The 279,199-nt window shown below is 42.3% G+C and overlaps 2 protein-coding genes and 1 long non-coding RNA gene across 7 annotated transcripts; 2 read left to right on the forward strand and 1 right to left on the reverse strand.

Moving 5' to 3' along the window:
- Window positions 1-4,111: 4,111 nt before the first annotated feature.
- VPS37A (VPS37A subunit of ESCRT-I) lies at window positions 4,112-106,945 on the reverse strand. Its single transcript, XM_033944304.1, has 12 exons — window positions 106,442-106,945; window positions 95,768-95,842; window positions 88,998-89,112; window positions 82,466-82,566; window positions 70,324-70,540; window positions 70,170-70,240; window positions 60,105-60,232; window positions 59,967-60,025; window positions 53,346-53,414; window positions 35,394-35,537; window positions 18,922-19,002; window positions 4,112-4,478 (listed from the first exon to the last, which is right to left on the reverse strand). Exons 1-11 carry the CDS (start codon window positions 106,549-106,551, stop codon window positions 18,922-18,924), a joined length of 1,170 nt encoding a protein of 389 aa, XP_033800195.1. The 5' UTR covers window positions 106,552-106,945; the 3' UTR covers window positions 4,112-4,478.
- CNOT7 (CCR4-NOT transcription complex subunit 7) lies at window positions 106,865-236,210 on the forward strand. Of its 5 annotated transcripts, XM_033944328.1 has the most exons (8): window positions 106,867-107,099; window positions 128,218-128,371; window positions 160,050-160,243; window positions 163,510-163,671; window positions 187,645-187,789; window positions 204,648-204,758; window positions 222,155-222,211; window positions 234,572-234,708. In XM_033944328.1, exons 1-7 carry the CDS (start codon window positions 107,047-107,049, stop codon window positions 222,203-222,205), a joined length of 870 nt encoding a protein of 289 aa, XP_033800219.1. In that variant the 5' UTR covers window positions 106,867-107,046; the 3' UTR covers window positions 222,206-222,211; window positions 234,572-234,708. The 5 variants fall into 5 exon arrangements, with proteins under 5 accessions (XP_033800246.1, XP_033800237.1, XP_033800210.1 ...); XM_033944355.1 differs by lacking the exon at window positions 204,648-204,758 and having other exon boundaries at window positions 106,865-107,099; XM_033944319.1 differs by lacking the exon at window positions 222,155-222,211 and having other exon boundaries at window positions 106,866-107,099; window positions 234,572-236,210.
- A 17,286-nt stretch (window positions 236,211-253,496) lies between these two features.
- LOC117365859 lies at window positions 253,497-258,952 on the forward strand. The gene is made up of 3 exons (XR_004540491.1): window positions 253,497-253,942; window positions 254,603-254,696; window positions 258,171-258,952. It is a non-coding gene; the product is annotated as an uncharacterized LOC117365859 (long non-coding RNA).
- Window positions 258,953-279,199: the final 20,247 nt, after the last annotated feature.

The following is a 279,199-nucleotide window of genomic DNA, read 5'->3' on the forward strand; positions in this document are numbered from 1 at the left end:
GTCTGGGTGTCCAGTCCATTACTTCGCTGACCCTGCCCACATCCAAAAGGTCTTCTTCTAGGCATTTTTGACTTGGACAAATTTTGGGATGAGAATGGGATATAGACGACTTAGTGGTCTGGACAACCGGCTGGATGTAGAAGTAAACGATTCTCGAAAAAAGAAATATTTTCGATGTATTTTTCCAGAATGGACTTTTGACATGTCTGACTTTGGGCGACTAGTGACTTAGGCCCAAAATAGACAAGACGTATTTTTTGATTATGCCCCTCTATATCTTAAAAAAAAACTTAGATAATCAGTCAGGTCCACATATGAAAAACTTAAAATACAGTCTGCTGTGGCTCACTCACCTTCATTATCTTGTTCATATGAAAAAGAAAAACAAGCTTTCCTTCTTTATCGGGTCTCAAAAGATTCTCAATTTGGAATGAGTCCAAAGGAAGAGAATATTCTTCCTATGCCAGTAGAAGCTACTGCTTTTAAAAGTGAAATTATTACTTCATCTCTAAATCCAAGTGCTGAATAAGTGACCTCCTTCAGTACATCGGTGTGACTTTCTTTAAAACATCATTGGCAAACATATTTCTTGAATGGTTCCCCCTTAGCTCTGAAGTTCATTATATAGTGGTACCTTGGATTACGAGCATAATCCATTCCAGGAGCATGCTCGTAATCCAAAATGCTCATTTATGAAAGCATAGTTCCCCACAGAAAATAGTGGCAACACCGACGATTTGTTCCAGAACCCGGTGTCTGTACCTGTTGGGTGCTGCAGTGCCGTCTCCTCCGTCCATCATCCGAAGAACCCCACAGTGCCGCTTCGGGGGGGGGGGGGGGGGAGATGCATCTAATGTCCACTAGCTGCCGGAGAACCCCGCAGTGCCGCTGCAGAGGGATGTTTCCTCCATCCACCAGCCAGCCCTCCACATTGGATGCCCCTTGCATGCTGGAAAGCCCCCACCTGAGCCCACACAGCCGAGCGCCACTCCACCCGCACGCCGCACATGACACGCACAATGCCAATGATTGATGCTGTGTGCGTCACATGCAACGCGCAGGCCCATACAGAGGCCCTCCAACCTGCAGAAGGCACCCGACGTGGAAGGCTGGCCGGTAGACGGAAGAGGAATCCCCCGAAGCGGCGCTTCCTGGGCTGTAAGTGCTCATTTATCGGGGCAGTGCTCGGTTTGCGAGTCAAAAGTTTGCTGAGTGTTTTGCTCATCTTGCAAAACACTCGCAAACCGAGGTTCCACTGAAGTTGACATTACAGATGGCCGACTCCTGGATACCCATGACATAGTTAACTCCTCTTCTTCAGCACTTAAGGTTTGACACTGGTACCGGATATTGAAAATATTTGCAAGAAAATGAGCTGGAGACCATGCTTGTCCATTTGTTTTTTATGCTTGTAATTTAATTCTGTCATTGTACAGTTGTTTATAAATGCTCACTCGGAGAAATTCTAAACTTGGCACCTAAACTTGGGCACCCAACTGCTGCCTAAATTAATTTAAAAACGCTGTTAGAAACGGCAACAAAAGGCAAGGTTGAGGCGCATGATAATTGAATTTTTGTTCACATTATACGTATAACTTTCGCTGCTACTTCCGGTAAATATTCTGTTGTATGTGCATGGTTTCTGCAAGAAAGTCATTCCCTTCTGTTATACATGACATTACTCTACCCTTCAAGACTTAACCTCTAGACTTGTTGCACATTTCTCTGTCATACACTTTATCCAGCAGTTTCCCTGCAACATCTGCTCTGCTGGGTGGACTGTATCCTAATTGAACCATTCTAATAATGGGTTTTCAATGAAACAAAAAGAAAGAAGAGTTTTGTCGCATAAAGAAAGTGGGCAATTTTTTTCATTTTTTCTAACGTGAATTTGGATGACAGTAAAGAATACAAAATTGTAAAAATCATAAGCCATATTTAGGCTGTTAGTAGGCAAGCCAAGACCCACCTTCCTTTTTTTTTGTCTTTTTATAAATGTTGGAGCAGCAAACTGACTTGTAAGACAGAGTGTGCAGACAAGAAGAGAAACCTGTGGGTACATGGTTTTCAGTGATACACAAAGGACCTAATACTATCTTGATTTCTGTATCCAAGACACAGATGCTCCTTTCTGAGCAACTACTGGTCTCTCTTTCTGCAAGCTACCAAGAACATGATCCATGTGTGGCCTGAACATCAGGCAGTAATGACTTCCACCCCCCATAGCAGCCCTCTCATGACTAAAGGAATATTAGTTGGGAAACTACGGGAGAATATGGCGCAGTGGTTAAAGATACAGCCTCAGCACCTTGAGGTTTTGGGTTCAAACTCATGCTGCTCCACGTGACCCTGGGCAATTCACTTAGGGCTCCTTTTACAAAGGTGTGTTAGGGCCTTAACGCGCACTAGCCGCTACCACCTCCTTTTAAGCAGGCGGAAATTTTTCAGCTAGTGCGCGCTAATCCAGTGCATGCGCTAAAAACGCTAACGCATATTTGTAAAAGGAGCCCTTAATCCCCCCATTCCCCCTTGTACATTAGATAGATTGTGAACCCACTGGGACAGACAGGGAAAAATGCTTGAGTACCTGAATAAATTCATGTAAACCACGGGTGTCCAATCTTTTGGCTTCCCTGGGATGCATTGGCCGAAAAAAAATGTTTCTGGGGCCACACAAAATACTTCAAGAGGCCGTATGCGGCCCTCAGGCCATAGGTTGGACACCCCTGATGTAAATCATTCTGAGCTCCCTCGGGAGAACAGTATAGAAAATTGAATAAATAAATAAACATTGATCTAAGGCAAAAAGAACAGTCCAGTGAAAACATCGTCTTCTATATAATAAAATGCTAAGCGCGCATGCGCACTCTTACCGTGTGCTTCCCTGATCTGTCGGGCTGTGGCTGGCAAGAGTGCACATGGGCGCTTACAAAGTTCAGTGCATCACGGCCGAAGTTGACATCGAGCAGCTTTTCAAACCCCCCCAGCACCGCCGCCGCTGCACCTTTTCAAACCCTCTCCTCCAGCACTGCCGCCATCATTGGTAAGTTTTTAAAGTCGAAACAGGCGGCATACTTCACGGCCGATGGATTTTCAAACCCCCCCAGCACCGCCACCATCATTGGTAAGTTGTTTTTTTTAAAAGCCTGGTGGTTCAGCGGTATCCCTCCCTCGCTAGACGGCTCTCGCAGCTGCCAACGCTAGAGGGAGCTTTGTTGTTAAGGCCTGGCTTCTTTGGGCAGCAGCAGGGTTTACAATTCACTGCTGTTGACGGCTTCAGGCCTTCCTCTGGCGGGTCCTGCCTACTTCCTGTTTTCATGAAGACAGGACCCGCCAGAGAAGAAGGCCTGAAGCTAGCAACAGCAATGAATTTTGAATGCTGCTGCTGATGCTGCCCAATGAAGTTCAAGGAGGAAAGGGAGCAGAGGGGGAGAGAATGGCTTGGAGGGAAGAAGAGATGGCAGGGCATGGAGGGAAGGAGGAAGGTATGCCAGACCAAGGGAAAAAGAAGGAGTACATGCCATATGGAACAGAGAGAAAGAGGGCAGATAATGGATTGAAAGAAAAGAGAGGGCAGTGAATGGAAGGGCCAAGACAGAAGGTGAACAGTAGATAGAAGGGGTAATGAGAGAGGGAGACAGACACTGAATGGAAGTGTGGGGGAGAGAAGGGATAGCTGCTGAATGGAAGTCTGAGGGACAGGGTTAGCAGACGTTGGAAGGAAGTGGGGAGGAGAAAGAAAAAAGGGCACATGTGAGGGAAGAGGATAGAGTTAGAAATAAAGATAGACAGACAGGGGGCCAGGGAGAAATACAGACAGAAAGAATGACAGGCAGCGTCAAAGGAGAGAGACAAAAAAAAAAAAAAAAGACAGACATCTACTCTAGCACCCATTAATGTAATGGGCTAAAACACTAGTAAAGAAAATAAAACCTTTATCAGCTCCAGGTCTAAGGGTACACGGAGAAGCAAGATTGTATACTGCTCTTCTGTTCAGTTTGCTTGCCAACTGAGATGTGTACACTGTCATTGGGTTTTGAGATACAAACATACTACTTTAATTACATATAAGGGGACTATCCAAACTATAACACACAGAACTTGACATCTCTGATACTCATAAAAATATAATTTTCCTGTATCATAAAAGTGACAGCTGTATAAGAACCATTTTACTTTTCAAATGTTTAGAGTCTCTCATTTAGAAGGGTTACAAACAAATGTCAAAGGCTAGCCAAAGAAATATTTTTAATTTAACAGCAAGAAATTCAGAATTTACAATGGACAGTACAATATAAAGCTTGCCCAAAACTAATTTCTTGAAATGATATCACAAATGGTTCTAATTTGTAAAACAAAATCTATACAGTATTTATATTATAATACAATACTTTTATATATTCACTTTAAATAATATGCAAAATATGCTTTGTGCAGTCCATTCCTTCTTCTCTGAGCAGGTCAAGGTCATAGCAGTTCTAAAACAATACCACAAAGATAAAGCAAAGTTGACTTATACCATTTCTTTTGCTATTCTCATCAATATTTTGAACAAATTTAGTTATTTTAAAATTCTATATACCACCTGGAGTCTCAGAGGTTTACAGAATAACATACATTTTAAAAAAAGCCATACATAACAGTTTACAATAATTCAAAACAACTTAGAAAGTACAACTTAAAGCCTCCTCAATATCAAATTGTTCTGTCCAGCCCACAGCTTTGATTTTGAGCCACTACAAAGCAGACTTGGAGTGTGCTTTACAGAAGGTGGAATGCATTTCATCTACAGTACTCCTCCGATATTAGTACCCCGCAAATATTGAAAAACTGCGAATACAGTTTTTAGCGGGGGAGACAGGAGACGGCAGCCGGAGAAAGGAGAGAGCAGCTGGAGCGTCGGCGAGTGAAAGAAATCACTCGCGGTATGCTCCAACTGCCTCTTCCTGTACTAAAGTCGGGCCTCACCAATCAGGAGCTACATGTCAAAGCAGCTCCTGATTGGTGAGGCCCGACTTTAGTGCAGGAAGAGGCGGTCGCAGCATACCACGAGTGATTTGCTCTCTCCTGCTGCCCTCTTCTGCCCGGTCATTTGTGGTCAGAAAATACCGCAAATGACCAGGACCGCAAATGACCAGGATCCTTTAGGATCAAACAATTTTTATTGATACAAACATCAAATACAACATAAGACGCTTAATACAATAATGATGTCCTTTTTGATGGGTTCTTTCTGGGGGTGGCACAAGAAGTCTAGAGAAGCAATAAAGGACAGCAATTCTTTGGCGTCGCCCTGCTCTGCCTGCTCTAGGTGGATGTTCAGATCACCAGTCAATAGGTTGTAGGGACCAGCTGTTGAGTTCGTAAGGAGGAATTCAAAGAAGGTATCCTTAGCAGTGGACCATTTCTTGGGAGGAATGTAAAATAGCGAGATAATTAAGCCCTCTTCTAATTGATCTGACCAGAGTTTGCAAGAAAGGATTTTGAGATCCATTGAGGATTTCAAAGCTAAGATGGTGGATTCAAATGATTCTTTTACAATGATGGCTAATCCTTCCCCTGCTTCTGGCAGAGAAATGATTTTGAACCCAGGTGGGAGGCACTCGCGTATGATGATGTCATTATCGGAGATCAGCCATGTTTCAGTTAAAAGGATAAAGTCAGGGTTGGTCGCCTCAAGCCAGTCTTTAACCAATTGTGACTTATTCCTAATAGATCTAATATTTAGGTAAAAACCTTGGACCATTTGAAGGTGGAAGGAGTTAGTTGTTACTGAGTAGGAGACTTTCCTCAGCCTCTGCTGGTTTTTACAGAAGGGTCTGTTTGGTTTACGCGAGGGGGGTAAGACCGGGATTTGAAAAGGGCCCCATTCGGAACAGTCATGTGTGAATCGATGGGCTGGTCTCTGGGGTTCTAAGTTGATGTAACGGGGTCTTGTGAGGATTGGGATAGGTGTAGAGTATATGGAATACTGAACAACCTTCAGTAGGAATGAAGGGATTGTGTGCAGGGAAATCCCTGCTTCTGTGATGCTGAGGAACAGTTCTCTGCATGAAGAGTGCTTGGAACCCCAAGACCCTTCTCACAGAAATGATCGGCACTAGAAACAGTATTTACTGTGAGATCCATCAGCGATACTTGTTGAAGAAGCTTGTATGGAGTCTAAGACCAATCAGAATGAAGTTAAAGGTTCCATGACGGAAAAGGTTATCGTACAGGCAGGTGCTACCTGAGCATTTCCATCAAAAATCTGACATGTCTGGGTGTGAAGCCAAAGAATTATTTTCTTCTTGGGCTTTTCTACAAGAGACCTGCCACTTGTACTTTAAGTGATCCCACCACAAGACCCTTTTCTAGTTCAGCTTCTAGGAATGCCAGGACTACCAAAATTGGGTTCCAACATTATCCTTGGCATACCAGCACTGAAAAGTTCTCCATGCCTCTGCATAAGCCTCAACTCCTTTAGGCTTCATAGCTCTCAGTAGAGATGACTACTTCCGAGTAACCCTTATGCATTAAAACTGCATGCTCAAGAGCCATGCTGTAAGGCCAAAGCATTACATATTCTCCTTGGGAACTGGTCCCCGACTGAGAAGATTCATATGTACTTGCAACTTGATGTTTCTTTCTCTTTGGAGACAAACTAGATCTGCATAACATGGTTGGCACAGCCAATCCAGAGCCAATAGTACCACCAATCCCGAATAGTTCACCACTCTGCTAATGACCTGGCCATGGGGGAAGCACAAAGTAGTTTTTTTTCTCCAGCCAAGGTTGTACTTACGCATACAACCTGGCACTTCTGGATTCAAATCTTCGGCTGTAGAAGTGATCTACCTTCTTGTTCTAGGCTGATATTATAATAATAATAATAACAGCTTATATACCGCAATACCGTGAAGTTCTATGCAGTGTACAAAGGTTAAGCAAAGGTACAAATTGATTGACTTTAAGAGGGGAGGAAGAAAGAGGGTTAACAGGTCAGGAAATCCATTTTTGAGGAGAGAGTGATCAATAGAACAAGATAATCGCTATAGAGGGGAGAGAGAAGAGAGGATCAGTTGTCTAGATACTTTAGGAACAGGTGTGTTTTCAGACGTTTCCTAAATTCCTCATAAGTAGTGGGCGAAAGCAATTGTTCTAGGTCTTTACCACATGATGCTGTTTGGTGTGAGAGAAGATGTTCATGGTGTTTTTTCAGTTTACAACCTCTCGGGGGGAAACGAAGTTGGAATGTGAGCTTCTCTTGCGTCTGTTGGCTGAGAAGACGAAAAGGTCAGTTATATATTTAGGGGCAAGTCCGTGTAGTGCTTTGAAGCAGAAGCAGGCAAATTTAAACTTTACGCGCGCCTCCATTGGCAGCCAATGCAACTGCCGGTAGTAGGGTGTCACGTGGTCAAACTTCCTCAGCCCAAAGATCAGTTTGACCGCTGCATTTTGCATCAATTGTAAACGTTGCATGTTCTTTTGGGAAATTGCTAAATAGGTGATGTTACAGTAGTCAAGTAGACTCAGTATGAGGGATTGGACTAGGGTTCTGAATGCCGCTGTATCGAAATAAGCTTTAATGGATCTGAGTTTCCAGAGAGTGAAAAATCCCTTTCTGATCAAGGAGTCCACCTGGTCTCTCATGGTTAGGCCCTGATCCAAAGTTACACCTAGTATCTTTATGGTAGGTTGGATAGGGTAATTAAGATTATTGATACATAGTGGTGATTTGGTGTCAAGCGATGTGGCGAAGCAACGAAGAAAGTTGTCTTTTCTGAATTAAGTTTGAGCCTAAAGGTTGTCATCCAGTGCTCCATCACGTTTATGGCTTCTGAAGCTTTAGGAATAGTTTCAGAGATAGAATTAACGAATGGGATGATGATCGTAAAATCATCTGCATAACTAAATAGTTTTATCCCTAACTGGGTTAGCTGCGTGCCTGTATATTCTCTTCTCCCACTACACAGGCTGTGAAGCGAGCCTGCAGATGAGCCACTGCCCACCGGAACTGGACCTCCAGTTGCAGTTGAGCACTTCTGGTGCCCCCTTGTTGGTTGACATAAGTCACTGTGGTGGCATCATCTGAAAAAACCCTGAGTATTTTGTCTTCCAGGGATTTTTCCATTGTTTGTAACACTAGCTGTATGTCTCATAGCCCCAATTGATTTATGGACCATTTTCTCTGCGAGAGAGTTCAGCGGCCCTGCACTGGATATCTGTTGCAATGGGACCCCAGTCATACAGGCTGGCATCGATCACCAATATTATCCATGAGAGGATGCAAAGTAGCATGACCTTAGACAATGAGTTCCTCTGGAGCCACCAATGCAGACTTCCATGTTTCCACTATCTAGGGAAGCATCAGCTGGAGGGAATCCTTTTGGAGAGACCAATGGGACAGGAGAGAGTCCTGGAGCGGATGCATATGAGCCTTTGCCAAGGGAACCATTTCTATGGTCACTGACATTAACCCCATTACCTGGAGGTACAAGGAGCATTCATTATATCAACTTCAGTAGAAAAGAGTTTTCAAAATTTTTAAAAATATAGTCCCCTGATAGTTCCATACACTTAATCTACTTTTACTGCAATGATTAACCTCTTTGAAAAGAATTCTTCTGTTTGAGCTTCAAACCAGGACGTCGCAACTTCCTTGACATCTTCATCACTTGAAAATCGGTGTCCATGGAGTGATTTTTTCAAAACTCAGAATAGGAAATAATCCGAGGTCAGGACTGTAGGGTGGATGGTTCAGCTGCTGAAACCCACATTCTTGGATAGCAGCTTGTGATTGATATAACATGCGTACTGGTGCATTTTCATGAAACAGCAGCATGCCTGCTGCAAGTTTTCCTCATCTTTTCTCCTTGATTGACTCCTGCAAAGTTATCATTGTGTTGGTATAACTCTCCCCGGTTATGGTATGAACTCCAGAAGCAAAAGTCCATCATCCCAGAAGATCCATTTTGGTATTGTGTTCAAATGAATCTGATAAAGCATTGATTATGAAGTTGTATTGTAAAAATAAGGAAGCAAAATTTTGTGGAGATAAAGTATTTGCACTTCCAGGTGTGGCTAAAGCTGTGCAGTGAGATGAAGGGCATTTCTTTCATTGAAATCTAGAGTTCTAGCTTTCGAAGCCACTTTGATTTTTAAATTTCCCTGCAAATGTTTGTTGAAATTTCAAGATAAAGAACTTGTTTTTTGGTATCCCTTACAATTAGAATAATGCCTTAATTTACATGAATCACAAAAGAAATAAGAACTGATTTATTAAGGAGTCTTATTACAATGAATCACCATATACAGATGGATCTGGTCTTGTAAACAATTTTTTCTGAATTTTTAGTTTTTGGAAGATCTCAAATCTGTTTTATTGATCCAAAATTTCCTTTATTTTTTATTTCTCCTAGTATAATTAGGTAATATCCTCTCTTGATGTAGGCTTGATAGAATTGTGATTTTTTTTGTCTTCTTTGTATTTACTTAATTGAATCCATTCTTTACTATTCTATGAAGAATTGTATTTGAAAATTAAAAAAAAAAAACCATTATCCCAGAAGACAGTTACCATGATTTTACCTGCAGATTTTTCTGTCTTAAACTTTTTGGGAGTGGGGATGACTTGTGTTTCCACTGCATTGACTCCATTTTGGACTCAGGATCTCTGTGATACACCCAAGTCTCATCTCTAGACACCAAACAATGAAAAAATTTACTTGGTCTTCACGGAGCATTTCCAAGTTCTCCTGACAGCACTATTATACGCATTAAACCACTAACGCGCCTTCGTAAAAGCTCATCATAAAATACATTGAATTAGTCCAATAAAAAGATATTGCCTTACTTCCTTTGGGGGTTTTTGTTTTATTTCTGTATAATTAATTGCCTAACTGAAAGACCTTTGCAAAAAATATGTTTCTGTAGGGCTACTTTTTTTCCTAGCTGTATTTTAAACTGTTAAACACTAAAGAAAGACTATTCAACTACTATCTGGGCCCTAATCTGGTCTTATGCTCTGAACTCTGAGGACTTTAAGAGATCATATTCCACAGATGACCCTTGAGAGGAGAAATGCTGGCCTAGTGCCTAACCCTCAGTAAGCCTGGTTCTAAGAGAGAGGTTGTAGAGGATTTGCATTAAAGATAGTTTTCACAGCAACCTGTGATCTACTGTCTTTTTGATTTATAGGCACTCCAGCTAACCAGGAACAGGGAATTACTTTGGTAGGATTTTTCTGCCCTTTCTACCAGGTGTAAGTACTTCTGCACTACAGTATGGCTGGGAAACATCGTATCACCAAAGCTGCTGCTCAGGTTCCAACTTCTGTCTCTGTGCAGACAGAAAATGTTACCCAGGTAGAGGGAGTAGTTCCATGTACAAGCTGTCTTCAGTTTGAATCCCTCATGGAGGAAGTAAAAGAACTGAGGAGGTGGCAAGACTAAGAAGCATCCATGAGAATGAGAGGTTCATCGATGAAAGGGTTCAAGCGGTGTCAAAGATTTCCAGCAGTGGGGAAGAAGAGGCTGTGCTGAGGGAAGGCAGCTAGACTCTGATTACAGAACACTGCAAGATTGGTATTGTGACTCCCACCCCCGCCATTGAACTGAAGAACCAGTATGCTGTCCTGGAAGTGGAGTAGATGAGAACATCCCAAGGAGAGGAAGGACCAAAGCTTGAGATCCCAAAAATTACTGGATCTGTGACCACTAGGAGGCATAAGGTAGTGGTAGTTTGCGATTCCCTTCCGAGGGGTATAGAAGCATCCATCTGCAGACCAGACATGATGTCATGAGAGGTATGCTGTCTGCCTGGTGCCAAAATCCAAGATGTTACGGAGAGCTTGCCGAAACTCTTAAAGCCTGATGACTACTATCTGATACTGCTCTTCCACATTGGCACCAATGATATTTCCAGGTACCCCTGCAAACGTGTCAAAAGTGACTTTGTGGAGCTCTGGGAGAGAAGGTGAAGCAGTCAGGGGCGCAGGTGGTATTCTCATCCGTCCTCCCTGTCTAGGGTAAAGGCCAGGGCAGAGAAGCTCGCATCCTGGAGATGAATGCGTGGCTATGTGGATGTTGTTGTCAAGAGCATTTAGCTTCCTGGACTATGGCATGATTTTCCAAGGGCTGCTGAGGGATGGTGTGCATCTATCAAAGAAGGGAAGAAGTGTCTTTGCCAGCAGGCTGGCTAATCTACTGAAGAGGGCTCTAAACTAGAAGTGATGGGGCAGGGTGATCAAAGCTACCAGGTGAGTATAAGCCCTCAGGTAAGTAATCACTGAATACCTTTACACAGATGGGAAAAAGATGGGAAAAGGGGACAATGTCTGGAAAGCAGTACATACTAATGCTTGAAGTATGGAAACAAGATTCTGGATCTAGAAGCTGTGATGGAAGAAGAGGAGTTGGATATAGTGGCTATCACGGAGAACCATGACAGGGATGTAGTTATACCGGGCTATAAACTGTTTAGGAAAGACAGGTTAGAAAGAAAAGGAGGGGGAGTAGCATTATATGTTAAAGATCATATTAAAGCCACACAATTGCAGGATCTGCAGGGTACGGAAGAGGCACTGTGGATCAATTTGGAAAGAGGGAATGTTGAATATATTTACATTGGTGTGATATACAGCCCTCTTTCACAAACGGAAGAAATAGATAGAGTTTTAATAGTAGACATTCAGAATATCTCTAAAAAAGGGGAAGTCTTGCTAATAGGTGATTTTAACATGCCGGATATTGTGGGGTCTTCTAGAAGTAGAGAGATCCTGGATTCTCTACAAGGAGAACTGTTCCAGCAATTGGTAATGGAGCCCAAGCGGGATGGGGGGTCAGACTGGACTTAGTGCTTACAAACGGGGAAAGTGTTTCTGATGTTACAGTGGTTGATCATATGGCATCCAGTGATCACTGCATGGTAGGTTTGATATTAGGATGGGTATAGAGAGTGCTCATTCAAAAGCAAAGGTTCTAGACTTTAAAAAAAAACTAACTTTGTTCGGATGGATATGTTAAAGGGAAGCAGCCGGCTAGAGAGGAAGTGGGACCGCTGGACGACGGAGACAGGAAGGGAGTGGTGAAGGAGGAGAAGGTAGTGGCAGAAAAGCTTAACATGTTCTTCTCATCTGTATTTACAAACGAAAACACGTCCAACATACCGGAACCTGAGCAATTCTTCAACGGAAGTCAGGCAGAAAAATTAACATCCATAGAAGTGAGCCTTGAGGACGTTCGTAGGCAGATAGAAAAACTAAAAACAGACAAATCCCCGGGTCCGGATGGCATACATCCAAGGGTTCTGAAGGAACTAAAGGAGGAGATAACGGAACTACTGCAGCAAATTTGCAACTTATCCCTGAAAACAGGTGAGATCCCGGAAGATTGGAAGATAGCCAACGTTACGCCCATCTTTAAAAAGGGATCAAGAGGTGACCCGGGAAACTACAGGCCGGTGAGCCTGACTTCGGTTCCGGGGAAAATGGCAGAAGCACTGATAAAAGAAAACATCGATCAACATTTTGAAAAAAATGAACTTCTGATAACCAGCCAGCATGGTTTCTGCAAGGGAAGATCGTGCCTAACGAACTTATTGCACTTCTTCGAAGGGATCAACAAACGGATGGACAAAGGAGACCCCATAGACATCATATATCTAGATTTCCAAAAAGCCTTTGACAAGGTGCCCCATGAACGTCTACTCCGGAAACTGAAGAACCATGGGGTGGAAGGAGACGTACATAGATGGATCAGAAACTGGTTGGAGGGTAGAAAACAAAGGGTAGGAGTGAAGGGTCACTACTCCGAATGGAGGAGGGTCACGAGTGGTGTCCCGCAGGGCTCGGTGCTCGGGCCGCTGCTATTTAATATCTTCATAAATGATCTAGAAACAGGAACGAAGTGCGAGATAATAAAATTTGCGGACGACACCAAACTATTTAATGGAGCTCGGACTACAGAGGACTGCGAAAAGTTGCAAAGGGACTTGAACAAATTAGAAGAATGGGCGGCGAAATGGCAGATGAAGTTCAACATTGAAAAATGTAAAGTATTACATGTGGGAAGCAGAAACTCGAGGTACAACTATACAATGGGAGGGATGTTATTGAATAAGAGTACCCAGGAAAGGGACTTGGGGGTAATGGTGGATATGACAATGAAGCCGTCGGCACAGTGTGCAGCGGCCGCTAAGAGAGCGAATAGAATGCTTGGTATAATCAAAAAGGGTATTACAGCCAGAACGAAAGAAGTTATCCTGCCGTTGTATCGGGCGATGGTGCGCCCGCATTTGGAGTACTGCGTCCAATATTGGTCGCCGTATCTTAAGAAGGATATGGCGTTAGTCGAGAGGGTTCAAAGGAGAGCAACACGTCTGATAATAGGTATGGAAAACCTGTCATATTCTGAGAGATTGGAGAAGCTGGGTCTCTTTTCCCTGGAGAAGAGGAGACTTAGAGGGGATATGATAGAGACTTACAAGATCATGAAGGGCATAGAGAGAGTAGAGAGGGACAGATTCTTCGAACTTTCGAAAAATAAGAGAACAAGAGGGCATTCGGAAAAGTTGAAAGGGGACAGATTCAAAACAAATGCTAGGAAGTTCTTCTTTACCCAACGTGTGGTGGACACCTGGAATGCGCTTCCAGAGGACGTTATAAGGCAGAGTACGGTACTGGGGTTCAAGAAAGGATTGGACAAATTCCTACTGGAAATGGGGATAGAGGGGTATAGATAGATTACTGCACAGGTCCTGGACCTGTTGGGCCGCCGCGTGAGCGGACTGCTGGGCACGATGGACCTCGGGTCTGACCCAGCAGAGGCATTTCTTATGTTCTTATGTTCAGAAATTGTTGTTTGAGTGGGAACATCTGGAAGGAGTGGAAATGCGGTTGGCAAAACTGAAAGGAGCGATTGTAAGGGCGACAAACCTTTTTGTTAGGCAAGTAAGTAAAAGTAAGAAGAAAAGAAGGCCGCTTTGATTCTCAAAAGTCGTAGCTGAGAAGGTAAGGAATAAGAGGTTAGCTTTCATAAACTACAAAAAGATCGCAGAAAGAGGAAGACAGGCAAAAATATCTGGAAAAGTTAAGAGAGGCTGGTCGTGTAGTCAGGAAAGCAAAGATGGAAATGGAAGAAAAAATAGCTGACACGGTAAAACGGGGAGACATTTTTTAGATATATTAGTGATAGGAAGAAATGCAAAAGTGGCATTGTGAGACTCAAAGATGTTGAATTCAGGGGAGGAATATGTTTCAAGTTACAAGTTTATTATAAAATTTGATTAATCGCCTATTTCAAATTCTAAGCGATGTACAAATCGATAAAAATTACAAAGTAAGGGATAACAAATACAACTAACACAGGGACTAAATCTAATAAACATAATAAAAAACAATTTATACAAACATAATAAACCACAAGGAAAGGCAAGGAAAGAAATACAATATGATTGATAAGAGAAAAACAATTAAGGTTAAAAACAATAGGAAAGGGAAGGAAAAGAACTCTCAAAAACTATAAAGATAAAAAAGAGAGCAATAAGCAATTCATTTAGTCATTGAATGCATCTTTAAAAAGAAAGCTCTTAAGTTTGCTCTTAAATTTTTCAAAATTCTTTTCCTCTCTTAAATAAATTGGAAGCGAATTCCATGTTTGAGGAGCTGTGATGGAAAAGATAGACTGCCGCCGTGTTTTAATAATTTTGAGAGAGGGAATGACCAATAAATGGTGGTCATTCGACCTCAATAATCTGGATGAAGTATAAGGTATCAAGGCTTTATAAATGAAAGCTGGGGTTTTAAATGTAAGAGATTTAAAGGTGAGCAAGCTTAATTTATACAATATACGATGTGCGACTGGAAGCCAATGTGCTTTGTTAAGTAAAGGAGTTACATGATCAAATTTCTTTGCTTTCATAATAAGTTTGACTGAAGCATTCTGGATGATCTGCAGACGCCTAATTTCTTTTTGAGCCATTCCCTTAAATAGGGCATTGCAGTAGTCAATTTTTGAAATAACCAGAGAATGAATTAGTATATTCAACGATTTTGGACATAAGAATTTAGATATTGAATGAATTTTATGAAGTCTGAAAAAAGTTGATTTAACAACGTGGCTAACATGGTCATGATAAGTTAATTTTTCATCAAAGATAACCCCTAAAATCCTAATTTTATCTATCAACTTCAGGGTGATACCTTTGTTAGAAATTGGAAAGGTAAGTTTATAACTATCTTTCCAGGGAAAGAGCATAATGTTTGTTTTATTAATGTTAAGGGATAATCTATTGGTGTCAAGCCATTGGTGAATCTGTTCTAGTTTCTCATTAATAGCTGATATTTCAGAAGAACTATTGGGGTCCAGTGGATATAAAAGCTGTATATCATCTGCATACGCAAATACGGAAAAGCCAATAGATTGACAAGAGTTATGAGAGGCGCAAGAAATATATTAAACAGAAGGGGGAAAGAATAGAACCCTGCGGAATACCATATGATACTGAGAAACTCTCAGAGATTGTATTGTTAAAGGATACAACTGAAGAACGATTATCAAAATAAGATTGAACCAAAGTAGGACCTGGTCTGTAATACCGATGGATTGGAGTCTATCTATTAAGAGATTGTGGTCAATTGTATCGAATGCTGATGAAAGATCAATTGAAATCAAAAGAACAGATGTATGATGATCCAGGTGCTAAAGTATGGTGGTTGACATACCGATCAATGAATGTTCTGTAGAATGATATTGTCGAAAACCTGTTTGGTTTGGGTGCAAAATATTTGTTTTTTCAACAAATTCTGATACTTGATTAAATATTATCTTCTCCGTCAGTTTTGCCAAGTAAGGGATATTTGCAATTGGTCCATAGTTTGATTTTTCTTCAAAGCTAATTTTTTGATCTTTAATGATAGGACGAATTATTATTTTCTTCCAAGCCATAGGCTTAAAGCTTTGTTGTAATTTTTCATTAATTAAAATAAGTATTGAGGGGCCAAAAATAGCAAAGTACCGCTTAAGAATATAAGGAGGAATTGATTCAGATTGTGTACCCTTTGTATTAATAGTCTTAATAAGAGATTCAAGTTCTCTAAGGTTAGGGAGATTAAATTGTGCACAGTTTGAAGAGAGAGATAGTCTTGGTTCCATTAGTCTTGAGCAGGTTCCATTAGTCTTGGTTCCAGATAGTCTTGAGCAGGAATTGAATGTTTATTCATAGTTAAGTTTTCCCTGATATTTTTAACCTTCTCTATAAAGTAAGTTGCAAGTTCTTGAGCTGTAGGCAAAGAATTGGAAGTTTGGATTTGTTTTTTAAATGGGGGAGTCACCGACTTTAAGATAACATAGAGTGTAGAAACATTTTTGGCTTTTAGAATTTGATTTGAGTAATATTTCATTTTGGCTTGGTTTATTTTTTCTTTGTAGATATTGGAGTGTTCTTTGAATTTTTCAAGGTTAGACTGGCTGAATTGCTTAACAAATATTTCTGTTCTGTGTTCACGGCTGAAGCACAAGGAGCGGAACCGCTGAAAACAAATGTGAATAGGGATGGAGGAGTAATATACTCTGATTGATTTTCAGAGAGTTGTGTTTGTGAGGAGCTAGCTAAAATAAAGGTAGACAAAGCGATGGGGCCGGATGGTGTACATCCGAGAGTGCTGAAGGAACTTAAGGAAGTTTTGGTAGCTCCGCTGACTGACCTTTTCAACGAGTCTCTTAGAGTCGAGAGTTGTACCGGAGGACTGGAGAAGGGCGGATGTGGTCTCTCTACAAAAGTGGAAGAAAGGAAGTAGGGAATTACAGGCTGGTAAGCAAATTAATGGAAATGCTTTTAAAACAGAGAATGGTCAAGTTTCTGGAATCCTGTGGATTGCAGGACTGGAGGCAACATGGATTCACTAGAGGTAGGTCTTGTCAGACATATCTGATCAATTTCTTTGATTAGGTGACCAGAGAATTGGATAGAGGATGTGCGCTAGATGTGGTGTATTTAGATTTTAGCAAAGCCTTTGACAGTGTTCCACACAGACGTCTAATAATTAACTGAGTGCCCTCAGGATGGGTCCCAAAGTGACGGGCTGGGTCAAGAACTGGTTGAGTGGAAGGCAACAGAGGGTGGTGATCAATGGAAATCGTTCTCTAGGAAAGGGTTATTACCAGTGGTGTGCCTCAAGGTTCTGTTCTTGGGCCTGTTCTTTTTAACATTTTTATAAATAATATTGTTAAAGGGTTGTCGGGTAAATCTGCAATAGAGTAGACACACTGGATGATGTGAATAATATGAAGAAAGACCCGGCGAAGCTTGAAGAATGCTCTGAAATTTGGCAGCTAAAATTTAAGGTCCATACATTTGGGTTTCAAAATCCAGAGGGAACCATACAGTTTAGGGGGTGAAGAACTTATGTGCACGACGGAAGAGCGGGACTTGGGTGTGATTGTATGTGATGATCTTAAGGTGGCCAAACAGGTTGAAAAGGTGATGGCAAAAGCTAGAAGAATGCTTGGTTGCATAGGGAGAGGTATAGCCAGTAAGAAAAAGGAGGTATTGATGCCTCTGTATAAAAGTCTGGTGAGACCTCATTTAGAATATTGTGTAGAATTCTGGAGGCCGCACCTTCAAAAAGATATAAAAAAGGATGAAGTCAGCCCAGAGATAGGCTACTAAAATGGTGTGTGGTCTTCAAGATAATGCGTATGGGGACAAACTTAAAGATCCCAATCTGTATACTTTGGAGGAAAGGTGGGAGACGAGAGATATGATAGAGACGTTTAAATACCTATGTAATGTAAATGTGCATGAGTTGAGTCTTTCATTTGAAAGGAAACTCTGCAATGAGAGGACATAGGCTGAAGCTATGAGATGATAGGCTCCGGAATAATCTGAATAAATACTTTTTTACAGAAAGGGTTGTAGATGCGTGGAACAGTCTCCCGGAAGAGGTGGTGGAAACAGAGACTGTGTCTGAATTCAAGAGGGCCTGGGATAGGCACATGGGATCTCTCAGAGAGAGAGAAAGAGATAATGGTTAATGTGGATGGGCAGACTAGATGGGCCATTTGGCCTTTATCTGCTGTCATGTTTCTAAATGCAGCCTAAAATACTAGACTAAAACACTTTTTGTATTAAAAAACTCTAAGAGAGACTCTAAAGGCAACACTATTGCCTAAATTGACTGTTGTAAAAGAACAGTACTGAACTAAAAAGTAAGAGAGAAGGAGAATGAAATAACCTACTGAAGCCCAAGTTTTACCTTCTCCCAAGTTTGAATGCTAGCAGGTAAGATATTCCAATGCAGTTTTTCTTCCCCCTTAGCAGACTCAAACTCAGCACCATTTCAGGATCTTTGGGCTGCCAGTTGGACAGACCCCTTAGAACCTCGCCATGTGATCAGGGACAGTCTCTTACTCAAGGTACAGACAGATCAGGAGGAAAGCTTGCTTACAGGGGAATGGATCCCGAGCTCCACAGGTCCAACCAAAGCTTGCTCTGGGAAGCTATAGTCCAGCTCTGTGGAAACTGCTTCCTTTCCCAGGCAGAGAACCCCTCCAAAGGGGGTCTTAAGACACCGAAAAAGGACAAACATAAGTGAAAAAAAACACAAGAAAAAGAAGAAAAGCAGATCAGAAGCACTTCTGCACAATTCGCTTGCAAAAATAAAAACTGTAGGGGACTCTGTGTTCTTCAGCTAAGTGGGAGGAGCAGAGAAAAAAAATGTGTGGTTTTATGCAAGACCTAGTTCGTGGGTTGAGATAAAACACCTATCATACTGACTCCGGAGGGGATGTATCAGAACGTGACTGCTAACATTTAAATGCATAATAAGTATCAAACTACCTCCTTTATGAAAAAAGTTGTACCCTGCTAGATCCGACTATAAATAGGGGAAATGCAATAAGAACAACTATAAGTTCTCCTATTAGGAGACTGATACTTTACCTAGAGGACAGCATGATACTGGCTGTGCATTGTTATCAACTGTTGAAGCTTCTCTTCTTTGGCTCTTCTGCAATGACAACTCTAACAAGAAAATGCAAAGGATCAATTATTAGTTCTCAAAAGGATTTCACCTGTCAAGTTCCAACTTGGAAATTCTGCTTCCTTCCTAAGGGCACCCATCAGTTATAACAGTGTCATTATTATTTAGATGAAATAAAACTGTTGAATTGTACTTTGATGCATTGTTTTTGTTCAACCTTTAATACTTTTTTATTTTTTTTTTAGTAATTTATGAAATGGAAATGTTAATCCAATAAGCAAAAGATGAAGAAGCAAGCTTGAACAGATATTATTCTTCAACTTAAACTTGGTTTTTAATCACTGCAAATACTGAATACATTATAGCACTTAAATCTTCTACTTAAGCTTTGTGATTGCTAACTTCCTGGTGAGCAATAAAGTGCTTCACCTGCAAAATTTGCTGTCTCAAAAACTTTCCTGAGGACCACATCCATACAGCGGTCCTGCATATCCTTTAATACCACTCCCCCATTGTGCCTAGTCACCTGAGCTACCAAGGAATATACCTTGGGCTGTGCCAGAAGCTGCTGGCATTCTGGTGCCATAGGATACAAGCAGGACATAGCCCTAGCATTTCTCAAAGGACCTTCTGGAGAGTAAAACTGCTCAAAGACCAAACAACTCATATCCGGATGTCAAGGAAAGGTTGCAGAATGCAAGCACACACTGCAAAGCCAGGGAGAAGAAGTAGTAGTAGTAGTAGTAGTAGTAGAAGACTGCAATGACTCAGTAATCAGATCAGGTAAAGCTGAAAATTTAAATAAGCGCAGCACAGACGAATCATCACCAGAATCCTGAGCCCCTAAGGGATCCGTGGATCCAGTACCCAAGTCCGGAAACGCCTAATCCAGGAAGGGTTGCACTATCAAACAACGGATCAGGTAGAATGCCACAATTAAAATATGTGCTTGGATTTGAACCTATGACCTCTGGAAGATGAGAACAGGGCTTTTACCCATTGAGCCATAGCAGCTTCCACTAATGTCTTTCTTCCTCACATCTAATATGATAACTTAGGGATCTGCTAAGCTATGATCTTTTCAGATGTTTTCACCTTCACATGGTTAGGATCACTAAGCTCTTAAGGTAGAAGTAGAAACTCCCATGACTGAAATGAAGCAGCTGCGGCTCAATGGGTAAAAGCCCTGTGCTCATCTTCCTGAGATCATGGGTTCAAATCCCAGCACATATTTTAATTGTGGCATTCTACCTTGCAGGTACACCTTGATGATCTCACAATGAGGTCAGCATTGTGCAGCTACACACCTCCATTTGCAATGAAGTAGAAGCCATGCTAAGGTCTGTATCTTTTTTTCTGTTTTTAAGCTTTTGCAAATGAAGTTATGTATGCAATCTATATAGGCGTCCTACAGCTGTCTAATCAGCCAATCGGGATGCACGTTTTTAAAAGAAATGCTCCCCAGGCAGGCCGCCTATATTGAAGGCGCCTCCGGGAGCCTAGGGAGGCCCGCATGACGCCTAAGCTCGCCTAAGGGCCTTAGGCAAACCTAGACGGCCCTATGCATCTCCCTAGCAGAGGAAGAGATGCTTACAATGTAGGCCAGCAAAATGCTGGTCTACTTTGTAAGTAGACGCGGCCGCTATATTTATCGCTATTTTTACCGCTATATTTACCGCGGCAAGAGATCTCTCTGCCGCTATAAGTATAGCGGCCGCCTGCCCAACCCCTCCTGCCGGAAGATGCCCCCACTCCCCCCGACACTACCGATCACCAGCAGGAGGGTGCCCAAACTCTCCTGCCGGAAGATGCCCCCCCCCGACACTACTGATCACTGGCAGGAGGGTGCCCAATCCCTCCTGCTGGAAGACGCCCCCCCATCCCCCCGCGCTAACAGCCCCCAAACTTCCCCCCCACCAAACTAACCTTTAATTGTTGGCCAGACGGGTCTTGCCTGTCCAACCAGCAGGCCCGCCTCGTTGAAATGAGGAGGGCCTGCCCCTTCCCGGCCCATCCCACGAAGCCTAAGGCCTGATTGGCCCAGGCTCTAGAAGCCTGGACGAATCAGGCCTTAGACATAGTGAGTCTGCCCATCCCCACTAAGCCTAAGGCCCGATTGGCCCAGGCACCTATACTTATAGCGGCAGAGAGATCCCTTGCCATGATAAGTATAGCGGCCGCGTCTACTCTAACCCGATTCTGTAACCGGCGTCTGTAACATGGACGCCGGTTACAGAATCGGGGTTTAGTGTAGGCCCGATTCTGTATAGGACGCCTCTCTTGGGCCGTCCTATACAGAATCCAGCCCCTAGAGCGTTTAGGACACGTATCATTGAGCACAAATCTTGTCTAGAGAGGGGTAAAACAGAGGCACTGCTAGTACAACATTGTGCAATACATACATTCCTTTTCCGATTTGAAATGTTGGATTTTGGAACAACTGCAGCCCCCATTGAGAGGTGGCGACTTTAAACGATCACTAAGACAGTGCGAACAACGTTGAATATTTCAGCTAAACTCCTGTGAGCTGATCGGGTTAAATATCAGTTTGGAATGGCAGGTATTTTTTTTAATTTGTTACCTTGAGTTTGATCTAAAGGTAGTGATTGTCTTTGATAGGTTTTTCAATTTTTTGACATGCATTATATAATGTCAGCATGTTTCAACCGCCCATATAAACCGCAAAGAAAGCCAAGAAGTCATGTTTGAACGCTTGCTGATTGGCAGTGTTCTGTAGGATATTTTCTTTTTTTCTTTTCTGTTTTCTTGAGAAATTTTCTTTATGATTTTGATACTATTTTGTATCATTTTGGCAGAGGATCCCCTGATACAGCAGTAGCTAAACAGGGGCCCTTGTCTGGAACCCAGAGTGGATTTATGCCTATCGAGAAATCCTTTAGCTTTTTGAAGTATGCTGAAAATTGATTACAATAAGGACTTTGCATATTGGATTACAATACAGACTTTGCATATTGGAGTTCTGCCATCCCTGCACTGGAGTGGTTGAAGACTTCAACTTTTGTGGGCAAAAATAAGTACCTTGTTATATTTATTTGTTTATAAGGATTGAAATATTGCTGATTTGAAAGAAATATGATATACTAGTGACTTTATTTATACAAGCATACGGGAGTTTTTTAACCAGTGATGTGTTTACCTCTTCTAATCTTATGAATATCAGAAGTTGGTGGCCAGCGGTAGAGGTTCATTATAGTCCTTCACAGGTTCTGTGCAACACTGAGGTTTTTTCTCCCTTAAACAGACTGAAGTCTTTGATCTTTACCTTTTCAATATTTTTTGTGTGAATGATTATTTTGATCCATTCAGTCACTGGTTAAGCAATATATCAAAGAGTTGAGTCTTAAGAAAATTGTTAAAGACTCAACTCTTTGATAGGCTGGTATCTTAATGCATTCTGCTTCATTTTTTAAATCAAATTCCTTATATTCAACTTGATGTATTTTATCTGTTCTATGTATTACTTCTTTCCCTGCCATGCTGGTATTTTCTGCATTATATTGTAAATGCTTGCTGTCTTTTTATCTGGTTTTTAAGTCCATTATTCTAATTTGTATTTTATCTGTATCCCATGTATTAGCTCACCTTGTTGTGAACTGCCTAGAATTTTTTCCGGTATGGCGGTATATAAGAATAAAATTATTATGGGGGGGCGTGGCTTAACGCGAACACGAATGGACGTGTAATCGCTAAGCTCCTCTTCATCTAGGCAACTGAAGATAAAAAAATATTATTCCCTTCTTGAAGATTACATCAAAAAATAATTATTAATGAAGATGATGTTACCCTCTTAAGCCTGAAGTTGAAGATCGAGAGAATAACAGCTGAAAAGTCAGAGTGCCGACATCAAATTGCCGACAAAAAAAAAAGCTGAGGGAAGGTAATTTTACCGGCTTTTATCTTGCTGAAACAGCAAAGCAGAGAGTGAAGATAGATAAAAACTTGAATTGGCCAACGAATGTAAAATTTATGGATATTGAGAAAGAGAGGCTTGCAGCGAGAAAAATTAAAAAGGGATAGAGCTGTGGCGGTTTGAAACAGACCTCTCTTGCCCGCGCTGAACAGAAACTCTGAGGGCAAAGAATCGGCAAATTTCTCCTTACTGAGATTGAGGAGGAGGTTTGCTGGAGCGATGAAAACTGACTAAAAGTTAAAAGGAAAAGAACTGATCTAATTGTGAGGCTGCTGTCAGTTGATTTGTGTGGCGGTTTGATTTCTCCTGCCGGCGCTGACTCAGAGCCCTACGGGTGGTGAATGAGGGAGATCAGTATTGTCCTTTTGCCGGTTTCTTTTTGTGAGGACAGACTATTGAATAGAGAAAGTTGGATCGGCACGGTATAGAGAAGAGATGTTAGAAATTTAAACTGACCAAAAAGGGAAAGGAAGTAAAAGAAAGACTGATTCTAGAGTGAAGCCTGTTGTCGGTTGAATTCCTGAGCTGTGGCGGTTTGAAATTGCCCTTTACAGCCAGTCGGAGCCCTGGGAGATCAACTAATTACTTGAAGTATTGAAAAAAAATCGATCTCATTATAAGGCAGTCTAAAGCTGAGACAGTTTGAAGCAGCTCTCTCCTGCCGGTATTGAGTTGGAGTCCTGAGAAAAATCAAATTATCCTCTGCTTGAAGCAGTTTCTTGAGATAAAAAATCAAGATACTTTAAAAAGGTAGAACATTGAATACTCCATTTAATTAATAAATAGAAAAGTTTACAATTCAGACTGATTGGGATAGAGGGCTGCCTGTCAAAGATAAAAATATGACAGTTTGATATAGCCCTCTCCTGCCTGATGTCAAAATAAAGCCTGAGAAAAAAAAAAAAATTTCTTCTGTGCTGAATAACATAGTGTTGAACACTGAGATTTCTAAAGAGCTGAAAGACATTAAAAGGAGGCTTGTTTCTTTTCCTTTCTCATTGAGACAATAAAGCAGATAACTAACAAGAAATTACTGTTGAGAAAATTTCTGCTGCTTGAAATCAGAATGAAATTCTGAGAGAGAGAGGCTTGAGAAGAAGAGGAAAAGGATTTCTCTTTTGTTGACTATTATATTTGGACAGAGTGACTGATTTGCAATCAGCTTAGTGCTAGAACAACGCAACACTGGTGTAAAAAAAAAAAAAAAAAAAAAAATATCAAAAACAGATTGCAAAAAATTGTGACTGAAAGATATTTTAAGATTCCTAACAAAACTGAATAAATAAAATCCACGAAAAAAGAAACAAGAGAAGAAGAGGAAAAGGATTTCTCTTTTGTTGACTATTATATTTGGACAGAGTGACTGATTTGCAATCAGCTTAGTGCTAGAACAACGCAACACTGGTGTAAAAAAAAAAAAAAATATCAAAAACAGATTGCAAAAAATTGTGACTGAAAGATATTTTAAGATTCCTAACAAAACTGAATAAATAAAATCCACGAAAAAAGAAACAACAGCATGGCAAGTACCAGGCAAAACAAAAATGAGGCTGGCACATCAGCAAAAAGACAAAAACAAGATCAAATAACACCAAGCAAGATCCCACTTCCTATTGAAGAACCTGACATATTGAGTAAAGCAGAAGTTATGGAAGAACTAAGACAAATCAAACAAATGCTTAAGGAAACAGTAACCAATATGTCTGAAATGAAGGAAGAAATATTAAACATTCATAGACAAATGGAAAGTAATAACAAAAGAACAACTGAATTAGAATCCAAAATGGAGGTCATAGAAAGCGAAACAAACAGATGTAAAAATGATAGTCTGGAATTAAATAAATTGAAAGATCAACTGGAAGACTATGAGAATAGAGGAAGAAGGAAAAACATTAAACTTTTTGGAATACAAGAAAATTTAGAGGGAAAAAATACTATCCTTTTTCTAGAAAATTTAATTCCAAAAATACTACAACTGGACTTGAAACAACCACTAGAAATAGAAAGAGCGCATAGGATTCCAGTTAAAAATACAGAAAATAAAAGCAGGCCAAGACCAATAATTTTCAAAATGCTTAGATACCAACAAGCATTAGAAATATTAAATTCAGCAAAGAAAGACAAAAATCTAAACTATAAAGGATCTAGAATATGGTTCTTGCCGGACTTTGCCAAAAACACAGCAAATAAAAGAAAGAGACTATTAGACATGAGACCTCAACTAAAAGAAAAAGGTTTTAAATATGGTCTATATTATCCGGCGAAAATGAGAGTATCATCTGGAGATAAATCCTTATTTTTCGAGGATCCAGAAAAACTAAAAGCTTTTCTTTCTAAACCAGAACCTATGATATTTTAACATAAAATTTTAAGATGGGTTTTGATGACTTTATGAAATAACTATAAAAGTATGAAATATTGAAATATCTGAAAAAAGAAAAAAAAAAAAAATGATATAAAGAAAAGACAATAAAAATTTATAAGAAAGAAAGAGCAAGATATAGGAAAAACATCAATAATATACTAAATATATGTTTAAGATAAAATTTTATGATGTAAATAATAATACTAAGGAAATATAAATTAAAAACTGTTAAATGGATAAAGATACATTAATGAAATGTTAAGAAAATATGACTAAAGAAATTAAAGGTTAATATAAATAGATAGAAGGGGAATTTGATTGAATATTGAATGCCTAGAGGGGAGGAGAATATTTGGGTTACAGTTCCAATGTGTATCCTTAAGCAGCCATTGTATTGGGTGGGAAAGGGAAGGAAAAGGAGAGTATTTACTATGATTAAAGGAAAAAAAAACAAGGGATTAGATATTTTAGGGGTAAATATGTGTGTCGTGAAAAATATTTTTTGGATTCTAGAAATGAAGGAAGAGGAGAAAAAGACTATAATGAGAAGTATTAAAATGTATAATGTCTTTTAAGATATATTCTATTAACGTCAATGGCCTGAATCATGTAATCAAAAGGAAAAAAGTATTAACATTTTTAAAAAAGCAAAATGCGGATATTTACTGTCTGCAGGAGACCCATCTTAGTATAAAGGAATCACAGAAACTATCGGGTGGGTGGGTAAAGGAATGTTTTTTTGCTCCAGCAGAGGGTAAAAAAGCAGGGGTAGCAATCCTTATAAATAAAAAATGTACGGCCAAGATTAAGGTAAAAAATTCAGATCCACATGGAAGATGGATACATAGGTATAGGTATGGGAAATGATGCCCTGACGTTGTTTAATATATATGCCCCTAATTCGAATCAATCAGAATTTTTTAAAAAATTACAGAATATGTTGTTACCACTGGCTGCTTCTAATCTAGTGGTGGCTGGAGATTTTAATGCTGTAATGGATCCATTATTGGATAAAAAACCTGGTAAAAGTATAAAATCTTTAGGTTTAGATAATTTGGTTCAATCATGTGATTTGAAAGATATATGGCGTATTCTTCATTTTAATGATCAGGAATTTTCATTTTGTTCACAGGTTCATAAATCATTTTCAAGAATAGATTATATTTTTGTTTCAACAAATAAAGTGCAACAGGTGATTAAAGCTTCCATAGATCCTATTATTATTTCAGATCATGCGGGAGTATGGATAGAATTACAATTAGATCAATTAGAAAATGGTAGACCTCTTTGGAGATTTGATAATGCATTGCTTGTAGATGACAAATTTTTGGAAAATTTTAAAATACAAATTAATGAATTTTTTCAACTAAATTTAGTGGAGGATACATCTATAGAGAATGTATGGGATGCATTTAAAGCAACTATGAGGGGAAATATTATATCATATTCAGCTTTTATTAGGAAACAGATTAAAATACAATATATAGAATTAGAAAAAGAAATAAAAATATTAGAAGCTAAATTGGTAAGTAAATGGGAAAATGAAATTTTGCAAGCTCTTTTGAAAGCAAAAGGTAAATATAATGAATTAACTTCAAAAATGATAAGAATAGATTTGTTTTCCAAGCAAACAATGTATTATGGAAATTCTAATAAGGCGGGGAGACTATTGGCAAGACTGTGTTCCAGCACAGTGAAGGGGAAGGGAGATCGAGTCGTCCCCCTTCACTGCACCGGAGGAGCAACGCGTTCGGCGGTTTGCCCCGCCCCCAGCAGCCACTTAGACACCTGGCCTGCTTTTCCAGCCCTCTTAAGGGCTTTGCAGACCGGGCCTTTTTCCCTGTTCCAGCACAGTGAAGGGGAAGGGAGATCGAGTTGTCCCCCTTCACTGCACCGGAGGAGCAACGCGTTCGGCGGTTTGCCCCGCCCCCAGCAGCCACTTAGGCACCTGGCCTGCTTTTCCAGCCCTCTTAAGGGCTTTGCAGACCGGGCCTTTTTCCCTGTTCCAGCACAGTGAAGGGGAAGGGAGATCGAGTCGTCCCCCTTCACTGCACCGGAGGAGCAACGCGTTCGGCGGTTTGCCCCGCCCCCAGCAGCCACTTAGACACCTGGCCTGCTTTTCCAGCCCTCTTAAGGGCTTTGCAGACCGGGCCTTTTTCCCTGTTCCAGCACAGTGAAGGGGAAGGGAGATCGAGTTGTCCCCCTTCACTGCACCGGAGGAGCAACGCGTTCGGCGGTTTGCCCCGCCCCCAGCAGCCACTTAGGCACCTGGCCTGCTTTTCCAGCCCTCTTAAGGGCTTTGCAGACCGGGCCTTTTTCCCTGTTCCAGCACAGTGAAGGGGAAGGGAGATCCCGTGACCAGCGAGGGACAGATCGGGTGAAATCTGGACTGCCCACGGCGCGCAGCCATTTTGCAGGGCCATCTCAACCGACGGAGATTCGAGGAGAGGAGAGCGTGCGAGCTCCGCTCCGCCCCTCTCCCGTGACCAGCGAGGGACAGATCGGGTGAAATCTGGACTGCCCACGGCGCGCAGCCATTTTGCAGGGCCATCTCAGCCGACGGAGATTCGAGGAGAGGAGAGCGTGCGAGCTCCGCTCCGCCCCTCTCCCGTGACCAGCGAGGGACAGATCGGGTGAAATTTGGACTGCCCACGGCGCGCAGCCGTTCGGCGCACGACAAAGGCGCATGCGCCTTAGTGAGCGCCTTCGTGAAGCGGCAGTAGTGAAGCAAACTAGAAACAAGCAGCTCACCAGCTCCCCTAAATAGGATAAAGCAATAGCTAAGAGATAATCCTTTCAATCAGATCACTCACATCGTTTATTTAGCAACCAACACCCCAGCAACCCTACTCACCAACAATGGCAACCCGCCTTCCTAAAACCCTGCTTGTCCTTCTGTTGCTCGCCCTCCTCATATCCAACTGGAAAACAGCAGGCTTCCATACTTACCCCATCCCAATCATTACAACAGACCTCAGGCAAACTCCACCAGCCAGGAAACTCCACTCCTTCAGAACTCTGACACCATGTCCTAATTCCAGCCTAGAAAGCATCCCAACATTCTGGGGTAAACGACCTCCGCCAAAACCCAAGATAAACAGCCATAAACACTTGACACCCCCAAGAATCTTCCTCAACTCAATCAGTTCACAACTCTCCTTCACAAATTTCACACCAATAAAATGTGCTTACATGAACATAAGATCAATCAATCCAAAGGTGGAATTAATCAAAGATTGGCTAATCAAAGATCATCTAGGATGCCTATTCCTAGCTGAAACCTGGATCACTTCAGACTCCGACCCAAGCATAATAGATCTCTGCCCAAAAGGATATAAATTAGAGCTTGTCTGTCGAGAAAACAAACGAGGGGGAGGGTTAGCCATCATAGTAAAAAACAACTTTAACTTAAAAGTCCTAGCCAAGAACTCATCCCCTCACCTGGACCTTCTAGCATGTCAACTCTCCGATAACACTCTCTCTGGAAACCTGACCTGCATTCTATGCTATGTCACACCAGGGAAATGGTCCATATCAAAACAAGAACTCGAAGAATTCATTCTCCAGAATTCACTAACTTCCACCCACAACTTACTCCTCGGAGACTTAAATCTCCATCTAGAAGACCACTCCTCCAAACAAGTAGAGGGAATACTCTCATATCTAGATACCCTATCCTATCAGATACTTAACCCCGAACCCACACACGAAAAAGGCCACCAACTGGACATTGCAGCATTCACGACCCATAATCTTGACACTCAAAACATACACACATCCAACGGTATATGGCACCCCTCCCTCTGGTCAGACCACTACAAATACACTTTCACCATAAACTGGGCTCAAAACAACCACAAACCCGCACCCCAAAAAATCCACATCAACACACGACAGAAAATCAATCCTACTACATTTTGGGAGAAGGTAGATCCAGCATTCGACCAAATCAACCCCAAAGAATTTGTAACTCACTGGCGTACCATTAGCGAAGCTACTTTGAACGAGCTAGCACCAATAAAAACAAAAAACAAAATCTGTAGACCTTCAGACAAATGGTTCGACGCTGAACTTCTCCATTTAAAAAGACAATGCAGACACCTCGAAAGAATATGGAAAAAACAGAAACAAGACCAAACAAAAGTAGCATGGAGAATCCAAATCAAACAATATAACATCAAACTAAAGGAAAAAAGGAAAGCATACTATTCCAAACTAATAGGCACTGAAAACCCAGACTCAAAAATACTCTTCAATATTGTAAGAAAACTCACAGACACCAAACCTTTCCTAGCTACTCAAGGAAACCAATCTCCTTCAGCTCACCAATTAGCAGACTACTTCAAGCACAAAATCACCAATATCAGATCCACATTCAACAATTCATTAACCCTCCTCGATGAGATTATAACAACACCAACAATAGATGAAGCCTTAGTAGCTGACAGAACGTGGACTAACTTCCCCAAAATACAATGGAACGACATGACTCGACTATACAACAAATATAGTAAAACTTCTTGTGACCTAAACAGCTGCCCATCGTACCTGCTAACAACCGCATCCATCAAGTTCAAAGCTAACCTCATGAACTGGCTACAATCCACGCTCACAGATGGTCACTTCCCACCAGAACTAGGCGAGATTATTATCACCCCCATACCGAAAGATCCCAAAGCTCCAAACAATAATCCAGCCAACCACAGACCCATCGCTTCAATCCCATTATATATCAAACTACAAGAAGGTCTTGTAGCACAATACCTCACCAACTACTTAGAAGACCACAACATACTACACCCATCACAATCAGGTTTCAGAAAAAACCACAGCACAGAGACACTACTTGTATCTCTAATGGATATAGCCCACCAACACCTCAGCAAAGGGAACAGGATACTACTTATCCAACTAGATCTTTCAGCAGCTTTCGACCTAGTGGATCACAACATACTACTCCAGATACTAGACGCCATAGGGATCACAGGTTTGGTACTCAACTGGTTCCAAGGCTTTCTAAAAACTAGAACTTATAAAGTAAAGACAAAAGACCACATATCTGACCCTTGGTCAAACCCCTGTGGAGTACCACAAGGATCTCCATTATCACCCATACTTTTCAACCTCTACGTATCCTCACTGGGCACCACTCTAGACTCCCTAAATATAGTCTCATTCAGCTACGCAGACGACATAACAATCCTTCTCCCCTTCAATACCCAAGACCCCAACTCATCAGGACGACTGAAAATAACTCTGGAAACGGTAAAAACATGGATGACCAACCACAAACTGAAACTGAACACGGATAAAACCAAATTCCTGATGCTAGAAAAAGACAAAGAACCTACCTTAACTGATCTGACGACAAATGCAATCACATACCCAATACAGCCAGCACTCAAAATCCTGGGAGTAACAATAGACAGGAGATGCACAATGCAGACTCATACTAACAAAACCATCCAAAAAGCCTTCTACACCATGCGCAACCTGCGAAAAATAAGAAAATTCTTTGACAAAATTCAATACAGGATCTTAGTCCAATCACTTGTACTAGGACTTGTAGACTACTGCAACAGCCTTTATCTACCCTGCCCCGCTTACATGACCAAACAATTACAGACAGTACAGAACACAGCACTCAGACTTATCTACTCGCTAGGAAAATACGATCACATCACTAATGCCTATCTCGACTCACACTGGCTACCGATACAAGCAAGAACTCAATTCAAACTATACTGTTTATTATTCAAAGCACTAAACGGAACAGCACCTCTCTACCTAAACAGCCGCCTAACCCGAAACCTCTCAACTAGAGTAAGGAGAACCCAGACTCCATTCACCTACCCCTCACTCAAAGGCACAAAACGCAAAAAGCTATATGACAACCTACTTGCTACACAGGCCGCGAAAATTGACACCACCATATCCAAGCTGCTGACCACAACTACGGACTACAAAGCGTTTCGAAAAGATATAAAAACCATACTATTCAAAAAACACATCCCAATATTATAATCTACCATCATCTTCTCTCCCTTCATAACCTACTGCAACTCAAAACCAACTGCAACTTCGTCCCCATAGGCAACATCTAATCTAGCTGCATCGGGCGTAAAGCCAATTCATATCTAGAAACACAGTCTCCCCAAATACCGAAAAAATCAGATATAGCAACCTAGGAACAGACGATTTGATGGTAACATAAGATTATGCGTTGTAATATTATGTAAAGTAACATAAGGTTATGCGTTGTAATATAACATAAGGTTATGCTTTGTAATATCATGTAATGTAAGTTATGCAATGTACTGGAATAATAAGGTAAAATAACATAAAATAACTCTACGTAAAGTCTTGTAAAGTTATGTAAGATAAATTATGTAAGATAAATTATGTAAACTTAATGCAAGTTATGCAAGCACGGTAAGGATAATGTAAAGTAACACAAAGTAACTCCACGTAAAGTTATGTAAAGTTATGTACGTAAAGTTATGTAAAGTTATGTACGAAAAGTTAAGTAAAGTTAGGTTTGCAAAGTTTGTAAAGTTATACAAATAATTGTATTGTCATCGCCTGGAAATGTCCAGCCATCTTCTAATGTAATCTGCTTAGAACCGCAAGGCACAAGCGGAATAGAAATCACTAATGTAATGTAATGTAATGTAATGTAATCTTAAAGCAAAAAAAAGGAAAACTAATATTAATGGAATAAAAGATGATAATGGTATAATAACAAATCAAACAAATATAATATTAAAACAATTTTTCAAATTTTATAAGGACCTGTATTCTACCGAGCCTTATTTGGAGAGACAAAAAGATGGAAAAAATTTTTTAGATTTAATTAATGGACCTAAGGTTCCTGATCATATAAAACGGAGTTTAGATGAACCTATATCATTAAAAGAAATAGAAACAGCATTGAGATCTCTTAGAGTTGGATCCGCTCCAGGTGGTGATGGTTATACAGTAGAATTTTATAAAACATTTCAAAATATCCTTTCCCCACATTTACTAAATTTATATCAGACACAACTTATAAAAGGTAATATTAAAGGTACTATGGCTGAATCAATAATAATTGTTTTGCCTAAGCCAAATAAAGATCCTACTTTGGTTTCAGACTACAGGCCTATATCTTTGATAAATGTGGATAATAAACTTTTGGCGAAAATTTTGGCTTTGAGATTAGCCAAAGCTCTCCCACATATTATAGATATGCATCAAACGGGTTTCGTTGCTAAAAGACATTCTTCTAATAACTCTAGATTATTGTTTCACATGTTAAACTTATCAAAAAAAATGGATGAACCGGCTTTTACAGTTTCATTAGATGCTGAAAAAGCATTTGATAGGGTAGAATGGAATTTTATGTATCAGGCTTTAGAATGGTTTGGTATAGGTTCTGGATTTATACAAATGGTAAAAACATTGTATAGCTTCCCGATTGCAAGACTAAATATTAATAATAAGATATCTGATGGTTTTCAATTGCAGAGGGGAGTTAGACAAGGTTGTCCTCTATCTCCTTTGTTATTTGATGTTGTATTAGAACCCTTATTGTTAGCAATACAACAAAAGAGAGAGATACAAGGTATTCCATATTCAGATATGGAATATAAAATTTCGGCTTATGCTGATGATATTTTACTTTATTTGAGAAATCCAGAGTCAACCTTATCTTCTTTATTGGAATTAATTGATAAGTTTGGTAAATTTTCAGGATATAAAATTAATTGGAATAAATCTGAAATTATACCCTTGAATGTTCATTGTGTAAAAGGATTATTTGATACTTTTCCATTCATATGGAAAGAAAAAGGATTTAAATATCTTGGCATTCAAGTTAAAAATACAATTGAAGATACTGTAAAAGAGAATGAAAAATTTGTATTAAAAAAAGTTACGGAGTTATGTGAGCAATGGAACCCATTACATATTTCTTGGTGGGGAAGAGTTCAAACTATTAAAATGATGATATTACCTGTAGTTTGCTACCAAATGAGTATGATACCTATTTATTTTCAGGGGTCTTTTTATAAAAAGCTCAATAGCATTTTAACAAAATTTCTTTGGCTTGGTAAAACACCTAGAATAGCTTTAGTAACTTTGCAAAAATCAATTAAGGAGGGAGGGGTAAATTTTCCAAATTTCTATAGGTACCATCAAGCCTATATTCTACGTCAGGGTATGTATTGGATCCTCCCAGAACTTATGGATAATGCACCGGATTGGTTATATTTAGAATGGCGCCTTATGTTTCCCCTAAATTTAGTTCATTTACCAAGTATTAGCATACCTAGAAGATATAGAGAAAATAAAATATTAATGGATACTTGGAAAACGTTGAGATTTATTGATAAATTAACACCTATCCCAATAAACAAATCAACTAATCAATCTATATGGATAAACTCCAAGATCAAAATTGGCGGAGCTCAAATCCTTTGGAAGAACTGGATAATTGCAGGCATTAGATCTTTAGACGATGTTATTTCAGAAGGTAAACTGCTGGATTTTTCACAATTGCAACATAGATTTGGTCTTAATAAAACACAAAGTTTTAAATGGTTGCAATTGAAGCAGGCCATTCAGGTTGGGTTCCCTGAATGGAAAACATTAAATAATCAATATAGTTTAAAGTTTTTATGTTTTCAAGCAGACTTCCTAGGACATCAAGCCGCATTGTGGTATAAATTAATATCTGGATACTTGAATAAAAAACCAAAAAATGGTCTAAGAGAAATTTGGAGCATTGAGATTGGACATCAGATTAATGCATCTCAATGGCCACTAATTTGGTCTTGGAGAATGGGATGTACAGTGTCAGCATCTATGAGACAAACTTGGTTCTTTTTATTACATAGAGCTTTTTGGACCCCTACACGTTTGCAAAAATTAGACAGTTCTAAGTCCAATAAATGCTGGCACTGTAATCTAGAACCAGGGACATTAGATCATTTATTGTATCATTGTCCCTATATTAAAACTTTTTGGAATTCAATTTGGCCACAAATTAATAAATTGAAAAAAAAGTCAAATTTCACCAGAAAATAACAAGCTTTTATTAATTATGACAGGGGTTGCCATTCAGCATATAACTAACAACTGGAAGAACTATAACAACCTAAATTATACATTTTGGTGGAATACAATATGTCATATTTAAAATGGAAAGAACAATAGCAATACAAAGGGGGACATATACTAAATTTATAAAAATATGGGGGCCATTGACAAAATACTGTAATGAATAAATAGTAGGATTTTTCTTCTCCTTTTCTTCTTTTTGGGATTTTTTTTTTACGACACACATAGAGGGGGGGTAAGGAAAATAATTTCTATATAATATGATATAATATATTATACAATATGTAATGTATGAATGAAAAGTAATAGAAGGGTGGGGGGAGGGAGAGGGGATAAAATTTATTTAGAACATAATGTATTAGATATAAAAATGTTATTGAATATTCATCAATTGTATTCTAACATGTTGTATACTTTCTGTAAAATTTGAAAATTTAAAATATTATATTAAAGTAATAAAAGGGTGAGGGGGAAAATTAAATTTAGATATATAATGTATTAGATATAAAAGTGATACTATATATTTATCATTTGTATTTTAATATTTTGTACACTTTATGTAAAATTTGAAAATAAAAAATAATGGGAAAAAAAAAAAGAATAAAATTATTATTATTATTAAAATTATTATATTTTTTGTTTTATAATTCTTTATTCATTTTCGTATGTTACAACAAGTGTATCAAATAAACTTATATAAAACTTAAAGATACACACTTGATTAACTCACATATTAGTTTATATATTATTATATATGGAGACATGCCATGAGCTTGAAACTAGATTGCCTCCCTTTCAACTTTAGTCCAATGACAGCTGGCAGCAAAGGGTGATATAAGTGGACTTCTTCTAGAATGATGTAATCATGAGTCTTAAATCCTGTACTTTAATGGCACCATTGTGCAATAGCTGAGCCCTTCCCCTGCCCACTACCTCGGAATAAACCTTTGTACCAATGAACAAAGGAATGTAAGTCTAGGCCATTAGGAAAGCAAACATGAAAAACAAACATTAATGATGTCTGAGAAAATACATACCATTCTCTTTTCCATGAAGCTACTTAGAAAATCATCTATTTCGATTTTTCCCTCTAGAAAATCTTCTGCAATTGCATCAGATTCTTCTTCTGCCTCATGAGCAGCTACTTTCAGTCTTGCCTGGAGGGCACTTGCACTACAGCTCTTGAAACAAAAAAAGAGATGTCTCATATAAACTGTGCAGTGGTTAGTGAACTCTCCTCCTGTCTAATGTCACAGCAGGCTAAAAAATGATATTGTATATTCTTGATTATAAACCGACCCAAATATAAAACAGAGATAAGTAACCTTTTTTCCCCCAAAAAAGGAGGAAAAAAGGCTGACTCCGAAGATAAACCAGGGTGTTAATATTCAAGTGCAGTGCCTTGCCAGGCTCTGCACCCTGTTCGCTCTCCCTCACTGCTCTGCCAGTCTCTGCATCCAGCCCCCCTCCCTCCCTGCCAGGTTCTGTACTCTGTCCCCCCTCTCTCCCAATATCTTGCAGGCCTGCCATGAGTCCTGGTGGTCCAGCGGTGGCAGGGATAGGAGGGATCCCTCCTGCCCCAGCTAATTCTAATAATTTTTACCTCCCTCCCGCCTCCCCCGCATATCTTTAGTATTCCTGATGGTGAACCGCGGCAGGAGTGACCTTTTGCTCCTGCCTATGTGGAGCCACTAGCTGATTGGCTGGCGTGAACTCGCAGCAGCCAATCAGCTAGTGGCTCTGCACGGGAAAGAGCAAAGGAAAGTCACTCCTGTCCTTTCCATATATTGGCCACTTTTTATATCAGTTCCCACCTTATGTTTATAGCTCACTGAAGTCCATTCTTTATCTATCCATCTTAAGTTCAATCTTCCCACTGTGATGTCTGACATTCTGATATTAGCACAATAATTTATTCAAATTGTTCAATTGTGGACATAAGTAGAAAGAGCTTAACAAAACACTAAATATCAGACTATGACTCCGACATGACATAAAGCACAGTAACTTACTGTAAGAGGTGTTATCAGGGGACAGCAGGCAGATATTCTCATATGTGGGTGACATCAACCACAGAGCCCACTACAGATAGTGAAAAGTATACTGTCACTTTAAACTTCAATGAAACTTTGCGACTGTCCACACCGCACACATGCAAGTGCTTTCCCACTCAATGCCGGCTCGTGGTACCTCAGTTCTGTAAACAAGCTAAGAAGCCAACCAGGGAAGGTGGGAGGGTATGTGAGGAAATCTGCCTGCTATCCCTGGATAACATCTGTTAAGGTAAGTAACTGTGTTTTATCCTAGGACAAGCAGGCAGCATATTCTCATATGTGGGACTCCCTAGCTTAACTGAAAAGGGATGGAGGGAGTGTTGGCCTTCAAAAAGAAAATAAATTATGTAGTATTGCTTAGCCGAATTGACCATTTTCGCTGGAATAGATTTCCAGACAATAGTGAGATGTAAAGGTATGAATTGAGGACCAAGTAGCTGCTTTGCAAATATGCTCAATGGGCATGAAACAAAGATAAGCCTCTGATGTTGCCATCGCTCAGACTTTGTGCGATATCACTCGTCTCACAAGCGGCAACCCAGCTTGAGCATAGCAAAAGGAGATGCAGGCTGCCAAGCAAGTGGAAATAGCTCATTTGGGTATCATCACAGACAATACGATGAAACCTTCCATCCAATGTGTGGCGGTGGCCCAAAAAGCAAACAGTACGCTAGGAATTAATAAAGGGATGGTTAACAAGACTATGAATGTTATAATGCCCCTACATCGCTCCATGGTGCGACCTCATCTGGAGTATTATGTTCAATTCTGGTCTCCTTATCTCAAGAAAGATATAGTGGTGCTAGAAAAGGTTCAAAGAAGAGTGACCAAGATGATAAAGGGGATGGAACTCCTTTCATATGAGGAAAGACTAAAAAGGTTAGGGTTCTTCAGCTTGGAAAAGAAAAGGCTGAAAGGAGATATGATTGAAGTCTACAAAATCCTGAGTGGAGTAGAACAGGTACAAGTGGATCAATTTTTCACTCTGTCAAAAATTACAAAGACTAGGAGACACTTGATGAAGTTACAGGGAAATACTTTTAAAACCAATAGGAGGAAATTTTTTTTTCACTCAGAGAATAGTTAAGCTCTGGAAAGCACTGCCAGAGGATGTGGTAAGAGTGGATAGCATAGCTAGTTTTAAGAAAGGTTTGGACAAGTTCCTGGAGGAAAAGTCCATAGTCTGTTATTGAGAAAGACATGGGGGAAGCCACTGCTTGCCCTGTAGCATGAAATATTGTTCCTCCCTGGGTTTTGGCCAAGTATTAGTGACCTGGATTGGCCACTGTGAGAATGGGCTACTGGGCCCGATGGGCCATTGGTCTGACCCGTAAGGCTATTCATATATTCTTATGTTCTTAGAAACTCCCAATCTGTTAGGGTCAAAAGAGATGAAGAGTTGAGAAGTCCTGTGTGGTTTAGTTCATTCTAAATAGTAAGACAAGGCACATTTACAGACAGTGTGTAAAGAGCCATTTCACCAGCTTTGGTAAGAGCACAGGTAGACTGATTGAGATGAAATTCTGTGACTACTTTTGGAAGAAACTTAGAATGAGTTCGGAGAGCTACCCTGTCATGATGAAAAACAGTGTAAGGTGGATAACAGACTAGGGCTTGGAGTTCACTTACTCGTCGAGCTAAAGTGACAGATCAAGAAAACCACCTTCCAAGTAAGATATTTAAAATGAGTAGTTGCAAGAGGTTCATATGGAGCCTTCATCAGGATGGAGAGGACTACATTCAGATTCCAAACAACTAGAGGCAGTTTGAGCAGAGTTTTAACTTCAAGAGTCCTTTCATAAACCTGGAAATCAGTGGTTGCATAACTAGAGGTTTATTATTGAAAAGGGCATGAAAGGAGCATATAGCATTGAGGAGAACTCTGACTGAAGAGGTTTTAAACCCAAAATTGGAAAGATGGAGAAGGTAGTCCAGCACCAAAGGAATTGAGAAAATTGTAGGATTCAGGTTATGGAGAGTACACCATGTAGTGAAGCAAGTCCACTTCAAGTTTCAAGTTTATTAAAATTTGATGTGCACGCAATATCAACTACTTCAAAGTGTATTACAGTTAAAAATAGGGGATAAACCATATGGCAGTTTATTACAAAATAATACATACATACATACAAAATTCAATACAGATACAAAAGGAAAGGGGGATGAACTACAATTGTTAAAGCAGAAGGAGAACATTTATGGGTAATACATTGGGGGGGGGGCAAAAAAGTGAAAGATAAAGAATGAAAGAAAGAGAAAAAAAAAATTAAGCCCAATAGATGAGGACTGATTAAAACTGGATGTTAAGATATAAAATATAAGATTTTAAACGTAAGCTGGTTGTCTTGTCTATGCCTCAAATGCATCCTTATATAGAAAACTTTTTTAAAAGCCTTTGAATTTTTCTAACAAGATTTCCCCACACAAATAATTTGGTAAATTATTTAAGAGCTGAGGAGCTATAACTGAAAAAATAGTAGATCTTCTAGTGCCTATAATTTTTAGGGAGGGGATAGTCAAACAATGCTGTTCTGTTGATCTGAGTATCCTAAATGGAGTATATGGTAAAAGAAGACAGTCAAGAAATATTGGTACATTTGATTGCCAGATTTTAAAGGTTAGTAATGCAATTTTGTAAGTGATTCTACAAGAGACTGGTAGCCAATGTGCTTTTTGCAGAAGTGATATCACATGGTCACATTTTTTTTGAATTGGTGATGATTTTTATTGCTGTGTTTTGTATAATTTGCAATTTTCTCAATTCTTTCTGTTATGCCTTGATACAACGTGTTACGGTAATCAAGCCTAGAGATAGGTGGTTTTCTGGAAGAAGCTATAACAGGCTGAACTGGAGCAGAGAGATGGAGAGGAATCAGGCTGTTAGATGTAGACACTGCAGGTTGAGATGTAGAAGGGAACCTTAGCTCCAAGTTAGTAGAGACGGAAAAATCAGCAGTGGAATCGGATCTCTGACAGTCAGCTGAAGTAGAAGATAGAACCATAGTTGTCTGGGCCATCAAGGAGCTATGAGAATCATGATGGTTGGCTGTTGCTTGAGCATGAATAAGATTTTGAGAATAAGAGGGATTGGTGGAAATGCATACAGGAACTTGTATGACCAATCTAGAAGAAATGCATCTGCTTCCAGTTGATGTTGGGAGAACTGTGGAGCAGAATTGAGGTAACTTGTGATTGTTGGGAGATAAAAATAGGTCTATCTGAGGAGTCCTCAAAAGAGAGAAAATGTGGAACAAGACTTTGGAGTTGGGACTCCACTCTTGTGGCCGAATAAACCTGTTGAGCTTGTTGCCTTGAGGAAAATATTGTGTGAAATTGCCCATTCCAGATGTGAAGAGTTTCCTGACACAGAAGAGATGACCACATACCTCTGTTTGTCAATATAGCACATTGTTACCTGATTGTCCGTTCTGACAAGGACTTGGTTGAGAAGATGATCCTGAAAAGTCTTGTGAGCATTGCGGATCGCTCGAAGTTTGAACAGACTGATGTGTAGTGCTCACTCTTGAGCGGACCAGACTCCTTGAGTTTGTAGTTGAGGTGAGCTCCCCATGCATACATGAAAGTGTCTTGTCATTAGAACTCACTGGTGTAGAGGAACACGGAACAGCAAACTCCTAGACAGATTCTTTGAAGAGAATGATGCAGATTTGAGAAGACCTTGATCTGGCAGGAGATAGGATCTGTGGCTTGAAATCATTGAAATGCTAGATTCCATTGAGCTGGTCTGAGATGTAGACGGGCAAAGGGGGGCACATGAACTGTAGATGCCATGAGACCCAAGAGACATATCATCTTTCCTGCTGTAATCTTTGGAAGAGTAGACACATGATTGCAGAATTGAAGCAGTGAGTTCTGTCTCTGCAGGGGCAAGAAATCATGTAAGAGAGTGGTGTTGATTACTGCTCCTATGAACTCCAGAATCTGAGTTGGTTGAAGATGAGACTTGGTAATTTACTTAGAATCCCAGGAGTTCGAGAAGTTTTAGGGTCGCCTGAGTGGCTGACTGGACTGCCTGAGGCGATACAAACTTGATTAACCAGTTGTCTAAGTAAGGAAACACTTGGAAAACTTGTGCACGAAGCATTGCCGCTACCACAACTAGGCATTTTGTAAATACTCAGAGAGAAAGGTAGGCCAAAAGGTAGAACCTTGCATTGAAGATGATAATGTTGCACACAAAAACAAAAAAAATTTTCTCTGGACTGGATGTGTACATAGGCCTCCTTGAGGTCTAGAGAGCACAGCCATTTGTCTGTCTAGAAGTGGGTATAAAGTCCCTAGGGATAGCATGCAAAACTTCTCCTTGACTAAATATTTCTTGAGGGCTCAGAGATCAAGGATCAGATAACTACCTCTCACCTTCTTTGGAATTAGGAAGCATTTTGAGTAGAACCCTTGGGTTTTTCTGGCAAGTGGGTATGGCTGTATGGCACTGAGTTTTAGAATAGCTTCAATTTCCTGAACAAGGGTGGAGGGAAGTCTGTTGAGATTTGAAAGAGGACTCTCTTGGAGTGTTGTTTGAAGAAGTTTTGATGAAATGTAGGACTCTCTAGGAGGGTTGTTTGAAGAAGTTTTGATGAAATGTAGAGAGTAACCCTCTTGTAGTATGAGAGTCCAATATTGATGGTATAATTGAAGATGACCTCCGATGAGCTAAAGAGGAAGTGTGCTAAAGATAACTTGTATTCTGAAGTAGTACAGGAGATGTTAACAGTGGATGGGAAACTTGCCATGCAAAACATTAGAGGTCCATTGATAAACAGTAGGCGCTGTAGATCTGACATCACGATGCCCATAGCAGCGTGTGAAAGGAATGAGGCAATGTGAAACAACAGTACTGAGTAACATTTCATATAATAAAGTGGTACCGATTGTAGTGCTACATTAATGCTGAGACGGTGACGGTACCGAGCAAAATCAGTTGGTACCTAGTATCAACAGATCTTGACTTATGACACTGTGAAATCTGGAACCATAAGGCCTCTAAACGTTATTCAAGCTGGACCACTACCAATGTAGATAGGAAGTGTATCAATGCTTTTTATGGCTACTCCTCCATGACACAACACTTAATGTGCATGGTGGAATGGATGCACTGGTACCAAGAAAAGTCATTCAGTATGTAGCATTGACAAATCTCGACTTATGACATTGAGAGCGAGATCTGATACTGTAATCCCTAAAAAAAGCTTTTCAAGCTGGGCTGGTACCAATGTAGGTAGGGAGTATACTTGAGTGGATGCACCAGTACCATGTGCTCTGAAACTGGTACATGAGGTCAAAGCATTGGTAACCCCAAGAAAGAAGCATGCTTCAGAGGCGACAGATGCATTAAAGAATGATGGCGTCAATGTATGACATGCATCAACTGATTTGATGCTTCATAGTTTGATCATTGGAGAAGAAGCTTTGTTCAATGCAATGTCGATGTCCACTGGGACAGACAGAAAAAGGAACGGAACCGAAAGGAAATGGGAAGATGAGCCTTAAATCTCTGGATGAGATACCCGATACACAGGCTTAATTTTTGAGCCCACTTAATGTGGAGACCATTAAAATTGCTTTTTTTTTGGCTCTGGCATACTGTGATGAGCTCCAGAAAAAGAAAGAAAAAAAAAAAAGACTCAATTTAGGAAAACACAAAGGGGTAGAACCCATGAAGGTAAAGTTCAAGGAACCGAGAGTCGAGTGACACTGAGCTGGAAAACCGCCAATGCACTCAGTAAGGCCAAAGGCTAAAAAGCTGTTAGAGACCTGAAGTTGAAAAACTATAAACTTTGCGGCAAAAAAATGAAATATTATAGAGTTGCCAAAATAGAAGAAAATAAACATGTAAAAATAACACTAATGAGAGTGGGAAGACCAATTTGACTGGACAAAGACCAAACACGTTGTCTTCACTCCTCGGCAAATGAAAAACTGAGGTATTGCAAGCCGGCGTTGGGCGGGAAGGCACTCTCGCGTGTGTGGTGCAGGCAGTCGTAAAGCTTCGTTGAAGCTTAAAGTGACAGTACACTTTTCACTGCCAATATCGGGTTCTGTGGATGCTGTTTTTTTATAGTGGATTTAATATTAAAATATGCAGTAACATTCCCTATATCATTACAAAATATTTATGCTACAAGGGAAAGAATCTGAAATATACAAAAAAAAAAAAAAAGAGTATTCCATTATATCTCTAGCAATATGGTGGAGAATGCTTACAAAATGCTTTATCAATGGTACTATACTCCTGTATATTTAAAATACATATTTGATAAGGGTACAGATCAATGTTGGAGATTGTGTGGATCTCAAGGTATTTGGTGGAATTGCCCTAAGGCACAACTTTTTTGGGAACAGATAATGAGTTTTATGTCTGAGGTGCTGGGATTTCAGGTATATAAGACTAAGGAACTCTATCTATTAAATATGGCTACATCAGTTATACTAGTCCAGCACAGGAAATGGATTGGGCTAGTAATGACAGCAACATGTATGGTACTGGCTGCATATTGGAAGAAAAACATGTGCTATGCTACCTGCCATAAGAAGTAATCAATTATATGTTTTTTAAAAAATATGGTCTAAATATAAATCTTGGGAGGAATCTGTTATCTTTGAAACAGAGTAGAATTGGTTTTAAAGTGTATTAGACGAATCACCTCCTGCTTTTTGGGTGGGTGGGCAGTGGGGCGGGGGACGTTTTGTTGATTGGATAGAAAGAAGGAAAGTATTATTACATCTATAATTTTATATTTGACGGCTAAAGTTCTTGAAAAATTTTAAAAATTTTGTATTGTGAAATAACTTTAATAAAGATAATAAAATAAACACACAATAAAAAACTCAATTGCTTATTCCAATTATTTTGTTTGTAGGTTTTCCCAAGGATCTCCTCCCAAGCTGTTTTATACAGTGGAACCTTGGCTTACGAGCATAATTCGTTCCAGAAGTATGCTCGTAAACCAAATTGCTCGTAAACCAAATTGCTCATATATCAAAGTGAGTTTCCCTATAGGAAGTAAGGGAAACTCGCTTGATACGGTCTACCTCCTCCTCCTCCCCGAGGCTACCAGCGCTGCTCCATTCCACCTCCCCTGAGGCCACTGGCGCTACTCCATTTCCCCCTTGAGGCCATCGGCGCTGCTCCATACCCCCCCCGCGATCCGGCATCCCCCCCGCTCGCGTCGCCCTCCCTCCCTCGCAATCCTAAATCCCCCCCAAGCATCGAAATAACATCCCTTACCCCGATTTGGCACCGGCACCAGCACAGGACATGTCGGTGCCGGTGCCCGAAGATCCTCCCTCTTGCCTGTGCTGGGCTGGACTGGGCCTTAAGCATTTGCGCATGTTCAAGGCTTTCTGGTCTCGCTCTCTCCGAGATTCTCAGATTCTTGGAGAGAGCGAGACCAGAGGGCCATGAACATGCGCAAATGCTCAAGGCCCAGTCCAGCCCAGCACAGGCAAGAGGGAGGATCTCCGACGCACTGCCCAGCCTAGCCCAGCCAAGAGGGAGGATTTTCAGGCACCGGCACGTCCTGTGCGTTGGTGCTGATACCAGTGCCAAATCGGGGTAAGGGATGTTATTTCGGTGCTCAGGGGGGGATGTAGAATCGCGAGGGGTGGCGCTCATAAATCGAGTCAAACTCGGTTCGAGGCACCGATTTTGTGAATGTTTTGCTCATCTTGCAAAACACTCGCAAACCGGTGCACTCGTACACCCAGGTTTGACTGTATTTAGTAGGAAGTGTAATAGTTTGAATGATAGTGGTGTAAAGTCAGGTAATTTTCCCCTTCTTGCTCAATACAAAAATGCCTTTTCTAATAAAGTAGGTGGTTGACTTAGTTCTTGTAATACTCTCCTATGATAGAAATCTTTTAATTGTCTATATTGAAATAAATCTTAATCTACCAGTCCATATTTTGACTTCAGAAAGGTGAATGAGATTAAATTTCCATCCTTTATTAATTGGCCTAAAGTTCTTAGACCTTTGTCTTTCTCATTGATAAAAGGCCTTATCTATTTTCCTAGGGGCAAAGAAGGGAGCATATCTTATAACTGTCTCATAAAAGAAATTCCATCATCTTAGTTCGCAGTTTAATCCATAATGTCAATATTAGAAGATAACTTTTTCACTACTGAATATTTGGCGAAAAAACCTAAAACAAGTTTAAGAGACATTTGGAGTATAGAAACAAAGCCGCATATTTCTGCTACGCAATGGCCACGGATTTGGACTTGGAGAATGAGATATACAGCGTCAGCATCTATGAGACAAAATTGGTTCTTTTTGTTATATAACATTTTTTGGACACCTGTTCGTTTACAAAAGTTGGATAATTTAAAGTCTAACAGATGCTGGCACTGTCATCTTGATGTAGGGACATTGGATCATCTTTTATTCTATTGTTCGCTGATACTCAATTTTTGGAAATCAATTTGGAGCAAAATTAATAGTGTATTAGGTGTCTCTATTCCATTGTCTTATGATGTGGTTTTATTTGGGACACTGTTGAAACCTAAGAGTCCAATTGATACACATAAAAATAGACTTATTATTATGACGGTGGTAGCCATGCAGTTAATTACTAGAAATTGGAAGAATTGGGATAGGTTGAACTTTTCTTTTTGGTGGAAATCACTTTGCCTGTATTATAGATATGAAGGAATCGGGAAATAAAAGGTTCAAAGAGATTTGGAGTCCACTGGAGGAATTTGTCAAACAGCAGAATGATTGAATCCTTAATTCCTAGATTTTCTTAGATTTCTACACACATCCAGATAGGGGGGGAGAGAATAGGGTAATTTGTTTCATTGTTTGTAGGAATATATGAATGTATATTTGTTTGCACTTTTTATAAGTTTTGAAAATCAATAAAGAATTTTTTAAAAAAGAAGCTAACTTTTTCAAAGATTCAACCATGGAATTATCGATAAAGGAATTTCCTCTATCAAATTTTGTTTCAAATTTATCCATCCCTTATAAGCCTCACATTTCCAACTATTCAGATATTGCAATTGGGCGGCTTGATAATATGATCGAAAATGGGGAACTGCCATGCCACCCAATTTTTTTGGATGGTATAACATATTACGTTGTACCCTTGGATGTCTATTATTCCAAATATTATAAATAAAGAGGTTTTTTTCTAATCCTTTAAAAAAGGAAGATGGTATTTGTATCAGACTTGCAGAGAACAGAGTAATTTGGGGAGAACAATCATTTTAATAGAATGTACTCTACCTAACCATGATATATTTAAATGTTTCCATCTATTTAACTCATTCATAATCTTTTGAAGTAGGTCTGGAAAATAAGCTGAGTACAGATCAGATAATGTTCTAGTTATATTTACCCCCAAATAATGCAAATGATAATCTGCTCATTTAAAGGGAAATTTTTCTTTTATATATAATTTTTCCCTTTCATGATCTCAAATTTATTTGCATTAATTTTAAATCCTGAAATCTGAGCAAAAAGGTCCAGTATCTTAATTATTGCCAATAGAGATTCTATCGGTTTAGCCAGGGTAAAAAGATCATCATCAGAAATAGAAATTTTTTTTTGCTCCACCCGGCCACATTTAATTCCTTGAATATCTGGATGTTGAACTAATTGAACCAGTAGTTCCACAGCTATGGAGAAAAGTATCGGAGATAGAGCATAACCTTGGCGAGTCCCTCGTTCTAATTGGAAACTTCCTGAATGTTATCCATTAATCCTTAAATAGAGTGTTTGTACCCAGGTCATGAAAGTTCCCATAAAGCCCATTTTTTCTAATAGCTTAAATAGATAGGGCCAATCATAGACCCTATCTAAGGCCTTCTTCGCGTCTATTCCTAGAATCAAGGCTGACTCTCCTGAATTTTGAACTTTTCACAATAGATGGCATACCCTTCGAACTTTGAGGGAGTAAACAGACAGATAGACAGGGGCGACCCGGTCAACATTGTGTATCTGGATTTTCAGAAGGCGTTTGACAAGGTTCAACATGAACAACTACTTTGGAAAATTGTAAGCCATGGAATCGAGGGTGAAATACTCACGTGGATTAAAAACTGTCTCGAGCATAGGAAACAGAGAGTGGGGCTAAATGGACAATACTCAGACTGGAAGAGCATCACCAGTGGGGTGCCGCAGGGCTCGGTGCTTGGACCCATGCTCTTCAACATCTTTATAAACGATCTGGACATTGGTACGACGAGTGAGGTGATTAAATTTGCGGACGATACAAGTTATTCAGAGTAGTGAAGACACAGGGGGATTGTGAAGATCTGCAACTTGACATAATCATGCTCGAGGAATGGGCATCAACATGGCAAATGAGGTTCAACATGGATATGTGTAAAGTGATGCATGTAGGTAACAAAAATCTCAAGCATGAATACAGGATATCCGGGGCGGTACTTGGAGAGACCTCCCAGGAAAGAGACTTGGGAGTCTGATCGACAAGTCGATGAAGCTGTCTATGCAATGTGCAGCAGTGGCGAAAAGGGCGAACAGAACGCTAGGAATGATTAAAAAGGGGATCACAAACAGATCGGAGAAGGTTATCATGCCGTTATACAGGGCCATGGTGTGCCCTCACGTGGAGTACTGCATCCAGCACTGATCGCCGTACATGAAGGACATGGTACTACTCGAAAGGGTCCAGAGAAGAGTAACTAAGATGGTTAAGGGGCTGGAGGAGTTGCTGTACAGCAAAAAATTAGAGAAACTGGGCCTCTTCTCCCTCGAACAGAGGAGATTGAGAGGGGACATGATCGAAACATTCAAGGTACTGAAGGGAATAGATAAGGACAGGTTGTTCACCCTCTCCAAGATAGGGAGAATGAGAGGGCACTCTCTAAAATTGAAAGGAGATAGATTCTGTATGAACATCTTAATTTTTTAAGCTTTTCTAACACTTTTTGATCTATAGATTTCCTTGGGTTCCTTCAAGAAAATCACCAAACGACTGAGAATCATTCAGAATACAGCCGTCCGCCTCATCTATGGTCTCAAAAAATCCGATCATGTAAGCCCATACTACAGAAAACTACACTGGCTGCCGATGGAGGCAAGGGTCATCTTCAAGTTTGCCAGCCTCTGCTTCAAAACCATAACCGTCTATCCCCAATCTACCTATCGCATCATTTTGATCTTCCAGGCACCACTTGCACACGTAATGCCTATTTGTTCGCCTTCCCCTCCCCGATAGGCTGTATCTACAAGAGATTCCTTGACAGAACACTGTCATTTCAAGAAGGTAAATGGAATAAATATCTAACCACCCTCATTTCCAACTCATCCTCCTACCAATCCTTCAAGAAATCAATTAAAACCTATCTCTTTGACAAATTCCTCCGACTCCTTCCTGCCTTGCAACGTCTCTGAAACACTTCCGGATAGACCAAGCTACTCTCGGCTTACCAATGTAGTTAGAAAATTTTTCTTTGTAACTTCGCTGTCTGTGTACAGTCTCTTCCTCTGTAAACTGCTCTGAACTGCTTGTGGTATTGCGGTATACAAAAATAAAATTATTATTATTATTTTTCCCTCTTTTATACTCAAACTCTAGTTGATAAATCTGAGATAAAAGATCTCTCCTTTTTTGTACTCTTGTGTCATATATATATATATATATATATATATATATATATATATATATAAAGGATACTAATGAAATAAGTTTCCCCCTTAATACAGCTTTCAAGGATCAAACCGATGACTATTGGGATGTGACCTCATCCATATTAATTATTAAATAGTCTTGCAGTTCTTTCCCTATTTGTTCTATAATTTGTGGATCTAATAAGGAATCATCCAATTTCCAATATTTAACTCCAGTTTCCCTTTGCAAAATCCAGACATTAATATCTACAGAAGCATGATCCAAACATGTTCGGGCACCTATAATTGCTCTACCTATCTGAGGGATAAGTTCCTTACTCACCAGCCAAAAATATATTCTAGAAAAGGTATCATGAGGTTCTGAATAAAATGTATAAACTCGATCAAATGGGTGTTGAAGACGCCACATGTCAATTAAATCCCAATCCTCCAAAAACTTTTTCTAATGTTTCGTATCCTTTTTGCCATACAGGGCCAACTGGGAGGAACTCTCTCTGGTTGAAGGAACAAATTAAAATCTCCTCCTATTATCAAATTGCCCTCTGAATGAGACCAATAAATCACTCAGTTTATCAAAAAATATTTAGGAGCATATATGTTCAAAAGGGTATATAATTTCCCTTCCATTTTCACCTTTAATAATAAAAATCTTCCCTCCCTATCCCTAATGACATCTTCCACAATGGAAGAAAGTGAGTTTGCCAAAAGCTTAGCAACACCATTTGATTTAGATTTCATTTTATTAGAGGCAAAAAAATATTTTGGAATAATTTTTATGGACAAAAAAGTTTTCACAGTTTGGGAGTGAGTGAGTCTCTTGGACAAATCCTATTGACATATGCATACATTCAGCTTCTTTACAAAAAAAGTTGAAGTTTCCTTGGTGAGTTCAACCCATAAACATTCATTGAAACACAATTTTGGTATCACAAGATCTAAATCAAACCAGATTTGATAATTGTCCAGAAGGTCTCGATACTGACTCCTACTATTGCTGTTCTGATTGTCTCTGCAGCCTTTTCTTTTGGTCAACCCGATACCATTGTTGATTTAATATACCATGTGTTAGCAAATCTGACTGTCCCGGTTGTTGCTTTTCTCCTTCTTCAGGCCAAAGATTTGTCCGAATGAGTATCTGCTGTGCTTCCCCTGCAGATGATACTTTATGCAGCTTATTTTCTATCATAAAGGATAATCCAAACAGATTCCCTAAATTGTAATTCACCAATCTTCTTGTAATTCTTGTAATCTTCCTTGCTGTATCCCATTCCCTAAATTGTAATTCACCAATCTTCTTGTAATTCTCCCAAAAATATCCAGATATCTCTTTGTAATTCTCCTGGAAATGTCCAGATGTCTCTTTTGTAATCCGCCCAGAACTGCAAGGTAGGAGCGGAATAGAAGTCAATAATGTAATGTAATGGTGTCATTTATATCTTATGTTATTTTGTTGTAAACATTTAGTAGCTTCTCGACATTCCCTCCGATGTCTTAAAGTAATTGCAGATTCCTTCTAATGTAAGGTATCCAACTTTCCAGGCACCTTGTAACACCCTTTCCTTCCTGGGGTCTACCAGATTGGCGGGGGCCCAGGGTCCGATGAACATGTTCAAATTCTATAGCAGGTAATTCTGCCTCTGGGTCCGTTGCTTGCAAAAATTTATGGCATATAGATTGCTTCAAATCCACCATATCATTTGCTTCCTCACATTCTGGGATTCCCATGACCTCATATATTATTCTGCCTTACTCTATTCTCTTCATCTTCAATTTTAAGAAGTAAATCCTCCGTCATTAAATCCGGCTGATTACAGTGTTTCTGAATTTCAGTTTTGTCCTGATCATGTGAAATAACATTTTCTTCAAATTCTTGAAAGCTCTGTCCCATATCATTCATCTTTTTGTGTAGCCCATCAATATTCACTTTTATATCTGTTGTGAAAACTGTCAAGGCTAATTTAATGTCACCCATCCACTGCTGGAGATCATCATTACTTGCCAATGTAATTTCTGCAGGGGATACTTCTAGAATTTCAATCGACTCCTTGCTAAGAACGGTCTGCTCGGCGTCTCCCTGCTGCGTCGCCATCTTAGCAGATGCAAAGCCAATCTCCTCTCCTGTTCGGAAAGCAAAAGCCTTAAGGTCTGGTCTGTTTTTTTTACTAGCCATATTATCTACTTGTTCCTAGAGAGAAATCAAGATCAAGTAGGGCAGTTGTGGGAGCTAAATTTACCGAATTCGATGCGGTTAAGCCTAAGCTCACAAGCTACTCAGCCATCTGGCTACGTCACCGGATGTCTCACCAAGTATTCGATTTTAAAGAGAACATTGTTTCATCTATCATACACACCAGTCTTTGGCAGATAGAGTTTGTACATACAAGATTGTCATGTAGTTTTCAATAAAAAACAGGTTGAAAAAATATGATGCCATCAAAAGCCCTGTTCATGAGGGAAAACAGCCACTTTAATGATTTTGTTTTTGATTCTTCTTTTCTCTCTTGCTCCTATTTCTTGCAGCTCAGTTGGAACCAGATTAGAATCTGATTCCACAAGCTTTCACCTTACACTAGCCATCTTACAAACCCCTGGTATTTAAGCGTTAGTCCATGTGATGGCCATAGCTTCTCCCGTCCCAGTGTTGTGAACAGTACCATCGAGGCATCCCCAGCAGTGTTCCCGCTAAGCTGCGCTGGCCTGCGCTTGCGCACAAAATATTACATCGCAGCGCACAAGTTTCTCTTCACAGCGCACACACGCGTCGCAAAGGTAAGGGGAGGTAAGGTAAGGGGACGCATTGGGGGGATTGCACTTCCCCACAATTGCCATGCTTCGGTTCCTCTTCTTCCTTCCTTCCTCCCCCCCCCCCCGCGGGACCCTGCGGCACCATCAACTCTTACTCCCTCTAATGTCGGCCCTGCAGCTCCAGACTTCCTCGCACCTTCTCCCCTCCCCCTTTGGATCGCTATTATTTTAAATGTTATAGCCGCGGAGCTGTATCCATCAGTGGAGATGTCTAACCTCGGCCTGCCCCGGAACTCTTACTGCAACAGTGACTTCCTGTTCCTGCCTAGACGGACGGCTGCTGCAGTAAGAGTTCCGGGGCAGGCCGAGGTTAGACATCTCCACTGATGGATACAGCTCCGCGGCTATAACATTTAAAATAATAGCGATCCAAAGGGGGAGGGGAGAAGGTGCGAGGAAGTCTGGAGCTGCAGGGCCGACATTAGAGGGAGTAAGAGTTGATGGTGCCGCAGGGTCCCGCGGGGGGGGGGGGGGAGGAAGGAAGGAAGAAGAGGAACCGAAGCATGGCAATTGTGGGGAAGTGCAGAGCTGCAGGGAAGAGTGTTGCGGTACCCAGCTGGAGGGAGAAGGAAGATGAGGGAGGGAATTAAAGGAGATGCCAGGGCTTGGAGCGTAGGAGGAAGGTATGCCAGTCTAAGGGAAAAGGAAGGGGGAGATGTGAGAGCATGGAGGGGGAGCGAAAGATGGAAGAAAAGGAAAGGAGAGAGATGCCAGAGAATCAGGGAAGGGGAGATACCAGACTATGAGGAGAGGTGTGGGAGAGGGAAGGCGAGGAGAGAGATGCCAGACCAATGGGGTGAAAGGAGAGATGGAAGGGGGAGGCATACAGTTTCTGGAAGGGGCATAGAAGGAGAGAAGATGCCATATAGGGGAAGAGAGACGGCAGACAGTGGATGGAAGGAAGAGAGTTACAAGAAGATGAGGAAAGGAGAAACCACAGAAGACAAAGGTAGAAAAAAATTTCTATTTATTTATTGCTTTAGGAGACATGTGTCACTGTTTCTGTGAAGCATTGTATGCAGAGTCCAGCTTCTTGCTGGTTCAATTTAACCTTTGTCTATGTATTTTTATTTTATCCCCCCTTTTACAAAACTGTGAAGCGTTTTTAGCACCAGCCTTGGTGGTAGCAGCTCTGATGCTCAGAATTTTATGAGCATCAGAGCTGTTACCTCCGTAGCTAAAATCCACACTACAGTTTTGTAAAAGAGGGAGGGGTTAGTTTGTGATTACATATTCCTTACTAGGCGAAGGTGTTTTCTGTGTTCTGTGTGTTCGAAAGACATGGTTTTCTGTTAGGATTGACGGTGTAGGATTGATCTGTGCTGGTCTGGCTTGTTTAGTTTTACAATGGGTGTATTGATGTACTGTTCACTGCAATATGTAAGATGCTGCCTTTTCCTAGGTACTCATGTGTGACGTGTGGCTTGTTACTAAAAATCACGTTTTTCGTACAGATGGGGGGGGGGGGTGCCAAAAAATGATGGGCCCCGGGTGTTACATATGCTAGGTACACCACTGCATTATGTAAAGATACCAGAAAGCTGGCGAAGCAAAAACTTTAAGTAAATTGTTATTCTTCTAAGTTTTGAGTATTTAACCCTCCCACAATCTCATGGGCACTCGTTTCAAGTTTCAAGTTTATTGAGATTTTGATTTAAACGCAATATCAAATATTTTCAATGTGTATAACAAAAATAAATTTTGGGAAATAAATAAAACCATTTGAACAATAAACATACAAACATATCCATAGATGATTAAAATTACATAAGGAGTACAAGGATAAACTACATTTGTTTAAAAATGCGTCCTCTGCGCCTGCTCATAAATTTGTGGAGTATGTAATTTGTCGCTCATGCATATTTTTTTTTGCACACACCTCATCAATCCTTAGAGGGAACACTGATCCCCAGCCCTGGCCAACCTAAGGAACTAGAAGTCTTTCACTTCCCATATGAGCCACCAACTTTTTTTTTTTTTTTTTTAACTGTATGGCTGATATATATAATCCTTAATCTAAAAGTAAAAAAAATTTATGAAATTTTTTTTGCAGATCTCTAATTTATACAAGCCTTTTATGACAAAGAGCTCTACATACCTGATACATCTTAAAAACGGTTTGTATGCCATTGGATACATTCACAATGCAAATATATATTTTGAATAAAAATTATTATAAAATTTGTATACACCATTTTTGGACACTATGCTTACAAAGGTATGATGTATTTACCCCCCCCCAGCAAAAAACAACACTCTATGGCCAGTGGTTCCCAAACCTGTCCTGGGGGACCCCCAGCCGGTCAGGTTTTCAGGATATCCCTAATGAATATGCATGAGAGAGATTTGCATACCTGTCACTTCCATTATATGCAAATCTCTCTCATGCGTATTCATTAGGTATATCTTGAAAATCTGACTGGCTGGGGGTCCCCTAGGACAGGTTTGGGAACCACTGCTCTATGCAAAGGCCCTGAACATAAAGGCTCAGGCTATAAAGGAGAATACTCACCTCACTAAGCTCATGCTGTCTTTGCATCTTCTTTTCAAAGGCAGCTTTCATATGTAGAAGTTGTTCATACTGGAATATACAAAATCTCATGTTACAATGAAAGACTGTTTCTTTTGGGGTTTTTACTGTGGACAGATTTTTACCATTGAATTCCTCAAGACCACCTTGCCTACTTTTTGAATATATCACCTCACCTTCCCTTCTGTTTTATATCCTCTTCTCAGCTCTAAAGCTCCAACAATTTTCTTGTTCTCATTCAACCATCCCCACTCTGTCTGTGTGCATCTCATCTGTGGCACGGTCTTCATGCCTCTACTACATTTGTCTGTAATCTCTTGCTCCTTCTTTTGCTCTCTGCCGGGGATATCAATCCCAAGAATGGTCTTCCTAATTAACTCTCACCCTACTCATGCAGATCACACTGCAATATCTCTTATTTTTGTTCCTTTCCTCCCTCTCTCTTCTTTGCCTCTCGCATGTGCCCTGTGGAATTGTCTACTGTGTCTCCAACAAACTTGCTTACATCCACAACATCTTTCTCTCTCAACTCTCCCCCTGCTTGCACTGAAACCTGGCTCTGTCCTGACGACTCTGCTTCAGCAACTAGCAATCACTTTTTCTCCCATACACCTCAACCAGTTGGTTGCAGATGTGAGGTTGGGCTGTTACTCTCACCCTCTTATAAATTTCAAACCCTTCATCCACCTCAGTCTCACTGCTTCTTTTCCTTTGAAGTCCACTCCATCCATTTATTTGCTCTTTTCCTTTGAAGTCCACTCCATCTATCTATTTGCTCTGCTACCTCTCTGAGAAATAGTCATTTACTGACCCCCGATAAGTCCCTTTCTTACCGACTCCTGGCTTTCCCTTTCTAGAACCTTCATCTCCTTCCTTCATTCTTGGTAATTTTAATATTCACGCTAATGACCCCACCGACTTTTATGCTTCTAGCCTTAACATCCTCATTAAATCTTCAGCTGTGCCCCACCACTCCTAGGCACTAGAATGGCCACTGCCTTGATCTTGTCTTCTTTTCCAATTGCTCCGTCACAAATTTCTCCACTACCATTCTTCCCCTCTCTGACCATCATCTGATAACTTCCACTATTCATCACCCTCCCTCTGACCTAGCTAATCTTCAGGTTATTGACCCTTGCATTCTCTCCACCACTGTATCACCCCTCCTCTCAACCACTATGCTGCATAAGTCTGTCAATGAGGCTGTCTAATACCATTCTCTTCTCTGCTCTAGATACCTTCGCTTCCCCCATTTCATGTTCTGTAAAGTGTGCCAAAACCCAGCTCTGGCTGACATCTAAAATCTACTACATACATTCCTGTGCTAGGTCTGCTGAACGTCTTTGGCTCAAATTCCACACTCATGGTGACTTCCTACATTTCAAAATCCTCCTGACCTCATTCCAATCTACTCTTTCATTTGCCAAACAAGAATACACTTATTTGACTGTCTCAGCTCCAGCCCTTGCTGTCTCTTTGCCACACTGAACTCTCAACTAAAAGTACCCTTACCTCCAACCCCTTCATCACTTTCCCCCCAGACTACGGCTGAGAACATCTATGACAAGGTTCACAAGATATTTTTTTTTTTTAAGGTTCACAAGATTACCCTTGAGTTCTCAGCCATCTGCACTAGAGAATGACACGGTGGCGGTTTAGCCGCGGGTAACCCGCCAAAAATGGGGAATGAAAATTAGCAGCCTCTGCGGGGACGGGGACAAGGCCATCACCACCCCATGGAGCGGTGAATGGTCTTGTCACCGCAGTGAGGCATAAAGGATCGTGCGGTCCCCGCAGCCCCCACCCGCCCGCCGGCTCGATCGTTTAACCAGCTTCCTCTCTCCACCTCGCCTTAGTTTGCCAGCTTAGTTTGCCAGCTTCTGCTCTGACCCAACCGGAAACAGGAAGTTGAAGCAGAGCAGATTGAACTTTGAGCGGCCGCGGCTCTTTGAAAGCGTGCCGGTCGCCGAAAAAGAAAACTGGCAAACTAAGGAGAGCAGTAGCATACCAAGGGGGGGACGGGAGGGGCGAAAAAGGTAATGGCGCCAGGCCTTGGAGCACCGAGGCAGACCGCTTCTCCCCCCTCCCAGCCGAACCCCCGCTGACCCTCCTATCTCTTCCCCCCCCAAGTGAACCTTTCCGACCCTCCCAGCGAAAGCAGCAAACCTCCCTCCAGTAGCATCGGCTTTCTCCTCCCTCTGCTGCATCACTGATGACGTCATCAGTGACGCGGCAGAGGGAGGAGAAAGCTGCGAAGGAGGTTTGCTGCTCTCGCTGGGAGGGTCAGAAATGTTCACGGGGGGGGGGGAGATAGGAGGGTCAGCGGAGGTTCGTCTGGGAGGGGGGAGAAGCGGTCTGCCTCGGTGCTCCATTACCTTCTTTGGGCAGCAGCAGCGTTTACAATTCACTGCTGTTGCTGGCTTCAGGCCTTGTTCTCTGCCGGGTCCTGCCTACTTCCTGTTTTCATGAAGACAGGACCCGACAGAGAGGAAGGCCTGAAGCGGGCAACAGCAGTGAATTGTGAATGCTGCTGCTGCCCGATGAAGTTCAGGACATCAAGACATCGGGGAAGGAGCAGGGAGAAATCGGCTGCTAGCTTGGGGGTGAGGGTAGGGCAAGAATCGTGGAAGTGGAGAAATTGGCACGATGGCTTTGTGGGGGCTAGGGGAAGAGAGAAAGAAAGGAAAAAATAAAGAGTGGGGGCCAGGGGGAGAGAGAAAGAAAGGCAGAAAGAAAGAGGGGGATCAAGGGGAGAGAGAAAGAAAGGCAGAAATAAAGAGGGGATCAAGAGGGAGAGAAAGAAAGGCAGAAAGAAAGAGGAGGGCCAGGGGGAGAGAGAAATAAAGAGGGAGGCCAGGGGAAGAGAGAAAGAAAGGCAGAAATAAAGAGGGGGGCCAGAGGGAAAGAGAAAGAAAGGCAGAAATAAAGAGGGGGTCAAGGGGGAGAGAAAGAAAGGCAGAAAGAAAGAGGAGGGCCAGGGGGAGGGAGAAATAAGAGGGAGGCCAAGGGGAGAGAGAAAGAAAGGCAGAAATAAAGAGGGGGGCCATGGGGGGAAAGAAAGGCAGAAATAAAGAGGGGAGCCAGGAGGAGAGAGAAAGAAAGAGGGGGGGGGGGGCAGGAGAAGAAAGAAGAAGAATCAGAAGGACCAGAGACTCATGAAATCACCAGACAAAAAGATAGGAAAAATGATTTTATTTTCAACTTAGTGATCAAAATGTGTCCGTTTTGAGAATTTATATCTGCTGTCTATATTTTGCACTATGGCCCCCTTTTACTAAAACGCAATAGCGGTTTTTAGCACAGGGAGCCTATGAGCGTCGAGAGCAGCGTGGGGCATTCAGCGCAGCTCCCTGCGCTAAAAACCGCTATCGCAGTTTAGTAAAAAGGGAGGGGGAATATTTGTCTATTTTTGTATAGTTGTTACTGAGGTGAGACATTGCATAAAGTCATCTGCCTTGACCTCTTTGAAAACCCGCGGAATATAAATGATAATTAACATTTTCTCTGCGTACAGCGTGCTTTGTGTTTTTAAAATTTTATTGTTGGTAGATCATTTTGACTTGGCCACAAAGGTAAGGGGGAGGGAGGGAGGGGAGTTGCTGAAAGACATCTAGTAATCCTTGCAGGCTTGACTGTGCAGGGAATTATTTTTGTAAAATCATGTTTTGTTATGTGACTGGCATTACCTAGACTTTAATTTCTATGAATGAATAGAATGAAAATGATATAAAATTACTTGCTTGCGGGGACCGCGTGTTCCGGCTCACACAAGGAAGGAGGGGGTGAAAGGGAAAAAGTTTCTCTTCCTTGGAAATAGATTCTGAAGTGACCTCATCAAAGAAGACCAGCACCAAATGTACAAGAAATCCCTTAAACAATGTCAAAAGAGCCCAAAATAGAAAACTGCTACTGCCTTGAGATTCCATTATTGAAGGAATCAACTTGAAATCACAGAAGAGACAGGAAAAGGTTAAATGCCTCATGGAATCCTCAGGTACAAAACAAACCAAATTGTGAATGAAATCAGAGCAGACAGTAAGAATTATAAAATTGATGTCATTATCCATCTGGAAAAAAAGGCGTACTAGAAATAATGCCTCAGCGATACAATTTTCAGAAGTTCTATTTGCTCATGGTAAGGGAGAAGAGGGACTGCTAGTGATCGTGGGGGGACTGATAGAAGATATGAAAGAAGGGTGGTAGAAAGGAACAGATGGTAAAGGAGGGAGGGAAGGGTGGTGGTGGAAAGGAATAGAACAGACATTGAAAGAGGGTAGAGAGGAACAGACCCTGAAATGAAATGTGGAAGGCAGAGTGGGGAGAAGACGCTGGAAGGGAAGAAGACAGATGCCAGACTATGGGGGAGCGGAGGGAAGAAGATGGGTGCTAGACGGGGACGGTGACGGGGTGGTGAATGGGATGGCAGTGGCGGTGACGGGGCGGTGAAAGGGATGGCGGTGACGGTGACGGGGCGGTGAAGGGAACGGTGGTGACGGGGCGGTGCAGAGGATGGTGGGCCGGGGACGGTGCAGTGACGGGGACAGATTTTTTCCCCGTGTCATTCTCTAATCTGCACCTCTCCCTTCCCCAGCCCACTCTATCAATCCTCTTTCAGCCCATGGCTCCTTTGCTGAAAACACTGAAGAGGAAATTGCACATTTTCTTTCCTCCTCTAAACTCACTACCTGCTCCTCTGATCCGATTCTCACCCATCTACTCAGCACTCTCTCCTACTGACATCCTTTCCATCTGTCACATCCTCAAATCTATCACTTTCTACTACAACTGTCCCTAATATCTTCAAACAGGCTGTAATTAAAACACTCCTCAAAAACTTTAGCCAAGCTACCTGAAAGTGCTGTTCACCGCCGTTGGCTTTCCTGTCATCCCTATCTATTCTTGACCTACTCCAATCAGGCTTTCACCCTCTGCATTCTACAAAAACTGCCTTTGCTAAAGTCTCCAATAAGATCCAAAGGCCTATCCTCATCTTTCTCAATCTATCTATTGTTTTTGACACTATAGACTACCACCTTCTCTTTGATATTCTGTCCTCACTTGGATTTCAGGGCTTTCTTCTTTCTTGGTTCTCTTATTATCTCACATCATACCTATAGTGTATGCAGTGGTGGATCCTCCTCCATTGCTATTCCACTATCAGTCAGGTTACCCTAAGGCTCTATGCTGGGACCTCTTCTTTTCTCCATCTATACTTATTCCCTTGGTGCTTGATCTACTCCCATGGTTTTCAATATCACCTCTATGCAGATGATTTCCAGATCCACCTCTCTACATCAGAAATTTCTACAGGAATCCATGTCTGAGTCTCAGCCTGCCTGTCCTACATTGTTGTATGAATGTCTGCCACTTAATACTGAACATGGCCAAGACTGAGTTACTTATCCTTCCACCTAAACTTACCTCTCCCCCCACTCTTATTCTCCCTGTCTCATCATCCCGCATCCTCAAGGTCCGACACCTTTCTTTCTTTCTCTGCACAAATTCAACAGACCACCAAAACCTGTTGTTTCTTCCTCTATATTAGTGTATCACAAACTGTGTACCTCAGCACACCAGTGTGCCGCCTGAGATTTCAGGTGTGCTGCAGTACACTGGGGAAGAGAGATGCTGGCGCCAGCTGTCTACAGGACATACCTCTCTTTCCAAAGAGAGGCACGTCCTGTAACCAATCTCCCGATGCCGGCATCTCTTCTCTCTGCTGGCCCTTCTCTCCAGCTCTTCTTTCTTCTCGCTGGCTCTTCTCTCCTTCTCTCTGCTGGCCTTTCTCTCAGCACAAGGCCCGTTTGAATGGCCTTTATGCATGCGCCGATGTCGTCATGCGTGCATAAAACGCCAACGCCTGCACACTTCCAGGTGTCTCGAGCAGAGGACAATAGATTTAGTGTGTCCTGGCTCAAAAATGTTTGCGAGACACTGCTCTATCTCATTACTAAAATCCGACCCTTTCTCTCTTGAGCACACTACCAAAACCCTTATACATACTCTATCACCTCTCACCTAGACTACTGCAACTTGCTTCTCGCAAGTCTTCCACTAAACTGTCTCTCTTCCCTTTAATCCGTTAAAAATTCTGCTGCACGACTTATATTCCACCAGTGTCATTATGCTCACATTACCACTCGCAAGTCACTTCATTGACTTCCTATCCATTTCCGCATACAGTTCAAACTCCTCTTATTGACTCAGCAGCTCCTCAATATCTCTCCTCTCATATATCTCCCTATATTCTTCCTCAGGAACTCCCTTCATCTGGCAAGTTTCTCTTTTCTGTATCCTTCTCCTCTACTGCCAACTCTAGACTATGTTCCTTTTTTCTTGCTGCACCAAATGCTTCGTCCCTGGCAGTATTCAAATCCAGGCTAAAAGCTCACTTTTTCTGAAGTTGCTTTTAACTCCTAATCCCCACTCACTTGTAAAGCATGCATGCCTGAGAAACTCCCTAAACCCCCTACTTGTCCTGTTTGTCTGATTAGATTGTAAGCTCTACTGAGAAAGGACTGTCTCTTGTGTGTTTTAATATACAGCACTGCGTATGTCTAGCAGCACTAATGAAATGATAAGTAGTAGCAGTAGTGTTCTTACTTTGTCCAGGACAGCCTGCCGCTTTGTCTCCAAGACAGGTTCCAACTGTAGGTTTTTTTCTGAAAAATGAACCAATGTGTTCAACAGAAGAATGCCTCCTGCCAAAGAAATATAATGAAAATTAAAGGAAAGTCTTACTTGCTAGCTCTTCAATGCTTTGTACTAGACTGTCCTTGTCAGCGATGACCTGCTTCAGCTGAGGCAGATTCACAAACTGTTTCAGTAATACGTCTTCTTGGTCATTCATATCTGAGAGCTGTGATACACTACATTAAATACAAACAAAAGTCAAATTATAATAAATAATAAACAAAAATTCAAAATTCAAAGAGATGTATTATTTTATTTTCACTTTACTGATCTGGAATATGTAATCATAAGATCTAATACCTATAAGCTCCCATAGTAAGATAAAATTTAGTCATCTCTGTTAATTTAAAATCTTTCTTCTGGCATTCAAAGCTTTTCGTTATGGTTTACCAGAATATCTCCATTGCCTAACTATCCCATATACTCCTCTCCATATACTTCGGTCTATCAACGATCACTGGATAGGTTTTGCTATCACCCCGATATGCACACTTGGGAGTCCACACAATATACTACTTTCTATTTCATAGCTCCAGCATTATGGAACTCATTACTTTTGGCAATCCATAGTGAGTCTTCCTTGAAAAAGTTCAGAATCGCAGTTAAAACATGGGTTATTTGAGCAAGCTTTTAGGGACTGATGGAGGGGCCTCTCGGGGTCTGACTATTGTGCTTCCTGAAATCTCTGTATTAATTCCCTTTTGGGTTTGCATATTATGTTTGTATGCATGTGTCCTAGTATGGTTGGTTCTAGCCTATCAAGATTTGTGCTTCTTTCCATTATTTTAAGTTGCAGATTGTGCACTGCCTTGACCAAACCTTTTTTTTTTTTTGTAAATAATTTTTATTCTTTTTAAATTCTTACATCAAGTGAAATACATGTATTACATTCAATTATGAAGAAACACTTGAAATTATCAATAAATGTTCTTACATTGTAAATTAAAGAAACCCTTTATCAAAATTTTATATCATATTATTATTACAATATTTTTCCCTTCCCTACCCCCTCTATATGTTCTATACATGTGTTATGATATCTGATCAGTAGAATAATTTGTCAATGGTCCCCATATTTTATTAAATTTTTTAATATAACCTTGTTGTAATGCCATTACTTTTTCCATTTTATATATATGACAAATTGAATTCCACCAGAAAGTGTAATTTAATTTAGTGTAATCTTTCCAATTCTGAGTAATTTGCTGAATGGCGACCCCTGTTAGAATTAATAAAAGTTTATTATTGTTAGCTGATATCGGACTCTGTGTTCTCATTGTTGTTCCAAATAATATTGTATCATATGATAGTCCAACATGATTTTCTAATAATTTATTAATTTGGGGCCAAATTAATTTCCAAAAGGAATTAATACAGGGACAAAAGAATAATAAATGATCTAATGTCCCCACTTCTATCTTACAATGCCAGCATCTATTAGATCTACTACTATCTAATTTTTGTAATCTTGTAGGGGTCCATAAAACTCTATGTAATAAAAACATCCATGTTTGACTCATAGATGCTGACCTTGTAGTATGTATTCTCCAGGACCAAAATTTTTGCCATTGAGATGCAGAAATTGTCTGTCCTATCTCAATACTCCAAATGTCCCTAAGTCCTGTTCTCTTTTTTTTGTTTGAAAATTCATATATAATCTTATACCATTTTGCAGCTTGGTATCCTAGAAAATCTGCTTGAAAACAAAGGATTGGCAAACTATATTGATTATTAAGATTCTTCCATTCAGGGAACCCTTCCTGAATAGCCTGCTTCAATTGCATCCATTTAAAATATTGTGTTTTTTCTAATCCAAATTTTTGTTGCAATTGTGAAAAACTAAGCAGTGATCCATTTATTATTACATCTTTTAAAGTACGTATACCTGCTATTATCCATTGTTTCCATACTATTTTAAATCCACCAATTTTGATCCTGGAGTTTACCCAAATAGATTGATTTAAAGATTTAGCCAATGGATTTGTTGATAAATTGCTTATAAATCTTAATGTTTTCCATGTATCTATTAGAATTCTATGATCTTTATAACTCCTGGGCATTGTTATACTAATGAAATGTTCTGGATGTAAAGGGAACATGAGGCGCCATTCTAAATATAACCAATCAGGTACATTTTCCATGAGATCTGGGAGGATCCAATACATACCCTGTCTTAAAATATAGGCTTGATGGTACCTATAGAAATTTGGAAAATTTACCCCTCCCTCCTTAATTGTTTTTTGTAATGATGCTAAAGCGATTCTGGGTCTTTTCCCAAACCAAACAAATTTTGTTAGTATACTGTTTAACTTTTTATAAAATGACCCCTGAAAAAATATTGGGATCATACTCATTTGATAACAAACCACAGGTAAAATCATCATTTTAATTGTTTGAACTCTTCCCCACCAAGAAAGATGTAAAGGATTCCATTGCTCGCACATTTCTGTTATTTTCTTTAATAAAAGTTTTTCATTCTCTTTTACTGTGTCATCAATTGTATTTTTTATAAGAATACCTAAATATTTTAGTCCTTCCTCTTTCCATTTAAATGAATATGAATCAAATAATCCTTTGGTACAATGGATATTAATTGGAAGAACTTCAGATTTTTCCCAATTGATTTTATATCCAGAAAACTTTCCAAACTTTTCTATTAAGTTAAGTAGATCTGGAATGGTGTCTTCTGGTTCTCTTAAATATAATAAAATATCATCTGCATACGCAGATAATTTAAATTCCCAATTAGAAAATGTGATTCCCTTTATTCCCTTAGTTTGATTTATTGCAATTATTAAGGGTTCCAGAACGATATCAAAAAGTAAGGGAGATAAAGGACAACCTTGTCTAACTCCCCTTAGCAAGTTAAATTTATCAGATAAGTTATTGTTTATATTTAATCTTGCTCCAGGGGAGCTATATAATGTTTGAATCATTTTAATAAAACCAGGTCCTACACCAAACCATTCTAGAGCTTGATACATAAACTTCCATTCTACTCTATCAAATGCTTTTTCTGCATCTAATGATATTAGAAAAGCTGGATCATTCAAATTTTTTGCTAAATTTAAAGAATGAAATGCTAATCTAGTGTTATGTGAAGAGTGTCTTTTAGCAACAAATCCTGTTTGATGTACATCAATGATAAAAGGAAGAGCTTTTGCTAGCCTTATAGCTAGCACTTTAGCAATTAATTTAGCATCTACATTCATCAAAGATATAGGCCTATAGTTTGTTATCAATGTCGGATCCCTGTTTGGTTTTGGCAAGACAATTATAACAGAATCAGCCATAGTTCCTGATATATTTCCATTATTCATTTGATATTGGTATAAATTTAATAGATAAGGTAATAAAGTATTTTGAAATGTTTTATAATATTCAACAGTATATCCATCTCCACCTGGAGCGGATCCAACTCTAAGAGCCTTCAATGCTGATTCTATTTCTTTTAAAGATATATGTTCTTCTAAGCTTCTTTTTATATGATCCGGAACATTTGGTCCAATAAATGAATTTAAAAACTCTAAACCATCTTGTTCTTTATTTTCATAAGTATTAGAAGTATATAAATCCTTATAAAAATCAAGAAATTGTTTTATAATTTCTTCAATGTTGGTGTGTGTATTGCCCTGCTTATCTTTAATTGCAATTATTTTAGTTTTTCTTTTTTTTGCTTTAATAAAATTTGCTAACAATCTTCCAGCCTTATTTGAATTTCCATAATACTGTACTTGTCTATAGAACATATCTTTTCTTACAAATTGAGAAGAAATCTCATTATATTTAACTTTTGTTTTTAATAATTTCTGTAATGTATCATGTTCCCATTTTATAATTAATTTATGTTCTAGTAATTTAATTTCTTGCTCCAATTCTATAAATTGTTTTTTAAGTTGTTTTTTCTTATATGCGGAATATGATATAATATTTCCTCTCATTGTTGCTTTATAAGCATCCCATAAAATTTCAATATTTATGTTGTCTGAATTATTAATTTGAAAAAATTCATCCATTTTTACTTTAATATCTTCTATAAAGTTCATGTCTGCAAGCAAAGCATTATCAAATCTCCAAACCTTTTTTAAAACCAGCTATGTCAGCACAGAGGTAATACTGATAACCATGGGAGGAGATCAAGGCACTGAGGGAATGAATATAGATGGAGAAAAGAAGAGGTCCCAGGACAGAGTGTTAGGGTACCTCACCTGATAGTAGAATAACAGTGGAGTAGAATCCACCACTGCATATACTAGAAGCGTGATGGGAGAGATAAGAAAACCAAGAAAGAAGAGAGCCCTAAAATCCATCTTGTTAGACAGTAGTTATTGGATCCTTCTTCAAAGCTTTAAATACCAGTCACCCTCTTGGATCACTTGAAGGATATTAAGGATAGTAACTTGGACCTCTGGAAGCTGTGACAATTGCCCAGCTACCTTAGAGGATGAGTAACCTTCTGTATTGGGATGCATAGGAGGATATAGCCTCAATACTTATTTATTTATTTATTCATTCAATTTTTTTATACCATTCTCCCAGGGGAGCTCAGAAAGGTTTACATGAATTTATTCAGGTACTCAAGCATTTTTCCCTGTCTGTCCCAGTGGGCTTACAATCTATCTAATGTACCTGAGGCAATGGGGGGATTAACTGACTTGCCCAGGGTCACAAGGAACAAGGTGTGTTTGAAGCCACAACCTCAGGTTGCTGAGGCTGTAGCTTTAACCACTGCGTCGCACTCTTATATCTCCCTGCTCTAATGCTGTTACTTTCTATTGCTCAACTAAGGTCCAACAATGGTGTCCCTAGATACAGATAGCAGAATCCTTCAAAGATAATTTCTATTCCCATGGTCTCCAATAGTGTTCATCCTCAAGGAAGATCAGTGTTTCCCTTATATAGATACATCACCAGGAATCCAGTGTAAGCTCTTTGAGGTCAATGTCTCCAATGCTGATGAAGGTGGATCAAAATTCATTGATAGGGGGCAGGATTGTCCATATGCTCTTTCTGAATCTTAACACTTTTGAGAAAACATTTTTTAGCAAGTGCCATACCCCATGACCTTATACCTAGCACAAGACACAGGTAACAAGACATTAACAATAATGGAGATTGGTAAGACAAGCTATGATTTTTTTTTTTTGGGGGGGGGCAGCGGCTGATAGGAGGTAAGCAGAATAGTTGCACGTGGAAAGTTTAGACACTAGTTTTTTGGTATCATTAATGGAAAGACAGGTGAAGGAGGTCCATATCTGATCTGTTATAATAGGTTCAGTGTGGAGCTCAGGGGTATTAAGTTGGTGGGTGTTAGGAATGTTAGATTTTGTGACTTCTGTTTGGACTGACTTGATTTTGTTGAGGAAGAAGTCTGCCAAGTCTTGTGCGGATAGTTTGTTGGCATGGTCGGGTGATTCTTGGTTCGGTAAAGCAGTTAGCTGTCGTACCAGATGGAACAGTCCTTTGTTGCTGGTGGCTTCGTTTCCTAGTTTGTTGACATAATAATTTTTCTTGGCCTCTGTTGTGTTAAACTTGTATTTGTTAATAGCTGCACGCCATTGTGCTCTGTGCTCCGGGTTTTACTCTTCTTCCATTTCCTCTCCAACCGTCTGCATTGTTGTTTGTCTGTTCTTAGCGAGTCCGCAAACCAGGGTGAGGTTAGATATGTTTTTGTTTTGCACGGATGGAGGGGAGTTATAGTGTCAAGTGTGTCATTTATGGTTTCATTCCAGCTGGTTAACATTAATGTTGTGTTGCTCGAGGGGGAGGAGAGTGATTCAGACACTGATTTCCAGAAGTGGTCCAGTCTCGTCTTTCTGCGCACTAGTCTTGTAACTTTGGTGGCTTTGCTGTTCTTGTCTGTGTCTTTGAGGTTGAGGCAGAAGTTCAGGAGGTAATGGTCCGACCAAGAGACCGGGGACCAGCTGATGTTGCTGGTGAGATTTATGGAGGAGGAGGATGCAAGCAGATCAAGAGTGTGACCTTTCTCATGCATAAGACCAGAGAGGACTGTTGTGATCTGGCAATCTTCGATTAGGGTTTTGAGTTTGATGGCATCTTTGTGGATTCAAGGGAGAGATTGATGTCTCCCAAGATGATTATTTTGTCATGTTGGCATGTTAGGTTTGTGATTATTCACATTATTTTGGTGATGGAGCTGGACTGGGAGTTGGGAGGTCTATAGAGTAGAAGGATTTCTACATTGTTGTGTGTTGGATTGATCTTATCTTCCAGTTTGCAAGCAATATATTCCAGATCCGGGTGTGAGCCTAAGTCTGTCTCAGAGATGAAACAGGAGTTTTTGTAGATTATGGCTAGGCTGCCTCCCCGTTTGTGTGTTCTCGGGAGTTGGAGTAAATTGTATCCTTGCAGGCAAAGGTGAGGAAGTTCAGGGCTTCCTTGGTCTTTTAGCCATGTTTCTGTGATAAAAGCTAGGGCTATATCTTTAGTTATGATCAAAATCATTTAAGATGAATAGCTTATTGACTACTGATCTTGCATTCACGTACATGCAGGGAATAGGGGAGTCGGTTTCGTTATTTTGGGGTTTTGAGGTTAACTTAATAGGTATAAGATTGTTGCTTGGTTTATGGGGTGGTGGTTTGCTTTGACTGTGTTTGTTGTTTCTCTTGTTCCTGAATACACGAGTGGTGTTATTGAGTGGTCATAGGGGCAGTTGTTTGCTTTGTCTATGTTTGTTGTTTTTCGTGTTCCAGAGTATGGGAATGATATGTCCGTTCTTGCCACAGTCTTCCGTTTGTTATGTTAGGGTTTCTTGTGATTTGGGCCATTGTCTCTTAGGATTCTGTGAGGTGTTGAAGCTGTGTCTGGGAGATATGTTATTCAATGCTGTGAGGGTGGATAGATATAGAATCAGGAGCAGAGTGAAGGAGTGTTTCATTTTGCGAGCTGGAGTTTTAGCTGTGATTTATTGGTTTGTTTTTCGCTGTGTGTTTGTCTGATTGTTCTGAGAGGTGTAGCTTGGTTGCAGTTAGTTGAGGTTTGTATGGGGCTGTTTGAATCTTTGTGTCAAAGCCTGTCTGTTTTGCTGTGTCGTCTGTCTGCGTTGTTGTCCATTCTCTACGCTCCATCGCTGTGCAAAGGCGCGCACCTTTGGCTTGTGCCTTAGGCGACGCACCGCTAGGCACAAGCCAAAGGCTGTTGAGAAGCGGAGCTCGTCTCCCATGCCTGCCCAACTCCTACCCGTGCAGTCAGCTACAGGATGTCTGGCTGGGGCAGCTCCAGAAACAGCAGTGGAGCTGCCCTGAAGATCGGGAGGTTGTTCAAAATTTGGCGTGTTCAAGCCGCAAGAGCTGTTGGAAGGCCGAGCTCGTCCAAGAGAGACGTATGTGCTAGGAGGTGAGAGGCTGATATGTACAGACAGGGGAGAGGGTGTGGAGGCATGTGAAGGCAATGAAACAGTGTTACAAGGTGGTCGGCTGTAGTCAGAGAAAAGGTGATGTTAATGCCCCTTGTCAAGTCACTAGTGAGGCCCAACTTGGAATACTGTGTTCAGTTTTGGAGGTCATACCTTGCTAAGGATGTAAAAAGACTTGAAGAAATACAGAAGTAGGCAACAAAAATGTATGGGGCTTGGGCCAAAAAGAAGAGACTCGAAGACCTAAATATTTATACCTCTAGAGGAGAGAAGGGACACGGGAGATACAATACAGATATTTAAATACTTGAAAGGCACTAATATAAAAACAAATCTTTTCCAGAGAAAGAAAATGGTAAAACTAGACAAGAACTAAGGTTGTAGGGTGGTAAGACTGAGGAATAATGTCAGGAAATTTCCTTTTCACAGAGAGGGTGGTTGATGCCTGAAACTGCGATGGAATTCAAAAAGGCATGAGATGAACATAGAGGATTTCTAATGAGAAAATGAATGGTATTAAAATACAAAATTTAAATAGTTGCATGTGTTGAGCTGTGCTTAGATGGTAACTCTGCCGTTGAAGAACTAAGTCTGGTACTAGGCAGACTTGTAGGGTCTGTGTCCCGTATAAAGCAGTTTGGTTTAGGATAGGCTGGAGAAGGCTTCACCAGAAACTCCAGTAATCCTATATAATAAAACCCTAGCTGCGCATGCGCACTCTTAACTGCATGCTTCCATGATCTGTAGGTCTGTGGCCGCAGGAGTGTGCATGTGTGCTTAGGGTTTTTTACCCCTCCATGTAAGACAATTCGTCTTCGTCGGCGTCGTCTTCACCCCTCCTCCCCAGCACACCCGAACCCCCATTCAGCCTCCCATCCGACCCTCCCACTGCGGTCTGACCCTCCCATCAAACCATCCCTTCCCGCGGTCTGGCCGGCTCCCTTAGTCCCTTGCCGCCGCCCCTCTTCCCTTGCCGCGGTCCCGACAAACGTGCAGACTCCAGCAGTGGCCGCAGCACTCTAAACACGCTGCTTCGCAGCCTTCTACTGCCCTGATTTGCTCTGCCCGACACGGCAGAGCAAATCAGGGCAGTGGAAAGCCGCGAATCAGCATGTTTAGAGTGCTGCGGCCACTGCTGGAGTCTGCACGTTTGTCGGGACTGCGGGAAGGGAAGGGGGCGGCAAGGGACTAATGGAGCCGGCCAGACCGCAGGGACGGTGCGCGGCAGCCTCAACAGCGTGTAGGCGGGTGGCGCATGAAGGAGTTTAAGTGGTGGTGGGAGTTTCGCTCAGAGGAACGGCTGGAGAGTATGGTGCAGGTGCTGCAGGTGTCCCATGCAGGTAAAAATTCTCAAAGGAGGGGGAGGAGGAGAGGGAAAGGAGGCTGCTTTGAGGTAGGGATGTGCTGAGAGGCAGACAGCTTTGCTTGGGGGGGGGAGACAGAAGGGGGGCCACAGAGAGACAGTCAGGGAGGAACTGGAGGAGGAGAGGGAAAGGGGCCTGCTGTGGGGGAGGGGTGTGCTGGGAGGCAGACAGCTTTTCTTGGGGGAGGGGAGACAGAAAGGGGGCCACGGAGAGACAGTCAGGGAGGAACTGGAAGGGGAGAGGGAAAGGGGGCTGTTTTGGGGGAGGGCTGTGCTGGGAGGTAGACAGCTTTGCTTGGAGGGGAAGGCAGAAGGGGGGGCCACAGAGAGAGAGTCAGGGAAGAACTGGAGGGGGAGAGGAAAGGAGGCTGCTTTGGGGAGAGGGATGTGCTGGGAGGCAGACAGCTTTGCTTGGAGGAGGGGAGACAGAAGGGGGCCACGAAGAGACAGTCAGGGAGGAACTGGAGGTGGAGATGGAAAGGGGACTGCTTTCTAGCACCCGTTAATGTAACGGGCTTTAACACTAGTATGGAATATTAGGACAGTGCTGGGCAGATTTTTATGGCTAGAGTGGGCTTCGACAGCAACTCCAACAGTTAGAACCTAGGGACAGTGCCAAGGAACTTCTATGGTCTATGTACCAGAAATGCCAAAGAAAGACAATTTAAACATGAATTGATAATGAGCATGAATGTTGAGTAAACTGGATGGACTGTTCAAGTCTTTATCTGCCGTCATTTACTATGTTACTATGTAAGAAGCATAAGGGATGGGAAGAAAAGGCGACCAACAGAAAACACTCAGTTTTTCCAGTCACAGAACTTTAACTATGAGCGCTGTAAAATAAAATGACACTGAGGTTGTCTCCATGTAAAGTTCCAGTCATGATCTGTACATCATAGATGAACTCTCGATGCTTCAGTCATAATTCCTTCTGAGCTCTGATTAATATTACCCATACAATCCTGCTTGTATATGAGAAGCATGTCTTCCCCCTTTTGGGAATATCCCCCCTCCATAAAAAATTCTTGCCAGTAAAGGATAATGATTAAAAAGAAGTATAGCCCCTTTAATATAACACTGTGATAAATGGAACCAGGATCTATGTTACTGAATGTGTGCAGTTCCTTTAGTGGTATCACAAATCCAATGCACACTAAAATATACTATTACAAGAAGAAAAGACAGCTTTAAACCACAGACTTTCCAATTTCCAGCCTCTTTTAGTAAATGATTACAGGGTTGATTTACAGTACCCTTCTTGCATAGTAGTTCCTTTTTAAAAAGATACCATGCAATGAGAGGCGACTAAGAGCTGTGCTAGGAAACCTCAATCTCCTGACATGACATCCAGGTGGAATTGGGAGATTACCTTAATTCTGAGAGCTCTGGAAAAACCTCAGGAACATCAGGCATTTTGTAACTAAACCCATTTAGACCCATCTGAAGAGAAATTAAAAACACAAATGTTATAACATCTCGGAGAAGAAATGCAAGTCAGAAGCTTAAGAAATATAAGCACTGACCTGTGAATGTGATTCTGTCACTGGGACAGGTAATGGCAGGTCTGTGATGAGACCATATGATGGAGCAGCAGGTTTGGCAGCTGGGAAATTTTGAGCAGGAGGAGGAACTGTTTCAGTCACAGGCACAGACCTGTTTGTTTCTTGTGATGGATAGGAAGGAAGAAATGGAAAGCCCTGAGAAATGTAAGGGGGTCTTCCACCTGGGGTACCGTAAAGACTGGAAAAAAAAAGTAAAAATGACACACTACATGAATTTTAAGTAACTATTTTATTTGCCTTGTTTTCAAGAATCATATCTAAAGATTGAACAAAATTTTTTACAAGGGCTATCAACATTTAGTCAGGAGAGAAAAACTGTGTTACTGGCCACTTGTTTAGATATCAACTGCATCAGAACTAGTCAGTCATACTCTCTCACAGATCTTATGAAAGCACCACTTCATTGAGGCAGCATTTATTGTCCAAGGGGGGTCTAATTCATTGCACAATAGTAACAACTTGTAACCAGACTTAAGGTATACGCTTGTTGTGTTTTGGGAGGTATCCAAAATCTATAGCTCTTGGCCCTGGACTATCACTAAAATGACAGATACTACACCAGAAGTTTTCTAACCAAGGAGACATACTGGATCATACTGAGCTAAAAGCCCAAATTAACAGAAGAAAGCCCTTCATCCCAAAAAACAAATGTAAAAAAATAAAAATCATAATTTAAATCTAGCCAACATGAAAAACTGCCATAAGGTACTAAATTATACCAAACATGTTTCAAAATAGAAAATTTCCAAAAGATTTTCAACACTATTTATTTGTTCATTTTTATAGCCCATCCTCCCCAGAAGCTCAGAAAAGGTTGCAATAAAATAAAAATAAAAATTAGGTACTTGGAAGTTCCCTAACTGTCCCGAAGGCTCATAATCTAGCTAAGTACCTGAGAAAACAAATAGTAAATAGTAAAGAAATAATAATTCAAATAATAAAAATAAAAAGAATAACACTAAAGTAAATCAAAACCTCAAAGACCCAAAGCAGTCCAAGCAAGACAGTAGATTACAGTTGATATTGAAGTCCACCACCAAAATCACTGCTGGACGTAAGTGGTTTACAATATAACAATCGAATACTGAAAAGAAATCCATTAAACATATTCAGATATGAAAGATAAAGATAGAGACAAGATATGTATATCCCAACAAGTATTCAGTGAGTAAATTAAATTTAAAATTAGAGTTAAAAAGTAAAATATATAAAATAAAGTAAATTCCAGTCAGACAATAGGATCTGATGTTAGAAGTTTGTAAAGATGACATGCCAAGGAGCGTAAGATGGTATCATGAACTCAACTTAGACATGTCAAGAGATACATTCTGCTCTAAGAGATATTTTTCTTAGTAAGGTGAGACCTGCAAAGTGCACCCCCACTATCTCATGCCATCTCCTCCCAGCTGCAATAGCATCCAATTTACAACAGTACAAGTGTTAAATGAAAAAGTTCTACCACTATAATCTCTTCTTTAACTCAAGCTAAAAATACTACATTAAAAAATCCTATATGCAAACATTTATAGAAAATTTCAGTATGCCTTTTTTTTTGCTAGAAAATCCTTTTAACTCATAACAGAAATAAACTTCTTGGAGCAGACCATCACTTAGCAGTCTGCTTTTCTACAGTAGGTCTCTATAGCAGTGTTCTTCAACCTTTTTACACCCGTGGACCGGCAGAAATAAAATAATTATTTTGTGGACCGGCAAACTAATAGGACTAAAATTTAAAAACCCCAATTACGCTCCAGCTCTGCGAGCTCAGTCCCCGCAAACCATCTGATCCCATCTGCACAAGCTGCAATTATGATTTTATATTGAACGTATTTTATTAAAGCATAAAAAGAAACAATATTCTGAACAATTGTGATTTTATAAATACAAATATACAGAGCACGGACCAACAAAACCCCTATCGACCCTCCCCTTCACATATATCCCCTCTACTATCAAGAAAACTGAACAAGCCAAGTTCATAGAAATATCATGCTAACAGAATACTGCAGTCCCCAGTTATGTCTCTAGCAGGATATATATTTCAAACCTGATATATTCTAATCACAAAATAGAAATAAAATTATTTGTTTCTACCTTTTGTTGTCTCTGGTTTCTGCTTTCATCTTCTTTTCACTCTCTTCCTTCCAGCGTCTGCCCTCTCTGTCTCTTCAATCCAGCATGTGCCCCTTCCATCTATTGTCTGACCTCTCCCCCTTCCATATGGTATTTGTCTTCTTTCTATGCCCCTCTCCCCTTTCCATCCAGCCTATGCCCCTCTCTCCTTTTTACACAATTCACTCCAGCTTCACTGCTCTCTTCATTTTTATCTCTCCTACACCAGATCTAGCATCTTTGTCCCTCTCAATTTCTCTGCTGACCCCCCTTCCCATCTCATTCCTATCTCTCCCCTTCCCTTTCTCTAATCTCCCTGCAAGCTGTTTCCTTCCTTTTTTCTTCTCCCTTCCCTCCTCCCCCTGTCCAGCAGTAACTCTCTTCCTTTTCCTTTCCCTCCTCCCCTCCCAGCAGCATCTCTCCTTCTCCCTCCCTCCAGGTCCAGTAGCAGCTGTCCCTTTCCCCCCCTTGCCCAGCAGCTTCCCAGACTTCTTTCCCTCCTCCCCTCCCAGCAGCATCTCTCCTTCTCCCTCTCCAGGTCCAGTAGCAGCTGTCCCTTTTTCCCCCCTTACCCAGCAGCTTCCCAGACTCCTTTCCCTCCCCCCTCCCAGCAGCATCTCTCCTTCTCCCTCTCCAGGTCCAGTAGCAGCTGTCCCTTTTTTTTTTTTTTCACCATGCCAGCAGCTTTCTCCCCTCCTAGCAACTCTCTTTACTTGCCAGCGCTGCAATTCAGTAAGGCAGCCTCGGGTCCTTTGTTGGGTCGCAACGCCTCTGAGGAAAGCGGAAATTGCATCATCAGAGGCGGCCCGACTCAGCAAAAGCTCCAAGGCTTCCTTCCTGAATCACTGCGCTTGTAAGGAGAGCCGCTGGGAGGGAAGAAAGCACAGTCTGAGGCTCCCCATTATCTCTCCGGCCCTGCGTTCCTCGATCTTGCCGGTCCTGTGCAGACCGGCAGGAAATTGAAGAAGTTGATCTCGCCAGTCCTGCGAGGACTGGCAGGAATTTTCTGCGGACCGGCACCGGTCCGCGGACCAGCGGTTGAAGAACTGTGCTCTATAGTATACTCCAGCAGGAACTCTGCATAGAACAGACTGAAAATTCAGCATACTCTGGCCCTCTTACTAAGATGTGGTAGAGGTTTCTAAAGCGGACCAAGGCGCTAAATGCTTTGATGTTCATAGGAAGTCGAGTGTCAGAGCAACGTCTGAGCATTTAGTACTCCAGGTCATGGTAATAATCTCTACCGCGGCTTAGTAAAAAAAAAAAAAAAGGGCGGGGGGCATTATTTGAAATTTTCTTGTGCAGTATCCCCCATTATAAAGGCTTTTTCACATTACATTTGGAGTCGGATGACAGCGGCGACCTTGGGAGACCCTTGATACAGCACTTTTGCGGTGCGAAACATGTCGGGTCTGACTCCCAGGTTTGGCTGAGACCAAGATAAGTACTACATGCACTTTATATTTATATATATTTATGATATTTACGTATATTTATAACATTAGAATCAACTATTCAATATAATATTATTAAAATCAAAAAGTGATATCTAAATGGGCAGCCAATGATGAAGCACCACATAATTCTTCCCGCAGTTACAAACTATTACAGCGGTGGAGTGGTGGGTCTGAGGCGTCCTTGAAGATAAACAGTGAATAGAGGGGGACTAGAATGAATCCAGCCCCTATTACATTTGAATAAAGACCCATTATAAAGGCTGGCATCTCTCCCTAGTCATGAAATACCACCCCCTCCATAGCAGAAGTTTTCCATGCACCTTTCTAAAGACCTCCACCTAGAGAATGACACAAGGACAGTTTGTCCCCCATCCTATCCCTGCAGGCTTTGTCCTCATCTGCACAACTCTCGAACACTTATGATTTTAAATTTAAATCTTATTAAAGTATAAAAAGGGACAATGTTCTATACCAACTGTTAATAAATCACAAATATAGCACCTTCCATGTCGATCTGGTTTTGGCATAACCTTTCCAAAGATTCGGTTGCCTGGGATATCACCTGGGAAGATAACTGGATTATGTTTCAGACATGGGTGTAAAACAGAATCAACACTGTGTAGTGAATTAACAGAGAAATAAGAGTCTATTAAATATTAGAAATGCTCCTTGCCAGTGACAATGGATGAATCTGTTGCAGTAACAGTAAGATGCCTGAACACGTGATGGAAGTATGTTGTAGAAGGTAGGAGTCTAATTATCATCAGACAAAATTGATGTTGTCACATCAAAGGAAGACAAGACACAAATGATGTCATTTAACAGTGTTTTATTTAAATCCAAAAGCAACTTCTGCAGGGGTGTTTTTTTTTTTTTTTTTTTTAAATCACATAACACATCCTTCAGAAATATGGCTACATCAGAATAAGTAGCAAGGGTGTGTTTATTGATTCTGGGCTCAAAGCAGGAGAGCTATCTGAACTCAGGGAGTAAACCACTAAGCCCTTTTCCAGACCTTCCTGGAGAAAGGTGAGTATCACCAATATCGAAGCTGAGCTCGGATCTTCCCTCCTCTTAGCGCTCCAAGTCTGGAAACACTTCCAGGCTTTTCTGTACACTGCAACAGTCAACCTTATGCTACACCTCAGAATGGTGAAAACCATTCCATCCTAGTAGCCTTTGTATGCTAGTGCTGCACATTCAAAGAGACATGCCATAAGACCAAAGTGTTCTGGATCCTGAAGGACAACCGGGCCCTGCACAAGTAGCTGGGGATGACAGGGAAGTTTGAGACTGATTCTGCTACTGACGAACCAGGACTGCATACCACGGACGTCTTGGCCAGTCTGGTGCCACTAGAATCACTTTTCACTGGTGCACCATGATCCTGCGCATAAGACAGCCTATCATTAGCCAGGGAGGAAAGGCATAAAAAAGATCTGCCTCTGGCCAGGGTTGAACCAGGGTGTCCATAACTTTGCTTCCTGGCTCGCATCTTCGATTGAAGAATCAGTCCTTCTTTTTGTTTGTAGCAGATGCCATCAGGTCGAATGTCAGCCGCCCCCACTGATGCACTATGCAGGTGAAGGCTTCCCAGGAAAAAGGACCACTCCCCATGATTCAGGGTCTTCTGGCTGAGGAAATCCATTTGCACATTGTTCACTCCTGCCACATGTGCCATCGAAAGAACCAGAAGATGGGCCTCTGTCCATCAAAACAGCATCTGGCCTTTCAGGTGTAGAGGGGCACTCTAGGTGCCTCCTTGGCGATTGACATAGGCCACCGCCATTGCTTCATCTGGTAAAATATGAAACGCTTTGTTCTGCAAGATGCTCTCTAACTCCAGGAGAGCCAGGCAGATGTCTCAAAGTTCCAAGCTTTTTGACTGACCACTTCCTCTGGGCAGAAAACCAAAGTTTCTGAACTGGACAAGCCTTGCAATGTGTCCCCCAAGCCATAAAGGCTTGCATCCATCATTAGAATCATCCATGACAAAATGCGGAGGGGAATTCCTCTGGAGAGAGAGGATCCAACCACCAGACCAAGCGGCAACAGGCCTCTGCCATCCAAGGAAGCTGCTGGTGCAATGGATCCCTCTGTGGACACCATTGGGAAAGGAATGCCTCTTGGAGTGGGTATTAGTGCACCCTTGGCCCACGAAACTATGTCCATAGTCACAACCATCAACTCTAGAACATGCAAGTACTGCCAGGCCATCTGAACGAGAAAGCTCTGAAACTCCCATACCTGATGAAGAAGCTTTTCCCTGCAGGCTTCTAGGAGAAACACTGTTTGCTCTTGTTTCAAACCCGACTCCCAGGTATTCCGGGCTCTGGGTCGGTTCTACTACTATTGCTACTACTACTACTACTATTTCTAGGTTCTAGGTGGTTATTCCGGAGGTTGAACACCCAACCAAGATTCTGTAGCAATTGGATCACTCAGCAAACTCAGTCTGCCCTCGGATGGAAGGGCTCTGATCATCCAATTGTCTATGTAGAGATGGACCTATAAGCCCATCGAGCAACCACCACCATCACCTTGGTGAAGGTCCAAGGCATCATGGCCAGCCCAAAGGGTAAAGCTGCAAACTGGAAGTGTTTGCTCCAACACATGGAATTTTAAATACTTCCTGTGGTCCAGAAAGATGGGAATAGGCTTCCATCAAATCTAGGGAGGTAAGGAACTCCCCCGGTGCCACTGCCGCAATCACCAATCTCACCATCTCCATGCAGAAACATGGCATCTTGAGGGCCACATTCACCGCCTTAAAGTCTAGGATCGACCTCCAGTCTTTTGGATGCAATGAAATATACAGAGTATCTGCCTGAGTCCGAGTCTTCCTCTGCTACGGACTCTATGGCTTCTAGAGCCAGCAGCCTGTGCACTGTTGCTCTGACTTTAGCCACTTTTTCTGGCCTCCCCCAGGAGGGGACAAAAGAACTCGAGCTTGTATCCTCCCTGTATTATATCTAGCACTCAGCAATCTATATTACTCTCTGCCCATGACCTCAAATAAGGCCAATAATCTCCCCCGTATGTGAGGAGGCTCAGCTGACAGCTTGGTGTCATAATTGTTTCTTTGGGGCTGAGGTAGAGCAGGAACCTGAGGACTGAGGGCACCTATCCCCTCCAAATCTTTGTCTGGCCCTTCAGAGTACTGGCAGTAACGCTTGAAGGTTTGAAAATTACTCCAACCAGACCCCCTTGGAGCCCGAGGACTTTTATCCAGCAAGGATTTTGGCCATATCATCCAGGCCTTTCCCAGAAAGAAACTCCCTGGAATAGCAGTTTACTCAAGAGTTACCTTGGAGGAGGAATCCTCCACCCATTGCCTAATCTAGAGCATCCTGCAGGCAGAAATAGAAGTAGGCGGATATCTTACTCTGAAAAGGTTAAACAGACCATCAGTCACAAACTCCACTCCAGTCATTAAAAACTGGAGATCCTTGTCCACTATTGTGTCTGGAATGTGGCGCAACTTACCATGTATACTTGAATATAAACCGATCCAAATATAAACTGAGGTATCCTTTTTCCTTGCAAAAAGGGGCTGGAAAAAAAGGTTGACGAATATAAACCAAGGTTATAAAGACTGTTCGCCCTCCCTCCCCATCAGCTATCTCGTAAATCACTAAACATAATACAAATATCTATGATGCATAAATCCCAAAGCTAACATATTCACAACATAAGAATTTTTTGGCCAGAAAATTGTGAAACAGAGCTTTTGAAAAATAATCTCATTATAGAATTAAGATCTTTTTAAATATAAAACTAACAATCAGTGTAGCTCTCTCTTTAATATCAGAATACGAGCTTTCCAAAACTGCCGTTAAGTTCTGTAAATCAGTGTCAATGGGTAAACTAGCGGACACAGGTAATCCAACTGCAGGTAATTCATTTGTCTTAAAGTTTTTCCTTGAGGCAGGCAAATAGAACAATTTATTTATTGGTGGTATCTGGTCAGCCGGAAACTTCAAATTTTCTATAAGAAATTTTTTAAAGGGAATAATAATAATTTTAAAAAGATTTGGGGGCCATTGATAAACTATTGTAATGATTAGATGCCTTTTTACACTGAAAGTATATTTATAATTAGGGGAAGGGACGGTATATAGTTGTATTAAAGATTTAATTAATAATTATGAATGTAATATTTATATGATATTTTGACTACAATATCTGTGGAAAGGGTGGGGGTGGAATAAATAAATTTATGTATGTAAGATGATAATAGTAAGAATTTCAAGTGATGTGTATAAGCTCAATTGAAATAATATTTGTGTACTTGATATAAGATGAAAAATGAATAAAGAATTGGGGGGGGAAAAAAAAAAAAGAGCTCAATTGGCGGCATAGTAGAAATTTTGGGAAAGTTCAATACTCTCAAAATCAGGCGACGATTATGATTTTCAATCATCTCAATCTTCCTTGAGGTTAAAGATTGTTCTCTAATAATTGTAGCAATAGAGTTTTTCAAAGAGACAGTCTCAGATTCAATTTTATCAAAACATTCCTGTTTCACCTTTTCAACGTTTAAAGAAAAAGAGTCCATTTTATTAACCAGTATCTGCATATCAGAAGAAGAGCTAGCTAAATTGAAGGTAGACAAAGCAATGGGGCTGGAGGGTGTACATCGAAGAGTGCTGAATGAACTTAAGGAAGTTCTGGTAGCTCCGCTGACTGACCTTTTCAATGCTTCTCTAAAGTCAGGAGTGGTACCGGAGGACTGGAGAAGGGCAGATGTGGTCCCTCTACACAAAAGTGGAAGTAAGGAAGAAATAGGGAATTACAGGCCGGTAAGTCTGACTTCTGTGGTAAGCAAATTAATGGAAATGCTTTTAAAACAGAGAATAGTAAAATTTCTGGAATCTGGTGGATTACAGGACCATAGGCAACATGGATTCACTAAAGGTAGGTCTTGTGAGACAAATCTGATCAATTTCTTTGACTGGGTGATCAGAGAATTGGATAAAGGGAATGCACTAGATGTGGCATATTTAGATTTTAGCAAAGCCTTTGACAATGCTGCACACAGATATCTAATAAATAAACTGAGTGCCCTCGAGATGGACCCCAAAGTGACGGGTTGGGTCACGACCTGGTTGAGTGGAAGAGGACAGAGGGTAGTGGCTAATGGATATCGCTCTAAGGAAAGGGATGGTACCAGTGGCCTCTAGGTTCTGTTCTTGAACCTGTTCTTTTTAACATTTTTATAAGCAATATTGCTGAAGGACTATCAGGTAAGGTTTGCCTCTTTGCGGAAGATACCAAAATTTGCAACAGAGTAGACACCCCAGATATGATGAATAACATGAAAAAAGATCTAGCGAAGCTTGAAGAATGGTCTGAAATTTGGCAGCTAAAATTTAATGCTACGAAATGCAAGGTCATGTATTTGGGCTATAAAAACCCAAAAAAACGGTACAGTTTAGAGGGTAAAGAACTTACATGCATAACAGAAGAACAGGACTTGGGTGTGATTGTATGTGTTGATCTTAAAGTGCCAAACAGGTTGAAAAGGTGATGATGAAAGCTAGAAGCATGCTAGGGTGCATAGGAAGAGGCATGGCCAGTAGGAAAAAGGAAGTATTTATGCCCCTGTGTAAGACTTTGGCGAGACCTCATTTAGAATATTGTGTACAATTCTGGAAACCGCATTTCCAAAAAGATATAAAAAGGATGGAGTCGGTCCAGAGGAAGGCTACTAAAATTGTGCATGGTCTTCATCATAAGGTGTTTGGGAACCTTATAGATCTCAAAATATATACTTTGGAGGAAAGGCAGGAGAGGGGAGATATGATAGAGATGTTTAAAAACCTATGTAGCATAAATGCACATGAGTCAAGACTCTTTCATTTGCAAGGATGCTCTGGAATGAGAGGGCATAGGTTGAAATAAAGAAGTGATAAATTCAGGAGGGTGGTAGATGCATGGGACAGTCTCCTGGAGGAGGTGGTAGAGACAGAAACCGTGTCTGAATTCAAGACAGCATAGATAGGCACATGGGATCTCTTAGAGAGAGGAAGAGATAATGATAACTGCAGATGGGCAGACTAGATGGACCATTTGGCCTTCAACTGCCGTCATGGTTCTATGTTAACCACTGAATCCACCTTTGGGGGAACAAAAAGCTGGTTAAATGTGGCATCCTACAAATATAGCTTTAACATAGCTTTGGCCACCCAGAGGGGCCCTTCTGAAACCTCCCAATGATCTATAAGCATTTTTGTAATATCCTGATTTGAGGGAAAGCAAGAGATCTTTGCCTCGGAGCTATCTACTCATAAGCGAGCACTGCATGGCAGAGGACTGAGAAGCCTCTAATTTCAATTCTTGGAAGGATTCAGTGATCATCCCCATAAGTGCTGAAAGTTTAGATTGTTGGCACACTGTAGGATTCTCACCAAGATATGGAGCATTCCCCAAATCCAGGTCTTGACCTCCTAGGGATGCCAGAGTATCACCTGCCACAGAGGCCCCAGATTGGGAGAGTAAAGGCATGAAAATGGAGCCATTGTCATCCGAATCATAATCATCTGATCCAGCATCCCCAACCTGTGCATGGCACTGTTGTTGTGGAGTTGCGCTCTTGGTGGGAGAACCACCCCATCATGAGCACTGCTGCAATTTCAGAATGATCTATGTGGCCCTGTTTAATCATATAGGTCTTAAACATCATGTTAATGATGCCCCTGCTGTCCAGACAGCCCCTGCGGAGACTGTTTAGCACCTCCTTGAGCTTCTTCCACCTTAACGCAGTTGTGAGTTGCCGAGGACACACTTGTACCAGTCTCCGGGTCAAATTTGGACTTTTTCCCTGTTCCTCAAAATGCCTGGGCACTAATACCCCCCCCAAGGAACCAGAGGGGGCTAAGCCAGTGACTCCCGCCCTCTCCTCACATGCCGCACAGCATGTGAACATGGATGCTTCTCGGACTGCCATCTACCACAAACGGTGCATGAATCCAAAGTATTCTGACCTGAAGAGTCTATCTCATCTGTTTTTAAGCAAAAATGAGGTAATTTGAAGCAGATGGAGGCTTTTAAATTCAAATCAGGAAATCCAAGATGGCCACAGCAGCAGCGATTTTAGCACCAAAAAAATGGCCTGGTGGAGCTACCCCAAAAATTAAAAAACTCGGCAATTTTAGAGGTGGGGAACCTGTCTCTAACTTATTTTAAAAAATACCCTTCTCAAATGTGCTTTCAAAATTCTTTAGTCCAAATTTTGAAAGCACATTTGAGAAGGGTATATTTTGAAATAAGTATATGTTCTTTCTCATCCTGTATATAATTTTGGTGAACCTGTCTCTAATCCCATAAACAAAGAAAAAAACAATTTTAAATCCACCCCCTCACACACACAATTTGGTTTACCTGTCAGACTGTCACTCGTGCTATGCTGTGTGCTGGGAGCTGCAAATGTGAAAATTGCAAACAGTTTACATGGAGAATCTTTGCTTCAACAAGGTTGGAATCCGGACTGCCCCTCAGGCCCAATCTACCAACCAGAGAGCTCACCTCCTCCACGGACCTTGTGCACACCAAATGGGGAGAGAAAGCAGTCAGCCCCAATCCTGTAAAATTGCCACAGAGCATCATGGCCTGCACTCAAACCCACTGTGGACGAACCTGGAGCAAGCAGTGCTCCAAGGAAACGATCCCTGAACCCTCAAACTATTAGTGCAGAGCAGCTTGACCTTTGGAAGCAGACTCTAGCCCTCAGAGTTTGCGCTCTCCCATAGACAGAGCAGTCCCACTAAGGAGATCTTCTGCAGTACCGAAAGCCTCACAAATGAAAAGAGTGAAAAAACTGAAATTTAGAGAAAAGAAACAAGTAGAAAAGAAAAGCTCCTATTGTCTCTCTTGTAGGAAGACAACTGAGGGGTTGAAGGACAGCCCAGAGGTAAGAGAGCAGCAAAAAATATGCAAATGAAGCTTCCTACAAGAGTTCTTGCAAGAAGGGATCGGACTACCCAAATGTTCAGGAATGGAATGTCTGTTGTACTAGAATGGTCTGCTCTAGTCTTTTGCTTCCAAAAAAGCTATAGGAAAAGGGAGAAGGTAAGCATGAAGCAATAAAGAGATCAGTCACTCAGCTCCCTAATCCAACCATTCTTCTGTTGCTCTTGCTCCTGGCCCACCCACCGCTACCCTGATGCACAGTTCCACTTCCTTTTGGGCTACATATATGCCCTTCAGAGCAAAAGTGGGCCATATCCAATTTTTGCATTGATTTAGCTGTGGCATAAAGACTTAGAAGAAAAATCGAGCTACATATTCAGGCATTGCTTGTCCTTTTTTTAACAAAATGCACACCTCATAACTTAGCCAATATTTCCTATTGTAACAAAGTGGACTTGGCCCACTTTTGTTCTCAGGGGCTCATATCCAACACAATAGATAAGGCAATTTTGAAATCCCAAATACTTACGGTATAATCTTTAAACATTTATAGGATCAAATATAGTGTGTGGTTCTCTTAACTAAAATTTTAGAGTTGGCCTTGGTCAGTCAAGTATACTTACTAGGGAAATGGTGTAGAGCCAGGAATAAGCACCGGGGGATTCTTCCAAAACTCATCTAGCACACACTGAATTATTTTTCCAAGATCAGAATGCATTGTGAACTAGAAAATAAAGGAGATCAAGTTCATGTGTATGATTCACTGTATACAAATACATTTCTTTGCATACTCATTATAGATATCCTGAAAGCTAAAGATGGACAGGTTCCCACCACTGTAAGTAGGATTTTCAAGTCGTATTCCTTTGTATTTTGCAGATTTTGTTTTTTTAATGAAGGTAGTACTACACATTTCAATGATGCCTATAAAACACTTTATGCTGACAATTTGCTATCAAGTTCCCCATTTGCTATTTAGCCTGAGAAAGAACAAGGTTAACAAAGAGAAAATATTGCTGTTCTGTGACAATATGTTAGGGTAGCCAAATCCTTGCTCTGTGGATTCTAACACTCATTTTATCAAAATGAAAAATTGCTTCAAACACTGTTTTGTTTTGGAAGGTTGTCCAGCATCCAAACTGCTTTGAAATTAAGAACATAAGAATAGCCTTACTGGGTCAGACCAAAATGGGCCATCTCGCCATCCCATCTTTGCGGTAGCCAATCCAGATCACAAGTACCTGGCAAAAACCCAAATAGCAGCAACATTTCATGCTACCAATCCAGGGCAAGCAGTGGCTTCCCCTATGTCTGTCTCAAAAGCAGACTATGGACTTTCCCTCCAGAAATTATCCAAATCTTTTTTTAAACCAGCTACGTTAACCATTCTTACAACATCCTCTGGCACTAATGATGTTGCTAGATACCCGTTTGAACATATACAAACTGACTTTGTGGCTCTGGGAGAGAAGGTAAAGCAGTTAGGTGCATAGGTGGTATTCTCATCGATTTTCTATGTCGAGGGTAAAGGCCAAGGCAGAGAAGCTCATATTCTGGAGATGAATGTGTGACTCTGTGGATGGTGTCATCAAGAGCTTTTCAGGTTCCTGGATCATGGGATGATTTCCAAGGGCTGCTGAACAGGGATGATGTACATCTATCAAAGAAGGGAAGAAATGTCTTCAGCAGCAGACTGGCTAACCTACTGAAGAGAGCTTTAAACTAGAATCGTTGGGGCTTAGGGATCCACGCCCCCAGGTGAGTATAAGCCCTCAGGTAAGTCAATCACTAAATACCTCTAAACCAATAGGAAAAGGGAGCAATGTCTGGAAAGCAGTACAGTATATACACTAATGTTCAAACTATGAGAAACAAGTTCTGCATCTAGAGGCTGTGATGGAAGAGGCTGAGTTGGATTTACTGGCGATCAAAAGATATGGTTCATGGAGAACCATGATTTGGATATAGTTATACTGAGCTATAATATGTTCAAGAAAGACAGGATAGAAAGAAGAGGAGGGGGAGTGGTGTTATATGTTAAAGATTATATTAAAGCCACACAATTGCAGGATCTGCAGGGTAAGGAAGAGGCACTGAGGGCAAATCTGGAAAAAGGAAATGGAAAATGTATTTATTTATATTGGTATGATATACAGACCTCCTTCAGACAGAAGAAGTGGACAGAAATGTAATAGTAGACATTCAGAATATAGCTGTACAAGAGAAAGTATTACTAATAGATCAGGGGTCTCAAAGTCCCTCCTTGAGAGCCGCAATCCAGTCGGGTTTTCAGGATTTCCCCAATGAATATGCATGAGATCTATGTGCATGCACTGCTTTCAATGCATATTCATTGGGGAAATCCTGAAAACCCAACTGGATTGCAGCCCTCAAGAAGGGATTTTGAGATCCCTGCAATAGATGATTTTAACATGCTAGATGTTGACTAGGGTATCCCTATTGTGGGGACTTCTAGAAGTATGAAGAACCTAGATTCTCTACAAGGAGAACTATTCCAGCAGTTGGTAATGAAACCCATGCAGGATGTGGCCATACAGGACTTAGTACTTACAAACGGGGGAAGTGTTTCTAATGATACAGTGGGTCATCATCTGGCAGGTGTACAGGGTTCATGCAAAAGTAGAGGTTCTAGATTTTTTTAAAAACTTTGTTCAAATGGGGGATTACATCAAGGAATTGTTGCCTGAATGGGGACATCTGGAAGTAAGAAAACAATGAACAAAACTGAAAGGAGCTATTGTAAAGGCAAAAATAGATAGGAATGTTCATAGTCTTAGAGCATAGAATATAAGAATAGCCTTACTGAGTCAAACCAATGGTCCATCAAGCCCAGTAGCCCGTTTTCACAGTGGCCAATTCAGGTCACTAGTACCTGGCCAAAACTCAAGGAGTAGCAATATTCCATGTTACAGATCCAGGGCAAGCAGAGGCTTCCCCCATGTCTTAATAACAGACTATGGGCTTTTTCTCCAGGAACTTGTCCTAACCTTTCTTAAAACTAGCTACGCTATCCGCTTTTACCACAACCTCTGGCAACGCGTTCTAGATCTTAACTATTCTCCGAGTGAAAAAAATATTTCCTCCTATTGGTTTTAAAAATATTTCCTTGCAGTTTCATCGAGTATCCCCTAGTCTTTGTAATTTTTGACGGAGTGAAAAATCGATCTACTTGTACCCGTTCTACTCCACTCAGGATTTTGTAGACGTCAATCATATCTCCCCTTAGCCTTCTCTTTTTCAAGCTGAAGAGCCCTAACCTTTTTAGTCTTTCCTCATACAAGAGGAGTTCCATCCCCTTTATCATCTTGGTCGCTCTTTTTTGAACCTTTTCTAGTGCCGCTATTTCTTGAGATAAGGACACTAGAATTGAATGCAACATAAGAATTGCCGCTGCTAGGTCAGACCAGTGGTCCATTATGCCCAGCAACCCGCTCATGTGGCGGCCCTCTGGTCAAAGACCAGTGCCCTAACTGAGATTAGCCCTACTAGCGCACGTTCTTGTTTAGCAGGAACTTGTCTAACTTTGTCTTGAATCCTTGGAGGGTGTTTTCCCCTATGACAGACTCCGGAAGAGCGTTCCAGTTTTCTACCACTCTCTGGGTGAAGAAGAACTTCTTTATGTTTGTATGGAATCTATCCCCTTTCAATTTTAGTGAGTGACCTCTCGTCCTTGGAGAGGGTGAACAACCTCTCCTTATCTACTAAGTCTATTCCCTTCAGTACCTTGAATGTTTCGATCATATCCCCTCTCAATCTCCTCTGTTCGAGGGAGAAAAGGCCCAGATGAGGTCGCACCATGGAGCGATACAGAGGCATTATAATATCTTCAGTCTTATTAACCATCTCTTTTTTAATAATTCCTAGCATCTTGTTTGCTTTTTTGGCCGCTGCCGCACATTGTCTACAATGACACCCAGATCCCTTTCGGGAGCTCGGGGGTGGAGATAAAACCTTTTTTAAAGGCTGTAGCTTTTTCAGAAGTACTGCCTACTTATGGAAAGAGAGAGGAAAGCGTACAAAATACTGAGAACTTCAATAGGTAGCTCAAAGCCTGGTGTCAAGAAGGCTTTAGGTACATAGGAGGATAGGGCACTACGTGGAAAAACAAGAGACTGTATTGTAATGATGGGATGCATCTTACAATGGCAGGAAAAAGAATCCTAGCTGGGAAATTCAGGCAATATGTTTTTAGGCATTTAAACTAGAGGAAATCAGCTGAAAATCAGCTGAAATTAAAAACTATACAAAAAATTAGATTGTTGAGGAATAGAAAGCAATGACTACAACGCCTGCCTGCAGTCTAAGCAACAAAAATCGGGATCTGCAAGCCCTGTTATTATTGCTATCACAGAGACATTGATCAGTGACTCCCATGGATGGGACATCAACATACCGGGCTATAATAAAAAAAAAAATATTTTTTAGGGTATTGTTTTAATATTGATAAATTAAGGGTCTTAATAAGATTATGTATATAAAGAAAAAAAATTATTTTCTTTCTTTCCTTTTTTATGTGAATGGAGTTCTTTTCAAAATTGTTTGCATTTGCATATTGTAAACCGCTTTTTACCTTTTTTGGGCTATATATGCGGTATATAAAGTTTTTAATAAACATAAACATAATCTTTTTAGGAAGGACAGAGATGGTCAAAAAGGTGGAGGAGTAGCTCTCTATGTAAAGACAGATATCCAAGAAAATGAAATGCAGGGGACCTGGGGAAAGGAAGAAGTGAAAAGAGAAGATGGAACTGCTATCCACTTGGGTGTTGTCTATAGACCACTGACTCAATCGCAGCAAATTGATAAAGATCTGATTATGGATATACAAAAGTTGGGAAAGAAAGGGGAGGTGCAGTTATTGGATTATTTCAACATCCTAGATGTGGACTGGATAATTCCATCTACAGAACTCAGAAAGAAGCAGGGAGATAGTGGATGTCTTTCAAGGGGCTCTGCTCAGACAAATGGTGACGGAACCCACGATGGAAAAAGCAATATTGGATCTGGTGCTCACAAATGGAGAAAGTGTCTCTAATGTCTGAGTGGGGACCCACCTGGGAAGTAGCAATCATCATACGGTTTGGTTAGTGAAAGGAGAAAGACAAAAAATGGAATTACGAGACAGAAAGAAGATATGAACCGCTATGTGGAGTGAAGAGGAAAAAGCAAACGTGCTAAACAAATACTTCTGTTCAGCATTCATAGAAGAAAAGCATAGAGAAGGACCATGATTGGTTAGCAAAGTTACACCTGAGAATGGAGTGGATCTTGCACCATCCACGGAAGAAAATGTTTATGAATAACTAGAAAATCTGAAGGTGGACAAAGCTGTGGGACCGGACTGGATCCATCCCAGGATATTGAGGGAGCTCTGAGAGGGTCTGGCGGGTCCTCTTAAAGATTTGTTCAATAAATCTTTAGAGGCAGGAGTGGTTCCGCAGGATTGGAGAAGAGCGGATGTGGTCCCTCTTTACAAAAGTGGTTGCAGAGATGAAGTGGGAAACTACAAGCTGGTAAGCCTCACTTCAGTTATTGGAAAAATAATGGAAACGTTGCTGAAGGAAAGGATAGTGAAATTCTTAAAATCTAATGAGAGAAAAAAAAAAAGATTTCCTCCTATTGGTTTTAAAAGTATACCCATGTAATTTCATCGAGTGCCCCTGGTTTTTGAACTTTGGAACGGGTGAAAAATTGATTCACTCTTACCTGTTCTATACCACTCAGGATTTTGTAGGCTTCAGTCATATCTCCCCTTAAGCTGAAGAGCCCCAACCTCATATGAGAGGAAAGATTAAAGAGCGTCATTCTTCCTTGGAACCTTTTCTAATTCCACTATCGGTCTCTTTTACAAAGCTGCGCTAGCAGCTGCGCTGTGCTAACGGCCCTGAAGCCCATAGAGATTTAAAAGGCTTCGAGGATATTGCCGTGCAGCAGTCGCTAGAGCGGCTTTGTAAAAGAGGCCGTATATCTTTTTTTGAGGATGCACCATGAAGCGATATGAAGGCATTATTATATTTTCAGTCTTAATTACCATCCCTTTCATAATAATTCCTAGCATACCATCTTGCTTTTTTTGTTGAAACCGCACACTGGGCAGAAAATTTCAGCATAGTGCCTACATTTGACACCCAGATCTTTTTCTTGGGTGCCAACTTCCAAGGTGAAACCTAGAACCTAGTAACTATGATTTGGATTATTCTTCTCAATGTGCATCATTTTGCATTTGTCCACACTAAATTTCATCTACCATTTGGATGCCCAGTCTTCCAATTTCCTGCAAGTTTTCACAGTCCTCACCGTGCTTTGAGTTGACAACTTTGAATAGTTTTGCGTCAACTGCAAATTTAAAATCGCCTCACTCATCGATCCAATTTCCAGATCATTTATAAATATGCTAATTAGCACTGGTCCCAGTACAGATCTCTGTGGCACTACACTATCTACCCTCCTCCATTGAGAAAAATGGCCATTTAACTTTCCTTCTGTTTTCAGTCCAATAACCAATTCCTAATCCACAACTGAACATTGACTCCTATCTCATGATTCTAATTTTTTCAGGAGTCTCTCATGCCCAAGAGAGATCATTTGTAACTTTAGCAGTAACCAGTAGTACCATAGTTGGTTTACAAAAACTGGTTATCTTTTAGCAGCTGCTCTGTATCTAGTTTAAATGTAAATGTTTTAAGCAACCTTTTTAACCAATTTAAGTTAAACATGAACTCTGTAGCTCAAAATTAAATACTTATTCATTTTTCAAGCATCCATCATGGTTTCCACAATCTTGTGAAATTCTTTACTACAACATTACTAAAAGTGCCACCTTCAATAAAATAAAACCAAACAAACCGAACACTTTGGCAGCTCTACTGTGCTAGTTCTCTTTCTGTGCTCAACTTGCTCTTGTTTTACATTTTCCCCTTCTTAAAAGTTTTTGCTCCACATTCTGTACCATCTGCACTTTATCAAGCCTTCAAGTCAAATGTTACATCAAAAATATTTTTAACTGACTTTATAATATGAATATTTAATAAAGCTAGTACCTTGGTGAGAAAAAAAAATTCCAGTTAACAGGAAAATATTGTAGCCCTCTAAATACGTACACAGACAGCAGAACATCTCAGTTTATATACATACATTGTTTATCAATGGAGATGTCACATACTCCCCTTGTTTGTCCATTATGTGATGTCTTATTGGTGGATAAACACTGACCACTGGCTTTTCCTGAGGAAACTGAGGAGGTAGCAAGCTGAAAATATTTTAAAAAATAAAAAAAGGATCAAATATTATAAACGTTTAGATATGCTAAGTAGAAACTGAATAATTTGACTAGTTCTTTGTATTTAATAATTTATTGTATATATTACCTTCCCAATTTACAAAACATGCTTATGGTGTCAACTCGAATATAGAATGAGATTTTTGGGCCACAAAAATGGCCCAAAATGGGGGTCTCGTCCTATATTCGGGTCATCCCCCAGTGACCACCCGAGATCCTCCCAGACTTCCTGCAGACCTGCCATTAGGCTGGGACAGGAATATCCCTCCCATCTCCTGTCCCGGCCGACACTAACAAATTACCATCCTCCCTTCCTCGCGTCCCTTTTCCCTGGTGGTCCAGCGTGTATCCTGTGCTGAACCCCTCCTGCCGATATCGAAGCTAGTAGCCAGCAGCGCACCCGGGCCGACATGCAGGAGAGAGCTTTTCGTGCCCTCGTCTGGCCCTGCACCGCTCCTGATAGGCTGCTGCGAAAGCCGCGAATCCCACGAGAACTGGCGGCAGCCTATCAAGGAGCGGTGCAGGGCCGGCTGAGAGCACGAAAAGCTCTCTACTGCGTACTGGCCCAGGTGTGCTGCTGGCTACTAGCTTCAAAATCAGCAGAAGAGGTTCAGCGCGGGATACACGCTGGACCACCAGGGAAAAGGGACGCGTGGGAGGTAATTGTTAGTGTCGGCCGGGATAGGAGACAGGAGGAATCTCTCCTGTTCCAGCCTACCACTAGGTGGTTTCAGTTAAGGGGAAAGGTTAATCTGCTGGCTGGATTGGAGGGCAGAGGATAGTACGGGACAATCAAGCCATTGTGACATCACTGATGAGGCTGGCTCTTTTTCGTGGGAGGAGGATACAGGGAAGGAAGGTGGGATAGGATGCAGAGCCTGGCAGGGAGGGGGGACAGTGTTTAGAGCCTGGCAGGGAAGGGGGTTTGTTTCTGAGCCTGGTAGAAAATGGGACTGACTATAGAGCATTGCAGGGCAGGGAGGGAAGGGGGCTGGTGCAGGACTTGGCAGGGATGGGGGCTGAGTGCAGATCCCAGCAGGGCATGGCCCTTGAATATTAAGCCCCCATCTTGTATTCGAGCCAACCATTTTTCTTCCTTTTTGGGGGGGAAAATGGGGGTCTCGACTTATATTCACGTATATACAGTATAAAAGCAAACACGCAATACTATACAATATACAAAACCAAACACTAAAAACACAATCTCCTGTTGACGGATTCTCAAACAAGGAACCAGACCCAGACCCAGACCCACTTTTAATATCATGATGCAGGTCTTTAAATGCTTTAATATGGCTGTCACTTTATCATACAAGAATACAAAAACTTTATCACAAATTGCCTTGACCATTTCATCTGTCTGTATTAAAACAGCATCCCACCAACTCAGACTAATCACATGAGTTGACAGAACTATATAACTAAAAGAAAATATTTCAAGATTTTAGATAATTTCTAATATAGAATTCAGCTACCATGAAGGAAGAACAAATTAGATTTAAGGATCACTGATGCATCAGGGGTAAGTGGTTTATATATTATATACGGGTACTTTCTCTGTCCCTAATGGACTTAGGGTCTTCTGATTTTAGGCATTTATATAAAGTAAAATGTCAGATTTTGCTTTATTTAGTTATTTTTTTGAAGATAGCATTGTTGCTTGACTAGAATAAAGAGATTAGGTTCTTTCCTTGCTAATATCTTTTCTAGTACAGAGGTGTGTCATTCTGGATTAGTGGGTTATATGCCAGTGCTCACAAGCCTTGCAGAAGGAATACACTCTGAATTTTTTCTGAATCCCTCCTACTTCACAAAGGGCTGTGCTGCACCCTACAGTTAGTTACAAAGCAGGCAAGCGCCCTTTCTAGAACAGATGTGAACCATGGGTACAGGGAAACCTCCCAAGAACAAGTCTGTTCTGCTCTGAAATTATAACAAACATGTTAAGTAAGCATTGAATAATCAAGACAACGAAGCAATAAATGCCATACAGCTCTGACTGGCATCCAATTTGCAGGTTTGATAAGAACCTTCTGAGTGAGACAATAGGCAGGTGCAGGAAATAAATGACAGGGCGAGGGTCCAGATTGACACACCTATCTAATAGAAAAGATATTTGCAAGTTAAGAACCTAATCTTTTTCTAGTGCAATAGGTGTGTCATAAATAGTCGCAGAAATCTAGGGCGAGAAAACTGCGCCGGCTCATAACACTGAGGACCCAAAGGTAGAATCTTCCCTTGCCACAACATCCACTCTGTAAACCTTGGCAAATGTATGTAGATTAGACCAAGTCACCACCCTACAAATCTCCTCGGGGGAGACCGCCCGAGCTTCTACCTACGATGAGGCCACGCCTCTAGTCAAATGTGCCTTTATGTAAACAGGGGCATTTCCCATTTGGCAATCGTGGCACTGGAAGCTGGTGCACCACATCTAGCTGGATTTGTCAGCACAAAAAGATGGGAAGATAGCCTGAACTATCGAAAAAGCACTGTTTTAATGTCCAACTTCTTCAGAATCCGGTTATTTTTCTTGGAATATATGGACTGAACACCAGCAATCTGACTTCCTGATTGACATGAAATGCTGAAACAACCTTTGGCAAAAAGGATGGAACGGTGCACATAGACTCCAGCTTCCCCAAATTTGAGGAAAGGCTTTCTGCAGGTAATAGCTACCAGAAAAATTGTTTTGAGCATCAGATCCATCAAGGATGCTTCCTTTAGAGGTTTGAATGGAGCCTGGCTGAGACCCCTCCAAGACTACATTAAGATTCCAAGAAGGGAATGGAGGCCTCTCTGGGGGTCTGATACGTAGTGCTCCTTTTAGGAATCTGGCTATGTCTTGATGAGACACTAGCGTAGCTCTTTGGTTTCAAGCTCTGAAACAAGAGTGTCCCACTACTTGGACTCTAAGGGATGCCACCCTACGTCCCTTGGCAAAGCCAGCCTGGAGAAAAACTAACACCATGGAGACTGTAACAGAGAATTGCTCCTCCTTTTCCTTGATGCACCAGTGCTGTAAAGCTGGCCAAGCCCTAAAATAGGCAGAAACCGATGTTGGTCTTGTTTTCTTTTTTAAGACCTGAGTAGAGCAGCAATGACTACCTCTGCATATCCTTTGCATGCTAACGCCATATCTGTAAAAGACTCATGCCTCAAGAGCAAAGTGTTCTGGAACTGCTATGACCAACTGGTCCCTGAGAACAAGCTCCAGCTGAACTCATAGGGCGAGACTTGCGCCTGTATGAAGATGCACTAGATCTGCCTACTATGGTCTGGGTGGTCAATCTGAAGCTACTAGAATGACTGACCTTGGATGGCTTGCAATCCTGTGGAGAACCTGGCCTATGATGGGCCATGAAGAAAATAAGTACAAGAGCTCGCTCTTCGGCTGAAAAATATGTCCGCCTTTTTGTTTCTTGCTAGTGCTAACCGCTCAAACGTTGGGCGACACCAGCGACAAACAATGGTTTGGAAGGCTGCTGGAGGCATTGGCCACTCACTCAGATCCTACATCCTGTTGCTGAGGAAAATGGCTTGGAGAATGTCTATTCCCACTACCTGTGCTGCTGAGGGAGCGTAAAGATGAAGATCCACCTACCTTAACAGTTAGGGAGCTTCCATACTCATCTGCTCACTCTTGGAGGCTCTCTGGAGATTGCTATACACAACTGTTGTAGACTTGTTCGAAAAGACTCTTCTGCAGTCTCTGCCACGCCAAACAAATGGCCTTATGTAGTAATCTGCTGATCAACTACTTCCCTTGGGAGGTCAACCAACACCCCAGATCAGGTGTCCGCTGCTGTGAGCTCCTCCCCAGCCAAACAGGCTGGCATCCAGTGTCACAATTATCAATTGGATATTTGGAGGAGTATTCCCTTGACAATGTCTGCGGGCAGAGCCACCAGTTCATCCTGGCCCAGGTTACTGGGGTCCACAAAAGGACATCTGAAGTGAGCCCGATTTAAGGGACCACCGAGATAGAAATATGCTTTGCAGAGGATACCTATGAGCTTCCACCCAGGGACCTCGTCTATTGTAACAGCCCTGGAACCCAGCACTTGGAAGTAGTGATACACAGATTGAGCTGGGTTGCCCTACAAACTCATTATCCGAGTGTGAAGCTTCTGTCTGCATGCCTCTGGTAGAAAGAAATGTCCAACCGTCATATTGAAAAGGACCCCGAGGTATTCCAGAGACTGCGATTGAATCAGTTGGCCCTTTCGGAAATCCACTATGCAAATCTTGTTCTATAGGACTTGGACCACAAGAGCCACAGCTTACTCTCCTTCTGTGAGCAACGAAGTTATCAGCCAAACATCCAGGTATTATAAACTTGAAAGCCCATCTCGCACAGGTGGGTAGCCACTACTACAAATCCCTAGTGAACGAGTGAGGTGCTGTTGCCATCCAAAGAGAAGGGCTGAAAATGGTAATGGTTTTGCAGGACATGCAAACCTAAGGAATTCTGTGGTCTAAAAACATGGGAATGATCAGATAGGGCTCTGTCAAATCAAGAGAGGCCAGAAACCCCCCCCTGAGCTGCCATCGCTTGTCTCCAAGTGACATAGGTTTCAGAAGGGATCTCCTCTTATCTGAGCCGTTGTAGGGTCTAACGAAGTATACAGAGAATATGCTTGAATCTGAATTTTCAGGTGGCACCAAGCCTTAAAAGGAAGTCTGCTTAGGGTAGACTTGGAGGTGAAAACTTGAGCCCATTACCTAATCCAAAGCATTCTGCGGGCTTGGATGCAGCATCTGCTACCAATTTCACAGCCAGCAAGCCAAAACCTTAACTGCCGTCTGTTTCACTGAAGCTCGGACCAAGCCTTACAAGGAGTTTGACAAATATGTCAAACCTATTTACAGCAACTCCCTGACTGACGCCCAAGAACCTTAACCCTGTCACTGAGTCCGCCACCTGTATACCCAAGACAGATATGCTTTGGCTGTATAAGAACCACAGACCGCCACCTGCAAGACAGAGCTGCCACCTTAAAGGCGAGTTTCAAAGTCACCTCCAGCTTACGATCTTGTGCATCTTTGAGAGCAATACCCCCCTTTACCGGCAGAATTGTCTTCTTAGAGATACCCGTCACCAAAGAATCCATCTTAGGCCATTTCAGCTTTTGAAGTTCCTTCCCTAGAAGAGGATACAAATGAGACATCACACAAGCTACTTTCAGCAGAGAATTGTGAAAAGTCCACTGCACTGAACTCAGCTCTTGAATGGCTTCATGAACTGGGAAGGTTCTAGGTGACCACCATGTGTCCATCAACTCCAGGTTCAACAAAGTCAGGAGAGTAGCCTCCGGATCTACAATATTGAGCACACCGAGTGCCCAGGCAATAAAGGGTGGGAGTTCCTTCCTATGAAAAATACAGACTGCTGATGATCATTGGGCTCACCTGCCAGGACCTCACTGTCCTCCAAGACATCTGCAAGCTCTCCGCCACCTCCAACAAGGCAGGGGATGCAAAGACCCCTGAATAGGATCCTGAACCTTGCACTTTTTCACAGAGGATTCCCCCAGGAGCACTGAATCGGCCTGCTTGAGCATGTAGGCCTGATGCAACAATAGCACAAATTCCAGGGAGAAGGGGCTCCTGAGCCATTGTCGTATCGCCCCTCCACCCCCCCCGTGATGTGGTTGACCTTGCTGCATCCCCAGTTTGCTGACCATCTGCACTCGTGGCCTCCCTGGTGCCTGAACCACATCCAAAAGTTATGCTCAAGGATAGGGAAGAGCTTCCCCCCTAAGTCCTCCTCTGAAGACACCCCCGCAATCATGGAACCTAGGCTGGTCACAGCAATTTCTAAACTGGGTGGGTCTGGGCCTGTCAGACACCTGGTGCAGCTACCCAATGCCGCTTGTTGCTTCCCACAGCAGAAGCAGTGCTTCCCCTAACTCGGCAGCCATAGGAATGCAGTCCCTCTGCTGGTCTCCCAGAGTGCAGGCCTCCTGCTCTGAAAGCAAGCGAACTTGCGGCCACGTAACAGATCTGTTGGCGCTACCATGCATAAACAACCCAACTAAAGGAAAACAATAAAAAGGTGCCGGCATCTCAAGCAGGCCTCCCTAAGCAGCGAAACACCCCTGACAACTGATTCCTGCAAAGAGGAAAGCTGGTGAGAAAGTTTCACTGTTGGAAGTTCATCAGAGGAGGTCCTGACCTGTTTCCTGCTGCTATCCAACACCGCCTCTTATGTAATCAGCTTTTTCTTTTTTTTGACTTGTGAGAGAGTAGGGCAATAGGAACTGCAAGCACAGAAAGGCAGATATCCAGAGCTGACAGAAAAGGGCTAAGGGAACTGGCATCACTAATTATGCCCCATGGCAAGCACCCAGCAAACCCGATTCCCACGTTCAACTGAACTAGAACAGGAGACACCCAGGGCCAAGGTCCAAACAAAGATGAAGCCAGGAGCTAATATGTCCATCCACTCGCCTGCTGGAGACAGATAGTACTGGGAAGCCAGGGAGCATGTCATCCTATATATCATGCAGTTCAATGCTCTCTATTTCCGCCTGCTGGTAAATGGGACACAACCCACTCATCTGGATTTGTCACCTGCTGATGACAGGGAAATATGTGTTTAAACAGACAACACTTTACTCACATGTTAATGCTAATTGTCAGGTTGTTAATGGTGAATGGCAATCTGTACTCCACATCCTTCTGGATTTCAGTTATGCTGTAAAAGAAAATATAGGGATAAAACATGAGAACATACCTCAACCAGCACACACTGCCCCTATTCCTCTGGTTACATAGTAAATCTTAACAGCAGCACAAACTACAATTCTACAAAAACCTCTAAAGAGAATTGGGAGGTGGAGATAGGAAAGGAAGAAAATAAGCTGACTTGCATGAACTGCTGGTTCTCTGAGGAAGTCAGGTCATCACCCTATGTAAGGAGAAAGTTGGCCCCGATTTAGAGCTTTAAATTTAAATTTAGTTGCTGCCCAAAGAGGTGTACCCAAACAGAAATATCCTTTTAGAGCCTATGGTAATATGACTGAGGCTGTGGTTAGCCATACACATAGAGTTTGAAAACAAAAGGAAAAATATTTTATTGTTCCGAGTCAACATGTGCACCACTGTTACTTCACAGACTTTAGTCCAGCACAAGTATAGTCTTTTTCTCTGGTTCTCCTCATAGCACTCTTAGCACTCTCTTCCTAGGGATGGCTCCCAGTAGACAATAACACCTTCTTGTGTCCCCTCTGGACATATGTCAAAACCAAGACTATCAAGGTTACCTCCTACCTTGATAGTCTTCTCACATAAAGATGCCAGAGCCGTACTGTTTCCCTAACTTCTCCTGTATAAGTTTAGCATCAACTGGAGTCCTCTTCCCTCTGGACATCCCTCCTGAAAGCCTTTTCTTCTCTCAATGACTCCCTCATGGCTTCAGCCCCACCCCTCTAACTCAGCTTCAGGTTCAGCAGACTAGTGCCACCTGCTGTAAGACTGAACTGCACCAACAGTGAATGAGTGCTCTTCACTGTACCACTGACTCCCTCACAGAGTCCAAGCAGTGGGGATCTCTATTCCTTGTCATGACATTATTTGACCAGGAGGGAGCACTACCAAAACCCTTATCCACGTTCTTATCACCTCTCACCTAGATTACCACAACATACTTCTCAAAGGTCTTCCACTAGGACTGTTATCGTAACTGTGTGCCACGAGACGCAGGCAAGAAGAGGCGCTGGCTGACTGCCTACAGGATGTGTCTCTCATGGTGAGAGGCACGTCCTATAGGCAGTCAGCCGGCGCATCTCCTCCTCTCACACCCCCCACTGATGTAGTAATAGCAAGTTCTGAGCCGCGTCTGGAGGGCCTCTGCGCATGTGCGGACGTCAACTTGATGTCACACATGATTGTGACATTATTACATCGATATCTGCCCTCCAAATGCAGTCCCGAGTTTAGTGTGCTGCAGCTTCAAAATGTTTGCAAGAAGCTGCACTAGACCATCTCGATCCCCTTCAATTTGTTAAAAATTCTGCTGCACTACTTATATTCTGCCAGTGTCACTATGCTCACATTACCCCTCTCCTCAAGCTTCTTCATACCTTTCAGCGTTATAGAAGTGATAAATAGTAGCTGTAGTAATAGATGTCATTCCCAAATGCTATGATATCGTTAGCACATTTCATCATAGTACAATACTCACAGAAAGTTTTAAGATGGCTCAAGAGACTTTGGGAATGCCTGAGAAGAAACTCATTGGTGACGTAAAGACAAGATGGAACAGTAGTTGCCTCATGTTACGAAGTGTGATTGAGTTACAGCAACCTATCAGCTTATATGTTTATGCAACAGTAAAGCCACAAAGAAATCAGCACCTTTTGAATGTGACTATGATTTAGCATGCAAGCTCGATGATACACTGGAAATTTTCATAAAAGCAAGTACGATTGCATCTGGTGAGCAGTATGTTACTGTGTCTGTTGTTTATCCATTGGTTCAACACCTGATAAATTACATTGATACAAGATACAAGTTTGGCAACGAATCAAGAGAATCAGATATGAGAGTTGATGATGATAGCAAGTCAAAAAATACTAAGATCATCAGTTCCTTTAAAAGAAGAACTAAAGGAGAGTTTATTGCATGATTTCAAGACATTTTGCATAATACCATATATACTCGAATTAAACAGAGATATTTGAGCCAAAAAAATGGCCCAAAAATGGGGGTCTTGGTTTATATTCGAGTCAGCGCTGACCTGCCCCCTCCCAAACTTGTTTGCAGGCCTCTGGCCTGCCATGAGACCTGGTAGTCCAGCAGTGGCTGGGACAGGAGGGATCCCTCCCTTCTCCTGTCCCAGCCGATTCTAATTATTTTTATCTCTCTCCCGCCTCCCCCACGTACCTTTAGTTTCCATGAATTGCAGGAACGATCTTTTTCACTCTTGCCCATGCAGAGCTGCTAGCGCCCTTTAGTATCCCTGGTTGTCCTAGGGTGAATCACAGCAGGAGCGACCTTCCTTTGCTCCTGCCCATGCAGAGCTGCTTGCTAATTGGCTGCAGGGAGTTCTCGTGAGAACTCGCAGCAGTCAATTAGCTAGCAATTCTGCACAGGCAGGAGCAAAGGAAGATCGCTCCTGCTGTGATTCACCGCTGGACCACCAGGGAAACTAAAGGTATGCGGGGAAGGCAGAAGGGAGATAAAAATAATTCGAATCGGCTGGGCGAGGAGGCGGGAAGGATTCTGCCTGTCCTGGACACCACTTGACCATCAGGTTTCACGGCAGAACCGGTGGAGGCCTGCAAGGCACTGGGAGGGGGGAAAGGGTACAGAACCTGGCAGGGAGGGAGGAGGCTGGGTGCAGACACTGGTAGGGCAGGGGAAGGAGTGTGTGAGGGGGCTGGATACAGAGCATGGCAGAACAGCGAGGAAGGGGGAACAGGGTGCAGAGCCTGGCAGGGCAAGGCAAGGCACTTGAATATTAAAACCCTCTGGTTTATATTTGAGTCAACCTCTTTTTCTCCTTTTTGGGGGGATAAAGGTTACCTTGGTTTATATTTGCATACATATGGTAACTCTTACAGATTAAGCAGCTTACTGTCCCAAGATTCAAGTTTACCAATGGTGAAGAAAGAGATATAACTGCATTTACAACACAAGAGATCCTGAAGATGCAAATATTGAGCCTTACTGGCAATAATGACTGCACCAGAAAGCACTCCTGTGGTACCTGATCAACTTCATGTGCAGGATACAGATTTACTTTGTCCGTGACACAAGCGCAGCTTTTAGGAACAGTTGAAGATACCAATGTAGCTACCATTAAAGCCAGACTTCCATCGATGTCAAGACTATTATAATGAAATCAGCTTTAGATGCACGCTAAAAATGTGAAGAACCCTTGTAAATTGGTGGTGATGGATTTACATACTGGTACGAGAGACAAGAGATGTTACCTTTAATAAATCATCTTGCACAGAAATTTCTATGTCCACCAGCAACTTCTTTTCCTTCAGAAAGAATTTTCTCTGCAGGAGGTCAAATAATTGCTGCTCGTCGGTAGTTGTCTGAAACCAGCCAAAGCTGACAAACTAATTATTTCTAAATAAGAACTGGAAAACATAACTCATGTAATCCATTTTTCTAGCTAATTTTAAAACTATGTCATTGTCTGGATGTTCTTATCTTCGACACACTCAATGCTGTTATGCAGGAGGGGAAGGGACTAGAGATCTCAAGAGTGGGGGAAGTTGGAGGGAAAATTGAAAAGTTTGAACCACTGTTATTCATATAGCTATGTTGCTGTTTCTTTGTATTGCCTTGGTTAAATAAAATGTTTTAACTTCAAAAGCCATGTCATAAAAAGAGCAAATAATAAAAAAATTGATTCAATTGGCAAAACAAAATTGAATATTTTTTTCCTGAATCAGGTAACACTAGTTTATAGTAGCTCAGGGCCAAGAGTTAAATTATCATATTTTTCACTCCATAAGAGACACTTTTTTTCCACCCAAAATTGGGTGGAAATGTTGATGCATCTTATGCAGCAAAGATATACATTTTTAACACCCTCCCCCCCCGGTCGGGCCTTTTAAAAACACCCCCAGCACCTTTTTTACCCCTCGTCCCTTTTTATAATACCCCCGCCCAATCCTGTCCCTCTTCAAATCTCCCCCATTGCCTGGTGGTCCAGCGGTGCATCGGCTGGCAGGTGCAGGCCCTTGCTGGGCCCGCGCCATCTCTTTCCATCCTGTTCCACACCTCCTTAAGCTTCTCCCATTGCCTGGTGGCCAAGCGGTGTCAGCACCACCCTCTGAATGGTGTTTTCAGCGTCGGCCGGCAGGCACAAGTTTTCCGCCCGCCTGCCTGGGCCAGCACTGCCCTCCGACTGGCGCCTTCAGTTCTCGCGAGGGCAGCGCTGGCCCAGGCGGGCGGAAAGCTCGCACCTGGCGGCTGACGCTGAAAACACCATTTAGAGGGCGGCACTAACACCACTGGACCAACAGGCAATGGGAGAAGCTTAAGGAGGTGCGGAACAGGACGGAAGAGGCGCCGTGGGCCCAGGCAGGTGGAGGGCTCGCGCCTGCCGGCTGATGCACAGCTGGACCACCAGGCAATGGGGGAGATTTGAAGAGGGATGAGACTGGGCGTGGGATGATTTAAAAAGGAACGAGGGTTAAAAGAGGTACTTGGGGGGCAAGATGGCATCCTGAACAGGTTGCTGAGAAGAGAGCTCCCACCTTGAAGGCAAAATTATTCATAAATTCAACAGAAAAAATTTTTCATTATGCCTAAAAGAAGAGGGAAACAAGAGGGGTTTACCTCCATCTACCTCTTCGACACTGCGGTAGACTGTAATTACATCTTTTACAGTCCAACCTTCCACATCGGGTTTATCCGCTGCTGTGAGTGGGGAAGTTCACAGCTTGGATGGCGAATTGCCGCTGTCGCTGAGCCCTCGAGGACCGCACACACCTCGCAAGCCCAGTGAAACTGTGGCAGAGCAGAACATGCAGGAGGGCTCTCCGAATTCATCGAGAAAGGCACGTTCTCCAGCCATGGTGGAACCGGAAGTGAATACAACTATGCCGACTCCGAGGTTTGAGTCTCTGCATTCTGGGAGTGTGGAGCCAGTGGCAGTTAGCGGTGGTGAGGATGTTGGAGCCCAGAGTCCTTTCTCTGGGGCAGAAGCCAAAGAAAATCCGGCTATTATTCTCCCCCTCAAGCCGCTAGTGAGACCACAGGCCGCTAGTGAGACCATTGGATTCCATCTGGACGGCGATCGAGAATTTACAATCGGTATGCACTAACTTTGTTTCCATTACTTTAAATTCTACCTCTAGAATAAGTTCCTTAAAGACTTCTGTTCAACAACAGCAGGTGGATTTGAAAAACTTAGAGAAAGTTACAACTGAGGCCAAGAATTTGCTTACCAAACAAATGACTGATAAAATGATGATCTTAAGGAAGATTGAAAATTTAGAAAACCAACAGAAAAACTTAAATTTAAGGATTCTGAATTTTCCGATTGCCAAGTTTGTCTCCACAGGAACTCTTTAAGAATTTTATGCTAACAGTCTTAAAGATATCGGAAGCAAGCCTCCCCCCAATATAGAAAATTTATTATTTAAAACAAATGCAAAAAGAAAAAGCTGTAGTAGCTGAAAATACACAATTGGATGTTTCTGCTATTTTGCAATCTTCTGATATTGAAACTCAGGGTCGGGTGGCTTTATTGGTCTATCTTGTATTTCTACAAGATAAAGAAATGTTGTTGAAATTATACTTTAATTTAAAACAGGCCACCTATTTAGGTGAAAGGATATATATGTTTCCAGATATCTCAAAGTGGACACAATCCAGGAGGAAAGAATTTTTAATATTTCATCCAAAAGTTATTGCTTTGGGGGCAGTGTTCCAATTGAGATTTCCCTGTAAATATTTTGTTTCATATCAAGGGAGTAAATATATTTTCTTTGAACCTGCCCAATTAGGGCTTTTTTTAGAGGGTAGAGTCTTGACCCAGTCAGAATGAAACAGGTTACTAAGGCGACAATTAATTAACGGATAAGTTAATATCTTAATACTGTTCTATTTCTTTATAGTATATTTATCTCCTTTTCCCGAGGGGTTTTCTCATTTTGCCTCCTTTCTTCAGATTGTGGACTGTATTAGATAAATATTTCATTGTGTTATTTTCTGGTGCTAAGTCTGTACAACTAAGTGAGTTTTTATTTTGTATTGCTTTGACATCAATGTAAATTGGATGTTTTGAAACAAATAAAAATATAATAATAAAGGTACTGGGGGTGTTTTTAAAAGGCCCAACTCGGGGGGGGGGGGGGTAAAAATTTATATCTTCGCTACCGGACAGGACAGGGATATTTTTAAAAGGGACAGGGGTTAAAAAAGGTTGTTTTTAATTTTTGTTTCATTGTTCTGCATACTGGAAGTTGCTCCCTGCTCGAGGAGAGGGTGGGGGTTCATGCTGTGGCATTCTTGATTATTGTTCCAGTTTTGTTTGGGACTCGTTTCTGTTTTGGAAACCAATAAAAAATGTTCTACCATAAAAAAGAGAGGGGGGATTAAAAAAGGTTCATGGAGGGCCGGTTACAGGACAAGGCACAGAGTCTGGCAAGGAGTGTAGGGTTGGATGCAGAGCCTGGCATTGAGAATTTTGTTCAGAATGCTTTTTCTTGTTTTCCTCCTCTACATTTAGGGTGCATCTTATGGTCAGGTGCGTCTTATGGAGCGAAAAATACAGTAACCATTCACTAGAGGTACTGACTTATCCGATTGCCCCATAGATGAGTGACTCTATAAACCAACACATTGTTAGTATGCATGCAAAGGTTTGGCTGATGGTTATATGACTCCCCCCCTAGTTTCTGAAGTTTTTTTTTAATTCTGGTGATCCTTCTCTGCTCCCATGACTTCCCTAGATGTCTCTGAAGCTTCAAAGTTTGAGAATTTTACCAGAAGTTAAAGTATTGCTGCCAAAGGTATGTATAACATATGGTTCTCCAGACATGTACAGAAATTATAATTTCAATCTGAATAGAGAAAAAAAAATATCAATACTTATCGTACTTCTTACATCACCTGACCTCGCCCAACTCCTCTACGCATATGTCCTCTCCAGAATGGACTACTGTAACTCCCTATTCAATGGACTAACCAAAAATAATCTCAAACGCCTCCAACGTGTCCAAAATGCAGCTATCCGCCTCCTACACAACCTCAACTACCATGATCCCGTCTCCCCAGCACTCTGCGCTGAACACTGGCTCCCAATTAGCCAGCGCTGTGCTTTCAAGGCCCTAGCAGTAGCCCACAAGAGAATTTATGCCACCACCCCCTCCTACATAAAATCTAAGCTTCCCATCTACACCCCCACTCGCACCCTCCGCTCAAAATCGGAAATACGCCTATGCATTCCCCCTGGAAGGTCCCTCCTCTCAGAAACTGCCCGCAAACGATCCTACAGCCACTTCATCCCACATCTCTGGAATAAACTCCCCCCCCAACTCAGGCAACAGAACTCTTTATTGACATTCCGTAAAATGGTAAAGACCCTCCTCTTCAACTAAAGGTCTCCCTCAGTCTACACCCCCCCTTAAACCCCACCTCTCTCTTCTCTCCCCTATTTAACTTCTCCTAAATTTCAGTATAGTCCTCTCTTAGTCTGTACTCTGATAAATTGTCTATACTCTGAAAAATTGTCTGTAGCCTGATAAATACTGCTCAATCTTGTATGTCCAAGCATCTAAACCTATTGCACATTTATTTGCCTAACTACTTCTACTGTGTATGTTTACTTGTAGACCGTTCTGAGCTACTGGGAGAACGGGATATAAATCTAAATAAATAAATAAATAAATAAATAAATAAATAAATAAATAAATGAATGCCATTCAGTTTAACTATATTATGAAGTCATTTAGCCCTATTTCAAGGAAAAGTTGATGAATAGCTAATTTTTGCCATGACCTGTCACAGAAATGTAATAATCATGCTGGCTGAAGTTCATGATCTCTCTCTCCCAAGTCCCAACATGCCCTTCTCCCTCCCTTCAATCTGTGCCTCAAATACATGCCTCCCTCTGGCGGGTATTTACCTTCTTACCGGCTCCCTCCTCCTTCCTGCTGCAGTCGTTTCTCTGCACAAAGCCACAGGCAGCTGTTCCTAAGCATGTCCCACGGCTGAGCCAGAAGCCTTTCCTCCGACACTGGAAGAGTGATGTTAGAGGGAAGGCTTCTGGCTCAGCTGTGGGACGAGCGTAGGAAGGAAGGAGGAGGAAGCCGGCCAGAAGGTAAACGCCCACTGAAGGGAGGCACGTACTTAAGGCATAGAATAGAGAGAGAGAGAGAAGGGCGCATTGGGACTCGGAAGTATGGGAGAGGGGCATGATGAAACACCAAAGGTAGAACAGGACCCCTATTCATAAGTATAAATTCAACCTAAGTCAGAAGTTGGTACGACGAATTAGGTGATTAAATTTGTGGATGATACAAAGTTATTCAGAGTAGTGAAGACACAGGGAGATTGCGAAGATCTGCAACATGATATAATCAGGCTTGAGGAATGGGCATCAACATGGCAGATGAGGTTTAACGTGGATAAGTATAAAGTGATGCATGTAGGTAACAAAAATCTCATGCACGAATACAGGATGTCCGGGGCAGTACTTGGAGAGACATCCCAGGAAAGAGACTTGCGAATTATGATCAACAAGTCAATGAAACCATCCACGCAATGTGCGGCGGCGGCAAAAAGGGCAAACAGAATGCTAGGAATGATAAAGAAGGGGATCACAAACAGATCGGAAAAGGTTATCATGCCGCTGTACCGGGCCATGGTGCACCCTCACCTGGAGTACTGTGTCCAGCACTGGTCGCCGTACATGAAGAAGGACATGATGCTACTTGAAAGGGTCCAGAGAAGGGCGACTAAGATGGTTAAGGGGCTAGAGGAGTTAACGTATAGTGAAAAATTAGAGAAACTGGCCCTTTTCTTCCTCGAACAGAGGAGATTGAGAGGGGACTTGATCGAAACATTCAAGGTACTGAAGGGAATAGACTTAGTAGATAAGGACAGGTTGTTCACCCTCTCCAAGGTAGAGAGAACGAGAGGGCACTCTCTAAACCGTGCCGAGCTCCACTTCCGTGGAAATGATGCGGTATATAAACTTAAGGTTTAATTTAGTTTAAAATTGAAAGTGGATAGATTCCATACGAATGTAAGAAAGTTCTTCTTCACTCAGAGAGTGGTAGAAAACTGGAACGCTCTTCCGGAGTCTGTCGTAGGGGAAAATATCCTCCAGGGATTCAAGACAAAGTTAGACAAGTTCTTGCTGAACCAGAACATATGTAGGTAGTCTCCTTTAGGGTGCTGGTCTTTGACCAAGGGCCGCCGCATGAGCGGACTGCTGGGCATGATGGACCACTGGTCTGACTCAACAGCGGCAATTCTTATGTTCATAAAACGGGGACTGCCTGTACATGAGACAATTAGAGATCCAATGAAGATCTTCTTGCCATTTCTTCCTATCAAGCTGGGACTCATAAAGAACTTTGTCAAAGTTATGAACAAGGATGGGATAGGATTTCAATACCTGAGAAAGAGGTGTCCATGCATTAGCAGTGCCAAAATTAATGAAGACATTTGTATTGGTCCTCAGATCAGGGATGGACAGAAGCTCTTATATAGCATAGAGGTGGTGGCATGGATGTCTATGAAAGATATTGTAGATATTGTAGTATGCACTCAATACTCACTGACAAAATGCTCAAAGCCTATCAGATGATAAAGTGCAAGAAATGTATCTTTATTGACATCTGGATTTCTTCCCTGCTAATCTCAGAAACATCAGTGATGAACATAGTAAGAGGTTTCACCAGGACTTATAATGGATAAACAATATCAGCAGAAGTGGAGTCCATATGTGCTGGCTGATTACTGTTGTCCTTTAATCGGAGAAATTCCTGATATTGAATATAAATACAAACACAAACAAAAAAATCCAACAGAACTGAAGTGATATGTCGAACAAGGAACAAAAGAAAAAACTGCAGAAATGGTGTACAAGTCTTTAATAGTCTTTAATAAACAAACTTTAAAATGAACATGAAACAGTTTGCATTCAAAAAGGTTGTAGAACCTGGACCCAACATGGTCCGTGTTTCGAAGAAACACCCCTTCCATAGGGGTCCAAAAAAGTATCATATACTGGGGAACCTTATGGATAACAACTGGAAACAGCGATGATGTGAACAACTGAGCAGGATACGCTCCTTCGCAGTGCGGGTAAGAAAGCTTACCCCGCCTGCTCAGATAAGCACAAGGGCAGATTAGAAAAATAGAGAAAATCAGAGAAATGTAGGACTAGGAGGGAGGGAGGAATTAAGAAGAAACAGAAAATAGAAATAAATCCTGGAAAATGGAGAAAGCAGGACCAATCCAATTGAAACAATAAGAAAACATAATACCTTCAGGCGTTGGGCTATTCTGGCGCTATTTGCCCTGAGAACTGTATCTCAATAAAAAGATCTTTTCATACTGCAAGACCAACACAATATAGGGGCACACAGGCAAAGGCTGTTTGAAGCCACCACAACCCCCTGAGCCGCCCTGCACATCTCCGCAGCTAACCTGTCCGAGGGCCCACAAAACCCCACAGCACAAGAAAGAAAATGGTGTTTGTTTGTTTCTTTTGCATCTAGTTCTTACAGAAAAAGGCTGCAGTTACTAACCGATACATGGGAAGATCAACGACAGCTCCAAGTCGACCGCAAAGCTCCGAAACCCCACTCACCTGCTATGCGCGGCCTTCAGGGAGTCAATCTGCCGTTGCTTCTGCTGCTGGAGACTGGTGAGCGGCGACAGCGAGCCCGAGCTCTTAGATACTGGGAAGAACCAATTCATGCTGCCTTTCAAACGTACACTCAGAACTGGGCCACAACCTCCCGGCGCCTGATCCTGACGCAAGAGCTACTTTTTCGGCAACGCAAGACGTCACTACGCTCACTGTGTGCTTCGATATTTATGTTCTGCTTTTGTTTGTCTCGCTGATTTTAAAAAAGTTCAGTCGCCTTCTACCTGTTGCGAGCGCAAGGTAAATAAAAACGATAACACAAATAATAAAAAGTAGATAGCTAACACTGAAGACATATATGACAACCACTCAGGAGCATCAGAAGTCAAGTACTTTTCTCTTATTATTGTTATTACGTCAGAGGAAGAGGAAACGCGGATGGCTGCGCATGCTCAGTTGATACGGGTGAAAGTCCAGCGAGCGGGCAGTGGCGAGGTGGAAGGTGGCTAGGCGGGTTTCAGCGACGTCACGGCTTTGTACAGCAGGAGTACCGGGAGTTGTGGGCTGTGCGCGCGCGGGTCGCTGGCGTCCCTGTGCGGTTCTTTATGACCTCACTAGCGCTACCTGCGCGGGAGCGGGACGCTTTTGGCGGCCGCAGGTAAGGAACGAGGTCCAGATGGCAGCCTGTCAATGCTCCGGGCTTTGCAGGGGGCAGAGGCCGGGGTACCTTGTGACCCCCGCGTGTGGAAAAAGGGCCCTTGCACGCTCTTATGCTGCTGTTAGCATGGGATGTGAGACGCCTTTTAGAGTGCTGTATAAAAGTCACGGGTGTAGTAGCGAGGTCTAGTTGCACGGGTGTTGTGCAGCTCAAAAGCTGTGGGGTGATTTCGTATCCAAGGGGACCCAAGATTGCACCTGACTTCTTGATCCATCTCGGACAACTTTTTAGTACTTGTAGTGCTCATTTCTCAAAGGAGTAAGACTACAAGTATTAGAATATGCTTTGATGTAAGGCCAAAAGTTTCTTTCGAGACATTGGGTTGTCTTTCTTACTCTCTTATTTTTCACCCCGGGGATAAATTTGGTACAGTGATGGGGAGTATTGGACTCATTCAGATGTCATGTACATGTAGGCTGTCTGATCTTACTTAATCATGTTATCTTTCTTGCCTTTCTGTAATCTTGGAATATAATTAAAAATAAAGCGTTTATCTAAATCTACTTTTCCTGGTTAACGCACATTGTAGATGACAATATAAGAGTTTTGCAAGCTGAAAAGGAAACATTTCCTAGTTTGTACTCCCCTGTCGCGCTTTTTACTCAGGGCTAATTTTATTCTCTACAGTGTGCCCATAATCTGCTAATGAACCGGCAACCCACACTTATCAAGGGAACTTTTGATAAGCTTAGTAGGACTGTTGAATATCACTTCTTTCCATGAGTTTTGTAGTCTGATATAAAAAACAAAAACAAACCGTGCACACAGTATTAGGCTGTTAGAATGCATCTAGAGTAAATGACATGCAAATAATGATAGTATTTCACAACTGGAATGAGGCAAACCACGAATTGCAGGCAGATAAAATGACTTGCTCACTATCATATATGGTATCAATAGGGAGTTTTCAGTTAGCTGGAGTTCTTCCAGAGACAGCTCCTCCCTGTCATCTTGTACAGAACTAATGAAAGCAGCACTGTCAGGTACATTGCTGGATAAAAAAATGATTGGATTCACTTGTTTGAAACTTAAGAATAGTGGTGGCAGTTGGCAAGTCTTCTACCTTAGCTATTTTACCCATGTACATTCATAATTCATTTACCATTTTGAAAAAATATGTTGTCATTCATCTACTTCATGATTATATGAGGGAGTTTTGAACTGATGGAAAAGAGATCATGAAATGCTATCTGCTCGCAAGTTTGAAACATGCAAATCAAACATTTCTCGGGAGCATTGTTTCCAAATGGGTTAGATTTGCACGTAATGTCTAAAATCTCAGCTTTATTGATATATTTTCATTAAAATACTTTTTTCTTTTATAATTTCAATAAAGTGCTCAGTGAAATCATTCATGCATTGATAACTTGCTACAGCGGTTAAACTTAGGCCATCTTGATCTTCATTGCCTTTTACCAATCCTTAAGTAAGTAACACACTTAATTATAGTCTCTCTTTAGGTTGGATTACGTCCATAACCGCTGGATAAATTATAAAGGTGAACTTGTGCAAAAGTGCTGTAGTGCTGTAAACTTGACTCCTTTAAGTTTCAGTTACCCCCCAACTCGAGTTTCGAGATTTGTCTTCATCAGGAGGGGTACTAGGAGCATAAAAGCAATACATAAAAAAATTTACTATCTAATTTAAAACTCAAATTAACTACTCTAATAATATTTATTTGCTGGCACTCAAATACTTAAATTATTATATCATGAATCCTACTTGAAATCTTTCATACCTGTCAGTCGGCTCTCACAAATGAGGAGAACGAGCAATACCGGTGTCTCTCTCTGCTCATGGCTTGGGTTTTAAATACTTTATCTAGTTACACTAACCGGAAGAACTCCCTCTGAACTGGAAACTAAAACTTTTACAAAGCTGTCCATTCTACTTCCATATTCAGCCCTGTGGCTGTAGATGTTTTCCAATAAAATATAAAACGTTGTTCCTTGTAATGCAATAGTTTACTTATGTTACCCTGATAATTCTTTATATGTAGTAACACTGTATACCGCAATGAGTCTACTGTGTGAGATTCCTGTAACCAATGGGCAACCAGAGGGGCGGTTACCTGAGCACAACGAATATTGCTAAGGTGCTCCGTGATACGGGTCTTAATCATCCTACTCGTCTGACCAATATATATTTTGTCACACGGACATCTGATGCAATATATCACTCCTGATGACTCGCAATCTGTACCTGAGGCTAGCTTAAATTGTTTACCATTGGAATGAGGAACTGTTATCTGATCCTGCTCCATTACATATTTGCAGTTACAACAGTGACCACATTTACGATGTGGTGGTAAATGTCTATAATCGTTGTTGTTATATTTGCGATATTTTAGTTGTTCACCCAAATTGCTAGATCTTCTGAATGCAAATTTAGGATTATCTTTTAACTGTGGGTGAACTTGTAACACTGACCAATGTTTTAATATTATGTTTTTGATCTGATTACTTCTTGAATTATAATAATAATAATAATAAAAAAAATATCTAAAAATGAAATACTGTCTCTACTAAAAGAGTATGTAAATTTGATATTTGAATCATATGAATTAATTTCATGTATAAATAAATGTAACTGCTCCTCATCACCAGTCCACACAAAAAGGACATCGTCAATAAAACGCTTCCAAATCATAATGTATTTAAAATACTTAGATTTATACACGAATGTACTTTCAAATCTGGCCATGTAAAGACATGCCAGAGTAGGAGCGACCGCAGCGCCCATAGCGACTCCTTTCGTTTGTACATAAATACTGTTTTCAAATTTAAAATAATTATTAAATAAAACAATGTCTGCCAACTGATTTACCATTCTTTGTTTATCTTGTGTTATATCAAGTTGCGTAGTGTAGGACTGCACTATAGACGCTGCGGCCGCTTGTGGAACATTGGTGTATAAAGCTACCACGTCCGCTGTTACTAATATAGCTTCTTGAGGAATAGACATATGAAACAGACCTTCAATTATTTGTAAGACGTGAGCTGTATCTTTTACGTAGGAGGGGGCCATAGGAACAAACTGTTTTAAATATCCATCTATATTTGGATAACGATTCCAGAACTGACCTTTTACCAGTGACTATTGGGCGACCAGGCGGGTTTATAGGATCCTTATGCACTTTAGGTATAAAATATATCTCTGGTATTCTAGGTTTAGTTGTGTTGAGATATGGCGGGCCTTCCCTTTCCCTTTGCATTTTGGGATGAACGAGGAGAGGCCCAAGGCCCTTATTGACTCAGATGCCTAAGGCCCCCCACACACAACATCTGTGCCATTAAAAAGAATAAAGCCCCAACAGCTGAGTGGTAGGAGGCTGCTTTGAGGCATCCCTTGCCACTCAGCTCTTTGGGCTTCCCTAAACCGGCTCTGTGCATGTGTCATTCACTTACACAGCGACTGATCCGACAGGATTAAGGCAAACCTTCGTGTAAATCATTTGCAAGCAAACTTATTGGAACATCATTCACTGTTAGTATCGGCCAAAAAAATTGGCCAGCAGCAACTCGCACGGTCTTAACAACCGTGTTTTCTTTTAGCTAGCGTCCTTATACCCAGCTTTTTATTAGTTGGAACGGAAAGATCCCAGGTGATTAAACCCTCTATATCAGCGGTCTCAAACACGCGGCCCTCCAGGTTTTATTTGCGGCCCGTGGTCTGGAGGCATCATTCTCTTCCTTTTGGAGCAGCAGCCGTTCGTTCAAAGCCGCAGGTTGGCGGCTCCTGCGCTATCCACTCCTGCATTGGAAGCCTCTCTGATGTCACAACATCAGAGAGGCTTCAGACGCAGGCGCGGATCTCCAAGGAGCCGCCACCCGCGGCTTTGAACGAACGAGCCGGCCAGACACGCTGCTGCTCCAGTGGCGTACCAAGGAGGGGGCGGTCCACTGTTCTCCCTAGAATGCGGCTCGCGGCTCGTCTAGAGCAGTGGTGCCCAACCTGCTTCCCTTTCCTTCTCACTGCTGCCATCGGGGATCAGGCCGGCACCGTGTTCTTTGATCTCCCTGCTTCTCTTCCCTGCGGGGCCGACCAACTCTGGCGGCCCGACGTCAATTCTGACGTCGAGAGGACGTTCTGGCTAGCCAATCGCTGCCTGGCTGACCGGAACGTCCTTTCCGACGTTAGAATTGACATCGGGCAGCGAGAGTTGGTCGGCCCCGTGCAGAAGAGAAGCAGGGAGATGGCCTTTTCCCGATAGCGGCAGCAGCAGCAGCCTATTCCGCGGCGGCGGTGGCATGGGGGAGGGCAGGAAGGAAGGAAGAAAGAAAGAAGGTGGGGTGGGGACAGGGAGCCAGAAAAAAAAAGCAAAAAATGGGGCACGGAGGAAGGAAGGAAGAAAGAAAGAAGGAGGGGGGACAGGGAACCAGAAATAAAGCAAAAAATGGGGCACGGAGGAAGGAAGGAAGAAAGAAAGAAGGAGGGTTGACAGGGGCAAAAAATGGGGCACGGAATCAGAGAAAGACAGAAATAGAGAAAGAAAGAAAAAGTTGGGGGAGGGAATGAGGTCTGGAGGAGAGGAAGCATACAGGAGGCTGAAAGAAGGGAAGAAGTATTCGATGCACAGTCAGAAGAATAAAGTGCAACCAGAGACTGAAGAAATTACCAAACAAAGATAGGAAAATGATTTTATTTTCAATTTAGTGATTGAAATGTGCCAGTTTTGAGAAAGAAAATATATTGAACTTTAAATGTGAGTGCTGCAGAAAAAAATAGAGTACTTGGAGGGCCGCAGAAAAAATAGTTAATGTCTTATTAAAGAAATGACAATTTTGCATGAGGTAAAACTCTTTATAGTTTATATATCTTTCCTTTTAACTGTTAAAGGAAAGTTTTATAAACTATAAAGAGTTTTACCTCATGCAAAATTGTCATTTCTTTAATAAGACATTAACTATTTTTTCTGCGGCCCTCCAAGTACCTACAAATCCAAAATGTGGCCCCGCAAAGGGTTTGAGTTTGAGACCATTGCTCTATATTCTCCATAATTCTCTAAGGCTCTTTGTCATGTCTTACTTTCAGTTTTTCTGCTTTGCATTTTATTACAGTTAATTGAAAGTTTCAGGAGCTCCATGACTATGAAGTAAAAGTATTCCAAAGTAATTGCAGTATTTTCTTCTTCTTTGAAAAAAGTTAACGTTGTGAGGTGATGTAGTCGTAAGAGAGAATCAGAACTGTACCTTGTTAGTTGTTTTTTTAATGGGAAGTTCTGCAGAACTCTTAGGGCTCCTTTTACTAAGCTGCGGTAGCATTTTTAGCTCGCACTGCAGATTAGCACGCTACGTGAAAAATCTAACGCCAGCTCAATGGAGGTGTTAGTGTCTAGCGTACGCAGCATTGTAGCGTGCGCTAAGTGCGCGCTAAAACCACTAGTGCAGCTTAGTAAAAGGAGCCCTTAGTGTCGCCTTTTCTTTGTGTGATCCTTTTTAACTTGTATGAGGCAACTTTCAAAATTATATCACACATGGAAAAATAGCTTATGTGTTGGATGCAGCAAGATGGTGTACATCCCTTCATCTGAATGCACACAAGCATGTATTTTAGCTAATGCTATAGAACTTATGCCTATAAATTTACTAACAGTAGAAAGTTATACATGTACCCTGAGAAAAGTACAGTAAAACCTTGGTTTGCGAGCATAATTCATTCCAGAAGCATGCTAATCAAAGCACTCATATATCAAAGCGAATTTCCTCTTAGGAAATAATGGAAACTCAGATGATTCGTTCCACAACCCAAAAACTTTAATACAAAATACTATACGTACTTGTATTGCAAGACCTCACTCATTTAGAACAGTCACTACACTCCTGCAGCGTCAGAGAGAGAAGAATCATCTGCTTAGTTGTGATGATGTGACGCGTGTATACTGTATGTACTCGTATTGTAAGACTTTGCTTGTTTAAAACAGTCACTACACTCTTGTATTGTCAGAGAGAGAAGAACCATCGGCTCATTTGTGATGTGTGTATACTGTATAATAATAATAATAATTTATTTCTTATATACCGCTATACTGTGAAGTTCGAAGCGGTTTACAATAAAGATACATTTGACAGTACATGGGATAGAAACGGTTTACAATAAAGATACATTTAGTCAGTACATGGGATGCAAGTGGTTTACATTAAACATTCATTTTGTCAGTACATGGGATACAAGTATGTACTTGTATTGCAAGACTTTGCTTATATATCAAGTTAAAATTTAATAAAATGTTTTGCTTGTCTTGCAAAACACTTGCAAACCAAGTTACTTGCAATCCAAGGTTTATTGTACTTGAATGGAAAATTGATGGAGTCAATGTATCCTCGATTTATGAAATGCATACTGCCTTACATGTACACATATTTGTATTCCCTAGTTAAGTTTCCCAACCCTTTCATGTGAAAGACACGCCTACCTCCATGAAGTAAACAGTGTAGACATGGAGGGGACTCATGACCAAAATTTTAACTAGGGGAGCACTGCAAGCCCCACTGATCTGTTCTGAATTTTAAAGCAAAGAGATAGAGAAGATGATGGCTTACTGTGATGATTTAATGAGTCAACACCTGCATATAAATGCATATAAATCTTGGGTTGGAGGCAGCCACCAAAGCTCCTCCATTGTTGTTCCCAGTATTTAGACCAGAGGTTTTTAACTCAGTCCTCAAGACACATTAATTCAGACTGATTTTTAAGATATCCATAATGATTATCCATGAGATAGATTAGCATGCAATTAAGGCAGTGCTTGTAAAATTTATCTCATGAATATTCATTATAGATACCTTGAAAATCACACTGACTTGATATATCTTGAGGATTGGGTTGAAGACCTCTGATTTATTCTGAATCACATCCAGTGGTCAGTGCTCCATCTCACTCAGTCTGAAGATAACAGAGGCTGGAAGAATTCAATGGAGAATCAAGAAGAGGGTGAGTCACTGTGTGGACTGCATTAAGCAGAGTTTCACTTTAGCTAGTAGGTCCTAGTGCTGCCCGATTCAGGAAAAAATATTTCGATTCGATTCAGCCTATTGAATTGATTTTTTTTTAAATTCGATTTGATTTTCTTGCCTAATTGGGTGTTTTTTTTAAAAACATCCTAATGGGTATATTTTATAGCCTCTTCACCCCTTTTTTAGCCTCTTCACCCCCTTTGCCCTCTCCTACCACACTGGCGCTGTGGTGTAAACAAAAAATACTTTTCCTTTCTCTGTTAAATCCTAGTTCACATTTGCAGTCTAACACCAGCTCTGGCAGGATACACATTTCAAATCTGACATATTGTAATCTCAAAACAGAAAGTAAAATTATTTTTTCTATCTTTTGTTGTCTGGTCATTATTTAAATCAGGTTGGTCCCACGCTCTGGTTGTCTTCTGATAACGTGCTTGCCAGGGTCTCCTTCTTTCTTCGTGCTAACCATCCATCTTCCATCTCTGTCCTCCCCTTCTGTTTTCCTTCCCTCCTCCGGAGGTTTGGCATCTTTCCTTTTTTGTTTCCATCTCCGCAGCTGCAGCGATGGACCCTACCATCCCCAGATTCACCATCTCTTTTTCTTAACTACCCTTTCATCCTGCATCTCTCCCTCCTTCCCCACCACCCCAGGGTTCACCATCTCCCATTCTCTTCCCAACTACCCTCCTATCCAGTATATATACCCCCATCTACTCCATCCCTTGTGTCCAACTTCTCTCCTTCTGTTCCTTCCCTCCCTAAATCCCATTGTCCACCATCTCTCTCCCTCTCCTGTTTTTAGATCCATTATTTCTTCCATCCCTCCCCCATATCTCCTCTCCATGATATCCCCCAAGTTCATCTCTCCATGAACTACCCCAAGTCCATCCCCCCCTCCACCATCCATCTTCCCCCCTTCACCCTAGTGAAGAAACAGCATGAGACCTATCAAGTTATCCTGTTACAGGGTGAATCCTTCAGACCAATCTGAGATTTTTGACAGCCTCATGCAGTTTTGTTTTTTTACTTTTAATTATCAAAATCGCGAAGGGTGATGAGGATGGTTCAACTGAAGACTCCCAACCCCGAGGACCCCAAACCCTTTGCTTAGGCCTGACTGGAGCTGGAGCGAGGAGCAGCTCCTGCATGTTGTAGCCAACAGGAAGAGAGAGGAGAGCAAAGCACACTGAAAAGCAGCATTGGCAGTCTAAATGGCCTCTGTTTTACTCGCACCGAATAAGCGCTTTCCTCTGGTTGAAAACAGTGCGGTTGGCCTGGGCTTGTGAGAAAACTGGCGGCTGCAGGTCAGAACCAGGGGGAGGGAGAGTCATGTTTGCTTTCTGCATCTGGGATTGCGCGCGCAGGGGGAACAGTCAGTGCTTTCTCTTGCTAGCATGCAGTAAGGGTGGGACATAAGAATATCCACTTCTAGGTTAGATTAGTGGTCCATCGTGCCCAGCAGTCCGCTCACGCGGCAGCTCCCAGGTCAAAGACTAGTACTCTAAATGAGTCCAGCCTCACCTGCATACGTTCTAGTTTAGCAGGAACTTGACCAACTTTGTCTTTATCTGCTGTGATTTACATCTTCAAACAAAAGTAGAAAAGGCCTTTTTTTCTCACTATGTACATAAGCATTTGAATTTGCCCAAAAACAAAAACCCACTCCCCTCCCCAAAACAGAATTATATTTGCCTTGTATTTCAAACTTTTCCAAGTAAAGGACAAGCAAAGAATACCTGATTTGTCTGCTTTCCTCTCCGGCCCCCTAAAACATCTAAACCAGTGATCTTTAAGGCCTGTATGTGAGGAGAGATGTAGGGGAGAAGAGAGAGCAGGATCTTGGATTTCAGACAGGAATTTGGGACAGAAGTGGGGGGATGGGGGAGGAGAGAAGCTGCAAACTGGCTGGGGGAGGGAGACTGATGAGGGGAGAGGAGCCAGCAACAGGGGGGAAAGGGAGTAAAAGCATGCTGAGCGGAAGATGCCATCGATACGTGCTGGTCAGCAGTGCCAGGGGAAGCATCTGTTGGCTCCCCTTTGGCCACTCACCCATGTCCTGGCGGAACTGGTGCATGGACTGCAGGTCGATGACGTAGGGCACCAGCTGCAGGTCCACCTGGCCCAGCACCACGCTGCCCCGGGCATCCTCCTTCAGCACGTTTTCGATGTGGTGGCACACAGTGGCTGAGTAAGGTCACCAGCGGCCGTGCTCGTTGAGCCACTCCCACACCACCATGCGGGCAAGGTTCTGCGGGGGGGAAGCCCAGGACACTGGCTGACATCGGAGCCAGTCGATACATGTCGGCTCAGCACTTGCAACGGGCGAGATCCTCGCGCATCAGGGGGGGATCTTCAGCTGCCCCCTCCCCGGGTCCCTCCTCTTTCACTTTCGCTGGGAACAGCCTTTGCAGGTGGAGGGCGATCGCTGGCACAGTTCTCGGGCTTTTGCCGTGAGGGGGGGCAGACACGTTCTCCCCCTCCCCCGCAAACCGCTCTTACCACAAAGGGGGATGATCAGAAATCAAACTGTGACGGAAAATGGCCTAAAATGAAACGCACGCTTCTCTGAACCTTTCATTATTACTATTTTTTTTAACTTGCTATTACTTTTTAGCCTCCCTTTGCCGAAGTCCATGCTTCTGATGTAACTTCCATTATCCCAGGACAAGAAGGCAGCATATTCTTGACTGATGGGTGACGGCACCGACGGAGCCCCGGTACGGACAATTTTAGAGTGATTGCACTCTAAGAACTTAGAAAGTTCTAGTTAGGCTGCACCGCGCGTGCGCGAGTGCCTTCCCGCCCGACGAAGGCGCGCGGTCCCCAGTTTCTTAGTTTCCGCGGAGCTAAGAAGACGCGTGTTTCCAACGGCTGTTGGAAATTTTTTTCATTGTTACTCGCCTTTCCGCTCGCACGTTCTTTTTCTTCGAGAATTGTTCTCTTTCTTATTTTATTTTGTTTGTGTTAAAAAAAAAAAAAAATCACTTTTTTTCGATTTTTTTCGGTCGGCCCCGGCAGGGCCTGTTGGCACCATCGAAGCCTCGGGCTTCGATTTTGCTACGGCCGTTTTTCCCTTCATGCCCCCTTCACCGGGATTTAAAAAGTGTCAGCGGTGTGCGCGCCCTATATCTTTATCCGACCCGCACAAGTGGTGCCTGCAGTGTCTGGGTCCGGACCATAGGGCAGAAACGTGCACCCGCTGTAGTTCTCTTCAAAAGAGAACTTTAAAAAATCGTCAAATACAGCAGCAGATCCTTTTCGGTACCGCTATGGAAGTTCCACCGGTATCGACTCCTGCAACTTCCTCCAAGTCGACATCGGTAGTGTCGGCACCGCAAGATCCATCGCCGGTATCGCACCCCGTAGGAAGCCGGCTAAGAAGCCTTCCCCTACTGTTCTCGGGCCGCCAGTTGAGCATGCAGTGAGCCAAGTCCTGCAGACTGCGCATCGGCCCCGTAAGCGCTCCGCTCCCATTGAAGTTACTGCCTCTTCATCGGCATCGACTTTGCCTGAGCGTCGAGCTGCACCGCAGGTACCGAGCAAGAAAAAAGCGGTACCGGTGCCATCGGGACCGACTCTGGATGAGCGTATTGCCTCCATCCTACAGGTCCAACTTAAGGAGCAACTGCAACAATTGCTCCCAGCTCTACTGACTCCGAACCTTCCAGTGTCGGTACCTACTGAGCCTTCGGTGCCGATTGTTGACCAGCCCCTTTTATCGGCATCGACGTTATCGGCACCGCAAAAATCTATGTCTATGCCTGTTCTGTCGGCAGAGCCAAAGTCTCTTTGGCGCACTGCTCACTCGGCTTCTGATCCGGTACCGTTCTCTGACACCCGTACCGCTGTGCAGTCACCAGGTACGGTATCGACACGTTCAGGGAAATCGGTACGCAAGACCAAGCATACCGAATCCTCCACTCCCCTTTCTCAGGGCCGTCTTCAATCGGTACGGGACCCTGATTTATGGGATGATTCTGACGATCCCCTCGGTACCGAGGAAGATTATTCGTCTGATGAGGATGATCCATCGGTGCAGGATCCTGCTAGTAAGCCAGAGCACTCCTCCTTCACCAAGTTCCTAAAGGAGATGTCAGACACCCTTTCAATTCCTCTAGAGTCTGACTCTAAAAAATCCAAGGCATTTCTCGATGCTTTGGATTTTGACCAACCTCCCAAAGAGTTTTTGAAGTTACCCCTCCATGACATCTTGAGGGAAACTTTTTACAAGAATTTGGAAACTCCTCTAACAATTCCAGGAGCTCCTAGAAAACTGGAATCACTTTATAAAGTGATTCCTATTCCAGGGTTTGACAAACACCAACTTCCCCATGAGTCTCTGCTGGTGAAGTCGACCCTAAAGAAATCTACGGGAGCTAGTGTATATGCCTCTGTCCCTCCTGGCAGAGAGGGCAAGGCCATGGATAAATTTGGGAAATGTCTTTACCAAAATGCGATGTTGGCCAACCGTTCAGGTAATTACGCGTTTCACTTCTCTTTTTACCTGAAACATCTCATCCAACAGGTGGCCTCTTTTCAAAAGTATATTCCGGACCGCAAACTTCATGCATTTCAACAATGCACTTCCAGTCTTTTGCAACTCAGGAATTTATGATACTTTTGAACTGACTTCACGGGCCACTGCTATGTCTGTAGCGATGAGACGGTTGGCATGGCTCCGAGTCTCAGACCTGGATGTGAACCACCAGGACCGGCTTGCCAATGCGCCCTGCCTAGGGGATGAGCTGTTTGGGGAGTCCATGGATACCACCACGCAAAAGCTTTCTGCCCATGAAACACGGTGGGACACCTTGTTGAAAAATAAGAAGAAACCTCCTCCTCCTCGTCCATTTAGACAACAACCATCTTATCAGAGGAGGTTTTCTGCTCTGTCGGTTCAGCCTCATCCTCCTCAACCTCGGAGGCAACGCCAACAGCACCAACAGGCTCGTCAGCAACAGCCGCCTACCGTAAAGCCTGCCCCTCAAACTAAGCCGACGCAGCCCTTTTGACTCCCTTCTCCAGGGCATTGCCAGTCTTCCTCCCTCCTGTCCTCTTCCACAGCCCATAGGAGGTCGACTTCACGTTTTTCTCTCTCGATGGGAAGTAATCACCACCGACCAGTGGGTGCTCTCGATCATAGCACATGGCTACTCCCTAAACTTCCAGACTCCTCCGCCGTTAGGCCTACCAAAAGAGTCTGCTTCCAACAAGTCTCAGTCCCTCCTTCTCGCTCAAGAGGTTCAATCCCTCCTTCTTCTCAACGCCATCGAAGAAGTTCCTCAAGATCAGCGAGGCCAGGGATTTTACTCCCGGTACTTTCTAGTACCCAAAAAGACCGGAGACCTCAGACCAATATTAGATCTCAGAGATCTCAACAAATGTTTGGTCAAGGAGAAGTTCAAAATGCTATCTCTTGCCACCCTATACCCTCTTCTCTCTCAGGACGACTGGCTATGCTCCCTCGATCTCAAAGAGGCGTACACACACATTCCTATCCATCTGACGTCCAGGCAATATCTACGCTTTCTCATCAACCAACATCATTATCAGTACAAGGTGTTACCCTTCGGCCTGGCCTCCTCTCCCAGGGTATTCACCAAATGTCTGATTGTGGTTGCGGCCTATCTCCGCTCTCACAACTTTCAAGTCTTCCCTTATCTGGACGACTGGCTAATCAAGGCTCATTCTCCTCAGGCGGTTCAGCTTGCCACCAATCAGACCATTCACTTCCTTCGACTGTTGGGGTTCGAAATCAATCTACCCAAGTCGCACCTCATTCCAACTCAGCGACTTCAATTCATTGGAGCCATTCTGGACACTATTCGGATGAGGGCGTTTCTTCCACCAAACCGCCTTCACACCATCCTTTATCTCTGTCAACAGGTGTTTCAGCAAACTTCCATCTCTGCGAATCACATGATGGTGCTCTTGGGACACATGGCCTCCACAGTACATGTCACACCCTTCGCACGTCTCCACCTGCGTACTCCTCAATGGACCTTAGCGACCCAGCGACGGATCCTTGTTCACAACACATATCTGTGACCACGTCTCTTCGACAGTCGCTTCTTTGGTGGTTGACATCCTCAAATCTATCCAGAGGTCTGCTGTTCCATCTACCTCCTCATCAACTAGTCATCACCACGGATTCCTCCCCCTATGCCTGGGGAGCTCACTTGAACGAGTTCCAAACTCAGGGGTTACATCAACCAACTTTTCTTGACAAACTTCTTATACCTCAAAGTTCCCCTCGCACATTGAGATCTTCAGACCAAAAACTCCTTTTTATACCGTCCCTAAAAGACTTTTATTATACTCGTAAAACCAACTTCGCTATTACCGCCCCAACATTATGGAACTCACTACCACAACATCTCCGTGATGAACAACAACTTGCTAAATTTAAGACAAATTTAAAGACATTCTTATTTCGGGACGCATTTAACCAAACATAAAAAATCCTCTCTTTCTTTCATCAGGCAAGTATCCATTATTCATTACTTTAACGCTCCCCCCTCCTCATGTTCATCCCCCCCCCACTCTCTCCATTTCTTCTATACAATGTAACTTTTTCCCTTCCCCCACAATTTCCTCACATTCCAGTATGTCAAGTCTTTGTCATTTATGTTTTAATTTAAGATATTTCCTTTCACATTCTACTACTATTAATTCTTTCTTAATTTGATTGTTAACCGGCCAGACAATTGTTTGATGGTCGGGATATTAAAAATCAATAAACTTGGAAACTTGGGTTTTGGACTACCCAGGAAAAGAAACACCACATCAATTTCCTGGAACTTCGAGCGATGTTTTATGCCCTCAAGGCATTTCAACATCTCCTCTTCCCTCAAGTACTACTCATTTACACAGACAATCAAGTCGCGATGTACTACATCAACAAACAGGGAGGGACGGGCTCCCGCCTGTTGTGTCAGGAAGCTCAAAGGATTTGGTCTTGGGCGACAGCTCGTCACTTATTTCTGAAGGCTGTCTACATTCAAGGGGAACTGAATTCCTTAGCAGACAATCTCAGCAGAATTCTTCAACCTCACGAATGGTCTCTCGATCCCATGACTCTTCAGTCCATTTTCACTCAATGGGGCACTCCTCAAGTGGACCTTTTTGCAGCTCCCCACAACCATCAACTGCCCCTGTTTTGCTCCAGACTCTACTCTCCTCACCGTCTGGCACCCGATGCATTTCTCCTGGATTGGACCAGTCTCTTCCTATATGCATTTCCCCCTCTACCGCTCCTGCTGCGGACATTGTTCAAGCTCAAGAGGGAACGGGCCACCATGATTCTCATCGCTCCATGGTGGCCCAGGCAACATTGGTTCTCCCTTCTACTTCAACTCAGTTCCAGTGAACCCATACCTCTTCCACTGTTTCCTTCTCTGCTTACTCAGCATCAACAGTCCCTTCTGCATCCCAACCTGCAGTCTCTGCACCTGACAGCTTGGTTTCTCTCGGGCTGATTTCAGCTCATTCACTCCTTTCTCAGCCTGTCCGTTCTATCATTGATGCTTCCAGGAAACCGGCCACTCTCCAGTGTTATCAACAGAAGTGGTCTCGATTTTCTTCCTGGTGCCTCTTACATCACCATAATCCCATGTCTCTAGCAGTGGGACTAGTGTTGGACTATCTTCTTTCCTTGTCTGACTCTGGCCTTAAATCTACTTCGATCAGAGTTCACCTTAGTGCAATTGCTGCTTTTCATGAGCTGGAACATGGAAAACCCCTCTCGGCTCATCCTTTGGTTTCTAGGTTCATGAGGGGCCTTTTCAATGTGAAACCACCTCTTAGGCCCCCTCCGGTAGTCTGGGATCTCAATGTGGTTCTTTCTGCTTTAATGAAGCCTCCTTTCGAACCTTTGGCCACAGCGCATTTCAAATTTCTTACTTGGAAAGTGGTCTTCCTTATAGCTCTCACTTCTGCCAGGAGGGTCAGTGAGCTGCATGCACTAGTGGCCGACCCACCTTTCACGGTTTTTCACCATGATAAGGTGGTCCTCCGTACACATCCAAAGTTCCTCCCTAAGGTTGTGTCTGACTTTCATCTTAACCAATCCATTGTCCTACCTGTATTTTTTCCAAAGCCTCATTCTAATCCAGGTGAACAGGCTTTGCATACCTTGAATTGTAAACGTGCTCTGGCTTACTATCTTGAACGCACCAAACCTCACAGATCATCTCCTCAACTGTTTTTGTCCTTTGATCCTAACAAGTTGGGTCATCCTGTATCTAAACGCACCCTGTCCAATTGGCTTGCTGCTTGCGTTTCATTCTGTTACGCTCAGTCGGGCCTGACACTGGAAGGTTCTGTCACGGGCCACAAGATTAGAGCTATGGCAGCGTCTGTAGCTTTCCTCCGTTCCACTTCCATTGAGGAAATCTGCAAGGCTGCTACTTGGTCCTCAGTTCATACTTTTACATCTCACTATTGTCTGGATGCATTCTCCAGACGGGATGGACACTTAGGCCAATCTGTTTTACAAAATTTGTTTTCCTAATGGCCAACCTTCCCTCCGTCCCTCTTTTTGTTAGCTTGGAGGTCACCCATCAGTCAAGAATATGCTGCCTGCTTGTCCTGGGATAAAGCACAGTTACTTACCGTAACAGGTGTTATCCAGGGACAGCAGGCAGATATTCTTGCGTCCCTCCCACCTCCCTGGGTTGGCTTCTTAGCTGGCTTATCCTAACTGGGGACCGCGCGCCTTCGTCGGGCGGGAAGGCACTCGCGCACGCGCGGTGCGGCCTAACTAGAACTTTCTAAGTTCTTAGAGTGCAATCACTCTAAAATTGTCCGTACCGGGGCTCCGTCGGTGCCGTCACCCATCAGTCAAGAATATCTGCCTGCTGTCCCTGGATAACACCTGTTACGGTAAGTAACTGTGCTGTTTCGCAAAACCGGAAGTTACATTAGATGGATGGACTCCGTCGGCAGAGGAAAAGCCCCTCTGGGGCCGACTTGAATCGGTGAGTTTGGTTTTTTTTTGTAAAAAAACGAATCGATTCACCCAAAGTGAATCGGTGAATCGATGTGAATCGGGCAGCACTAGTAGGTCCAACTTTCTGCCCATTAATTCCTATGTAGCTAGAAAGGAGAGATGTGTTTTGTTTTTTATTCATTTATATCCTGCTTTTCCCAGAACGGGTCACAACAATAATGTACTTCTCATCCTCTCAAAGTGGAGCTCCTTCAAAGTACTGAGAGCAAAACCCATATTTTATTCTGGATCTGATCTTCAGGCAGTGGTGAATTTCATATGGCACTGATTTTCAATTTTTTGTTTGTATCAGTGGTTCTTAAACCTGTCCTGAGGGACCCCCAGCCAGTCGCGTTTTCAAGATATCCCTTAAGAATATAAAGAATACGCATAAGGCAGATATGCATATAATAGAAGTGGCAGGTATTATAACTCATTTGATGGTTGGTAGAGTGCCTAGAAAATGACACGGAAACAAAGTTTGTCACCATCCCCTCAGGCTTCGTCCCCTGGACTTTGTCCTCATTTGCACAAGATTTGCACAAACACTTAAGATTTGTATTAAATCTTTTTATTGAATATAAAAAAGGGGCAATATTCTGTTCACCTGTTTATAAATCACAAATAGAGCCTTCCATGTCTTTATGGTTTTGGTACAACCTTCTCAAAGATTCAGTTGCCTGTGTTTTTACATCATCTGGGAAGGTAATTGGATTGTCTTTCAGACATGGATGTAGAAGAGAATCTGTTAAGAAATTTGGCTCTTTTGTACGCTTTCTTCAGGATAGCAGGAGGATATCCACGATCCTTTAGACATGTGTAAAGTTGTTTACTCTGTTGTTTATATTCAGATATATCAGAGCAGATTCTTCGATACCTAAAGAATTGTGAGGTGGGGAGACTATGGGCTCCTTTTACTAAGGTGTGCTAGCGTTTTTAGCACTCGCTAAAGATTATCGCACACTAACCACGCACTAAACGAAAAATACTAATGCAAGCTTTATGGAGGCATTAGCATTTAGCACGTGCGGTATTGTAGTGCGCGCTAAAACACTTAGCGCGCCTTTGTAAAAGGACCCCTATGTTTTAATGGAAGAGGATGGTTACAAGAAAATTGAAGGAACGCGTTCCTATCTGTAATTTTCCTAAAAACTGTAGTTTCAATATGGTCTGCCCCTTTGGTCACATGGACATCCAAACATGAAATCTGATATGGCTCACTAGTCATGCTGAATGCAACCTTCAGACATCTTGAATTTAGCCAAGTGTGAAATAGGTCTAAATCTTCCTTTGAACCAGTCCAGATAACAAAAATGTCATCGATGTAACGCATCCACGTTAATATGTGTCTGGAAAAAGGATTGTTCATGATCCATGTGTCTTCAAAATTCTGCATGAACAAGTTGGCCACAGAGGGAGCATAGTGGCCCCCATGGCCACTCCCAACACCTGCTGGAAAATCTGTTCTTAAATCTAAAATAATTTTTTTGCATTGCAAGAGCCAAAATTTTAATTAGAAATTCAACTGAAATTCTCAAGATGATGATGTAAAAAATTATTAATGATAGTGGTCACCTCATTTGTCGGTATGATGGTGTATAAGGGTTTGACATCAAAGGTAACAAAATATGTAATCTCACTCATACTGCCTCTTTTACAAAGCCGCGCTAGCAGCTGCCACACAGCAACAGCCCCGAAGCCCTTTAAATCTCTATGGGCTTCAGGGCCGATCAGAGACTTCCTTAGACTCGCCCCTAAGGAAGTCCCTGATTAGCTGAGGTGCCCCGGCCCCTCCAAAGGGAGGAGCCTGAGACACCTCAGTCAATCAGTGCCTTAGGCCTCTCCCCGTGCATCAGATGATACGCCGGGGCGGGGCCTAAGGCTGCTATTGGGTGGCGGCGGCCGGTCAGAGCAGCAGGAGCAGGAGGACTTTTCTCCTGCTCCCGAAGATTTGCGTAGCGTAGGAGCAGGAGGAGGGTCCGGGCACCCCTCCTACTCCCAACTATTTTAAAGGTACCGGGGTGGGTGTGCCAGGCCCGACTGCCTGGGCCGACCAGGGGTTGGAAGGCCTAGGAGCAGGAGGGACTGAGCACCCCTCCTGCTCCCAACCTTTTGGTGCCGGGGGTGAGTGGGCCATGCCGGGAGGGGGGGGGGGGCAAGGGACGTGCCGGTCGCGGAAAGGGAGGGCGAGGGTCATGCCGGGAGGGGGTGGGGGCAGCCATGCTTGGTGGGCGCATTTGTGTGGGGGGGTATTTTTGACAGGCCTGCCTGTCTTTTTTATTCATTTTTATTTAGGGGGCAGATATTTTGCTTGTGTTACACACACACAAAATATCTGTGCCATGGAAAAAAATTAATAAAAAAGACAGGCAGGCCTGTCAAAAACCTACAGACCTGTCGGTAACTGAGTTACCGATAGGTCTGCAGCAGTCGGGTTTGTTAGTAGTAAAACCCAACTCAAAATAGCCAAGAAATTGTTAGTGAATCAATCACTTGGCTATTTTGCATGGGGTTTTACTAATTTGCATGGGAGGATTGGGATCGGATCACTATAGGCCTTAGTGAATAGTGCAGGAGGGAAATTTGGTCGCAAACATCAATGGAAGAAGAGTGTGAAAGATCTACCCTCTTGGTGTTTTTGTCTTTGAGTCTGATAAGGACTGGGTGTTACGCCAATATTTTAGAAACCATAATAAGCTGTTTATGGGAGGGAAGGTATGGGTTTTTCCTGATGTGTGCATTGACACACTAGAAAAAAGAAAACAGTTTTTGCTACTTCACCCCCAGGTGTTATCTATAGGGGCAGTTGGTGAGGCTTGGGGATCCCTACTAGCTACAGCAGGGGATATATTCATTTTAAGGGAGTCTAAGCTCAAAGTGGGAGGCCTGAAAAAGCAGTAATATTTGCCCTGATTAAATCAGCTGACAGCTGATTCAGCATCCCCACTCTGATGAGGCTCACTGTAGCTGTAATAGAAGTGAATGGGAGAACCAGGAGTGTGCATCCCTGCTCATCAGAGTGGGAATGCGTAAGCCTGTGGCTTCTCCCATTGTCAGCGGTGCACATGGAGAGATCACTCAGTCAGGGTAAGTATCACCAGCAATGGGGGCATGTGCAAATTTAGTGAGTCTTCGCTACTCTCCGCCAACCTCATTTACATGAACGTTTTTTGGAGAATGACTTGTTGTTTTTTTAATTCACTAGCAGTACAGCTGCGATAGCAGCTCGTTGTTTTTTAATGCGAGTTTTTTTTTGTTTTTTTTAAGAATCTAGGCCTCAGTCTTTGTCCATTTTCCAACCTATCTTATCAGCTTCACGATGCACACCTACACTCTCTACTTATAAGTCACTTGATCAAAATTCACATAACTTTTTTCATTCTGTTTAAAGACCCCTGAGAAAGGCAAAGTATTGCCGAAACACGGCCCTTGTAGGGTCCCTCTTCTCATACTGTGAGCATTAAACATACGGTGCTAATATTGTGACATCTTGACACAGACTTCTGGTACCTTATATGTATATATGGCTGTATTAGTTTTTATTGCTTTTATGTTTTTATGGCATAGTATTTTGAGTAATAAAATATTTATGTAAATTCCTGTACATTCAGGAACCTGTGTTCCACTTTGTGTTTCTTTTGATAATCTCGCTTGATATTGGACTTCAGTTTTTATAGTACTCTGGCCTCTTTTTGTATTTTGTTAAACACAGTTCGTCAACTTGCTAATTCCATCCCTTGTGTAAAGCATGATGATGGCATTCTGTTGTCTGGATACTTTGCATTAGCAGGGACAGAAAGTCTTATGACCATTAATTTAGAAAATGGTAAATCGGCCATTTTCCGGCAGCGGTAAAAATAGCCGTGGAGGGGCATAATCAAAAAAAGCGTCTAAGTCCTTAAACGTTCAACTCAGAAGCAGGGAAAGTGTCCATAACCAAATCAAACGTCCTTGTTTTGATTATGGCCTTCCTCTGCCTAAACGTCCAATCACCATTACGTCTAAAAGTACACCCACACCACGTCTACACTTTTCAGCCATAATGAAACAAAAAAACGCCTAAGCCCAAACGTCCAACAGAAGGGCTTTTAGGCGAAGGAGGAGCCAGTCCTTCGCCTAAAAGCTGGATTCTGTAACCAGTGTCTGTCAAAAACAACACCGGTTACAGAATCCCCCCCCCCCCCACAACCATCCAGGCAGGAGGGTGCCCAAGCCCTCCTGCCATGTCAAACACGACCCCCCCCCCCTCCCGACAACATCGGGGCAAGTTGGAGCCCAAGCCCTCTTGCCCCGCCGATTAACATCGGGCCAGGAGAGAGCCCAAGCTCTCCTGGCCCCCGCGACACCCCCCCCCACCGCGACTGGCTTGGGCCAGGAGGGAGCCCAAGCCCTCCTGGCCCCGGCGACCACACCGCCGCTACTCGATCGGGCCAGGAGGGAGCCCAAACCTTCCTGGCCCTGGCGACCTCCCCGCCGCTACTTGATTGGGCCAGGAGGGAGCCCAAACCGCCGACTAGGCAACCTGTAACTGTTTTGGTTATACCTGTTGTACGCCTAGGTGTAGGTCGGCCCACCTCCCGCCCACTGCCCGCCCTTTCCCCTCCTCTAAACACACCTCTTTTCTCTCTGTGCATCTAGAGGCAGGGGAAAGGCCTAAGCTGTTTTTAGATATGTCTAAAAACCAGCTTTAGTTATTGGTACTTGGACGATCGTCCAAGTAGCCATTTAGGACACTTTTTAGACGTTTTATTTTTTTGATTATTACCCCCTTAGTGCATAGAAAATTCTCGTATAAGGGAGCAGCACTAAGACCACTCTCTATCATACTTTTCTAAACGCCTCCCCCTCCCTTGTATGTGGTGGTATTTTCTCACCGGAAGAAGCGGTCAGAAAATACTCCAAATGACTGAGCCTGCGAACTGCGAATTCGTGGGGGTCTACTGTACATTAATTTAACAACTCAGAAATTCTCATGGAGCATGAAGCACTTTATCTAAACATGTTGGTTTCTAAAATTGATGAAATTTTCTTGTTTCTCTCTTATGTTCTAGGTACAAAAGTAAAGGGCAAAAGATATATTTTTTTAATGAAATTGTCCTTCAATCAAATTTAGCTTTTTTGATGCCTGGGATCTGACCCCCACCCCGACTATGCCAGCTGCAACAGTAGACCATAGTCAAAGAATTTGTGAAGTTTGGGCCTGCAATCTGGATGATGAGATGAAGAGAATTCGCCAAGTTATACGCAAGTATAATTATGTTGCAATGGTATGTTTCTACAGGTCTTTCATAAGTGTTTTTCTGTAAGATGATCATGTAACTATCTAGTTTGACTGGTTTTTGAGCTTATTATGCCAAGTTTTGTTAAAGCAATTAGGGAGATGAATTTTTATTATGTGCATTTTGTATTAGATGTCATATCTTAGGTATAGAATCTATTCATAACCCTTTACTATTTCTCTGGCTTGTATATGGTCTTTTCACCAATTTTTACCCCTGAAAACTAAACCTGTTGTGGTCTCAGGTACTGAGTTCAGAAATATGTAGGGGCTTGTGTCTGCTCTATTCAGTTGCTAAAATCTGCATGAGTATTTCTTACCAGTTAATACAATGGGGAGCATCACGTACATCTTAGGGCTATTCTAGTTATGTTTTTTATTTCATTTAAAGTGATGTAGTGCTCAGGTGATCAAATGAATTGTAAAAGATAAAGACCTCACTTTAATTTTGACTCCAGTTTGGAAATACTTGAATTTTAAACTCTCATTCTTCACATGAAGATAATCATACAGTTGAAAAGAGCACTGCATAAAATTCAGCAGCAAAACTGGTGCCTTGTTGATTCCATATCGATCCCTCAAACCAATCCAAATTCTTGGGTTATACTCTCCTGCCAGCAGAAGACGAAGAAGTATTGAACTGTGATGTCATCAGTTAAGAACTATGTGCAGCCCCTTAGCTATTCAGTATTTCTCAGTCTCCAGCAGTTATTAGGTCAGAACTGATGCATTCTCTTTTCAGATCTGGTAGGAAATTTATTTCAATTTTTCTGGAGTTAAAAAAAAAAAATGAGACAAGCTAATGAGCGAGGCACAGGCTTGAGGAGTTCAGCTATTCCAGGAGACGTGGGGTATTACACCTGGGGGTCCAGGTCTCTCTCCTCTCCCCAAGAACCCCTTTTTCTTGGCATTTAAAGTGATAGCTATTGTGTACCTCGGTCCCTTCCTCACAAAAAAAGAACTTTAAGTGCCCAAGCAAGGTATTTCTGCAACAGAGAGAAAAAAAAAAGAAAAAATCTTTCAGCTTGCGTATGGCATGCTTCTGTCTGCTCTCTAATTTCTTTTTTTCTGTGAAACAAGAAACTTTCAGTTTTTGTGTAGAGAGGGAAAGTGTGTTTTTTTGGGGGGGAGGGTTGTAGCTCCTTTGTACTGCCCCCCCCAACCCAATATGTTGCCTATTTCTCTATTTCTTTTTCAGCCCAGTTAAAGAGTTATTATGATAGCATAACCATAAAAGCTGAAAGTCTGTGCTGTTTGTGTCAGACACAGGCAAGCAGGCACTGCATCAGCACGAGTCTATTGGAATGTGAGGAGTGTGGAGAAACTGACTTTGGTCAGTGGGAAAACCTCATTGCTTTCTCAATGGAGTGTTTCCACTGGTGACTTAGCATCTACTGATGAATTTTCTGTCTGCTGCAGAGCCAGTTTTAACAGGAACCGCTGCCATTTTTTATGCCTGATTTGAACCATCTGTGTGCCTGCCTTCAGATGTATCTTCTTTAAGAGATTGGCAAGTTAAACTCATTCAGGAATTTTGAAACTGAACAGGGCTTTCTCCTATGATTATTATTATTATTTTTTTTTATTAATGCCAAACATTTTTGTATGAGGAGGGAGGTTGCAACAGGAAGTCTTTTGAAATCTCTTTTGGCTGGTGGGGGTCTTTTGAATCCTCTTCTAAGCATCCTAGAGTGGATGTGTTATATAAGACCAGGAAGACTTAGCTTCTGTTGCTTCTCTGGAGAATGCTAATTCTGTTGTTGAAGTCCCAGAACAATCTCATAATTTAGAGGAGTTTACTTCTGAGAAGGAAGAGAAGGTTCCTCTTAGAGATAATCCCTCGCAGTGTGAGTTTTTCATAAAGATAACTTGACCTTGTTATTTTTTCAGATATTACCAGTGTCTAAGATTTCAGTGGACGGCTCCAATGAGAGCATGGCTTCAGATGATTCTCTTTTGATTAGTATTAGGAAATGTACTAAGAATTTTTCTGTTACATTCACTCGGGAGTCCATACATATGGTGATCAATCCGTTCCCACAAACTGGACTTGCAAAAGTGTGAATACTTATACCCTGTGTCTTAATATAAGCCCTGCCGTAGTGCACCCCCCACCTGCTGACCCATCTCTCCAATCCAAACCGCGAGACAGGAATACCTTATAACAAACAGGCAGCGTCAGCACTCAGCAGCAATCTACACAGGCTTCTTCGCGGCCTTCTGTCTCCTGGGCGCTCCTCTGCTGATGATGTTGTCAGCCCAGCTTTAACTTGCTGGCCTTACCAATGTCAGCAAAGGCCTATGGGAGATCATATTATTCATATCTGATCTTGGGGCATGTCAGTGCAGACAGCCTCAGAAAGGTCTGAACTCATAATGGGAACTGTTTATCTTGGATATTGTGCAGGACAAGGGGACATGCTGATATCATGTTAGAGGTAAGAGAGGCATCTGCGAAGGACAAACTGGCTGTTTACAAAACAGTTGCAGAAGTGTAGGCCATGTAGAAGGGTACAGCAAACTTGCCTTCATTTCAAAGAATGAAAAAAAAAAAAGGTATGGAGTGTCAGCTCAGCCTTAACTTGCTGGCCTTACCAATGTCAGCAAAGGCTTATGGGAGATCATTCATATCTGATCTTGGGGCATGTCAGTGCAAACAGCCTCAGAAAATTACATCTAAAATATCAGTGATTAACAGACCTGAGATTCTAAAGCTGTGCTAAGGTCTGGTACTTAAGATGAACACTAGCCCCAGCTAAATGCTCCTGTACAGAATTCACATATATTAAGCATCCAGCCTGACCGGATTGATTATCAAGAAGGTATGCTACTTGAATGGGACAAAGAAGCCAGAGACTAATCCCATCTAATATTCCTGTAAGTGTTACACCTTCATTATCAATTAAACTAATATTGTTTCAAACAGTTTGCAAATTATAAACAGAAAGATACTGGGAAATACAATAGTTTCTATTTTTAGAATAAGATTCCAACCTATAAAAGCCTCTCTGCAACACCCCCCTCCCCCCCCCCCTCTCTCTCTCTCTCTCTCTCTCTCTCTCTCTCTCTCTCTCTCTCTCTGGAACCTGAAGTCTGGACTATCACCCTCTCCCCTCTCTCTCTCTCTCTCTCTCTCTCTCTCTCTCTCTCTCTCTCTTTCCTCTGGACTTATAAAGCAGGTAAACTGTCCTGTCTTTCCTGGCACACACACAAAAGCAGTCTCTGAATCCATTCTGTATTTGTAAAGCTTATTTCTATTTCTTTCTGTACAATTGTAAACTAATATATGCTTGATGTATCTTTATAAATCTTGCTTTTCTATAATATTAAGCCTATTTCTGCACATTATATTCTTTATGTAATTACTTCTGTCTGTGCTTGCCATTTGATTTTACTTCCTACTGAATCTTCAACGAGGGTATTGAACCCGGGGCCTGACAGATTGTAAGGCCGCCACATTATATCATTGGGGCTTATTTGCTTCAACATTACCCCTCCAAAACCTTACATTTTGGGGGCTAATTCTTCCAGATGTCATCAGCATGCTGAGTGCTGACGCTGCTGGTTTGTTATAAGATATTCCTGTCTCACGGTTCAGAGGGAGGGAGAGATGGGTCAGCGGGATGAGGGGTGGGGGGATAGAAAGATGCTACATGGGGGGATGGGAGGAAGGGAGGGATTGAAGCTGCAAGGGTTCTGCACAAGGGATAAGAGGGAGGGCTAGAAAGATACTGCACAAGGGAATGGGTGAGAGGGGAGGAAAGATGCTGCACATGTGGGAAAGAGAAAGGAACTAGGAAGAATTGGGGTGGAGGAGAGGAAGTGAGAGATGATCATTACATGAAAAAATAAGATATCCCCGAAAATAAGACCTAGTTTCTTTTTGGGCCCCAAATTAATATAAGACAGTTTCTTATTTTGGGGGAAACACGGTAGTTTTGAGCACCTCCCACATGCGGCAGAGCCCAGTGTCCTCTTTCAGTTTTTCTTTTTAAATGTTTATTAGAAATTTTTTAGATAATAACAAGCATAGTCACATTACAAAGCACTACTAAAGCATCACAAGAGAAATAACAGGCCAGTCTCTATCTACAAATACCTCTAAGTAGGCACCAGATACCATCCTGCCAAATAGAGACTGGTGAACTCCATCGGTCATTACACTTGAAAACCAAAACAAAACCGCTATATAAAATCCCAACCCCTACTCCCCTCATCAATCCCACAAAGCAATCAATAAAACCCCCCACCCACCCTCCCCTCCCTGCACACATGTATACCCCTTGAGATGAACCCTCAGTGGTTTCTTCAGAGGACCCACCAAATATCCCCTCTTCCCATTCCCCACCCCCTGAAGAGCCGGCTGTTGTGGCCTCCACTGAAAGACCACTCGACTCTCTTTATGCTGGTTCAAATAATATGAATTTACTAATCAAACAGCAATAGCTTACAGGAACAAATCATACAGCATACAGAGTGATAGAGCATACACCAAGCTGGCCAGACTGATGGAGAACTTCCGAAGAGTTCTGAAACTATGGTCCAAGGAGCTTTCTTTTATATGATTCTGACAGCTCTGGCCCACCCTGGTGCAGGTTACATTTCATATTTTCATTGGTTAATCATATTTATTATCTCATTTATTAATCTATTGATTAGCTAGCATAATGAGTGATACTGTGTGCCACATCCTTCCTTATCTAATTCTATCCTATTTCCCCGTAAATGTCCTGTTAATATATCAAGATCCTATTTCAAGCAGCTGGGCCTAACGGCTTTTTCAGCTCTGTGATTAGCTCTCTTACATTCTTACATCTCTTGTTTCTTGCGCAGCATCTGTCATTATCGTGGCCATATTAAAATCCTGGACCTATAAAGACAAAGGTTTTTTTTAATCATGGCATACATCTCTTGTGCAAATATAGCTGCTTCTTATCTACGGGCATTATCTTTCTTTGATCTTCAGAAATCTGTTTATAGCTTCCCTTTATTGCCAGTCTCACTTGTCACTCTATTAACTTCTGGCCTTTCCTATATTTGCTCACCAACATTCTTTGAAAGTAAAATCTGTCTGTGAAATAAAAACCCAAAATTTGTCTGTGATCCTTTTTCTCTCTCTCAAAGCAATGTCATAACACAGCGATTTATTTTTATGGGCTAAAGTATTTAGGCTATCATGAGACTGTGGTTTTCCTGTGCTATTAATGAATCAGCTACTTTTGGGTTGCGTTAACGGCAGCTATCTATCACGGCTATCACCTTTATCATCCCCTGTTCACAGCTGTTGAACCACAGTTCAACAGGTGTGAAAGAGGCAGAGAGATAGCAAATAGCATACAAATCTACCGGGAGGGATTGTAATGGTAACACGAACTGAGGAGCTTGTTTTTATTTTTATGTCCGACTTTAATGATGTAATAATGTATGTGTCAGAGAGGTTTATAGCAATGGGGTACTTCCCCTCTGGATTCCCTTTAGAGATGGATTGTTAGACTACAGGAGGAGATAAGAAAGTAGAAAGTGGAGGAGATCACCAGTGAGACGCTGGCACAGAAAGTTAGTGTCGGAGTCAGTGTTGTGGATAAGAGAATGCCATCTACATAGAGAACCAACGAAGGCTGGGAATTGGGCCTTGAACCCCTGTAGGTCATGTGCAATAGCCCTGGAAAAGATACCAGGACTCTCATGGAGACCTTAGGGAAATCTTTTTCACATGTAGCAGTCAATGCCAACTGTGAAAGCAGTGAGAGGGTGAGAGCATGGATGTATATATCTTTCCATGTGTTTAATGTGTTACAAAATAGGCTGGTTAGTGATGATCGTAGGTATCATCAGGGGGAAGTTCCCCTGTTGGGTCCTGAGGTAAAAGGCTGGATAGGGGGCACACCGCGCCCACAGCCTCGGCCGTCCTCGCTACCACCCTGATTAGGATCATTAGACCAACATTCATAGGCGCAATGTCCACGTCTATTACACGTCCAGCACTGTTTTTCAGGATTTGTCAATAGGAGGGCGGTAAACACCGCCCCGTGGGACTAGACGCCCAGCACCTCGCATGCTGCAGGGTCCGGGGGTAGATCTTCGGGTAGGTAGTGGGTGGTATTGTGGTCACTGGGGAGATGGTCAGTGTGTGCAGGAGCAAGATCCTGGGGAGCCTTCAACAGAATTTGGGCGAATTGTACAGCTTCCTTTTTGGCAAGCTGCACTGCTTGTTTTATTTGAGAAACAGCATCAGGAAGTTTATCTGTAGGCGGGGGAGCAGGGGGATTGGTATGACCTTGGATCTGTAAAGCCAGAGCTTTCTTCTGTAACTGGAGCAACTCCTTGTATGCTTTAGATTCAGCGTCATGTAAGAGCTGGGAATAGTGTATTATGTGGGACACAATTTCTGACTATGGCTTGCCTGCCATGCCCACAACTGAATCAAGTTTTGTCTGGATTTCATTGGGCATAGTATGTCTGAGGGTTTGAAAGGCGAGACCTTGCATTCCCTCCTTAGAGCAAGGGTCTCCAATTTGCATTTCCCAATTTTCCTCAAATTCCTGGATGAAAGAGTAAATGTCAGAGCCGACCTTATACTTTAAGGAGGTGAGCCTAGACATATCCTTTTCATCGGGATAGTGAGCCCGAAGGGCTTTGCAGACGGAAAACCGGTAATTATTAAAATGGTCCCCGTCAAAATTCTTAACATCAATGGTATAATTGGCAATGCCTGCATCGGCAAAAATGTCAGTTGTAACTTTACCGACACATTCAACCAGCAGGGATCGCACATCACCAAGGGCTAATTCCCACTGGGAGGTGATCTGTTCAAATTTGGCAATCCAAGAGGATGCTCCAGCCAGAAGGGGAGGGAGCTGAGCTTTGACAGAAAGTTTTTCGGCAAAGCTCCAAGGGGCATATTCAGTTTTAATTGTTCTGGAATTAGTCTGCTTAATGAGCAGAGGAGCCTGGAGGGCTGGGGAATCTGGGGTAGGTTTAGATAAGTCCAGAGGTTCAACTGGAGAAAGGTGTGGTGCAGGTGTTGGCAATTCCTGAGGTACAGGAACTAGAGCCGAGGAGGTATCCCCTGCACCAGGAGATTGGGTTGTTGGGGCAGTGGAAGGAGGGTCTACACATTGGGCACGCCAGAGTTTCCACATTTCTAAATGTTGAATTTGTGAATTACCCTTTTTAGTATTAAGGATAGTAGTACAGAGGGAAACTAAATCATTCCAAAGGAGCGATCCCTCTTTAGGCCATTCCCAATCAGTAGAATTTTTTATACGCTCTTTAGAGGTGAGTTTAACCCATTTATCATGAAAGTGTTGAATGAGGTAGGATGCATGTTGGAGAAGGGTCAAAGGTAACATAATAAGAATAATTATCCTAGGGCTCAAGATAATCAATACGTCTATCTACAAATCCTACAATTAACCTATCTCGGATCCGTCCTAAGCTATCAATTAGGATATACTATATACAATATATACAGTATACTATATATAAAAAAAAGGAAAGAATACTTACAAATGATGAAGTGTGATCACAGAAGAAGAGGTCCCTTATTAGCGCTGTATAATGCATGAGATGATTCTAAGTCAAAAATATGGTGATTAATTAACAAAATAAGAAAGAGCAGCACTGCTGTCCCGGTTACGGCTGACTCTGCTTCCTAGGAGTTAAATGGGTAAAAATGTATACTTTGAAGTTCCCTAATCCACTCGTTGGTGCTGGGGCACAGCTGGGAAAAGGCTGCAGTGTATTTAGAAATGCTCTCTTGTATGGAGAAGAGAGGCTGAGAAAGATAGCTTTGAGGACATAAATTTCATGGGCATTCAGTAGAGGTCACTGGCATAAAGATCGCCCTTAAAAATATGTCTGAACACAAAGTATGCACCAGCCTTTACCAGGTTGGAAGTTTAGGAAGAAATACAGCTTAAGGAGAATAAAGAAGTCAGGCATCAGTTCCCACACATTTTAACAATATATGTTTACCAAGATGCATGCTGACAGAAAATGGATATATACAGTTAACAGTGATAGATCAGATTAGAGATTAGTTACCAAGGAGAGATATGTAGGTGACTGATTTCACATGGCACCAACGATGAGGATTCATAGAAAACACCACAATGTAATATCAATATACAATGCAATATCAATATGTGCTGGATACCTGTGGACAGAAAAATGATTGTTAGGCACAATAAGACCTGGCTCAGGGCCCCTTTAGTCAAAGCTAAATTGTCATCCCTGAAAAGTAAAGATATGTTATAAGCTCAGGGCACCTTAAGTCAAGGCTTAATTACCAGCCCCGAACCCTAGCTCAGGGCACCTTTAGTCAAAGCTAAATTCACATCCCTGACTAACGCAAGCACAATTTTTTGGCGAGTCAGATAATACAAAATGCTAGATGCAGACGGGGAGGCAGAGGCCTACAACCCATGTACTTACAACCGGAGAGTGGTCTAAGGCTGTGAGATCCCCTCTATCAAGCGTCGGGGTCAACCACTGAAGAGCCGGTTGTTGCGGCCTCCACTGAAAGACCACTCGACTCTCTTTATGCTGGTTCAAATAATATGAATTTACTAATCAAACAGCAATAGCTTACAGGAACAAATCATACAGCATACAGAGTGATAGAGCATACACCAGGCTGGCCAGACTGATGGAGAACTTCTGAAGAGTTCTGAAACTATAGTCCAAGGAGCTTTCTTTTATATGATTCTGACAGCTCTGGCCCACCATGGTGCAGGTTACATTTCATATTTTACATTTCATATATCCCCTCTCCTCCCACTTACGAAATACTCCCGAGCCTGCCCTCCCAAAAACTGGGCTCCCCCCGAATAGGTGCCAACGTAGACAATCCCCCAGAACATTTCTCGCTAGTACGAAATTTCCCCCAGATACGCACTAAATGCCCAAAAAAAGGATTAGACACCACTTAACCTATCCACCTCTGAATAAGAGGCCCACATCAAATGCTTCAACAAACTATATGGAACATAACTTTGTTCAATTTGGACCCCTGGTTTAAACTCTGCAATGACCCAGTCCAAGACCAAGCGAAGTTGCGCTGCCAAGTAGTACCAATGGAGATTTGGGACAGCTCTAACACCCTCCTCTCGGGCTGCCCACAGCACTTGTTGCCCAATCCGTGGTGATTTACCCCATCAAATGAACAGTCTAATCTCCCTTGGGGACTGCTAACGGAAGGGTTTGAAATAAAAATAACAACCATGGTAAGATATTAATTTTAATCACAGCAATACATCCCTACCAGGACAACCATAATCCCTGCCAGCGCTGTAAATCCGCTCTAACGAGATGCACTATCCGCGCATATGGTCTTGTTAAGTCCCGCAAAAGCTGTATTCCCAAATATCTAATACAATTCTGTGCTCTCCTAAACGGGAAAACATTTACTAATCGCAGTTCAACCTTTTATAGAAATCCCCAGAAATTCTGATTTATCCATGTTAATTGTAAATCCTGAGACCTGATGAAACTCCTGAAACACCTCCACCAATATAGGAAATGAGTTACACGGATCACGAACATATAAAAGAATATCATCGGCAAACAGAAGAAGCTTATGCTCCCGACCCCCCATATGCAATCCCTTGATAGCCGCATGTTCCCTAATACAACATGCTAAGGGTTCCAAATACAAAGCAAAAAGCAGTGGCGATAAGGGACACCCCTGTCGAGTACCACAAGAGATGTTGGAAAAAATCTGTATAATACCCATTAATACGGAGACAAGCACGCGGTTCCTTATAAAAACTCCGAATCCATAGCCCAAACCCTCCCACCCAACCCCATCCTGTCAAGCACTGACCACAGAAACTCCCAGCAAACCTTGTCAAAAGCTTTCTCCTTATCAATAGACAATAAGACCATTGAACTTTGAAAGTTCTGAGCCCCCCACATAGATGTAGGGTTCGACGTATGTTATCTCCCACCTGACGTCGCAAAATGAAACCGGATTGGTCAATATGCATCAGCTCAAGGAGCACCCTGCCTAATCTCAGTGCCAATACCTTTGCAAGAATCTTTGCATCCACACTGAGCAATGAGATGGGCCGGTAAGAGCCACAATTCTCTGTATCCTTACCCGGCTTCAATAGCAATGAGATACCAATTTCCCCCATAGATCGTGGTAAGGACCTCCCCTCCTGTACCCCGTTGCAAACATACTAACAACAGGCATAATTGGTCACCAAACCGTTTATAAAAGATATTAGAAAGACCATCCATCCCAGGAGACTTACCCCCCTTTAACCCCTTAATGACACCTTCTGCCTCTCCCACGGTAATAGGTTGGGCCATGTCCTCTCTGATAGAAGGGGACAGCTTAGGTAGGTCCAGCTTATCTATATAAGTCTCAATTGCTCCTAAAGAGCTCTGGGTGTTTCCATGATATAATTGTGAGGAAAAAATCCACAAATGCATCCTGTATCCCTTTTATCAGTAAAAAGAGTTGTCCCCGCTCTATTCTTCACTTTATTATGCTCCCTTTGAGCTTGCAAGAAACGGGCCAGCCGCTCTCAAATAAAGCTTGTTTTAATTGGGTTTACGAAATTCTACGTCTTCAAATTGTAATTGATGTAAATCCAGCTTATATACTGCTGGGGTCGGTGTTAATTTATGCTGGCGCTCTAAAGTCACAAGTCTCTCCCAGAGCCCAAGAGAGCGTTGTGCCCTCTCCCTCTTCTTGTGAGCTCCCCATTTAACAAAAACTCCCTGTAGTACTGCTTTTAAAGCATCCCAAAGCACCCCATCCCCAACTTTTCCATTATCATTTTCGTGTAAGTACAAGGTGATCGTTTCTCACACCTCATGTAATATTTTGGGGTCCCCCAAGAGGGATTCATTAAGGCGCCAAAATCAATGACCAATAGCCACCCAAAGTCCTGTACAAGAAATCGATACAGGGACATGATCTGAAATTTGCATTATTCTTATCTCCGCCCTCTGAATCTCCCCCCAAAGATTTCTATTAACCCTCAAACCATCAATTCTAGTGTATGTATGAGTGGCATGGGAATAATGCGTATAATTTTTGAGTGTACCATGAAAAAGTCTCCAACAATCCACCAACCCCAGGGTGTGCATTAATTTCAAAAAAGCTTTACTATGTCTCCCCCTCTCGTGCCGCCCCCCTCCAGAGTGATCCAGCAGCACATCAGGACATACATTAAAATCGCCCCCTAGAAAAACAGCCCTTTTAACAAAATCACGCAACCCTTCAGTCAAGCCAGAATAAAATGCTGCTTGCGAAGAATTAGGTCCATACACATTTACTACTGTGAACAGGTTCCCCTGTAATCGTCCCTGTGTAGCCAAACATCGCCCCTCAGCGTCCCTATATACTTGATCTACCACCACCCCCAAACCTTTACGCATCAAAATAGCCAACCCCCCTACCCGCTGAGAACTAGTAGCCTGATGAGCCCATATCATATCAAACTGGGCCGAGCGCAACAACCGCTCATCTCTCGGCCACAAGTGAGTCTCTTGTAAGAGAATTGTAACCTCTGCAATTCTCTATAAACAATACTTCGCTTCCCTGGATTATTTAAACCGTTGACATTCCAAGAGCCTATCAATAGTTGTTTATTCCAGGACAAGCAGGCAGCATTTTCTCTCCCTCCGCGGCGCTATCTGCAGAAGTCAACCCCACCTCTTTCTCGTCCGCCTCCTCAGTGACCTCAGCAGCAGCAGTGTCCTTCAAAGCCTCGGGTGCTTGCGGTGGCGAAACCAGCGCCGTCCTTTTGACAATTCCGGTCAGAGCCCGCCAGTGTCCTTCGTCCATCAGCCTTCCCCTCTGCCCATCGGGGGTCAGCGCCATCATTTTTACCATCAGTGGGAGTTGCTGACAACCGACTCCTGGGTTCTCACAATCATTCGAGAGGGGTACTCTCTTCACTTTCGGCACGTGCCTCCGGTTCAGCCCCTACGGGAGTTTCCTTCTGACAGGTCACAACTTTCCCTGATGCTGCAGGAGGCCCAGGCTCTCCTTCGCCTCCGGGAGGTCTCGGAGGTCTCGGTGTGCCAGCGGAACTCGGGGTTTTACTCCCAGTTTTTCCTGGTCCCCAAGAAAACCAGGGGCTTGTGTCCCATTCTCGATCTAAGGGCTCTCAACAAATGCCTGGTCAAGGAAAAGTTCTGCATGCTCTCTCTTCCTACATTGTACCCCCTAATGGACGAGGGGGACTGGTTATGCTCCCTGGATCTGAAAGAGGCCTACACGCACATCCCGATTCATCCGGCCTCTCGCCAGTTCTTGAGATTTCGGGTAGGAAATCTCCATCTACAGTACCGTGTTCTCCCCTTCGGCCTCACGTCTTCCCCGAGAGTGTTCACGAAGTGTCTGGTGGTGGTTGCTGCAGCCCTGCGGGTGCAGGGTCTTCAGGTTTTCCTGTACCTCGACGGCTCATCAAAGCGTCATCTCGATCGGAGGTTATCTCAGCGACCCAACAGACTATTCTGTTCCTTCAACGTCTGGGTTTTGATATCAACTTTCCAAAATCCCAGTTAGGTCCATCCCATCTCTCCAGTTCATCGTGGTGGTGTTGGATACGCTTCGTCTCCACTTGTTCCTGCCTCGACTTCGTCAGGAGACTCTCGCCCGCCTTTGCCGACAGGTTTCTCTTCTTCCGACCATCTCGGCCAAGAGCATGATGATCCTGCTGGGGCACATGGCCTCCACCGTTCATGTGATACCTTTTGCCAGACTTCACCTTTGTGTTCTGCAGTGGACCCTGGCCTCGCAGTGGCGTCAGGATCGCGATCCGGTCTCTTGCTGGATTGCAGTGACTCCTTCCTTGAAACAATCTCTCCGCTAGTGGATGTGCTGTTCCAATCTTTCCAGAAGTTTTCTGTTTCATGTACCCCCAGCGCAGAAGGTTCTGATGATAGACTCGTCCGCCTATGTGTGGGGGGGGGCTCACCTCGAGTGCTTCCAGACGCAAGGACTTTGGTCCGACGAAGAGCGGCGCTGTCATATGAATCTGTTGGAGCTTCGAGCCATTTTCAGCACTCCATCTGCTTCGGAACCAGGTGGTCCTCGTGAGGACGGACAACCAGGTTGCCATGTATTATGTCAACAAGCAGGGGGTACGGGTTCCCTGTCTCTTTGCCAGGAAGCTCTGCGAATGTGGGATTGGGCGATCAGTCACAATATCTTTCTCAGAGCGGTCTACATTCAGGGCCAGCGGAACTGCCTGGTGGACAATCCCAGTTGCCTTCTGCAACCTCACGAATGGTCCCTCAGTTCGTTGACTTTACGTCAGATTTTCGCTTGGTGGGGGACCCCACAGGTGGATCTGTTTGCTTCCCCCCTCAACCACAGGTTCTGCTCCAGGATCTATTCTCCACACCGATTCGAGGCGGATGCATTCCTCCTGGACTGGTCGGGTCTGTTTCTCTATGCGTTCCCTCCATTTCCTCTGATTCTGAAGACTCTAGGCACGCTCAAGTCCATTCACGCCTCCATGATTCTAATAGCTCCTTGGTGGCCCAGACAATCCTGGTTCTCCCTGCTTCTACAACTCAATTTCAGGGAGCCTCTTCTTCTTCCGTTTTTTCCTTCTCTGCTTTCTCAGAGTCAAGGATCTTTTCTTCATCCCAACCTGCAGTCCCTGCATTTGACAGCTTGGTATCTCAGCACCCAACTGCCTCGTTCCAGTTCTCTCAATATGTTCGGGATGTTCTCGAGGCTTCCAGAAAACGATCCACTCAACAGTGTTATTCTCAGAAGTGGACCAGATTTTCCTCTTGGTGTTCGGTACTGCGCCTGGAGCCGCGTTCTGCCTTCTTGTCTTCCGTGTTGGTCTATCTGTTGCACTTGTCTCGGCCTGGTCTCAAATCGACTTCTATTCGAGTCCACCTCAGTGTCATTGCTGCTTTTCATCAACCGTTTGAGGGGAAACCGCTCTCTGTTCATCTGGTGGTTTCCTGGTTTATGAAGGGCCTTTTCAATGTTCATCTTCCTCTCAAATCTCCTCCGGTGGTTTGGGATCTGAATGTTGTAATTGCTCAGTTAATGAAGCCTCCCTTTAAACCTATCGATCGGGCTCATCTGAAGTATCTCACTTGGAAAGTTGTGTTTCTTATTGCACTCATGTCGGTCCGCAGAGTCAATGAGCTGCAGGCTTTGGTGGCGGATCCCCCTTTCACCGTTCCTAAATTCTTGCCTAAGGTGGTTTTGGATTTTCACCTCAACCAATGCATTGTTCTTCCTTTGTTTTTTTTTCTAAGCCCCATTCTCATCCTGGAGAAGTGGCACTCCACACTCTTGACTGTAAAAGGGCGTTGGCTTTCTACCTGCAATGCACTCAGGCTCATCGGACGGCTCCTCAACTTTTCATATCTTTTGATCTGAATTGGTTGGGGCGTCCCGTGTCCAAGCGCACTTTATCCAACTGGTTGGCTGCTTGTATCTCTTTCTGCTACGCTCAGGCTGGTCTCCCTCTGCAGGGTCGGGTCACGGGGCATAAAATCAGAGCGATGACGGCTTCTGTTGCTTTCCTCAGGTCCACACCTATTGAGATCTGCAAGGCTGTCACTTGGTCCTCGGTTCATACCTTCACTTTGCACTACTGTCTAGATACCAGTTTGGCCAGTCTGTTTTGAGTAATATGTTCTCCTAAATTGCCAACTCTCCCTCCATCCCTTTTTGGTTAGCTTGGAGGTCATCCATATTTAGAGAATTTGCTGCCTGCTTGTCCTGGGATAAAGCACAGTTACTTACCATAACAGGTGTTATCCAGGGACAGCAGGCAGATATTCTCGCAACCCACCCACCTCCCCGGGTTGGCTTCTTTGCTAGCTATCTGAACTGAGGCCACGCTAAGGAGATGCGCGCCCTGATTCGGGCGGGAAGGCACACGCGCATGCGCGGTACACACACAAGCTTGAAGATTTTCAAGCAAGTTTACTTGCGAGAGTGTCCAATTGGGGGCTTCATAGATGACGTCACCCACATGTAGAGAATATCTGCCTGCTGTCCCTGGATAACACCTGCTACGGTAAGTAACTGTGCTTTCTCTCCCCCTTCTACCCCCTACCCCCTCCAGCTTGTACCCCCTGTCCACCACAACCCCACAAACCCCCCTGCCCTCCCCCGACCCCCCCCTGCAGCATCTGACTGATCCACTCCCCGATCAGCCAGAAAAAAGAAGTAAATTCCCGCCCCGAAGGCCACCTAAAACCCCCAACTCCCCACAATATCCCCCCTAACCTCCCCACCAATCTCCAATTATTACCCACTATCACATTCCCTCCCCCCATCAAACAGCAGTACTAATCCCAAGTAAAACAGAGAAAACACTCTAAACTATTAGTCCAGTAAATTGTCCAGTAAATTAGTCCAGTAAATTATAAGCTGTAGGCATCAATGGCACCACAGGTAGGAGTATCGCCTCCGAAACCAAAAATCTATGTTCTTTTAACCAGGCAAGTCAGGTATTAGAATGCATCTGTTTGGTGCTGGAACGTGTTACTGTGGTCCACAGTCCCGGAAATCTCTTTTCTGCCACCTTGGGCACTGAGCCCGGCAAGTCAGGTATATTTTTACAACCCAACTCCTTCAATATGGCCCATGCCTCTTCCACATTTTGGACCTTTCTTGACTTGCCGTTGATCGTTATCCACACTCCAAATGGAAGAAGCCATCTGTATCTATGGCCCTCAGCACGAAGCAGCTGCGTCACCTCCCTGAAATTCCGGCGTTTCTGCAGGGTGCCCAAGACAAGTCTTGAAATATTCCCACTCCAATATTGTTCCACTTAAAGTCCTGTTTACGTCGGGCAGCCTGCAAAACAGTTTCTTTAAAGGCAAAATCAGCAAAGCAAGCTATTATATCTTTAGGGCCAGAACTATGAGCAGGTCCCAAACTTCGATGCGCCCGAACTAATACAATCCTTTCAGAAGAGGTGCTCCCGCTTTAGATAATAAAGCTGCACATATGTCTTGCACCAGAGCTGCACAGTCTTTATATTCCTCACTGTCTGGCACTCCCTTGAATCGTAAATTGCAACGACGCAATCAGTTTTCTAGATCTTCCACCTGAAGTTGCAAAGCTTGTACTGTAGTTTCTACCTGATCCAAAGCTGCACGCGTCTTGGTAACATCATGAGTGAGGTCCGACACATGCTCCTCCGTAGCTGCTACCCTTCCTCCCAACTCTGCTATTTCTGATCTAATTTCCGCCATAGTTGCCTTCAGATCTTTGCGAACATCAACGATTTCAGCTTTAATATCCCTAAACCAGGACCGCAGAATCAGCAGTATGATTTCCGACTCTTCCAGGGATTCAGTATTAAGCTCCTCATATTCCGAGAGCGCCGGCACCATCTTTTTTTTCACAGTGCTCACCGACGGCCCTCCTCCAGCGCCCTCCGCCCCGATCTAATTCCCCTGCAGGAAATCAGAACTTATCCAATTTTTTCTTCGCTGCCATTCTGGGAAGAGTGATACTACCCCACAATTCGCCAACGGTGCACTTGGAAAGGCTTAAAAGCACTATTAACTCCTCGGCCCCTACGGAGCTCTCAGTTCAAGCAGCCATTCAGTAGCATGACATCACTTCCTCCTCTCCTCTTTCAGTTTCATTTCTGCAAGCGAACCGTGCAGAGGTGTCTGCTGTACTCTGCACCTTCAAGCTCTTTCTGTGACCCACATGGCTAAAACGGAAAATATTCAGGCTGACTTCTTAAGTTGACAGTTCCTGGACCCAGGGGAATGGTCGCTCTCCCAAAGGTCATTCAGTCTCATTGTACGCCGCTGAGACAGGCCAGACCTGGATTTAATGGCTTCTGCCAAAATATCAAAAGCAAAGTGCTTCTTCAGTTGAAAAGAGAAAACAGGAAGCTCATGGTTGAATGCGTTGGTCCAGCCCTGGCCATGCAGCAGTCTCCTTTAAGTGGGCTCCATGGTGGGCTGGATCATTCGCAGGATCATGAGTTATCCAGGTCTCGTAATTCTACTGGCCTCAGACTGGCCTTGTTGGCTATGGTTTGCAGACCTGTTACATCCTCAGCGGATAGGAGACTCAAACTATCTCTTCAACACGGGCTTCTCAGGGGCCAGTCCCCATGGAGAATCCACAATGCTTTGGGCTTATGACATGGCTCTTGGGCATAAGGCTCTAGTCCTCATGGGATATTCAGACATAGTTATTGCCACTCTGCTCTGGGGTAAGAAACTGTCTACTATGATGGCCTATATTAAAACTTGGAAGGCTTTTCAACAGTGATGTGAAAAGGACCAGGTGGAGCTGCTACAGGCTTCCATTCTAGTCATCCTGGTTTTCCTTCAGGCCAGCCTGGAGAAAGGCATGGTGGTAGCCTCCCTGAAGGTACAGGTGGCCGGGCTTTCCTGTTTCCTGGCACAGAGTCACAAGGTTTCGCCGATTGCTCATTCAGATATAACAAGATTCCTGATAGGTGAGCTCCAGCTCTGGTTCCCACCACACCATCCTTTTCCTTTATGGAATCTTAACATTGTTTTAAAGGGCCTCACTAAAGCCTGATATAAGCCCCTCGGAGATGCTTCCCTTTTGGATCTCATGGTCAAGATGGCGTTTCTGGTAGCTATTGTTTCGCTCGGTGTATCTCGGAGCTGCAAGCTCTCTCCTGTAGGGAGCCCTTCCTTAGAATTACTGAAGCGGGCGTCACTCTCTGTCCTGTTCCCTCCTTTCTCCCAAAGGTTGTGTCTGATTTTCATGTCAACCAGGAGGTTTGTCTGCCTGCTTTTCAACCTATAGGCTCAGACAAGCTTTTGAGAAAGCTTGATGTGTAGAGAACATTGCTCCACTACTTGGACAGGACCAATGACTTTAGCCTTTCAGCATCAGACTTCAGCATCTTAGACTTTTATATGGATTCATTTGGCCATATCTGACATACATTGCTTATAGTAAACAGCTGCCAGTCTCTCTTAGGGCGCATTCCACCAGAGGTGTTGCCTCTTAATGGGCAGAGTCTCAAGCAGTTCCTCCCACAGAGATTTGTAGAGCAACTACTTGGTCTACTCTGCATACTTTTTCCAGATTATACAAAGTGGACGTGGCGGCTCGAGAGGATGCCGCTTTTGGGTCCTCGGTCTTGGTTGGCTTTAAGGTTGTATATGTTACTGCATTTTTTTTCTATTAATAAATAACGCCTGAATCTTGTACATTATCTGCAGTTTCTTTGTTTTTTTCGCTGGCACCAGAGTTCTAGCAGCTGTTTGTTCAGCCAAAAGTGGATTTGCTGCTGTTGAGGTCACTAAACAAACCTCCCTACCTAATGAAGGAGGCATGATGTTAAAAGATAAAAAGTAGAAATTATTAAAAATGGGGATGGTTAACAAGACTAAGAATGCTCCTGTATTGCTCCATGGTGCAACCTCACCTAGAGTATTGCATTCAGTTCTGGTCTCCTTATCTCAAAAAAGATATAGCGGCATTAGAAAAGGTTCAAGGAAGAGCAACCAAGATGATAAAGGGGATGGGACTCCTCTCGTATGAGGAAAGACTGAAAAGGTTTGAGTGAAAAGTGTAGCTAGTTTTAAGAAAGATTTGAATAATTTCCTGGAGGAAAAGTCTATAATCTGTTATTGAAAAAGACATGGGGGAAGCCACTGCTTGCTTGGATCGGTAGCATGGAATGTTGTTACTCTTTGGGTTTTGGCCAGGTACTAGAGTCCTGAATTGGCCATTGTGAGAACGGACTACTGGGCTTTATAGACCATTGGTCTGACCCAGTAAGGCTATTATGTTCTTATGTTCTTAACTTGTGTTAGTATATGGCATCTAAGTACTATTCTGCAAATACCTGCTTAACTTACATTGTACATAGTTGCAAAAGGGATATGCACAGGGATAGAGCACAGGCAAGATAAAGACAGGACTCACTCTTAGTATATATTCTGTAAGTAACCATGTAAGTTACAGAGGTATCAGCTGTATGAATGTTAGGTGCATATATACCCAGTTACACTAGTATTCATAGAAACATGATGATAGATAAAGACCAAAGTGCAATAATCCTCACTCATTAGGATCAAATATAGGTTGGCAAAGAAGGCTCACAAAGCCGTTTACATCAATGCAAAAACTAGGCTTGGCTTATGACTTTGCCTCCTTTATCAAATACAGCTTATTTGATTATTTCTGTAATATTTTTTCAGAAATAAAGACTACATAACAGCACAGTTTCTTTTTTACTTATTGTTTTTTAATGCAGTATCTCCAGCATGCCCCGATGGGACCTGTTTTGCCCACAAGGGCTTTCTAAATGGTTCATAGAGGAACTCTTTTTAGCAGTTTTTCTCTAGCCCCAAATGAGGAATAACGCTAAAAAGAGCTCCTCTATGAACCCTGTTTAGTATCTGATAACCAGTTCCTTATCCATAACTGAACTTTGCCACCTATCCCATGACTCTTTAATTTTCTCAGGAGTCGGAGTCGTGGGTACCAGAAACTGAGGAGTTGGAGTCGAAGGAATTATCTAGCGACTCTACAGCCCTGCTGGCAACTATCCTTGCCTTCTGCCCATTTTACTCCTGGCGGAATTCTGTGCAAAATGTTTGAAAATTCTGCAAAGATCGTGTAGTGTTTTGCATAGAATTCTATCCTGAGGCCTGAAATTCTTTCCTGCCTTTTTCTCTCTCGGTTTCCGCCTCTTCAGTTCCCTCTCACTCCAACTGCAGTTCTGTTTTTCTCTAAATCCCACCCCTCTCTCACTCTTGCACACTGAATCCCCTATTGGCCCCCATAGTCTGGCATCTCTCTTTTCACTGGCTAAGAATCTCTTCCTCCTTTCCCCAGCCTTGCAAGTCCAGCAGCATCCATGTCCCCTCACCCCACTCACTACCTCTCTTTCTTGTACCCTGAATCCCTTTCCCTATCCACATGGTCTGGCATAGGGTTACCAGATTTTTAAAGTTTAAAAAAGAGGATATGTGGCCCCGGCCCAGCCCCACCCCATTCTGCTTCAGTCATGCCCCTACACAAATCTTCATCGTCTTCCTATCACATCCATGTATGCTCAGAGGCCTTCCCAGATGTAGCCCCAAGCTCAAGCTTTCCAAAACTCAGACAAACTGCTGAGTTTTGGAAATCCGTCTGGGCACCCGGACAGTCCTCTAAAAAGAGGACATGTCCAGGTTTTCTCCTCCCCTTTCCCCTCTACTGATTGGTCCAACAACCATGACCCCTCCCCTCTCCCTTCAGGTTTAACATCCATGTCCCCTCTTCCCCCCTTTCCACTTACAGTCCAGCATCTTTTTTGAAAAGCAGGACATTTATTTTCCTAATGTTTCAAGATGGACATAGCTTCAAAGGATGAAATTTTTGTTACAACAGGCTATTGTACGAAGGAACTATATATCAATTGTTTTCCTTGTAAATGTTTCATTACCTATCAGGGTAATAAATAATGTGTTTTATGAACCAGCTCAATTACAGTTTTTTTCTAGAGAGTAAGGGGGGATCTGTAATGTCCTCAAGTGCATCCTAATAGTTTAGGTCAATTATACAGTAGTATGGATCTTTTCATTGTTCCTCTCTTTTTCTTTTTATTTCTTTAGTTTATCTATTTCCCCATGGATATTTTATTTATTTCTTTAGCTAATTATGTTAATTAGCTTAAATGTTTCTAAATTACTGTTTCAAAGTTTTCTTTGGCTTATAACAGTGTCTTGCAAACTTTTTTGAGCTGCGGCACACTAAACGTAGTTGCCGTGGCTCAAGGCATCTGGTGGTGTGCAGGTGTCGACATGATGACATCACATGTGTACATGACATCATCACATTGGCCATGCATGCGCGAAAGTCCTCCAGATGGGCCCTGAGTTGCCAGTAGGGGGTGCCGGAAGGGAAGACACGCAGAGAGAGAGAGGTGCTGGCATCGGCTAATTGCCTACAGAATGTGCCTCTCACTGCAAGAGCCACGTACTGTAGGCAGTCAGCCAGCACCAGTGCCTCTCCTCCTCCTCATTGTCTCACTGCACACCTGAAATCTCAAGAGGCAAACTGTTTGCAATACACTGGCTTATCAGATTGTAAATGCAAATAAAATATTTTAAAAACGTGAAGTTGGATGAGAGGGTTCCCAAAATACATACAGATGGGAGTTTTAGAGCACAATACATTTGCAAGGAATCTTTAAAAAGAAAAATGCTCCTGTCTGTAACACAACAGGTTTCAATAACAGAAACTGCATACACCTTTTCTGAATTTCTTATCAAGGAAAACCAATATTTGTATTCCCCAAAATGTTTCTTTTGGTTTTAGGAATGCATTGCTAAAATATTACTTAGTAGGGCTGTACATTAATTAAAACTTTTTAATTACATGATTAATTGCATAAAACGCCCACTCACATTTTCTCCTGTATAGTGCAGTATATACATAGCAGATTTAGTCTCAAAACTGACACATTTCAATTCAGTTGTCCTATAGAAAGGCAGTATATCAAATCTCATTAACCCTCTTACTAAACTAAAAATAAAATCATTATCTTACCTTTGTTGTCTGGTGATTTTTATCTTTCTAATGATCTCATTCCACATCTCTGGTTTTGCTTCCCTTTGCTCTGTCTATTCACTCTTTCTTTTTCTCCTCTTTATTCTTGCCCTATATCCATCTTTCATGATCAACTTTTCTTCCTCTTTTCAAATCTGCCTAGTTGCCACGTCTTCTCTTCCCTTCCCTGACATTTATAGGCACCCTCATCTCTCTCCCCTTCCTTTCCTTTCTCTTCCATGGGTACCCTCCCTTTCTCTTCCCTCTCCTCCTTCTCCCCACCACTCCAGGCTCACCATTTCTTTTCTTTCCTCTGTCACTATCTTCTTTGTTGTTTCCATCCTTATTTCTAGAATTTTGCCCTCTCAGACATCACCTTTACCTAACCCACCCCCCCATCTACACCTCTTTCTCCCAGAAAGTCTTCCTATGCTACTACCCTCTACCACCCTCCCTCCTTCCATGGTCTGGTATATCTCTCTTCCCTACCCCCACCCCGCAGTGATTGGGTATCTCTCTCCCTCTCCCTCCCTCCTTTGCCTGCTTGGTTAAGTCTTCCTTCCCCGCTCACCCCATGGTCGGGTATCTCTCCTTCCCCCATAGTTGAGTATCTCTCTCCCTCCCTCCCTCCCTCCCCCATGGTCGAGTATCTCTTTCCCATCCCCATTGTCGTGGATCTCCCTCCCTCCCCTGTGGTCAGATATCTCTCTCTCTCTCTCTCCTTCCTATCTCCCCCCTCCCCACTCCCTCCCAATGGTCGCATGTGTCTCTCCTTCCTCCCTCCCTCTCCCTTTGGTCAGGTCTGTTTCTCCTCCTCCCATCCTCTCCCCTCCTCCCCCGTAGTCGAATCCCTCTCTCCTCCTTCTGTTCCTCCCTCTAACCCTTATCATAGCCTGTCGGCAGTGCTAGTGATCAAAGCAGAGTACTGCAGACAGGCTAACCAGCTCTATACTTTCTCAGTCTCTTCATCCCTGCTACACCAGAACAACTGATGTAACTCCCTGTTCCAGTGTTTCAGGAACTGAAGAGACCGTGAGAAACCCCAGTCAACTAGCCTCACGGTAGTGCTCTGCTTTAATCGCTAGCACTGCTGGTAGGCTATGAAAGGTGAGAAAGAGAGTGAGAAATATAGTGGACTGTGGCAGGCAGCAGTTGGAAGCAGGTGGCATCCTGCAGTAGAAAAATTAGTGGTCACTGCGGGAACAGGAAAGGTGAATGGTTTTGTCTCTGCAGTGAAGCCAGCACGAATCGCGCAGTCCAGCACCCCATCCGATCGCCACATCCCACGTCCTGCCATTTCCCTCCCTCCACCTCACCTTAGGTGCCAAGTCCAACTTTAATTCTTCTTCTCCCAGCCGCACACTTTCAATAAGTCGAGAGAGAGGTGCTGAAGGGCGGTAGAAAGGAACAGATGCTGAAGGGGGTGGGATCAGACACTGAAGGGAAATGTGGAAGACAGAGTGGGGAGAAGATGCTGAAGGGAAATGGGGAACAGAGAGGGGGGAGAAGACGCTGGAAGACAGAGATGCCAGACGTGGAGGGAAGAAGATGAGTGGCAGACCAGTGGGGTGGGGGGTGTGTGAAGGGAGAAGCACAGTAACAGAGCAAATGGAAGATGTAGAGAGAAGACAGACAGTGGATGAAAGTAATCATTCTTCAGGTACGTAAAGGGAAAGCAACCAGCGAGGGAGGAAGTGGGGCCCTTGGATGATGGGGATAGAAAGGGAGTATTGAGGGAGGAAAAATAAATAGCGGACAAGTTAAACGACTTCTTTACATCGGTCTTCACGAGGGAGGACACATCCAACATTCCGGAACCAGAGGAAATAGAAAATGGAGATCAAGATAGCAAGCTGGTCCAATTAGAGGTGAGCCAGGAGGAGGTCCTCAGGCAGATAGACAAGCTAAAGAGCGACAAGTCGCCAGGCCCGGACGGCATTCACCCAAGGGTGCTCAAGGAATTAAGGAATGAAATAGCAGAGACACTTCAGCAAATATGCAACCTATCCCTAAAAACTGGAGAGATCCCGGAGGACTGGAAAATAGCAAATGTCACGCCCATCTTCAAGAAGGGTTCAAGGGGCGACCCGGGAAACTATAGGCCGGTAAGCCTCACATCGGTCCCGGGAAAGATGATGGAGGCGCTGATCAAGGACAGCATCTGTGACCATATCGAAAAAAATGGACAGCTAAGGTCGAGCCAGCATGGGTTCTGCAAGGGTAGGTCGTGCCTCACAAACTTATTGTACTTCTTTGAGGGGGTAAATAACCAGGTGGACAAAGGTGAACCCATAGACATAATCTACCTAGACTTCCAAAAAGCCTTCGATAAGGTACCACATGAGCGGTTGCTCAAGAAGCTATGGAATCACGGGGTGCGAGGGGAGGTCCACCGATGGATCAAAAACTGGCTGGCAGACAGGAAGCAGAGGGTTGGTGTAAAGGGCCACTACTCGGACTGGCAAGGGGTCACGAGCGGGGTTCCTCAAGGGTCAGTGCTGGGACCGCTCCTGTTTAACATATTCATTGACGACCTGGAGGCAGGAACAAAATGCGAGGTCATCAAATTCGCAGATGACACCAAACTATTCAGCAAGGTTGAAACCACGGTAGACTGCGAAAATCTCCAAAGGGATCTTACGACATTGGAAGAATGGGCGAAAAAGTGGCAAATGAGCTTCAATGTAGGGAAATGCAAGGTCATGCATATAGGGAGAAGGAACCCGATGTTCACTTACAAAATGGGGGGATCAATGCTAGGTGTCAGTAACCTTGAAAGAGACCTGGGAGTGATGGTAGACACAACACTGAAGGCGTCGGCACAATGTGCCACAGCCTCGAGGAAAGCAAATCAAATGTTAGGTATCATTAAGAAGGGTATCTCGACCAGAACGAAGGAAGTCATCCTGCCACTGTACCGGGCTATGGTGCGCCCGCACCTGGAATACTGTGTACAGTACTGGTCACCGTACCTCAAAAAGGACATGGCAATGCTTGAGAGAGTCCAGAGAAGAGCAACTAAACTGATTAAGGGTATGGAAAACCTTACATACACTGACAGACTGAAGAAGCTGGGGTTGTTCTCCCTGGAAAAGCGGAGACTCAGAGGAGATATGATAGAGACCTTCAAGATCCTGAGGGGCATCGAAAAGGTTGACAAGGATAGATTTTTCAATTTGAAAGAAACCACAAGAACAAGGGGTCACTCGATGAAATTGAAGGGGGACAGGTTTAAAACAAACGCAAGGAAATTCTTCTTCACACAGAGGGTGGTGGACACATGGAACACCCTTCCGGAGGCTGTGATAAGAAATAGCACAGTACAGGGTTTCAAGGATGACCTGGATAGGTTCCTGGAGGACAAAGGGATTGAGGGGTACAGATAAGAGCAGTGGAAAGTTTAGAGATAAGTGTTGAGGTAGGCATAAAATTAGTCAAGGACCGCAGATCAGGCAATATGCCTGATGGGCCACCGCGTGAGCGGACCGCCGGGCTAGATGGACCTCTGGTCTGCCCCGGCGGAGGCGACTACTTATGTACTTATGTACTTAGAAGATGAGGAAAGCAGAAACCAGACAACAAAGGTAGAAAAAAAAATTTCTATTTCTTTTTTTTTTCCTTTAGGATAAAGTAGTATATTAGTTGTGTTGATAAAAATTTATAAACAAAGCCCTGCCAGCTGAACATCGCTTTCTCTAGTTCAGCAGCCAGAACTTTGATTTATAAGGAAGGAATAAGCTAAATATTGGAGTACTGAGGCTTGTATGGATGCTGCGTGGACAGTAGTCGTGGGGACGGGGTGGAGACAGTGGTCGTGGGGATGGGGCAGGGACAGTGGTCATGGGACAGGGACAGGAATGGTGGTCGTGGGGATAGGGATGGTGGTCGCGGGGACGGGGCGGAGAAGGGGACAAATTTTTTCCCCGTGTCATTCTCTAGAGGCAGGTGACTGGCAGTGCAGAGGAGATAAGGGAGCTTGTGTTAACGTGTGTTAAAATTTTTAATGCATGTTAACCATTTAACACATTAAATGTGCAGCCCTACTTATTAGTACTGTTCATGAAAGTAGGAGATCCAAATTGCTCATTAGCAGGCTCAGATCCAGGAAATAGTTAAATGTTGGAGGATTACAGACTGCTCATTTGACTGCTATAAAGTATAATTGTTAAGCTGGAGAATCTGGTTAGATGCTGCAAGTTAAAAATTTATTGATTCATTTGTGAATCTGAATTTAAGAAAGCTTGGGACAAGTATTATGGATCTCAAAGGCAGTGTTTCTCAACTTCTTCAAGCCAAGTACCCTCTAAGCCTAACAAATACCAACCGAGTACCCCTGCCTAAGCTCCACTTCTGAACCCACCCTCATAATAATAATACTAATTGAAACGCAATTTCTTCCATCCATTTTCATATACACACAATATAATCTTATTAATACATAATGGTAACAACCAAATTAAAAAAGCACACTGTACACACAGAAAATGTTAATTATCATTTGTATTCGGGGGGGGGAGTCAAAGAGGTCAAGGCAGATGACTTTAAAATATGCAATCAGTAATATAGACAGCAGATATAAATTCACAAAACTGACACATTTTGATCACTAAATTGAAAATAAAATTATTTTTCCTACCTTTGTTGTCTGGTGATTTCATGAGTCTCTGGTTGCATTTCCAATATTTATTTATTTCTGCATCCTGCACACTTCCTCTTCTCCGGACCTCATTCTCTTCCTCAACCAACATCTTTGTCTCTCCATGAGTCCAACTTTTCTTCCTCTCTCCTCCACCCCTATTGGCAATATGTCTCCCTCTTTCTCTCTCTCACTGTCCATCTGTCTTGAGAGATCCAGGCATCTCTCCCTCCCTCTCTACTGCCACATCCAACATTTCTCCCTCTCTCATCTCCCAGATCATGTGCAGCATTTTTCACCATTGCCCACCAGCCCCATGCCCATTTCTCCTTCTATCAACCCTCAACAGCACAATGCCAAATTTCTCCCTCCATCACTATGTCCACCATTCCTCCCCCTTGCATCCCCTTCAATCTACCCTCTCCACCACCAAATCCAACATTTCTCCCTCTCATCCTTCTATTCCCCATGCATCTCTACCTCACTCCTCACTCTATGGCCAATTTTTCTTTCTTCCTTTCCCCATATGCAGCATCTCTCACTCACACATCATGCCCATCAATTCTCCCTTTCTATTCCCTCCCTCCTATGATCCAAGTTAGTTCCCCCCATGTGTCGAGTTCAAGCCCCCTCCTTCCCCGAAGCCGACCTATCCACAGAAGCCGCAGGTGCTGCCAGGGATCTTTGTCTGCCCCCCGCTAAAGCCAAAGCCGCCGGGGATGCCTCCCTGTCTACCCGCCCACTTCACCACCCCCAAATCTGACCCTGCCACCACGCTAGAGTTAACACACTCCATCCCCCCCCCCAGCAGTAATTCCATACAGGGATGGGCCACGACGCGTGCAGCGACTCACAACCTGCATGCGGCTGGCTTACATGCCTTCGCTCCGACATCAGTTCTGACGTCGAAGAGAAGGTTCTGTACCAACCAGGCAGCGATTGGCTGGCCCAGGACTTTCTCTCTGATGTCAGAATTGATGTCGGTGGGGGGGGGGAGAAGGCTTGTGGGCCAGCTGCATGCAGCGTGTGAGTCGCTGCACATGCCATTGCCCATCCCTGCGCGGAGTGGCTGCTGGGGGTGGGTGGGGGGATGGAGCGTGTCTGCTCTGGCTTGGTGGCAGAGTTGGCTTCAGGGGTGGGGGTGGTGCAGCAGGCAGGCAGAAACGGAGGCAAGGAAGGATCTCCTGTGGTGGCGGAGGGCAGGGAGGGAACCTTGGTGGTGGCCAGGCCACTTACCCCCAAGGGTGCGCATACCGTTTGTTGAGAAACACTGCTCTAAGGGAAAGGAGCGGATAGTAGATGGCATGATTAGGCAGACTAAATAAACCATATGGTCTTATCCTTAGATAAGCAAGAAGCATATTCTTACATGTGGGTGATGTCATCCACGGAGCCCCGTATATACAGTGAAACGTGTAGTATTACTTTAAGCTTTGACAAGCTTTTAGATTGCCCATACTGCGCATGCACGAGTGCCTTCCTGCCCGATGCCAGCTCGCTAGGCCATCAGTTTTTCGTGGAGTGAAGAAGATGTATCTCTTGTTTGTTACTCTGTTGAGTTGCCTTACTGTTTTTTTTCTTTCTAAATATTTTCAAACATTTTATATCAGTTGTGTACTTTTCTTTAAAAATAAATATTGAAGAAAAGTAGAAAGGAAAATAAGTTTTGGATTTTCTTCAACTTCTTTTGGTGTTCAGCAGCCTTCACACAAATTCCATCCTTCATTCCTCTGATCATCGATGGATTTTCGGACTTTGTTTCTACTACCACCCTGACTCATCCACCCTGACTCATTCACCCTGACTCTACTACTCACCCTGACCTCGGGGCTATATATTAGAAGACAAACACTATTAGTGAATGTCAAAGGGTTTCTTCTCTTCTTTATTTTTCTTTATTTCAGAATATTAGGTCTGGAGTCAGGGTTCTAGCGACTTAGACTTGTCGATACAGGTAGACATCGATACCTCCATCTATGTGCATCGGTGGCATATTAGCAGAGTCTATTTGATGTGTGCCTTTCTGTGGCCGATATCTCAACCACTTTGAGGGCTTATTTGCATTGAGTATTCATACATGCCCTTAGATGCATCACATTGGACAGTGCCCTCCCAATTTTAGCATTGAGTCTCGATGCATGGTTTCAAGGGTGTTACAGGTTGTCATTTCAGGCATCCATGCTTCATTGCCTGTGGCTTGATGTAATTTGGTACTGGTACCTCTTCTTTATGCATCGATCTGCATCGGTACCAATCCATGCTAAGTGTATCATATTCAGCAAAGGTGCCTTCTCCAGGCTCTTCTTACTTCGTAGCATTGATGAACATTGAGCCTTAATGTAGTATTTTTGTGCAGTAGCAGTCTTTTCTTCAGTACTGGGACAACACCGATGGTTCCGGTCCTGCATTCAGAGGTATGGTGTACATCGTTGAGGAATACCTACACATCAACACCGATGTTTCTCCTTCTGTGGAGGCTGTCTCTCCTACTGGGTGTGCATCCTCTTTGAGGTCTCCTACCCATTGACAGCCTGCAGCACCGTTGATACCCGCTCAGTCTCAGGTATTGGTGCAGAATATTCGTTCCAGGGTCAATGACTTTATATACACTGTGTGGTACAGTGGTTAGAGCAGGGGTGGGCAACTCCGGTCCTCGAGGGCCAGAATCTAGTTGGGTTTTCAGGATTTCCCTAATGAATATGCATTGAAAGCAGTACATGCAAATAGATCCCATGCATATTCATTGGGGAAATCCTGAAAACCTGACTGGATTCCGGCCCTCGAGGACCAGAGTTGCCCACCCCTGGGTTAGAGCTACAGCTTAGCACCCTGAGGTTGAGGGTTCAAAACCCATGCTGCTCTTTGTGACCCTGGGCAAGTCACTTAATCCCCCCATTGCCCCCAGGTACATTAGATAGAGTGTGAGCCTGCCAGGACAGATAGGGAAAAATGCTTGAGTACCTGAATGTACACTACTTACTTATAAGTGTTATATAAATACTATAAATAAATAAATAAAATAAACTATGACCTACTTACTCTTGACAAAGCATCTCAACTGCTGTTTAGGGAACGTTCCTTTTCATTGGAGCAGTACCGAAAACATTGGGGAGTATCAAAAAGATTGTCAGCTGCTTCAAGAAAACAATCTTTTGCAAATTCCCCTTCAGTGAATGGTTTGCATTTCTTTGCGATCAGGTTGCTGGCCTTGAAGGATGCTATGGTTGCATTGACTGAATGTGACCTTGGTTTCGCCATCAACTGTTGCTGAGTAGCCAATTTCGATTTAAGTTCTTTGAGCTTCAGTTTACGAATTTCACTTTTGGGTGGAAAATCAGCATCAAGCAGAGCCTTATAATGACATTCCAGATTACCTTTTTTAGGGCAAGGATACTGGGGTGCAACAAATTAGACAACGACACTTGTCTTTCACTATGATGAAAGTGGTAGGTTTTGCTATTCTTTGGAACACTCAGCTTTGTTATACTGGGGTGGCTGGATGTAAGAAGGCTAAATCTGCTAAATTAGTATAAACACTGGCTGAATTTGGTCCAAAACTGTCCCTGTCCCAAAGTATTAAATATCAACAGGAACTGAAGACCTCTGGATGATGTGCAATACAAGGACTGGAGATGCCAAAACGACACATGCAGTTCTAAAAGTAAAAATAAGAATTCATCATCCTGGCACCAATAATCAAATACCACCAAACAATCATCAAAAAAACTCAAACACCTGTCCAGCAAACCAGATAAAATCAAATACCGCCAAACAAGTTCAAATACCACCACACACGATTTAATAAATTCTGCATACAATGTCGAATCAATGCAAAGGCAAGGCGAAATAAAATTACAGTGTAGAATCAACGCAAAGACTAGGCAAAATAAAATTGCAGAGGCAAGCAAAAGTCACAGTGGTTTGGACCAATTCGAAGGCAAGGCCATAGGCAAGTTAGAACAAAATTGGAGAAGCCTGCCAAAATCACCAAATTCTTGACACTTTGTTGTGTCTGCCCGAAAACATTTAATGAAAGCGAACTATAAAGTGACCAACGACCAGCACATGAGACAACTAATACAGTAAGTGTATTCAGGTAAAGCCTGGGCAAATTCAAGAAAAGTGGCCTAGTATATAACACACTTCTAAGGGGTGTTGGGGCGGGGGCAGGAATGGGTGATTCTGAGAGGTAGGAGACCAAGTATGACACCGGGCCTGTGGGGTATTGTCGGGGGGTGCGGGCGGCGGCCCCATGGGGTATCCACAAATTATTGGCACGAAAACAACAATTGCCCTCAATACACCCACAGGCAGGGAAAAAAGACAGACAAAGGATCAGCAGCGGCAGCAAGCCCTCAGCAGATGACCTGCCGACACAAGCTCTCTCCTAGCAATGGGGCGAGCTGCTGGAGAGATGGAGCCAAATTGGGCTGGCGATCTATCTGCCTCTGACCCTTCTGTGATCTACAGGTAGATCTGATCTACCTGTTGGGCATGCCTGATATATTCGTTCCTGATAACATGGCAACACAGTAGTGGGGCACCTTACAAGGCACTGCTGTGAACTTCACAAAAAGTGTGCCACATAAACATCACACCACAACTCCCTTATAGGTCATGGTGAACCCCCCAAAACCCACTAATACCCACCTGTCTACCCCCTCCCCAATAGCCCTTATGGCTGCAGGTACCACCTATATGGCAGTACAAAAGGGCTTTGGAGGATGCACATGTTTCATGATGAATGCAGTGAGAGTGGCTTATGGGCCTGGGTCCTCCTCTCTATGGTTCACTAGCCCACCCCCAGACCACTTAAGCCACCTCTTTGCAGTCCAGTTAGGCTTTCCTATGCCAGCTGCTGATGTTTTTATTCCAATTTTTATGGCAGTGGTGGGGGGGGGGGGTCAGTGATCACTGGGGGAATGTGTGGGGGTCTATACTTTGTCCCTGCAGTGGTTATCTGGTCAGTTTGGATACCTTTTTGCCACTTAGACCTGTTTTTAGATGGCCTAAGTCACTATGTATAAGTTCCATCCAGGCAGTCTCGTTAAACCTTTGGTTACACTTGCAGTACAACTAAGTCTAGGTTGGCCCACTCCTCTTAACACGCCCCTTTTAGCTCTGGGCGTACAGCAGCACTGACAAGACCTAAATCGTTTTTAAATACGTCTAAAACCCGATTCGATTATCAGCACTTGGATGACTTGTCTTACTGATCGTCCAAGTGCCGATTTAGGCTGTTTTTTAGACGTATTTCCGTTTCAATTATGAGCCCCATGAAATATAATCTTTTTGTCTGAATTATGTATTCAGTGTATTTTTTCTCTTTTCAGGGTTTAGAGTAGGATATATTTACATTTTGAATGTAAACTATGTCACAATACTGACCATTTTAGAGGGTTCAAAAACTTTGTCAGTGCTGTATATGGTGTTGCTGCTGCTACCATGGATGTCAAGAAATTGAGTCATACTGAATTGTTGTACCCAGAGCAAGATGCGAGACTAAAATCTTTTTTATTATCTCCACAGGACACAGAATTTCCAGGTGTAGTTGCGAGACCAATAGGAGAATTTAGAAGCAATGCTGACTACCAGTATCAGCTGCTGCGCTGTAATGTGGACTTATTAAAAATAATTCAGCTAGGACTGACATTTGTGAATGAGCAAGGAGAATACCCCCCAGGAACTTCAACGTGGCAATTTAATTTTAAATTTAATTTAACGTAAGTGTCACTTAAAGTGAAGTGCATCTCAATAATTTTAATGAGACCTTTACACTGTTTAACACACGATTTGCGAATAGGTACATTCTTTGTCTGCTCTGGTTTGGCCTTTTGAGAGATGACTAAAAAATGTGAACAGAATCTTTTTGAGCGTTTTTGTAATGAAATTGGACTGAATTAGGTGTGCAATCTTTGGCCACTGGCCAATGACAAAGAAGAACTGCCAACTTTCTCTGAGAGGATAGATTTATCAGCAGGTGGTTTGAACACAGAAAACATTGTAGTTCCGGTGCTGAATGAGTTCTCTGAAGTGTGTTTTTAAGCTACTGGAAGTTTAGGTTAGGGCTTTGAGACCTTTGTTTACACAGTTGCACAGGCACAGAAAATGATGGCAGAAAAAGACCTTCACAGCATATCTAGTCTGCCCAACAAGGTGACCAGGGCCTCACCCACCACTCTGTGTAGGCTTGGATCACTCATGTTTAAATACTGGTTGTGAAGTCACCACAGGGGATGATATATGGTGTATTTCTAACAGTATTCAATTGACCAGTCAAGATACCCTCCCCTCCCTCCAGTGCTGCACAGATACCCCACTTAAAGTTTAGTTTTCTAGACAGGTGTATTATACTACCCTCACGCTGCCTACCGAGCACAAGTAAACTACAGCAATAGGAATAATTAGAAAAAAGTGATACTTAGCTTCCAAAAACCATATGTGAAGCTCTTGTACCACAGTCCACTGGTACACAGAAACGCCGAAGTCCACAGCTTATTCCCCTTCCGGCGACTGGCTTCCAATAGGTTTCCAGGAGTTGAAAATATACATCCACAATTGACAAATCCCAACAAGAGAACTTGCAAGTCCTTGTTTCGCGACTAATGCTGCATCAGGAGAATAATTCTCTTGCCATTTTCAAATTGCTCAGAATTGTGGCCATGACTCCTCCTTTTAACCACATCATCATCCGTGACGTCATCGCTACCATAACTCCATGGTCTGTACCAATTGGATGTTTAGAAGAAGTGAGAAACGAATTGGCGGCCTCATTTAAAGAACGCTTTCCATTCTATAGCTGTATTAAGGCCCCTTGGTTCCAAAGTTTTCAATTCAAAAATTAGCCACTGCTCTTGTTGGCGTAACAGTTTCTTAATATCACCTCCTTTTTGGCTCAGATGAAATTGTTTAAGTATAGTGTACCTCAAACTGTCAAAATCATGCTGAAACTGCACACAATGTTTAACTAAGGGTGCTTCTGTTCTAATGTTCTTCAAACATGAACAACTTTCTATAATCCTAGTGCTAAATGCTCTGGACGTTTGTCCAATATAGATCAACTCACTTGAACATTTTATAATGTAAATTATGAAGAGCAGGTAGTTGAACCCTCCAAATTTCTTTTTTGTTTACCTTTATCCCAAGTTATTACGGTGCCTTCAATAGTTGAGGCACAGACTAATTATTCCTATTGCTGCAGTTTGCTTTTGCTTGGTAGGCAGCGTGAAGGTAGTATAATACACCCAGTTTTTGACCTAGAGAACTTTTCTTCTTTAATGGGAGCTTTTTTCTCTCTAGGGTTTTTCTGAGTGGAGCCGAGGATTAGTTTTAAAAAAACTCCCTGTAGATGGCTAAGTCCACCTGGAGGAACTGTGTCTGTAAGACTTTAAGGCTCGTTGCCCAAAGAACAAGGCATATTTAGCAGTTAGGTGATACTATTAACTTAATTCCTCACAGGACTGCAGATAGAAACTGCTTTTATATTTTTTTTAAAAAAAACATCAACCATTCTGGCTACAGCATTGAAACATTCTAATCTGAGTCAGAGATGTTGCATTCCTTTGCTTTTTCTGGCTCTCTTGAGACTTTTTTCACTAAAAGCACAGTATCTTTTCACTGATCTTTTCTTGGCTTGGAAATTTCTCCCAGATCAAATTAACTGACTTCTGAGGTAAATAAATTAATGGAAACACGTTTAAAATAGTGGATTACAGAACCCGAGGCAACATGGATTCGTTAGAGGCAGATTTTGTCACACAAGTCTGATCGATTTTTTTGACTGGGTGACCAGAGAATTGGATAGTGGGAGTGCGCTAGGTGTGGTGTATTTAGATTTTAGCAAATTCTTTGACAGTTTTCCACACAAGCGTCTAATAAATAAATTGAGTACCCTTGGCATGGGCCCCAAAGTGCGGCTTAGTCAGGAACTAGTTGGGTGAAAGACGACAGGGTGATGGTCAATGGAGATTGCTCTGAGGAGCGAGATGTTACCAGTGGTGTGCCTCAAGATTCAGTTCTTCAGCCTGTTCTTTTTAACATTTTTGTAAGCAATATTGCTGAAGGGCTACCTGGTAAGATTTGTTTTTTGTAGATGATAAAAAATCTGCAATAGAATAGACACCCTTGATGGTGTGGTTAACATGAGGAAGGACCTAGTGAAGCTTGAGGAATGATCTGAAATTTGGCAGCTAAGATTTAATGTTAAGAAGTGCAAGGTCATGCATTTGGGCTGCAAAAATCCAAGGGAACAGTACAGTTTAGGAGTGAAGAACTTTTGTGAATGAAAGAGCAGGACTTGGGTGTAATAGTATATGATGATTTTAAGGTAGCCGAACAGGTTGAAAAGACAACAGCGAAAACTAGAAGGATGCTTGTGTGCATAGGGAGAGGCATGGCTGGTAGGAAAAAAGAGGAGGTATTGATGCCCCTGTGTAAGACTGGTGAGACCTCATTCAAAATATTGTATACAATTCTGGAGACTGCACTTTCAAAAAGATATAAACAGGATGGAGTCGATCCAGAGGAAGACAAAATGGTTGATGGTCTACATCATAAGGCGTATGGGGACATACTTAAAGATCTCAAAATGTATACTTTGGAGGAAAGGCAGGAGAGGGGAGATATGAAAGAGACATTTAAATACCTATGTAGCATAAATACGCAAGAGGGAAGTCTCTTTCAATTGAAAGGAGACTCCAGAGTAAGAGGGCATAGAATGAGATTAAGAGGTGATAGGCTTAGGAGTAATCTAAGGAAGTACTTTTTTACAGAAAGGGTGGTAGATGCATAGAAGAGTCTCCCAGTAGAGGTGGTGGAGACAAAGACTGTGTATGAATTCAAGAAAGCTTGGACCAGGCACTTGAAATCGCTTAAGGAGAGGAGATAGTGGATGCTGCAGATATGTAGATTGAATGGGCCATTTGGCCTTTATCTGCAGTCATGTTTCTAGTTATAATTGCTGGTGTTTTTGTCTTTGTCTCGCTTCTAGGGAGGACATGTATGCCCAGGACTCCATAGATTTGCTGACCACATCTGGTATCCTGTTTAAAAAACATGAAGAAGAAGGCATTGAGACACAATATTTTGCAGAGCTGCTGATGACATCCGGAGTGGTATTATGCGAAGGAGTGAAGTGGCTTTCATTTCATAGGTAAATGCTAAGTAAAGATGCCCAGGCATTACCTGTATGTTTTGAAAATTTGGAGACTATTAGTATAAATCATTTTTATTACCAGTGTAAACGCACAACATAATACATAATTTGTTCTGTTACATACCTGCCAATGAAACATTGGAAAATGATGGCAGATAAAGGCCAAAGGGCCCATTTAGTCTGCCTATCCTACTTCGAAGGGCTTTAAACTAGGTAAGTCGGGGGTGGGTACCCACTTTTACACCGGAGCAGTAAGTAACAATCCTGAGGTGGCGAACAAAAACTCCGCTTCTAAGTCCGAGGTAAATACCCTTACTGCAACAGATTCGCTAGGAGACACCTTAACTCATAAGGAGCTTAGTAAACACCAAGAGTGGAGAGCTATGTATGTTAACGCACACAGCCTGGGGAATAAACTTCTAGAACTGGAAACAGAAATGGTTAATGCAGACTTAGACGTGGTGGCTGTGTCCGAAACATGGTTCACGGACTCTCATGGGTGGGATATGACTATACCAGGATACAACTTGCTTCGCCAAGACAGAGAGGGTAAGTTAGGAGGAGGGGTAGCACTTTACATCAAAGAGAACATTAAGACAACCAGGATCACGGATGTCAAGTATACTGGGGAATCTATCTGGGTAAACCTGGCCAGAGGCGGAGAAAAATGCCTATACCTTGGTGTGGTATACAGACCTCCTAGACAATCGGAGGACAAAGACGCAGAATTAATCGAAGACATTGAGAATATCACCTTGCGGGGGGATGTTGTTCTATCAGGAGACTTCAATATGCCTGATGTAGACTGGAACACACTCTCAGCGACAACTTGTGATAGCAGGAGGATATTAGCGTCCATGAAGGGAGTACAGCTCAAACAAATGGTGCTAGAGCCTACTAGGGCCCAGGCCATCCTGGACCTGGTACTTACGAACGGGGAAAGCGTCTCGGAGGTCTCGGTGGGAGAAACGCTAGCCACCAGTGACCATAACATGGTATGGTTTAACCTTAGGAAAGGCTTCCCTAGATCTCAAACAAGAACAAGGGTACTCAATTTCCGGGGCACTGACTTCGCACGCATGGGAGATTTCGTTCATCAGACACTACAGGTTCAAGAAGTAACTAATAATGTGGAAGCTATGTGGTCAACCTTGAAGTCGACCCTTCATGAGGCATCTATCCGCTACATTAAATCGGTAAATAAACAACAAAGAAACAAGAGACCCAAATGGTTCACTGATGAGGTCTCGAACCGTGTCAAGGAGAAGAAAAGAGCATTTCTCTTATACAAACGCACCGGGGAGAAGGAAGCAAACATTGAATACAAGACAAAGTCTGCAGCGGTCAAAACAGCAGTCAGGGAGGCCAAACTTCGAATGGAAGAAACTCTAGCGAAGAACATTAAGAAAGGGGACAAATCCTTCTTCAGGTACATTAGTGACAGGAAGAAGAACACAAATGGGATAGTACGCCTTAGAACGCCAGACGGGAATTATGTGGAAACAGATTCCGATAAAGCCAAACTGCTGAATGATTACTTCTGCTCGGTCTTTACCTGCGAGGCACCAGGGCACGGGCCAAGGCTGGAAATGAAGCAAAGCATGGAAGATCCATTTCAGAATTTTGAGTTCACACCTGCAGATGTCTACAGTGAACTGTCAAGACTTAAGGTGAACAAAGCCATGGGACCGGACAATTTGCACCCAAGAGTGCTCAGAGAGCTAAGCGATGTTTTGGCAAAACCGTTAGCAGTACTCTTCAATCTCTCCCTAAGTACGGGGAGAGTCCCCCTGGACTGGAAAACAGCCAACGTCATTCCTCTGCACAAAAAAGGTTGCAGAGCAGAGGCTGCAAATTACAGACCAGTAAGTCTCACATCAGTAGTATGTAAACTCATGGAAACTTTACTTAAAGGTAAACTAGACACGATTTTGGATGAGGGGAACCTAAGGGATTCCTGTCAACATGGATTCACTAGGGGTAGGTCATGCCAATCCAATCTAATCAGCTTCTTTGATTGGGTGACGGGAAAGTTAGACTCGGGAGAGTCTCTGGACATAGTGTACTTGGATTTCAGTAAAGCTTTTGACAGTGTCCCACACCGCAGACTATTGCACAAGATGAAGTCGATGGGGTTAGGTGAGAAACTAACTGCATGGGTCAACGATTGGCTGAGTGGAAGACTTCAGAGGGTGGTGGTCAACGGCACCCTCTCTGAGACATCGGAAGTGACTAGCGGAGTGCCGCAGGGCTCGGTCCTGGGACCATCCCTTTTCAACATATTCATAAGGGACTTGACCCAAGGGCTTCAGGGTAAAGTAACATTGTTCGCCGACGACGCCAAACTGTGTAATATAGTAAGTGAAAGCAATCTCAAGGATAATATGACGCAGGATTTGATCACGTTGGAAAACTGGTCCTCGACATGGCAGCTGGGCTTCAACGCTAAGAAATGTAAGGTCATGCATCTCGGCTGCGGAAATCCATGCAAAACTTACACCTTAAATGGGGAAACACTAGCTAGGACTTCAGAAGAACGGGACTTGGGAGTAATCGTCAGTGCAGATATGAAGGCTGCCAAACAGGTGGAGCAGGCCTCATCCAAGGCAAGGCAGATGTTGGGATGTATCAATAGAGGCTTCATCAGCCGCAAACCTGAAGTCATAATGCCGCTTTACAGAGCCATGGTGAGACCTCACCTGGAATACTGTGTGCAATTTTGGAGACCACACTACCAAAAAGATGTGCTTCGAGCTGAATCTGTCCAGCGAATGGCCACTAGAATGGTCTCCGGACTCAAGAGTCTCTCATACGAAGAAAGACTGGGCAAACTACAGCTATACACTCTTGAGGAGCGTAGAGAAAGGGGAGACATGATTGAGACATTTAAGTACATCACAGGTCGTGTCGAGGCGGAAAGCGATATATTCTTCCCCAGGGGACCCTCGGTCACAAGGGGGCACCCGCTCAAACTCAGAGGAGGGAAATTTAATGGTGACACCAGGAAGTATTTCTTCACAGAAAGGGTTGTAGATCACTGGAACAAACTTCCGGTGCAGGTGGTCAAGGCCACCAGCGTGCTAGACTTTAAGAATAAATGGGACATCCACGTGGGATCCCTATGGGGGTCGAGCTAAGGATCTGGGTCATTAGCACTCAGACTTGATGGGGTGGGTCAGAAGAGTGGGCAGACTTGATGGGCTGTAGCCCTTTTCTGCCGTCATCTTTCTATGTTTCTATGTTTCTATGTAACCATTATCTCTTTCTTTCTCCGAGAGATCCCATGTGCCTATCCCAGGCTCTTTTGAATTCAGACACAGTCTCTGTTTCCACCACCTCTTCTGGGAGACTGTTCCATGCATCTATCACCCTTTCAGTGAAAAAGTATTTCCTTAGATTACTCCAGAGCCTCTTAACTTCATCCTATGCTCTCTCATTGCAGAGTTTCCTTTCAAATGAGACTCGACTTATGTGCATTTTGCATTATGTAGGTATTTAGACGTCTCTGTCATATCTCTTCTCTCCCGCCTTTTCTCCAAAGTATACAGATTGAGATTTTTAAGTCTGTCCCTATACGCCTTATGATGAAGACCACATACCATTTTAGTAGCCTTCCTCTGGACTGACTCCATCCTCCAGGTTTGTACACAGTATTCTAAATGAGGTCTCACCAAAGTCTTATACAGGGGCATCAATACCTCCTTTTTCCTACAGGACATACCTCTCCCTATGCAATCTAGCATCCTAGCTTTCGCTGTCACCTTTTCAACCTGTTTAGCCACCTTAAGATCATCACATACAATCACACCCAAGTCCCGCTCTTCTGTCATGCACATAAGTTCTTCACCCCCTAAACTGTACTGTTCCCTCTAGTTTTTGCAGCCCAAATGCACGACCTTGCGTTTCTTAGCATTTAATTTTAGCTGTCAAATTTCATACCATTCTTCAAGCTTCACCAGGTCTTTCTTCATGTTATTCACACCATCCTGCCTGTTTACTCTATTACAGATTTTGGTATCATTCACAAAGAGGCAAATCTTACCCAAGAACCCTTCAGCAATATTGTTTATAAAAATGTTAAAAAGAACAGGCCCAAGAACAGAACCTTGAGGCACACCACTGGTAACATCCCTTTCCTCAGAACAATCTCCATTGATCACTACCCTCTGTCGCCTTCCACTCAACTAGTTCTTGACCCAGCCCGTTATTTTGGGACCCATCCTGAGGGCACTCAGTTAGTTTATTAGACTTCTGTGTGGAACACTGTCAAAGGCTTTGCTAAAATCTAAATACACCACATCTAGTGCACATCCTCTATCCAATTCTCTGGTCACCCAGTCAAAGAAATTGATCAGATTTGTCTGACAAGACCTACCTCTAGTTGAATCCATGTTGTCTCTGGTCCTGTATTTTATTCTTTATATTTTTACCCCAATCCAAACCCTCCGTACTATAGCGGAGCCGGTACCTGTGTTTTCACGCTAGCCCGGCCACACTCACATATGCGCTGCTCCGACGTGCCTCCCTAGACGGAGGGAGGTCCTGCTGGATAATATGCACTGTCTTGTCAGCAAATCAAAAAGACAAAAAAGAGTCACTTCTTTAATCCTTAAACTTCCCCTTTATTCGGTGGTATGATTAAGGTGCATTCTCCAATAGAGTGACACCCTCACAGTCTTATAACACAATCCTTTATATCAGAGAACTCAGGCTAGGATGGCCCAAAACAAAAGAGGCCAACCGGGACCTTTAGTCAGGTAAGTAATCACCAAAATAAATCTTCAATCAAAAAGAAAAACATTCACCAGTTCTCTTTAGTGGCACACAAAGTCCATAAGCACAGCGTTGCTCCAAAAGAACCAACGCACAAGCCTTAAACTCCTTCTGGCTTGTTTCCCAGCCAGCTCAACAGGAGCTGCTGGGCGAGGGGAAGGAAGTCAGCGAATCCACTAATTAAATAATCTGATTTTCAGACTTGCCACTAATGGCCCCACTAACCCAACCTGATGTACAGTGGATTCTCCCCAATCTGCCTTCCCTCAAGACTTTCAACATCTGACAGCCCCAGCCAGCTTAACTATAGCTGACACCATTACACTTGCAAACAAAGAAAAAGAAAAACGTTTTTTTTTTCCTTCCTGCTTCTCCCAAGCAGGACAGGTGCTGCCAGCACAAGTCCTTCAAAGGCATCCAGGAATCAAACACCCTTTTCCCACACAGTGCAAACCCAAACCCAGGAGGTTCATAAACATTACAACTCCCAGTCCTGCCACTTAGCTGATTTCCATCTGCACATCTTCAGGCAGGCTGAAAGTTTCTCCAAACTCCATAGCCTCCTCACTGGGTAGCTGGTTGGCCAAAGGGTCTGTGTCAGGCTCCTGCATTTCCCAGTCCCCAGACTCCGGAACAGCTTCAGCAGGAGAGACCCTTCTCAGGGCTGGCCCCGGATAGACTGCTCTCCTCCCTTTCAGAGCTGTCTCTGAAGTACACAGGGGAATCTGACCTGCCCTTGAAGGGGGAGGAGCTTTCTGCCGATTTCCCCTAGCTGACTTTGGGAGCCTAATCATTCCCTTCAGCTGGGGAAAGCCAGGGGGAAGGAAATCTCTCTGGGGCTGTTGCAAGCTGTTCTCAACCTCCTCCTCTCCTCCCTGGAGATCAGCCCCGACTGAATTAAAGGGCAAGCTAGGATTTCCCTTAGGCTTGGTCACAACCCTATCCCCGTGGTTGGCCCTCTGAATCCCTGGGACAGGTTTAATTAGCTCCTGCCCTGGTGCAAGAGGCACCTCAGGGATAGGATTGTGACAGTACCCCTTCCTTCTTTCCTATTACAGCACACCCCATTCTATAAATCATCTCCCATGCTTTTACAGTTTCAGATAATGATAAGACAGTATGTTACACTTAACAATAACCTTTTAAAAACTAAGTTTATAATGTGTGTCCTATATGGCAGTGACTGTATGTAAGGATCCAAAATATTAAAAAAATCAACACTGTACATTGATATTTTTTTTAAAGTAAGAAAATGATTCCTCTGTTGAGTAGAGATAGGATCTCTGTCAGTTATCCAATTATTTAATTTAGCTTTTTAGTTTTGACTAACAAGAACTCTTTTGTATTAGCGATTTTTGTAAACATCTTTTGTAGACGCTTAAAATTTCCTGGGAAGCCATTCTGCTAGCAGATAGTATGGTATTCTTGCTAACTACTGAGTTACTTCTATCATCTATCTTCATCCAGGACCATAAATTATGTATTAAATTTCCTGTTTTCTAATTAATTTTTGATAACATATTCTCTCTAATCATATTAGCCTTATAATGCTGACTTCTAATGTATGTAATATGTTCTCATGAATTTGTACTGAAGTCTCTGAAAATTGTTTTGATTTTGTTTAAAATAGGGTTTCTACCACTGATACGGTAACTTTGAGCTCTGTTCCATGCACCCACTTGTTGAAGATCACTTGTTTTTCCATATCTTCAAATTCCCCAGAAATAAAGCCTTTGAAAGCATACAGCTGCTTGTTCTTTCTTTATACATCTGAAATATTAATAGCCTGTTTTAAGCAGAGCTGTCATAAAATTCTAAATATAGGGTCTTAATAAATTGCAATTTACAGTTACAATATAGTAACTCCAAATTAACAAGTGGCAACTGTAAAGCCTCTTTGTTAAGCATTGGGGGCATTACCAGCATACTCCCATTTAGCTAATGGAAATAAAAAAAATTTAAAAACATTTTTAGTGTACGTTAATTAAAGTGCAGATGACACAGTACACTTATAGCTGCACCTACTTAGGTGGCATTAACTGTACTATGTTATCTACCATATTAACACCATATTAATACACAGTAGCTACCTTCCACATCATCTTTAAGGTGCAATCCTCATCCATTTTCCATCCCATTCCGTGTTCACTGTTCATGCAGAAATTACCATGTATTGTCTGCTAAGACACCACTTTGGCTGTTATACAGCACCCATGTTAACTATTAGCATGCATTAATTGCCACATTAACAGTAAACACAGTTTAGTTTAACTTAAATTATTAAGTAAATAGGTTCCCTAGTGTTTTACATGCAGCTAGCCATAAAAACGGTGTCTACTCATAGTGTCTTTGCAAATTAATGAATATTTCAAGTTCAAATAAACCATCCTCACATTCCTTAGCATCAACTAGAACAGTCTAGGAAGTGCAAGTTTATTCCACTGACCTGCAGATGGAGATATAGAAAATACTGAGGAGTGGGAGCTATAGAACAGGGCACACTTCTGTAGTATTCTATCTCCAGCAGGTGGAATGTGCTGGTAGTTCAGCTCCAGGATTGAGGGTTGAAGCCTGTTGTAGACCTGTTAACAACTGGAACCCAGTTGAGGTACGGGATGGCTTGGGTAAATGCAGACCTTTAGCCTCTAGTGGTACACCGGTAGTCTGTGTCTCCCCCCTATGTGAATCATCAGAAAAAAGGCTAGTCAGCTATCACAAGGGGCTTTTCTGCAGTGGGGATGTTGATCCGTAGGCTAGTGCTTAGCATCCCCGTTCTTTCTTGGGTCTCCTGAGGACAGATTGTGCCATGCCATATTGGGCCATCTAGCCACCTCCTAACTCTCTATGGCTGCTGAGGGAAGCCCTGATTCTTCTGTTCAGATGGCAGAGGAGCTTCATTTGATCTCAGGAAGGGTCCCTGGTCCAAGGGAAGGCAGTTCTATTCAGGCTGAAAGGACTGACAGCTTGCCCTCAGAAACTTGTGTGAATGGTGGACTTTTTGCCCTCTCACATTTTCCCTGGGGTTTGGCATCAGGCTGGTTTTCTTTTTTTAAAATCTTTATTGATTTTCAATTCGAGTACAAAGTGCAATAAATTTTACATACAGTTAATATCATGAACAGCACTACATTCAGTCAAAGAATAATGAAAAATTTATTGCCCCCCTTCCTCCCTCCCACCCTACCTGGATGTGTGTGCAAATCAAATAGGAAATAAAGGCATTATACAACTAGACAGAGTTAACAAAATTCATTAATGGACCCCATGTTATTTTAAATAGTTTATTATGACCCAATATTTCTGAATTCATTTTTTCATATCTATAATATAGACATAAGGTTTCCCACCAAAAGGAAAAATTAAGCCTGTCCCAGTTTTTCCAATTTTTGGTAATCATTTGCATGGCAATCCCTGTCATAATGATAAAGAGTCTGCTTTTATATCTATCTAATGGAGGTTTAGCTTTCAACAATGTCCCACAGATGACCACATTGTAGGACAATGGAATCGATGCTTCCAGTATCATATTAATTTGTCCCCATAATTGATTTCCAGAAATTGAGTATCAAGGGACAATAAAACAACAAATGATTCAGTGCCCCGACTTCAAGATGACAATTTTGTACTGTCCAACTTTTGTAAACGAACTGGGGGGTCCAAAAAACTCTATGTAACAAAAAGAACAATGTTTGTCTCATAGAAGCTGACACTGTACATCTCATCCTCCAAGTCTAAATCCATGGCCATTGAGTAGCAGTCAGACTGGTTTTCAAGCATGCAGTTTTAGGGGAGTACAGGATTTGAGTGCAGCACCATTCCCTGTGCATACTGGGTCTTTGAGAGAGGATTCTCCCTGGAGTTAATTCTTTTTCTTCACTCAAGAGGAACAGACCAGCTCAGGAAGCTGTTTCTCTCCCTGCTGTCTGACTTCACTTTTATGGATAAACATCTGCACTTGGACCAAGGAGGAATTCCTGGGATTCCGTATTTGTCTACCCTTTAGCTCTGTCTGTGGTTTCCCGGTCCTTCTTCCTTAAAGAGCCTGTGTAACAAGGAAAATTATTCATGCAGATCCCCATCCCTTATAGCAGGGATCGCAAAGTCCCTCCTTGAGGGCCACAATCCAGTCAGGTTTTCAAGATTTCCCCAATTAATATGTATTGAAAGCAGTGCATGCACATAGATCTCATGCACATTCATTGGGGAAATATTGAAAACCCGACTGGATTGCGGCCCTCAAGGAGGGACTTTGAGACCCCTGCCTTATAGCAAAATCTTTGGAAGTATTTGCGTATTTCTTTTCCAGTTTCACCAGACCCTCATTTCCCTGGTGATTCCATCATGAATGGTTCTAGAAAGCTGCCTTGAATCTTTCTGTTCATTGCATGATCCAGGCCATGTTTTCATCAGATTGGGAGAACCTTGATGTGAGATTTAATTTGGGTAGAGTTATGGGTAAGCTCTACCTCCTTTTATCAGATGTGAAAAAGAAGTATAATCAACCCAAGGTGGATGTCCTGGTGATGGAGGTTACCAGGAAAACTACTATTCAGATGCCATCCTCAAGCACCTTCAGGACTGCAAAGTGGAGGTGGCTTCTAAGCAGAATTGTGATGTTAAGATTTTGGTTGTTTAGGCATCCATATTTAGCTCTTGTGTGCATGTCTTTAGTGGCTTCAGCAGGACAGCGAGGCAGAAGGAGATTCTAAGGATCCTGAGCCCAAACTTGAGGTGGGCTTGGCTTGTTTGAATAATGCCCTTTATAATGTAATTAGGGGTTTCCCCATTGGAGCTTTCAGTCTTTGTTAGGCAACTTTTGTGGCTGAGAAATTGGTCAGCAGATGCAACATTGAAGGATCACCTCACTAAGCTGCTCTTTAAAGACAAGCTCTTGTTTGGGGATGAATTAGAAAAGCTGATTAAAAATCTGGGTGAGGCTAAACCCCAGAAGCTCCCAGCAGTTTTCTTTTCAAGGCTCCAAAAGGGCTGCTGCCCATGCAGTTTGCCCTTCCCTTCTTCCCATTCCACTTAATAATGGGATCCCAATCCATTCTTCAATGGTGTAAATTGAAGGCAAGCTGACAACCTTTTTGAGGAATGGACCAGGATTACATCTGACCAGTTGGTGTTGGATGTAGTCAAGAACATGCACCATCTCTGGTTCTCCTGCCCCATTGCAGATTCCTTCTTGAAGCCTCCTTGCAGGGCTCCTGCTAAACAATGGATGGTGGAGACCACTCTTGCCTGTTCAACCTAGCAGCTATTGTCCCTATTCCCAGAAAGGACTAAGGGAAAGGATAGGTACTCCATCTATTTCATCATTCCCAAAAAAGAGGATTTCTTCCATCCCATTTTGGACCTCAGGAAGATCAGCTAATTTCTCTGGTTATCCCACTTTCTGATGGAGACTTTGCGTTCTGTCCTAGTCTCTGTATGTCCAGGCAAGTTTTGAAGACTAGATCTCAAGGCCTATTTTTACATTCCTATTAGGTCTCCCCATCAGAAATTTCTCAGACTAATGATTTTATTTATTCATTTATATTTATTTTAGGTATTTATATACCACCTAACAAGGTTATCTAAGCTGTTTGCAATCAGATATTTTCCCTATCTGTCCCTGAGGCATAAGGGGATCAAAGTATATCCATATGGAGTTCATTTTATTTGATTGTATTTTGTAAATTGCTTGGACTAGTATTACAAGATTAATAAACCATATGTGGTGATTGGTTGATCAGGAGCAGAACAAAACCTCTCCGTGAATAAGACACCAGCAACAGAAGAAATGGAATGGACAGCGAACCAATGGAAACTTGAAAACAATCGCCAGTCAGACTTTATTAGACAATGCTGTGTTAAAAAATTTAAATGACTCAACAAAAACCCTGTTTCAGCCCTTCAAGCTTGCGAATGTACCACGCATGCGCAAATGCACCTCCCGCCCAACTCAGGGCATGCGTCTCCTCAGCGTGTCTTCAGTTCTACGTTTTTCACGGAGCCAGAAGCCCTGCTCCCTTGCTCTGCGCGAATTCGTAGTGCCTCTTTGCACCGCGGCTTGCTTTTTTGTTTTTGAATGAGTAGCTGTGCTGCGTGTCTTTGTTATGTACAAGTTCCTTCCTATTTCTTTTTTCTGACTGGGTGATCAACCGGGTGAATTCCATCACCGACCCCCATCTGAGCCAGAGTCTTAAGCCCCTCCTTAGTGCATCCTAGGATGCACTGGAAAGGGGAAGGCCCACCAATTTGAAAAGATGAGCCTGCTGGCAAAAGGGAGTGGGCATCCCTCTTGCTAGTTTTCTATAACAAGGTATGAGGGGAGGTTTTGGGGAGGTGTGCTTGACCTGGGGAGGTTCTAACCTGACCTCCACCAGACCACAAGTGCTCTCTCATGGGGACTTGATGGGGGGAGGGGTCTATGTGGGAGGGGGTCCAGGTTTTGGTCGGGTAGTCCTTGTGGCTAAGGTAGGAGGGAGTGGACATCCTTCCTAATTTTTCTTAAGTTGTTGGGGAGAGAGGCCTTCGTCGTGTGTGTGTGAGGGGATCTGGGTGGTCGAGGCAGGAGGGAGTGAGCATCCCTCCTGCCGGCGATCTTTGTGTATGTGGGGGGGTTTGGGTGGCTGCAATCTTTGCGGGACTGGGAATTGGAATCCCTGAGAGGTTTGGGTGGCCACGATCTTTGCAGTGGGGTTAGGGAGCATGGGGTACAGATTTCCAAGACAGGAGAGAGTGGACATCCCTCCTGCCTCTTCTTTTTTTTTTTTGAGGGCCCGCGGTGGGGGGTGTTCCACATGACTTTTTTTTTTAATAGGGACAGGTGTTATGCGTGTGTAACACATGCATAACATCTGTGCCATTAAAAATATATATATATCTTCCTGCCCCGAATAACTGAGTGGCAGGAGGTGCTTCGGGGCTTCCCCTGCTGCTCAGCTGTTCAGGCTTCCTCTGCCGGCTCTGCGCATATGTGAGACTTGGTTTCTCAACGACTGATCGGATGGGATTACAGTGAACCTCCATGAAACTCATTTGCATGCAGATTTGTTGGAACATTGATTACTGTTTTAAAATCGAACAAAAATTGGCCCACAACAATCCACATCGTCTTAATGACCATTTTTAGTGCATCTGGGCCTGACTGCATCATTGATCTCCCCTGAGTCCTGAATATATAATTAATTGCAAGCATATAGCACTTTCTGCTTGTCTTTCCATAATTAACTTACCTATTTTTAATATATTCAGAACTCCAGAGCCAGGAACTGTAGTAAAGTAAAGACCTCTGGGGGCTGCATTATGAAATTCTGTCCAGTCCTCTTGATATAGTATAGATTTTAATGTAGATGAATCCACATAAATTGTTTGCTCTACTCACACTCCTGTCGTCTTGTTTTCTACAAGTTTTGACATTCTGAACATGGTCTATCCTACCTGGTGTTTTTCATACATGAGTGAATCAAACTGACCCCAAAGACTGACCTTTATAGCATTTTTTTTCAAAGATCACCCTTCCTTTCCAAATGAATGGTATATTTCTGCTTCTACTGTCTGTCAGTACTTTTTTATATTTCTCTCTGCTGCATAGGTACTTGTTGCACTTGGCATACCAGAACACACAATTAATGCTGTCTGTGAGTTCTCCATTCATGCATGGTACTTTGTTCCCTTCCCTCATCAGACTGCTATGTGCTTGGATCTAACATAACATAGAAAAGATGGGCTTTAGAAGTTGTTGCAGAGACTTAGCACAAGAAATCCTGAAGTAGTCTTATTGTAGTGTTCTGACATATCAGAGAACAAGAACAAAAACTGCAGTGATGATGTACAGCAGTAGTTCCCAACCCTGTCCTGGAGGACCACCAGGCCAATCGGGTTTTCAGGCTAGCCCTAATGAATATGCATGCCTGTCACTTCCATTATATGCAAATCTCTGTCATGTATATTCATTAGGGCTAGCCTGAAAACCCGATTGGCCTGGTGGTCCTTCAGGACAGGGTTGGGAACCACTGATGTACAGGACGTCAAGTCTTTAATGAACAACCATAAAAAGAACATAAAACAATTTGTTTCCAAAAGGACTGATAAGACCGGACCCGACACTCCTTCTTCAGGGGTCCTAATATGGGTGAATTGAAAATGGTATGAGCAAATATGTATCTAACTACATCTACTTAGTATGGTGAACATTGCATAAGCTTGGTGATTATATCACCAAGCTTATGCAGTGTTCATCATCACTTGATTCATTTTATTCCACCATTAAGTTTACATAATCATTAATCTTATGCAATGTTTACTGTCACATTTTAATCTTTGCACCTCATACTAAGTAGATGTATGCTTAACACACATAGTATAATAATTTTTTGCTGTCACTATTGTTAGTTAGATACATATTTTGCTCATACCATTTTCAATTCACTTATATTAGGACCCCTGAGGAAGGAGTGTTTCTTCGAAACACGGACTGTGTCGGGTCTGGTCTTATCAGTCCTTTTGGAAACAAATTGTTTTATGTTCTTTTTATGGTTGTTCATTAAAGACTTGACGTCCTGTACATCATCACTGCAGTTTTTGTTCTTCAATTTGGTTATTCACTGCAGTTGCGTTGGATTTTTTGTTTGTTTTGGTTCTGACATATCAGAAATGTTTTTCAATTACATACATATGAGAGGCACATGATTAGATTTAAGTGTAGTAAAAGGGTAAATTTTTTAAAAAAGCTTTTCTGCAGTAGAAAACCAGCTACTGTTGAGAATAGTGGTTTACTCATAACATGCCACTGATTTTGGAGTGATTTCTTATGCTGCTTTGAGTAATAATACTTAGCTGATTATTGTTCCTTAAGTGAAAGAGCAGCCGTGGCGGTTCAGCATAAATACTATAGAAATAAAGCTGTTTCACACTTCACTGCACTATAAATTTGTTTCTCTCAAAGTGCCAGCCTAAACATTACACAGACTGGATGGTTGCCTAGGACTGCAGCTTCTGGTCAATTGCAGTCAAGGCAACATAATAGGTTCTGAGAGCAACACTAACTAAAAAAAAAAACATGTGGTATAGAATTTTCCTTGCAGAAAGAGTGGGCACTTTAAGAATAGCCATTTACACAGTATGATGGCCAGTTATGTTTATGTTTATTAAAATGCTTATATGGTTTATTGAAAGCTTCTATACCGCTACTAATGACTGGGGAGTCAATTCAGAGCAGTTTACATGAGCTTCTGTAAAGGTGTTACAATACAGTTAGCGTTTTCTCAGATGGTTTCAATACAGACACATTTATACCAAAATCAATCATACTACGTGTATATACACACTAGTATTGTGTACTTTGTTCATGCTGAAAATCAGGGGCGGGAAATTTCATGGTGACATCAGGAAGTATTTCTTCACCGAAAGGATGGTTGATCATTGGAATGAACTTCAACTGCAGGTGATTGAGGCTAGCAACGTGCCAGATTTTAAGAAAAAATGGGATAGGCATGTGGGATCTCTTGGGGGGTGAAGTTGGGGGTGGGTCATTAGAGTGGGCAGACTTGATGGGCCTAGGCCCTTTCCTGCCATCATTTTCTATGTTTCTAATCCTACTTATTTGCACACATAATACCCATAGTGAGTTCTGAGTTCATCTTAGATTTATAAATTATCTTAATATCTATCACTCAAGATAGCAGAAAAACAAAAATATGAAAAACAAACACTACTGCTTATTGAAACTTCAAACAACAATCTTATATCTTATAATAATAATAGCTTTATTTATATCCCATCATACCTTTTCAGTTCAAGACGGTGTACAACAAGAGGTGCTGTAAGGACAGCGAGATAACATCAATTAGAATTGGGGAGGGGTAAAAAGACAGTTATGTGATGAGGTGGCATAGGGTAGGAGGAAGAGGTGTGTAAGATGAGGTAGGGGTCATGCAGATTTGGAGGATCAGGTAAATTTGTCGAATAGGAGGGTTTTTAGTGATTTTCTGAAAGAGTGGTATGTTAGAGAGTTCAGGATTAGGTCACTTAAGGTGTTGTTCCAGACCCCTGCTTGAAAGGAGAGTGTTCTGTTGAGGAATCTTTTGAATTTGCAACTTTTGGGAAAAGAGAATGCGAACAGCAGTGTTCTGCGTGAGAAGCGGAGTTTGTCCTGCAGGGTGAGGTGTTTCAGGAGGGAGGTGGATGCGGTGCCGAAAAGAGTCTTGAAGCAGAGACAGCCGAATTTGAAAATTATTCTTGCCTCTATAGGTAGCCAGTGGAGTTTCTTGTAGTATGGGGTGATGTGGTCAGATTTTTTCAAGCAAAAGATTAGTCTGAACGCTGTGTTCTGGATAAGTCTCAATTTCCTGATGGTTTTTTTTTTTTTTTTGTGAGATCCTAGGTAGATTATATTGCAATAGCCAAGTGTGCTTAGGACCAGAGATTGGAAAAACAGACTGAATGAGGTGAAATCGAAGAATGGTTTTAGCGTGCGGAGTTTCCACAGTAAGTGGAAACTTTTTGATTAGGATGTTGGTATGGGCTTCGAGTGTCAGTTGCTGGTCTAGGATAACGCCTAGGATTTTGATGGTTGAGTTGATTGGGAAGTTTCTTCTATTTAGGTTGATAGTAGATACAGTTGGCAGTAGATACATTTGAGGAGTAGATACAGTTGATAGTAGATACAAATGGGGAAGCCATAAATATTTTGGTCTTTTCCGGGTTTAATTTTAGTTTAGAGTTTGTTGACCATTGTTCTACTTGGTTGATGATAGATGAGACAAAGTGACTGGTTTCAATTGACAGTAAAGAGATGGGAACGATGATTGTGATGCCATATGCATAGATGTGAGATTGGAGATTCAGTTTGGATAGTTCCTGTCCTAAGGAGGCCATGTATAGATTAAAAAGGGTGGGGGATAAGGGGGAACCTTGAGGGGTTGGTCCAAGCTTGGGAGTAGGTTTGCTCGCTGATAACTTGGTATTATCGTTTTTTAGGAAGCCTTTAAATCAGTTAAGTACGTGGCCCGAGATACTTATGGCGTCTAGACAGCTGAGTAGGTTGTCGTAGTCAACCAGGTCGAAGGCGCTGCTAAGGTCGAATTGGAGTATCGGTGCATGTTTCCCAGAGCTGAATAGTTTTGTGATATGATCTATGATGGAGGCTAAGGCTGTTTCGGTGCTGTGGAATGAGCGGAATCCTGACTGGTACTCATGAAGTATAGAGAATTTATCTAGGTAGTTTGTAAGGGCATGGTTGATCAGACCTTCCATCAGTTTGGTGAAGAAGGGGAATGTTGAATTTTTTTTTTTTGGGGGGGTGGGGGGTAAATAAAACCTCCTCACTGTCTACTGTGTAGCATAGTGCAAAGCAAAAGACTCAATTATGAATCTGAAGATAATAAACATTCAGATACTTATCTGAAAATAGAAACGTTACTAATTCAAGATGGAGTAGGTCAACTATTTTGTCATCCTACATTGTCTGTGGAAAGCAGCCTCTGTTTGCTCTTCAAGCACATTCGACACAAGAGGTTGCCTCTTCATGGGCTGAATCTAGAACCATTCTGCTAGATTAGATTTGTTGAGCGGTATTTTGGTCATCTCTTCATACTTTCACCAAATTTTATCGAGTGGACGTTGCGGCACAGTAGGACTCCTCATTTGGAGCCTCACTCTTGCAGGCAGGCTTGTCTCTCCTACCCAAAATTTTGGGGACTGCTTAGGTACATCCCACAGTTCAGCATACCATCCCTATAGAACTGGAAAAAGAGATTAGGTTCTTACCTTGATGATATCATGGTATGCTGAACACCCTGCCCGTTGTCATCGATGTGCCTGCCTAGACTGTCTGCTGCCTGAAGGCTGCATCTCTGAACTTTCTGCCAGCTATCTTTAATTTGAAGACATTATATATTGCATGTATATAGTTCCATAGTGGTTTTCCCCTGAGTTCTACAGTTTATTATGGCTTGTTGTTAGTAAGGATTGTTACATTTGTTCCCTTCCTCTCCATGTACTGCATTTATATGTATGTGTGTATATGTATGTCTATGAATTTGTATGTATGTCTATGCATTTGTATGCATATGTGCATATATATGTCCATGTATGTCTATGCATTTGTATGCATGTGTGCATATATATGTCCATGTATGTCTATGCATTTGTATGCATGTGTGCATATATATGTCCATGTATGTCTATGCATTTGTATGCATGTGTGCATATATATGTCCATGTATGTCTATGCATTTGTATGTATGTCTATGCATTTGTATGCATGTGTGCATATATATATGTCCATGTATATTAATTTGTATGTATGTCTATGCATTTGTATGCATGTGTGCATATGTATGTATGTCTATGCATTTGTGCATATGTATGTCCATATATGTCTATGCATTTGTATGTATGTCTATGCATTGTGCTCTTTTATGTGAGCAGATAAAGTTCTTGTTGAGGAGGGGAGGTTCTCCCTGTTCTCCTCCTATTCTCTTCTGTAGGGCTGTTGTTGGCTTTGAAACTAACAGACTGAGGGCAGCAGAGAGCATGGAGAAGGAAGTGGTGCTATAAACAGTGCTATAAACATTCCTGCAATGGGCTCATGGGAGCGAATGGAAGACCCATGGTTAAGCATACCATCCCTATCTATTGGAAAAGATATCAAGGTAAGAACCTAATCTCTTTTTATATATGTAACTGCCCTTAGTTGGCATTCTATAGGTCGCATGCTCAAATCCAAGAGCATGCAATTCCAAGGGGAGGGGGTAGGTCAAAGGATATGCACAGGTTATAGGATAACAGCATTTATGCACCTAATTCTACAATTAGGTGCATAAATGCTAGTATCCTATAACCTGCTTGCAGTTGGGTGCAAACCTTTACACCAGCCATTGAGTTAGTGTAAGTGCTTGATCATAAATTTAGTATTCTGTAACACGACGTCTGTTATAGAATTTGCGTTCAGCAAGCACCTAGTTGTAGGCGATCTATAGAAAATTACACCAAATTGACTTTGGTCAAATGTCAATAGCTCATTATCTGGAAATATTTGCCCTGGAACATTTTATCACATGCTGCAAAAAATATGTTTTATATTGACTCAAGGAATATTCAGCTGTGGTCTCCAGAGATCTATCCTCGTGTGCAAACTTTTACTTCACTTAGAATTTTCCATATTCTGATTTTTGTCTGAAACATATGTATTTGGATCCTCATGAAGCCAAGCACCTTGTACTTATGTGAAATGAATACAAATGACATTGAAACTAATTTCCCAAGGTCTCTCCCAGAACATAATAAATGATGATATAAAAATGAGAGTGGTGCATCTGATCTCGGTAAAGATTCATCCAGTTTTGATAGATACAAATGAGTAAAAGCTCTCCTGTCAATCACATCTGTTCAGAGCTTGCCCAAGACATGCCAAAGCAATGGCTTCCTTTACCTCCACCTGTAGGCCATTTTTAAGCCAAGCTATATTAATCTTTGCTACCGCTGGAACTATTATGCAAGCCACTATCAATGCCCTTTCCCTCTTATTACCTGGGTTTGAAATAATCTTCATATCCATCAATGTTAGTGATGCTGCAGTAGTATATAAAAAAAATCTGACATCTTATGCTCATTTGATTTTAACCTTGGTCCCACCCTGGTCTTTTAAAAAGTCTAATGCCCTAGCACTTTTCTTGGATGCCCTGTGTATTTATACCACTGTTCAGGTGTGTACTGCAGTTTCATGCATGTTTCACCAGTTCATTCTGGAAACACAAAATAATCATACTACTGGTTCAATGTATATCACCTTGAGCTACAGCTGAAAAAGGAATGAGCTAGACCCAAATCCCCCAAAATGCATCATGCAAGTTGCTTCAGTACCCTTTTCATGACAGAATATAAGTGTCTACGCAAGCCCAGTTTTGGTATTAGTAGTAAAACTCTGCTGCACAGCTTATCTTCTGTCAACCTCGCTACACTCACCTCACCCCTCTCCTCAAATCACTTCACTGGCTCCCTATATGCCTTTGCATACAGTACAAACTCCTATTACTAACCTACAAGTGTGTTCATTCTGAAGCCCCTTAGTATCTATCGCTCCTGTCTTGTCTCTCCTTATACTCCATTCCTCAAATAAATTGCTTTTATCTGTACCCTTCTTCTCCACTTCCAATTAAAGACTTTATTCATTTCATAATACCTCCCTGTATGCTTGGAATAATCTGCCACATCCCTTCCCTTGTTCAAAATGAGGCTGAAAACCCATCTTTTTGAGAGAGCCTTCAAATTATAACCCTACTCCCCTCAGCCCTCTGCTTACTACCCTAGCCAGCAGTTTAACCATCCCCTCTAACTATAACCCCTACCCTGGCATCCTGTTTGTCTGTCTTAATTGTTTAGATTGTAAGCTCACTCAAGCAGAGACTCTCTCCCTTTGTGACTGTACAGCGCTGCATACATTTATTTATTTATTCAATTTTCTATACCATTTTCCTAGGGGAACTCCGAATAGTTTACATGAATTTATTCAAATACTCAAACATTTTCCCCTGTCTGTCCTGGCAGGCTCACAGTCTGTCTAAAGTATGTGGGGCAGTGGGGGGATTAAGTGACTTGCCCAGGGTCACATGGGGCAGAGTGGGTTTGAACTCACAAGCTCAGGGTGCTGAGGCTGTAGCTTTAACCACTGAGCCACACTCTCCCTGGTAGAAATCTAGAAATAATGAATAGTAGTAGCAGCAGTAGTAAATGTCATTAATAAAAATATCCTCTGCATGTACTCTGACCTAATCAGTCTAAGATTCCTGTCTTTCTGTCTGTCCAAGCTTTCTACTATTTTGAGTTTTTGGTTGCATACACATTTATATTTCTTTTCTGGGTCACAATAAGTCCGTCTTGTGTTTGCATATAAATGTATTTGTAAAATATATATATACTAGTCTTTAAGCCCGTTACATTAACGGGCGCTAGAGCATATGTCTGTCTGGGTTTTTTTCTTTGTCTCTCTCTCTTTGGACGGTGTCTGTCTGTCATTCATTCTGTCTGTGTCTCTCCCTGGCCCCCCTGCCTACCTGTATTTCTCTGTTGCACCATGCCTGCCTGTCTCTCCGTGGCACTCTTCTGTCTCCCCCCCCTCCCAGAGCAAAGCATGATTGTTTTCTGCCCCCCAGCACACCCCTTTCCCTCTCCCTTCTGTTCCCCCTGATGATTGCTGTCTGCCCCCTCCCCTCCAAGCAGCCCCCTTTCCATCTACCCCTGGTCCCCTGTTGTTCAATGCCTGCCTGCCCCATGGCTCCCTTCCGTTTCCACCCCCCCTCCCATTCTTACCCTCCCTCCATTCCTCGAACTGGAGCTGGGGCTGCATCGTTCACCTCTCAACCCAGATCTCCTCCTTCATGGCGGTGGGCGGGGCTGCAGGAAGACCGAGTGTGGCGGTAGCGGCAACCCCGACTCCTTCAGCACCATGTCGGGAAGGTGGAGAATGGCCTGCGAGGTTCACTACAGCAGCTGGCGAACCTCAGCAGGCCGCTTTGAAGAGCAGCGGGAGGGAGGAGTCCCTGGAACACGCGCCTCCAGCTAGCGCAGGCGCCGTGAGGAGTGACACAAAAGCACACCTCACGCTACCAGGAATCACAATCGTTTAACAGCGCATGCGCGCGCTAGGATTTTATTAATTAAGATATATATTTTTTTTTTACCTGCAACTGTTGTGGAGACTTCCTCTGTTGCGGAAGGGGGGGAGCAGTGTAAGCTCAAACCTAAATAGAGTTCATGTCTTGCTTAGCTAAGAAACTTCACCAATGATAAATCAAGTACCAGCTGAGCCAGTTTTACCAAGACCAGTACTGACCTGCACTAGTTAAATTCTGTTTCCTCCCTTTTTTGAAGGTTACCTGTTGTGGGAATTTTCAGCACAATAGGACTGAGGGAGAAGGGCAGAGCATGGGAGTTTGAGGTTATCTGCCAGAAGAGCCTGCAGCCCTGAGGATGACAAAGAATTGATGTATCAGGCCGATGAGAGGAATGGTTCTCAGCCTGCTAGACTAACCTCAAGGCCATTTTTAAAAATCCTTACAAAGTAACAGCCATTATTCTGGATAAGGATTATATGGCAAAGCTTTAAAACATTGGCTGTCTGTTTTTCGCTGGAACCACCTAAAAAAATGAAACTTCAGTTACATAATATGTCCTTGAAGTCTAGTGTGAGCTGGCCAGTGTTGTATTTCTGAACATTCTTTTGATCTGTAAGACAAATAGAGCCTGAATTTGGCAGAAATGTGTGGGCCTAAGTAAGCAATATAATTTCCCAGTACTTCTTTTGCCACCTCATTGGGTTGCATTTGAAGATTGCAAGGGGACATTTCACTAGGTACTTGAGTCTACAGTACTACATCCTTTCTCAGTCATGTAAATGAGCAAGGGTTGTACAGCAGGAAATATATTTTGCCTTGCTTAGGGAGTATGGATCCCTTTCCCACAGAAATTTTGTTCACATGCATACCTCCAAATTTGAGAGTTGAGGCCTGTATGGATAGCCATACAGTACTTTAGTAGTATATTTGTAGTGGTTTTTAAAATGTATTAACTGCTTTCCAGCTGTGGGACAATGTGCACTTTCTGACATCTTAAATCAGAATATACAGAAGAGGATAAATTTCTGCTTTGAAGTGTTCACACTTCATGCATTGTGATAATGTTTGAGATATAGCGCTCTCAGAAAACCATAGGGAGTGGTTAAACATATATGTGGAGGGCAATTCTATAACAGGGCGCCTGCTCCTTTAGAAAATACTAACCAAGCAGGTTAAATACAAGCCTAGAATTTAGGTTTGACCATTTATGACTTCACGACTCATCACTCTCCTCCCCTGACACAACTGATCCTCACCAATATTTTAAGGAATCTTCAGGCTATTGACCCTTGCACTCTCTCTGCCACTGTCCCTGTCCCCCCCCCCCCCCCCCCCCGCCTCTCACACTATGCTATATAAATCTGTCAATGAAGCATTCTTTCCTACAATATTATTCTCTCTTCTGTTCTGGATACCTTCGTTCCTATGCCATGTTCTGTAAAGCGGGCCAAATCTCAGCCCTGACTGGCCTCTAAGATCCGCTACTTAATTTACCTGTACCCGATCTGCGGCACGTCACTGGCTGAAATCCTGCTCTCATGCTGACTTCATGCATTTCAAATTCCTGCTGACCTCTTTTCAATCTGCCCTTTCACTTGCAAAACCAAGACTACTTTGCCTGCTCGACTGATTCTCTTGGATCCAACCCTCGCCATCTCTTTGCTACACTCAACTCTACTCATTTCTGACTCCTTCCCTTTCTCCCCAAACTAGGGCTGAATACTTACATGACAAGGTTCACAAGATTAGCCTTGAGTCCTCAATCGAATTACCTTTGTCTCTTCCTCTTCCCATCTGCCCTGCTTGAACCTCCGTTGTCCCCTGCCTTCTTTTCTTCCTTTTCTCCAATTACTGAGGATGAAACTGCACATTTTCTTTCTTCCTCCAAACCCACTACTTGTTCTTCTGATCCTATCCCCTACCCGTCTACCTATCACCATCTCTCCTACCCCTCTCTTCTACTGTCATCCCCTCTATTTACCAAATCCTCAATCTATCGCTCTCCACTGCACCTTCAAACATGCTGATGACTCACAAATTTACCTCTCAATGCCAGAAATTTCTACAGAAATCCAGGCTCGAGTATTAGCCTGCCTGCCTGGCATTGCTACCTAAATGTCTCACCGTCATCTAAAATTAAATATGTCCAAGATTGAACCCCTTATCTTTCCTCCTAAATCTGCCTCTCTCCTTCCATTCTCTATTTTGACAGATAATGCTCTTATCCTTCCTGTCTCGTCGGCTCCCAACCTCGGAGTCATCTTTGACACGTATCTTTCCTTCTCTTTGCATAACCAACAGACCCCCAAAACAGTCTGTTTCTTTCTCTACAATATTGCTAATTTCTGAGCACGCTGCCAAGGCCCTCATCCATGCCCTTGTCACCTTTTGCCCGGACTACTGCAACTTGCTTCTTATGGGTCTTCCACTAAGCCATGCCTCTCCCCTTCAATCTGTTCAGAATTCTATTGCATGCCTCGTATTCCACTAGTGTTGTTATGCTCATGTTACCCCTCTCCTCAAATCACTTCACTGGCTCCCTCTTCATTTCCACATACAGTTCAAACTCCTCTTATTGACCTATAAGTATATTCACTCTGCAGCTCGCCAGTATCTCTCCTGTATTGTCTCTCCCTGTACTTGAAGAGGTATTGGTGGTATACAAATAAAAATTGTATTGTATTGTACTCTGCTCTGGCAACTCCGTTCATTGGGTGAGTCTCTCTTGTTGGTACCCTTCTCCTCTACTCCCAACTCCGTTCCTTCTACTTTGCTGCGCCTTATGCTTAGAACAGCCTGCCTGACTCAGTGCATCGAGCCCCATGTCTGGTAGTCTTCAAGTCCAGGCTGAAAGCTCACTTTTTTAAAGCTGCATTTAAGACCTACCCTGCTAACTTGTAAAGCACCCATATCTGTTGTCATTCCCTCTTACTACCCTACCCTCTCCACCTCTTAAGTCCCTTGTAATTCCCACCTAAGTATCAGGTATAAATTCACCTGTTCTCTATGTCTGTCATAATTAGATTATAAACTCTTTTGAGCAGGGACTGTCTCTTGTGTGTTTACTGTACAGCACTGCAATCCTCTAGTAGCACCTTAGAAATAAATAGTAGTAGTTATCATGGTCATAGAACTGGTCTATGTATTAATACCTAAATGCTGCACATCCCACATAACTTATAGTATTAGTTAAATGTGCACTGTACCCCTGTGTTCACTCCTTTTGTAAATTCACATTGTTTCAAAGTGTATTTACAGAAATAGCATTTGGGTGAATTTTTGACAGTTACATGCATATGTGCACACATACTTGTGTAATAGGCATGTAAATGATAGCACCTGAGTTACAGAATTACCCCAAAGCCCATAGTTAGTCAGTACTGACGCTCTGGGCTGTAGTCACTGCATCTGATTTAACCAGCTGCTAGTGAGACTCATATACCTGGCACTCTGAGCTTTTGCCATCTTAAATCACAAGTCTGCACAATTAAAGTTCAGCTTCTCTCGCCATCATTGCTGGTTTTGTTTTATAGCATGTTCGTTAGGATATCTGACTTTAATTTTTGTGTTTTTATTTCACCCTCTTTTGTAGTGGTTATGACTTTGGCTACCTAATCAAAATCCTAACAAACTCTAATTTGCCTGAGGAAGAATTGGACTTCTTTGAAATTCTACGACTATTTTTCCCCATAATTTATGATGTGAAGTATCTTATGAAGAGCTGCAAAAATCTCAAGGTAGAAGGTTTTATATATGAAAACAAATTTTATTTATTTACTTATTTAATTCTATTTCTATTCCGTCCTCCCGGGAGTTCATAACGGGTTACAAGATAACATTCACAGTATGGTTACATTGGACAGTCCGTTTGGCAATACAATACAATACAATTTACTACAATACAATACCATACAATACAGTAGCATAATCAGGACATTGCTAAATACAGCCACAAAAATTGAAGCACTGTGATGTATCTTGATTCTCTGAAGACTATATACCTACCTTTAATTGGACCATCATAAAAATGCATCCTGCATCTGGCCAGTAGACATCACTGCTCTGTGCTGCTTGCTTGAGACTCCCTCTCAGGAAGTGCAGTCAATACTTTGAATATGCTGTTACACTTTTCGCATCATCTTCTGAGTATTCAAAGCATTGATTGTGCTTTGCTAGCATACAACAGTGATGTCTACTAGTCAGATGTAGGCTGCATATACTCCTTGCATCATCTTAAAAAGAACATGAATGGAAGTAAAAATGGTCTAAAAATGTTATGCACAGCAACAGCTTTCTCTATTTTCCCTGTCATTCTGTCACAAATTACATGAAATTGTTAAAAAATTCCATGATAAATCTCATGAAACTGCTTCAAAATGACATATATCTTCCGACTAGGTCTGTTAATTACTATCTATGTCCTGAAATATCTTTATTTATGTTGTGGTCAATAGCCAGCCAGCAGCACTCATTGGAGGGTTTTTTTATAAGCACTAACCCTATGCTCACATGTTATGTAAATGAAAATGATACTTTCATTATCAAATGTTATTTACTTTAATAATATATTTGTAGTGTTGCCAGCTAAATTATGCCCAGATATTCAATGCCAGGCCATGCCTGGGTACCAGCATTGAACATCCAGGTCTGACCAGACTTGCTGGCCACCAGCATTTATGTGATCAAGTTTCAAGTTTATTTAAAATTTGATTGGATCACTTTTACAGAGTTTCAAATCGATGTACATTTTAAAATTAATAGGAAAATAGACAACTTAAAATAATATACAGTTACATAGACATAACAGTGAATAAGAGGAGCAAGGACATAAGAACTTCCATCTCCGGATCAGACCTTCGGTACATCAAGTTCGGCGATCCACACATGTGGAGGCCCAGCCAGGTGTACACCTGGCGTAATTTTAGTCACCCATATCCCTCTATGCCTCTCGTAAGGAGATGAGCATCTAGTTTGCTTTTAAATCCTAGAACGGTGGATTCTGCAATAACCTCCTCTGGGAGAGCATTACAGGTGTCCACCACTCGTTGCGTGAAACAGAACTTCCTGATATTTGTCCTGCACTTGTCCCCCCCTTAGCTTCAGTCCATGTCCTCTTGTCCGTGTCACATTGGACATTGTAAATAATTTTTTTTCCTGCTCTATTTTGTTGATTCCTTTCAGTATTTTGAAAGTCTCGATCATATCCCCTTGCAGTCTCCTTTTCTCAAGGGAGAACAATCCCAGTCTCTTAAGTCGTTCCTCGTATTCCAAATTCTCCATACCTTTTATTAGCTTCGTTGCTCGTCTCTGCACCCTCTCCATCAGTTTTATATCCTTCTTTAGGTTGGGAAACCAATGTTGGACACAGTATTCCAAGTGTGGTCTGACCAGTGCCCTATAAAGTGGCATTATAACTTTCTCCGATCTACTCGTGATTCCTTTCTTTATCATGCCTAACATTCTATTTGCTTTCTTTGCCGCTGCCACGTATTGTGCCAACAGCTTCAGGGTCCTATCTATCAGTACACCCAGGTCCTTTTCCTGTTCGCTCTTATCCAGAGTTGCACCTGACATTCTATACTCATGTTCCTTGTTCTTTCTGCCTAAATGCATTACTTTGCACTTTTCTACATTAAACTTCATCTGCCATTTCTCCGCCCATTTCTCTAACTGACACAAGTCACTCTGGAGTTCCTCGCTATCCTTCTGCGATCTGATTGCCAGGCATAGCTTTGTGTCATCTGCAAACTTGATGATCTCACTGGATGTTCCTTCTTCTAGGTCATTGATGAAAATATTAAATAAGATGGGCCCAAGTACCGAGCCCTGGGGCACACCGCTAGTTACTTTCTCCCAATCTGAGAACTTCCCATTTATGCCCACTCTCTGCTTTCTGTTCTCCAGCCATTTGCCTATCCATCTTAGTATATCTCCCTCTATTCCATGGCTTTGTAGTTTCCTGAGAAGTCTTTCATGTGGAACCTTGTCGAATGCTTTCTGGAGTCCAAGTATATTATGTCCACCGGTTCTTCACTATCAATTGTTATAGGAAAGTGGAGAATGTTTTAACATAGGGTAAGGATGTACATATAAGGAAGAGCCTCAGATGCTTTCCTAAGATACAAATGCATCTTTAAACAAAGCTTTTTAGTTTACCTTTGAAGTTATTTAAATTTTTGATGTTCAAACAATTTGTATTGATGACAAATCACAAAAAACTGAATACAATACACAACACAACAAGGTCATCAAGTTTTGCAAAGTCAAGCCGATACCAACCCCCACCCCACTACACCCCACCCCAAAGAAATCACACAATAATCAAGGATTCTACCAGAAAGATTACAAACCCAGTTATCAAAGCTCATTAAGGATAGCACTTCTTCCCCTAAGATGCAGTTGTTTCAAGTATGGTCCCCATATTTTCAAATACAATCTTGAAGTTATCTTAAAAAAAATGTATCCCTCTAATATGTTCCAGATTTGTGGTGCCATAACTAAGAAAATTGTGTTCCGACTGATAATGACGACCCTCACAGATGGCACTGAAAGAAGATTTTTGTCCTCTGATTTAAGTGATCTTGAAGGGGTGTTTGGAATGAGTATTTTTCCTAAAAATAGGGGGGCTTTAGAAATTTGAACTTTGAAAGTCAGTAGGGCTATTTTAAAGGTAATTCTGTGATCCCAACCAATATTTAATTAGAAGGTGCATAAAGAGAATTGTCTGTGGCTGAAACTCTACCATCCACCTCCCACCATGGATCCAGTCTTCTTCAACCTCCCCCTCTTTCTTCCGGTTCCAGGCCTCCAACCCTCCACTCTCCACCTTAAGACCTTTAGGCACCCCCTAGAACTTAATCCGGGGACCATCCATGGTGGTCTGATGAGATGGAGCAGAATCGAACCCCTTCCAGTCCCACCCTGTTTGGCTTTGGGTGTAAAATGACACCTGTTTAACCCTGGTAGTAGTCTCAATAGATGTAATTTTGCACCTGGATCCAGATGAGACAGGAACAGACAGGGACTATGCTTGCCTCCTGTTGCTAAATACCACAAATAACTCCTAGGTAAGTCCTAGGAGTGCTTAGGAGTCTTGATGGGGGAAAAGATTAAAAGGAGGAGAGTTTCCAGAAGAATAAGATCCATGGAAGATTATTATTTATTATTTATTTAAAAATTTATATACCACATACAACTATGCGGTTTCCAAATGACATACATAGAATCTTGTTTCCCTCCGATTGTCACATATAACACACATATCAATACATCATTAATCATCCCTGTTATAATAGGGATAGAGCACAAATTTGATCAGTTCAGAAGTACAAACAAGCTTTAAATCATACTACGATGTCCAAAAAATTCTAGAAGGCGATTATCAACTGAAATACATCTTAGCATAAGAAGGCATTAGCAAACAATTGAGATGGTTGGAGGGGCACTGAATCTAAGGGAGAGTATGAGGAAATTGGAATGTTAGCTGGCAACCTGAAAGATATGTGGGTTCTGGCCAATATTCAGTGCCAGCACCTGTACAGCTAAACGACCAAAGTTAGGATGACTCCCATCTCCTCCTCCACTCTGCCCCTTTACCACCCTTTTCCTGTCTAATTTTGGTATGGCTAGCTAGTGTTAATATTCAGCAGCATCGCTTGATTAAGTGCCATTGAATATTGACAGTCTACCTGGTGAGCACAATTAAAATGGGTAGGATCCACTCTTGCCCATTTAAATCATTCAATATAAGTTCCAAAATTCTTATATCCTGCCTATCTTCAAACCCAGCCACTCAATTTCAAAGGCAGTTTCTTTAAGGAAAGGGATTTAGCTCATGCTTTGCTCAGTAGCTCAAGATGAGTTACATTCAGATACCTGAGGTGATGGAGTGTTAAGTGACTTGTCCAAGATCACAAGGAGTGCCAGTGGAATTTGAACCAGACTTTCCTGATTCTCAGCCCACTGCTCTTAAATGTGACTAAAACCATGGCTAAACTGAATCCCATGGATTAAGAATTCCAGCAAATGTTTGATATACCCTATACCCACTGCATCATTTCCTCTACTATAATCTCCCCAACCCTGAAATGTCCTGTCTAAATTAGATTGTAAGCTCTTCTGAGCAGGGACTGTCTATGTTAAAATGTGCAGCGCTGTGTACACCTTTCAGTGCTATAGAAATAATAAATAGTAGTAGTAGATTGTCTGGTAACCCAGGTGACCAAATGCACTTCCCTACCCAACGAGGGAGGGATGGTTTTAAAAGATCAGCAGTGTAGATATGGTCCTCCAGAGGCAGTTTAAGACTTTGGCCTTAGGGGTTAAGGCATCAGCCATGGCTTCCTTCGTGGCATGCGCCTTTTATTCTAGACCAGGCGTCTCAAAGTCCTTCCTTGAGGGCCGCAATCCAGTGGGGTTTTCAGGATTTCCCCAATGAATATGTATGAAATCTATGTGCGTGCACTGCTTTCAATGCATATTCATTGGGGAAATCTTGAAACCCCAACTGGATTGTGGCCCTCAAGGAAGGACTTTGAGACGCCTGGTCTAGAATAAAAGGGTGCAAAAAGGGTCGAACAAAAGACCCAGTATGGATGACTAAAATAGTGAAGGAAGCGATAGGCAATAAGAAAAATTCATTCAGGGAATGGAAAAAGGACAAAACTGAAGGGAACCAGAAGGAGCACAGGAAGTATCAAAAAGAATGTCACCGTGTGGTTCGAAAAGCCAAAAGAGAGTATGAAGAGAGGCTAGCCAGGGAGGCACGAAATTTCAAACCGTTCTTCAGATATGTTAAAGGGAAACAGCCAGCTAGGGAGGAGGTAGGACCGCTGGACGAAGGAGACAGGAAGGGAGCGGTGAAGGAGGAGAAAGAAGTCGCAGAAAGACTCAACATGTTCTTCTCGTCTGTATTTACAAACGAAGACACAACCAACATACCGGAACCTGAACAAATATTCAATGGAAATCAAGCAGAAAAATTAACATCCATGGAAGTGAGCCTTGATGATGTACACAGGCAGATAGAAAAACTTAAAACTGACAAATCCCCGGGTCCGGACGGAATCCATCCCAGGGTTCTGAAGGAATTAAAGGAGGAGATAGCGGAACTACTGCAGCAAATTTGCAACCTATCCTTGAAAACAGGCATGATCCCGGAGGATTGGAAGATAGCCAATGTCACGCCCATCTTTAAAAAGGGATCAAGAGGTGACCCGGGAAACTACAGACCAGTGAGTTTGACTTCGGTTCCGGGGAAACTGACGGAAGCACTGATTAAAGAACACATCGATGAACATCTGGAAAGAAACGAACTTTTGAAAACAACCCAACATGGTTTCTGCAGGGGGAGATCGTGCCTAACGAACTTATTGCACTTCTTCGAAGGAATTAACAAACGGATGGACAGAGGAGACCCCATAGACATCATATACCTTGATTTCCAAAAAGCCTTTGACAAGGTGCCTCACGAACGTCTACTCCGGAAACTGAAGAACCATGGAGTGGACGGAGACGTACATAGATGGATCAGAAACTGATTGGCGGGTAGGAAACAGAGGGTAGGGGTGAAGGGCCACTACTCGGACTGGTGGTGTTCCGCAGGGCTCAGTGCTCGGGCCGCTGCTATTTAATATATTCATAAATGATCTAGAAACAGGCACGAAGTGTGAGATAATAAAATTTGCGGACGATACAAAACTATTTAGTGGAGCTGGGACTAAAGAGGAATGCGAAGAATTGCAAAGGGACTTGAACAAATTGGGGGAATGGGCGGCGAGATGGCAGATGAAGTTCAACGTTGAGAAATGTAAAGTATTGCATGTTGGAAACAGAAACCCGAGGTACAACTATACGATGGGAGGGATATTATTGAATGAGAGCAACCAAGAAAGGGACTTGGGGGTAATGGTGGACATGACAATGAAGCCGACGGCACAGTGCGCAACAGCCGCTAAGAAAGCAAATAGAATGCTAGGCATAATCAAGAAGGGTATTACAACAAGGACAAAAGAAGTTATCCTGCCATTGTATCGGGCGATGGTGCGCCCGCATCTGGAATACTGCGTCCAATATTGGTCTCCGTACCTTAGGAAGGATATGGCGTTACTCGAGAGGGTTCAGAGGAGAGCGACACGCTTGATAAAAGGGATGGAAAACCTCTCATACGCTGAGAGATTGGAGAAACTGGGTCTCTTTTCCCTGGAGAAGAGGAGACTTAGAGGGGATATGATAGAGACTTATAAGATCATGAAGGGCATAGAGAGAGTAGAGAAGGACAGATTCTTCAAACTTTCGAAAAATAAAAGAACAAGAGGACACTTGGAAAAGTTGAAAGGGGACAGATTTAAAACGAATGCTAGGAAGTTCTTCTTTACCCAACGAGTGGTGGACACCTGGAATGCGCTTCCAGAGGGAGTAATAGGGCAGAGTACAGTACAGGGGTTTAAGAAAGGATTGGACAATTTCCTGCTGGAAAAGGGGATAGAGGGGTATAAATAGAGGATTACTGCACAGGTCCTGGACCTGTGGGGCCGCCACGTGAGCGGACTGCTGGGCATGATGGACCTCAGGTCTGACCCAGCAGAGGCATTGCTTATGTTCTTATGTTCTTATCCCTTTTCTAGACTAAGAAGCCAGAGCCTGATGGACTGTGATCCCCAGCCTCAGCTCGTGCTAGCGGGAGTATGACATTATCAAAGTCTTGGGGAAAGTCTCAGCCTTTTCAATTGCCACCCGTCATATGTTTAGGATCAGGCAATGGACGGGTGATTCAGCCTCTAAAGCAACTCTGAGCATCCCTTTCAGAGGACAAATGCTTTTTGGCAAGGACCTAGATGATCTTATGGCTAGTGTACAAGTTCGTTAGCCCAAATCTTTGCCAGACAACAGACCCTGAGCACCTAGAGACCAGAGCTGGTGGTCCTTTTATAGCTCTTGGCACTCTCAATATTCCACAGGAGCCTCTTCTCAGAGAGCCTTTCAAGGTTCCAGACAAGATATTTTTGGGGTTCCAGAAGAACCAAGGTTCAGATTCCCGCTTCGCAATGCCAGCCAAAAAGCCACAGTGACACCAGCCCTCACGACACTCCTCTAAAGATTGGAGATCGACTTTCTGGTTAGATTGCGGTAGGCTGCTGTACAGTGAGTAATGAAGTTGTTTAGCTTGTCTTCTACTCCGGCCCAGTTTCTGAGGTATATGAGGAGGATGCCTACATCTGTTTGTTTTCTTCAGGGTTTTTCAATACACAGACCGTACTCTATATTCTAATCCCTGCTCGTTGCTGCTGTCCTGAAGTTTTATTGTTGATATAGGTCATGCTAATGAAATCAGCTTGTTAATTTGCATGAGGAATGTCAGTGGTGATTTCCTTGTGTAATTTGATCTCTATAATTGTTTCCCAGGATATCCAGTTGCTAGATTTCATTAAGTAGCACTAGCAATCTGGGGATCTAGTTAAATGGGAATGGATACTATCAGTATAGTACTTTGTTCCCTTTTGTTTCTTTTCCCTGAACTCTCCTATACCTGAGATCTATGTCTGCCAAATCTCAGAGCCTCCAGCTACTGGTATCTTGTTTTTAACCTTCAAATTTGCTCCTCCAAAAGATCACTGTTAAAAAGTCATCTTTCTAGTTCAATAGAAGCGTCAGTCTTGAACCAGTGGGTTTATGTACCTTTGCCTGCAGGGTATGTATAGAGAGCCTCATTTGCATTTTTTTGCTCCACATCCCTTCTCCCTGGGCTTTCATGTATTTCTCAGTTATTCTCTCTTCACGCGAGGTGGTAGGAACCTGTCTGCTCTGCTCATGAATTTTATTTTATTTTATTTTTTTTTTTTTTGGGGGGGGTGGGGGTTTATCATCTGGTCAAGAGGCTTTTTGATGCTGCAGAGGCTGCTTTTCTTGGGACATGTCTGATTGCGGGAAAACAAAGACTTTTAGGTCAGAAGTCTTGTAACCAAGGGGCAGACTGCTTTATAGTGCACTCACTTGGCTGGCTTGCACTACTAGTTAGAGAGCTTGGGGGACCAGTCCCTTTGGAAGTAAGGCTCGCCCCAGGTTCAGTCCACAGTGGGCTTAATAGCAGGCTGAACAGTTCCGTAATATAACATAACATCAGATTTCTAGACTGCATAACCATAAGTTCAATGCGGTTAACAAAATATTACTTTATGGAGAATACAAAGGATCTAATTTGACAGAAATTCTGAAAAGAGGAAGGTTTTCAATAGTTTTCTAAAATGTTCATAAGAATAAGATATAAGTAGCAATGAACAAAAATCTTTATCATAGTGGCTGCTTGATATGAGAGAGTGTGCTCGTGGTATTTTTTACTTTTGCATCCTTTAACTGACAGAAAAGTAAAAAGGGCATGTGTTTTTCTACTATTCTTATTCGACACTATGAGGAACCTATTGACTAAATACAATGGAGCTAAACCAAAGACAGCTTTATAACATAGGCATCCCAACTTGAAGATCACCTGGGCCTCAACAGGAAGCCAGTGCAACTCGTGGTAATAAGGTGTCACATGATCGTATTTCTCCAGATCATAAATCAGTCTTACTGCCGTATTTTGAACCAAAGTCAATCTTACCAAATTTTTCTTAGTACTAGTCAAGAAAACAATATTACAATAGTCCAAAAGACTCAGAAGTAGAGACTGAACTAGAATTTTGAAAGCAGCAGCTTCAAAATAGGATCTAATGGTGCGCAATTTCCATAGCGTGTAATAACCCTTTTGGATCTCGGCATCGATCTGGTTCTTCATAGTCAGACACTGGTCGAATACAATTCCCAATATTTTAATTATTGGACTTATGTGAACTGTGAACTTATTGTTGGACTTATTGTGAATTGTGGACTTATTGTGAACTACCGTATTTTCACGCATATAATGCGCGCATTATACACGATTTTACAAACCGAGCATAACCATGCGCGTCATATGTGTGAGCGCGTTATACAATTTTTTTTTTTCATTGCGATCTGGCATCCTCCCCCCCGCTCGCGTCACCCCCCCCTCCCCCGATTCAGAATCTCGGAGAGAGCGAGACCAGAAGGCTTTGAGCATGCGCAAATGCTCAAAGCCCAGCACAGGGAAGAAGGAGGATCTCCCTCGCACAGCCCAGCCCAGCCCAGGCGAGGGAGGATCTTCGGGCACTGGCACGTCCTGTGCATTGGTGCTGGTGCCGGTGCCCAATTGGGGTAAGCGATGTCTTTGCGGTGCTGGGGGGGATATAGGATCGTGGGGGGGAGGGGCGTGACGCGTGCGGGGGGGGGGAGAATGCCGGTTCGCAGGGCCAGAAGAGGGAGTAAGCGGGGGTGGCGGGAGGAGATTTTAGCAGCATGCGCGGTATACACGTGTGCGTGCTATATAGAATTTTTTTACATAAATGCGTTGTTCCCGTGCGCTGTATGCGTGAAAATACGGTAATCTTAATTGTTGGTTCATAGGAGATCTTTTGTGGAGAGACAAGGAAAAATTTAGCTTTGTCTTGATTCAATTTAAATTTAAATTCAAGAATCCATCAGATTCAGCATGAACTCGATCAGTTGAATACTTTTGGATAAAGCTGTACTACAAGGGATGACAATTATAATATTATCAGCATAGCTGAACAGCTTTATACCCAAGTTACTCAATGAGTAGCCCATGATTGGAACTGATTGTGTTTCCTCCCCCTCCCCCCCCCACAGTTTGTATGAGAATTTTGGTGAGGGGTTGAGGTCTCAGTCCTGCCAGAAGGACTGAGAGGCAGTCCAAATAAGCAAGAAGTCCAATTTCCAGGCTTGCCTGAGGCAGAGGTTCTCCCCTTCAGTTGACTGTAGTGTCAGCCTATGTAGCTTTCAGCATAAAGCATGGCACAGTGAGTACTACAAAATTGAGGTGGGGGTGGGGTGGCGGGTGTTTCCAAAAGTAGTTTTCTGGGGCAAGAGCCAGGGTTTGCTACCCATAAAATCATTGTTTTTTTACCCCCAGAGTAGCTTCCACAGGCCATTTTTAGCACCAAAATCACTGCTGTGGCAGCCATCTTGGATTTCCCGATTTTTGAATAAAAGTCTCTGTCTTCCTCAGAACACCTCAATTTTTCTCAGAATCAGGTTAGATGAACTCCTTATACCAGGATACTCTAGATTCATGCCATATTTGCAATGGAAGGATGGCCAAGGACCATCCGTATTCCACATGCAGTGCAGCATGTGTATGTGCTTTGGGATCACAGATGGTCCAAGTTCCAGGTCAGAAATCCTGGTCAGAGCTATAAAACACCAGCAGTGCGGCCACACCATTACCAGGAAGGAAACTCCAGGAGAAGACACAATAACAACCGCAGGACCTCTCGGGGTGTCATGGGCAGGGTTTTGCTCTGGAATTTATCTACATGATGTATGCAGTGTACTTGAATTGCAGTGGCAACGTTAACTCCTCAGGGGTCTTGGCATCTGTAGCGCCTGGGTTTTTTCTCCTACTGAGAGCATCTGTGCCCTGCATCAAAGCCATGATCCAGTGTCAGGGGTCTAGTCTGATGAAGACTGGGAGAGAAAGAATTTGGTTTCTATGCTGCTACTCTCCCAGTCGGGGTCCTCATTAGTAGGTGATACGGCCTCATGCTTGGAGATACCGGAGTCAATCCAAATAGTGGCCATGGATCTGGAAGAGGACTCAACAATGTACAGGCTTATTAAGCCCTCAGCACTATTAGAGGTAATCACTAAGTCTCTTTCAGAATTGAAGACAGAGCAGACACAGTCTTTGTAGCTGTGCTCATTGATGAGACGCACAAAATCTCAGACTAGGTGCTTTCTCTCACACCCGGTCATCACCAGGATGCTAGCGGGCCATTTGGATACCCCAAAAGGTCCTTTCTGGGTAGCAAAGGCCTTTGACAAAACTGTATCCCATGAACGCTGAGTCCCAATAGCTTTTATCTCGCCTAAGGTGGTTCCCTGGTGGTGCAAGTTACCAAGTGTACTTCCCTCTCAAGCAAATAGGAAGTCGGGTTAAAGGATACGCAAGATTATATGCTGTATATATCCATAGGAGACAATTTGAAGTTGCGTTGGGATTGATAGCAGCAACGGTGTTCTTCATTGCATGGGCGTGCCACTCAAAGTTGCATTGGACCACGGCAGGGGATCCCAATGCAGACGCTCAAGCTCCTGATGGAGGGAGTGGATTATGTGACACACTATATCAGGACTGCCCAAGTCCGGTCCTTGAGATCTATTGGCAGACCAGGTTTTCTGGATATCCACAATGAACATGCATGAGAGAGATTTGTATACCAGGAAGGCAGTGCAAGCAAATCTCTCTCGTGCATATTCATTGCGGATATCCAGAAAACCTGGCCTGCCAGTAGATCTCGAGGAGTGAACTTGAGCAGCCCTGCACTATATGGTCTGTTCAGAGTACTCAGCAAGGTCCGCCCATAGAATGTTGTGGATTAGTCAGTGGGTGGGAGATTCTGTTTCTACATTGACTCTGAGCAAATTACCTTTCAAGGGTCAATTGCTCTTTGGAAAAGGACTGGACGATCTGATGGTTGATGTGCAGGATCGCAGATAGCAGGCCAAAGGCCCCTAGGGGGTCTCCTCGAGGAACTTTTCGTAGCTTTAGATGCTTTTGTCAGTACTCAGTGGGATCTTCAGCCCAGAACCTGAGGCAGGGATTTGGAGGAGCTAAACATCCCCCGTCTTCCAGATCCAGCATGTCACAGCCTGAGCCGATGGCTACTACCACAGTATCTGACCCGAGGTATGCCACTTCGAATTTTCTCCTGTGTGAGGCTGACAACAGATGTCAGCCTCTTTAGCTGGGAAGCACATTGTAGGGGATAACCAGTATAGGGTTGTTGGTCCCCCCCTCACAGATGAGGCCAATCAATAGGTTGGAACTGAGAGTTATCTGCCTGGCGATGCAGGTACTAGAGAGCTTCCTACAGGGCAAAGCAGTGCAAGTATTCTTGGGCAATGCAGTAGCAGTAGCTTAGATCAGTCGGCAGAGGGGGCACCAAGAGCATAGGCCGAAAGCTTAACATCAGATAATCCACAGGACACATCTTTTATGTCAGAATTATGCCTAATTGCAGTTAACAGTAGTTCTAATGCCAAATTAAAAAGCAGTAGAGAAAGCAGACATCCTTGCTTTGTTCCTCATATGGGATAAAATGGAGATGATTATTTTTAATAAATAACTTAGTAGCAGGTGCAGTATATAAAATTTTAATCATGTTAATAAATTCTATAGGAAAACCAAACCAATTCAACACAACAAAAATAAAGATCCATTCAACACACTCAAAAGCTTTCTCTGCATCTAGACTTGCCACAAGAAAAGGATGGTTAACATTCTCTTTTGCATGAATTAATACATTTGTAAACATTATCACATGAAAGTCGTCCAGTCATGAAAACTTTTTGGTCTGAATGTATCAAATTAGGAAAAACTCTTTGCAGTCTATTAGCTAGTACTTTAGCAAAGATTTTAGCATCAATATTAATGAAAGAATAGGATAGTAATTCTGAATCTGTAGACAATATTTCCCTGGTTTAGGTATCACTATAATAATTGCTTCAGTAAATGTTCCTATAACCTGCCTTGTTTGTAGAAGGTATGAAAAAAAATTCAATATTTGAGGAATTAAATCTTTAAAAGCCCAATAAAATTCTAATGTTTAACCATCTGGGCCAGGCGATTTATCTTTAGATATAGTTTCCATTTCTTCCAAAATTTCTTTTCAATCTGTGTCATTAGACAACATATGATAGTCATTTTCTAATAGTGTAGGGTGGTCTGTCCCATCCAAAAATACAGAAGGATCTGCATTATATGATGTTTCAGATGTCTATAATATCTGCTAATAGTCCCCCAAACAACCTAATATCTCTACATCATTCAATAACACCTTTCCACACTTATCATGGATACCGTAAATATAAGAATTATTCTTCTTTGCGTTTAAATATTGTGCTAGTTGTTGACCACATCTATTGTTATTTGCTTAGTAAGTTGCTTGAGCTGTGAAAACACAATTACTAGCTTCTCTATAAAAATAAGTTTCTTTATGTAACTGCTTTAGTACTTCATTGTTATTAGGATTATTCTGATATTCTCATTCCAAACTTTTAATAATAATTTCCTTATTCTCAACTTGTTTTGAAAGTTCCTTATATAAATAAGCTGAATATTAGATAATTATATCTGTAATATAAGCTTTAAAAGAATTCCATATATTGTGCCAAGGAGAATCATTAGGCTTATTTAGTTAAAAAAAACCTCTGAATAGCTTCTTTAATGCAAACCTTGAAATCATCTTTGAGTAATAGTTCAGCATTAAATCTCCAGGGTCTTCAGCTATACACTTTACATAAGTCTTTAAGCTGTAATACTACCAGTGCATGGTCAGATATGGAGATTTCTTTAATGTGTGGGATTGAATGAAAAGTGAATTTCCTTCTATCAAGATGAACTGTTCTCCATGAATCAACCAAATTAAACTGTTGTAATAAGTCCTGCAGCTTATACCAAGATCATTTTTTTTTTTTTTTTTTTTGTGAACACACAACGAGACTTACTGTCTAAGGTAGGGTCCAAGATAGTATTAAAATCTCTACTTATAAGAAAAGATGACTCGCCTTCTATTAATAATGTGTTAGCTATTTCATCATAGAAAACAGGATTATCCCCATTAGGACCATTAGTATTTAAGATTGAGACTGATTTACTTTAATCCATCTTCCACATAGATAATTATGATATAATAGCATTGGACAATCTCATATTAAAATAGCAACCCCATTCTTTGCACCATCTGCTGCAGAGAATAACACTGGTAATGACCATTTAGTCTTAAGTTTTATAGACTCCCCAGCAGACAAATGTGTTTCCTGCAGCAATACAAGATCTGGATTACATTTAGATATATAGTCAAATATTTTTTTTCTTTTAATCATATTATTCAACCCTTTAACATTAAGGGCTCCTTTTACTAAGCTGCAGTAGCGTTTTTAGCGCGCGCTGAAGATTAACGTGCGCTAACCCCCGTGCTATTTGGAAAAATTAATGTCAGCTCAATGGAGGCGTTAGCGTCTAGCGCGTGCGGCATTGCTGCTCACGCTAAAACCATTAGTGCAGCTTAGTAAATGTTAAACATGTTAGTCATAAACATTATTCAATAATATATTTTGCTCACAAAATGAGAATATAATACTAGAAAGACAGTAGATGTATTCACTAATTAATAGAAGCGTAACACCCAGGACCAATAAGCTTACGCTAAATATATGGAACGACCATAACAATTGGGCCAGAAACACAAACACAATACAGCAGTATAGAAAACTACATCCCAAGGACTTAACAATTATTTGATTATAATATTACCATAGACCTTTAACACAGTATACAGCAATAATAATAATACCATTCATTTGCATTTACATTTTCCTCTCTAAGTTCCTTATCTAAATTGTTTACATATTCCTTTCTTTTTTTTTCCTCAAAAACATTCCTTCCATCTTAATACATCCAATTCCCTCTTTCCTTCTTTTACTCATCATGTTTCACATATTCCTCTCCCCTACCACACCAATTCCTATTTTAGAGGGGGGGGGGAATAACAGAAGAAGTAAATCAACATATATGACTCTATAACCCCCTTCTCAATCATCACAATCACTAGGCAATCTCCTTACACTCTCCACTGAATGACAATCATCTAACTCAGATCGATAAAAAAAAAAAAAATTCTTGCTACATCTCTACTTTCTCTTACAAACTTACTGTACCACTTCTCTATCTCATAAGTAACCCATACCTTAAGCATACAAACGGACATGTATCCTCATTCAAAAAAAAATGCAACCAACTGTTATAACTCAACTCTGAGCTATAAATAGAACAAATATCATGCTCAGAATACTCATAAATGTCCTACTCCTCATAAATGTCCCAACCATCCATTTGAGAGTTATTAACAAATCCAGTTCCAAAGTCAGCTGTAAATATCCATGTGACGTCGAACTTCAGCGTGGTCATTGACTTTCGATAGCTTTGCGTAAGGCGGAAGTTAGTTATGTCAAACACCATAGCTTGATGAAAGCAGAATCTCACGATGTTTCATATTAACAGGTAAAGATATTCAATTTAAAATTGTGTAGTCATTTTTACTAAGTTCAGAAATAGATTCCTGGCATCTGTAGATCTTTTTTATTGCATGGTGCAGTGCGGTGCCTGCTATAAGAGGCTTCCTGAGTGTTTGCTGGTGTGCTGTTGAGCCGCGGTGTTTGTGTAACCTTGCGGAAAGAAGTCATGAGAGGTGCAATCGACTCATCTTGGTGTTGCGTTTGCTTTCAGGTCCGGGCTTTCATAACTATAATAGTAGCTGGTACATTAGAGTTCGTGTGGAAGAGAAGTAAGGCATGAGGATAAACAGGTAGAACTCAGTGATTGATGACGCCAAACACTCTAGCTTAAAATCTATAATAGGGCGACCGTTGAAGCAAAAAATGGTGTGACATGTTCAAATCCAATTAAATTAATTCAATTAAATAATACAATATCAATAAATCATGTAATTGTTAGTATACGGAAAGTACAAATTATATCATAACTCAGATCTTATATATAGAAGTAGGAAAGTTCTCCAGAAAGTCAGCTAACTCTGCTGCATTTATGAAGTCTTTAGTAACGTTATTTATTGTAATTCTCATCTTTGCAGGGTAAGAAATCCCAAATTTAGCACCAAGTTGCTTCAGCCTTGGTCTAAATTCCAAAAGCTGTTTTCTTGACTTAGCCGCCTGTTTACATAGATCCGGAACGAACAGCAATGACTTCTCCCTCAAATTTAACTGGGCTTTCATCCTTGCCTTTTGCATAATTTCAACTAATTGATTAAATCTGAGCACTTTAACCACAATTGGACATGGATAACGGCTGTTAAGCTGGAGCTGAGATGGAACCCGAGACGCTTGTACAACTTCAAATGGTTGTAGAAATTGTATATCCAATATACTTGGGATGATCTTAGTTAAAAACTGGATCATATCTCTTCCCTTTCTTCCTTCATTTATACCCAAAAGACAGAAATGATTTCTCCTTTCTTTTACTATGCATGTCTTCCAGTTCCCTCTCTATTAGACCAATTTTTTTAAAGCTGAACCTGCAGATCCTTGATATTATTTTCCACAACATCTGCTCTGCTTTCCAGGTTGCTTAATCGCCAAAATAATGTAATTCCGCTTTAATATTTATAATTTCAGTTTTGATTTCTTCTGTATCCTGTTTTGTATCCGTTAAAAGATCTTTCAGTGCTTGCATTTGATTTCTGTTAAATTGATATAAGATTCGGCATCTAATTTATTTGCTTGTTTACTAGGTGAAACAGCCTCCAGATTCTTGCACTTGCTTGGTTTACCAGAAAACATACTGCTGTCAAAGTTTAACTGATTTAGATTGGTGATAATTTGATTAATTATCAAAAGTCCGTTGGAGCAAAGCTCTCAAGCTGCCATCTTAGTGCTGCTCATTCTAGAACCCTGTATGGGCACTTTTGAGACATTTGATTTCTTGTTCTTTCTATCTTTTTTTAGGGAGGGCTGCAAGAAGTGGCTGAGCAATTAGAGCTAGAACGAATTGGACCCCAGCATCAAGCAGGATCGGATTCTTTACTAACAGGAATGGCCTTTTTCAAAATGAGAGAAGTAAGGGTTTATTGCTTTTCTTTTTTTAATCTCTTTTGATACTTCCTAGATGGCTTCAGTATTCAAAGTATATGTATTGCTGGATATTAAAAATGCAGCCCATTGAAAATTACCATCCAAGTGATGATCAAAAACTTAAATTCAACAACCTGTAAGCATGTAACTACCAATAACAACCGATCGGTTTGCAACCCCTTAGCGACCAAATTTCCCGACCATTCTTCGATCCGCGCATGCAAATGAGGGCAACGGCATGCAAAGTAGGCAGGGACCTGATTCACAAACCAAAACCCTGCAACACCGACTGGGCTGGCCGATTCCAAATAAGCGACTGCTGAGGACCAGTCGCTCAAGCCCTTTCTGACAGCCCTGCTCTCTACCCTGTCAGCCCCGAACTCTCCTGCTGCCTCGAACTGCCCCAGATCGCCTGCCTGCCCCAATCACCAGCATCCCTGGAGCTTCCTGCCCCGAATGCCTGCCTAACCCAACTCTCCCATCCTTCTCCGCAATATAAGCCCGTGGTTTGAACCCTTCAGGCTTTAAGCGGGTTAAAACCATGGGCTCCATTCTCTATCTGCCTTTATTTTTCTCTGGTTTTAGGCCAAAAGCGACTGGAGTGTCTCGAAGAACTCCGGACTCTTTGCTGTTTGTCGTGCGCTTTAACTCATGCACGTGTCTCCATAACTATCAGTATAGATTTTTCCTTCCTTCTCCTGCCCTGTGTATCCTCACTGCCCTCTTAAATATCAACCCAGATATCACTTCTCTAAAGCCCAGCAGAACATAACTCAATGTATAAGTTTAAAAAGAAAAAAAAAAATAACAACTATGCCAGCCCGGATGTCTAGCGCAAGTGCAGACCATCTACAGATGGTCTGCGCATGTGCTGGGATCACTGTAGTGTGATCCTGGCAGGCAGATGGGGGCGTTCCTCCGATCCTCCGATCGGGAAAGGTAATGAAATGGTTCCAAGAATTCCTAACAAACAGATCCTACCGAGTAACTGAAACAAAAAAATAAAAACACAAAAACAATAACTAGTCGTGGTACCACAAACCCTACAGAATTCTGGGCTCACTATGAGCTACGTCCCACCACCAACGAAATACAGGAATTCCCAACAAGATGGGAAAAGTTCAGCAAAGACCTTCTAGACCAAATAGCCCCATACCAAACATACAGAAAGAAAGATAGACCACCAAACGAATGGTTCGACTCAGAACTACTAACCAACAAACAGGAACTAAGAAAATTGGAAAGAATCTGGCAAAAAACAAACAAGTTTCAAGTTTATTAAAAAGTTTGTTATACCGCTTATACAAATTTCTAGGCGGTGTGTAAAAAAGGGGAAATCGTTAAAAATTACACCAAACGAAAGACCACTGAAGACAAAATAGTAAACTCCACACAAAAGGGGAAAAGGGAGGAACTACAATATTTAAAATAAAGTACATTTAAAAGGGAAAAAACAGTAGGAAGGGAAAGACTGACAATTGTTTAGTCCTAAAAAGGACAGTTTTATCCGAAAGCATCTTCAAATAAAAAAGTTTTGAGTTTAGCTTTAAATTGTTTAAGAGAAGGTTCCGTCCGCAAATAGGGAGGCAATGAGTTCCAAAGGGTAGGAGCAGTAACAGCAAAATTATTGGATCTCAAAGTGTTGATCGATTTGAGAAATGGGACAATTAAAAGATTCTGCGATGTGGAACGAAGAGATCTAGTTGGGTGATAAGGAGTAAGAAGTTGGTCAATAAATGCTGGTTGATTGAGTGATTTGGTAGTAAAAGTTAATAACAAGATTTTATAGTTAATTCAATGTTCAACCGGTAACCAGTGAGCATCAATTAGAAGAGGTGAAACATGGTCATATTTTCTAGCACCATAAATAATTTTAATAGCAGTGTTTTGTATTATCTGTAAGCGTCTTATTTCCTTTCTGGTGATACCCTTATAGAAATAGACAAGACAAATTGGAAACAAAAAATGAAAATATGCAAAAATCTGATTAAAGAAAAACGCACAATACACTACGCACAAAAAATTGGTTCAACAAAAATAAACAGTAAAGAATTATTCAAACTGGTAAAAACGTTAACAGACACAACACGAATCCTGAAAAAGGACAATGAGAACCCCCCATCCGCTCAAATCCTAGCTAACTTTTTTAAAAATAAAATCACTGACCTAAGAACTACTCTACCCACACCCACAACCAATACACTTCAATACCTTGAACCCCATGATCAGGTTCCCAGAGCAGACATGAATTGGGATCACTTTGAATTCTCAAACTGGCACCAGTTCCTAAGTTTATTCAGCAAATATACCAAATCTAACTGCCTACTCGACGAATGTTCTCCTAAACTCATGACAGTTGCCCCCCCTGAATTCAAAATGGAACTATTCAATTGGTTAACAACTGCCCTTACAAACGGAACCTTAAAGAAGGATATGGGACACATACTGATTACTCCTATCCCCAAAAATCAAAAAGCCTTAACAGTACTAACAACCAATTACAGACTCATAGCAAGCATTCCCCTTTTCACAAAGCTACAGGAAGGATTGGTCAACCTACAACTAACAGACTACATAGACAAATTTATTACTCTCAGTGAACACCAATCAGGCTTCAGGAAAGGATACAGTACAGAAACTGTCATAGCTTCCATACTAAACCACCTCTACGATCTTTTCAGCAAAGGCACTGCTGCTAGACCTTAGCAGTGCGTTCGACCTAGTAGACCACAAAATCATGCTACTGTGCCTTGACGCAATAGGAATCTCGGGAAAGATAATGAAATGGTTCCAAGAATTCCTAACAAACAGATCCTACCGAGTAACCAGCAACGGAAATTACTCCAACTCATGGAAAAACCCTTCAGGGGTACCTCAAGACTCCCCTCTATCACCCACATTATTCAACATCTATCTCGCATCCTTAGGTCACCTACTACAAAAACTAAACCTAAAGCACTACATATACGCAGACGACATAACCATCCTAATCCCCATAACTGACATCACAAATGAAACTATAGATAAACTCTCACGTACTGTGATAGAAATCGAAAAATGGACCACCAGCTTCAAACTAAAACTAAACCCAGAGAAAACAAAAATCTTCTTGGCAAGCCCCAACGACAAAATAACGAAAACATCGTTAAAAATAAACGACCATGAATACCCAATCTCCAAAACCATAAAAATACTGGGTATCACTCTAGATACTCACCTAACCATGGCTGACCACACAAACCTACTGGTGAAGAAAAGCTTTTACACGATGTGGAAGCTAAGGACTATCAAAAAATACTTTGATACAACATCCTTTAGATTACTGGTGCAATCGCTGATCCTATCTACCCTAGATTACTGCAACATCGCCTACCTGGGTATCCCCAAAAAAACAGTACAAAAACTAAGATTAGTGCAAAACACTGCAGTTTGTTTGATCTTCGGACTGAAGAAAAAAGACCACATCAGCCCCTATTACAAAAAATTACACTGGCTACCAATGGAGGTGCGAATACTGTTCAAATTTGCATGCATCTGTTACAAACAAGTCTGGAGCCTAGCACCTTCCTACCTGCAAACACCCTTCACTCTGCACAACCCCACACGTACAACCAGAAACAAAAACATCTTTGCATACCCAAAGATCACAGGCTGCAAATACAAATCCTTCCTTCATGTTCCAAGCAAACAGACAGCAATCCTGGCTGGGAAACCACATAAATAAAGCCAGACAGACCTACAACACATTCCGAAAATCAATTAAAACCACTTTATTTGACAAATTCCTTGCCTAATCAGATGACCTCTCTCAGATATTCTTTCCCCTTATAACCCCAATGCATTATGTAATTTCTTTCTCTCATGTATTCCTTCCCTATGCTTCCCTAATTATTATGTAACTTCATTCTTCTTACATTGTGTAATTCACTGATTGTCCAGCCTTTTTTCTATGTGAACCACCTAGAAGTCAGTTGACTATGGCGTTATTATTATTATCTGCATATTGGCGTTTTCTGAATTCATCGGACCTGCCCGGATCAGGCCCGATCGGGCAGGTTCGTGAATCTAGCCCATAGTCTGCATCCATCCCAACTCATCTATCCAGCAATCATCAAATAAAACACCTGTCTTTTGTTTCCATTAATTAATGTTATCTCGTTATCATGTTTTAACAGCATATAATTAACACCCTTCACAATTGATGAGGGTGTTCATGTCACAGAATGGGTACAGTTGATCTAAATGCTCTTACTCTAATAAGAAGTTACCACCAGTATGGGTGTGTCTTGAGCAGATCTCAACGTCTGAGTATGTGCTTACCAAGGAATCCTGTCCCACAAGTGAGAGGAGTCTAACCCCTGAAGGGTTTTAAATATTAAAATTAGTATCTTGAATCTTGCCCTAAAGGCGATAGAAACGGAAAATGACAGCAGATATTTCCTGATGTGTCAAATGAAACGCAGAGGAGGTGCCAAGGTTTCCTGACTTTACAGCCCAGAGCTCTTGCCCCTTTGTGTTAATGTTGTCCTCATCAATGTATGGTTCGTTCTGAGTCTAAGAGCTGATTTTCGAGAGAAAGCAGCTTTTAAGTTTATTACTGTGAAGGAAGAAATAAGGATTGTTGTATGATTACACTATAAGGATTAGCTTGTTGGATAAAGAAAGGATTGTGATTCTCTAGGCAGAAAAGAACATTTTCCTGAATTTATTTCCGATCTTGGTCTCCCTATCCCTTTTCCTCTGTTTCCTGTTCTCTATTAATGTGAATGAAAATAAATAGAAGTTATTTTCCTTTGCTATTCTAATTACCTGTTTTATAAAATTTAATTGTGGTATCACAGTATTGATATTGTGATTGTTATTTTGGAAAATTCAATTAAAAAAGAATGGCCATATGACTGTTGAAGAACTGAACTTTACTTACAAACTGCCAAAGATGCTCAAAAAGACACATACTTACTGGATTCTACCACATATTAGGGTGGGAGGGAGGATGGAATAAGAGATACTTGTTTTATAGTTGTACCCATTCTATGTTGAAATAGTTTTATACAGATCACTGTTTTTGTTTACATTTTATTTATTTATTCAATTTTCTATACCGTTCTCCCAGGTGAGCTCAGAATGGTTTACATTAATTTATGGAGGTACATTTTCCCTTGTCTGTCCCAGCGGGCTCACAATCTATCTAATGTACCTGGGGCAATGGGGGGATTAAGTGACTTGCCTAGGGTCACAAGGAGCAGCATGGGTTTGAACCCACAATCTCAGGGTGCTGAGGCTGTAGCTTTTAACCACTGAACCACACTCTTAATTAAAAAAAGATTAAGTCTGCCCATCCGTATCATCCACAATCTTTGCCTCCCCTAAGAGATCCCACATGTTTGTCCCATGCTTTCTTGACTTCAGATAAAAGTCCTTATTCCACTACCTTCACCAAGAAGTCATTCCACGCATCCATCACCCTTTCCATAAAGAAAAATTTCCTTAGATTACTTTTGAGTCTAACCCCTTTCAAGTTTCATCTTATGCCCTCTCTCGTTCCATAGTTTCCTTTCAGTTGAAAGAGACCTGCTTCCTGTGCATTTATGCCGTGGAAATATGTAAATATCTTAATCATATTTCCTTCCATATATCTTTCTTGCAAAGTATTCATATTGAGGTCTATAAACCTATCCCTGTTTCTAGTACATCATACACTTCATTCCTGAATGTGTGTGCAGTCGATCCCTTCTTGCAAGAATTCTTGTAGGGAGCTTCATTAGCATTCTTTTGATCCACCTCCCATCCATCTGGGCAGTCCTCCAGTTTCTTGGTTCTCTCTACAAGCAAGATGGTAGAAACCTGTATTTTCTATTTGTGTTTATTTTCATTTAAATTTGGTCTTTTTTGTTAACCGTTTGTGAAGCTTTTCAGTGCTGCAGAGGATCCTTCTTTTGGGACAGGTCTATGGCTGCAGGAGAGTGCAGACTCTGAGGTCGACAATCTACTTCCAAGGGGTAGACTGCTTTGCAGTTAACCCACTTGGACAGCCTGCACTAACAGTTCAGGGGCTCAGGGACCATTCTCTTGGGAGCAAAGCGAACCCCAGGTTCATCCGCAGTGGGCTTGAATGCAGGCTGAGTGGCTCTGTGGCAGTTTTTCCAGGATTAGGGCTGATTGCTTTCCTCCCCCCGTTTGTTTACATGTGATCCAGTGGGGATTGAGATCTCCGGCCGGTTCGTTGGTCCCGAGAAGCAGTCAGAAGATATAAGCAGTCTAGATTCCAGGCTTGTTAAGGCAGAGGTTCTCCCTGTAAGCTTCCCTGTTTGCAGCTTCCACACTTGAACTTCCAGCACACTTCATGGCATAATAATAATAATAACTTTATTCTTGTATATCGCATTACCATGGAAGTTCTATGCGGTTAACAAAAGAAGAGACTGTACATTTACAGCGATGTTACAATTTCGTTAAGGTTAGATTTACATTTGGACAATACAGGTTCGGTCAGGTTACCTTTACATTTTTTGGCAATGAATATGCTGTGAAGTTATTTTGGCAGTTAGGTTATATGTTCAGAACGGTTACAATTGCTATAGTTAGATACAGCAGCGTTACAGATTGCAGTTTTGCATGAGGTAGTATGGGTTTAGGGGGAGAGGTCAGGAGGGGAGGGGGGGAGGGAGGGTTGATCAGAGGAATTTGTCAAAGAGGTAGGTTTTGGTTAACTTCCGGAATGTTTGATAGTGGGGGGAATTGGAGATAAGGGTAGAGAGGCATTTGTTCCATTTGCCCGCTTGGAATGCTAGAGATCGGTCAAGGAATTTTTTGTAGAGGCAGCCCTTCATGGAGGGGAAGGAGAACAGGTAGGTGTTTCGTGTGCGAGAGGGGCGTGAAATTTCAAGGCGTTCGGATAGGTAGATTGGTGAGGAGCCTGCTAAGGTTTTTAAGCAGAGGCAGGCGAATTTAAAGATGATTAGTGAGTAACAGGCTGACATCCTGGAAACCAAATTCGAGGGGTCTTTAAAATCAATTTTTTTTTTTAGGTTCTGGGGTTAGAGTTGGGTTCCTTCAACTCTAAAATTCTAAAATTGCTAATTTTTAATCCTCCAGAGAATGGTTATTAAAGATGTTCTTTAAAGCAAAAGATAAATTGTTTGACACATAAAATCAGAATGTATCTTGATGTATCTGGAACAACCCCCCAAAAAGGAAGCAGTTCCTATTATTGTGACCTCAAGTCTTAAAACTGAGTGCATTTGATAGATAGAAGCCAAGACAGTACAAAATAAAGTACCGTATTTTTCGCTCCATAAGACGTACCCTAGATTTAGAGGAGAAAACAAGAAAAAAACATTCTGAACCAAATTCTCCTTGCCAGACTCTGCACCCTGTCCCCCCTTCCTACCAGGCTCTGTACCCTGTCCCCCTTCTGGTGGTCTAGTGGTAGGCCGGGACAGGGCATAGGGCAGGCAGGCTTAGTGGCAGGTAGGCAGGCAGGCAGGCCTAGTGGCAGGCAGGCCTAGGGACAGGTAGGCAGGCAGTCCTAGTGGCCTAGTGACAGGCAGGCAGGCCTAGTGGCAGATTTTCAGAAGCTTTTGATAAAGTTTCTCACGAGAAGCTCCTGAGAAAATTAAAGTGTCATGGGATAGGTGGCAAAGTTCAGTGGTGGATTAAGAATTGGTTATCGGATAGAAAGCAGAGGGTAGGGTTAAATGGTCATTTTTCTCAATGGAGGAGAGTAAACAGTGGAGTGCCGCAGGGGTCTGTACTGGGACCGGTGCTATTTAACTTATTTATAAATGATCCGGAAATTGGAACAACAAGTGAGGTGATTAAATTTGCAGATGACACTAAACTGTTCTAAGTTGTTAAAACGCATGTGGATTGTGAAAAATTGCAGGTGGACCTTAGAAAATTGGAAGACTGGGCATCCAAATGGCAGATGAAATTTAATGTGGACAAATGCAAAATGATGCACATTGGGAAGAATTACCTGAATCACAGTTACCGGATGCTAGGGTCCACCTTAGGGATTAGCACCCAAGAAAAGGATCTGGGTGTCATTGTAGATAATACGATAAAATCTTCCACCCAATGTGTAGCGGCGGCCAAAAAAGCAAATAGGATGCTAAAAATTATTTAAAAAGGGATGGTTAACAAGACTAAGAATGTTATAATGCCCCTGTATCGCTTCATGGTGCAACCTCATCTGGAGTATTGCATTCAATTCTGGTCTCCTTATCTCAATATAGTGGTGCTAGAAAAGGTTCAAAGAAGAATGACCAAGATGGTAAAGGGGATGGAACTTCTCTCGTATGAGGAAAGATTAAAACGGTTAGGGCTTTTCAGCTTGGAAAAGCCCTAACCGTTTTAATCTTTCCTCATACGAGAGAAGTCTACAAAATCCTGAGTGGAGTAGAACGGGTACAAGTGGATCGATTTTTCACTCCATCAAAAATTACAAAGATTAGGGGACACTCGATGAAGTTACAGGGAAATACTTTTAAAACCAATTGGAGGAAAATTTTTTTCACTCAGAAAATAGTAAAGCTCTGGAATGCGTTGCCCGAGGATATGGTTAGAGCGGATAGCGTAGCTGGTTTTAAGAGAGGTTTGGACAAGTTTCTGGAGGAAAAATCCATAGTCTGTTATTGAGAAAGACACGGAGGAAGCCACTGCTTGCCCTGTATCGGTAGCATGGAATTTTGCTACATCTTGGGTTTTGGCCAGGTACTAGTGACCTGGATTGGCCATCATGAGAACAGGCTATTGGGTTTGATGGACCATTGGTCTGACCCAGTAAGGCTATTCTTATGTTCTTAGTCCTAGTGGCCTAGTAGCAGGCAGGCAGGCCCCCATTACCTTAATTCCTCCGGCGGTCCAGTGCTGTAGGGCAGGAGCTTTCAGCCTCTTGCCCTTTCCTCTGGCTGACTCCCGAGTGGCAACGGCAGAGTCATAGCAGTTCAGAAGGCAGGCGTGAGCTTTTCGCTTCCTGTCTTGTCCTGTGCCGCTCCTTGAATGGCTGTCATCGGTTCTCACAAGAACTAACGGCAGCTATTCACAGAGCGGCATGGGACAAGGCAGGAAGCGAAAAGCTCGCGCCTGTCTTCTGCACTGCTCAGATTCTGCCGCTGCTGCTCGGGAGTCAGCCAGAGGGAAGGGCAGGAGGCTGAAAGTTCCTGCCCTACAGCGCTGGAGCCACTTTTTTGGGGGGGAAAAAGTTCATCTTATAGAGCGAAAAATACGGTAGATTAAAATAACCTTGTTAAGTCCCCCATTGCTCATTCTTCTCTCAGCTGCCACGGCTCAATCTCTTACCATCCATAGCCTCATTTCTTGGCCTTTTTGCCAGTTTCTGACACTCCTGCTAAATCTTGTCTGGATTGTGTGGTTCTCAGTCACTTTGCCCCACACAGTGTCAGTTCCTCCATGCTTCTCAGCAGTAATAGCAAGAACAGTGTAGAATTATGTACTTCATGGCTCAAGCTTTTTAAGAGCCACACAGATCCAAGAGCTGGCAGCAAAATGTTGACATGTTACATACCGGAAAAACCAACAGAAACTGCAGGCAATGTACAAGATGCAGGCAGAATTTATTGTACCAAATTAAAATGCAGTAATATAAAAACCTTTTTACCAACCAAGGGACCCGACACGGTCCGTGTTTCGGACAGTACACCTTCGTCAGGGGTCCATGGTAAATAAGGTATAAGATATACCGCAAAGAATAAGGGTAACAACAAATGCCTGTGTGTTCAATTCGCTAAGAGTCCCTTGGTTGGTAAAAAGGTTTTTATATTACTGCATTTTAATTTGGTACAGTAAATCCTGCCTGCATCTTGTACATTGCCTGCAGTTTCTGTTGGTTTTTCCATTTTGGTGATTTTTTACTGCAACTTCAGTTGGATTTTTCTGTTGTTGCAACATGTATACTCCATTTCTTCCTTCTTCCTTCCTCCTTCCTCCTTCATAATGAAAAAAACCAGATTAGATACATCTAATAGCACTATAGAAATGATAAGTAGTAGTAGGTAAAGACAGGGCTTGCACTTAGGTCAAGAGCTTCAAAAATGCTGCTGTAGATAGCCTAAAATAAGGATGAAAATCAATTTAAATTAATAATGAAGGACCCTAAAAACTATATATTTTTTTCAAGATGAGTTTCACCATCTTTGTGTAAACAGTAAGGAACATAGTGAAATTATAAATATCTAACAAGATTAAGAAGATGATGAAGTGAGGTAAACTGGAAACATCCACAATAGCAAAACACCCCACTTCCGAGTGTCCAGTATGGAGAGAGGTCCAAAGGGTCTCCAACATCCACTTAAGTGCACACAAATTGTATCTTACAATTATTCCAGTGGGTAATGATTCTCGTCCTTGACCCTTATTTTCACCTCCTCCTTGATGTCTTTCTCAATACATACTGTTGTTTCATAGTCAAACCAAGTTCAAAAAACATCACAACAGAACGTATTTTCACTTATCTTTTAATAAACAGAATCATTAGCCTGCCCCGATGGGACCCGTTTCGCCATATAAAGGCTTTTTCAAGGTCTTTAAGGATCGCACTCTAGTGTCCTTTCTTTCTTGGGGCTATATTTTCAAGACAAAAGCGCTTGGATGCTGGAGGACCCAAGAGACGACAAGGTGAGCCCCTGAAAGGGTCTATTGGGTTTCTTACTCAGGCTTTACCCCTGATTTTGTGAGTCTTTTGTGGACAGCTTATTTAAATTGTTGGGGTCCATCTGTTCTAGTGCTGCCCGATTCAGGAAAAAAAAATTTGATTCGATTCAGCCTATTGAATCGATTTTTCGATTCGATTTTCCTGTCCAATTGGGTGTTTGTTTGTTTTTTTAAACATCCTGGTGGGTTTATTTTATAACCTCTTAACCCTCTTTGCCTTCTCCTAACCACACTGGCGCTGTGGTATAAACAAACAAAAAAGCCTTTTCCTCTCTGTTAAATCCTAGCTCACATTTGCGGTCTAACACCAGCTCTGGCAGGATACACGTTTCAAATCTGAAGTATTGTAATCAGAAAACAGAAAATAAAATGATTTTTTCTACTTTTTGTTGTCTGGTCATTATTCAAATCTTGTTGGTCCCAGGCTCTGGTTGTCTTCTGATAACTTGCTTGCCAGGGTCTCCTTCTTTATTCTTTCTCCGTGCTAACCATCCATCTGTCATCTCTGTCCTCCCCTTCTATTTAACTTCCCTCCCCCGGAGGTCTGGCATCTTTCCTTATTTTCGTCTCCATCCACAGATCCACCTTTTTGCAACTACCCTTTCATCCAGCATCTCTCCCTCCTTCCCTACCACCCCAGGGTCTACCATCTCTCCCTTTCTTTTCCCAACTACCCTCCTATCCTGTATCTCTATCACCCCCTCCACACCATCCAACTTCTCTCCCTTTCTGTTCCTTCCCTCCCTAAATTCCATTGCCCATCATCTCTCTCCCTCTCCTTTATTTTTAGACCCATTATTTCTTCCCCCCAAAGTCCGGCATATGCACGTCTCTTTGAATCCCCCTTTCCCTCCCTCCCTCCGTGTACTTCTACACCAGGGCCCATTCCCCCGAAGGCCTACACCCCACCCCTGAAGGCCTGCCTGTCCCCCCTGAAGGCCTGCACCCAAGTCCTGCGTGTCCCCCCTGAGTTCCCCCAAGTCCTGCATGTCCCCGCGAGTTCGGTCCCCTGAAGGCCTACGTCCCACCCCTGAAGGCCTGCACCCAAGGCCTGCCTGTTCCCCCCTGAAGGCCTGCACCCCATCCCTGAAGGCCTGCGTGTCCCCGCGAGTTCGGTCCCCTGAAGGCCTACATCCCAGCCCTGAAGGCCTGCCTGTTTCCCCTGAAGGCCTGCACCCAAGACCTGCCTGTTCCCCCCTGAAGGCCTGCACACAAGGCCTGCCTGTCCCCCCTGAATGCCTGTACATCCCCCCCCCCCCACAAAGGACTGCACCCCCCTGCGTGTTCTCCCTGGCCTCCTGGCATCAATTTACCTAATTTCAGCAGCCTGGATAAGACCGCTAGTGCTAGCGATCTTTGCAAGCTGCCATCGGGTCTTCTGAGCTGCCTTCTCTCTGCTGCGGTCCCGCCCTGAAGGGTGGGACCGCGGCAGAGAGAAGGCAGCTCGGAAGACCCCATGGCAGCTTCACTAGCGATCTTATCCAGGCTGCTGAAATAAGGTAAATTGATGCCGGGAGGCCAGGGGGGAAGCCGGACAGAAGCACTTCCCGAATGACACTCCCAACTTGCCCTCTAAAGCAGGAGCGGCAGCGGCCAGCCAGCAAGAGGCAGCGCTGCCGATCCCACTTTAAGGGGCGAGGGGGGGAGGATCAGTCGCTGAATCGGGAGGCCGATTTTTTTGTTTTGTTTTTGAATTGATTCGAACCTATTCACCCAAAATGAATCGGTGAATTGATTTGAATCGTTAATCGGGCAGCACTAGTCTGTACCCATAGAAGGTGCACCTGTGATTGCGCAATTGGGTCTGGCCTCCCATAGTGTGCTTCCCCAGAGAAGGTTTCTGATTTGGAATCAGAAGAGCATTCGGAGAAGGACTGGGGAGACGGTGGTCAGAGTCCATGCCTTTATTGCCCAAGAGTGAATCTTTGCTTTTAGGAGATTTGGGGGTCTCAAGCAGAGGCTGCTGGCCAGGAGATGGTGGTGGCCCTTGATCAAGGAGAGGATCCATCAGTATGCCACCTTTTCAAACCCACAGCATTGCTGGAAGTTATTACAGATTCCCTGCAAGAGTTAAATCTGGAAACTTCCCAGACCTCAGCCACACAGTGCTCTCTTATGAGCGGCTCTAAGACTCAGTCTGCATTTTTTCCAGCACATCCTGGCATTACTTTGTTAGTCATGGAGCATTAGGAGACCCGAAGGACTCCTTACAGGTTGCTAGGACAAAATCCAAGCTGTATCCTATTGCTCCAGAATTTCAGCAGCAGTTTTTTCAGCCTAAAGTAGATTCCTAGGTAGCACTGGTTACCAGGCATACTTCTCTGCCTAGTGAAGGAGGTGTTATTTTAAAGGATGCATAGGGTCTAAGCAGTCTAAATGTCTTCCACTACAGCTATGCTAACGACATTACTATTGTTCTCCCTGTTTCCTGCCTGACGCTCACAGAGATACATAGAATAGACTCTATCTTGTCCACCATAGAAGATTGGATGGCCCGCTTCAAACTAAAACTGAATGCCGAGAAAACAAAGTTCTTCATTGCCACAGCCACTGATTTCACAACGGATTCCCTAACCCTAAGGGAAACAAACTTTCCTATCTCCCCTACCATCAAAAGCTTTGGGTGTTCATCTAGACCAGTGGTAGGCAAACTCATTAGTCAAAAGAGCCAAAGATCACCAGTACAATGATTAAAATTTCTTTTGAGAGCCAAATTTCTTTTCAAGAACCATGTTTTTAGGAGTCGGTTTAAACTAGCTACTAATATTAAATAAAACCAGATATCATAATAATAATCTTCACGCTGCATTCCCCACGCCCGCTTGCACTACGACTGCTACATCAACCCGACTGACACCCCGCTCACCCGCACGTAGTTGAATTCGACATGGGGAAAAAATTTGTCCCTGGCCCCGCGAGTTCGGTCCCCATCCTCGCAAACCATCTGATCCCATCCACAGAAGCCTCAAATAGTTTTATACTGAACTTATTATATTAAAGTATAAAAAGAAACAATATTCTGTACCATTGTCAATTTATAAATAAGCATCGTCTCCCCACTCTCTCTTTCTCATTTCCCTTCAGCATCTTATCCCCACTCTCCACTTCTCTTGCCCATTTCCCTTCAGCACTTTCTCCCCATTCTCCACTTCTCTTCTCCATTTCCCTTCAGCATCTTCTCCCCACTCTCCACTTCTCTTGCCCATTTCCCTTCAGCGCCTTCTCCCCATTCTCTACTTCTCCTCCCCATTTCCCTTCATCATCTTCTCCTCACTCTCCAATTCTCTTGCCCATTTCCCTTCAGCGCCTTCTTCCCACTCTTCTCTTGCCCATTTCCCTTCAGCGCCTTCTCCCCATTCTCCACTCCACTTCAAGCAAGCAATTTTATATCATTTTCATTCTATTCATTCATAGAAATTAAAGTCTAAATAATGCCAGTCACATAACAAAACATGATTTTACAAAAATAATTCCCTGCACAGTCAAGCCTGCAAGGATTACTAGATGTCTTTCAGCAGCTCTCCTCCCTCCCCCTTACCATCGTGGCAATTTTCTTTTTTTTTGTCTTCCAGCTGCCCGAGCTGGCTTTCATCAAGTCGCGTGTGGCTGCTGAAACTTCTCCTCTGATGCAACTTCCTGTTTCTGGGTGCATCAGAGAAGTTTTGGCAGCCACACGTGACTTGATGAAAGCTGGCTCGGGCAGCTAGAAGACAAAAAAAAAAGAAAATCGCTATGGTAAGGTAAGAGGGAGGGAGGGAGATGCCCGATCGGTGATGTATCATTCTCTAGCAGAGCCGCACTCAAGTGGCTAAAGAGCCGCGGTTTGCCGACCACTGATCTAGACAGACAATTATCCATGTCAGCTCAAGTGGACCATGTCAAACACAAAGGATACATCACTCTCTGGAAACTTATATCCATAATAAAATATTTTGAACTGGCGCCATTCCAACTCCTAGTCCAAGCACTAGTCATAAGCACCCTAGACTACTGCAACATTATCTACTTAGCAAGATTATGTAAACACTTCCGGAGACTAACCGTCGTCTAAAACACTGAAATGAGGTTCATCTTTAACCTGAAAAAATCTGACCACATATCTGCATTCTATCAAAAACTGCATTGACTGACGATAAAGGGCCAAGTGCTCTTCAAATTTGGCTGTCTCTTTTACAAAGCATTATATGGCCTACTGCCCAACTACCTTACTAATCAGTTCCTATTCACTGGACTGGGTCAATCCACACGTCATCAATTATTCTTCATCTTCCCCTCAGTCAAACACTGCACTCAGAAAAGATTCAACAGACTCCTGTCATATCAAGCCGTGTCCAGAGACCAGAATGGAACCAACTGGTCAGAACATTGGTAGTGTTATTGTTCCTGCAAAATGGGTCTAACAGTCAGGTCTCTAAAGGTTCAGGTAGCCAACCTGTCATGTTTCAGAACCAAACTGCAAACGAGTTCTCTGGCGTCTCATCCAGATATAGCCAGATTCTTGAAGGGAGCACTCAGACTACATCTTCTGGTAAGACATCTTCTGGTAACCTTTTCCATCATGGAGCCTTAACATTGTGTTGCAGGATTTCAGAGCTCCGTATGAGCCTTTGCAAGATACATCTATGCTGAACCTGACAGTCAAAACAGTCTTTCTAGTGGCTGTTGCCTTGGCAAGCTGAGTCTTGGAGTTGCAGGTGCTTTCGTGCCGAGAATCGAGAGCCATTCTTTAAGATGACTGAAAATAGGGTTTCCATGCACACAGTTCCTTCCTTCTTTCCGAAGGAAGTTTTGGCTTTTCATGTCAATCAAGAAGTCCCCCTGCTGGCATTTCAGACCACAGGTTCAAAGAAGCAGGCCAAACCGTTTAATGTACTGAATGTGAAGAGAGTTCTCCGTCATCTCGAAGTGATAAATGATTTTCGTCTATCCGACCATCTGTTTGTCTTAACTAGTAAATCCAAGCTGGGCCAGCTAGCTTCTAAGGCATCTATTTCCAGATGGATTCGCATGGCGATATCGTCAGTGTACATTGGCTGTGGGAAACAGCCACCAGTATCTTTGAAAACTCATTCCATGAAAAGTGCAGATTCTTCATGGGCAGAGGCCTGGGTGATTCCGCCCAAGGAGCTTTGTAGAGTGGCTACAAGGTCCACACTTCATACCTTTTACTAAGTTTTATAGAGTGGATGCAGTCGCGCAAAAGTACACTGCCTTTGTGTCATCAGTGTTAAGGGCAGGCTCAGCAGTCCCACCCTAGATTCCAGGGACTGCTTTGATATGTCTCATTTTTCAGGACTTGTATGCTTTGTGTAACAGAAGAGAAGATTAGGTACCTCAAAAATCTTTCTGTTAACACAGCATATGAGTCCTGACGCCTAGAGAATAACATGGGGACAAATTTGACCCTGTCTCCGGGTTCTACCCTGCCCCATCCCTGCATGCTCTGTCCTCCTCATCTGCACAAGCATCGAACACTTTAAAATCCTGAGCTTGCAGGGATGGAACAGGGATATAACTCATAGGGATGGGATGGGAATAGAGATAGAACCCATGGAGACAAATTTGTCCCTGTGTCATTCTCTACGTGATGTCCCGTCCTTTCTAATTACTCGCCTGCTTAATGGCTTGAACAAGTATGTCTGTCCAGAACTGGAGATCTTCTCATGCCAGTCGGCTATTATGAGTATAATACTATAATACTATATTATTGTTATAAATATATTTGAGAGTATGCAAACTTCTTAAATGTCAGGGCTGGTTGTACTCAGATAGGTGGCTTGGTTGTTCCGCTTTGTTTTTTATGATATGTTTTCATTAACATTGTTCATTATACTTATTACAGAGCAGAATAGAAGAGTCTTCTTATGTTTCCTACGCTATTATAGTGGTTATCAAATGCTTTGGTTCAAACTGAAGAGAGGCAGTAGAGCCCACTGAGGAAAGAGGCAGACATGAAGAAAAAGTATCGATTCCTTCTGCAACAGCTTGCAATTTGGGGGACTTAACCCACTTATTAGGATTCGTATGTAATGTTAACAAAAAGATTATCAAAGTAAGTACTGTACCTAATCTTCCCTTCAGGAACAGGCAAGTAGCTACTTCTGTGGCATCTAGTTTATAATACTGCAGTTCTGGTTATGGTAGACTAAAATCCCAAAGTCAGGCGCCTGCGAGTGTGATTATCTGTCCAGTTACTATTTTAAGTTGCAGGATTCCATTATAGACCACAAATTGTTATTTATTGAGATGTTTACACTGTGATATTTTTAGGCTTTATATAAAAACACAGAAGATGCCAGCAGATAACTACCACTTGGTTTATCCAGTCTTGACATTTGTACCTGCTCGCCTGTATCTGCCTACTAAGTCTTCTCCCTCCTTTGTCTGTCCTGTGCATGCTTAAATTATGTCACTAATCTGGCTTCTCTTTCCTGCACTTGGAAGACTATTTTAGATGTCCACCACCCTTTCAGTGAAAATATTTTTTTTCACATTCTGTTTGAACTTGGGCCAGAGTTGACTCTGAGCTCCTCATGGTAAATATTACTCTGGTACATTACTGAAGGATGTTAGACGTTTAAAAGTTTATTCTGAATAGCACATCTATAGTTCATAAGCTTTTCTGAAGACAGCTTGTAGTGTAGTCCATGCTCTATTTTAGTGGTTCTTTTTTGAATTGCTTCCACCTTCTCAATGTCGTTTTGTAGATGTCTCCTGAATCTGAACAGTACTCAAGATGGTGTCTCTCCAGAGACTGAATGGAGGTAATATTTCCCCTTCCTACTAGTGATATCTATCCTAATACACCAGTTAGCTTTCACACTTGCTTTGTAACACTGGTTACTTTGAGGTTATCAGACATGATGATCTCCGGATCTCTCTTCTGTTTGGTTATTGCTAATTCTTCCCTCCCCCCAAGGACACAGAAATGCTGTTTGACTTTTGAATTTCTATACAACAATGCACAATTTCACTCTTTCTTTTTTTTTTTTTTAACGCGGCCACCAATCCTTTGACTTTTCTTCCAGTTTTAATCTTCTTATGACATATCACTTCTTACAGATTTTAATACAGTAAAACCTTGGATTGCAAGTAACTTGGTTTGCAAGTGTTTTGCAAGACAAGCAAAACATTTTATTAGATTTTAACTTGATATACAAGCAATGTCTTGCAATACAAGTATATATAGTATACACACATCACAACTGAACCGATGGTTCTTCTCTCTCTGACACTGCAACAGTATAGTGACTGTTCTAAATGAGCAAAGTCTTGCAATATGAGTGCATACAGTATATACACGTCACATCACAACTGAGCCGATGGTTCTTCTCTCTCTGACGCAGCGGGAGTGTAGTGACTGTTCTAAATGAACAAAGTCTTGCAATATGAGTGCATACAGTATATACACGTCACATTACAACTGAGCCGATGGTTCTTCTCTCTCTGACGCTGCGGGAGTGTAGTGACTGTTCTAAATGAGCAAGGTCTTGCAATACAAGTACATATAGTATTTTGTATTAAAGTTTGTGGGTTGTGGAATGAATTGTCTGAGTTTCCATTATTTCTTATGGGGAAATTTGCTTTGATATACAAGTGCTTTGGATTACAAGCATGCTTCTGGAACGAATTATGCTCGCAAACCAAGGTTTTACTGTATCTACAAATAGGTTCATTTTCCCTTGTAGTCCTTCCACATTGTCACTTTTGTAAAGACATTGAAGACTGGTACTGATCTCTGTGGTACCTCTCTGATCACCTTCTTCTCCTCCTCAGTCATGTTCTCATCCAGTTTAGAAGGTCTGTTCTAACTTTCAGACTGGCTAGGTTACTCAGCAGTCTTCAGTGTAACATAATGTCTTAGGCATTAATGAAAGCCAAAGAAATCATATTTGTTAAATTCACTTTCTCTTGCACCCCGATCACCACTTCGGATCTTCAAAGAATTCACTCAGGTTTGTTTAGCAAGGTCTTTCCGTTTTGAAACTTCTTCATATAAAATCTTACACATTCTCTTGGATGTCACAAAACTTATCATCCTGGTATCCAGGGCTGTGGAGTCAAGGTCAGACGCAATTTGGGTTTACTGGAGTTGGAGTTGTTGAAAATGTGCCAACTCTGACTCCTAATAGAGTTAAATTGTATGCATGCAAATATTATAATGTTTAAATTTCTTATTTCACAGATAATTTGATCCATTTTTTTCATGATTTGTTTTACTTTTAGAATAAATTTTGATATAAAGTTTTTTTTAATACAAAATGTAACTTATTTTATGGTATTTATATTAGTGAAAGTGGCACTTAGAAAAAGACACGGGGCAAAATTTGTTCCTCTCCCCACGATCTCTGTCCCTGTTCCCGCCCCGTCACTAAATTATAAAAAGAAACAATTCTGTACAACTGTCATTTTATTAATCACAAATACAGAACAAGGATCAATAAAAACCTCTGCCTCCCCTTCCCTCCCCTTAATAAATATCCCCTCCACTATTGAGTCAACAAGCCAAATTACTTCAAAACGCTGCATAGAAAAATCATGCTAATAGAAAACCTCGGCCATACACACAGAACATAAATGCCAAAATCCATAATAGCTGACCAAAAACATAAATTGAACTAAAATTCCAAGAAGTCACACCTTGCATGTAGTACAACACTTATATAGATATATATGTAAATAAAGGAGCCATAGTTGAAGGTTTCTCATATGTACTGACTCCAGCCCTAGTAGTATCTTAGATAAGTTTGCATGTTTTTATTCATAGACCAGTTATAGATATGTTACAATAGACACTGCATATTAAACTATTTGAGAATCAAAAATGGATATTACTTCTATATTCCAACTTTTAATTAAATACACTACTTAAATAATTGAATTTAGTAATTTAACTGTTGACTTTTAATCACATTACATTAATTAACTTATAATGGGGACAAGCCTCAGACTTAGGAGAACATGTTTCCCAAAATGGGATTGCTTAAAGAGAGAAACACTTTACTCTCTTATCTCCATAAAACATCACCGGCTATTACCCCGCCTCCCTACCAATATAGATAAATCAAATATTTAATTCTCTATTTTTTAAAAAAACTACATTACATTAATTTTTTTAAAATAAATAATTCTAAACACTATATCTCCTCTTTTATTAATTTAAATCCTTAAAAACTTATTAAATTTAAACTACAAGTACTATTTTGGTATGGGATATATATATTACTTAAAATAAATCAGCATGCCATTTTTGAAACTCAGCACCAACTCATACCAAACCATATATATTCACCTAGACAAATTCAATCAAGATATCTCATTTAAAATTCTTATTCAATTTCTTTGCGATTCATTTCCTCTTATTGTTAATTACAATTTCATCCCATTATTTTCATCAATTCATATTCATATATCTTACAGTAGACACTGCTGCATATTCTTTATGCCACTATGTTAGAGCACTGAAAGTCTTTTTCTGTCGATAAGGAGATTGAATCAGGCACACAGGTGGGAGATATCATCCGATTATGTGGGAACAAAACCATTGTTCCAGAGTGTAGGACTAGTGTTAAGCTGTGAGCATTCACTGTCCTTCCTGTATACAGTAGTCCTCTCAGGCGATCTTTGCTAAACCTGTTTTAACAGCTTTAGCGACAGTTGCATTTGCTGACCCAATGTAGAAAACAGCTCACTGCCTGGTTTTCTGCATGATCGCTCATTCCCCAATTCAACCATGCAAATAAGCTGATTAATATTAAAATGCCATGTAAACTAGTAGAGTGATTGATGCTCTAACATGGCTTATCAATGCACTAAAAAAAAGCGATCACTTTTAACAATTCCAAAAAGTGACTGGTCAAGACCAGTCGCTTACCTGTGTAGCCTTTTTTTAATGGGCACAGGTGCTGTGTATGTTACATATGCACAATATCTGCCCCATTAGAAAAAAAGAAAAAAGCTTCCCCCCCTGCTGACGGCCTTCTCCATTGAACTGGCACCGGGAACTGACCCTTGGGAGGGGCCTTAAGCACCTGAGCCAATCAGGGCATTAGGTTCCTCCCTCTGTATCCCTGGATACAAGGGGGAGGAGTCTTTGGCTTGACTCAAACTCGATTATTGTAATGCCATCTACCTGTGCCTAACAAAAAAAAGTCTCCGCAGACTCCAGCTTATCCAGAATACTGCGGCCAAGCTGATTTTTGCTAAATGCAAATCTGATCACGTCTCCCCACAACTTACCAATCTTCACTGGCTCCCAGTACTTTCCAGAATTCACTTCAAATGTTCCTGCCTAGCTTTCAAGATCATTCACGGCATCCTTCCGCCACTAATCCCTCTAACCTTCCTCGCCCAGACGCCTGCCACCACCAGATCAGCCCACAGACATAAACTATCCTTCCCCTCTCTACACGGCATCCTCCATGCAGGAAAACTGGGAAAATCCCTCCTCTCCAAAATCACGGGCCTTTGGAACAATCTCACTGTCCCGCTGCGGAACCTGGGTTCCCTCCAACTATTCCGAAAACAACTGAAAACCTGGCTTTTCCCTAGCATATAACTTTCTCTCCTTCTGTCTACATCCCCTCTTTTTATATGCTTTTGTAAACCCTTCTCCCCTCTCTTCTTATTTTTTAAGCTTTGTAAACCGTGTCGAGCTCCACTTCCGTGGAGATGATGCGGTATATAAACTTAAGGCTTAGTTTAGTTTAGTTTAGTTTGACTGAGTCGAGCCAATCAGGGCCTTAGATTCCTCCCCCTTGTATCCTGGGATACGGAGTGAGGGACCTTTGGTGTCTGAGCCAATCATAGCCATAGGCCCCTCCCCATGCATCACATGATGCACCAGGGAGGGGAAGGCCCGCCATTTTGATCTGGAGGGCCTACAAGCAGGACGTACTGAGCTTCCCTCCCGTTCCAACTTTTCTAAAAAGGTACAGAGGGGTTCAGAGGGTGAAAGTGGGAGGGGGGGGAAGAGTGGGGGTGAAAGTGGGGGGGGAAGAATAAATGTAAGAGATGTTTTGGGGAAGTACCTGACGTGGGCCTTCGGTGGCAGGAAAGAGTGGGCATCCCTCCTGCCAATTTTCTTTTCAGAGAGGTGGGGTATGGCATGGCAGGAGGAAGTGGGCATTCCTCCTGCCATTTTCCCTGGCAGAGGAGGGTGGCAGTTCGTGGTACCAGTTCATCAGGAAGAGCCATCATCAGGGAGGGGGGTGCTTTTTTTTTTTTTTTTAAATGGGACAGATATTGTGCAAGCGTAACATGCACAGCACCTGTGCTCATTAAAAGAAAATAAAAGGCTTCCTGCCCTGAACAGTTGAGTCGCAGGAGGCTGCTTTTTGGGGCTTCCCCTGCCTCTCATCTGTTTGGGCTTCCTTTGCCAGCTCTGCACATGTGTGAGAGTCGCTATCACAGCAATCATTGGACGGAGTTGGGGATTACAACGAACATCCAAGTGAATCATTTTGAAGTAGCCTTTTTAGAGCATCAATAGCTCTTTCTGAATTGACCAAAAAAATCAGATCAGTGCAGATCCACACAGTCTTACTGATCTTCTTAGTGCATCTAAGCTTCAGTCTCTTCATTTTTGTTTTTGTAACAGATGTTGAAACATTCTCTCCTGACTGAAAAAGTCTTCTCTTCTGTTTTTTTACTTTTATTTTAGCTTATATTTAGAACTTCTCTTCTTAGGGGGTTGTACCGTATATTCTCAAATATAAGATGAGATTTTGGGGCTAAAGAAATGGCCCAAAAATGGGGGTCTCGTTTTATATTCGGGTCAGCACCCACCCACCCTCCTCCCAGAATTCTTGCAGGCCTCTGCTGGCCTGCAATTGGACCTTGTGGGCCAGGACAGGAGGGATCCCTCCCATCTCCTGTCCCGGCCAACTCTGACAATTGTTTACCTCCCCCATCTACCTCTTTGAATCCCTGGTGGTCCAGCTGTATAACGGGCTGGAACGATCTTTCTGCGCTGCCCCACGCTGAGCCCCTCTGAATGACTGCTGCAAGTTCTTGTGGTCCAGTGATGTACTGGGCAGGAGTGAGCTTTTTGCAGTCCTGCTTAGCGCTGAGCTGCTTGCTGAATGACTGCCACCAGTTGTCGCGGGACTCGTGAGAACTGGCAGCAGCTATTCAGGGAGCGGCTCAGGGTCAAGCAGGACCGCAGAAAGCTTGATCATGCTTGGTACACCGCTGGGCCACGAGAACTTGAGGCGGTCATTCAGGGAGGGGCTCAGCACCGATCCTTAAGGTACCTCCACTACTCACCTTTCCTTCCTCTGAGCAAATTCCATTAACTACCACCCTCTGACATCTGTCCATCAACTAGTTTCTAATCCAATGAGAAACTGTCAAATGCATTGCTGAAATCTAAGTAAATTATATATAACACATTTCCTTGATCTAATTCTCTGGGTCACCCAGTCAAAGAATTCAATCAGATTCATTTGGCACAATTTACCTTTAGTAAAGCCAAGTTGTCCTGAATCTTGTAACCCATTGGTTTCTAGGAATTTTACTATCCTCTCCTTCAGCAACACTTCCATTATTTTTCCAATAACTGAACTGAGGCTTACCAGCCTGTAGTTTCCCACTTCATCTCTGCGACTATTTTTGTGAACCACTCCCATCTCTAGGGATTTATTGAACAAATTTTTAAGGGGAGCTGCCAGAACCTCTCTGAGCTCCCTCAATATCCTGAGATGGATCCCGTCTGGTCCCATGGCTTTGTCTACCTTTAATTTTTCAAGTTGTTCATAAACACTTCATTTCGTGAACAGTGCAGTATCCACTCCATTCTCACAGAACATAATACAGAACAGAAGCATTTGTTTAGCACGTTTGCTTTTTCCTAATCACTCTCCAAAGTGGTTCATAGCTTCCTTAAGTCTCGCAATTCCGTTTTTTAACTTCCTCCTTTCACTAATATACTGAAAAAAAAATGTTGTCTCCCTTTTTTATATTTCTAGCTATTTGTTCTTCAGCGCTCACCAGACGTCTCTCTTGGCTTCTTTCATTTTCATCCAGTATTCTGTTTTGTCCTCCTCTTCTTGAATATTTTTATATTTCACAAATGCCAACTCTTTTACCTTTATTTTCTCCGCCACTAGTTTGGAGAACCATATCGGTTTCCTTTTTCTCTTGTTTTTATTTATTTTCCTCACATAAAGGTCGGTAGCCATTTTTATTGCTGCTTTCAGTTTGGACCACTGTTCACTTCCCTTATGTCTTCCCATCCTATTAGCTCTTTCTTCACATGCTCCTCCATTTTACTGAAGTCCACACATTTGAAATCCAGGACTTTGAGTTTTGTGTGGCTGCCTTCCGCTTTAGTTGTTATATCAAACCAAACCATTTGATGATCACTGCCACCCAGGTGGGCACCCACTCAGACATTAGAGACATTTTCCACATTTGTGAGCATCAGATCGAGTATCAATTTTTCCCTTGTAGGTTCCATTACCATTTGTCTGAGCAGAACTCCTTGAAGGGCATCCATTATCTCTCTACTTCTTTTTGATTCCACAGATGGAACTTTCCAATTCAAATCCAGCAGGTTGAAATCACCCAGCAACAGTACCTCTCCTTTCTTCCCTAGCTTTTGGATATCTGCAATAAGATCTTTATCAATTTGCTACATTTGAGTTGGAGATCTATAGACAACACCCACATAGATAGAAGTTCCATCTTCTCTTTTCAAAGCTATCCATATCGCTTCAGTGTAGGAGAGATTACTTCTCGAGCTGCAGAGCTCTTGAATGATGCTTATCATGTATAGCAAAGCTCAGCATACAGTCAGTGCAGAAGAGGTTTTTTGGGCTCCCAGAACTTTGGCAAGGGAGAGAACAAGGCAGGAACACTGAAACTGTTAAGCCAGAGCTGCTCTCTGGTTTAGGTCTCTGGCATTAGGCTCGAGTCATAGGCCTCAGGAACAGACATATGTGTCACAGAAGGCACAGCCATAGAGATCAGCAAGCCATAGAGCAGAGTGGAACCAAACAGAACTTTGGGACCTCTGGGAATGCTTCTTTATACACTGTGGTTCTAGGGCTTCTTAGAAGATGAGATATTCTCCATACCTTCTGTTCTGACTCTTGACCTGAACTTCTTCAGAAATATCTCCTTCACATCACCTTAGGGGGATTTCCAGGATACTCAGCTCCTTGCTAATAGCACCCAGAACATTTAAGTACCATCGTGGCTGGCGAGTCATCTTGCCCCCTCAGTGTAGGCTCTTGCAAGGGGTTGTTATGCAATTTCCAGTCCTTATTGCATTAGCTCAGTAAGCCATAGATAAGGCCTGTAAGGAGCAGATGCAGGCCAAAGGTCGTCCCTGCTTCAGATATAGATTATTAATTTTACAGGAGATGTATTCAGCTCTATGTAAAATCTATAGGCATGGTTTAACCCTTACAAAAACAGATTTTGGGGAACAGAGTGGCAGGTCGGTAACAAGTGGAATTATAGTAAAAGCAAACAATGGAAAGCTACTATATTCAAAGCCATAGATCTGCGTGAGAATACAAGGTTATCTGATAGAATAAGAAAAATATACGGTGCACTTCGACCCCTCACTACAAGCAATGAGGGCTGCAAATATAACACAGAAAACGAGATTTCTGGGATCTGTAATAGTATACTACCTGGAATCAAATGGACTACAACATGGCTTTGTCTCAAGGAGATTTGTATCTCAAGGAGGCAGTGCATGGAAATCCATCTCATACATTTTCATTGTGGATATCCTGAAAACCTGACCTGCTTGTGGCTCTCGAGAACCCGAATTGCCTACCCCTGCACTAGAGGAAAGAAGGGATAGAGGAGATATGATACAGGCATTTAAATATTTAGTGTACTAATCTACAAACAAACCTCTTCCAGAGATGGAGAAAAGGTAGCACTGAAAGATATAAGATCAGATTGTGGGGTGGTAGAATCAGGAGGAGTGTCAGGAAATGCTTTTTCACAGAGAGGGTAGATGCCTGCGTTGCCCTCCCTGAAGAAGTGATAGAGGTAAAAACAGTGACGGAGTTCAAAAATGTGTGGGATAGACCACAGGATCCTTGAATAAAAAGAGGACAGTATTGATACAAAACTCTACAGATCAAGAACTATAACTTAATTTATGATGAGCAGGAGTGTACAGCAGTGAAGCCGATGTGGGAAGGACTTCTACGGTCTGAGTCCAGTATATGGAAAGAAGGCTCAACATAGGCTGGAGTTAACTTGGATGGCAACTACAGTCATGGGGCAGTGTGCCAGATGCTGGGTGGACTTCTACAGCTGAGTCCCGTATGCGGCAATATGGATCAGGAGCAAGAATGCACATTTTTACCACGTTCATATAGTCAGAGTGCACATCTCGGGGGAGAGAGGAAAACATCTATCTTATAGTGGATATTAGCAAGTAAAATTAATAATTACTGGATTGTTGGTATAACATTGCCACAAAAATGAATGTGATTGTTGGGTGGACTGAATGGACCACACAGGTCTTTATCTGGTATCATTTGCTGTTACTTTGTTACGTCAGTACTTGGTCACTTGATCAGGCAAAGCGCTGACATACAGATCGATGGGCTAACTGCCACTTTCACTGTCAGTCTTAGAAGGAAAAAAGTACAACAATCAGCAGGTACACTGTCAAAACACAGTAAGGAAAAGTAACCACTACAAGCAGTAAGGGCTGCAAATATAGGGCTATATTCACTAAGGTTACTTTTGCTGGGCGATCCATGGCCAAGTCTTCCTGGGCGATTGATTCACTAAGCCTCCTCATGCAAATTAATGCAGTTGGAGGCACGCCCACAGCGACTGCACAGATCTCCGTGGCTTTTGCTGTTTGACTTTCGCGAGCCCGTGGTTTTAACTGACGGGTTTAAAGCAGGGCTGCACTGCGGCGTGTTCTGGAACAGAACTCGCCGTAGTGCAGCCCCGCTTTAAGACTGCTCTCTCAGGATAGGTTCAGGTCTGCATAAGTCTAGCTGTATGAAGATTAGCTGCCAGCAATCTCCTCCCGATGGAGATGTCCTACTTTCACAGGCTCAAAAAAGAGCCCAAAAACTCGGTGGCAGAGAGCAGGAGAGTCCTTCCCCGCAGTGCAAGCCAGGAGAGTCGGGGAGGCAGAGAGCGGGGAAGTATTACTTCAGGGCTGCAGGGCTGGGATTTCAGGGTGGCAAAGAGCAGGACTGTCGTCAAGGATGTGAGCAACTAGTCCTCAGCAGTCGCTTGTTTTTGGATCAGCCAGTCCAATCGATGTTCCTTCTTGAGCATAGTGAATTGCTGCCTACTTTGCATGCTGTTTCCCCTCATTTGCATGCGCGGATCAGGATTGGATCGGGAGGAAGGTTAGTGAATCGGCTCGGGGTTACAAACTGGTCGGGACACGATCGGTGGGCTTAGTGAATCTAGCCCCTTGTGCAGAAGGCAAGACTTCCAAGATCTGTGTGCTTATGACAGAGGCCTGCAAATTCTTGAGTGGAGTAGAATGAGTAAAAGTGAATTGATTGCTTACTGTTTCAAAAAGTACAAAGCTTGGGGAACATTCCATGAATTTACAAGATAATATCTTTAAAACAAATAGGCAAAAATATTTTTTTCATTCTACGAATAGGCTCTGGAACTTGTTGCTAGAGGATGTGGTAAAAGTAGTTAACGTATCTGGGCTTTAAAAAAAAGGTTTGTACAAGTTCTTAAAGGAAAATATAACAAACTGATACTAAGGTAGACACAAGGAAGGCTACTACATCTCTTGATGTCTGTAGCTTGCATTCTTGCGATTTTTTTTTCAGTTACTTGTGACCTATGTTTGCCACTGTTGGAAGCAGAAAAGTGAGTTAGATGGATCTTCAGTCTGACTGAGTATGGCAATTCTTACGGTCTTGTGTTCTGCTGACCGTGGAGAATAACTATTACAGATAAGGAAGTTTGCTATCTCTAAACAATAAGAAAAAACCTGAACAAATGCATTTGGAAGGGATTTGTGGAGAAAAATAACACACTTATTTTGGTGATTTGGCAGTGTTGAGTTCATTTGTGAGACCTCAAGTAGTATATATTGCAGGTGCGGACCCCAAATGGCCGCAATTGTCATGGCCACAAAAAGCAGTTTCATATTGATTAATTTGTACTGTGGACAGCATCTCCTGAGAAGATTGAAACAGGGAAGGAATAAAAATTAAAGTCGAAGTGAGTAAATAAAAAAGTCAAAGGAGTGAAGCAGGAAGACTGTTCTTATGTAGATATGCTAGGTGCTTGTATAGATTAAAATAAACAGTTGAGCTCTCACAGCTGTCTGTCTAAGTTGTCAAGATTGAATTCTGCCTACTTATAATAGGTTTACTTGGACAGTAAAAGGTGATATAGGGCTGGATGCAGTTTTGGACAATCAGCAACTTCCTTAGGCTCCTCCCTAAGGAAGTTCCTGATTGGCTCTGGTGCCTCAGGCCCCTCCCAAGGGAGGAGCCCTAGGTGCTTGAGCCAGTCAAGGCCTTAGGCTTCTCCCCATGCATCACATGATACACCGGGGTGGGGCCTAAGGTTCTGATTGTGTCGCTGGAGCCCAGAGGAGCAGGAGGGACTGAACACCCCTCCTGATCTCAACTTTCAGGTACCGGGGGACGTCTGGTGGCAGGAGGGAGTTGGCATCCCTCCTGCCATATCTAAGTTGGGGGGAGGGTTCAGCGGGGGTGCCGATGGCAGGAGGAAGTGGGCATCCCTCATGCTATTTTTGCGCAGGGGAGGTGGAAGCGTCTAGTGGCAGAAAGGACTGGGCATTTCTCCTGCCATTTTGTGGGGGTTGGGGGGAGGTGGCGCTGTCGGGGGCAGAAAGCTTTATTTTTCTTTATTGGCAAGATATCAGTGCCATTTTTTTAAAAAATGAAAAAAAACAAAACAGGCAGACCTGTCACTAACACAGTTATCGACAGATCTATAACAATTGGGTTTTAGGATAGTAAAATCCGATTCAAAATAGACAAGCAATTGTTAGTGAATCAATTGCTTGGCTATTTTGCATGGATGGATCAGATCGGGTAGGAGTTCGGGCAGCAGTTTAGTGAATCGGGTAAGGGTCGGGGAATGATCACAAAACCAGTAAAACTGGTTTGGCGATCGTCATTACAGGATTGGTAGGTTTAGTGAATCTATCTGCCTATTTTTAATAAGTTCCAATTGGCCTTAATTACCAATAATAGCTGTTATGTGGTGTTAATTGATACTAATTGTCACTAATTTGCAGTTACATGTGTAATGTCTCTTAGGCACTATTCTATAAACTATCTGAATCTATAATGTGCAGCTATAATAGTGCATGCATTTTGGTGGATCAGCAGTTGCACATGTTAGGCGTGACCATTTACACCAGCCTTTGACATGGTATAAGGGTTTGTACCTAAGGTTAGATACATACATGCAGACTTATGTTCCATTCTTACAGTATAACAGCAAGTTCGCACGCAATTGCTGTTACAGAATTGGCATTTAGCACCGATTGGTTTTGTGCCTAATTTTTGGCACACTTACTTGAATCTACTCCTATATATCTTTCAAAATTTAAATATTTTATAGCCCACTACTGCTGGCATTGAAGAATGAGTTCAGATATCCTAAGCAGCATATTCTATCAGTAGGAGTGCCTAGGGCTACTTCATTTGCCATGATCTGCTCTTTATTTGGTAAAAGAAATAAAAAAGCTTTGTTTCTCGTTGTAGCTTTTTTTTTTTTAATTTGGATTCTTTTAAACTGTTTGGTAGCTCATTACAAAATATGCTAATGAAGCCCAAGCTAGTTGCAAAATGTTCATTCAACCTCAGAAATAGAAAATGCAAATACGGCCTAATGTGTAAAGAGAGAGCTGTATGGTAGAAGAGGACCTTTTTCACTGTGTGTGACCTTTGAGAACTTACCCTAGCTCCCTGTTTCAGTTGTAATTAGGTAATAAGAACCTTATTGCCCTTTCCCTCATCTGCCAGTGATCTAAAGTTGTATAAAAAATGTTTTCCACCTCAATGATTTAACTAGATGTTTCTGAAGTATTAATTTGCAAACGACATTGGGATTCTGTGCAGATGAGTGCTATGTATATAATGCAGAAACAATATTATTATTATTGTTGTTTTTAACAGATGTTTTTTGAAGATCACATCGACGATGCCAAATACTGTGGCCATTTGTATGGCCTTGGCTCTGGTTCATCCTATGTACAGAATGGCACAGGGAATGCCTACGAAGAGGAAGCCAACAAGCAGTCATGACAGGAAAGGGGAAACAATTTTCTTCTTGAGCTACGCAAGCTTCTATGTACATTTTTTTTATCTCCAGTTGAATCATATGGACAATAAGGGTTTTTTTCCTTTCTCTGTGCATATTTTTTCTGCCTTTTTCTCATTATATGAGGATTCATTCATATTCCAGATTCCAGTTTTCAGGTAAAACGGTTTCTGGGGGGTTAAAATTGATCTTCTCTTTAACCCGTCTGTAAATCAACTTATATCGGAGCAGTGTGGCAGAGAAAAAGAGAAAGCCCAATCATAGTAAATGTTCGCTGAAACTTACCCTACTTGGTTTTAGTTTTTTTTTTCTCCCAAAAGCTAAATGCTATCAGATACCTTCTCCCTTTCAGGATTACTTCTTGCAGGAGTTTTAGCTATTCAAGATTGTGGACCATCAGTTTTGCACTTTAGAGAGTACCTGCAGTTCTCTGTTTTATCTGAAATTTTGATTTTCCTGCTCTTAGCTTGAGACAGAAATCTGCCATCTTTAGCAACATCACACAGTATTGTTTTGGACCTTTGGATCGATGACATGTTCTCAGCAGCAATCTTTGTTCAAGCAAAACGCACAAAAAAATGAAGATCTTTGCAACTGCTTTGGCTTCACTTTTGGTTAATTTCTGTGTATGCATCATCTTCTGCTTGGTAAGCCAAAACATACAACTGCACCCTGTGAACACATTTGCAATCCAGTTTTACACACTGCTGGATGATCTGTGTGACTTCTTGTATTCTTGCCTTCTACCGGAAAGTCTGGTACCATTAGAAACCACAGAGGTTCTAAATCTATTGTCTTTCCACGATCTAGTTCTTAACTTTTATTCCAGTAATGTTTACCCAAAAATGTTTTGTTTATTTTATATACTCTTATTTATTATGTGCTTAAATTGGTAATTGCACAAGTAAATTTAGTTACGATGACAACCCAAAGGTAGTAATTAGTGAGAGGCATTCTCCATTATTGAATTAAATTAGAAAGTGAACGTTCAGCTATGCTTTCGTAGATGCTACAAAGGCAAATGGTACAGTTAATTTGCTGTAGAACAAGAAAACATAATTTGTAACTGATAAAATTACCTGCGGAGTATAATGCAGTTTTCGGAACGGGGCCCTATCTTTGCTATATATTTTATATATTGTCTAAAAGAACAAAGTACTTTTGTAGCCTTACATGTGGAACAGTTGTGCAGAAAGACATTTTGATAATGAATAGCTAATACTCCCCTGAAATGATGGGACACTTGGAGCAGGTGGGTTTTTATCATTGCCACTGGAAATCAGCCTATTAGAAAGTCTTCACCTGTTTACCAATTTAATCTCTGCCTTGTACTGTAGCATTCTTTTTCGTTTCATTGAGTCACAGCTTTTGTAACTATGGTCCTTTTTTAAAAGAAAAGAGAAATTATTTGAAAACCAAAAAACAAAGAGGATATTATTTGTTTTTAAAGCTTTTGTAAATAAAGGCTTGAAAAAGATGTTTTCTTGACCTGTACTATTGGGTATTTTTATTTTGTGGAATCCTTGCAGTATCTTTTTCTCACACTGACTTTTGTCTTCTCTTCATCTGGAGTTCTTGTTGCTTCTTTCTTCATGGAGGTAGGTTGCTGGCACTAGCTGATCTAATTCTGCATGAATGAAGCAGTCCACTATACTTTTTCAATTGTGCACATTGAACAGCTATTTACCGTGTCATTTGTATTCCACTACTTTAAGCCAAGAAGCACTGCTATTAGTGGAAAATTCATTCTAAAAACAGGTAGGGCAGAGTGACAATTCAGGTCAGTCCAATAGTGTAAAGGGTGTCCAAAATGTGGCCCACATGAGATGTATTTGTGCAGCAAGAAAAGAAAAGATTAGTTAGTCACAATTTTAGAAGAGATTTACAGATTTTTTAAAGAGTAATAATTAAGCCTTAATAACTTAAAATAGTTTGTTTCCTGTTTACCTGGATTTCTCAACAAGCATTTTGTTACTGGAGTTCTGTCACCTGTACCTTAACAAGGGGCACATGCTGACTCTAAATCTGAAAACAGTTTTCGTCTATCACATCCTGTTTTTAAGTTATGCATCCGTTTGTGTTTATATTATTTTCGTCATAACACTACCATGAAGCATCGGTATTTTACTGTTTCTGTAACACAATATTGCATTTTAGGACAGCTCATCGATCACATATACCAATAATTTGAAAGTTCATACTAAAAAGTGATTGTGCTGCTTTTTCTACCGGTGAATTTTTATATTTTGTTTGATTTTGTCTAAGATATTATAATTATGAACAGACGAGGTTGTGTTAACCATCCTGATAATTTCTGTTATGTCTGCGGACAATTTACTGCACAAGATCAGCAAAAGAATCTGTTCAGTAGACTTCAAAGTGCTTACAAGCATTATTTTGGCTGTAAAGTTGTCAACCAAGATAAAGCGTGGGCACCTCATATGTGCTGCACTGTCTGCTATTCCGGATTAACACAGTGGTTGAATGGGAAACAGAAGAAGATGCCTTTCACTATACCCATGGTGTGGCGTGAACCAACAAATCATCATCACTCAGACTGTTATTTTTGCATGACAAAAATTGTTGGATTCACAAAGAGGAATAAATAAAAAATTGTCTATCCTCCTTCCACATCTGTAGCACAATGTGCCAAAAGTTCAGATGAAGAATGAGCCTCTTCTGCTGTGAGGAGTTGTATGAACCTGAAGTGGATGAAAAACAACCTCATTTGCTAACTCAAGAAGATCTTAATGATTGACTTCTTCTCACCCAATCTTGATGACATCAGCGATGAGCATGGGGAGAGATTTCATCAAGATATCAAGGTGATGGAAAGTTCAATCCCAGTACGATGGAAGACTATTGGTTCTTGCAAAGAGAGACAAATGTACAGTACAAGTGTAAAAGCAAGTGTCTCTTAACATTTCTGAACATGCTGTCATCACTTTTGTGTGAGTTAAGAGAGGTGTAAATATATGCTATAACATGTCTCCTTATTGTCATCGTGTTTGTTTTCAGAGTAAACTCCTTAACAAAGGTTTGGTGGGACACAGTTCATACTCGCAATATTGTGCCGATATGGCAAACTATCTAAAAAAATCAGCAACGTGTATCTCAGAAACCTGATGTGCTAGCTGAATTTCAATTACAGATCTGAAATCAGCGTCATTAAATTAACCAAGAACACTTCTGAAGTTCTCAGTAGCAAAGAAAAACTTTTTTTTTTTTGTTGATCAGTGTCATGTTCTTCAGAACAAAAAATTGATTTGTCCAGCACACACATAGATTTATTGTCATTTAGCCCACTGTTGAGAAAAGTTGGATGACTGTGGTGTAAAAATGTGGGTAGGAGGAGCAGGCTTCAGCTGTAATAGACCTCTGTCAGGTAATATGAGTGTCTACACTTCATATCTTCAGAAAAAAAAATAATTAGGAGCTGCTGGAGATGGGGAAGATAATTTCTTATCCTAATCAAGGCCCTATTTTTCTTCTCACACTCAAGTAGTAACACCTCATATACATTGCTTGTAAACACCTTCAGTATGGATGGAATCCCTTTATCACATACCAACCTGCAGTTCTAAAAGCATAATCATATGAGACTATGGATACCTATGACTCTTTTGCTATCAAACTACATATATGCCACTCTGATACTACACAAGTCTGCTTGGGTGAAGTGTTTTCCTTTCATTAGATGCATATATTGAGAGATCCTTAGCATAATGGGATGGAGGACTATGGAGATGGTCATAATTAATACATGTACTGCTGATAGCTGGGAGATACATACTGTACAAAAGGTTAACCTGACAGATCCATGAGACCATGAATGACCCTTATTGCATGAGGTCTGTTAGGTATGTTAGGCAGTATTACTGTGCACATTCATATCTGTTTATTGCATAAACTACTACACACATATTAGTTACATAAGAACATAAGAATTGCCACTGCTGAGTCAGACCAGTGGTCCATCATGCCCAGAAGTCCGCTCACGCGGTGGCCCTCTGGTCTAAGCCAGCACCCTAACTGAGACTAGCCCTACCAGCGCACGTTCTTGTTCAGCAGGAACTCGTCTAACTTTGTCTTGAATCCCTGGAGGGTGTTTTCCCCTATAACAGCCTCCGGAAGGGCTTTCCAGCTTTCTACCACTCTCTGGGTGAAGAAGAACTTCCTTACGTTTGTACGGAATCTATCCCCTTTCAACTTTAGAGAGTGCCCTCTTGTTCTCCCTACCTTGGAGAGGGTGAACAATCTGTCCTTATCTACTAAGTCTATCCCCTTCAGTACCTTGAATGTTTCGATCATGTCCCCTCTCAATCTCCTCTGTTCGAGAGAGAAGAGGAGGCCCAGTTTCTCTAATCTTTCGCTGTACATCATTTCTTTTATAACATATACATCACCACCAAATCACTACACAATCTTTCATCATAAGAAAGCATATAGCAATATGTAATAAGCACAAGAAACATGAAAAATACCAAATTGATTTAACAAAATCAAAAGCATTAAACATTCATTTGGGCCTCTTTGCCACAGGCTTCATTTCAGAATCATGGAAAGGGATTCCCTTTCATGGGGGCTACTGTGGGGTCCCTATTTTTCTGATATTCTTTCAACCTGAGGTACAGCATGCCATGCTGAGGCTGCAAAAAAATAGGAAAACATCTCTTAACATGTTTAAAAGGATAATTCCAAAGAATTTTGTGGAAGGAAATAGCAGTTTACCCATGGAAAAAGTCACACTGAAAATTGTCCCATTACTTCAGGTAAAAATAATTGCAGTGTGGGCAGGGTCAATATTAGAAATACAAGGTAGGTCATGGGTATAGTATAGTATACTGTAACTATGGGTCTGCAAGCATGGCATCAAAAGGAAACCCTGTGAAAATTTAGCAAGGGGACAACAGGTCCAACATATACCTAAATTTACATTTGTTTTGAAGCAAGTATAAAATGCACCTATAGGAAACCCTTAGTGGGAGAGAGGGAAAGGATTTGATATACTATCTTTCTATGGTACAATGGTGTAAATATTATTTGCATGTATTTTCAAAGTTAAAACCCCATATGTATTTTCTCTCCCGCACCTGTTTAATACTGAACTCCAAGCTGATACTTCTGCACATACGGTGACATTTTTGACGATTGGAAATAAACTGTAAGATGATTTATGTTTAATCCTGAGTTTCCAGGCCTATGAAGAGAACAGGCTTCTATATATGTTTCTTTGGAAAATTCCATTGAATGAGTTTTGCTTTGCTTTTACACTGTGGCTTGGCTGTGCTCATACTATACAATAACAAACCACATAGTATGTATAGTGTATTACATTTTCTTGGCATCAGTTTGTCTGTCACAAGTATACAGTTCTGGTTTTCAAGAGTCATGTGCACACATCTTGTTTTAGAATATTCTTGAGGTTGTTACAGACAGTAACATCTAAAAACAGATTAATCTCTACTCTTAGGCTTTCATTGCTGGTATCATAATTGTTGTCCTTCTCCATAGTAACTTAGTACATGATGGCAGATAAAGACCCGAATCGTCCATCCAGCCTGCCCAACCGTACATGCTCCATAAATTAATTATTTAGTTTAAATGGTCCTTTTTCTTAGATATTTCTGGGCCAGAAACCCAGAGCCCTGCCCGGTAGTATGCTTAAGTTCCATCTACTGGAATGTCCATCAAAATTCACTCCAGCCCATCGAAGCCCATCCTTGACTGAATGTCCATATATGGGACACAGGCCGTGCAAGCCTGCCCAGTACTGGCCTTAGTGACTTCAATGTATACCCATTATTTTCTGATTAGAGATCCTCTGTGTTCATCCCACGCTTGTTTGAACTCTGTCACCATTTTCTTCACCACTTCCCTCGGGAGCGCATTCCATGCATCAACCACCCTCTCCTTAAAGAAGAATTTCCTAATATTAATCTTGAATATACCACCCCTGAACCTCTGGTTTTACCATTTTCCTTCTTTGGAATAAATTTTGTTCTACATTAATACCTTTCAAATATTTGAACATCTGAATCATATCTCCCCTATCCCTCCTTTCCTCTAGGGCAGCGATGGCGAACCTATGGCACGCGTGCCAGCTGTGGCACGCGAAGGCCTTGCAGCTGGCACGCGGGAAGGTCCGCAATTAAGATATGCGGCGCGGCGGGAGGCGAGTGTGCCAGTGTCTGCTTTGCAGCTCACCTGGCAACAGGGCCGGACTGGCCATTGGGAGGACCGGGCATTGTCCCGGTGGGCCGCGGCCCATCCTCCTGTGCTGGCTGCAGTCCTGTGAGTGGATGTTTAGCCTGCCTGTCTTCCCCTTAGTATCCTATGAGCCAGGCAGTGTGGGGGGAGGAAGAGAAGCTTCACACTGAGTCTGTCACAGGAACTCAGTGAGGCTGTAGTGTGACTCCACATGTGACATCTGTAATCAGGAACAGTTCCTAGTGCTCCCATGCTAGAGAGGTGAGGATATGGGGGGATGTTAATGTGTCTAATAATGTGCTCCTCTGTAAAAACCTCTGTATCTTCCATGGGGGACATGCTAAATTTGAGGAAATAAAAAAGCTGCTTATGATGATTGCATAGAGAAGTTCAGTAAGCTGAGAGGAGGGCTGGGCTCTCTGTGAACAACCAACACACTAATCCTCTGCGCTGTACCTTATGGAAAACTCAATATAGCAAAAAACAGTAAAGTGTATATGTGGTCCTTCACAGTGCTTTTGTAAACATCATAATAAAATAACAAAGGCTCCAATAATGAAAAATAAAAGTCCTTTTCCCATACACTCAGGTCACCTCTTAATTAGTTGTTATTGTGATGAATCCAATGTTGTATAGTCATTAATGCGATTAATCCAGTTTGCAGGTCATTTTATTTGGGGAATCGCAGTCACTTCTTATTAGTGGCTGGCCATGCTTCTCAAGTGTGCTTCTGCATTTTAGCCCTGCCCCTGGACTTCAATGGGCGGGGCCTGCGTGAGGTCATGTGATTGGGCTGCTCAACCTAAAATGCCCGGGCCTATTTTTTGTCCCAGTCCCTGCCTGGCAATGTTCCTCGAGGCTGCCTGAACCGCCGCGGGGCTGTGAGACAGTATATTTTTTGACCAAAACGGATGTCTACAATTAGTAAAATTCCCCAATCACATATTTTTTTATGGGGACGGATTTGTATACAGCACTTCATTAGATTTTTTTTTATTATACAAATTTTATCTTTTTGTAGACTTGAAGTCTTGAACAAAGAAAATGAGTACAGCAAAAAAAGCAAAAACAGATAGTGGAAGACCATTCCAAGAGGCCTGGACAGAGACATATGGAGTGATTGAACGCAGTGGGAAAGCATTGTATATTATGTGTAATGAAAGTGTTGTGTCTCGCACATCAAGTGTCAAACGTCACTTTGAGACCAACCATAACAGTGTTGCTGAACTTGGTTTAGCTCAAAGAAAAGAGTTCCTTGTAGGAAAATTAAAGAAATATCACTCCCAGTCTCTTAGTTTTAGCAACTATCTTTCAAAAACTAATCATCTTACAGTTGCCAGCTTTCAAATTTCACTGTGCATGGCAAAACATGGTAAGCCCCTCTCTGATGGAGATTTTATCAAAAAGGCAATTTTGGCTGGGAGTAATTCACTCTTCCATGATTTCCAAAACAAGGATAAAATTGTGCAGCGCACCTCTGAGATGCCGCTAAGCAGAAATACTGCAAAAGATAGGGTTCTGCGAATGGCTGCTGATGTTAGTCAACAGCTTACTTGCGACTTACAAAAAGCACCCTTCTACTCCATGTGCTTGGATGAAAGTACAGATATTACTAACCATGCAAGACTAGCGCTCATTTTGCGTTATGCTACTGGTGACATCATGAGAGAAGAGCTGGTAAAACTGCTGTCTTTGCCTGGAAGAACACAAGGGATAGATATCCACAATGCTGTGATGGAGGCTTTTTCATCACTAGGCATAAGTCCAGAAAAAGTGGTTTCAGTTACTAGCGATGGAGCACCTAGCATGGTGGGGACAACATCAGGATTCATTCATTTCTTTGCTAAGGAAGCAAAACATCCACTGATTCAATTTCACTGCATAATACATCAAGAGGCTCTCTGCGCCAAAGAAAGCAGCAAAAAACTTGACGATGTCCTCAAAGATGTAACAAAAATGGTGAACTTCATCATGGCGCGTGCTCTTAATTTTCGACAATTTCAAGCCCTTCTTGATGAGGTTCAAGCACAATATAACACTTTACTGATGTACAATAATGTCCGGTGGCTGAGCAGAGGACGAGTGTTAGAGAGATTTGTGGCCTGCTTGGAAGAAGTTAGGCTATTTATGAACGAAAAGGGGGAAGACTATCCTCAACTCACCAACATGGCCTGGCTTACCAACCTCATGTTCTTTACAGATTTTACTAACCACTTTAATGCACTAAACAAAAAATTACAAGGCATGGGAAAAACAGCAGAAAGCATGTTTAGTGACATCAAAGCTTTTGAGAGAAAATTGCATGTTTTTGAAAAAGACCTTGAGAGTGGACAGCTAAAATATTTTCCTAACCTAAAAATACATTTGGATAATTCTACAACATTTGTGGACAGTCATAAAAAACACCAGGAAATCCACAAAACATATTCCACCATTGTAGCCGAAGCAAAGGAGAATTTTAGTAAAAGATTTTCTCAGTTCCGTAAGATGGAGACAACCCTTTCATTTATAACTTCCCCAGAAAAGTCCACATTTGAAGATCTTGATCTTTCCTGCTTACAGTGGTTGGATATTCAAAATTTGGAAATGGAGCTACTGGAATTTCAAGAAAGCTCTATCTGGAAAAGTAAATTCAATGACCTGCGTGCAGCTCTTGAACGTATTGAGTGTGAAAGGGTGACAAATGAAATCACTGCTAGCAGTTCTGAAAATGAAATCCTAAAAGCGTGGAATTCTCTGCCAGACAATTTTAAGTCCATGAAAGCACTTGGGATTGCTCTTCTTACTTTGGGTCATCCTATGCTTGTGAGCAGCTGTTTTCGGCTTTGAATCATATAAAATCTGTTGCTAGAAACAGATTAACGGATGACATGAGTGCTGCATGTGTTGCTCTGAAATTAACGCACTATGAGCCAAGGATTGACAAGTTATCAGCATGCATGCAACAACAAAAATCACATTAATTTTTTTCAGAGCATGCCCAATGCATATGTTTACATGAAGCAGTGTTTTCAGTTTGCAGTTAAGACACTTTCTAAGTTATTTAAATATTATTTAAAGATGTTATTTAAAAAAGGGACTTTACATGGCCCTGTGGTATTCCAATCTGGAATTTCCAATAAAAATGGTTGGTTTAATTGAAAGATCTTTTGTTTTCTTTACATCATATTATTAGAAATGTAATGATTTACCGTATTTTCACGCATATAACGCGTGCGTTATACGCGTTTTTACCTACCGCGCATACCCCTCGCGCGTTATATGCGTGAGCGCGGTATACCAAAGTTTTAAAACATAGTTCCCACCCCGCCCGACGCCCGATTCACCCCCCAGCAGGACCGCTTGCACCCCCACCCCGAACGACCGCTCGCACGCGCTCCCATCCGCACCCGCATCCACGATCGGAGCAAGAGGGAGCCCAAGCCCTCTTGCCCGGCCGACTCCCCGACGTCCGATACATCCCCCCCCCGGCAGGACCACTCACACCCCCACCCCGAACGACCGCCGACTTCCCGACAATATCGGGCCAGAAGGGAGCCCAAACCCTCCTGGCCACGGCGACCCCCTAACCCCACCCCGCACTACATTACGGGCAGGAGGGATCCCAGGCCCTCCTGCCCTCGACGCAAACCCCCCTCCCCCCCAAGAACCTCCGACCGCCTCCCAGCCGACCCGCGATCCCCCTGGCGACCCCCACGACCCCCCCACCCCCCTTCCCCGTACCTTTGGTAGTTGGGCCAGAAGGGAGCCCAAACCCTCCTGGCCACGGCGACCCCCTAACCCCACCCCGCACTACATTACGGGCAGGAGGGATCCCAGGCCCTCCTGCCCTCGACGCAAACCCCCCTCCCCCCCAAGAACCTCCGACCGCCCCCCAGCCGACCCGCGATCCCCCTGGCGACCCCCACGACCCCCCCCACCCCCCTTCCCCGTACCTTTAGTAGTTGGCCGGACAGACGGGAGCCAAACCCGCCTGTCCGGCAGGCAGCCAACGAAGGAATGAGGCCGGATTGGCCCATCCATCCTAAAGCTCCGCCTACTGGTGGGGCCTAAGGCGCGTGGGCCAATCAGAATAGGCCCTGGAGCCTTAGGTCCCACCTGGGGGCGCGGCCTGAGGCACATGGTCGGGTTGGGCCCATGTGCCTCAGGCCGCGCCCCCAGGTGGGACCTAAGGCTCCAGGGCCTATTCTGATTGGCCCACGCGCCTTAGGCCCCCACCAGTAGGCGGAGCTTTAGGATGGATGGGCCAATCCGGCCTCATTCCTTCGTTGGCTGCCTGCCGGACAGGCGGGTTTGGCTCCCGTCTGTCCGGCCAACTACCAAAGGTACGGGGAAGGGGGGTGGGGGGGTCGTGGGGGTCGCCAGGGGGATCGCGGGTCGGCTGGGGGGCGGTCGGAGGTTCTTGGGGGGGAGGGGGGTTTGCGTCGAGGGCAGGAGGGCCTGGGATCCCTCCTGCCCGTAATGTAGTGCGGGGTGGGGTTAGGGGGTCGCCGTGGCCAGGAGGGTTTGGGCTCCCTTCTGGCCCAACTACCAAAGGTACGGGGAAGGGGGGTGGGGGGGTCGTGGGGGTCGCCAGGGGGATCGCGGGTCGGCTGGGGGGCGGTCGGAGGTTCTTGGGGGGGAGGGGGGTTTGCGTCGAGGGCAGGAGGGCCTGGGATCCCTCCTGCCCGTAATGTAGTGCGGGGTGGGGTTAGGGGGTCGCCGTGGCCAGGAGGATTTGGGCTCCCTCCTGGCCCGATATTGTTGGGGAGTCGGCGGTCCTTCGGGGGGGGGGGAGGGATGTATCGGACGTCGGGGGGGGGGCATCAGGCTTTCAGGATGGGGACAGACCTTCAAGGGGGGACAGTGCACGGAAGTCAGGGGGGGTGAACGGAGAGTCGGGACAGCGCACGGAAAGTCAGGGCGGGCGAAAGGAGCGTCGGGCAGCATGCGCGGTATACCCGTGAGCGCGGTATATCAAAGTTTTTGTGCAAATCATCGTGATTTCTGCGCGCTATATCCGTGTGCGCGTTTTATACGGGTGCGTGTTATTTGCGTGAAAATACGGTAACTATTTTCTAATTTGATTGTAAATTTTACAAAAAAACATGTATAGACTCTTTGGGAATACACACCGAGTCTTGACACAGTTAACAGTTTTAAGAAGTTTATCTTTTTTTTTACTCAGGATACATTTGACATGTTATGTGAATAATACATTTAAAATATATTGCGTAACTGAATCAAATTCTTCCTAAATTCATTAAATTGAATGAAATCATTAAAACATTATAAATTGCCAATAAATTGAAATGAAAACCAAAGGATTGTGAATCAAATTGATTCTCTGACAATACAAAGATTCCAACCTTTAAAAATGATGTTACATAGTTCAGGCAACTTTATAAAGAGTTTTTAGATACTAAAATCTTGTTATTAAGGTTTAATTGACATGCTGGCACTTTAAGGAAATTCTTTGGTTTTGTGCGGCAGTTTGAGCACTCGGGCTCAAAAAGGTTAGCCATCACTGCTCTAGGGCAAGGGTAGGCAATTACAGTCCTCAAGACCCACAGGCAGGTCAGGGTTTCAGGATATCCACAATGAATATGTATTAGATGGATTTGCATGCACTACCTCTTCGAGATGCAAATGTATCTCATGCACATTTATTGTGGCTATCTTGAAAACCTTACCTGCCTGTGGGTCTCGAGGACCAGATTTGCCTACCCCTGCTCTAGGATATACATATTCAGGGCTTCCAGTCTCTCATACATTTTCTGGTGCAAACCTCCTACCATTTTCGTCACCTTCCTCTACCATTTCAAGTCTTTTTATGTCCTTCGCCAGATATGGTCTCCAAAATTGAACACAATACTCCAAGTGGGACCTCATCATCAACCTGTACAGGGGCATCAACACCTTCTTTCTTCTACTAGTCATGCCTCTATATAGCCTAGTATCTTTCTGGCAACAGCCACCGCCTTGTCACACTGTTTCTTCATCTTTAGATCTTCAGACACTATCACCCCAAGGCCCCTCTCCCCATCCGTGCATATCAGCCTCTTACCTCCCAGCAAATAGGACTCTTTCCGATTTCTAATTCCAAAATGCATTACTCTGCACTTCTTTGCATTGAATTTTAGTTGTCAGCTCCTCTGTGTCTACTCTGTTACAAATCTTGGTATCATCCACAAAAAGGCAAACTTTTCCTTCTAACCCTTCGGCAATGTCGCTCACAAACATATTGAACAGGATCGGCCCCAGCACCGATTCCTGAGGCACTTCACTACTCCTTCGAGTGAATTCCATTAACCACCACCCTCTGGCGTCTGTCCGTCAACCAGTTTCTAATCCAGTTCACCACTTTGGGTCCTAACTTCAGCCCGTCAAGTTTGTTCAAGAGCCTTCTATGAGGAACCGTGTCAAAGGCTTTGCTGAAATCTAAGTAAATTACATCTAGCTTATGTCCTTGATCCAATTCTCCGGTCACCCAATCAAAAAATTCAATCGGATTTGTTTGGCACAATTTACCTTTAGTAAAACCATGTTGCCTCGGATCCTGTAACCCATTTGATTTTAGGAATTTCACTATGCTTTCTTTCAGCAACACTTTCATTATTTTTCCAATAACCAAAGTGAGGCTTACTGGCCTTTAATTTCCCACTTCATCTCTGCGACCATTTTTGTGAATAGGGACCACATCTGCTCTTCTCCAATCCCCAGGAACCACTCCTGTATCCAAAGATTTTTTGAACAAATCTTTAAAGGACCCGCCAGTTCCCTCAATATTCTGGGATGGATCCCATCCGGACCCATCACTTTGTCCACCTTCAATTTTTCAAGTTGTTCATAAACACTTTCTTCCGTGAACGGCATTGTATCTACTCCATTCTTGTGTGTAACTTTACCAGACAATCTTGGTCCTTCTTCAAGATCTTCTTCTGTTCTGTGTTCACGGAAGTATTTAACATGTTTGCTTTTTCCTCATCTCTCTCCACATATCGATACATATCATCTTTTATGTTCAAATCTATTTTTATTAAGCAATAGTAAACACAATAGTCATAACAACCATGGTATGCATTTTCAACAAACACCCGCGGAGGACTGGACTCTTATGCCCTCCCCGGACCCACCTCACCCCCACCCCACAGCAAAGAAGGGCAGGATTGTACATACAGTAGGTTGCTTGCAATCTACTTTGAAGCTTTCCCTCTGGCCCGTCCTACCTTCTTTGACATCACTTTCTCTTTCTGCATGGGTGGAATGAGTCAGAGGTGAATCTTCGGATCAGGCTATAGGCAACATATCTGCAATGCTGCTGCTGCTAGGGACCATCAAAAGGTCATCTTTCAGATAGAATAATGGGGGTGGAGGTGGGGGGTGTCTAGGTCAGTGAGATGCTGGATTACACAGGGATTCAAACTTTAGGTAAGCTTTCACATTTTCTGCCATTTACTATGGTCAAAATTTGGAATGAGCTTCCGTCAGTTATTTGAACTCTCTCTTTGCTGACTTTAGAAAAACCTTGAAAGCGTATCTATTTACAAAATATCTTACTGATAATTGATAGAATTCCTAGCTGACAACTCTCTGTTGATGTTTACTGATTCTTCCTTTTTTTGACTGTTTATCTATGGTCTTAAGATAATGTTTGGTTAACTGGTTCGAGTCCCTCTGGGAATGACCTGGTATATAAGACTAAAGATTAGATTAGAGTGGAAGAGATTCCTGGAGACAGGAGATGCTGTAAAATGATTACATTTTCTGAATAATTAATACATTAATCAGAGTTTACTGTGCTTAATGTATGTACATATGTATATACATAATATATAAATTTGCAGACACTTAATTTCTCTAGTGAGGGACATAATTTTGGACACCCCCAAAAATACCTTTTTGCTCTACACAGTTATATAGTTATACCCCAGGGAATTGTGCAATTATGCAGATGCATACCTTTGTGCATTATCAACGAGCATATGCATAATCACAAACAAGACCTGACAAGTAACTTACTTTAAGGCGGTTATGATCTGTCCATTCCTAACCAAGAAATAAGGGAAATGCAGGCTATCTGCCATACAAGCACAGTATTGTGATCTACACATTCATTTGCAAAGAGAGGCCCAGTTGGTGGAGAAAAATGTAGGCAGTAGCTCAATGGGCTTGCAAGACGAGGGCCAAAGGCATTCTGGTGAAGTTGAAGCCTTTAATTTTTGATGTCAGGACACTGAGGTTGGTAGGATTTGATTACAGTGTGCTGACCTTTTTTCCTGAAGGCTGTGAAGAGCTTGGCCTGGTATTTCTGTCTGGCCTGCTCCAGGCTCCTTATAGGGGTTGTTGTGGTTTAGGTTTCCAGTGGTGCTGTTGCATTTAGTTTTGTGACTTAATGTTGTGGTATGAGAAATATCTATTAACTTAACATTTAATGTATGTCTGTGTACAACTGTAAAGACAATATTGGAGCAGAGGTGGCCAAGAAGACTAGGATACCACAGGAATCAAACTAATTTTGATTTTATTCACTCAGACATGACACAGCCATGTTTCAACATGTGCCTGCATCAAGGATCCTTTTATACAGTGAAGTTACTCACCTGTAGTGGATTTTCTCAGTGGACAGCAGGATGAATATCCACACTGATGAGTGACACAATCCAGCAGGGCCCTGTTTTGGAACCATTTTCTAGCAACTTTTAAGAGTCTTTTCGGGCAGCTTGCCTTCTTGCCTGCCAACATCATAGGGGACCAAGCCAGTTTAATACTATTTCTGACAATATGACTCCAAAGGAAGGTGGGTGGGGCAGTGTAGATATTCATCCTGCTGTCCTTGAAAAACACCTGCTACAGGTGAGCAACTTCACTTTCTCTGAGGACAAGCAGGTTGATTTCACCACATTGATGGGAATCCCTTGCTAGCAGGAAGGGGAAAGAAAAGGCCTGCAACAAGCATAGCTGGGAATAAAACTTTTTTTTGGACAGCCTGAAACAGAAACAAAAGGGCTGGTGGGGGAACTGGATTCTAAACTCTGAAGGTATCGCTGCCCAAACTGATGTGTCAGGAGTCTTGTTCTAGGCAGTACTGAAATAAGAATGTGTGGATTGATGACCATGTTGCAGCCCTGAAGATCTTCTTTTGGAGGCTGATCTAAGATTCACTAACAATGACATGACTGGTATTGTGATCTATGACATGGCTTTCCAGAGTCAGCCTGGCTTGGACATACATGAAAATAGATGCAGTCTGCTAGACAATGGACAAAGTGCATTTACTGATAGCATCCCCTATCCTGTTGAGGTGACAAAAAAAAAAAATAACTAGATGAACTTCTATTGGCTTTGGCTTTAGTCAATCCAGATATAAAGCCAAGGCTCTCTTGCTGTCCAGAATGTGCATTGCACTTTCACTTTGATGGGCATGTGGTCTGGGAAAAATGTTAGTAGAACAATTGACTGGTTAAGATGGAACTAGGGCCTGGAATTCACTTACTGTCACCATAAACAGATCTTCCACATCAGGTACTTTAGATAGGTATGAAGTGGTTTGAAGGTAGCTTTCACCAGCTGGGTGAGAACAATGTTGAGATCCCATGACACTGTAGAGGGCTCTATGGGAAGTTTGAGTAACCATAATACCCTGATGAAGCGAATAACTAAAGGTTGAGATGAGATGGGCTTATCTTCTACAGTCTACACCAGTGGTTCCCAAACCTGTCCTGGGGACTCCCAGCCAGTCAGGTTTTCAAGATATCCCTAATGAATATGCATAAGAGAGATTTGCATACCTGTCACTTCCATTATATGCAAATCTCTCTCATGCATATTCATTAGGGATATCTTGAAAACCTGACTGGCTGGGGGTCCCCCAGGACAGGTTTGGGAACCACTGGTCTACACAAAGATGATAAGCTCCAATTGCACTGAGGTAGACCCTTGCAGAGTAGGTCTTTAGACCAGATTTAGAGAGGTGTAAAAGGTATTCAAGAAAGTTTTCTGTAGAACAGAAGAAAGGATCTATAGTCTTGACTTCACATCAGATGGTAAACTCCTTCAACTTGAAACCATATGACCTAGTGCATGGGCAGGCAATTCCTGTCCTTGAGAGCCAGAGCCAGGTCAGGTTTTCAGGATATCCACAATAAATATGCATGAGATAGATTTGCATCTCAAGGAGGCAGTGCATGCAAATCCATCTCATACATATTCATTGTGAATATCCTGAAAACCTGACCTGACTCTCGAGGACTTGAATTGCCTTCCCCTGACCTAGTGGAATCTCTCCTGGAAGAAAGCAAATCTCTGGAGACACCCTAAAGAAGGTGTAAGGAATTGACCTCTAGCCTCTTAATATCAAAGCTATGAGGGCTAGGGACTGAAGGTTGGGATGCAAGATGAATCACTCATTCTGAGTGATGAGGGTCAGAAAGCATTCCAGTTTCCATGGATCCTGGCAAGCTAGCTCCAAAATCAGGGGACTATATTTATCTCAGATACTAATGGGCAACAAGAATCATCATTCCCCTGTCTTGCTTGAGTTTCAGGAGAGTTTTCACTATGAGAGGAGGTGGAGGATTTGTGTATAGAAGGCCCTTCCCCCAGTTGAGGAGAAAAGTATCTAAGGCTCCTCTGCCGTGTGATCCTAGTCTAGAACATACTTTGTGGTTCAGATGAGGGGCAAATAGGTCCTCTGAGAGGGTGCCCCATTCTTGGGAGATCTGCTGGGCTACACCTATGTTCAGTGACAACTTGTGTGACTGAATAACCCAACTTAGCCTGTCTACTAGATAATTCTTATTCCTTGACAGAAGTGGCTCTGAGCACCAGTGTGAGAGATGACACATTCCAACTGCTTTCTGACACAGGAGGTATGAACCTGTAACTTCCTGCTTGTTGACACAATACATCACAAATTAATTGTTTGAATGAGGACAAATTAATAATGTAGCTAATCTCTAAAAGTGTAGAGAGCTCTATATGGCCCATAAATCAATGAGGTTGATCTAGTACTGTGCTGTCTCTTCTGAGACCACTAGCCCATGTTGGATAAACTAACATCAATGTCTTGTGAGGCAGAAGAATTTGAAATGGTGGTCCCCATTAAGTCTGCGTTATTCAAATAGCATGTGCTAATCAGAACACACTAGCTGGATAACACTGCAGGAATCGTCAAATAACCGTAACAGAACATTATGCACATTTTAAAATTTGTGTTCAGAACTTTAAGTCCTGCTCAGAAATTGAAGTAATGGACCATCTCTGGTTAATTAGATGGTACTGAGTCACCCAAATTGACAAAAGAGAGCTACTCACAGCCAGCCAGTTTAAAACAGTTATACGAGGGGCTGCTGAAAAGTTTTCAGCCCAGCCAAGAGAATGATGTGGAGTTATGAAACTTACAAGTTATTCCAAACTTTTCTTGACACTTTTTGTTTCATTAATATGAAATTAAACAAAAAGTGTCAAGAAAAGCATGGAATAAATGGAAGTTTCATGGCTCCACATCATTCTTTTCTAGGCTGAGCTCTTTTCAGCGACCCCTCGTAACAACTAAATTAAACATGTTAATATTTTTAAAACCACATAAGAATTCATATATGATGTAAAATATACAAACGTTATCTTTTTTTATGTAAAGGTCTTTATTGTTTCATGTTTAGCAACATAATGCAAGTACAAACTTATACACATAGCAGAACAAATAGTGACAACAATTGTATGTAATGCAAGGACAAACCAAGCCGGACAAACAGCTTAAAATAGCTTCCTGACATTTCTAGCATTAAGACAGAAAACAGGGAATTTAAGGGCTTCGTTCTTGTGTAGTTATCCATGAAAATGTTTGGTTTGGTAATGCCCTTTATAGAAATGGGAGGGGGGGGGGGAAGGGAAGGGGGATTTTAAATCCTGTAAGGGCTTTGTCAATATTCAAATTGATTTAACTGGCTAGAAAGAGCAGCTGACCAGTTAAATTGTTCAGGGCTAGCTGCTAATTTTCAGTGGCACTTAATTGGTTATCGCAAAATTAGCAGTTAGCACCTAAGTGAAAGCCAGCTATTGTGGAGGTGTTCTGGGGTCCAGAGCTGGTACTTGTCCAGTTAAGTGCAGATAATCAGCACTTAACTGGCCAGGGTAAATGCATTAAATACAGTCCTGTCATTATGTGGCAGCCAATGGCTGGTTAAGTTCGGAATATGTTTATGTTTATTTAAGATGTGATATACCACTCTTGCATTTTACTGACCTATGCGGTTTACAAAGTATCAAACTAAAATGAAATCAGGTACTATCTGTCCCGAAGGCTCACAATCTAGCTAAAGTACCTGATAAACTAAAAATATGTAATAACAACATAAAATACATTTCCAAGATCAAAATATCAACTTAATCAGTCATATGTTAGGTGTTGCCAGGATCTGCGCCCAAATCTGGGTGCGAGGATTTACACCAGTTGAAATGTGATGTAAATCCTTGCAACTAAATTAGGCACAGATCTGCCATATTCTATAACACTGTGTACAAATTCTAGGAATGCCCCCTGACATAACCATGCCCTCTCATTGCCACACTAGGAAGATAGACATATAATTCAAATTGTTGCTGATTACCATTAATAATTGATTGTAGGCCCTCAAATATTGGTGCTAATTGGCATGTTATTCAATTAAATTGTGCATGCAAATTGGACGCATGCCCAAAATTGCACACACTGTTTTGAGCACCATATATAATTTGCTGAACAAAGGTATGATTTGTAAACATCTGAAATTATACCTGCTATTTTTCTTGGGCATATAAAAAGTATTATTTTATGGCTTTCCTTTTTATAAGTCCTAGTCACGTTTGAAACATGCATAAACACTCTTTGTCTCCACTCCTTCCACAGGGAGGATGTTCCACGAATAGACCACTGTGAAGAATTTCCTCAGGATACTCCTAAGACTGCGCCTTTTTCTCTTCATCCTATACCCCTTCATTCCAAAACTTCCGTTCAATGGAAAGAGACTCGCCTCCTATGCATTTATACCACAGAGGTATTTCAATGTTTCTATCATATCTTCCCTTCCTGTCCCAACTTTCTGCCAAAGTATACATATTGAGATATTTAAGTCTGTTCCCATATGCTTTGAATCATTTTAGTAGCTACCTTCTGGACTCCATTCTGTTTATATCTCTTTGAAGATGTGATCTCCAGAAATGTACATAAGAACATAGCCATATTGGGTCAGACCAATGGTCCATTTAGCCCAAAACTTTCTTAAACCCAGCTATGCTAACTGCTGTAACCACATCCTCTGGCAATGAGTTCCCGAGCTTAACTATTCTTTGAATAACAAAGTATTTCCTCCTATTTATTTTAATAGTATTTCCATGTAATTTCAATGAGTGTCCCCTGGATTTTGTAGACCTAAATCATATCCCCCCTCAGCCATCTCTTTTTGATGCTGAGGAACCCCAGTCTCTATAGTCTTTCCTCAAACAAGAGGACTTCCATCCTCTTTATCATTTTGTTCACTCTTCTTTCAACCTTTTCTAATTCCTCCATATCTTTTTTGAGATAGTGATCAGAACTGTGCATAATACTCAAGGTGAGGATGCACCATGGAGCAATACAGAGGCATTATAATATTCTTGATCTTATTTACCATCTCTTCCCTAATCATCCCTAGCATCCTGTTTGTTTTTTGTCACAGCTGCAACAGTAGGCAGAAGATTTCAGCATAGTGTTCAAATGACAGCCTGATCTTTTTCTCGAGTGTTGACTCCTAAGGTGGATCCTAGCATAAGGTAACTATGATTTGGATTATTCTTCCTGATGTACATCACTTTGCATTTGCCACATTAAATTTAATCTACTATTTGGATGCCCGGTCTTCCAATTTCCTTAGGTCTTTCTGCAATTTTTCACAGTCCTCATGTGTTTTGACAACATTGAGTAGTTTAACATCATATGCAAATTTAATCATCTCACTTGTCCTTTCGATTTCCAGATTATTTATAAATATGTTAAATAGCACCTGTCCCAGTACAGGCCTGGATTTTCAAAAACCCGTGTTAAAAAGCGACGGTCTGCTACCGCAGCCGTTTTGATACTGAATCTAAAAACCTGAGACATTCTTAACAAATTGTGCATGCAAATAAGAGCAGCGAAGATTTCCTATATTGTTTCCTGGTTCTCCTATTTGTGTTTTCTTGTGTTCTCTGCCCTCTCCCTGATGGAGTTTATCTTATTGGGCCCTTATCATTGTTTGGGGATTGTTTCTACTTATGTTTGTAAGCTATAGGTGTTGTCCAGGAGGGCCCTTATTTTGCTGTGTATGTGCCTTTGTATGTCGTATACAAAGTAATTAAAGTTAGAGGCAGACATAGTCCTTAACCACCTCCCCAAGCTGTAAGCAGTACTTAGGAATCCAGAAAGCTAGTGGCATACAAGCTGTAAGCTGAACTTAATAGTCCTAAAAGCTAGTGGCATATAGTTGCAAGCAGTACATATTAGTCCTATAGCTAGTGCCTTACATGCTGCAAGCAGTGCAAAAGTCCTGCAAGCTGGTGGCAAACAGGCTGCAAGTAGAACATATAGTCCTAAAGCTATTGCCAGATGATCTAGATGCTGGTGTCATATGAGCTGAAGCAGTGTAGTTCCAGTCATATAAAGTATAAAGTAGTTGAGTAAAATCATCAAAAATCAAGAAAAAGTCAACACATTTGGAGACATCCAGAGAGGCACTATCTTTATAACTCTATGCCAGAGGTGGTACATAGTGTATACTGATAAAAGGTTTGTACCTATACTTTCGCTTGCACTTTAGGTACATAGCAGGAGCACTGGACGACAGAGCAACTCATTCATGCTGGCCCAACTCACTCCCCTTCTTTGTTGATGCTGGAACCCTGGTAGGGCAGCTCCTGGTGGCAATGAAGCTGCCATGTGTTTAGATTTGGTGTCTTCAGGCTCCAGTTAATGGCAGCATGTAGCAGGAATGTTGGGTAGAGCAATTCTCCCCCACCAGCCCGACTGAACTCCCCTCCTCTGCCAATGCTTTGGCTTGCGCCTTAGTCACGTAGCAGGAGCACTGGAGGGCCGAGCTACTCGCCTACGCTGGCCCAACTCACTCCCCTTTTCTACCGATGCTGGAACCCTGGTGGGAAGCTCCTGGTGGCAATGGAGCTGCCCTGTGTTTAGATTTGGTGCCTTCGAGCTCCCATTAATGGTGGCACGTAGAAGGAGCATCAGGGGGGGAGGACTCCTGGTGGCAATGCAGCTGCCCTAATTGGGTGAGGGGCAATTCCACTTACTCCAGTCCAAATGTACTTCATCCCCTAAACCAGGGGTTCCCAAATCTGTCCTGGGGCAGTAATGTTTTCAGGCTAGCCAGTAAAGTATTCAGAGGTATCCTACTTCTGAATTTTGGACTAAACAATGAATGTTTGAATCAAGCTAAAGAAAATCAGATTATATCACTGAAGGAATATAGGTACCTTATAGTTGAGCACCCTAAAGTTCCTGTCATCTATTTCACTCCTAAGATTCATAAATGGCTATAGTCCCCGCCGGGACATCCAATTGTGTCTAGAAAGGGTTCCTTGTTCTAGCCCCTTTCGCAGTATCTAATTCATAGCATTCCTTCTTTCATTGAAGATTCCAGTCATTTAATTCGGGACTTGATTCTGATATCCGTAAAACAAACTGTTATTTTGGTTACTCGCAATGTGAACGCGCTGTATGCTAATATTCCTCAACAGCAGGCGTTGGAGCTGTTGTGTGGATTGATTGACACATTGAACATTGGTGGGGGGCAGAAACAGTTACTTAAAGAATTAAGCCAGCTAGTCCTTAGGTGCAATTATTTTAAATATAATGATGATAATTTTTTGCAAACTAAAGGAGTGGCAATGGGGGCCACGGTAGCCCCTTCTATAGCCTGTTTGTATATGGCAAGATTTGAAAATTTATTTGTGGAAGGGAGCCATTTTAGTGGGGACATTGTCACCTGGAAGCGTTTTATAGACATTTTAATAATTTGGTCAGGTACAGAAAACTCTTTGAATAACTTTTTACAGTACCTGAATGGATGTGATCCTAATATAACCTTCCAGGCGACCATGTCATCCACTAGCATTCATTATCTGGACATTCAGATTGAAGTTCGGCAAGAAAGGTTTATTACTTCGATATACAGGAAGTCTACTGACTGGAACATGGTCTTGCATTATAATAGTTACCATCCAAAAATGTTAAGAGACAGTGTTCAGGTGGCTGTGTAGTGAGCCAGCAGATTTTTTTTCACCAGTCCTGTTAAGATGACTGAGCACTTTGAGCAAAGAGATTATCCTCAGCAAACAATTAAGCGTGCATTTAAGAGAGCAAAGTACGCTGACAGGAACTGGTTTATGTTGAAAAAGACCAGAAGTCGTACAGATAATCGATTAACATCTATATTACCTTTTTCTAAGCAGTGATTAGGCAGGTGATTAAACAAAATTGGCACGTTTTACAGCTCCATGTGGGGCTCTGTCGCCAGCCGAGATTTGCATTCACATGGGGATGTGATTTTATCCAATGATAATGATAGGAGAGCAGATGGGAACACAGGAGGTCATTTCAAATGTAATCAATGTGTATATTGTAAATTCACATTGGAAACAGATATTCAGATCCCCAATAGTGGTAAGATGTTTCATTTACAAGAGAGAACCAATTGTAATACAAGTCAGGTGATCTATGGAGTGGTTGCCCGTGTAACAAGAGGTGCTTAGGGCAAACAAAACGCAAAGTTAAGTACCGTATTGCTCAGCATTTGAGCAATTTACATTTAGAAAAAAACTGATTTGCCCTTAGTAGCCCACTGGGGCCAACATAAGCATGAAATTAAAGACTTAAGGTTTATAGTATTGATGACTATTCAGCTTAATAGAGGGGTAATATATCTGAAATATTGATTAGGAAGGAACAAAGGTTGGTATATTTATGGGAAACAGTAGAACCTAAGGGCTTGAATAAGGAGATTGAGTGGCACCTGGTATGAAGAATATTCAATTTAAAGGGTAACAGTAAGTGAGGAAAGTAAATGGAAATGAGTTTTTAAGCAGGTTACTGCTGTTGGATCGTGGTTTGGAGATCTCATCCGCATTAGCTGCCTTTAGATATGTTGGTATAATGAATAAACAGGTATTTAATGTTATTATATATTGTTATATAGGTGAATATATGTTAGTATGAGTATTGTAAGAATAACAAGGGGATTTTATGTATGTTTCAAGGAGTGGAGCCGTAACCAGGGAAGCTCCTGAGGACGTCCTTGAGGCAAAACACGGAAACGTGTCGAGCGTGATTTCCAAATATGAGTGACATTATGGAACAAGTGTGAAAAACTGAATCAACTGAAGAACAATTGCAACAAGAAACAATAAGTGCAACTTTTTCTGCTAATACATGAAGATATGGGTGAACTGTGATAAGAGATATTTTAATTAACTTTAATGAACTGGAGGGCTCCATTTGTCTGATTTATGTATGTTTGTAATGTGAAGCAATATGATAAGTTATATGATTTATTTTTGAATTTGTATTAATAAATGAGATTATATTGGTAAAGTAGCTTTTTAGGTTTTAAGATATTTAGCAATATATATGCCGTAGATAGCCTGAAAACCTAATTGGCTGGGGTTCCCTCAGACCAGGTTTGGTGATCACTGCCCTAATTTATGCTGTTCTCTCAAGCTTTTGTAGCCCAACTGCATGATCCTGCACTTTTTTAGCATTATATCTTAGCTTCCATGCTATCCATACCATCAGGGGTGTCTACCCTATTGCAGATTTTGGTATCATCCACAAAGAGAGAAACCTTACCAGACCAGTCTTCAGCGATATCATTTACAAAAATGTTACAAAGAGCCAGAAGAAGAACTGAACCTTATGGCATACCATTGGTAACATCTCTTTCCTCAGAGTGCACTTCATTTACTAGGACTCTCTTTTGCCTTTCACCCAACCGATTCCTAAACTACTCTCATTTTGGTGCACTTATTCATCTTATTTATGTCATCGATGTGGAACAGTGTCAAAGGCATTGCTCAAATCTAAGGACACAACATCTAGTGTTCTTCCTTGATCCAACTATTTGATCACCAAGTGAAAGATATTAATAAGATTTGTCTGACAAGTTCTGCCTTAGGTCCTGCAATCCACTGGGTTCCAGAAACTTCAGTATTCCCTGTTAGAAGTATTACTTACCACAGACATCCCAAGAGAACTGGCAACAGCCACTCAGGGAGCGGCTCAGGGTAGGGCAGGAGCACAAAAATCTCGCTCCTGCCTGGTACACCACTGTGTCGTGAGAACTCAGGCAGCCATTTATGGAGGGAGGAGCTCAGCATGAGTGTGGAAAGCTCGCACCTGTTTGATACACTGCTGGACCACGAGGTATTCAAAAAGCCAAAAAAGGTACACGAGGGGGGGGGGGAGGTAAAAATATGAGTTGGATGGGACATGAGACAGGAGGGATCCCTCCTGTCCTAGCCTACCACTGGACCACTAGGTCATATGGCAGGTTCAGTGGAGGCCTGCAGGACATTGGGAGAGGGGAGACAGGATACAGGACAGGGAGGTGGGATAGGGTGCAGAGCCTTGCAGGGGAGGGAGAGGGGCTGAATGCAGAGTCTGGCAGGGAAAGTAGAGAGGGGGGGTGGCTGGGCATAGATCCTGGCAGGGCACAGAAATATTAAACCCTTCTATCTTTTGAGGGAAAAAGGGACCTCATCTTATACTCAGATCGACTTATATTCAAGTAAATACGGTATTCTTCACAATGTGCACCTCTATGCATTTGTCCACATTAAATTTCTTAAAGTTTTCCTGAAATTTATCAGTCTATACAATTTAAGCACTCTGAATACTTTTGTGTGATCTGCAAATTTAATCACCTTACTTGTCATTCCTATTTTCAGATCATTTTATAAATATGTTAAATAGTACTGGTTCCAGTACAAGATTCCTGGTACACTCCACTATCTCCATTGAGAAGATAAGTCATTTAACCCTACCCTCTGGTTTTGTTTATTTTTAAAATCTTTGAACCAATTCCCATTACACAACATATGATTGTCTCCTATCCTATGGCTTTTTAAAATTTTCATGAGGGCCTTTGCCAATAGCTTTCTGAAAATCTAGATATACTATATCAACTGGGTCACCATTATCAACATGTTTATTCATGCCTTCAAAGAAATGTAGCAAATTCACAAAACAAGATTTCTCTTGGCTGAATCCATGTTGAATCTGTTCATAAGAACATAAGAATAGCCTTATTGGGTCAGACCAATGGTCCATCTAGCCCAGTATCCCATCTTCACTAAGGCCAATTCAAGTGATAAGTACCTGGCAAAAACCCAAATAGTAGTGGCATTCCATGCCACTGATCCAAGACAAGCAGTGGCTTCTTCTATGTTGGTCTCAACAGCAGATTATGGACTTTTCCTCCAGGAACTTGTCCAAACCTTTTTTAAAACCAGCTACATTGACCACTCTTCTTGTTTGAATATTCTGTTAGACAGGCAACTCATGCAGAGTTTGTGTGCTTGATGCTACTACTGTTGCCATCACTGCTGCCGTCTTCATTCTTCAGATAATTGGAAGGAGAAGGAAGTGGGGGTTGGGGGGATGGGAAGGGAATAGAGCTTTGCTATTTTCATCATCACTTGGAGTCATGCAAATTTTTATACTGTTAAAATGGGTCCTATTGGATAAAAGTTTGTCAATGCTGGATGTATGAAAATCCAGCACTGATATAAGTGTTTTTAAATACTGACCTCCTTATGTCCATGCCTAGGTTAAAAAACTCTTAAAATAATCAAGTATTGTTTTAAAAAACTCACATATAAAACTTTATTCCTTCACCAACAACCTATTCCAGCATGAAGGCACTTTGTTCTTTAAAGTTCATTTCTGCATAACAACACAGCAGTCCCGAGCTGAAGGTAACTTCAACCAGAGTTCCTCATAATAGATCTTAACAAATAACTTGGCATATAAGCTTCCACCAGACCAATCAAATATATGCCACAGTCAGGCCATGAATTATCCTACTATTTAAAGCAAAACATTAAATCTCCCTCTATCTGGATGGGCAACCAATAAAACAAAATCAAAAGAGATGTTGCCCTTTCCCATCTTTCTCCTCTTAGGATCAACCCGACCACAATGTTTTGCATGAAGTGCAACAAGGCCATATCGTCTTAGCAATATCAAAATATACAGAGTTACACAAAACAAGGTGAGAGAACAACTGCCTGCAGCACTTGCCAGAAATCCTCTTCCAATAAAAATGGATGGATTTAACAAACTAATCAAAGATTGATGATCATTTTCCTCAACATGAACACTTGTTTCTGTATGGTTACAGCTGATTCCACTATTACTCCTTAAACTTTGAATGCTGGAACTAAGTTGAATCCTTATCATTCTCACTATTGTGCTTTCAGCAAGCATAACTTTTTCTGCCTTTACTATCCCTTAACTGTATTCATGACATCTTGTTTGTCTGTCTTGCCTGTTTAGATTGTAAGCTGTTTTGAGCAGGGACTGTTTTCTTACTCTTTGTGACTCTGTACAGCGCTATGTGTGTCTGGTAGTGCTATAGAAATAATTAATAGTAGTAGTAGAAAAGTACAGTTTTTCAGAGTTAATTTTAAGCAAATTTTCATATATACAGCATTGAAAATGAGAAAAAATTATCTTCTAATGTCTTAATCAAGATTCTCCCTAAAAGGAATAACTAAGGTGCTTATTTAATAAAGTGTGGCAAGAGTTTGCAGTTACCTTGGATTAATGGACAAAATTAATGTACAGCAAAACTTTGCCATTAACTCATGTGTTCCAAACATTTTGTCATTCAATGACTACATAGAAAAGTTCTTTGACATGCATCAACTGAATGGTAGATCACAAGTTACAGCATAGTTACCACCTATTCAGATGGTGGTAACTATGCTGTATTACCCACCATGTTAAGTTAATGTTGGTAACTTCTTGCATGTTAACTGTAAGAAGTGATATCTGAGCATTCAACATTCATTCTCTGCATCATCTTGCATTTGCTGTTAATGCAGAAATTACCTTATGTTAATTGTTAAAGCATCTGCCTTGACTGTTTTAATGTGTTAATTCCCACATCAACTGCCAATCCAGCTTAGTAGATCCCTAATTATATATCACCTACATCTGCACAAATAAAATATGAAACACCTATTTCCTAAAAAAAAAACCCTGTTACTAGTGACCAAAATAAAACCCATTAAAATATATGGGAGAAAGTGGGATTTTTTGTCTCCCATACTTTAAACAGACATGTACTCACTCTGACCCTAAGTGATCTTGTGGTCAAAAATGAAGAAAGCTAACGGAAAACTCTCAGAAATTCCTCTCTCACTGAGTTTAAGTAGCAGATTAAACAGCTCAAATGCAGAGATGCCCAGCTGCATCACCAAATACTCCTTATCCCTAACCACAATAGATCTAAGTTCATTTAGCAAAACTACTATGTCTCAGTGGATAGTATAGGATTTCTAAAGGAGATGAAGATATAATGGATGGAGTTACATAGAAACATGACGGCAGATAAAGACCATATTGCCTATCTAGTATGCCCAACCATGCCATCCACTATTCCCTCCTCTCCCTTAGATACATTCTTCATCTCCACAACTTCCACCAGGAGATTGTTCCAAGCATTCATCACTCTTTCCATGAAATAGTATTTTCCGAGGTTACTTCTGAATCTGTCCCCTTTTACAATCATCTTATGATCCCTCTCAATTGCATGAGACTCCCCTCATGAGCATTTATGCCATATAGGTATTTTAAAATGTCTATCATACATCGTCTCTCCTGCCTTTCCTTCAAAAAATATAGATAGATAGATAGATATTTAAGTCTGTCTCCATATGCCTTATGCTGAAGACTACCAACCATTTTAGTGGCCTTTCTCTGGACCAATTTCATCCTATTTATATATTTTTAAAGGTGCAGTCTCCAGAATTATACACAATATTCTAAATGAGTCTTATACAGAGCCATTAATATCTCCTTTTTCCTACTGGCCATTCCTCATTCTATGTACCCAAGCATCCTTCTAGTTTTTGCTGTCACTGTTTCAACCTGTTTGGCCACCTTAAGATCATCGCATACTATCACACCCAAGTTCCGTTCCCCGAGGTTGTGAGTTCAATTCCCACTACATCTCCTTATGACTCTGGGCAAGTCACTTAACACTTCATTGCCCCAGGTACAAATTAAGTATCTGTCTAAAATATGTAAACTACTTTGATTGTGTAAACATAAAAAGTGGTATAGCAAGTCCCATTCCCTTTATTCTCCTTATTGCACAAAAATTCTTCACCCCCTAAACTGTACCGTTCCCTCAGGTTTTTTTGCAGACCTTGCATTTTTTAGCATTAAATGGTTGATGATCTGACTAGAAAGGCCATCATTTTCTATATTTCTATGATGAATTGACTTCTAAACCCTGATTAGGAGAGATCTAAAAGATCAAACTAGTTCTGTAATTGCATTGTCACTGATGCCTTGAGCAACTTAGCTAAACTGTGGAATATTGGGTATAAGACTATAATTAATATAAGTAGACACATTAATCTCTCTACTTTTCCTAAACTTTTTATTTTTACATTTTATATTTCCAAGTAACAACTCATATAAGAAATGGAGATATGATGAAAAATACATGAGTCCAAATAGTAAGGAAAATATTAACTCTCAACTAAATTACATCATTCTCTAAGCAAAATACACTATATATATATATATATATATATATATATATATATAGGAGCAGAGCAGAGCAGATTTAAAAAAGGAAATTTTTAAAGACACACACACACAAAAAAAACCAAACCCAGATGTATAATGCCTCAAAAATAGACACCTCATACAACAATGGGGGCAATGCAGGACAGATCTCCAGATGTGTAGTAGAAATAGGCATAGGAATATAAGCAAACACTACAAAAAAAAGATAATTGTACCGCATCAAACAACACATACTGTATTCAGAATTATGATGCTTGTCTACACGTTTGCAAGGAAATGTATGAAAACAATAAAGTCCCAATCTGGAAGTCCTTTGGCTGAATAAGGAAGAATATTCTCTTTTGAACAGATCTTGCAATATCAGGAATTATTCATATTTTAAGATTTAAGAACAGTTCCATCCTTTGCCTAAAAATAATCTTGTAATACCCAGTGCTATTCATTTAATACACCACACATACAGTAGTTATGAAAATCCAGGCAGTTTATAATAAAAGGGGTCAACCAAAAAATATGAAACATTTAACAAACCTAGAACATTAAGAACAGCAGAGGTCAATTAACTAAACAGATTAGAGCTAAATTTCTTAAGTAAAGGAAAAGGAAACATAAGGATGCTCTACCAAAATAAAAGAAGGCACAGTCAGTGCCTTATCCAAAAGCTTCAGTAAATAACCATGCCTTTTCAAACTTCAGAAAAAAGTGGTATTTCTAATCAAATACAGTCAGGAATTCTACAATGTTGGTGCTACATTAGCAGTCCTGATAATGCAGTAAAGAAGCGCCCTTCCCCCCCCCCCCCCCCCATTCTTAATTGCTGCAGTTACCTATTAGCAAAGGAGCAGAGTGTGGAACACAGTTACATTCTGGTCCCTCTTTGTTGCCATGAATGCTGTCTCCAAATCCCAACCTCAGTGACTCGTCCTTTGGTCCCTTTGCACATATAGCCGTGCTCTATGGCAGGAGTAGTGCACACCTAAAAAGTGATAATTTCCTATAGAGTATTTCAGAGCTAAAATTTTTAATACTGTGCTCAACATCGTCTTCATCCAACTTAAAAAAAAATAGGTTACAGGGAAAGGTATTTGCTACACAGAAATTCTCAGCATTTCATCCATAATGTTAATAACAGCTGAACACTAGGTAATGACAGAAGTTCAAATGTTTAAACTAGAGTTCAAGCAACAATTAAGAAAGAAAAGAATCATGCATGAAAGAACTAGCCCACTTCTGAAGATAGGGAAAAATTAATGAAGAAATACAAATAGACAGGATTGACTAGCTTTTTTACATATCAAAGCAGCATGTAGTAAGAATATGAATCTGGAAAAACCAATAAATGACTTTGCTTAGTTGAAGGCACATCAGAATAAAAAGTAAAGTAATGTGAATAAAAAAAGGGGCCCGATATTCAAAAGTACTTATACATATAGCAGCAGCCAGGGCTGGAGTTAAACAGGGGTCCAGGGCCAAGCTTGGGGCAAGTGCCCTGGACTCCACCTCCTAATGCTGGCCTTGGCAACAGCCACTATCCCTCTTATTCTATAATCTTAAGGTTATAGAACATTAGCACTTACAAGACTAGGAGACATTTGATGAAGTTACAGAGAAGTACTTTTAAAACAAATAGTTAAACTCTGGAATACACTGCCAGTGGATGTGGTGAAAAGAGTTTAGGTTCTTACCTTGCTAATATCTTTTCTAGTAGATAGGTGTGTCATTCTGCATAGTAGGGTATTCTCCCCATGCCCACGAGCCATGCAAAAGGAATCCATTTCAGGTTTTCAACTCTACCTCCTTCTACAGAGGTCTCTGCTGCCCCCTTCAGTTTGTCTCCAAGCAGGCACTAGTCTTATAGGAACAGATAAGAAGGAAGAGTATGGGAATCTGTTCTGCTCTAAAGTATGAATAACAAACATGTTAAAAATCAAAATAACCATACCAATCAGAAACATTTATGGAGCTCAAACGTTCCCCCAATGAATTATAGCACTAGATTATTCTTCATACCCTTAAGGTCTGACTGACATCAAAATCTCAGTTTTTGACTCAAAACTGCAGATTGAGACAGTAGGCAGGCAGAGAAATAACTGACAGGGTGGGGTTCCAGAATGATACATCTATCTACAAAACATATTAGCAAGTTAATAATAATAATCTCTTTTTCTAGTGTAATAGGTGTGTCTTTCTGGACAGCAGTCCCAGAAATCTAGGGCATGACCTCTGCATCTGCTCATAACACTGAGGACCCAAAGACGGTGTCTTCCTGTGCTGCCACTGTAGAACTTGGAGAACTTGTGCAGAATGGACCAGGTTGCTGCTCTACAAATTTCTCTGGGCGCAATAGCCCGAGCTTTTGCCCATGAAGAGGCTACGCTTCTTGTGGAATGTGCTTTCAAGAAGACTGGTAATTGCTTGCCATAGGCAATATATGCTGATGAGATGGCCAACTGTATCCATCTTGAAATGGTAACTTTAGACACTGGTCTACTGCATCTAGCCTGACCTCTAGATAACATAGGAGGACTTTCCTCACATCCAGCTTTCTTAGAATCCGGTCCTTTTTCTTTGAGCCTGTGGTCTATAACGCTGGTAACTATATATCTCGACTTTCAAAAAGCCTTTGACAAGGTACCTCATGAGCGGCTACTTAGGAAACTGTAAACTATGGGGTGGAAGGGGATGTACATAGATGGGTTAAACACTGGTTGGCAGACAGAAAGCAGAGGGTTGCAGTGAAGAGCCACTACTCGGGCTGGAGAAGGGTAACAGGGGTCTGTGCTCGGGCCGCTGCTGTTCAATGTACTTATAAATGACCTGGAAGCGGGGACAAAGTGTGAAGTTATAAAATTCGCAGATGACACTAAACTCTGTAGTAGGGTTAAAACTATAGGGGAATGTGATGAACTACAAAGAGACCTGACAACATTGGAGGAGTGGGCAAACAAATGGCAGATGAGCTTCAATATAGAGAAATGCAAGGTCATGCATATAGGGAAAAAGAACCCGATGTTCAGCTATAAAATGGGAGGGCTGGTACTGGGGGAAAGTAACCTTGAAAAGGACTTGGGAGTGTTGGTGGATACAACAATGAAACCAACGGCGCAATGTGCAGCAGCCTCGAAGAAAGCAAACAGAATGTTGGGTATTATCAAGAAGGGTATTGCAACAAGAACGAAGGAAGTCATTCTACTGCTGTATCGGGCGATGGTGCGCCCACACTTGGAGTACTGTGTCCAATATTGGTCGCCATACCTTAAGAAGGATATGATGATACTTGAGAGGGTCCAGAGGAGAGCAACACGAATGATTAAGGGTATGGAGAACCTTTCATACGCTGAGAGGTTAGAGAGGCTGGGGCTCTTCACCCTGGAGAAGCGGAGACTCAGAGGTGACATGATAACGACTTACAAGATTATGAAAGGTATAGAGAGGGTGGAGAGGGACAGGTTCTTCAGCGTACTAGGAACTACAAAAATAAGACAACACTCAGAGAAATTGAAAGGGGACAGATTTAGAACCAATGCCAGAAAATTCTTCTTCACTCAGAGGGTGGTGGATACCTAGAATGCGCTCCCGGAAGATGTAATAGGACAGACTACATTAAGGGGTTTTAAAGAGGGACTAGATAAATTCCTGAAAGATAAGGGGATTGAGGGCTACAGATAAAGGAGGACACAGGAGCAAAAAGGGCAAAGATAAGAGGGAAGAAGAAGGTTTTCAGGATATAAGGAAGTAGGAATCCAAGGGTTAAACAAAAGATCACTTACAGGTCATGGACCTGATGGGCTGCCGCGGGAGCGGATCGCTGGGCTCGAGTGACCCAGCGGAGGCAAATTCTTATGTTTTTACCTCTTGATTGCCATGAAACGCTGAAACAACTTTTGGCAAAAAGGATGGAATCATGAGCAAGGATACTCCTGAGGAAGATCAAACAAGGATTTTTCCAGAAGACTCATATGGAGCCTGACTGAGGCCTTGAAAAACCACATTCAGGTTCCATGACAAAAATGGTTGTTTTACCAGTGGTCAGAGTCTTACTGCCTACTTTATGAATCTATGTTTCCACTACAAGCAGGAACAATGTAACTGAGAGTCAGAAAAAGCGCTATGCTATAAACAAAACAGACTGACTCTGTAACAGTAACACAACCCCAGAGGAGGACTCGTTTTACAAAAAGTTAAGCTCAGAGATATAAAACTCTGAAGAGGGAGAGGTAACCCCCTCTTAGGGAAAGAGTTTATCTTCCAATCATTGCTTCATAATTGTGACAAACGAGCCCAACTCCAAGGTATGAAAGTTTTAACTATGTATATATCTCAGTGTGGATGCAATGTGCATTCAACAGACTTTCAAAAAAGAGTAAATATTCTGCATTCAGGTAAGCACTAGAGATTTCAGCACTCATATAGTTAATTCTCAAAAAATACTTATCAGGGTCCCGACGCGGCCCCGTTTCGGTGTCTACTTCAGGAGACCCCGTCTGACAAAGTTGAATTGTACAACGAGTGATAGTCATAAAAAATTTTTAAACACAGGTTCGTTCTGTTGTTGAAAAATTTCCGTGCTGCGTTTGTCACAATTATGAAGCAATGATTGGAAGATAAACTCTTTCCCTAAGAGGGGGTTACCTCTCCCTCTTCAGAGTTTTATATCTCTGAGCTTAACTTTTTGTAAAACGAGTCCTCCTCTGGGGTTGTGTTACTGTTACAGAGTCAGTCTGTTTTGTTTATACTTTATGAATCTGGCTACATCTGGATGCAAAGCCAGAGAAGCTTTACGTTCACAGGCTCTGAAGCACAAGAGGCCCTCCACTTGGATCCTGAGATATGCCACTACTAGACCTTTGTCGAGACCTGCTTGGAGGAAGGCTAGCACTACTGAGATTGGAGTACTAAATGGCTGCATCAGTGTTGAAACATCTCACATGCCTTAGTATAAGTGGAAACTGTCATAGGCTTCTTGTATCTGAGGAGAGTAACAATAACTATCTCTGAGTCTCCTCTGCACTCTAACATCACGTGGTCAAGATCCATGTCATAAGACCAAAGCAATTTGGATCTTCTTGCGATAGAAGATTGGGCTGCACCTGCAATCTGAAATGCTTGTCCCTCCGACAATGCACTAGGCCTGCATACCACTCCAAGGACCACTCTCCCTGGGTGGTTTGCTATCCTGTGAAGTATTCACTCTATCATGGGCCAAGGAGGAAACATACAAGAGCTCTCTCTTTGGCAATGGCTGGACTAGGGCATCTAGGCCTTCGCTTCTGGGCTTGGATCTATGCCTAAAGAACCAGTCTGTCTTCTTGTTCCTCACCATAGCCATCAGACTGAAAGTTGACTGACTCCATCGAACAACAACGGACTAGATCGTTGCTGCAGATAATATCCACTCTCCTGGGTCTAAGGTCTGCCTGCTGAGATAATCGGTCTGGACATTGTCCATTCCTACTATGTGTGCTGTTGTGTAGCTCTGCCCACTGGAACAATAAGTAGGCTTCCAGGCTCAGCTGTGCACTCTTGGTGCCTCCTTGACGACTGACATATGCCACTGCTGTAAAATTGTCCGAGAAGACTTGGACCACCCATCTTTCCAGACTCCTCTATAGCTTCTGTAATGCAAGATGAATGGCTTGAAGCTCCAGTCAGTTGATGGACGACTTTCTCTGGGAGGTTGACCACAGCCTCCTGTACTGGGCATCTGTTGCAATGGCCTCCCCAGCTGAACAAGCTGGCCTCTACTGTAAGAATCACCCACGAAGTTGTCCCGAGAGGCATGCCCCATAATAATGACTGTGGACGGAGCCACCAACCCTACCCAAACTGCAGTGGGATTCCAGAGTCCATGGGAGAATTGTTTGAAGAGAGTCCATTTGTGGAGACCACTGAGACAGCAGCATGTTTTAAAGAAAGTGCATGTGAGCCTTCACCTAAGTGACTACATCTACAGTGGCCACCACAGAGCCCAGCACTTGAAGGTAATGCCATGCAGATGGGGCTGGCTTGGCCATCAGTCCCATTATCTGCATGCAAAGCTTCTGAAAGATAAACATGACCACCTGTCATGTTGAATAGCATTCCCAAGTATCCAGGAATTGGGAAGGAACCAGTTGGCTCTTTTGAAAATTCACTATCCAGTCCAGGCTCTGAAAAAGCTGGACCACTTGAGCCACTGTTGTTCTCCTTCCGAGAAAGACAGAGCCCTGATCAGCCAGTCATCCGGATATGGGTGCACTTGTAACCCTGCCCTGCAGAGATGTGTTGCTACCATCATCATCATAGTAACATGCAGAGTGCTACTGCCAAACCAAATGGGTGTGCCGAGAATTGAAAATGTCTCTCTACAACATGGAATCGCAGCAATCTCCTGTGTTCTGGAAATATGGGAATGTGACGATAGGCTTCCGTCAAGTCTAGGGAAGCTAGAAATTCCCCCGGAGCTACTGCTGCAATGACTGACCATACAGTTTCAATGCAAAAGAGTGGAACCTTCAGGGTCTTGTTGACCTATATGAGATCCAGAATGGCTCTCCAATCTTCTGAGCCTTTCTTGAGCACTATGAAATATATGGACTATCTGCTCAAGCCCGATTCTTCTGGCAGCACTATGGCCTGAATTTCTAAGTCTATGCACTGTTGCTAAGACTCTGCATGACTTTTCTGGCACCCCACCTGATAGGTGAACACAAGCTTATACCCTTCCCGAATGATCTCCAGCACCCAGCGGTCTGAGGAGATCTGCTCCCAGATTTCCACATATGCTGAGAGCCTTCCTCCTATCTTCAGGGGGAAGACTTCAGACCTGGTATCATTGTGCCTTCTTGGAGGATGAAGTGGGGTGAGGACAGGCAGCTTGGCTTTGCTGAGGCCCTGTAAATCTCTGTCTTGATCCCTGATCAGATCTGAGATGAGGCTCCACCTGAGTGCTGTCAAAAGCACCTGGAATTTTGGAAATTAGACCACACAGAACTCTGCAGGGGTGTCCAACCTGCGGCCCTGTGAAGTATTTTGTGTGGCTCCAGTTGAGGGCGATGCAGTGTTTTCCTCTGCAGCCCCCGGGTGTTTACAGTTTTGCTGGCTCCCTCCTCTGTCTTGTCTGCTGTTTCTGTGGCCCCAGAAACATTTTTTTTTGGCCAGTGCTGCCCAGGAAAGCCAATAGGTTGGACACCCCTGCTCTAGAGGTTCTCGGTCTGCTGTCAGGCAGAGACTTTGGCCAGCGATCTGCCATGCTAGCCATCACATTATTCAGACCCTTTCCTAACAATATCTGTCTTTTGAAAGGGAGTCTGCTGAGAGTAGCCTTGGAGGTGGAATCTCTTGCCCATTGCCTGATCCAGAACATTATGCATGCTGAAACCAAATAAGCTGAGAATTTGCTCATGACTCTGTCATAGAATCGGCCACATAATCCACCCCTGCCAGCATAAGCTGGGGCAAAGGCTCATTTTCTGCAAGGGTGAGTCCACGTATCTTGATATGACAAGTGCATTGCACAAAAGAGGCTGCTGTGATCCCTAAGGCCAAAGCTTCAAACTGTCTTTTTCAAGACCAAATCTACTCTGCACTCCTGCGTATCCTTCAGTACCATGCCTCCCTCAGTTGGTAGGGACGTGCGCTTGGTTACCTGAGCAACTAAGGAATCCACCTTAGGCTGAGTGAACATCTTTACCATAGGATAGAGCCTAGCCACTGTTTTGGTCATCTTTAAAGAACCCTCAGGAGCATCCCAGTGTTCTGTGACTAAAACGCTCATATCAGGATGCCAGGAAAAAGACATGGGTTGCACTTGAACTCTGCTCAGCATAGAGCATTGAATGTAAAGGGTCTGCTGGGAATCTTAACAGTAACTCCTGCAGGGAGTCGGCAATAAGCTCTAAAAGCACTGAAGGTTTGAACAGCCGGTGTACTGAACAGCTGGAGTACCCTTGGTTGAGGGCCCCCACTGCTTCCTGTGTACTCGCTCTTGCATGTGACCCTAAATCGCCCATCAGTGAAGATTCAATCACCTTATGAGTCCCTGTCAGAAAATTCCCCAGGGTCTTGGACAGATTCTGCCACAGACCCTGAAGTGCCCTTGGAGCCCATGCCCCCTTTCACAATTCATTGCTCACCGCCAGACCACCTATAAGGATCCCAGCTATCCAAATAGGCTCTCCACATCAAATTAACAAATTCAGGAGAAAAGTCTGTACTAGGCAGCTGAGTCCCCTTTAGGTAATTCCACCTTATGTCTCTTGAATTTCACATCTTCCCCGCTCTTACACTTAGATATGCCACTGGTCTGGGGCTCTGGGAAGGATTTTCTTCCAGGAAACAGGCCTCCTAAAGGTTCCTTAGCCCTAGAGAGCAAAGAGGAGGCTAAGCTTGATGCTCTGCCTCTCCTTCACGTGGTGCAAGAGCGCTCCTCTAGTATCCATCCAGCGCAAATCTGGCATGAATTAGGGGTAAAAGAGTCTGAGTCCATCCCTGCAGGTTAAAACAAGGTGATTTGAATTATTTGCAGAACTTTGAAAAAAATAATCAGAAAATCCGAGATGGCCACATTGACAGCATTTTAGTGTCAAAAAAAGGGCTCAAAAACACTTTAAAAGTTAAAAAAAACCTTTGGAAAATAGGACTTTAGAAGTGGGGGCCCTGCAGGATGTGGCAGAAACTTCTAAAAAATAGGTTTTTCAAACACCCGCCCTGATTTTGTCTATAGGCTGTAACATAGGCTGCCTTGTGCTCTGAAGGTGCTGCAGCCTGCTTCCACTCTTAACTCGTAGCTTAATCTGAGAGCAGAGACCTTGGCTCAATCAGCCAGTTCTCCAAACGCTGAGAGCTTTGGGCTGCCAGTCAGACTGATCCTTAACCCTCAGGGAACTGCGTGCGCAAAGGGGGGAAGCAAAATCACTGCCAGCACCCTGAAGAGCCCCACTGAGCCACCTGCAGATCCCTAACAGCCTGCATTCAAGCCCCTGCAAATCAATAGGCAAGCTAAGCAACAAGGGATATGGACCCCCAAGCTCCACAAAGTTTGCAGGCTGGCCAAACAGGTCCCCAAGGGATTAACCTACCTCCTGAAAACCCGAGTCTGCTTATTCTCCAGGCAGGCAGAACATTCCCCTGCACTGGGGAGCTCTGATGCACCAAAAGCCACAAAAAAAAAACAAACCCAAAAGTAAAAGGAGAAATTAGGTCTTATCTGCTAATTTTCTTTGAGTCTCTGGATATATACTCTCCTACCAGCAGATGAGTGGAGACTGAGAACTATTGGATGTGTGACATCACTCCTTTACAGGTCTTGTGCAGCATTATTCCAGCCAGTATTTCTAGTGACCAAGCAACATGGTAGAACTTGAACAAATCCTCAAAAACCTAGAGAAAGAAAAAATAACCAAGAAGAACTCATTCCTAATTAAACAATGACTTCTTCATCTATTTTTTCTTTTGCATATTAGGATCTGGAATTATGCCACTCTCCAGATTTAGAGAGCCTCAGAGAAGGTCTTCCCTTCTGTAAGTCACCATAAGAACCAAAACAGACAGGCACAGACAGAAGTCAGGTTCGGGATTGGTCTGGAAATTAGAAAGTAAGGCCTAATTTCTTCTTTACATTACATTACATTGTGCTTATTAACTGTGTTACCAAAAAGTTCTACGCGGTTTACAAAAGATTATTAATTATAAACATGATCCAGATAATAGGATGGATTAAGTAGTCAAGTATTTAGAGAAAAATTAAGTTTTCAGCTTTTTCCTAAATTGTTTATAGGAATCAGCTGAGAACAACACTGAACGAAATTTTTTTTCATGAGAGGCTGCCTGGGATGCTAAAGAATGATTAAGAAATTTCTTGCTTTTACAGCCCTTTACAGGAGGAAAATTGAACAAAGCAAGGGGTTTTTTGTTGTATTTATTTGTGGCTATGGAGAAACTATCAGTCAGATAAATAGGGGCTGAGCCATAAAGAACTTTATAGCAAAAACAGCCCAGCTTAAACAGTACCTGGGCCTCCACAGGTAACCAGTGGAGTTCACAGTAAAACAACTCACAGTTGTTGGAAAAATAATGGAAGTGTTGCTGAAAGAAAGGATAGTGTACTTCTTTGAATCTAATGGGTTACAGGTTCCGAGGCAACATGGCTTTACAAAAGGTAAATCATGCCAAACAAACCTGATTAAATTTTTTGATTGGGTAACCAGAGATCTGGATCGAGGACATATGCTGGATGTAATTTACTTGGATTTCAGCAAAGCCTTTGATACAGTTCCTCATAGGAGGCTGTTGAACAAACTTGAAGGATTGAAGTTAGAATCCAAAGTGGTGAACTGGGTTAGAAACTGGCTGTCAGACAGATGGCAGAGGGTGGTGGTTAATGAAAGTCGCTCGAAGGAAGGAAAGGTGAGTAGTGGAGTCCCTCAGGGATTGGTGCTGAGGCCAATCCTGTTCAATATGTTTGTGAGTGACATTGCTGAAGGGTTAGAAGGAAAAGTGTGCCTTTTTGCAGATGATACCAAGATTTGTAACAGAGTAGACACCGAAGAGGGAGTGGAAAATATGAAAAAGGATCTGCAAATGTTAGAGGAATGGTCTAATGCCTGGCAACTAAAATTCAATGCAAAGAAATGTAGAGTAATGCATTTAGGGATTAATAATAGGAAGGAACCATATATGTTGGGAGGAGAGAAGCTGATATGCACAGATGGGGAGAGGGACCTTGCGGTGATAGTGTCCGAAGATCTAAAGGCGAAAAAACAGTGTGACAAGGCAGTGGCTGCTGCCAGAAGGATGCTGGGCTGTATAAAGAGAGGCGTAGTCAGTAGAAGGAAGAAGGTGTTGATGCCCCTGTACAGGTCATTGGTAAGGCCCCACTTGGAGTACTGTGTTCAGTTTTGGAGACCGTATCTGGCGAAGGACGTAAGAAGACTTGAGGCGGTCCAGAGGAGGGCGACGAAAATGATAGGAGGCTTGCGCCAGAAGACGTATGAGGAGAGACTGGAAGCCCTGAATATGTATACCCTAGAGGAAAGGAGAGACAGGGGAGATATGATTCAGACATTCAAATACTTGAAGGGTATTAACGTAGAACAAAATCTTTTCCAGAGGAAGGAAAATGGTAAAACCAGAGGACATAATTTGAGGTTGAGGGGTGATAGATTCAGGGGCAATGTTAGGAAATTCTACTTTACGGAGAGGGTAGTGGATGCCTGGAATGCGCTCCCGAGAGAGGTGGTGGAGAGTAAAACTGTGACTGAGTTCAAAGAAGCATGGGATGAACACAGAGGATTTAGAATCAGAAAATAATATTAAATATTGAACTAAGGCCAGTACTGGGCAGACTTGCACGGTCTGTGTCTGTATATGGCCTTTGGGTGGAGGATGGGCTGGGGAGGGCTTCAATGGCTGGGAGAGTGTAGATGGGCTGGAGTAAGTCTTAAAAGAGATTTCGGCAGTTGGAACCCAAGCACAGTACCAGGTAAAGCTTTGGATGCTTGCCCAGAAATAGCTAAGAAGAAAAAATAAAAAAAATTTAAATTGAATCAGGTTGGGCAGACTGGATGGACCACTCGGGTCTTTATCTGCCGTCATCTACTATGTTACTATGTATTTCTTCAATCCGTAGATCAATCTAACTGCTGTATTTTAAATCAGCATAGTCTCGACAATTCTTTCTTGGTGACTGATAAATAAACAATATTACAGTAGTCGAGGAGACTCAATAGGAGTGACTGAACCAATAATTTAAAGTCAGAAAATTCAAAGTAGGGTCTAATTGTTCGCAGTCTCCATAAAGTAAAATAGCTTTTATGTGCAACAGCATCTATCTGACTTTTCATTGTAAGATGTTGATCTAAAACGATTCCTAGTATTTTAATCGTTGGGTGAATTACGTAAGATGTTGAATGTATATTAATGGAGAGTTCATGAGTGGTTTTACTGGGTGATGCTACGAAAAACTTTGTTTTATCAGAATTAAGCTTTAGTTTGAATTGCTGCATCCAGAGATTCATCCTTTCCATTACAGTCTCAATTTTAGTAGTAATCTGAGATAGAACCGAATTATATGATATGACTATTGTAATGTCATCAGCATAACTAAAATAGTCTAATGTCCAGATTATTTAGGCACAAACCTAGCGATGAGAGATAGACATTAAATAATGTAGGTAATGTTCAAGACATTTCTTCTTTGCCTGGACGAGCCTTTCAAAGAATTTGGGAACCTTTTTGGTCTACATTATCTCCGGTGGCTCGTAGCTGAATTTTGAATTGTTAGTCTGTTCTTTTATTTACCTTTGTTTGGCATCAGTGAGAGGGGGAGGGTGGGGGGGATGGGTTGGGTTGGGTTGGTAGGGTGGGTTTGAAGGTTTTAATATATAAATTTGAGCTATCTATCTTGTTGTATTTTGTTTGATTCTGATTTTATGCTCAATAAAATATATTTAACAATAAATAATGTAGGTAATAATGGGGATCCCTGGAGAACACCGCATGGATTTTTCCCAACTAAAGGAAAGTTGAGTCTGAAATCTAACTTGATAGGATCTAGATTCCAAAAATCCCTTAAACCATGAATAAACATCACCATCTAATCCTAAGGCGTTCAAGCATATTAGAAGGTTGGTATGATATACTAAATCAAAGGTGCAGCTCAGATCAAATTGGAGCACCAAGCACTTTTACCTTTACTTATAAGATTGTGCAGCTATTACTATTTCAGTGCTATGCAGGGATCTAAATTCTAATTGTGAATTATGAAGTAGTAAATGTTGTTCTATGTAGTTGAATATGAACCAAGCCTTCCATGATTTTTACAAAGCAGGGAACTGATGCGATTGGTCTATAATTAGATGGTAGTGAGATGGATTCTTTAGTCTTTTTAATTATCAGAGTAATTATTATATTACCATCTTCTAGAGGAAATTTTTCCATATCTGAAGAATCAATTATCCATTCGAATAATTTCAGTTTGAAATGTAAAGGAGCCACAGCTATCAAGTCTGGAGGACAAGGGTCTAATCAGCAATAGGACTGCGCATATCTTTGAAATAGTTTAGTGAAATCATGCCAGTATGGCTTTTCAAAAGTAGACCATCACAGGTTTGCATGGACCCCCGTCCATGTTAAAATTGAAGTAAGAATCTATGTTCAAAGAGCAAGGTGGATTGGAGGATTTTAAGGATAATTCCTTAGAGCTAAAGAAATTAGCTAGGCCATCTGAGGATGGAAAGAGTAACCAAGAGGATTGTGTTTTTGGTTACATTGAATGCGGTGTTAACAAGTTGGAATAATTTTTTAACATAAGTACCTGTAATCCCAACTTTAGCTTCTTATCATTTCTCCCGACCAGTCCTGATGTGGAATATAGACAACCCAGTCACCAACACCTGAGCTCCAAATGCCACATCCTGCTGCTTCTGAATATTTCTTGCGCTGGAATCGAGGAATGTTCCACCCTCAATAAAGCCTGAACTATGATCGAATAGGCCTTCAGCTCAAAAGGCACCAACCATTTTTTCAGCAGATAAGTGGAGACAATGGTAAAGAACCACTTACTCTCAGGACATAAAGAGAAACATCTCATGACAGGAAAGAGCCTGTAACTCCGAAATCCATCTAGCTGAGGTGACAGCCACTTTCAGGGTAAGATCCTTCAGCTTCACCTGATAAAGGAGCTGAATGGTGCTTAAACCAAAACTGACTAGATCTATCCAAAACTACCAAAAGCTTAAATTATCTTTCCCCTTGTTAAAAGGCGTTATCTATATTGGAAAATTAGGGAAATCTCTTTACTTTAAAATCACTAAGCTTTGGAATAATTTTCCTCTCCAGCTGCATAACTTGGGCTCCTTCCAATTATTTCAAAAACATCTGAAAATGTGGCTATTTTCAAAAATGTAAATTCCACTGCTCTCTATATAATCTCTAATTCTTATTATATTTTCCTTTCTTTAAAACTCTTGTAAACCATGTCAAGCTCTATCTCTATAGAGAAGATGCGGTATGTAAGCTTAAGGTTTAGTTTAGTTTCTGAGGAACAATCCAGTGTAATGGAGGCATAATATGCTTAATTCCCTTAAGTAACTGAGAAACATCCAGATGAACAGCCAGAGCGCAGTCTTGCACCAAACCACAGAAACATGCAATCACTGCTAGCCGAATCCTCAGGGAAGCCAACAGTAAACCATTTTCCAGACTGCCCTGGAGGAATTCCAAGTCTTCACCTACAGATTCCTTAAGTGGAGTGACTTCTTTGTCCTCACACCAATTCTCAAAAATCCTCTAAATTATCATATAACCCAGAGATGTGGACTTTTTTCCATAATAAGGTTCTGATGATCCTAGCAGACTAATCTCACTTGAGCAAGCTCACCTTTCAAGAGTCATGCCATAAGACCAAACTGACCTATGTCTTGCATCTGAATGGGCCTCTGACATAGGAGATCCTCCGACACTGCCAATGGTAAAGGTTCTCCCATCCTAAGCCTTATGAGATACCCATACCATGGCCACCTCGGTCAATTTGGCACCACTAATACCAGCATTCCCTTATGTGTTTTGATCCTTTGAAGGGTGCAACCTATATCAACAGTCATGGGGAGAATATGTACAGAAGCTCTTGACTGGGCCAGCTCTAGATTAACACCTCTATTCCCTCAGAAAATCTGTCCTACCTGCAGCTGAAGAATTTTTGGACCTTTGTGATGCTTACACTTGTCATGAGGTCCATCATTGGATATCCCCAATTAGTCACTATTTATTTATTTATTTAAACATTTCTTAGCCGCCTATACCTAGGTGGCTTACACAAATACAATCACAGTATTAAAACAGACAGACAAATCATATACAATAATATCTTCCATAAAATGAATACATTCTCTTAGTCATCTCCATAAAATAAAACCGTAAACCTCATAAATTGCCAATATTAATTTATCCCTTCACAAATAGAGTGGTTTTCAATACTTTTTTTTGAATTTTTGTATATCTAAAAGTGCTCTTACTGGATCTGTTAATTTGTTCCATAGTGTCACTCCTGCTTTGGAAATTGTAGATGCCCTTATGTTTTCATAATGCAACTGTGAAAATTCAGTTCATGACAGTTGTATTGCCCCCTTTAACTGTAATCAAGGAACTGAAAGGGGTTATAGCTGAACTGCTTCAACTAATAGCCAATCTGTTGATCGAATCAGGAAGGATTCCAGAAGACTGGAAAGTGGCGAATGTTACGCCGATCTTCAAGAAAGGTTCAAGGGGAGATCTGGGAAACTACAGACCAGTGCGCCTTACTTCAGTACCGGGAAAGATGGTAGATGCACTGATAAAGGACCACATCATTGATCACCTTGACGGACACAATCTAATGAGGACCAGCTAGCACAGCTTCAGCAAAGGAAGGTCTTGCTTGATAAACTTATTGCACTTCTTCGAGGGAGTAAACAAGCAGATAGACAAGGATGACCTGGTCGACATTGTA

This window comes from Geotrypetes seraphini, chromosome 1 (assembly GCF_902459505.1).
Source record: "Geotrypetes seraphini chromosome 1, aGeoSer1.1, whole genome shotgun sequence".
Lineage (NCBI taxonomy): Eukaryota > Metazoa > Chordata > Amphibia > Gymnophiona > Dermophiidae > Geotrypetes > Geotrypetes seraphini.

Coding starts and splice junctions, on each gene's coding strand:
- CNOT7 (XM_033944319.1), top strand. CDS start 107,047: ATGACCTCACTAGCGCTACCTGCGCGGGAGCGGGACGCTTTTGGCGGC. Junction 160,244..163,509: donor AATTTTAAATTTAATTTAAC/GTAAGTGTCACT, acceptor TCTCGCTTCTAG/GGAGGACATGTATGCCCAGG. Junction 204,759..234,571: donor CCTTTTTCAAAATGAGAGAA/GTAAGGGTTTAT, acceptor TGTTTTTAACAG/ATGTTTTTTGAAGATCACAT.
- VPS37A (XM_033944304.1), bottom strand. CDS start 106,551: ATGAATTGGTTCTTCCCAGTATCTAAGAGCTCGGGCTCGCTGTCGCCG. Junction 70,541..82,465: donor GGCTCTACACCATTTCCCTA/GTAAGTATACTT, acceptor TTTTTTTTCCAG/TCTTTACGGTACCCCAGGTG. Junction 35,538..53,345: donor GACAGCATGAGCTTAGTGAG/GTGAGTATTCTC, acceptor TTTTGTTTCAAG/AGCTGTAGTGCAAGTGCCCT.